Source organism: Pelophylax lessonae (genome assembly GCF_965119305.1).
Source record: "Pelophylax lessonae genome assembly, chromosome: 4".
NCBI classification, from domain to species: Eukaryota; Metazoa; Chordata; class Amphibia; order Anura; family Ranidae; genus Pelophylax; species Pelophylax lessonae.
The window spans coordinates 537,939,377-538,202,205 of record NC_138771.1 but is presented as its reverse complement, the minus strand read 5'-3'; the positions used below and the strand labels follow the sequence as shown (position 1 = coordinate 538,202,205).

At 42.4% G+C, this 262,829-nt stretch overlaps 1 protein-coding gene across 2 annotated transcripts; it reads left to right on the top strand.

Annotated features, from left to right (window-relative positions):
- Positions 1–55,487: 55,487 nt before the first annotated feature.
- On the top strand, positions 55,488–235,663 carry ARHGAP25 (Rho GTPase activating protein 25). Of its 2 annotated transcripts, XM_082252949.1 has the most exons (11): positions 55,488–55,836; positions 161,996–162,195; positions 189,180–189,267; positions 193,756–193,875; positions 212,615–212,822; positions 216,732–216,864; positions 223,496–223,569; positions 225,510–225,631; positions 226,185–226,384; positions 228,637–229,187; positions 234,980–235,663. In XM_082252949.1, the coding sequence occupies exons 1-11, from the start codon at positions 55,776–55,778 to the stop codon at positions 235,185–235,187; spliced, it is 1,965 nt and encodes a 654-aa protein (XP_082109075.1). In that variant the 5' UTR covers positions 55,488–55,775; the 3' UTR covers positions 235,188–235,663. The 2 variants fall into 2 exon arrangements, with proteins under 2 accessions (XP_082109075.1, XP_082109076.1); XM_082252950.1 differs by lacking the exons at positions 55,488–55,836; positions 161,996–162,195; positions 189,180–189,267; positions 193,756–193,875 and adding an exon at positions 208,018–208,217.
- The last annotated feature ends 27,166 nt before the right edge of the window (positions 235,664–262,829 follow it).

Here is a 262,829-nt window from a genome sequence, read left to right as displayed (position 1 = left end):
GCCAGGAGTCTTTTTGGGAAAGATGCAACAAGTCTTTCACACCTGGATTTGGGGATCCTCTGCCATTCCTCCTTGCAGATCCTCTCCAGTTCTGTCAGGTTGGATGGTAAACGTTGGTGGACAGCCATTTTTAGGTCTCTCCAGAGATGCTCAATTGGGTTTAAGTCAGGGCTCTGGCTGGGCCATTCAAGAACAGTCACGGAGTTGTTGTGAAGCCACTCCTTCGTTATTTTAGCTGTGTGCTTAGGGTCATTGTCTTGTTGGAAGGTAAACCTTCGGCCCAGTCTGAGGTCCAGAGCACTCTGGAGAAGGTTTTTGTCCAGGATATCCCTGTACTTGGCCGCATTCATCTTTCCCTCGATTGCAAACAGTCGTCCTGTCCCTGCAGCTGAAAAACACCCCCACAGCATGATGCTGCCACCACCATGCTTCACTGTTGGGACTGTATTGGACAGGTGATGAGCAGTGCCTGGTTTTCTCCACACATACCGCTTAGAATTAAGGCCAAAAAGTTCTATTTTGGTCTCATCAGACCAGAGAATCTTATTTCTCACCATCTTGGAGTCCTTCAGGTGTTTTTTTAGCAAACTCCATGCGGGCTTTCATGTGTCTTACACTGAGGAGAGGCTTCCGTCGGGCCACTCTGCCATAAAGCCCCGACTGGTGGAGGGCTGCAGTGATGGTTGACTTTCTACAACTTTCTCCCATCTCCTGACTGCATCTCTGGAGCTCAGCCACAGTGATCTTTGGGTTCTTCTTTACCTCTCTCACCAAGGCTCTTCTTCTCCCCCGATAGCTCAGTTTGGCCGGACGGCCAGCTCTAGGAAGGGTTCTGGTCATCCCAAACGTCTTCCATTTGAGGATTATGGAGGCCACTGTGCTCTTAGGAACCTTAAGTGCAGCAGAAATCTTTTTGTAACCTTGGCCAGATCTGTGCCTTGCCACAATTCTGTCTCTGAACTCTTCAGGCAGTTCCTTTGACCTCATGATTCTCATTTGCTCTGACATGCATTGTGATCTGGAAGGTCTTATATAGACAGGTGTGTGGCTTTCCTAATCAAGTCCAATCAGTATAATCAAACACAGCTGGACTCAAATGAAGGTGTAGAACCATCTCAAGGATGATCAGAAGAAATGGAAAGCACCTGAGTTAAATATATGAGTGTCACAGCAAAGGGTCTGAATACTTAGGACCATGTGATATTTCAGTTTTTCTTTTTTAATAAATCTGCAACAATGTCAACAATTCTGTGTTTTTCTGTCAGTATGGGGTGCTATGTGTACATTCATGAGGAAGAAGAATGAACTTAAATGATTTTAGCAAATGGCTGCAATATAACAGAGTGAAAAATTGAAGGGGATCTGAATACTTTCCGTACCCACTGTATGAAAAAAATATCAATATCTGGAATCCAGCTTTTACTGAAGAGGTTTCAATAGAATGTGTCACAGCCCTATATTTATCGGCAAGCACATAATATAAAGCAACAAGTACACAGTGTACGGAGTCCTCCTTCATTCACTTGTTTTCACATCCCCACAGTTAGTCATTATGTCCTTTTTATGTGTAAAATAATAAGTTTTATTTATCTTCTCTTTTGTTCCTGAAACTTGTTCCATTCTGTAATTTCTCCTATGAGTTTTCTGTATTTAGCACTTTTTTTTTTTTTTTTTTGAAGAAGTGTAAACCCATTTTGACTAATTTTGCCATTGTTTAGTGAATGTATATGGTGTTGTCTAGCTGTTACTCTTTGCTGGTGTTTTACAGACTGCAGGCCTGCAGATAAATTGTTGGATCCTGTAGTCACCCAACCAGTCATTTCTTCATGATTTAAGTGTAGAAAATGTGAACTTTTGTAGAGCGTTTCATATTAAAAAGTAGTTTTCTTTGAAAAGGACCAGCCAATTCAAACCACACAATAGCTAACACTGGCTGGTCTGTTTTTCTAGAGGTTATGTATTTGAGTTAACAATGGCCTTGTGCAAGTTTATTTTTCTTACACATCACTGCCTTCCTGTTTATCAATGCCATAGAGAAGTTGCAGTCATCACCCTCTTGTATGCCTTTTTTAGCTAGCCTAAAATGGTTATTGCAGTCAGAAGAGGCTGCAGACATTAAATATAACGTAAATATGTACAGGATTGGGTGCTTTTATAGAACTGTTTCTGAATATTGTTTGCTGCTATTTTACCTGTGTGTAGTTTACTGCTCCTTAAATTATATACAGTATTCGCAGCTAAAATATATTTTTAATAATTTACTTTTTATTAAATTTCCCTGACATGCAAAAATGTTGATGACCACAGGCTTAAACTGCGCATGTTTGCTCCAGGCCATAAAGGCAGCCATTTTGTGGACATGGCTTATTTCATTGTAATATATCTGAACTGGTCTCTACCTGGGATGTCTCTGGCCTTCTGAGAGACTTTTTTTTTTTTGTGCACTTAGTCATGTACACAAGATTACCACTGCAGCAGGTGTGTTGTTCACAGGTGCTCTACTAGTGAGCTCTGGAGATATTCAGCAGCATATGTAGTACTGTATAATCATTTACTGCATTCATTGTGTTTATTTGGTGTATTGCGAATTTACTAGCTGACATGCAGTCAGGATTTTATTATTAGACCAAAACAATGCACTTCTTTTAAGCAGAGGATGGCTGCCCATTTTATGTAAGAGTTTTAAAGTGCCTCTTACAAATATGGTTTCTGCCTAAAGCTCAACTCCACGCAGCGCTTACACTGAAAAGGTTAAAAGCTCATTTTGTCCAAGGGAGAGGGAAAAAAAGTTTAATTTATCTGATCAGCTGCTTTCTTGCCAGACGGCGCTCCCCCCACAATCTGGCAGTGGACTTTCCCTTGGCATCCTGTCCAGACTAGGGCCGTGGGCTCTGCTCTGGTCTTGATGGTGTCAGGACCGTAGAGCACAGGGGTGCTAAAGCTGCAGGGACCGGTCTAGCTGTGGTTTGGAACAGAGAATCACATATTTCAGACATCCCAACCTGCAAAAACTCATTTCAGGGAGGTGGCACTCCGCGGTCCTCCCATCAGTTTAACACAAGAGGATGATCAAATGAAATAGAATCCGTGTACAGAGGTTTACTTCTTCTGAGAGATATTATAAAAACACTCTAACCACCATGGCCACTTCAGTGATTTGAGGTGGTCATGGTGGTAGAAGTCAGAAACAACACTGCACATGCTGGGATACTTACAATTATGCTTTACTGCTGGTGGGAAATGCTGGCTCCTCTAAGACCCATGATCAAAGGAGGCCTATACAGCCTTCCCTTTTCCTCTCATTCTGACAGCCGGGATATCGGACGGCACTTGCGGTTGTCAGGGAGCCACAGCTCCAATGCGGGAGACTTGGGATGTCTGATATTTGCTTTCATTATTCCCTTAGACCAAAATAAGTAGTGAACCCTTGCAGTAAGGGAACCCTTGCCCTACTGCAATCGATCATTTTCATTTGCCTATAGTTCGGCTTTAAAGGATGGCTATAAAGAAAAATATTGCATTTTTAAAAATGTATGTTTTTAATACCTGTAATGGTAGTACCGTATTCCATTTATGAATTTATTCCATAATGAATGAATTATGGGCACTGGGTTCTGCAGACTTAACCAATTAGGAGCAAAAGTTTAACTATGATTGATGATGATGAATTCAAGCAACCATCAGAAGCACTTAATATTGCACTAGGAAATGTTTTTGCTTTTTGGAAAGTCTTTGGTTGTAGAAAGTCTCTGGTTGTAGATACCATTATCTCCTCTTCTGTATAAAAATGGTAACACAATAATGCTGCGTTTTTTACCTTTTTGGCTAACCCTTTGTCACAGATTAAAAATGTGGTGGATCACTGTAATACTGTGATGACCAAGTAGATAAACCAAAACTAAAGAGTCCTGTTGTCCTATATATCTGTGTGTGTGTGTGTGTGTGTGTGTGTGTGTGTGTGTGTGTGTGTGTGTGTGTGTGTGTGAAAATTCTGAGATCACAGGAGATGTCGTCTCGTTATAAAAACATCAACGTTCTCAAAGGCCCCCTATGCACAGACTGTTCTTTTACAGGCTTGTTCACACTATGTCTGTGGAGCTATGTCTGTGTGTTTTTCTGCACACCATCATGCATATATATTTTGTTTTCTATGAGCCCTGTTCACACTGTACATGTGTGGTGTGCAGAAAAAAATGAACCCAGTGTGAGAAAGCCCTACAAGCAATATAACAACTTAGACTTTCCATGTTGAGGGGATCACATAGGCAAAAATGCTTTGCTTAGAGACACTAAACAGGAATTTTTCAAAATGTTAAATTTTTTGGAACAGATTTAGGATCACGCGGTTTTCCTGTAGAAAATAGCATTAATACCTTCCTCAGATGTGAAAAGCTAAAAAAAAGGTCTTCTAGCTCCATCCTTGGGTCAACAATGAAAGTTTTCTCATTGTCTGCCATCTTTCCTGAAGTATTTCCCTGTGGGTGGAGCAACATATGTTTGCTACAAGGATCAGCACAATCTGGAGGATGTGAGCTGTAAAATTCACAATTGCCTGTTGTCAGACACAGAATACTCGAAACTTGAATGAATTTATTTGAGTAACAATATGGAAACAATATGGAAATGCCATTGCTCCAGAGCCATAATGCAGATCCTTCTTTCACTGCTTGTAGTGCTACTGGCTCAAAATAAGTAAATGTGCATGAAACGTCTAAAATAATTATTCCGATTCAATGACCCATCAGCTAATGCAGTGGCAGACCTTTTTTTTTTTTTTTTATTTATTATCTGGAATAGGTCAAGTCTAACCTAATGCTTACAATAAAAAATTGTATTGTGTATCTGACATAATCATATTTAATGATTTTTTTTAAATTGTGCTGTTTACTGGAGCTTTGTTACAAGCTATCTGCAGATGTCAGTCCGCACAGTCTTTACAAACAAATAATTTTTGCTGTTACTTCTCATAAGTCATAAACTAAATCTGAAGTTTTGGGGGATATTACAACGCAGTCTTGAAATGAGACTGTAGATTGTCCTGGGTTTTGGGAGTAAATGGCTATGGTCAGGAATTAGACATTACTGTTTTTTTTATTTATTTTCTGTGTCCATGTGAGCCTGAAAGCGGACATAGGCAAAGGTCCCAGGTGACATGCAACAGTAAATAAAATTAGTCATTCATATGTTAGACCCAATTCATAGAAAAAAAATATTTTGGAGTCTTTTATCCAATAGGCATAATTTCCACAGATGATTCATACATTTTTATGTAAATCTTGGGTGAAAGTTGTGTGGATCTTCGGTGAAAGCATTAATAGATCAGTGTCTTCCCAGAATATATTGGAAGGGAGTTTGTTTAAAATGGGAAGTTGGCTACATACATTGTTTTTAATTTTTCTTTACCCCTCTCCTACTGAGGTACAATAAAACTGAGCGTTCTGATGGATAATCTGGTAGCTATAGACTGAATTATCCCTTCAAATGGTTTTACAATTGATCACCACTCTTGTCCTGAATTTGTTTTGTAACTGTATTGTCCTCAACTTTGTAATGCTCTGCACAACTTTTGGCACTATATAACCAGCTTGTGGTCATTATCTTAGAAAAGCCAGTAATCTGTCTAATAATGCTACCACCACTGCAGCAAGCCACAAATCACTGGATGTTGTGTACTCCCATGCATATGGTCAAGTTTGAGTGTTGTACTAATCAGTCATAGACCAGAAACTAGTAACTATATAGGTCACAACACTCAAGAGTATAAATCTATATACAATGAATAGCATAGAGCTGAGCTATATGTAGCATGTATGCTTAAACCGCTAATTCAGGAAAGACCACACCAAGATTGCTTTCCTGGAGAACTGTCCAGGAAGGGAAGAACATCATATTGATGGGATGGCTTAGCCTGAACTTTTCTTGCAACATTCGGATTACTTATACATTGCAAAGTGTGACATTCATGTGTACATGTATTAGCTCAAAGCCCTGACATTGTGCAGTAGATACAGATCGTCCTGGCCTTTTTGTTACAACAATTCTGTTCTTGACCAATTTAAATTTGCAAAGACCCGCTACTGTTGTACTGCCTCTTGCAGCTTATACAGGGTACTAGACATCCATATATTTAGTCTTTATTATTTTTTTTATTTTTATTTTTGCAGCACTCTAATTGTGTTGATCTAACTGGTGGTTAAAATAAAGTTTATATTCTTGAAGAATTAGGACCTAACTTTCCTATTAAGTTGAAGCAAAGGTAGGCCAGCATCATGTTATTTATGTTCTCCATGATTACCTTATCTGTACAGACCTGCTGACTCTTACGAGTCATCTGACATCACCTTTGTGACAGGCCAATCTGTGTTTGTCACTGGTTCATCAGGTGGGCAGGAGGTCTCGTTTAATTTTCCCTTCTGGTCCTGAAATACAGATGGATTTATTTTTTTTTTTTTTTTTAATGTGTTGGTTCTGCAGTATATTAGGTTATAGGTTAAAAAGTGACGGGTTAATGTGAAGCTATGTTAACATTCCATGTGCCCTTAGATATTGCTAGGAGATAAGTCACAGTACGGTGTTAATAGCATATGGGGTCAGTGTAGCTCCTGGCCCCCCTATAAACTTTCCTGGCTCTGTCTATTCATATATTGTATGCATCTTTGTCTTTCACCTCAGTCATTTAAATATCCTCTTCTATCATTCTAATATGTTCATTGTGAAACTGCTATATACCATGGTCTTGTTACTTTTCTTATGTTATTACTGTGAATTTAAATGGTCAGTCCACAAAACCAATTCTGTATTTTCTAGTTTTTGGGAGATGCTTGTTTCAATCGCCCCCCAGCTTGTAATGGTGATTCAAGCTTCACCCACCTGCAATGGCAATAAGGACTGGTCTCCCCATCCTTATTGAATATCCCTCTGTGTTGCATTATGGGGACCTCGCTAGGTGTGGGTGGAGTTGAAATGCCAAGTTTATTAAGCTACAGAAACGGAGTAAAAGATTTAGCTTTAAACAGCATCCAATTAACGCTAAAATGTAAGCTTTGGGTGAACTGACCCTTTAAAATCAGCCTGTAAGTATTTTGAGGAAACCATACTGTGTGGTTCTGCTGCTATGCTGATACTTTTTTAATGGTTGACATGTCAGGGAATTGTACTCACTGAAATGGGCTATTCAATGCCACTCACACTGTAGAAATTGTAGAACTTCCTTGATTGAAAGGGACACCAAATATGGAAAGAAAAAAGAAATATATATTTTAAATATATATTAGGTTGGTATTCTGTAATCAATGTTGCAAAATAAAATGTGACTTTAATGCGTGTGTTTTTTGTGGTGAATTTTGAACCTCTGTGTATGCTTGCTCTTTATATTCGTACTTGTCTGGCCCTAACAGTGTGAGGCGTTCATACATGGGACAGTTATTGAACTGAGAAAAGGCACAGGCTTCCTATAATTTAAAGGGGTTAGTGAGGTAAATGGTGATTTAGTAGGTGATAAGGGGCTCTTATTAGAAGTAAAAGACAGGATATTCAAAGACTGGATATTTCAAAGTCCTTCTCACATCACAATGAATACAAACAATACGTATGAATAAATAAGTATATAAAAAAGTGCAATGAGTGTTGATTTGTGAACAGTAAATTGGTTTGTAGGTATAATGAAATGCCAATAAAAAAAAAAAAAAAAAAAAAAATATATATATATATATATATATATATATATATATATATATATATATATATATATATATATATATATATATATATATATATATATATATATATATATATATGCTGCTCAGTGGGAGGCGACATATATATATATATATATATATGCTGCTCAGTGGGAGGCGACAGATATATATATTATAAATAAATAATATCCCAAATATCTCAGCAAGTGGTCAGTGAATGTACCAGTAGTTTTTTTTAGAAATGATATATGTGAATAAGCACAAAGCTGGTGATATTGAACAGAAAACTGGTGTGGCCAATAAATATTTAGGAAAGTGACGTAGTGATAATTTAATTTCATTTTAAATTATATAAAAGGCAAATATATAAAGAACCACAAGTTTATTAAGTATAAAGTGACTTGGTGCAGCCTCCTCCACTGTATTTGTAGAGACCTGCACTACGGGGTGGCCAATACGGTAAATAAGAGTGACTCAAAAATTAAATTCAACAATATAAGTCCATCAAAGTGATAAATTGGTGAAATAAAATTCCAGAGAAAATTGATGGGTGAATCTCGGGGTGATCCAAATGGAACGTGCCGGGTGCGGAAACTAGTGCTCCCCTCTCAATTCTGCCGGCGCTCAATACCCCTACACGGGTAACCAGCGTGATGTTACAGGGGGGTTCCCTTCTGCCAGACAGGGCCCGGGTACTGGTGGCTTCAGTGGTTCTATTGGATCATCTTTCCCATATGTTTAATGTGCTCAATATGATCGATACACCCTCAGCATCCCATCAAATGTTTGCGGCAATTTCCAGATCATATATAAGAAGAGCCTCATATAGTGAAGTATTGTAAAGATTCTGAGTTTATTAGGTAAAAAAATGGTACTAGCATAAAAAGCAGGTAAGCGTGCATACAATGGTATAGTCTTCCTATAGTTTTCACATGTATGGGCTGTTTGTGACATAGCTGTATGGTTGCTTTTTGCTTGAATAATGCATTGAATGGATTGCATATCTCTTCTCCCAGTGAAGCTATCATTCAAGTTTTCTTTCACCACTGCAGGATTCAGAAGACCAAATGGTGAGAAACTGGTTTGTTCAGATTTGAATTCAATATGTATGTGTTTTGGTAAAATTGAAGAGCACCATTTTTTAAATTAAAAAATATATCTCTTTACAGATTAACTGATCTATTAGACTGTATTTGTGGTCAGTGCCAGAAAAAGCTGCCATGTGGGACTCTTGTATGAGAACAGTTTTTGGTTTTCCACTACACTTATCACCTGCTACCTGAGTTCAAACCCTTAGGCTCCATTCACACCTGGGCGTTTTTGTTTCAGGCGTTTTTCCAGGCGTTTTACAGGCGTTTTTTGTTCAGGCGTTTTTAGATTGACTAGAGACCAATAAAAAACGCCTGTAATCTGCCCAAAAAGAAGCTCATGTACTTTTTTGAGCGTTAGGCGTTTTGCTTCAGGCGTTAAAACGCTCAGATGTGAACAGGGGCCATTTAAATCAATGGGGTTTTACTTGTTGGGCGTTTTGGAAACGTTTCTTTTGAGCGTTTTTGGAGCTGAAAACGCCCAGGTGTGAATGGAGCCTTATTGCTTGGTAAAAATATACTGAAGCAAGTAATGAAAACCTATAAACTTTTTTTTTTTTTTTCCATGGTATGTAGATATTTGAATTGACCTTTCTAATTCTAGATTCCATCAACTAATCCTCCTGTCATTTATTTTCCCACTTGCGATCAATGATTTGCAGACACATGGAGCTACTCCCATATAGAATAAAAGAGCTCTTGGAGTACTGCTGGAAGGAGGTACACTGTATCTCTAAAATGTTTAGCGATTTACACCCTTCCAGACGACCCTGCTCTTTTTCTCCTACAAGTCTCTGATAATTCTGAGGAAAAGGTACAACAAATCAATTCTGGCCATATGTGCATTGCACTGCGGTGGTGAGACAGACGCCTTCCCTCTATCTCGTTCTGGCTTTTGAAATTTGAGGAAGGTAAGATGGAAAACCTGCTACTTTCTGCTCAAAACAGACATGAAGCTTACTCCAAAACCTGGGTTCATTGTACATGTTCACATTCTCGGAAGAGGGGAAGGTCCTCTTTGCATCCTGTGCACACTAAGACATTGTATACTAATGCCCCTCCTTCGGAGTCATTCATCCCTCCACCGGCAACTCCCCCATTCCCCCCCCCCCCGACCCATACCGTTCCCATAGCTTAACTAGATTCTTTCCTACCCGTTCTTTTTTCTGTGTGTTTTCCTTCTACCCTGTCCTTACCTTCCCCTTCCCTTGTTCCCGATTCACAGTGAAAAACTACCACAGCATGTCCTTTGCGTTCATGGTGGCTGCTTGATACAGGAGAGGCGATCCCTTATATCCCATTTTAAGTTATGCTGATTTCGTTATTGCTGGATGTTTTCGGAACAGGTTGCCCCCCTGCACCTTACATTATCTGTAATGATGGTTCAAGGCCTTTTCTGGCGTCACTTTATGTATACTTCTGTGTTTTACTGCTCTGTGGATGCTGGATACTTTAAGTAAAGAATAGGGAAAAAATAAAAGAGCTAACAGTCTTGCAGATTCAAGCACAGAAAAGCAGAACTTGCAAATAAATATATACACCGCTCAAAAAAATTAAAGGAACACTTTAAAAACACATCAGATCTCAATTGTGAAAAATATAATGCTGGATATCTATACTGATATGGCCTGGGTTATGTGTTAGGAACAAAAGGATGCCACATCGTTTGATGGAAATGCAAATTATCAACCTCCAGAGGGCTGAACTCAGACACCCCGAAAATCAAAGTGAAAAAATGTTGCAACAGGCTAGTCCATTTTGCTGAAATTTCATTGCAGCACCTCAAAATGTTACACAGTAGTTTGTATGGCTCCCATGTGCTTGTATGCATGCCTGACAACGCCGGGGCATGCTCCTAATGAGACAATTGATGGTGTCCTGGGGTATTTCCTCCCAGATCTGGACCAGGGCATCACTGAGCTCCTAAAACAGACTGAGGTGCAACCTGTGCGTGCCTCTATAGTGTTAGAACAACTAATCGTGATATATAGTGCAGAGGTAAATACAGTGTATCAAAATTCAAATACCATGTCTCATAATGGAAAATAGTGCAAGAAATAAAAATGAGCAATATTAGAATATTGAAAGTGCTAGTGCCAAGTGAAAGTGCTCAGTGTGAAATATCAAACCTATTACACGTGAAACCTCCATGTATCAATAAAGCAAAAATTTATATAAAAGTGATCAGTGTTCTAAATTGAAAGTCTTTAAACAGTAAGCAATAGACCTTGCATTATTCCAGCATTCCAACAGTCATGTGTCAGCACTGCAAGTCCTTTTAGTAGTGCTGCAAGAAAAAAAAAGATTTTTGTCCTACCGTAAAATCCTTTTCTCTTAAGTTCATTGACAGACGCAGCTCCATATAATTCTTGACCATTGGTTTTTGCTGCCCTCTACAGGAGTAGAACACTAGGCAGATAAAAGTTTTACCACACCTATGGGGCCGTCCCTGCAGGCATACACCCATAAACTCTGCTAAAGCCTTCAGTTTTGTTGCAAGCAGTGTTTAAAGGAAAAACCCCAACCCACTCAAAATATAGGGGTATGGGCCCATTAAGGCCCCGTACACACGATAAGAAAATCTGTAGGGAAAATTCGTCCGACGACCAATCTGTCGATTTCCGGATTGTTAGTATGGTGCTTTCAACAGCCGACTCCGACTTTTCGGTTGACAAAATCCTGATGTGCAGGCTATATAATTTTTGTCGTCCGTCAAAACAACGTCCGATTTTCGTCTCGTTAGTAGAGATTTCGACGGAAAAAAATCTTAAGAGCAAGACTAGGCATGCTCAGAGACGAAAGAACACATACAAAACAATCCAGCACATGACATCACTTCTGAAGTAGAATTCTGTCGTACGGGAAAATTCGTATGAAAATAACCTCTTCACTTTCCACATCAGACTAGCATACCACAAAAAAGGGACGACAGATCGTTCGATAATCTGATTGTGTGTATGGGGCTTAAGTCTCTCTTAAACAGCAGCCTGCAAAACCTTGCGGCCAAAAGAAGCATCCAAGGATGCTAACACATCTACTTTATAAAATTTTGTGAACGTGTGCACAGCCGACCAAGTTGCTGCCTTGCAAACTTGTATCACTGACGCCTGATGGTGAAAAGCCCAAGAAGCACTCGGTGTCCTAGAAGAATTGCGCCTTCCCAGGGAAAGGTGGAACCTGACCCTTCAGTGAAAAAGACTGAACGACCGTCTGCCTGATCCGCCTAGAAATGTTCGCAGTAGACGCAGCCAATCCCTTTCTGGGTCCTTCTGTAAAGATAAATAGAGAATCTGATTTCCTAAAAGATTTAGTAGCCTCCAGGTAAACCCTAATTGCCCGAACCTCATCTAAAGGATGCTTGGGCATAGGACATAAAGAAGGCAGCACAATGTCTTCATTTTGATGGAAAACAGGAAATCAGAAACCACCTTAGGAAGAAACGACTGACTAGGTCGAAGTACCACTTTATCTCTGTGAACCACCAAATAAGGCGAACGGCAGGAAAGCGCTGCCAATTCAGATACTCTGCGAGCAGAAGTAAAAGCCACCAAAAAGGCAACCTCCTGAGACCAAGTGAGCAGAGGAATCTCCCTAATGTTTTCAAAAGGAGGTTTTTGAAGAACAGACAATACCAAATTCAGATCCCACGGAGGTAATGATAATCGCTTCGGGAGGGCCACATGATAGACCCCTTGGATAAAGGTGCGATCAACACATGCGAGGCTAAAGGACATTGAAAAAACAGTCACTGCAGACAGTTGGCTTTTAAGTGGCCAAGGCCAACTTCTGTTCGACATCTCTTTTAAAGGAAAGCCAAAATCCTAGCCACCGAAAAAAAGCGAGGATGCACCTTCGTGGATTTGCACCAAAAAATGTACGATTCCCACGTATGATAGATCTTTCTGGAAGTAGATTTCCTGGCCTTCAACAGTGTAGGAATCACTGAATCAGAAAGACCCCTATCCTTCAACACCTGGTTTTCAACAGCCACGCCTTTAATGCCAGCGACTGTAAAGCAGGATGGAAGATCGGCCCTTGAAACAGCAGATCTCCCCTGAGAGGAAGTCTCCAAGGCGCAACGGCAACCAATCTTACCAGATCTGCATACCAAGATCGGCGAGGCTAGTCTGGAAACCACCAGAATGACTGGAATCCCCATCCACCCCTATTCTGCATAGAAGTCTCGGCAGGAGTTTCAGCGGTGGAAAAGCATAGATCAGCAGATAATGACCCCCAAGGAGCCACCAGTGCATCTACGGCGTCAGCTAGGGGATCCTGTGACCTGGCTACAAACCTTTGAACCTTCTTGTTGCATGGAGAGGCCAACAGGTTCATATCGGGTGTCCCAACCGAGCACACAAGAGATGAAACACCTCTGGGTGTAGAGACCATTCCCCCTGATCCAACACCTGATGGCTCAGGTAGTCCGCCTGCTATTTTTCCACACCTGGAACATGTACCGCAGAGAGAGCTGGAACAAAATTCTCGGATCTTTGTTTTATGTAAGTCACGGCCTTAGCGTTGTCCAATTGAACCCGGACTGGACAACCTTGTAGACAATTTGTCCAGGGAAAAAAACAAAGCTTTATTGCCCTAAGTTACCTAACATTGATCGGTAGTCTGGACTCTTCCACTGTCCAAGACCCCTGGGCACACAGGTTCTCCAGCACTCCTCCCCAGCCGGACAGGCTAGCGTCTGTGGTGACCACGGTCCAATACAAAGGAAGGAAAGACTTGCCCTGACGCAATGCCAATGAGCAAAGCCACCATCGAAGAGCAGTCTTTGTGTTGTGACTCAACCGAACCATAGAGTCCAAGGACTTTGGATCTTTGTTCCATTTGACCAGAATTTCCCTCTGTAAGGGTCTGGTGTGGATCTGAGCAAATGGGACTGCCTTGATGGTCGACACTATCAGGCCTAGGACTCTCATGCAAGTCCGCAGAGAGGACAGATTGTTTGTTTTGTTTATTTGTTTGTTTGACAGCAACAAACAAATCGCCCCCTGCAACTTCTGCAGCTCGTCCAGGGGAAGAAAAAACCTTGCCGACGCGGAGTCCAGAGTCAGCGAAATTGATAGTCCAACCAAACTCTTGCAGAGCCCTTACGGTGATTGCCAAATCCTCCAACAAAGCTGAATGAGAATCTGCTCTTAACAGAAGATAGTCCGGGTACCAGGACCGCAATCCCCCTCTGACGTAGAAGTGTTAATATCGGAGCCAACACTTTGGTCTTGCCTCTGCTCCCAGGGTCTTCACCAAAGAGTAACGCCACAAATTGAAAGTGCTCCTCTCCCACAGTGAAGCGAAGAGAACATTGGTGTCCAGCGTAGATGGGGATGTGTAGATATGCATCCTTGATATTGATAGAGGCCGACAGGTCTTGCTGATGTAGGGACACCACCACCGTGTGAATAGATTCCATTCAAAACTTCTGAACCCGCAGAAAGCGGTTTAGAACTTTTAGATCCAGGATTGGACACACTGGGCACAGTGAATAGATTGAATAAAACCCTTGAAAACATTCCTGAGAGGGAACCGGCACAATCGCTCCCTGCGACAGCAGATCTTGCACTGTCTCTTGTAGGTCCGGTAACCGATCTGGAGATAGGCAGAGGTTGGACGAAAAGAAACCAGCCGATGGACGGGACCTGAATTTGAATGTCCCTTCATGTAGACGAGAATCTGTCTGCAGATCTGGATTGGCCTGTTCCAGCTTTCCCGACCATGTGTTTTTGGAACCCCCAGAAGACCTAAATGGCTTAGCTCCTTTCCACTGCAGCCTGGAGGCACAAAAAGGCTGCCTATGAGCAGTAAATGAAGATCCTCGTCTATTACGCGGTGCCTTGCTCTTGTTGTACTGGGGAAGAGGAATACTCTTCCCACCCATAAGGCCTTTGATCGACTCATCCAAGGAGGACCCAAACAGTTTGTCACCACGTAATGGGAAGGTCAGAAAAAGCGTTTTTGGAAGCCTGGTCCGCAAACCAGCTTTTCAGCCACACCATGCGTCTAATTGCAACCCCCTCCACAGACACTTTGGCCACCAGTGGAGCCGCATCCAGTGACACATCACATATATACAGAAGGGCTTGGATCATTTGATCTGTTAGCTCTGTCAGAAACTGAACAGCTCCTATCAGGACTAAGTCACATTTGACACCTGGTTTTCCAAAACTGCTGTAAATGCAGACAGGGGCTGTGACCCTGAGGGGGTCTGTGGGTGAAATTTGGTCCTGGGACTCCATATTTACTTAACCACTTCTGGACCGGAAGGATTTGCCCCCTTAATGACCAGGCCATTTTTTGCGCTTCGGCACTGCGTTGCTTTAACGGACAATTACGCGGTCGTGCAATGCTGTACACAGATAAAATTGATGTCCTTTTTTTCCCACAAATAGAGCTTTCTTTTAGTTTGTATTTCATCACCTGTGCGATTTCTATTTTTTGTGCTATAAACAATAAAAAGCGACAATTCTGAAAAAAAAAAAAAATAAATAACTTTCACTTTCTGCTATAAAACATTTCCCAAAAAAAAAAATCAAAATTGTTTACCATTTTAGGCCAATTTGTTTTCTGCTACATATTTTTGTTAAAAATGGCAACAAGCGTATTTTGATTGGTTTGCGCAAAAGCTATCGCGTCTGCTAACTACAGGAAAGATATTTGTCATTTTTATATATTTTTTACTAGTAATGGCAGCGATCTGCGATTTTTTTTTTTTTTTTTTTTTTTTTTTGCGGGACCAACTTTCTCAGGGAGGGGCCCATGTCCACCCCGAGAACACCAGAGAAATGGGGGGACACTTACCGTACCAACAGCATCAAGTGGGCACCACTCCGAACAGACTACCTCTCCACCTGGAGTGGGGGTGGCAGACTGCCAAGGGGTATGCTGCGACTTAGGGTGACCCAGGTCGTATGCGTACTGGCGAGGTGTTTTGCTCGCGGGCAGCCCCTGTCCATCGGGGCTCTGTTGTGGCGAGGCCTAGTGCTGGATTATAACCTGCGCACGCTCCCTGGCCAGGCTGGGAGACCTTAGGTTCTAGCATATCCAGTCCGAAACCTAGCGGGCTGTTACTTGTAGTTCTTTTAGGAACAAAACTAACTAAAAAATAATGTCTTACAAAAAGGTTCCCAAAAAAACATCTAAGATTGAAGTCCCAGCAGGGAACTCGGTCCTACTCCTAAACTAGGCAGAAACAAACTAAGGGCTATAGCAGAGTGTGTTGGTGTATGCCTGCGGGGGGCAGCCCCATAGGCGTGGTAAAGCTTTTTCCTGCCTAGTGTTCTACTCCTGTAGGGGGCAGCATAACCCAATGTTCAATAATTATATGGAGCAGCGCCTGCCAATGAACGATAGAGAAATGAGGTTTAATGGTTGTGATGGTTTGTCACACTTTGGTTGGGGGGGGCCCGTGAATCCCAGTTTACCCTAGAGAGGTTGAGAAATTCCTCTCTCAGCTCCCTAGGCCCCTCTTATGTGTAAGTCACCCTGTGTCTATTAGGAGCACAGGGTGACCAAGGAAATGGACATGTACTTAATGGACACTAAGAATATGGTTTGGATTACTTTAAATGGGACAGTAATATTTATCAATCCTATATCGCAATAAATATATGAAGACTATTCCTGGCCTGTTTGATTCTGAACATGTTCATTGAAAGAGCTAATCACATTGGCCTCTGTTCCATGTTCTTCAATGTAAGAGATGGACAGTCTGTTTCTGGTGGGCTCCTGCTATTGTCTGTTTAATAAGGTGTGATGTGTTTATACGTAGGATAATGTCTTTTGTGTAAGCCTTGTTGAAGTGCTGAGTTAATTAACATGTTAATTTATAACATTGTGTAGATGTGGATTCCCATTCACCTATTGTTTCTGGCCAGATGGCTAGGTAATTAGTTCAGGTTAATTATATTTCTGTACACAATTTCGTCTGCATAGCATCAGGCAACTGACCTGGTGGGTTAATTTGATCAGGAGGGGGATGTCCCCCTCCTGTAGAGTATATATTTGGTGTGAGTTTGTTCAATAAAGGTTCCAGAACTTATACAAGCTATTCTCGGCTAGTTTTGTATAAGGGCAGCTAGAATATCTGATATCTATGTTCAGACTGGAGGAAGTGGTATTCTGATGGAAGCCCACAAGCACAGTGTGGGTCATGGTTCGATTACAATGGTGTTGCAGCAAAAGGGAGTTCCACAGTGTCATGCAATGTGCCCCCCTCTTGTTGCCTCACTCACCAGAAATCTTTCCCCTCAAAGGGTTAATTACCATTCACAGCCACCTGGCTGTATTTGTATATCCAGGACCAGCCCTAGGACGTTTCTCTTTAATGTTATGCCCCATACACACGTGCAGATTATCTGCAGACTTTTGTCTGCAGACTTACCAAAACCATATAATATGAGGTCAAACCTAAACACTTTCAATTTGTATGCAATCCGGCAGGCCCTTGCACTACATAGAAAAGGTAAGTCTGCAGATAATCTGCACGTGTGTATGGGGCATTACTTTCAATCAACAGCAATCTCATTCCTTCATATTATGATTTCTGTTTGCTCCTCGTAATCTTTAGGCTCCATTCACACCTGAGCGTATTGCTACAGGCGTTTTGCTTCAGGGGACAAAATGCTCTGATGTGAACAGGGGCTATTGAAATGAATGGGATTTTGATTGTTGGGCGTTTTGGATTTTCACAGATGAGCGTTTTATGAGCTGAAAAACGCTCAGGTGTGAACAGGGCCTTATCTTTACTACAATTCCTCCGGATCTTCATAAACTGTCCAGTGGCTAAAGGGGGAGGACTGGTTATCCTCAGGCAGGCATGTAACGTATTTCAGGCAGTGGGAAGTCAGGAGTCTCAGGACAGGACACCACATATAGAGCGATTGGAAGTAACGTTAAGGAGAAACGTCCTAGGGCAGGTCCTGGATAGGACCCCCTTTGAGGGGAGAGATTTCTGGTGAGTGAAGCAACAAGAGGGGCCACCTGTAAAGACCCCGGGCACATTACATGATACTGTGGAACTCCCTTTTGCTGCCACACCACCAAACATCGTTTTTCTAGCAGCACTAATAAAAGGATTTGCAGTGCTGACACATGAAATGCTGGATTAATGGAAGTACTATTGCTTACTATTTAACAACTTTCCATTTAAAACACTAATCACTTTATATCAGCTTTTGTCACTTAAATACATTTTTGCTGTATTTATTTATTTATTGATGTTTCAAGTGTAATAGGTTTAATATTTCACACTGGGCACTTTCCCTTGGCACTAGCACTTTCAATATTTTAATATTGCTCGTTTTATTTTTTGCACTATTTTCCATTATGAGACATGGTATATACATTTTGATACACTTTTTATTTACCTGCACTATATTTTTTAATATATATATTTTTTATTTTGGTTCCATCATGGTTGCCTCTAACACTATAGAGGCATGCACAGAGCAGCGCCAAACCCATTTCCTGTTTAAAATTCCACACCAGACACTACCTTGGTAGTTAATTAAAGTTGGGGCAGCAGTCATATTTATTTTATTATTTCATCATCCATAGCGTGGACTCACACACAAATTCTCACTGAGGTGCAACCTGGCAGTGTTGGATGGACTGAAACATAATGTCCCAGAGGCGCTCTATTGGATTTAGGTCAGGTGAATGTGGGGGCCATTCAATGGTAATAATTCCTCATTCTCCAGGAACTGGCTGCATTCTCTCGCCACATAAGGTTGGGCATTGTCTTGCACCAGGAGGAACCCAGGACCCACTGAACCAGCGTGGGGTTTGACAATGGGTCCAAGGATTTTATCCCAATTCCTAATGGCAGCCAGGGTGCCATTATGTAGCCTGTAGAGGTCTTTGAGTCCCTCCTTTGATATGCCTCCCCAGGCCATCACTTACCCACCACCAAACTGGTCATGCTGAACGATGTTACAGACAGCATAACCTTCTCCACTGCTTCTCCAGACCCTTTCATGCCTGTCACATGCTCAGGGTGAACCTGCTCTTATCTGTGAAAAACACAGGGCCCCATACCAATTCTGGTGTTCAATGACAAATGCCAATCGAGCTACACAGTGCCGGGCAGTGAGCACAGGACCCACTAGAGGACGTCGAGCCCTCATGAACTCTGTTTCTGATTGTTTGGTCAGAGACCTTCACACCAGTGGCCTGCTGGAGGTAATTTTGTAGGGCTCTGGCAGTGCTCATCCTGTTCCTCCATGCACAAAGGAACAGATACCAGTCCTGCTGATGGGTTAAGGACCTTCTATGGCCCCGTCCAGCTCTCCTAGAGTAACTGCCTGTCTCCTGGACTCTCCTCCATGCTCTTGAGACTGCTGGGAGACACCACACACCTTCTGGTGATGGCACGTATTGATGTGCAATCCTGCTGGAGTTGGACTGCCTGTACAACCTCTATAGGGTCCAGGTATCGCCTCCTGCTACCAGTAGTGACACTGACCCTAGCCAAAGGCAAAACTAGTAAAGAAAACGTCAGGAATAAATGAGTAGGGAAAAAGAAATTCAGTGGCCTCAACCTGGAAATCTATTTCTGTTTTGGGGGTTGTCTCATTGTCATTATCAAAGCATCTGAAACTGATTAACAACCCCCTCTGCTATTTAACTGACCAAATCAATATCCCAGGAGTTTAACTGACTTGATCCTGTACTCTGAATAAAAAGTGTTCCTTTTTTTTTTTTTTAGGTGTGTGTCTGTGTGTTAAATTTGTATAACAGTGTAAATTTGCTGTCCCCCTCAAAATAACTCAACATACCGCCATTAATGTCTAAACTGTTGGTAACAAAAGTGAGTACACCCCTAAGTGAACATGTCCAAATTGGGCCCAATTAACCATTTTCCCTCCCTGATGTCATGTGACTCGCTAGTGTTACAAGGCCTCAGGTGTGAATGGGATGCAGGTGTGATAAATTTGGGGTTATCGCTCTCACTCTCTCATACTGGTCACTGGAAGTTCAACATGGCACCTTATGGCAAAGAACTCTGAGGATCTGAAAAAATAATTGTTGCTCTATATAAAGATGGCCTAGGCTATAAGAGGATTGCCAAGACCCTGAAACTGAGCTGCAGCATTGTGACCAAGACCATACAGCTGTTTAGCAGAACAGGCTCCACTCAGAACAGGCCTCACCATGGTCGACCAAAGGAGTTGAGTGCCCATGCTCAGCGTCATATCCAGAGGTTGTCTTTGAGAAATGGACATCTGAGTGCTGCCAGCATTGCTGCAGAGGTTGAAGGGGTGGGGGGTCAGCCTGTCAGTGCTCAGACCATATGCCGCACACTGCATCAAATTGGTCTGCATGGCTGTCATCCCAGAAGGAAGCCTCTTCTAAAGATAATGCACAAGAAAGCCCGCAAACATTTTGCTGAAGACAAGCAGACTAAGGACATGGATTACTGGAAACATGTCCTGTGGTCTGATAAGACCAAGATAAATGTATTTGGTTCAGATGGTGTCAAGCGTGTGTGGCGGCAACCAGGTGAGGAGTACAAAGACAACCCCTCAGCTTCTTTAGCAAGGTAGTGGTCGTCTTGGAGGTGTGTTTGGGGTCGTTATCATGTTGGAATACTGCCCTGCGGCCCAGTCTCCGAAGGGAGGGGATCATGCTCTGCTTCAGTAAGTCACAGTACATGTTGGCATTCATGGTTCCCTCAATGAACTGTAGCTTCCCAGTGCCGGCAGCACACATTCAGAACCAGACCTTGACACTCCCACCACCATCCTTGACTGTAGGCAAGAAACACTTGTCTTTGTACTCCTCACCTGGTTGCGCTACACAAGCTTGACACCACTTAAAACAAAAAAAGTTTATCCTGGTCTCATCAGACCACAGGACATGGTTCCAGTAATCCATGTCCTTACTCTGCTTGTCTGCAGCAAATTGTTTGCGGGCTTTCTTGTGCGTTATCTTTAGAAGAGGCTTCCTTCTGGGATGACAGACATGCAGACCAATTTGATGCAGTGTGCGGTGTATGGTCTGAGCACTGACAGTCCAACACCCACCCCTTCAACCTCTGCAGCAATGCTGGCAGCATTCATACGTCAATTTCCCAAAGACAACCTCTAGATATGACGCTGAGCATGTGCACTTAACTTCTTAAGCAATGACTGAGACATTGAATTAAGGGGGGGGGGGAGGAGACATGTCTTCCCACAATCCTATTTTAGTGGCTGGTCACTGGGCATACTCTTTCTACACTTCTGCAGACTGCTGTTTACTAGATTCCTCAGTCCATATAATCAGGAATCTACGTCAGCAGAACATGTTACACTCAGAGACAGCCAGGTTGAGAGCATTTACTGGGAGCACTTTCAGAGGAAGTCAGGAATGGCCTCCTCCATGCTGTCACTTTATATTGCTAAAGAGAACCTGTCATGCAATGTATTTTTTTCACACTGATTGCAGCATTCTAAGTATTGTGTCATTGTAACACATCCAGATATTTATTGCCTCTCACAAAGATCCCAGGACCCCCCTGACATTGCATTCATCTGATTTTCTCTCCAGAAAGGACAGAGCCACCTTTGTTCAGGCATCATCCAGGGTCACAATCTATTTCCCGGACAGATATTCCAGCTCCGAGATGACACAATCATGTAATTCCTGGTGCCTGTGCCGTTCTTTGCTGTGTTCACAAATGTATGACATAGATCATCCCCTGCTGCAGCCTCTCACCTTGTGACTTCTAGCTGATGTTACAGTTTTCCATGTCATGTCAGAGCTGTTGACAAAGGGCAAACAATGCATTCATGCCCAACCCTTAGTTCCCTTGATGAAGGAATAGGAGGAGAACCAGCGACCAGCCAAGAGCAGGGTGGGCTTCCAATGGTATATCTAAACATACCCCTTGTCTGCTAGGGGACACTGGGAACTTTTAGATCAGAGGTTGGCAACCCCCAGCATGCGTGCCAGAAATGGCCCCCAGCATATATTTTTGTGGGCACGCAAGGGATTCCTGGGACACACTCCCACGCTACAGCAAAGCTGACCGGCACAAGAGGGAGCACGGCTGGGATCACCTCATTGCCCTCCTGCCTCTGTTCCCACCCACCTCACTTGGCTTGCATAAGCCAAACTTGAAGCAGCAGATAACCAGATCTAGGGGGTGGTGTGCCAGGCCGCAACCCTGCATGAATGCTGGTAAGCTCCTCTCCACATCCTCAGACTACATTCAGGCTTGCCATGGGACATCAAGCTTAGTGGCTCTTCGCCTGCACACAGCCAATCTGTTTCTTTTCTCGCAGGTGCAGGAATTGGGGTGATCTGAGGTGTGAAGGTACAGTAATTGGGGTGATCTGAGGTGTGAAGTTGCAGTAATTGGGGCTGATCTGAGGTGTGAAGGTGCAGGAATTGGGGTGATATGAGGTGTGAAGGTGCAGGAATTGGGGTCATCTGAGGTATGAAGGTGCAGGAATTGGGGCTGATATGAGGTGTGAAGGTGCAGGAATTGGGGTGATCTGAGGTATGAAGGTGCAGGAATTGGGGCATATCTGAGGTGTGAAGGTGCAGGAATAGGGACTGGTGTTAGGTGTGAATGTGTAGGAATTGGGGCTCATCTGAGGTGTGAAGGTGCAGGAATTGGGGCTGATCTGAGGTGTGAAGGTGCAGGAATTGGGGCTGATCTGAGGTGTGGAGGTGCAGGAATTAGAGCTGATATGAGGTTTGAAGTTGCAGGAATTTGGGTGATCTGAGGTATGAAGGTGCAGGGATTGGGGCATATCTTAGGTGTGAAGGTGCAGGAATTGGGGTGATCTGAGGTGTGTAGGTGCAGGAATTGGGGTGATCTGAGGTGTGAAGGTGCAGGAATTGGGGTGATCTGAGGTGTGAAGATGCAGGAATTGGGGCTGATCTGAGGTGTGAAGGTACAAGAATTGGGACTGATCGGAAGTGTAAAGATGCAGGAATCGGGGTGTTCTGAGGTCTGTTGGGCAGGGTTTGGGCTGATTTGAGGAGCAAAGGTGCAGAAGTTAGAGCTGATCTGAAGTCTGATGGTAAAGAGATCTAGATTGAACCAAGGTGGGAAGGTGCAGGATTTGTGGTGATCTGAGATGGGAAGATGCAGGTTTTGGGGTGATGTGTGCAAGGCCCAGGGGACTTCCACTCAGTGTTTCACGTCTCCTGCCACCATCTTCCTGCACCTCCTGGGGGGGGACACCATCCCCCTGGGCTGACAATGTAGGTAGCTACTATGTGCACTGCTCTCCATAAAATAAAATAACAAATGAAAATAGATTTGAGTACACTGGTATTACTTTAATCACATCAGTATTTTCTTCATATACAATACATGTGCTTAGGTAAGGGGTTTAATACTGTTCTAGTGGAAAAGACTCAGGTACTGCTAAAATTCCACGGGTTAGGGGGCGCAAATTACTTGCCTTGCCCCGGGTGCTGACAATCCACGCTACGCCACTGGCCTATGGTGACCACTCAGATCCCTTGTTCAGACATACAGACCACATAAAGCAAAATGGTTTAAACTCAGACACATTACCACTTCTGTTTTACACTTCTAATCTTGGCTGCTTGTCTTATTTTCCACCCGCTTTTTTTTTTTTTTTGCAAGCACTGATGTAATCAGTGGCTTGATTCTGTATTTAAATTGCTGTGAATAGTCTAGAGGGGATTTTAAAACCACTCTGCAGAGGGTGACCATATAGGGTCTGATCATAGCAAAAGATGACACCGACTTGTTACTTTAATCATTTGTAGGTTACTCAAGTTAAAATAAGCACAAATTTCAGATTGATCAAAGGCATGTATTGCCACATACAGATTTTCTAACAGAGCTTTGAAAAAGGAGCCGTGGGTGGCTCTGACACATATTAGCCACGCCAGCCAGGGGCGTAACTACAGGGGTTGCAGGGGTTGCAATCGCTACCGTGCCCCTTGCTCCAGGGGGCCCGGTAGCAAACCAGTGGGTGAACTTCCAGGATCGCAAAGGTCACACTTGCAACCGGACCCTGGCATTGCACCACTGTGGGGAGGCCCCAAGATTGCAGGAAGGGGGCCCACAAGATTGCAGGAAGGGGGCCCACTGCAGAACTTGTGAAAGAATCCTGCTGCGGGACCGTAATAAAAGGCCATGCAACAAGTGTAAAGAGCCCCAGGATTAGTGGGAAGAGCTTTGAAGGTAAGGGCCCCGGCCAGGGGTCTGGGGGGCCCTTCATGGTTTCTTGCATCAGGGCCCTGAAGGTTCTAGTTACGCCTCTGACGCCAGCCTTCCCGCCACTAGCGCCGATGTTACGCCCAACCAGGGACTCGGCGGTCTGTGCTCGTTGCCTCGTGGAGTGCCCGGCTGGAAGCCTCCTGCTTTGCTCACCATCTGCTTAGATAAACCCTGTTTCATAGGTCCTCCGTGTCACAGCCTCACTGACTCCTGGAGGTTCTGACCTGCGCTCCATTATTCATCATCTTGTAAGTTGCCATTTGTCTAATACAGTAAACAAACAGACTTTTTATGCAAACTGCACTTAGAGTGGCGCTCCTCTCTTTGTTTTTCGATTTTCTAACATGCTCGGTAATCTTTATGGAACTGGATGCTAATTGTTTCCTCTGTGGAATTGTTTTCCTCAGTTTCTTCTTTCTCGGCTTTCACACCCTGATGAAGATGGGGAGTAGGGGGGCCCCACTAACACCAGGGAGGAGGGACAGATGTCTCATTGTGCTCTGTTCTTAGACACCTGCCAGTCCACAACCTGCCTGGAGTAGTACTTGCGCTGTAAACAAAAAAACTCACAATTTAAAAATATATATATATTTTTTACTTTCTGCTACAAAACATATTCAATATAAAATGTAAAAAATCAAATTTATCATCAATTTAGGTAAATATATATTTTGCTACATATTTTTGGTCAAAAAAATTCCAATAAGCGTATATTGATTATGTAGCACAATTCCCAGCAGACGTGCTGGATGTGGGTCCCCCTGAGTTACCGCTAGCAACAACAGTACATTTTTGCATGCTTTGAAGTGAATTTACCTCAGACAAGAACCAGTCCAGTTTCGTTGGTTTTTGTGTTTTATTAAGAACTTGGGTCTGAGAAGGGATGAGTGGGATACTCCTTTAACTGAACTCTGCACAATAGGCAGGGACAATGCAAAAAAGTGCTGACTGGTGCTTGTTAACGCTGACTGACGCTGGTTAGCGCTGACTGAGCTGGTCACAGCTAGGCCACTTGCTTTACTTTTCCTTTTGACTGTGAAATAGGATGATAAGCTTCCTGAGGTAATCTGTCTCCTGAGGCAAGCTGTATCCTGACATAAACTGTATTGCTGAACACTTCAGGGTCCTTCCTGGTTCCCCCTTTTACTCCCTATTCTTCAGGGCTTGAAAACTGGCACCCCCTTTACTGTACACTCCTTGTTAGCTGGCTCCTGGATCCCCTCTGACCCCTTTGGGGTGGTCCCCTCTCCTAGGCAGACCCCTGGCCAGATCCTGAGTACTCACAACACTGTTTTTCCTGAAGATCTCTGCCCAGCAGCTCCACTCGGTCAGCACACTCTGGATCCCCTGCAGCCCAGCTCAACCTCTGGTCCCTAGGCCGACTGCGTGGACCACCTTCGCACTCTGACAGTCACAGGAGGTGAGACAGCTGTCCTGGGACTTTGCTCCCGCCAAAAGTCATTCTGCCTCAGATGCTCTCCGCTTTTATTTACAATCCCATGATGCACCTCTCCAAGTTCCAACCCACTGGGACAGTTACAAAAGCCTGTGTATCATTGGTCAGGTTTCCCCACCGTCCAACAGGCTTCCCTATTGGACGCAGTGGGGACATTCCCTCAGACCAGATGAATACACACTAAGCACACTGAGCAGACCTAACTAAAGGTCAAGCTCCTCTGATAAGAAGATGAAGCAATTCTACTTTTCCTGCTGCTTTCCTGTTAAGCAGAAAATGCCAAACTGTATCTTCTATCTAGCACCTGACTAGAAGGATGCTACAATTACTTTGCGCAAAAGTTTGTTTGGCTTCCGCTGTGCCCAATCACAGGGGGAGTGGGTCGCCGGCGCAATGCATGCACGCCCCAGACCCGGAAATAAAGATGAGGTACAGGTACGTGATTTCACGCTGAAGGACCGCCCTGTCACAGAGTCCCTTTTTTACGACCATGTGAATATGGCCTAAAAGTGTATTTTCAATTTGCATTCCAGTTGCAACCCCATTATGTACCCTGTATCAGGTGACCCGGGCACATTTTATTTCATGGACCCTCGGTCATGGAACTTCTTCCTGGAGCTTCTGTTTTCCCCATGAGTAAAACAGACCAATGTGAGTACTCCAGGGGTGAAGGGGTTAATGTGTGCAGTGACCAGGAGGATGTGGCAAAGAGGTCTAGGATTGGCATCTATGCACATGAAAAGTATGTGGATTTGGGCTGAAGACAAGCTTGACACCCTAAAGGGTAAAGACGGAGCCCTGCTGTGTATGACAGCCACGTGGAAATAAGCAGGGCCCTCCTAACAGACTTCCCAAGATTGATTGCTTGTGTTATTGTACATTTCACATTCTCATTGCTCTTTTGGGCCAGATCACAAGCTGCAGAATTGCTGTATCCCTTTTTTTTTTCTTATAAACGCATTACCAGTTCAAGCTATACTCCAGCATAACCCTCAGTCTTACACGATTGTCCATTCTTCCGAACTGACAGCCACCCATCAAGGCATTTTGATACTTCGATAACTTCTGCAAGATCCAGCCCACTGCTTGCATCGGCTCTGGGGAGTCTTGTGAGGAATACTGGTAAAAACAGGTAATTCGTGAAAATGGAAAGATTGTATTGAAAAATTGTATTAGGGGAGGTGGGACCAATAAAGTAAAATATAAGCAGAATCACTTGCTCCAGTAGCTAATCATGTTATCCAATTCAGCAACTAGTGGTCATGGCACACCAGTGCTGAATACAATGATATGGCTGTATAGAGAATTAACGAGTTCAGCTATAGCAACAGCTCTACAGCTTCAACAATTTGCTAAAGAAATTAATTGTGTGCATTTTCAGGTGTTTGGCATTTAGAAGTGTATCCGTGTAAACTAACTCTATTTGACTAGAATATTCTAGCCACTAGAGTGCATCAGGGTTTTGGGGCCTTTTTTTTTTTTTTTGTTAAAATGCTCTAAAATACAAATCGAAATGACGCAATGTGGCTGTAAATGAGCTGTGTCTAGAAGCCTAGAAAAAAAAATTCAAAATGCTTCTAATAGTGGTGTGTTTTTTTTTTTTTTTTCTACCCATTTGCATTAGACCGAACACAATTTTTTTTTTTTTTTTACTTATCTAAATATAGCACTAGTTTAGTTATATTTACAGTTGTGTTCAAAATTATTCAACCCCCCAATGCTGTAAAGGGTTTTAGGGAATATAGTGTACATTTGTAATTGTATTCAGAATGAAATCCTACAAGGACTTCTTAAAGAACCATATGCAACTAAAATGACATCAATTGGTTTTGTAATACAGTAGTAAATGTTTCTTTTGTGAATTCTTCATTGACACAATTATTCAACCCCTTAAAGACTACCACTCTGAAGAACAGAGGTTAATTGAAGTGTTTTCAATCAGGTATTGAAAACACCTGTGGATGTCAGGGAGCAGCAATAAAGCCTAATAAGCACCAATTAGGCAGCTTTAAAATGACTGTGATACTCAGCTCCTTCTAGACATTTACTGGTGTGGTTACAAACATGGTGAAGTCAAGAGAATGGTCCAGGAAGACAAGAGAAGAGGCGATTACTCTTCACAGGAAGGGCAATGGCTATAAGAAGATTGCAAAGATGTTAAACATACCAAGAGACACCATAGGAAGCATCATTCGCAAATTAAAGGCAAAGGGCACTGTTGAAACGCTCCCTGGTCGTGGCAGAAAGAAGATGCTGACTTCAACTGCTGTGCGCTACCTGAAGCGTAGAGTGGAGAAAAGTCCCCGTGTGACTGCTGAGGAACTGAGAAAAGATTTGTCAGATGTGGGTACTGAAGTTTCTGCTCAGACAATACGGCGCACACTGCGTAATGAAGGCCTCCATGCCAGAACTCCCAGGCGCATCCCCTTGCTGTCTCCAAAGAATAGGAAGAGTCGACTGCAGTATGCCAAAAGTCATGTGGACAAACTACAGAAGTTTTGGGATAGTGTTCTGTGGACTGATGAAACAAAATTAGAACTATTTGGGCCCATGGATCAACGCTATGTTTGGAGGAGGAAGAACAAGGCCTATGAAGAAAAGAACACCTTGCCTACTGTGTAGCATGGCGGGGGGTCAATCATGCTTTGGGGCTGTTTTGCTTCTGCAGGTACAGGGAAGCTTCAGCGTGTGCAAGGTACCATGAATTCTCTTCAGTACCAGGAGATATTGGATGACAATGTGATGAAGTCCGTCACAAACCTGAGGCTTGGGAGACGTTGGACCTTTCAACAGGACAATGATCCCAAGCATACCTCAAAGTCCACTAGAGCATGGTTGCAGATTAAAGGCTGGAACATTTTGGAGTGGCTATCACAGTCACCAGACTTAAATCCGATTGAGAACCTCTGGTGGGACTTAAAGAAAGCAGTTGCAGTGCACAAGCCTAAGAATGTGACTGAACTGGAGGCTTTTGCCCATGACGAATGGGCGAAGATACCCGTAGATCGCTGCAAGACACTTGTGTCAAGCTATGCTTCACGTTTAAAAGCTGTTATAACTGTAAAAGGATGTTGTACTAAGTACTAAGATTGAATGTCACTTGGGGGTTGAATAAAACTGATGATGATGTGAGCACAGAAAAGACATTTGTGGTTATTTCATTATAAATGTTATGTTATATTTGTCTGACCTACATGTGCCTCTTTGATTTAATTGTAAGCAGGATGACTGAATGATCAAATTCAATGTCAAACTGGCCAAAACAATCAATTTCAGTGGGGGTTGAATAATTTTGAACACAACTGTACTTGCCTGCGTGGAACATTGAAAGTAATGTGTTGCATTCAGATCAGTAAATTAAAAAAAAAAAAAAAAAAGCACATGAATGCCTAAGAACATGGCATTTTTGGCACCTGTTTGCAACAAGCTGCAATGTCTGTAAGACAAAACTGTATGACTTCTATATGAGTTTGTCAAATCCAATATAGATTTCTATTACCATGGAAACTGTTCATAGGAAGAAGATATTACGGAAAAAAGCAATGTATATGCGTGTTACTGTATTATACACAGGTAGGAAGGAAATCTAAGAATGTCATTGAATGCTTGTGAGAAAATCGCACTCTTCTGTATAGCACAATGATCTTCATAAAAAGCTTACAGCTTAAATTTCATCAACACCCTCCAAGAAATTCAGAAAAATGAAATAAAAAAGGAAATCTTAATCTGAGTTTGCAGTGAAATTTGTAATTTAATAATGGTTATTGGTTACCTATAATAGCCTTTTAGGGCTCATTCAGACTAGTCTGGGTCTGAGGTGGCTACCAGCAAAAATCAGATTGCCTGTCTGAATGAGCCCTTATGGAGTTTTTCCCTATGAGAAGAGGGAAGTGTTACTTTTTCTCTGTCACATTTTTAGCACAGTTATGTTTCACCTTTAATAGTTATTACTATTGTTAGCATATATGTCAGGTGCATGTAGTGCTCCTGATTCTTGATAGCTGCTGGTCTCATTCCATCTTTCTGGTTTGGTTGTGATACATTCTCTCTGGGTGGAGACCAAACCTGATTTAATGGGTGACTCCACTTTAGTGGGACAAAAAAAAAGCATAGCAAAAAATAATACAGCGTATACAATTGCGACACAAGTCATATTGTAATTGAATATTCTTAAAAATGACCTTTCCTTTTCAATCTGCAGCTCTGTAATATGCAATATGGCTACCTGGAGGTATTCTGTACACGGATGTTATACAGAAGGCCCCCTGAAAATGTAGTTCCCTGCTTGTGTGATTGGCTTACTGATTTTCCCAGAATTCTGCATACAAGATACAAGTCAGATTTTTTTTTTTTTTTTTTTTTTTACATCCCCCTGCAACATTTTTTGTGAGATACTACCAAAAGGGAATGGTGTCCAAAGGGAAGCAGTCCCTGCTAATTTCCTCACTAAAGCCCTGCAGGTGCATCAGCTGATTATTAATTAGTAAGCCACTCCCATACAGATTCACTCTGCCCATGAACACAAACAGCCATTCCTTCAGAATAACACAAGGTAGGAATCTGCAACAGAGTTTAAAATCCTTGCAATGTACATAGATCACTCAGAGGAGAATGTTTTTTTTTTTTCTGAACAAAAGTGGAGTTACTCTTTAAGCCAGCCAAGTCTTTAGTCTCATGCTTGTGATTTTGCGTTTATAACACCAAGTTCCAAGTTCCCTATTTGTCTGCTCTGCTGATTGGATTTTCCCATTTATGACCTCGGATCGGATATCGACTGTTCTCTGAACTCTGTCTGCTTTTTGACTATGGATTGGACCCTGACTACTCTGAACCTTGCCTGTCTTGTACCTGGACTGTCATTGAACCACTCTGCCTGTCTGCCATCTGCAAGTACCTTTTTGCTTTGCTCACTTTATACCTGCCCCGGCATGGTAGCCAGGCACTATAGAATTGTGTTCAAGCCCTGGGGGCAACCGAGTACCGGCAGGCCTGCTTCCCTTATGGGAAAGGGGGCTGCTATAGGTGAAGAACACAGACGCTAACTGTAGTGTCTGACCACCTGCATTATGGGTAAGCGTGATAGCATACTACTGCATATTGAGAGTCACTTTTTATCATCATGTATGTGCATACAACAGATGATTGTATAAGTGTTTTGCATATGCATACATTGATTTAAAAGAAGCATACCAGTAGGGTTAGCTCTTTCAGTTTACATTCTGGTCAAGCAAGTTACCTGAGGATGTGATTTCTATAGCCCTTCATACTGCCCTTACTCACCTTGAGGGAAAAAATTGTCAGATTGCTGTTTATAGACTTTAACTCTGCGTTTAATGCCATTTCTCCAATTGAACTTGTTATGAATATTGGTATTGTGGACTTGGGATCCTCAATCTGCAATTTGATTTTTTTAATCAATAGGCCGCAGGTAGTAAAAAGTGATGAGCAGTAGTCTTCCATGTTATTTTTAGGTAAGTATGGGTACTTCACAGGATGTGTGTTACAGTGGAAGCTCAATTAAACACCAACTATGCTTAAACTGGGACCTGATCATGTGAGCAGACCAAAGCACCCTCAGCTTAGGTAAGTATACAGATCTTTCCTTTACAGAGTAGGAAGAATAGGCTTAGAATGGGGATGGGAGAAGAAGTAAGCATAGTTAGAGGGTTTAAAGTGGACATTCAGCCAAAACACTATTATTTACCTTCTGTTAAGGGCCCACTGTCCTCTACTGTGAGCTGCTAGGATCTGTGTAATGTAAAATTATGTATGTCACTTCCTAACTTTGGGGTTGTTCGGAAAAATCCTGGAAGAAGGAAGTGGAGAGAGAAGGTGCCATGCTACCAATACCAGATCAGAAGAGAGTATTTCCTTGTTCTAATAGTTTAACTGGAGCTGCCCATAGCTTTTTGAGGGTATTGCTGAATCCCTGTGACAGAGTATCTCTGTCCTATTACTATTTCACATCCATAGTGCCAAATAACTAAGACTGTATTCCAGACTGGTTGGGTAACGCCTGGAGGGTCTCCTCCTAACGTCTCCAACACAAAGGGGGCTGCCACATTCATCTGGAGATATTTCTTTAAATGACTGTATATACTCAGGTATATGTGCACAATTCCACCAACACTCCTATCAGACCCTTTGCTGATAATATGTGTTTGTACATTGAATGTATGTACTGTTATTAATCTTTTCTTATATAAAGCTTGTATTATATCTAAAAATCCTACCAAAATGTGATGCGCCAGAAATATAATAAAAAAGTGATGACTTTAAATACAATAAATCATATCCAGTTCATAAGGCACATAGCAATGTGTGTGCTTCCAATAAAGTGATATGAAGAGTGTCCCCGTATCCAATTGAAGAAAATCCAGTGATGAAAACAAGTTGTAAACACCAATTAGTGAATCCCTCCACCAGGTGAATTAGCCTCTCACCTTCCTAAAGGACCCAAACGGGCCAGCAATCACATGTATCATGGATCAGACTTCCAGGAAAGAGCCACACTGTATTGCACCTCGAGGGATCCCGGGACATATAAAAAACAGATGAAGAAATCTAGTGCTCTCTGCTTACTAATAAGGGTGTGCTTTATTAGAGAAAGGCAGATCAACTCACATTTGTTGGGCACTCAGCCATGCCTGCTGTATAAGCGATGTCAGCGATCTGTTACCAGAGAGAGACTCTGCGTCGGCCACGCACGCTCCGTCCCCCTATACGCGTTACGTCGAGCGTAATGCTCCTTTGCCTTACGTCCCCTACCAAGGAAGTCAAAGGAGCATTACGCTCGACGTAACGCGTATAGGGGGACGGAGCGTGCGTGGCCTACGCAGAGTCTCTCTCTGGTAACAGATCGCTGACATCGCTTATACAGCAGGCACGGCTGAGTGCCCAACAAATTGGTGTTTACAACTTGTTTTCATCACTGGATTTTCTTCAATTGGATATGGGGACACTCTTCATATCACTTTATTGGAAGCACACACATTGCTATGTGCCTTATGAACTGGATATGATTTATTGTATTTAAAGTCATCACTTTTTTATTATATTTCTGGCGCATCACATTTTGGTAGGATTTATAGTTTATTGTGATTTGTGAAACACGATTGGTGTATGCTGCCGGATACCACTTATATACTTTCACACACCTGATTTATGCACAGTGAATTGAGGTTGAGTTATTTTATCACATATATTGGGTTTGCGCTGATAGTTTTTTTGTATTTCATTGTATTATATCTACACTGGTGTGCATCTATATGCTTATGGTTAATGGTAATGCAAAGCATTGGCCCTGCCTACTAAGCCCCTCTTATTGATTTCTACCAAAGTGACGCAGTAGTTGGGAAAGCATTTCTGCCCTATCATGTCACAAGGGGCAAATGTAGATACTCCTAATAATAGGAATGGAAAGTGGGGGAGCTATTAATTTGCCTCACCCACCTATGGGAGTATGACCCATAGGTGGGTGAGGCAAAAATAGCTAAAGTCCATATCAACAGACAGTTTTAAATATTCTAATGTCATTTGGATTAAGAAAAGGTCACCTGGACATAACTGGCTTGGCACGAGCTACTGACATCTTTTAAAACAAAAAATCTGCGCAATAGCTGCCCGTAGTCGCATAGCAACAGAAAAGGACGTTTCTCGCCATTGTCACGGTCCTTATAGTGTGACATCTGACCCTTTCTGCTGAAAAGGGACAGTTACGTTTTTTGGTTTAATGGTTATAACTCAAGCTTTAATGGCTGAGTTATAGATATAGTTTTCAGATATACATAGGATCTATATTAATATTTTAATTTGGTGTGAAATAGTTGGTCAGATGACAACACTGTTTTATGTGTTATGAAATTGGATTGTAAGACCAAATAAATAATTTTATTGCCAATAACAAAGGGTCATGGTCAATTTGCCCGAACCATTAAAGTATGTGTAGTGTTTTTGTTATCACGAATATGTTATTATTGAAGTGTAATAATATTGATTTGATAAATTGGTACTGTCTACAATTCCATGCATTTTCATACATCTGCTCCTTTGTTTCATGGTGCCCAACTGATGCCTTAGTGATCCCAAAATATCCATTTTGACAAGGATAGCCAAAATGATAAATTGTAGGGATTAGTGTCAGGGGTGCTTCATTGGACACTTCCCGGTGGGAACCATTCTGTACAGGAGCACAGATTCAAGGAGAATAAAATAAAATTAAAGGTAGAAGTCAAAGCAGTCATGGTCAACTATCATATTAAAGCACATCTACAACTATATAAAATAAAACACTGTAACCTTCCAGTAATTTGAGTTCCAAAATAGCCCTTGTGTTATTACTACATTAGCAAGATGTACATGGTTGCTTCACTTCCCCTTATTTTTATGACAATTTCCTTTTATCGCTCCATATACCATATGTTACATTCTTACTATGGAATATCTCATAGCTTTATCTAAATCTTTTCTGTGTTTCTAGAATTATGGATGGGTGCTTCATTCTGTTAATTATGGCTTGTAAAAAAAATCTTTTGGTTGGAAGTGGGAAGCAAAGTATAATCTGACTGGCATACAGTTTCAGTTAATTAGTACATTTCCAGTTTTTTTATAGCACATAATACAACCCACAGCTTTTGGACCTTTTTTAGAGCTTACAAATTCTAAAATGTTCACAGCCAAACTGTAATATTACTATGCATGATTGTTCTTATTATACTGTGTATGAAGGCAAATGATCATGTGTATGTTTTTCACTTTTTTAGTGTTACTTTTACGATAACATTAGTTTAATTTTTCCCTTTTCAGCAAAGAATTACGTCTGGTGATTACATAGAGCTAATGCGATTTTATTTAATAAAATAGTGGCCAGAGCTGTGGTGGTGTACGGACAAATCTAACGGAAGTCTGTGGATGACAAATCTTAAATTGTGACCATTTTTAGGGCTAAAAAGCAAGCTAGTAATAATGACTACACTAATCAATATAACAAATACCACACAGTGCTGAGAGTGTCTTTTCATGCAGCTTCGAGCGCAACATTGAAAATACCCAAATGCCTTAAATAGCAAGAGAATGCAAATGATATAGCAGTGTAAAATTAGTCCGCAACAAAATTAATGTTAATGAGGAAGAATTGGCTGAAATGTACTAGAGAAAAAGAGTATAGGCAGGTGTTTTACTACATGAATTAGGAGACCACAGATGATACAGTAAAATTGGCCAGCGGCAGAGCAATGTAAATTTACAATACTAGACCTATGTTTATTAGAGACCAAGACCAAATTTGAAATATTTATTTACTAAAGTAATGGATATACCATAGAAAATAGAGCAGTGCAATACCATACAGTATAAGGAAAGTTTTAATCATGCATAATAACCTAAAAGGCATCAGAGACCGTGTTCAGACATGTGTTCTACTTAAGGAATTAAGAGGCTGCAGATAATACAGTAGTATAAAATTGCCCAGCAGCAGGACAATTATAATGAGCAAGGCTAGGCACAAATACTATAGACAAAGGGCACCGGTTATGTTTTTGCTACATGAGGATACTGCAGAGAATATAGCAGTATAAAGTTAGCCAGCACCAGGACAGATTTAATTCAGGATAATAGGCCTAACTTTTATTGATGGGGAGGGGGCACAGTTAATGAGTAATGTGAGACGGTTTAGGTGCACACTGTTTTTGCGCTGCAAACAAAAGGCAGCTCAACAGACAGTAACAAGTAAATGTGCCGCTTTAAGCAACCCCCCTCCAAAAAAAAAGGAAACCCTTTCAACATAAAATAAAACACCCCTCAAAGTAAATGAAGCCAACAGCAATAAAAAATAAAAAAAACGCAATGAAGAAAAGAAAAAGCCAGTAAAGAGGTTGATTGCTTAAAAATCTAGCAATACCGTAAAGTTTCCTAACTGACCCTAATCTCTCTCCATGCAGTTTGTCAGCTTTACCTGTGGCAGCTTCCAATTCATTGATACTATGGCTGCTCTGTACTCCGAATTTATAATGAGGGGACTGGCTTAAGCAAAAAACAATTAATAAAAACGTTTTTGGCCCCTCTAAGTCTGCTGGCCATCGTTGAAAGGCAATGTAGTGTATTATGGTTTTAAAATATTAGTTGGCTGCCATCAGCTTGTGAATACAAGTTCACTCTTTGTTCAATCGGTTTTATTTTTAGATTTCCAAACAAAATCATGAACAATACATGGAGAAGAAAAAAAAAAAAGTACATAGATGGTAGATAAACGACTGTCAGCGCAATCTGGACAGCTTAAGGTACATGTCAGACAGTTCTAAGGAATGTACAGTAATATATCCTGTTTGTTTATTAAACAAGTAATAAATGCAAGGTATGGTATCCTCAAACCTCATGTGTGCCGTTCCAACGCCCCAACACCCCTACCGAGTACAAGCTGTGTCGAGGGCAGCACATCGAGCCCCGACCTGCACGAGAGGCCCGATTTTACAAGCCCCGGCTTAAGTTCACTCTTTGGACATATGTAGTGCGTCCACAGAACTGAACTCGTTAAGCAGAATACATTTTGGTTTAAATTTATGAAGGTAAATTATTTGCAACAGAAACTATGGGAGACAGTTTTCTTTCAAAATGGTCAATCTTTTTTTTCTTTTCTTTACACAGTAAAAACCCCCAGCGGTGACTAAATACCACCAAAAGGAAGGGCTATATCTCACAAAATAATACATCATTTATTTAATTACAGTGTTGCATGACTGAGTAACTATAAATCAAAGTATCACAGTGCCATGACCTTGACAGGTTTAACATGCCAGTCTTTAAATGGTCAATTAACACAACTGCAATAACTGGTACATTATTTCCTGATGTCTGCAGTTTAGCTTTAAGTAAACCCATCTGGGTGGGATCTAATGTGTCCTTGGTATAGCTGGAATTTCTCTTGGTGTGGTTTCAACAAGATGGTCAATCTCATGTTTTTGCCTGTAATTTACTCATTCATGCTCATCCCCCAGTCACTCTATTGCCTTGAGTTTTAAAAATTGTGTAGCATGACTTTTTGAATAGTGGTTGCGGTCCAGCAGGGGCTTAAAGGGGCATGATAAAATAAAACTGATGCAAAACAAAACCAAAGAAATTCCAAGCTCAATTTACTGACCAGCCTGCTATCCAACCGAATTGTCCTGTCTATCAGTATCCAATAAAACACAGGGGTTTAATTTGCACACATTTGCAAACACATGCATAAGATACAGAGCTTCATTACCACTTAAGCCCCGGAAGATTTTAACCCCTTCCTGACCAGGCCCTATTTTGCGATTCGGCACTGCGTGACTTTAACGGACAATTGCGCGGTTGTGCAACGCTGTACCCAAGTGAAATTTGACGTCCTTTTTTCCCCACAAACAGAGCTTTCTTTTGGTGGTATTTGATCACCTGTGCGATTTTTACTTTTTGCGCTATAAACAAAAAAAGAGCGTAAATTTTGAAAAAATAATATTTTTCACATTTTTTTATATGAAATTCCCCCCAAAAATGTAAAAACCAAAATTTTTTAACATTTTTGGCCAATTTGTTTTCTTCTACATAGGTTTGGTAAAAAAAAATCGAAATAAGCGTATTTTGATTGGTTAACGCAAAAGTTATTGTGTTTACTAACTAAGGGAAAGATTTCTATCATTTTTGGTGTTTTTTTTTTAACGAGTAATGGCGGCAATCTGCGATTTTTTTTTTTTTTTTTTTTTTGCGGGACTGCGACATTGCGGCGGACAGATCGGACCCTTGACTGACATTTTTGACACTTTTGGGGTTACCAGTGACATTACTACATTAATCAGTGCTATATGTATGCACTGTTACTGTAAAAATTACACTGGCAGGGAAGGGGTTAACTTTATTGGTAATCAAAGGGTTAAGTGTGTCCCTAGGGGCGTGCTTCTAACTGTAAAGGGGTGTGGCTAGTGGTGTAACAACAGAGACATATGATCCTACATAGCAGGACCGTATGATCTCTGTTCTTACACAGGGCAGAATGACAGGCGGCTTTGTTTACATTAGCCGCCTGCCTTTCTCCCTCTCCTTGGGGAGATCGTGAGTCACACGCGCAGACTTCTTAGGGAACGAGCGGGGGCGGGAGTGCGCCTCCGGTGGCGCGAGCTCGCCCCCTAGAGGCTTACAGGCTAGTGACGCAGTCCTACGTCACTTTGCCTGTACGGGGCTGACCGCCGCCGTAAATAGTCGTGCGGCGGTCGGCAAGCGGTTAAGGTAAGTAAGTGTAGTCCTAACTCTAAATTTGAGAGCCTCCACAGTGGAAGCACATGCATTATAAGGTATAGGCAGAGGGGAGGTGAGCCTGCAGGGAGCCCACCCCTCCCTAAAGGCACAGGGGCGTACTGGACACCCAGCACGATGGCAGCAAAGGTGGTCCAGTATGTCCCCTCATCAATATTTCAACAGTACAGGAGGGGTGGGCTCTCCTGCCCTCTGCCTATCCATTATAATGCATGGGCTTTCTTTGGTTTTGTTTTGCATGCGTTGCCCTTCCTTGCTGCAAAGGCCAGTCGCCATTTGTTTGTACTGTTAAAATAAAACTAAGCCTACTCACTGTATACATGGCACACAACACATGTATGCCACAATCCTTTAACTTAAAAAAATATGCTTTAATAACAGAGCCGCAAGTGAGAGCAGCAAAGTTTTATGAAATCAGTGGGCGGATGTGCAAGATTATAAGTTGGGCCCCATTGCTTCATTAAAAAAAAAAAAAAATGCTTTGAGCGCTGTGGAAAAGAGTGGGCATGACTACAAAAAAATGGTGCTTCCCAGCACTGTTGATGTGCACCCCAATCACAAATGGATCAAATGGCTTCAGCCTGGTTAATACCTCTTCCACACATTTTACCATATTAAGGGACTATTAGTAGACGCACACATAGCTGTAGCTATTTGAGTTAAAAGCATTAGCCAAAGAAAAAAGTTTGTGCAGTTCGGTCTTTGGCTGAAAAGGAGCTTTCTATCTTATTATCATTGAACCTCCTATCATTGATCTTCTGGCTGCTCAAGGCACTGAGAAAATAAGGACAAACAGTCACACAACATACATATGGGTGAGATAAAACTAAATGTCACTCTTAGAAACTTTCCAATCACATGTTTGTAGCTGCCAGCAGTACAACCGACAGAGAGCTGTCATAGATATTATAATAAACAGCGCAGAGCTTAAAAGGAAATTGATACAATAAATGCCAATGTATCAAAACATAAGTGAAAATATAGACCATGATAATGAGTCCCAAGTGCTGAAAGGTGAAGCATCTAAAGCTTGTAAAAGTAATCCAACTGCGTGACACGTATAGGTGATCAAACCAAATATAGAATCCAACACCACCACCACAGATGTAGGGATATGCTCACCAGATTGTATGGACCCAGGTACTGTATAGTAAATGGGTCTACAACGCTTAATATTACCCGTGGATCCCACACTCGATGGTAGCCTCAGAAGATGTTACTCATAGGGTGAAACTAAACCCTGAAGGTGGATGACCGGAACTCCCAGGAATGTTATCCATAGATAAAAGCAGATGACACAAACATATGTAATACGGCTTGATACCAATTTATTAAAAAAGGATTAAAAAGACTTACAAGTGTCCAGGTAAAGTCAGGCATAAAATCAACATGAATTTGAATGATAGCGGGCGCCAGATAACGTAGCTCTGACGCATTTCGTCATATATGACCTCCGAAGAAGTAATTTGTTTGTGTCATCTGCTTTTATCTATGGATAACATTCCCCAGTGCAGTACCTGTGAACCAAATAAAGTTCAAGGATCACCAAAATCATGAAGGATGCTAGTGTCTAATGAGTGTCCTGGGACAACCAGGACATTCCTGCAAAGTATAAGGGGGCTTACCTGAGCACCACTCAGTTGTTTAAACCTCTGCCCCTCACAGCTTTGTGCACAGAATGAAAGGTCTGTTGTGACACAGCTATCCACAGCCTTAAATAGGGCGGCGCCGTAATGGCATCCTCCCTAATGCATATGTGGGGAGGGCTCCTTGTCCACCCAGCGTCTCCCATGGTTTCTGGCGCCATATTGGAGTCCCCCGAGTCCTAGAGCATGGCTTAGCCACGCCCCCATCATGAGAATGACACGGCGTGCGGAGTGATGTCACCTATCAAGTGCCTTCCGGAACAGTACAATTTTTATGGACAGTCTTGGCGACAGTAACAGCGTATATTTTGGCTGTGGAATTTTTTTTTCTTTTACAGTAAGCTTGGCTTACATACAGTATCTCACAAAAGTGAGTACACCCCTAACATTTTTGTAAATATTTTATTATATATTTTTATGTAACAATACTGAAGAAATGACACGTTGCTACAATGTAAAGTAGTGAGTGTACAGCTTGTATAACAGTGTAAATTTGCTGTCCCCTCAAAAATAACTCCACCACAGCCATTAATGTCTAAACCGCTGGCAACAAAAGTAAGTACCCCCCCAAGTGAAAATGTCCAAATTGGGCCCAAAGTGTCAATATTTTGTATGGCCACAAGGCTCTGCCTTAACCCTCTTGGGCATGGAGTTCACCAGAGCTTCACAGGTTGCCACTGGAGTCCTTCCACTCCTCCATGATGACATCACAGAGCGGTGGATGTTGGAGACATTGTGCTCCTCCACCTTCGGATTGAGGATGCCCCATAGATGCTGGAAACATGCTTGGCCAGTCCATCACCTTTACCCTCAGCTTTTTTGGCAAGGCAGTGGTCGTCTTAGAGGTGTGTTTGGAGTCGTTATCATGTTGGAATACTGCCGTGCAGCCCAGTCCCTGTAGGGAGGGGATCATGCTCTGCTTCAGTATGTCACAGTAGATGTTGGTATTTATGGTTCCCTCAATGAACTGTAGCTCCCCAGTACCGGCAGCACTTATGCAGCCCCAGACCATGACTCTCCCACCACCATGCCTGACTGTAGGCAAGACACACTTGTCTGTGTACTCCTTACCTGTTTGCCACCACACACGCTTGACACCATCTGAACCAAATAGGTTTATCTTGGTTTCATCAGACCACAGAACATGGTTCCATTATTCCATGTCCTAAGTCTGCTTGTCTTCAGCAAACTGTTTGCAGGCTTTCTTGTGCATCATCTTTAGAAGAGGCTTCCTTCCAGGACTATAGCCATGCAGACCAATTTGATGCAGTGTGCGGAGTATGGTCTGAGCGCTGACAGGCTGACTCCCCACCCCTTCAATCTCTGCAGCAATGCTGGTAGCACTCATACGTCTATTTCCCAAAGACAACCTCTGGATATGATGCTGAGCACGTGCACTGAACAGCTTTGGTCGACCATGACAAGGCCGGTTCTGAGTGGAACCTGCCCTGTTAAACTGCTGTATGGTCTTGACCACCGTGCTGCAGCTCAGTTACAGGGTCATGGCAATCTTCTTATAGCCTTGGCCATCTTTATGTAGAGCAACAATTTCTTTTTTCAGATCCTCAGAGAGTTCTTTGCCATGAGGTGTCATGTTGAACTTCCAGTGACCAGTATGAGAGAGTGAGGGTGATAACACCAAATTTAACACAGCTGTTCCGCATTTACACCTGAGACCTTGTAACACAAGTCACTTGACACTGGGGAGGGAAAACGGCTAATTAGGCCCAATTTTGACATGTTCACTTGTTTTGTTGCCAGCAGTTTACCCATTAAAGGCTGTGTATTGAGTTATTTTGAGGGGACAGCAAATTTACACTGTTATACAAGCTGTACACTCACTACTTTACATTGTAGCAAAGTGTCATTTCTTCAGTGTTGTCACATGAAAAGATACAATAAAATATTTACAAAAATGTGAGGGGTGTACTCACTTTTGTGAGATACTGTATAGCAACATAATTCAAATCTAATTACCTTCAGCTTGGGGAAAAAAGGCTGTTTCCAGGAAGCTTTTAGCAGTGACACATTCTTTTCAGTAGCTCATTGTGTCTACACCTTAGGCCCCTTTCACACAGGTGATCCGATCCGATCCGCCTGTCAGTTTTTCAGGCGGCCCTGATTGGATACTCCATGCATCCCTATGGGGCAGCGGATGTCAGAGGTGAAATGTCCGCTGACACCCACTGCTCTCCGATCTGATCCTGTCCGTGAAATCCAGACGGATGGAAACTCTTTTTTCCATCTGTCTGGAGGATCGGCTAGGATCGGATGAGAACAGACAGGCGGTCCATTCTCATCCGATCTCCCTATAGAGGACAGCGGGGATCTGACCGCTCCATCTCGAAGACGGAGCTGTCATCTGCCTGCTCAGCGGGGATCGGCGGATCGATCCCCCGCTGAGCAGAACTGACTCCGTCGGGCAGTGCACCAATGTGAAAGAGGCCTTAGTTTAACTGATGCAAAACTGTCCTGCAGCTGGCCAATTTCTATCAAGCTCTCATTAAGAATTAATAGAAACAGAAGTGTAAAGTTGGTCAGCAGTGCTATATTGTTAATGGAGGACAATTGGTTGAAATGTACTAGTGAAAAAGAGCACAGACACGTGTTTTTCTACATGAAATAAGAGACTACAGATGACACAGTAGTGTAAAATTGACCTACAGCTGAACAATTTTAAACAAAGCTAGATCTAAATTTACTAGAGATAAAGAGCACAGAATGAGGCTTCACTGCAAGATTTAGGATACTGCAGAGGATACAGCAGTTTAAAGTCTGAAAGTTAAAGTTTGTCCAGTTGCAGGACAGTTTTAATCAGAGACAAAAGCCCAAAGTATGCTAAAGTCAAGTAGTAAGTAGTACAGGCAGGTGTTTAACTATCAGAATTAGGAGATCACAGATATGACAGTAATTTAAAATTATCCAGCAGAAAGGAAAATTTGAATGAGCAAGAGTAAGCTCAAATGTACTAGAGACACTAAACACAGGTTGGGCTTTTTCTATATGAATTAAAATGTTGCAGCTACTACAGTAATGTAAAATTGGCTAGCAGCAGGACAGTTTTAATTAGGGATAGTAGGCCTAATTGGTGTATGTCTAACTATTATTTAAGTTATAGATATAGGAGGCTGAATAATTTAATACAATGTATTCTTGCATTCTGTTTATTTTTATTTTTTTCCCAAAACTATGTGGCGTTCTGTAGGCAAAAGGCAGCTCCAAGGACGGAGGGTCAGTACCACGTGAATCCTCCACTTTGAGCACCCCAAACTTAAATAAAAGGACCTTTCTTATGGGGATTTATTGCTGAGTGGGCTCCTTTCTCTGGAAAGCTATATTAGTCACTGTCTGATGGTGGTTTACAAGATTTAAAGAGAACGTAGCGGTTTGCTTAGAAGATGCTCTATTGGGATCTCTTATGGAATTGGCCAATCTAGTGTATAGGGGTTCCCGGGCTTATTCTTTCCTCCCACTTCCTACTAGAGCTATGCCTCGGGTTTGGAATGTAGCAAGAACAGGTTTTAAACAGCCTAACTGTTGGTCCCCCTATAAACCTCTTTGGGGCAACCCCTCTCTACTGCACTATAGGTTTCTTCCGCACCCACAGGTTTGGGCCCACTATGGTATGTGGACTTTCAGAGTTTCTGTGCCAATGGGTGTGCTTTTGTCCTTTCGAGAACTCTCTAGTAAGTTTGGTCTACCCCGATGGATGTATTTTCGTTATTGTCCATTAAGTCATGCGACTTGGTCCCAGTTTTTCTGATCCCCACCCCCCCCTAGGGACAGACCCATCAAAGACCTGCTCTCACAGAAATCCCTTTCCAAACCACTCTCAGCACTCTATTTGGCATTGCTTAAAGTGGACTCACCCAAGATGGATAGAGTTTGCAAACAGTGGCGGTCGGCTATCCTAATTTTGGATAGGGAAGCCTGGGGGGAGAGTTTTGAGGATAGTTCTAAGTTGGTTATCTCTTCGAGGGACAAGTTAATTCAAACAAAATTCTTACATAGTGTTGTCGGGATTAATGGGGGTAATTAACTAATAGAATAAAAATTATTATAAAAGCCATGTATATTCATATCTTATGATGCTGAACAGTACAGCATGGCTTCCATTTTGTTTTGAAGGTGAAGGAAAGTTAATATGTACTTGTTAAACCAAAATGTCTGTTACAAGAGAGAATAGAGTTTCAACAGAGACCTTTGTATTTCTTTTAAGATCGTAAATAAGATTTACATAGACGTCTCTTCAGATAATGGCTAGTCTGGCCCGTAATCTTATCTGTATATAACAATGGACAATACCCCAGTATACTCTAGCAGACATTTAAAATGAGCTATATATAAGTTTTTAAAGATACATTATTATGTGTGAGAAGATATTAGCCATAATTATGTCATTATATTATGTAAGGCATATACACATATATTTAGGAATATTATATCACATTTTGGGTTTATATTCTTACAGTAGTAATCTTACTTAGAATACATTACTTTTAAGTGTAAGGACATGTGTATCTCGTCACTAATTACCTCATTTCAGAGACGTTTGTGTGTAGGTCTAGTGTAAGTTTTTATGACACTATAGAGCTTCCAAACCTAGACTAAATGTCTGACAGTTATGTCAGAATCCAAATAATGAATGGATCTTCACTAGCCAGAGGTCAAAGAGGTCATCAGATAAGAATAGTGGTAATATGTTTTAATTATTGTTACATACAAAATCTAATGAACGGTACGATACTGCCCACTATAGACAAAATACCAAATGCAATTTTGGGGTATTTTAGATATTTCACATATAGAAATATTATATTGTATTAAAAATATAATTATTGAAATGGCATTACTTGCCAAGGTGAATGATGGAGATACAGATGGACATTTATGTATGTACTGGGAGTATGGACAAAGTTTTATGTTGTGCTTTTATAGTTAATATTGAACATAGAGAAATCATAATTTAATTTTATTATCCAAGGTATAGGGTTAATTTTTTAAAGAGGTGTGTCTATGACCTCACCAGTTAAGGTATGGAATATCCCAACCAATGGGAATAATGTTTCATCCCTCTGGGTTTAACTTATGGTGATTTTCATAGCCCTTTGTTCATACCATATAAAAGAACAACCCAGATATGAGATAGGACACACATTACATTACACTACTGACAACACACCTTACACTTACATCACACACGCTACTACGTCCATCTATAGACTCATCCAGACATACTCCATCTTGGTCCATCATTCATCTGAAACTTTGAGGGACGCCAAACAAAACTCCTCCCTCACTGGCATCCATCTTAACACTCTGGTAACCACCATTTGAAGCTAGCAGCCACCTTAAGTGTGGTAAATATGCCTTGCTGTATTATTTGATTTTATTCAATATTGTTTATTCCTTCCTTATATGTTTTATATTGTATATTTAAGGGTAATAAGATTACAATCCCAGCCGTATAAACCATGGTAGATTTTTCTCTAAATAGCTGATTTTTGTTTTTATACATTTTTATTAATATCAGATTTAGTGCATTATTTGCAATTTTAAGTCTTCCGTTTTGCATGGCTTATTCTCACTCATCTGCAGTGAAGTGACTTTCGGCTATGCATTGCGCAGACAATTGTGGTCTGTTTATATAGAACATTTACCTATGGTTCATGCTATACCTGGAGAAATGGTAATCTTGCTTTCGTTTTACTTTCACTTTGTTTTACTTTCACTTTCATTATTGAGCTAAACATCACATTGCATTGATTGTTTGAAGTTAGTATTTTTGCTGTAGAGTTATCTTTTTGTGTCTTTTTTCTTGTTTGATCATATATTGTGATTACATGTCTTGTGAATAAATATTTTTATATATATTCCATACTGTAGACTGTACTCACTAAGATTGGTATATACTTTTAAAAAGAAATTAATCAATTAAAAAGAATTCACGACATATTGATTTGTGGCAATAGGTGAAGATTCTCCTTTCTCATAGATTTTTGCTTATTAACCATAAATAGACACTGTTATATTCAGAGCAGTATAAATATTTTGACATAATGAAGTACGAGCGCGAGATATTATTAAATATTCTTACAGTGTACTATATGCCTCAGAAGTTGCACAGAATATACCCCCAGAGATCTCTGGATTGCACTTGGTGTCACAGAACTGTTGGCACTTTTTTTTTTCCCCACATGTTTTGGTCCTGTCATATGGTGGCACAGTTCTGGATGAAGGTATTTTATCCTATAAATACTCGTCTACAACTGTCCCTACCATTTCTGCCTGAGTTGGGTCTTTTGGGAATACAGGATGATGAACAGAGACCCAGGTATATAAAGCTGCTGATTTCGTACCTACGGTATTATACTAAGAAGAAAATACTTTGTAAGTGGACCTCCTCCCCTTTCCTCACTGGCATCATGTGAATCTGCAATTAATGTAGTGCTACCTATATATAAACTAACTTATATCAAAAGGAACTGTCCCAAGAAGTATGATAAAATTTGGCAGCCAGGTTCGGAGCTATGAGCACTCTCCTATTCCCTTTATTTAGGTGGAATTCTTGTATTATGATTTTAATGTCTGCCTTCATCCTATTCTTCCTTCCCCACTGGCTCCATTACTGTGTGTATTGAACCACTTTGGAGATATTGCATCATATCTGTATGAGCTTGTTATTTGTAACTTTTGGTTTTATGTACTCTGATATGTTACTGCTATGTTTTAGCTTGACATCTAGTGTTATTGTGCCACTAATATGTTCAATAAAGAGCAATAAATAAAAGGACCTATCGGCATGAAATAATCATACAATAAATTTACAAAAGGAATTCAAATCCTAAAGTACCACCCCTGAAACAAAAGCCAATTTTTTAAAGAAAATCATCGGAGCAAAATAAAAAAAAGAAAAATGCCATGGATGGTACACCAGCTAAAAGTAAACACACAAACCCTAATCTCACTGACCCTAAACAAAACCACACCGGACTCCGGACTGCAAACCACACCCAGACATATATGAACCTAGCCTAATATTACAGTTCTTTACTTCCCATCACAGTTTCCCTTTACAGTAGTGTTCTGAACCTCCCTTCACATCACCCCTCCCTCCATTCATATCCCCCCCACAGCCATGTCCTCTATTCCCCTTCACATCCCCTTCACATCCCCCCCACAACCTTGTCCTCTATCCCCCTTCACACCCTCCACACCCTCCACAGCCATGTGCTTTACCTCCCCTCACGTCCCGCCGCAGCCATGTCCTCTACCCCCTCACAGTCATATTCCTCCCCAGCCATGTCCTGTACCCCCCTTCACACCCCTTTCCCCCCCCCAGCCGTGTCCTCTACCCTCCTCACAGCTCCCCCACAGCCGTGTCCTCTACCCTCCTCACAGCTCCCCCACAGACATGTCCTCTACCCCCCTCCCCCCCACAGCCATCTGCAGCCATGTCCTCTACTCCCTCACAGTCGTGCCCCCCCAGCCATGTCCTCTACCCCCCTTCACCCCCCCCCCCCCCACAGCCATGTCCTCTACCCTCCTCACATGTCCCCACAGCCATGTCCTTTACGTGCCCACAGCCATGTCCTCTAGTCCCTTCACACCCCCCTCTCCCCCACAGCCATATGCACTACTCCCCTTTTACATCTCCCCTCCTCACCCACATCCTTCAGCCCCAGATGGTTTAACACCCTAATGACCAGGCCATTTTTTGCGATACAGTACTGCGGTACTTTAAGTGACAATTGCGCAGTACTTTTTTCCAACAAATAGAGCTTTCTTTTGGAAGTATTTGATCACCTCTTTGGTTTTTATTTTTTTGCAATATGAACACAAAAATATCGACAGTTTGGAAAAAAAAACAATATTTTTTACTTTCTGCTATAAAAACATCCAATAAAAAAAATGTAACAAACCAAATGTATTCATCAATTTAGGCCAATTTGTATTATGCTACATGCTTTTGCTTTTTGTTTTTTTTTTTTTTAGTTTTTTTTTTTACTAGTAATGGTGGTGATCAGCGATTTTTAGCAGAACTGCGACATTGCGGCGGACAAATCTGACACTAAAGCCCCGTACACACGTACTGATCGTCGGCGGAACGATCGGCCGTCTTTTGTCCAGGGCTGTCGTGTCTGTTGAAAACTGCAAAAGACTGCACACGAATTTTGTCGGCCAACAACAGCCGCCTGCAGAAGTGATGTCATGTGATGGTTAACTTTCCGTGTGTTTTTTCTTCTCTGAGCATGCCCAGTCTTGCTAATCTGCTGTCTGTCGGCCGAAATCTGTACTGACTGGCGAACAATCCGCCGTTCTGTTGACGGCCAACAAATATTTTAAAGTCTGCACGACAGATTCTGTTCGGCCGAAAATGCGCTGTCGGCTGTCGGAAGCATCATACTAACAAGCCTACAATCGGCCGATCGGTCGACAATCGGTACGTGTGTACGGGGCTTAAGTGACACTTTTTGGGAACCAGTGACACCAGTTTAGTGATCGGTGTTAAAAAAATGTACTGTCACTGTACTAATGACACTGGCAGGAAATGGTTAACATCAGGGGCTATCAAAGGGTGAAGTGCTTCTAGGGAGTGCTTTCTAACTGTCTGGGGGATGGCCTAACTGCAGGAAGACTGAGATCTGTGTTTCTGATAAGCAGAAACACAAGATCTCCATCTTCCTCCATGACAGAATGCATAGGCAGACCGCCGTTCTGCCTCTCCTGTCAACAATCGGCAGGTCCCCGCAGACGTCGCGTCCGATGGTCTCGCTGATTGTCCCCTGCTGGGTCCAAGCACAGCGGGAGCGGGTCGCCGGCGGCGCGTGTGCCCCAGAGCACGAGTCGACGTACAGGTATGTTGGTTCGCGCAGGAGGGAAGCCCTGTCACAGTATATTTGTGTGGGGCGGTCCTTAAATGGTTAAGGATGCTTGCTTTAGGCCATAGTTTAAAGGCAGTGCACGATCTTGAATCTCAAACCCAGAGGCATAGATTGAAGTTTGTGTGCCCTGATGCAAAATTTGACCTAGGGCCCCCCACTACCACCCACTGGGCGCAAAGATACTCCATGTGGCCAAAGAGTTATTTCAGATCTTTATTTACCTATTTATTTACACTAAAATTATTATTAACAGACACAAACACAACTTATAAAATAACTTATAAAATAAAAAACATGGCTTATTATGCTTCATTTATTAATGGACACAGGAGTGATTGGTACCAGAAGGAAGGGGCCAGTAAATTGTATAGCTGCTGGCTGGAGAGTAGAGGAGGGCATCTGGCAGAGAGGGCACATAGAGGGGGGGGGGCAGCAGGCACAGAAACACAATCCGTGCAGGGAGCACAGAGAGGGTGATTGGTGCAACAGGGGGGCAATTAGAGAAACATATCTCCTGTATGCAGCAGCTGGCTTTCAGCTGCTCCATACAGAGGGACCGGTTCCTCTAATTGCCCCCTGCCACAAAACCTAATGTAACAAGGAGGCTGTATGCCCCATCTGGAGCATGGGCCGGGTCCCAATTGTGACCCCTGTGACCCTTGACATTATGCTAGTGCGTTCTATGGGTGGGAAGTGATTAATCAGCACCAATCCTCTACCCCCCTCCCCCCCACAGCCATCTCAGCAACAAGCTCAGGGCCAGGGTGCAGTGATGTGAAGGTTGCCGGATATTGGGGAGAGGTGGCTTCCCCCCTCACTGTTAGGGACACAGGCTCTCCCGCCTCCTCTTGGTAATGAATTTCGGACATTTCTTGTACTTGGGTCATGTATCCAGCAGGTTTAGAACTTTCACCAATTTTCTATTACAGCAATCTGCCACCCAGAATACTATTCGGTTTACAGTTCCAAGCAACCAAAGAACTGAATCTGCAGTGAAAATCCAGTGAAACATATTCAGTACACCTCTGTTTCTGGTAAACCTCTCAGAATTCCATTAAACTTCTAACTTTCTTTAGTTGTCTCAAAATCTTGCCTCTGCCGCACTAACATCTCTGGCAGAGTTAGCAGCCCTGCCTGAGTGATGAAATGCAGCATCTATTTTCTTCTCTATTTTCATGAATTCTTTCTCAGAAAAACTGCCTTGACTCCAAAGAGCTCGGCCACACACCTATAGGGAAAGGGTTGATGAGTGATGTAGTTCTGGGGGTTTGCCAATATCAATAGAAACTAACTTGGGGCACCCTGTTCTTTGCTAAAGAAGCAAAGAAGAAGAAAAAAAACTGGAAGCATAATTGAAGGCAAAACTTTATAACCTCCCTGGCGGTATGATTCTGTCAGGAATTCTGTACCAAAAGCTGTACAATTCTTTTCATGGAAATTTGGCGTTATGTATTATAGGCCTACAATTCTTAGTAATTACTGACTTAAACCTGACCAAAACAAGAGTCTAGTAGACATCCCAGATGTGATAAATTTGAAACACAAACGCATTAATTATAATCGTATCAATAATATAATTTTATTATAGAATATATATAATATATATAATAAAATTATTATTGATTAGACTATAATTCATGCGTTATATATTATATATATATATATATATATATATATATATATATATATATATATGTGTGTATATATATATATAAAATTATATTATTGATTAGATTATAATTCATGCGTTTATATATATATATAAACGCATGAATTATAATCGAATCAATAATATAATTATTTATATATATATATATATATATATATATATATATATATATATATATATATATATATATATATATATGCATATATATAATATAAAATGTGTTTGTGTTTTGTGCAACGTTTTTTTTTTTTTTTTTAATTTCCCTCCCTAGTTCCGCTCCCATGCAGCATTGCTGCTGCAGGGAACGGAACTAGGAAGTCCTCCTACCGACAGACGAGCGGCGGAGATCTCGGCTGGCGGTCACAGCAATGAGAGCTCATCGCTGGATCGCCAGGATAAGGTAAGACACTCCGCTGCGCTGTCTGCACAGCTCTGCCCATTCACCCCGAGCGTGACTCGGGGATACCGATAATAGCAGGAAATTCCTACCCCGAGTCACGCTCGGGGATACCGCTAGCGTGGTTAAATGTAATTTTATTGCTGATTGTGGGAGATTTACTCTCTCTCTCTATTACTCCAGGTGACCGCTATCACTGAAAGTTAAAGAAGATCCAAAATTGTGAGTGATCACAGGACATGATCTTGAAAGGAAGATGAAGGTCTGGGGGAAAATTCAGTCCATGCGTGTACAAATCATTCAACACATAAATAGTGCATATCTACTGGGAGCAGCCTATTTTGGTGGGAGTTTGTTTTCTGGATCCTATCATAGGTTCAGAACTCTACCACAGCCTTTTTCAACCAGGGTGCCTTCAGGTCTCTTCAGGGGTGCCTTGGCAAAATGCAAAAAAATTACCCAAAAATTGTATAAAAGCCAGTCGGTTGATCAAGGCTGCCTTTTAGTTAGACAAAGCCAATGGTTTTAATTGTGCACCGTTACAATGTTCCAGCTGCCAGCGTCCTAACAACTAATGATATCATCGGTTGACAAGGAGGATGTTGGACCCCTGCACAGCATCCTTGTTTGTCCCTCCCCTGCCCTTCTCTATCAGCACTGGGGTCATATTTGCTGAGCGAGAAAGAGGAACTGAGGGAGAAGAATACTAGTCAGTACCAGCATTCAAAGGTATATTTGCTTTGGAAGAATAAATCACCACTAATGTCAGGATCCTATATGTGTGGATGTTGCTGCAATATGTAAATCTTTTAGAATAGTTTTTTACATTTGAGTATGAGGTGCCTTGAGACTGTGGATATGTTAAAGGTTGCCTTAACTGAAAAAGGGTTGAGAAACACTGCTCTACAACATTATCACTGGAAACATAAGCTCCCCTACATTCTTGGATTAGATCCATTCTTCATTGCTATAGACTTCTCCGAGCTTAAATTTGAAGTTAACACCTATGTAAATCTGGACATCCATAGAATTAGACCAGATCCATGCAAAACGAAAGAACCACACTAGGGCATCTCTATAAGAGAGCAAAATTGTTGAAAACGTTTTTTCCTTTGTTTTGCTTTCATGTTCAAAAATGAAAGCTAGTGTTTGGCTAATGGCAATCCTATTTTAAGACAGACCCACTGGGGGGCATTTACTAAAACTGGTGCACCCAGAATCTGGTGCAGCTGTGCATAGTAACAAGTCAGCTTTTAACCCTCGTTCCCACTTAGGGCAGGTTTGAAATTGTTCGTGTTCAGCTTAAATTGCATGATTTTAAACCTACATTTTAGTGTGAGCTCAGGGGCAATTTGACAGACATCCGTGTGGGTTTATGCACAGATGTCTATTGAAGTTGTCCCCGAAGTGGCCAAAAGCAGCGCAGAGACTACTTTTGGGAATCAGTGCAGTGCCGTAAAGTTGGCGTGGCACCGATTCGCGCGGTGCCGTTACCGTTTGACAAATCGCATGTCAAATTGGCCCGATGTGAACAGAGGCTCAAATTCAGTTTGTTCAATCAAGCCTAGAAGCTGATTGGTTACCATGCACAGCTGCACCAGATTCTGGGTGCACCAGTTTTAGTAAATCGCCCCCACTATGCCCTGAAAGTTTGCCAAGCAAATGTCAGTGAGAATGTCTAATATTTTGCCTTTGAAATTCTTCAGAACTTTAATAGACCAAAGAAGATTTGGCATTTGAAGGATGCAGGGATAGCGTGCGCAAAGCTTAACTTGAATTTGGAAAAAAAATGTAACTTCTGCAAGCAACCTGGGCCTAGGATCTAGGGTCCCCCATATGTGCAACAGATTTATTGGAAAATTTGGATATTTGCAGGCATCATGAGATGTCTGCACTTTATCATTATTACACTTTATCATTATTGTAAATTTGTTCATTCTGGTGGACATAAAATGTTCACTTTATTAATTTTATTAGACAAGTTTGACCCTAATGGCAGCCTTTGGAATGTTTGACAGGAGATTGGGGAGGCTATACAGTGAGGGGAAAAAAGTATTTGATCAATACTGATTTTGTATATTTGCCCACTGACAAAGAAATGATCAGTCTATAATTCATAATTTGTAGGTTTAATTGGTAGGTTTATTTTACCATTGAGAGACAGAATAACAACAAAAATATTCAGAAAAACGCATTTTAAAAAAGTTATACATTTATTTGCATTTCAATGAGTGAAATAAGTATTTGACCCCTTCGCAAAACATGACTTAGTACTTGGTGGCAAAACTCTTGTTGGCAATCACAGAGGTCAGACGTTTCTTGTAGTTGGCCACCTGGTTTGCACACATCTCAGGAGGGATTTTGTCCCACTCCTCTTTGCAGATCCTCTCCAAATCATTGAGGTTTCGAGGCTGACTTTTGGTAACTCAAACCTTCAGCTCCCTCCACATATCTTCTATGGAATTTAGGTGATTGTAAAGGTAATTAAATAACAAACATGTTATACTTACCTGCTCTGTGCAAGGGATGTGCACAGAGCAGCCCCGATGCTCCTCTTCTGGGGTGCCTCGGCGTCGCTTCTGGCTCCTCCTCTTCATAAGGTCCCCCCACGGAGAGCTGCTTTCAATGGGGTCATTCGTGCGGGCGCGCTCCCGAGTCCTGCTGCTGCGTCCATTGACACAGAGAGCAGGACTCAGCCCTGCCCCTGCTCTTGTGTCACCAATGGCTCCTGCTGCTATGAATCTATCCAATGAGGACTCGAGACAGTGGCTGGAGCTGCTGGGCTTGTACTCGTCGCTGGAACGTTCGGGTTCAGGTAAGAAATACAGGGGGGTCTGGGGGGCAGCTGCAAACAAGAAGGTTTTTCACCTTAATGTATAGAATGCATTAAGGTGAAAAGCCTTGAGACGTGGCACATCCCCATTCACTTTAATGATTCTCGTTTGGTGGTTGCAATGCCAGCTAGTCATAACGGGGGCAGAGGCGTAACTAGATTTCACAGGGCCCCGGTGCAAGAAATCATGAAGGGCCCACCCCCCCCCCCCCCCAAAAAGCATGTTTTTGACCTTTTTTTTCTTTTTTTTTTTGCAACAAAGTAAAACATTTCTTTTTCTGGTTTCAGGGCTGGTGAAGAGGGGAATGGGATCAGTAATAGTGCATCAACCATGGCGATGGTGGTGAGGAGGGTGGGAGCAGTGGCAGCGGTGGTGCGGGGTGTGGGATCAGAGGCGGTAATGGTGGGGAGGGGTGTGGGATCAGAGGCGGTAATGGTGGGGAGGGGGGTGGGATCAGTGGCGGTGGTGGGGTGGAATCGGTGGTGGCGGTGGTGGGGAGGGGGGTGTGATCAGAGATGGTGATGGTGGTGAAGGGGGGGTGAGATTAGTGGCGGCGATGGTGAGGGCGGTGGGATCAGTGGCGGTGGTGAGGAGGGGGTGGATGGTGGGGTGGGATCAATGGTGGTAGTGAGGGGGGGTTATGGTTGGGAGGGGGGTGGGATCAATGGCGGTGGTGAAGGGGTGATGGTGGAGAGGGATCAGTGGGGGCGATGGTGGGGGGGGGTGGAGGAGGGGTTTTATGTGGTGTAATCCTCCCCAACCACCACCACCTCTGTCTCACTGATCCCATCCCCCCACCACTGCAGATCTCATCCCTACACCCCCCCAACACCTCTGTTGTAGATAGGGATGAGATCTGTTCTGTGGCAGGCATGGGATCATTAAGGCAGCAAGCCAGCAAGGATGGAGTTTGGGATCAAAATTCAAGGCAAGTTCACTTACAATTAGCAGTCAGACGATTATTATGAATCCCCCTCACTCAGCAACTTCAGGCAGGCAGGCACGCTTCTTCTAGCAGGAACAGGAAGCATTTAGTGTCTCTTCGCACTCGCAGAGAGGAGAACTCCTCCTCCCCCTGCACTCTATTGGTCCTCACTGCATCAGCCTTTTCTGATTGGAGGATCGGCAGGGTTGAGGGCGGGCGGGTGCAGGCAGCAGCAGCAGATTGCTTTAGAAAACTGGCCGCTGTAGACATCTCCCCCCTCCCCCCCCCCGCACAACGATCGGGGAGTGCGGCAGCCGGCATTCAGTTACAGACTCAGCCACTAGCGAACAGTCAGGCGGATGGACGGGCCCCCTCACACCGCGGCCGCAATAAGAGAACGGGGGCTGGCGGGCCCCCCCTCAGGTGGCGGAACTCCAGGGCCCGGTCGCAAGCGCGACCGCTGCGACCCTGATAGTTCCGCTACTGAACGGGGGTATGATTTTTGCTATGGCATGTGTACAAACCTGTCCAGCTACCTTTGTAGTCTAGTCATCTCTTTTTACCCTTATCCCCCTCCCCCGCTCCCTATCCTGGACAGCAATTGCAAATGAGCCCTTAAAGTTTTTTTTAAATCCAATGCAGCCAGATTTAGAATGCATTATATAGGGTTTCAGGATGGGAATACAATTGCTTACAACATGATTCTGTGCTTTGCACACTCCCACTCATGCTCCAATGAGTGTTACTGAGGCTACAGGGGCAAAGAAAGGGTAGTACTGGAAGGGGTGTGCATTTTCACTTTAAAAAAGAGTTTGACGCAGTCTCTAATAGAGTTTTAGCAAGATGGACAATCAGAAGCAGAAGTAGATTTTAAATAAAAAAAATGAAGCCATTCAGAGGCTAGGCACTGTCTTTTGGGTTAATTTTAATGTACTCAGAAACATAAAGGAAAGGATTGTATGATTCTGAATTGATGAATAAGCACCTTTTTTGGGGGGATTTGGGATGATAATGACCTATATAGATACATTGTTATTGTGTTACTGCATCACAGTTGAGTTGAGGGCTTTGTGTTCCTCTTTTTAGGATTTTTTTTTAAATGAACACATCATTGAGTTACTATATATGGGGTATTTTATATTTGCCTACACCTGGCACGTCTGCCTTTAAGTATGATCAATTAGACTTTACTATAAATACACTCAGTTTTATTTTTTATTTTAATGAATGTGCATAGTACATTCTAGATGGTATCTGAATGGGATTTTCATTGCTAGGAGATATTGTGTCCTGTACATTCCTGTACAGCTGTCAGGCAGAAATTACACAGCCTCTGCTCCTCTGAATACATTTTTTTTTTCAAATGTGTTTATGAAATGCCCACAACTTCCTCAAATGCGTACAATGTAGCTGGCTGACTTAAGAGTCAAGTTTTTCTTTTTTTTCTGAGCATTTTCAGATCGACAAGGTCCTGAGCGGGTCTTAGTGTGAGGTTGGATACTTCGGCCTTCTGGAAGGAAGTACCCAAGAACATGAAACCTTTTCAAAGCAATGTGTAAGGTTAGGTAATTGAATTGTTCCGGACTTCACCTGCTGAGCTAAGCAGCGGAAAGAGGAAGACTGCTGGTGAATTAACATGCAGCTGTGATATTAACATGGTGGATTTGCATTGGGCCTGAAAACTGAATTCTCAAACGCCTGGCTTCATCGTCATGTCTCTGAAACTTCCAGGAAAATGGGATTTTTCCTTGAAATCTGACCTTGCCCGTAGAGGTAAAAAAAAAACCTGTTTTATGTTTTTATGTATGATGTGAGTGTGGTATTTTATCCATTCTTGCAAAAAGTAATTTAAGTTTGTAGCTTACTTAATGCATTTGTATATAGTGCAGTAATACAACTGATCAGAATTCCTATATATCAGAATCGGATCTTATAGCAGTAATAAGAAATGTAATTGGTTGCTGCAGACTATTGCACTTTGTGCATAATTGCTCTTAGCATTGCCTGATCCAATAAGCTTTTATTGTGTTTCTATGAAGAACTCACCTGATGAATGGTGGATTGTCTTGTGGTCACTCATCTTTGGTTTGGCCTTCCTCCGCTGTTCAGTGGGCAATTGGGCCTCTGATAGGCAGTTGCTGCTTGTGCATTCCCAGACCTAAGAACACCAAATATAGTTAGCCGTTTCAAGGGTGCCAGACTAAAGAGTCCGTTAGCCCAATGTAAAATACAGTTTAGTTCTAGGGTGTGTTTCTTCTGCTAGCGTGCCCCCTGTATTTCTGTTGCCTGACTGAGGAAACTCTATCTGACTTGGCCTTTGCTACAACTCATATTCTTGCCTTATGGTTAGCATTTATACTTGGGTAAAGTGTAGTTGATCATTTGCCTTTGCTCCATGTTTTGATCCTTCTTATTTGCTTGGTTGTTTGGCTAGACCATCCTTGTCACAGCTTTGTTGGGGAAAGACCACACTGTTCATATTCAGAAAACTGTAGCAGGCATGAAGTCTGAACAAAGACTGATACCCCTCATTTACTTTTCACGAATAAAGGACTGTATATGTGTGTGTGTGTGTGTGTGTGTATATGTGTACGTATATGTATGTGTGCGTGTGTGTATATATGTATATAATCAACTGTAAATATAAATATATATATACAGTATATATACTGTACATAATGTACCAAAATGTAATCTAGATAAAAAAAAATAATAGACATCAATGGTAACAAGTAAAATTCTTATTGTATGTCTTCCTCTTTGGAGCTTACAATTTAATGTCCCTACCACCATCACAAAAAAATCCCTCAGAAAAAAAAAACTACTTCTGATTTAGGCTGAGGTCACTTAGGGCCTGTTTACTTTGCTGTGTTGTGTCAATGCAAGGAAAGTCTTAACTAACTTATACCTGTAAAGAAGGAACAGAATACTTACCTCTCCTGCTACCTGTGTGTAGGCAAGTGCAGTCTACTTTCTGCACGGCAGGTGGCGTTCTCTATAGCAGCACTGCAGAAAGTCAAGAGGAACGTAGTTCCTCTATGGTTCCCTGGGTCACTGGGGAAGCATCCGATTGGATATTGCTGCCCCATGTGACTTTGGCAGCCATCTTGGGTCAGGCAGAGCCTATTGAAGGCTCTGGCTCCCAGGTTTGGTGTGCATTTGTGAGTTGGTATAGTAGGGACAGGTACCCCACCTGTTGGGCACAGTAATAGTGGCGCTGAAAGGTTCCTGATGAGGAGGGAAAGCACAGGCCACACTCTTCCCCTCTGTACAGACTCTGACAACTGCATTTTGCTTTCTACATGCTGTTGAAACCATGAGTGTTCCCAGTTGGGCAGGCTTCCCACTGGGTTATTTGTGAACTGTCTGCATTGTTTCAATACAAGTTCTTTCACTGCACTGGAACTGAGTATGTTATTCAGCTGCATCATGCTGCACCCCAACTACAAGCGCTGCTAAACACTGCTCTGTTGTAGAGGAAACATTTCCTCTAAAAGTTCTGCTGGGAAATTAACACTTTTTGGAGTGTCAGTCAGTTGTTTCTTATTCTGACTTTCATAGCACTAAAATTCCTTGCTATTTTGATTATGGTGGGACAGTCTCATATCTGTGTCCTCAAAGAGTCAAGGCTTAAAGAGAACCTAGAAACATTTCTATTCAAATGTGTAGTAATTTGTGCACACAATGGTTTTGTTCTGACGGATATGGAATGCATTGTTTGATTTTTTTAAATTGCTTTAAGCAGTGTTCATTTATGTTTTACTGATGTGCTTGCTATACATTATGTGGTGTTTTTATAATTGCAGCGTGTCCTGTTCTTTTTTTTTTTTTTTATTGATTTTAATCCTTTATATATAAACCGGTAAAAATGCAACATGAACTCCTTGTATACCTGTGTCAAAAGCTATTTTTTTTCTTGAAAGTGCCTCAGTGCTTGCATGCTTTATTTTGGAAACACTTGCCTGTTTAATGCCCCGTACACAAGTGCAGATTATCTGCAGACTTTTGTCTGCAGACTTACCTTTTCTATGTAGTGCAAGGGCCTGCCGGATTGCATACAAATTGAAAGTGTTTAGGTTTGACCTCATATTATATGGTTTTGGTAAGTCTGCAGACAAAAGTCTGCAGATAATCTGCACGTGTGTATGGGGCATTAGAGTCGGATGCCTGGCCATACTTGCTTTAAAAATTTCCAGTTTTTCAAAAATGGGATTTATACATACTCTGCAGAAAATATTACATAGACAATTGGGAAACATCTCCGGCTCTGGCTTTTTTTAAGTATATCATGTTTGGATTTTTGTAAGGGTTTCCAGCTCAGTAAACTTATCTCTCCCTTGCATCTGCTCATAGTCTCCTATTACAATAAAGACAGTAAGCTCTGTTTTAATCTGTCTTACCCTAAATAATTAGAAGCCTAACAAATGCCCATGTTGATTTCCTTCAGTTGGAGGTTCCTGAATTTAAGTTACAATACTGAAATTGCTTCTGTCTCATCTTGTAATCTTAAGCAGGCTCGGTGATGTTGATATTGGGGCTTTACTATCTTTTCCAGGACTCCTTGTTTGCACTTTCACTGAACATAGTACTTTTATAACTTATGACTCTGTTTTGGGGGTCATGGTCCTGCCACAGAATGAATTTGAGACCTCCCAATTTGTCTCCCTGATACGTCCACAATGGTAAAATATCTGCTTGTGCTTTTCATCATGGAGGAGACCATTAATTCTGACAAACTCCATGTGCAGAAATGCAGTCCCGAACCTGCAAGCAACCTTCACTATGCTTAGTGCTACCTGCAGACACTCGTTCTTGTACCACTCTTTAGGTTTTTGGTGAACAGACTTCTCTCTGCTACAGCCAAATATTTCAGATTTAGAAATATCGGTGCAGAGCATCTGCTGCCCCTTTGCTGCACACCAGGTTTTGTGTTTTCATGCATAGGCTAGTTGCTTGATATTGTTTCCATGTCAGAGGTACAGTATTTTTTTTTTTGCAGAAATACTTCCATGAAGACTGATTCTGACCATATTGTAGACCTAATAAAGCAGAAAAGGAAAACCTAATGAAGCAGAAAAGTGCCATACCTAATAAATATACAAATAGGACAAGCAGCAACTTATCTGTGAGATAATGACACAGTTCAAATACAATATAGCTTATTAGGTTGCGCTAGCTATGTCGTAGACCTGACCAGACTGTAGATGGGTGAACCAGGGTCACACTGGTTTCTGCCAAGATGATGATGCTACTGGACATCTTCAAATTGCAAAGCAAAGTCGGCATGATGTCTTTTTCTCTTCTGAAAATCTTCTTTGCAGACCACTCAGTTCTCAGTGTGAATATTTCTTTGTACTTCTGCAGATGAATGTGAACAGCACATGTGGAAAAACCTGTCTTCCCTTATATTTCTGCTCATAGGAGATCTTCTTGACCAAACTTCGGCTCTGGGAGTGTACACTGATTACAGCCACTTGATGCCCGTCCTCAAGTCTACATGCCTCATAATTCATAGCGGCATTGCACATGCGTGGTGCTTACAAGCTGCAGTCAATCAATAACACTTGGGAGGTGTGTCTTAAGAGTCTAAAGAGCTCAGACTGCCTGTGCCTGTCAGTACAGTGAGTGCCCTGATGTCTATCTGTAGTTTGAAAGGGGCATGCATAAACAGGTGGCTCCATAGGACCTTGCAAGCCAAAGAGCCAGCCTTACACTGGAAAGCAGAACTAGGGGTATCAGTGGCTTCAGGAGGAGGAGAGAACTTTAGCACATTTAGAAGCAGCACATAATATGTGTTCACATCAGCAGCGTAAGTAGCAAAAAGAAAAAAAAAACAAAACAATAGGCTTTATTATTACTTTAACTACTAGGGACACTATTGCTTAAAGTTCGCTTTTAGTGAATGTGTCCTTTAATAAATCGCCCTGAGTGCAGCCTACATTTGGAATGGGGAAAGAAGTTAATATTTTTCAAGCCTAATTCAATTTACCTCTAGTTTAAATAAGCTAAATGAATTCAAGGTGCATCAAAACAATAGGTGTTCAATATATCACAGTTTGTTTTCTTCCTTAAAAAAGCCACAGTGAGTAGAAAAGCCTGTTCCCTGCCAGGGAGTGGTAAGCTAGCGCTCTTTGGTACCCATGGTAGAGTGGGGCACGTGATAGATTCAAGCTGGTTTTTCCAGAAATCTGTTCCTTTTCTCTGCATTCTTTAATCTCAGAAATAACAGGATATGAAATAATTGCATAATGAATTAGATAAAAGAATAAACTTGCCAAGAAATGATTAAGTTTTTTTTTAACAAAAGAGCGCCATACCATATTTCATTATTGGATAGCACAGCTGTACTGCTTTAGAAGAGAATCTACCTGAAACTCTGTGATGAGGTTAATAAGGTCTGCAAAACTGGGGCAAGGAAATGGCGAATCATCAATGAAAGCAACTGAATTTCCTGCCTAAGTGGTGATCTTACTAACAGTGTCACAGGCAGTCTGCAGTCTGATACATGATTAATATGCTTCTTGGGGTTAAAAACTGCAGGCATTATTCATTGTGGCAGTGCAAAGCAATGATCACATGCCAGGTGTATATCTCATCAACCAGATTTTACTTTACTGGAGTCAGAGCTGTTAGGGGATGGTTTCCGACTGACTGCTATAAATTAGTATACTTGTGTCAAGGTCTTACCTTGTCTTCCTGTTGGCAGCCATCTTGGACATGTGCAGACTGCTGTCTCCTATAAACTCTGTTTGCATCATCACTTGTCTGCAGGCAGGGCGTCGCTCAGTGATAATGTTGCACACCTGACTATATCTATCACTTAATGGCTTTCGGACCTTGCCCCTGGGTTTGTGCTCCAAGGTGCATCGCTGCTAGCAGTCCTCTGGTCTCTGTGGTTTCTCCGTGCATGACTTGGCTTGGCTGACGTCCTTCCTGGCTCTGAATTCCGCATCGGCAGACGACCCCGAATCAGATGACGACTGCTTTGGCAGACTACCTGCTTCTGGACTCTATCTCGGCTTGGATGACTACCCGTTTCCGAACTTGACCCCAGCTGTTCTTGATTTTGCTCCTCTCTCTTGCTGTGCAATTATTATTGTTATATAAATAAATCACTTTATTTTACTTGCATCTTCTTCTGTGGTCTATTTTCCTGGCACCCTGACAGTACGTAAGGGCCATGAATCCTGACGATGTGGGGGCTCCTATGCTTCCCATGCTGGTTACCAGGCTCTATCAACAAGATCACCTTTTGGGTCAGTTCGCTCAGGCGTTGCAGACGTTGCTTGCACGCACAGCACACTTTGCTCTTGGTTCTGCTAGGCCGGTGGTTCCTCCTGTTGTTGCACCCACTGCTGCTGCTGTTGCCGCTACTGCTCCTGCAGCTGAAGTCGCTGTTTCAGAGGGATGACTGATTCAGCCCCCTCCCGCAGTGCTATGGGGGTGAACCGAGTCAGTGTTGTGGCTTCCTAAACCAAGGGGGCATTTATATGGAGATGGTTCCTCAGGCATTTCCCTCTGACAGGTCCAAGGTGGGCTTCCTAATCTCGTTGCTCTCGGACAAGGCCTTGGCCTGGGCAAATCCCTTATGGGAGAACTACAATTCCGTGATTCTCGATTACCCGAGTTTTGTTGCCTCCTTTCTTTGGGTATTCAATGTGCCTGCTCACTCTGCTTTTGCTGCTAAGCTGCAAAAGCTGTAAATTACTCCTTGCATTTCCACATTGAATTATTGTTATTTGAGATCAGATTTGGGTCAGTCATTAGATGCAATAGGATCAGACAATATGTTCCTACAGTGGCCAACATTCCAAGAAAAATTCAGATGACTCTTGGAAATAAGTACACATGTGATATTTGTTTTCACGGGATTACTTTATATTATTTTCTTTCATTTTAATGTTTTCTAGACAAGCTAAACATTTAGGCCCCTTTCACACTTCTGTGATTTGTCCTACAACTTGGGACTGATTTCCAATTAGTACCATTCATATCTGTGTGACTTCATGTCGCAGCGGCTTCAAATAGGTCCCTGCACTACTTTGGTCCGACTTGAGGTCCATAGACCTCAGGATTACACGGGTATTGCTTCAATTCGCGGCAAAGTCGCATGACTTTCAGGTCGTATAAGTGTGAAAGGGGCCTTAAAGTCTTTACTACCCAACATGTACTTCTCAGAGATTGCAATGGCCTGGAAATGTTTGAAGCTTCATTATCATGTTAAAGCTTATATAAGATTTTAGTGATTGATTTTACATATACCTTAACAAATATGACAAAAAACTCCTCTGGCACTGGTGCAGTCCATCCATTTATGATAACCCTGATCAAACCCATTTAATAAATTGGTTAAACAGACATTTCTACTTTTTCATAAATACTTTTAACCAGTTTTGGACCGGAAGGATTTGCCCCCTTAATGACCAGGCCCTATTTTGCGATTCGGCACTGCGTTACTTTAACGGACAATTGCGCGGTCCTGCGACTCTGTACCCAAATAAAATTGACGTCCTTTTTTTTCCCACAAATAGAGCTTTCTTTTGGTGGTATTTGATCACCTGTGAGATTTTTATTTTTTGCTCTATAAACAAAAAAAATAAAATTTGTTTTCTGCTACAAATCTTTGGTAAAAAAAATCTCAATAAGCGTATTTTGAGTAATTTGCGCAAAAGTTATTGCGTCTACTAACTACAGGAAAGATGTAATTTTTAATGTTTTTTTTTTTGTTGTTTACTAGTAATGGCGGCGATCTGAGATTTTTTGGGGGACTGCGACATTGCGGCGGACAGATTGGACCCCTAACTGACATTTTTGACACTTTTGGGGGTACCAGTGACATTACTACAGTAATCAGTGCTAAAAATATGCACTGTTACTGTTATAATGACACTGCAGGGAAGGGGTTAACAGTATAGGTGATCAAGGGGTTAAATGTGACCCTAGGGGAGTGATTCTAACTGTATTCGGGTTGGGCTTCTGAGATGACAGAGAAATGTGATCCTATATAACAGGATCACATGAGCTCTGTGATCATCCCAGGGAGAAGGACGGTTGGCTATGTTTACAACAGCCGACCATCCTTCTCTCTCAGCGGGGAACAATCGAGAGTGTCAGGCTGCAATCGCATCAACTTCCCCGCTGACGAGCTGGAGCTCTCCCCCTAGCTCCTCCCAGGCAAATGATGTATGCATACATGGTTTTACCTGGGAGAGCCACTTTGCTGCCATATATATACAGTATGCGTTCGGCAAGTGGTTAAACCTCTTAACAACTAAAATCGAAAAATGCTGATTTCAGCATAATTCAGATTTACCGTTATCACTGGATACTGAGCTTAGAGCTACTGCATCCGGGAAGAAAAAGTGCATGTGAAGGGGGTTTAAATCAGAGAAATAGCTCACTCCTGTGATGGTAAAGGTGAACAGTAACAGCTAGGTGCCAGTCTAAGCAACGTTCTTAGCAACATCCTAGGAGTTTTCCAGTCTGATTTCATGAGGTACGTACGTGGCCTACACCTATAGCAAGCGCAATATTAAACTTTGGTAAAAGCTGTGCAGCTTGTTTTTATCTACAGACATCCTTGTCTGCATAGACAGTTTTTTTTAAAGGTAAATCATGCTTTTAAGGGGAGCTGGCCAATTGGTACTGTCCCAGAGGGACAGAATTAAGATAAGTGAATGAGTTACTGTGGACTTCAGGGGTATCAGGTCTCGACTGTAGGTCAGCAGGTGAGTATCCCATAACAAAGTCTGGTGGTCTGACAGGTGGTGGTCAGAACAGGCAGCTGAAAATAAAAAAAGAGTAATCCAGAGACAGGCCTAGGTCAGGGCAGGTAGTATACCATAAGTATAATTCATTGCCAAGCAGAGGTCTGGGCATGCAGCAGACTAAGCATAATTCAGGATCAAGGCAGGCTGCGGATTGGAAATCCAGGGAAAGTATAGGGTTAAGGCAGGTTAACTATGGTCAGAGTTATGGTTCAGAGTATTCAGTACAAGGCCAGTGTAGACAGGATTATTACAAGCCCAGAGTCTTCTGTAAGGCCCTCTTCTGGACACCCTGTCTGCTCCAATTGGTCGGCGGCAGCTCTCCCCATGCACAATGTTCCTGTTGTTAAGTAGCAGCTCTGCGCTGCCTGTGTTACCACCTTTGACTTGATTGGCTGTGGGCCTCTGGTGCTCTTTTTGAACATCACAAGCCGAGAACCAATTGGAGCAGAGGGGCATTGTCTCCAGAGCAGGGCTTGGCAAAGGAGAGCAGCTAGGTGGTGGGCTGAAAAGTAGGTATATTATACACTGGAATATGAGATTGAAGGCCTGCTTCAAGCAGGAAGTTAATTATCACAAATTGGGGAACAATAGGTTTGGTCTGGATTAAGGTAATTATGTCTTATTTTTTAAAGTCAGACATACAATCCTGGGATGTTTACATTCTGCCATTATTTTGGACAGCCCAGGGTGTTTGAACGTTTGTTCGGCCTGCTGAACGCCCCACAATGCACTGCACCACTGCACAGTGCATTGGAAGCCCTGATTGGCTGAATGAATGAAAGCTTTGCCCAATCAGGACACATAGCACTGTCAGAGCCATGAGTGGACATTGTCATGACTTTCTCCAATCATGGCTCATTGCTCTTAGTCCCACCCCACACTATAAAAATATCCTTCCCATAGCAGCCATATGCAGTGTGATATTGGTGTGGAGAGAGATAGAACAGGGCTCTGTTAATTGCTACTAGCGAGTTAGTGTGCTATAATGTGCTATTTTGATTCTGTTGTGAGTGTAAAGTATCAGTTTTGTGTGTATAGTGATAGTGCAGTGTGAGTGTAGTGCGACCATTCATTTTTACTTTAATGTTAGTTTAGTGTGAATATAGTGTAGTGCGACCGCTCATTTTTACCAGTTTTAGTTACCGTGTCAGATTATTGTGTCAGGGCAGGTTTACTGCAGTATATTGCAGTGCGTCAGTGTAGTTTCAGGGCAGTAATACTGCATTATATTGTAGTGCATCGGGGTACTTTTACTGCAGTGTATTGCAGTTCATTAGTGCACCCGGCCCACTTCCCACTGCTCAGCTGTCTGACGATTTTTAGTACAGGTGCAGCCTATCACACTGTTGCAATTTTTTAACTTTGCCTCAAGCAGATCAAACGCAGCAAAAACACCAGCCATTTGGGTATCATGTGCTTGACAAGGCATTTGAGCTCCCACCCGTCCATTTGCAAGAGCACCTGAAAGCCACACAAATGGGACGCAATTCTACTCCTCCTCACTCCTCACCTTCCCGGTCTACCCCTGCTATATCTCATTACCTCTCAGCAGCCTCCACTGACAGGGATGATGATAAAGAGCGAAGAGTGTCACAGGTCCTTGCTGCACATCTGCCAGTAGCACACCACCAGCTGTTGAATATAGCAGACAGATTTCTCTGCCCCAAATGCTGCAGCGTAAAAAAAAATATACAGTCGCTGCCACCCACTTGCCCAGTATCTAAATCTAAGCTTGTCAGAGCTGCTGGCTATACAACTCCTGCCTTTCTGTCTGGTGGATTCTGCCCCCTTCCGTGAGTTTGCAGAATGTGCTGTACCACAATGGCAGGTTCCCAATCGCTATTTCTTTGCACATGAGGCCATTTTAGCTCTGTGGGACTGTGAACCTCGCGCTTATGGAGTGTGTAAATACCATATGTTGTGTTTGTCTTGAAATTAGCTGCCTGCTGCAGGAAAAAAGTACTAGTGCTTTTTGAGAGTTATGGTCAGTGTTTGCAGCGCTGCTAAAGGTTATCTGAATTCAATGTATCCCTAAAAGCTCATCTGTGCTAGTTAGTTGCTAATAATATAAATAATCAATATAGTGCCAATACTGTGCAATATCTGTGCAAAAAAGCAATAAAAATGTGCAAATAATGCAATGCAAAAATCATATAATAAAGTGCAAAGTGCATGATCAAAAAGTCCATATAACAGTCCTTCAGTGGAAAACAGAAGCTTGGTGCTTGTTCCGTACTGCTTTGGGGTGCCCCCCTTTGGGTATCTACTTACCACAATATGGTTTGATTGAAGCAGAAAGTGCTGACACTGAGTTCCTTTGGCTTCTGTAGGGCTGTTGTTCTGTTGTTGGAAGCGATCCTTTCAAGGTAGAGTAATCCCAGGTATCCTCATAAAGATAAAAGGCTCATCATAGTGAGGACCGTTTTAAAATTCATTTATTGCAGTTAAAAACAAAGGGAATACTCACAAACATAGTATAAATAAAAGCCTGTATCATAAATCCTATACACGGTACGGTGGTAAGCTGCTCCCGCAGCGTGCGCTTCACCGACCGGAAATCACGTGGCTGCCTCTCGGCCAATGGCTAGACGCGTTTCGCTGTGGACACAGTAGATACCCAAAGGGGGGCACCCCAAAGCAGTACGGAACAAGCACCAAGCTTCTGTTTTTCACTGAAGGACTGTTATATGGACTTTTTGATCATGCACTAAGTTTGCACATTATTATATGATTTTTACATTGCAGTATTTGCACATTTTTATTGCTTTTTTGCACAGATATTGCACAGTAGTGGCACTATATTGATTATTTATATTATTAGCAACTAACTAGCACAGATGAGCTTTTAGGGATACATTGAATTCAGTTTACCTTTAGCAGCGCTGCAAACACTGACCATAACATTTTAGCTCTGTACCATCACGTTGAAGGCAATGTTGTGGCATCGTTGGGCAAGGCAGTCACCTGCAAGGTCCAGGTTACTGCTAAAAACATGGTCCAGTAAGCATGGCCAGGGACAATATATTTAGTTCAAAGCACATTGGGTAACTCTGCTTGCCACTCAGAAGGATGCAGGACAGTGCTGCAGATTGTTTTTCCACCACGTCTCCATACAGCTGGTAGTGAAAATGGGAGATTTGTCAGCTCCACCCCTTCCTCCTCCTCCATGCCCTCCTCTGCTGAATTTACCTATGAACCACCGGTACCCCTTCAGCTGGTCTGTCTAGGGCACAGGTGTCAAACTGGTGGCCCTCCAGCTGTTGCGGAACTAGAAGTCCCATGAGGCATTGCAAGCCTGACAGTTACAAGCATTACTCCCACAGGCAGAGGCATGATGAGAATTGTAGTTCTGCATTAGCTGGAGGGCCACTGGTTTGACACCCCTGGGGGATAGGAGCCACACCGATGCAGAGATTCTTGCAGCTCTGCAGGGGTAGGTTCAGAGGTGGTTCAAGCCATGCCAGCTGAAGCCAGGAATGGTGGTGTGCAATAATGGCACTAACCTTCTTTCCGCCCTCAGACAGGGAAAGTTGACACATGTGCCATGCCTGGCACATGTCCTCAATTTGGTAATGCAGCATTTCTTAAATCGCTACCCAGAGTTGCAAGATCTGCTTAAGCAGGCCGGGAGTCTGTAGCAAATTCAGGTGGTCATACACATCCAGTGATTGGTTGGCTGAAATTCAGTGGGAATTCTGCCTGCCCATAAACTACCTGATTTGTGACATGCCCACTAACCAGGTGGAACTCGACTTTGGCAATGCTGCAGTGGCTACACATGCAGCAGAGGCCTGTTAATGAGTATATGTGTCAGTATGGCACAAAGACAGGCTATGGCTGTTTTTTTTCTCCCCATGCCAATGGCTGCTGAAAAAGGATACATGCACTGTACTGTCACTATTTAAGGAGGCAACAAGGATGGTGAGCTGTGACAATGCATGCATCAGTCACACAGTATCGGTTGTGTTGCTTCTGGAGCAGACTCTGTGTGGCATTATGGTAAAGGCACTCAAGGCAAAGCAGTGGGAGGAAGAGGACAACATCCTTTCCTTTGAAGGCCCACTTTATGCAGACACCATTCTTGGGATGCCACAGAATACACAAGAGGAGAGGGAGGAGGAGGATTCTGGCAGTTTTGGAGGCATTGAAGCAGAGGAAGAGATAAGGCAACCCTTAAGGGATGGTTTTCTATCCCTAGAACCCTTGGGAGTAGTACGTGGCTGGGAGGAGGCAATTCCAGATACTGTAATCCTCAGTGACCCAAAGGAGTCTGCTTCTCATGCCTCCGCAAACTTGCGGTGCATGGGCTCCCTCATTCTTCAAAGCCTGCAAAAGGACCCAAAAATATATTTCTGCAGGAGGTTTAGTGACAGATAAAGGAGTGCTTCTGTCCACAGACTCCGTGGACCAGCTGATATTTATCAAAATGAATTAGTCTTGGATTAGCAGCAGCTATCAATGATGCCGATGTTGCAGATTTAAGTGTTTTCTGGATCTGGAATCTCTGAAAGACTGTCTAGGCTGCCTAGCTTTATGGGTGTTAATTTTATGTGGAAGACATTTTTTGGTGTATGTTTCATGGGCACAGTTAACACCCAAGGACCATTTTTTCCCACAACTGTCTGACAGGTGCATATCATTTCAATTTTTGACAGCAAGACCAGTTCTTTGGGTTACGGTGTGAAGGCACCACCACACCCAAAGACCAATTTTTATGCCACTGTGTGGCCGGGGCATATAATTTCCATTTTTGACAGCAAGGCCAATTCTTGCTTTCATCAAGAGTACCTCTAAAGGGTTATGGTGTGAAGCCACCAACAACACTCAAAGCCCAATTTTCAGCACCTGTTACTTCTATACTATGTCACCAGAATTTACCCCAAAAATCTCTAATCTTGTTCCGAGTGCACCAAATTGTGTCCTCATCATACAGACTGGCTCCCCAAGCCGTTGTTCATAAAATAAAAAAAAAGCTTGCGGGGAAAATGTAACTTTTTTCGCCTTTATAAATGTCATATTTGCTGCAGCAGGTTCTATACACAGTACAGATGCGCCACTTTCCAGGCAGACTAAGGGGACCCCCAAGCACTATATTTAAAGGAATTTTTCATTTTTATTGTTTTACTTTACTTTAAGCATCAGTAAATCCATGCTCAATAAAAACATTTTTTTTACAAACTTTTCTTTAGTTTCACCCAGGGCACAACCAGGACCCCCGTAACCATTGTATGCCCAATTACTTGCATATAAGCCTTCAAAATAGGCACTTTTGATTTTTCCAGTTCGGGTCCCATAGACTTAAATCGGGTTTGTTATTTGGTTCCGAATTTTTGCGATGTTTCGAAGGTTCTGTCACAAACCAAATCAGGGAAGTGTTTGGCCCATCTCTAGGTATAACATACCAGTCTCAGTCATGACAGTGTGGCTCCTCCAGGTCTCAGCTAAATGTTGATATGGGTTTCCTATTTGTCTTTTCAGCATTTTATTTCAATGACACAATATTTATTTTTTTTATTTTTTTTTTTTTTCAATGACACAATATTTAAACATATAAAATATTTGAAAATGTAAACAAAAACATGCTTATACTGGATATTAGTTATAACCTAACATGCTTCTTCAATGTTTCTGAAAACATGCAGACAGACTAAAGTGGTAACTGTTCACTCAAATATTCAACATTTTTAAAGTTTGCAAGAGATACTGAAGCACTAATTAGATGAACTACCAGTTATTCCACCTGAGATTAAAAAACACTTGATTTACCACAATTTGTTTTACTTCATCTACCAGACATCCAAGGGAACCAATCATTTTGCTATAATTCTAAGCATGCACAGAAACAAGTTCATTTAAGAAAAGGACAATAATAAAAATCATGGCCATATTTGTTTGAGGTATGAACGTCCTGGAAGAGGAGAGAGTATTATTTAATAGAGAATTTGATTTTAAAAAATTTAGAACCAACACAAGAAATCAAAAATTATTATTGACACAAATTACTCTTACACATATAGAATGACTAATAGTTTTACTGTTTGCATAAAATCTTTAAAACATTTAATATGGGAAGTACCCAGGACATTGGTTCCACAGAGCATTATGGGTTATCTAAAAAGAAACAGCATAAGCTAAAACCTGTTTCACACCCTAAATAGTAGGAAGAGAAGGCTCAGGAAGGGGATTAGTCATTCCTCTAACTTTGTTTAGCTCTCTATGTGTGTCTGCATAGTTTGAGCTTAAGCTATTGAACTTCATAAACAGGCTTTTTCTTCCACAAAGCAGTTTAGAGTAGACTGGTAAAGAGATTTCTATTTTTTTGGTTGAAAATACTTTTATGAAATATAATAAATATACCTTAAGTTTTTCGTTGTATTTTTAGTAATGAACTTAAAGTGATACTAAACAGAGAAGTGTTAATTGCCATAATTCATTCAGATAAAGCATATATATATCATGGCACTGTATTTTGCTTTTTTTCTTTTTCTTTTTAAAGTACCATATTCCTCCAGCTCTGTTGTGTGGTCACAAACTCTTTCCCTGTTTGGAATATGCTGGAAAAGATCCTTGGGAGAGGCTTCTATTACTCTGCTGATGTATGCTCTGTACAGTATGAGTCTGAGTCTGCACAGCCCTGATTGGTGCTGTGCCAGTCACAGGACAAAAAAAAGTTTTAGAAGAGCAATTAAAATTAAACTATAAATATAAAAAACTGTTTTCAGCACCCTATAAATCTCTATTGAACATCAGATGGGTATTGTTTTGTGCATTTATATGGTGTAGGCAGAGTCAAAAATCATTGACACTAGCTTTTATTTTGTTCAGATGGCATCTGCATCAAAGGCTATTTTTTTTTCTTTACAGGTATTAACAATTACATTTGATATATTTAATACTGATTTATATTAAAATCAAGCTATTTTTGTAAGTATCTTAGTAAATGTAATCAAACAGCATACTATGTTCCAACCCCATAGTGTTTGGCCCTAGGAGGACATGGAGGAGGAATAAGGGGAGGGAGTGTCATTTATCACTGTGTATACATGAATATATGTGAATCTATACTCATGTGGGCTGCACAAATAATAAAAAGGGGAAAGTGAAGAGCTTAGAAGGGAATTAAATGTGAATACAGTATGTTCAGTAGAGGACTTCAGCTGGTCTACACAATCTCAGCCTGCAGTGGGGACATAGAGAAGATGGGAGGGACGGCTGCAGGCTGGATCAACCAGGTATATTTCACTCTACACAAAATTAATGCTTTAGTGGCTATGTAATGAGAGTTTTTAATAATATGGGTTTAATGACATTTTATTAAATACAGAAATATATGTAGCACCCTCCTAGTCAGGTGCTAGGTAAGAGAGTGTAGTTTTTGGCTCTCTCTGCTTACCAGAAGAGCAGCAGGTAAAACATATGTGCACTCTGAATTTTGCACTCTGCTTATCAGGGAGCAGGATTGATAGTTAGGTCTACTCAGTGTGCCCAGTGTGATTCATCTGGTCTCAGGGAGTGTCCCTGGCTGATCCAATAGGGAGGCACATTGGAGGCTGGAGGAAACCTGACCAGTGACACAGAGGCTTTTAGTACTGTCCCAGGGGTTGGCAAAAATAGTGGTGCATTATGGGAGAGGGTATAAAAAGCCACATGAGGTAGAGGGCTTTTGGGCGGGAAGCCAGGTCCCAGAAGGAGGGTGGTGGCTGCTGCCTCCTATTCTGCAACAGTTGTTGGTGGTCACAGGCAGTCAGCCTGGTGTACCAGGGGCATGAGACTGAACCCAGAGGTCCAGGAGAAGCTGACTACAGGAGTTGGGGCAAAGAAGAATCTGGAAAAACAGTGTCCGTGAGTACAGAGGAACTTGCCCAGGGGTCTGCACAGGAAGGGGACCACTCTGGAGTGTAGAGTCAGTGGATGTCGTTATGCAGTCCACTCCTGCATAACGACATCATCAGCTGGTGGATGTTAAAGACTTTAAGCTCCTCCACCTTCCATTTGAGGATGCAACACAGATGCTCAATAGAGTTTAGGTCTGGAGACATGCTTGGCCAGTCCATCACCTTTACCCTCAGCTTCTGTAGCAAGGCAGTGGTCGTCTTGGAGGTGTGTTTGGGGTTATCATGTATCTCATCAGACCACGGGACATGGTTCCAGTAATCCATGTCCTTAGTCTGCTTGTCTTCAGCAAACTGTTTGTGGGCTTTCTTGTCTATCATCTTTAGAAGAGGCTTCCTTCTGAGACAACAGCCATGCAGACCAATTTGATGAAGTGTGGGCGTATGGTCTGAGCACTGACAGGCTAACCTCTCACCCCATCAACCTCTGCAGCAATGCTGGCAACACTCATACATCTATTTCCCTAAGACAACCTCTGGATATGACGCTGAGCATGTTCACTCAACTTCTTTGGTTGACAATGACGAGGCCTGTTCTGAGTGGAACCTGTCCTGTTAAACCACTGTATGGTCTTAGGCACCGTGCTGCAGCTCAGTTTCAGGGTCTTGGCATTCTTCTTATAGCCTAGGCCATCTTTAAGTAGAGAGACAATTCTTTTTTTCAGATCCTCAGAGAGGAAGAAATTGTTTATGCTCTCCAGCTGTCTATGGTTGTATCAGGGAATGATTCACATTTTATAAGCCCTCACTGGTACCTTCTGACTGGGCCTGCGCAGGGACCAAGTCAGTCAGCCAGTATGTACTTTTCTTGCCAATCGCTTTTGTTTTTACCAATTAAGCTGGTCATTAAATGTAAATGTGCATGCCTATGCGCCAATCACTTGTGAGAATAATTGTTGATCAGGCTATTAATGCACAAATAGCTATTACCAAGGGGTCTGCTGGAACTTTTTAAAGCGGAGTTCCGGGCACAAAATCGACCTAATCGATTTTGTGCCCATCCGCTGGATCTTCTTCACCTGAAAAGGAATTGGATAGTTAGGTATATATTTATTTTTTTTTTTACCCACCTTGTAATTATAGATAGAAAATACTCACCTCTTCTTCACTTCCTCCCTTTGTGCCGCGGCTCCGCCGTCACTTCCTCCTTTGCGATGATTCCTGGGAGCTGAACGTCATCGCTCCCAGGAATCAATGCGACGGCACAGGCCCCGCTCGTCACTTCTGGGGCGACACCGCATTCCCTGCTAAACAGCTTCTGGGCATGAAGGAATGCGGCGCCGCACCGGAAGTGGGAGAAGAAGACACGGAAGAGGACGCGAAAGAGGATCGCGCCGGCTTCAGCTGCCCACAAGAGAGATGGCAACGCTGGAGAAGAAATTTTATAAGTGAGTATTTCTTCTTGCAGGTAAGTGCGAACCGGGACAGATCAGAGGCTAGCCATTGTGGAATGTACTATCCCTGACTGTCCCGGGGGTATGTCTATTGAAAAAATGTTTTTGTGCCCGGAACTCCGCTTTAATACATGTGCTTGTTCAAAAAAGTTGTTGTGCTTTCCATGTCAACCAAATTCTATTACAAATTATTTATGAAGTTTAACCTCTTAAAGACCAGGGCCTCTTTCACACAGGCAGCTTGGGCACAGTAAAACAGTAAAAGCAGGTTGCTGAGCAACAGTTCTGCCACCCAGTTAAAGGCCAAACAGTAGGAGAAGGCTGTTCAAAATGACATGCTGAGTTGACAGGTGCCACAGTCTGTCAAACTTGGCCATTATAGTCATTGGCTCTGTGTCACATTTGCAAGCCAAACGCAAATGCCTGACAGTGGTTGTTAGGCCGCGCTCTGAAAAGGCGATCCACTGGCATCACTCTTTAGAGCACAGGCTTGTGTGGACCTACCCTAACAGCATGTAACATATGCCCTAAAAAACTTCATTAAAGAACACAGGCCATACAGGATGTTGTATGCCCTGTTCCTCTCCCCTCTAAAAAAAAATAAATAAAAATTCCTTTTTAAAAAGAAAGTAAGGAAAAACATGTGAAAAGGATTCCAGAGGTCCACCTGATGGCTGGATATGAGAAAATACATTATTCATCTTAATATTTCAAATTCCCTTTAAAGCAAACTTTTTATTGGTTATTAGAAACACATTATTGGATTTTATTTAAAATGCTATTTGGCAAAAATTAACATCATAACTCAGCATAGAGTTAGTACTTTTATTAAAAATGATATATGTATTAGGCCTATAAGAGGAACAATTTCAGAGGAATGCTAGACAGGGGATAGGGAATCCAATCAGGCAGTGATTACAAAATAAGCACAGGTACATAGTGTGTTTTTATACTATGTAAGAAATATTAATCTTCACAGTGACAGTTCAGGGGCATGGATGGGGTGACACTGCAATAGAGGATCATTTCATTAAATATGATCTGCCCCAATGAGAGTTTTTGACACTTTTGGCTTACAGTAGGGCCTGTTTAGCTTGCTATGCACACAGTCTGCCTTCAAGCTGAACTTCAGGCAAACCATTGAATGCACAAATGAAATTCATATAAAGGGAGCAGTTCTTACTACAAAATGATTTGTATTTCTGTCCAATCCAGTCCTGAGATTTACACAGCTCTGCAGCAAAGCCCTTCTGGTGGATACCTGATTTTGTTTCTTCTATATTGCACTTTCACAGATTTTATCCGCACCCCCAGCCGGCAGACAGGGACAGTGAAAGGAGAAGCTGCAGACTGATGGGCTCATCTCTATCACTCTGATCTATACTTCTCATGTTTCTTGCACAACTGCATTTTTTAATAAGAACTTTTGATAAAGAATCTAAAGCTAAAAAAGTAAAAAAACAAACAAACTATCCTGTTTCCCTTTTTTCTTGTGCGGTTAGTGTAACATTTGAGCTATTTTCCTTTACTTTATTATTAAAATTAGATAAAAAGGTATGTATGCACTCACTTGTAAAAAAATATAATTGGCTTAACTGTCAGCCTTTAGTCCATCCATTTTCTCCAGCCTGGAGTATTATGAAAACCCTCTCCTCCTGAATGTGGACAGGTTAGAGAAAGGGACATAACTGCCCAGAAACTTGTTGCCAGGCTCCTTCACAGCCCAGCCACAAGTGGCATCATCCCTGAGAGTACTGGCTTAGATGCTGTCCCGCTGTGAGTCTCTGCTATCACATGTAGGCTTGCACTGGCCACAGACCACTCACTGTACACCAGACTGGAAAAAGCTGATGGACTGAAGGCTGACAGTAATGACAATTATATTTTTATACAAGTGAGTGCGTAAATAGCTTTTTATCTAATTTTAATAACAAACTACTACACTGAATCTGTAGCACCCTCTCTCTCTCTTCTGTTTTATATGTTTGTCAGTGGAATTCACCCAAGGTCCCTTCATTGTCAGAGGGGCTGCAGCCGCTGCCAGTGAGAAATCTCTTGGACAGACCCTGTCCATTCCATTTTCATCTAATCTTATGAACTTTTTATTAATCATTGTAAGAACTCTAGCATTAATTGTTGCGCCCTTCACCTTACAAGTTGTCGATAGGAAATCTCTATAGTAAGGAAAACCTTCTAAGTTTTTACCAGAACATTGGAAATCCTCACCTCTGTTCCTGTTCAAGTGATAACTCCAAATTTTAGATTTTTCCCTCACCGTAGGCTTCGGCCACCCTGAAGGCAAATCTCTCCAGCAGGGTTACAGTAAAAAACCTGATAGAGTTTTTAACTGTTCCCTACGCCAGGGTTTCTCAACCAGTGTGCTGCGGCACACTGGTGTGCCGTGAGGGGTCCCCAGGTGTGCCACGGCAAAATGACCCCCACCCTATGCATTAATAAGTTATCTGCTCTTTAATGTTTGCTGGCTGGTCTGCTGGCTGATCAATTGTTACACCGGTGTTGGTCTGGTGCCAGTCCGCTGTTTAATACTCCCTTCCCACTGCCACAGGCACTCGGGAAGCTGTGCGCGCCTCCCAACCCGCGTTCTGCCAACCAATTGCTATGGGCGGATTTGGCACACAAGCAAGGGCTTGCTGGACGTTAGAGCTGGGAGACGCTGGCTGGCGCAAGAGGAAAGAAACCGGGAAGGAGGATCTTCTACATTTTCATGTTCGTTACCTACTTCTTTCTTATAGACTTCTATTATGTCCCTTATTTTTGGCGTGCTTTCAAAAAAATGCACCAAAAATGTAGGTGTGCCTCGAGATTCTGCCAGATTGTAAAGGGTGCCTTGGTTGAAAAAAGGTTGAAAAACACTGTCCTACGCCATCCAAAATTAACAAACATTTGCCTAAGATATACTTACAGATGTGTTTACATTTTATTTATGATGTTCTCATTAGGGAAAGTTTCTCTCATTTTCTGTCCTAGTGGCAATGTTGCTCTTGATAGCTATCAATTGTAACACGTTTTGTACACCTAGCAGTCCTCTTCAGAGAAGGAATCATTCCCTAAACAAATTGGTAGGGTTAGTTCTAGAAGCAGGACTCTTAATTTGTGTCTTAGATCAGTGGTCTCCAAACTGCGGCACTTTGCTTGCCTTTATCCATCCCTTGGGACACAATTCTCGAACTGATATGAGATACTATATTATTTTGCCACCCGACACCAACAATGGGGCACCATATCTCCCATTGACACCAACAGTGGAGCACTATTCCTCCCAATGGTACCAACAATGGGGCACTGTTCCTTCACCTAATTCCAAATGTGATGTTTACTCCCACTAATGCCAGGAAAATTTCCACACAAGCTGGCCACCGTCCCTAAAATCTCAAGGACAATAAACGGCTCTTTGTTTAGAAAGTTTGGAGACCCCTGTCTTGCATGATGCAACTTTTAGATTTACATAAAAAAGTAAAATAATATGGGCTGTATATATATGGACCAAAATTGTGTGAAGATTGTAATCACGTACGTGTAACTTTGATATGAACGTCTAATGATTAACAAACACTGGGGTGTATTCCTCAATTTGGAGAATTAAAAAAAAAAAAAAACTTTGCTCTGCCATGGCCTGATAATTTTACTAGTATATATTGCATTTGTTGCACTACTTCCATGGGAGCTGCTGTGTGTGGGTTCCCCTGGGTTACCATTAGCAACAACAGAACAGTCTGGTATTTTTCCTCAGACCAGAAGCAGTCCAATATCTTTGGTTTTTAGGTTTTATTTGGAACTTGGATAGGAGAAGGGAATGAGTGGGATACTCCAACTTAAAGACGTATGCACAATAGGCTGGGACAACTTGAATAGAGCTGAATAGCGCTGATTAACGCTGTATGATGCTAAATATATAGCTAATCACAGCTAGGCTGCTGTTTCACTTTGCCCTTGGCTGTGAATGAAGTAATAAAGCTTCCTGAGGTAAACTGTATCCTGAGGTAAGCTGTACTCTGAGGTAGACTGCTGAACAACTTTAGGGCCCTTCCTGGCACCCCCTTTGTCCCTATTCTTCAGGGTCAACTACTTGGCATCCACTTTCCTGTAACAATCTGTGTAAGCTGGCTCCTTGATCCCCTGACTTCTCTGGAGTGGTCTCCTCTCCTAGGCAGACCCTTGAGCAGATCCCTCAGTACTCCCGATACTGTTTTTCCCAAAGTCTTCTGCCCAACGGCTCCACTGGTCAGCACACTGGATCCTCTGCAGCCCAGCTCCACTCCTGGTTCAATAGGCCGACTGCCTGAACCACCTTCCTCACATCAGCAGGAGTAGAGACAGCCATCCACCTCCTCCTGGGACTTTGCTCCCGCCAAAAGACACCCTGTCACATGTTCCCTCCAGATTTATAACCAATCCCAGGATGCATTGCAGCAATGCCCACCCACTGGGACAGCCATAAACCCTGGTGCACTATTGGTTAGGTTTCCTCCACTGTCCAACAAACTCCCTTATTGGATACGGTGGGGAGACTCCCTTAGACCCAATAAATCACACCTGGAAACATGGGACAGGCTAAACTGACAGATCTGGCTCTCTTGATAAGCAAAACAGAGCCACCAAATGTGTTTTCCTAGCACCTACCTAGAAGGGGGCTGCACATATGAATATTTACCATTTGTAGGTAGCTGATTCCAAGCAACAGCAACCTATTTCAGACTCATAAACCAGGTGTTGTTCTAAATTTGAGCGGAGAGATCACATTACATACACTACAGAAAGACTCACACAGCAGGAAGACAGTCTCTTTGTAAAGATTTATACTACAAAATTAAAAAATAAAAAAAATATTAAACTTCAGTGTTTAATGTAGAACAAAAGCAAAATCTTTGTTTTTTTTTTTTCATTTTGGATAAAGTTAAGGATTGTACACACTACTAGTTTTTTTTTTTTTTTTTCGTTCAATTCAGCGGGGGCTGAACAAAAAAAAAAGCCGGACAGCTCAGGTCAGAACTGCCGTACTAACTATGCAATTTTAGTATAGAGATCTCCCCTGCTGTTCTATGGCCGGCTTCTGTCGGATCGGCTGAAGTACACACAGGCCGAATGTTCGCTCGACATTTGGCCCGTGTGTAATAGGCCTAATGCCCCGTACACACGTGCAGATTGTCGGCCGAAAAGATTCGGCCGACGACCGATCGGCCGATTTTCGGCTTGTTAGTATGATGCTTCCGACAGCCGACAGCGCACTTTCGGCCGAAAAGAATCTGTCGTGCAAGCATTAAAATTTTTGTATGCCGACACCAGAGCGGCCGACTTTTCAGTACAGAATTCGGCCGACAGACAGCAGATTTGCAAGACTGGGCATGCTCAGAAAAGAAAAAAACACACGGAAAGTTAACCATCACATGACATCACTTCTGCAGTCGGCTGTAGTCGGCGGACAAAATTCTTGTGCAGTCTTTTGCACTTTTCAACAGACACGACAGCCCGGGGACAAAAGACGGCCGATCGTTCGGCCGACGATCTGCACGTGTGTACGAGGCATAAGGGTTTATAACCCATGTCAGTTTTTAAATCTGTGTCCTGTTGGGGAGTCTTCTCTTCACTTCCTGTTCCATAGTCAAAGCAAGGAAATCCCTCCAAAGTAAAGGGATTCTTGGCTGTCACCAAGGTCATCAGAACTTGAACCCCGTTGGAAGATTTTTGCTCTATTACTGTTCTGGGAGAAACCCTATATGTGGTATTTTCTCCTTCCTTTTCTCTTTCCCTGATAACAGTAAACATGACAAATAGGGAGGGTGAATTTCCCTAATAGGGGCCCAGATAGCTATTAAAACCTATCAAAGAGAAATATCCTGCGTTTATCCCACTCTGACAGCCCATTCACACTGATCCGACTTGGACCGCGACTTGGTCAGCCTGACAAGTCACGGTCCGTCGCGCCCCATAGTGTAGTACAGGAACGGTTCTAATAGGAGCGACACAAGTCGCTCCGACTTAGAAAAAGGGTCCTGTACTACTTCTGGGCGACCTGGAGCGACTTGCATAGACATTCATTTTATGAAGTCCGTGCAAGTCGCACCGAAGTCACGCTGCACGCGACTTCACAGGTCGCCCCGAAGTCGGATCCGACATAGTGTGAACGGAGTCTTAGTGCAAATAAATCAATTGTGTGAAAAAACGTGTACAAAGAAAAATAAATGACTAATAAGAGAGCTCCGAACACACGGCTCATAAAAACTAAAACAAAGTGAAACTAGTGCGCTTCTCTCATTATTACCATCATATGTGTAAATAAAAAAATAATATAAACACAATCACAGTGACAATTTACATGATGCTCAAGAATAGATAACTATAAAACATGTCACCAGAAAAATAGTGACCAAAAAGTGACTATAATATAATTATAGTCCTTGGTATCATGGAAAGACAGTTAGTCCTTTGACACTTCCCAGATTGCAAACAAAGTAAAAACACACTAGATCCTAATGGATATCTCCTGTCTATCTGTGTTTGAAGCAAAGACGTGAGTGACAGTGCTCAGATAAAACCTCCACCACATCCAACCAGTGCTGGGACAAGGTCATCCAGCACCCAGGGCAGGGATGTAAAACTGCGCCCCCCTTCCCTTAGGGTTAGGGTCAAGGTGCCCCCCCCATCCCTGCAATAAACCATTGCACCCAGGGCAACCGTCCCTCCTGCCCACCCCTTGTCCCTGTCCTGCATCCAACACACGCCTCTTGCCAAGTTCCAAGATCTCAAGTTGTAGAGATCATACACGCTGAAGTTATAACTTAAAATTGCTGCTGCAATGAGGGAGACCTGTTCCACTGTAAGCAGGGTGTGCATAGTAATCCGAGGATATTAGACCAGCGAGTTAAGCATTTAGCAGATACTCCCCACATATATCCACATATATATAGAGAGAAGAAGACTTCATAGTAGAACTAATTAAAAAGTGAACGTTTATTAAAAACTAAATTGCACTTACACTTATGAAGTTAAAAAACAGTGAAAATGAAACAATAATAAAGCACAGCAGCGGTCAGCTCCAGCCTGCTCGTGCGGGATAACATCTTAGAAATGGCTCCATCTGGCACGTTTCCCCATAATAGGCATTAACTGGAAGAGGAGATTTTTAACTTCATAAGAGTAAGTGCAACTTAGTTTTTAATAAATGTTTGATTTTTAATTGGTTACACCATGAAGTCTTCCTCTCTCTCTCTATTGCATTACAATGCCTCATGGGACTTGTAGTTCCACAACAGCTGGAGGGCCACAGGAAGAGTACCCATGATGAGGGATCACTTGACTACCCAATGGAAAAGTTCAAGAAAAACGGGCTGGCAAGCTTTGGCACAAGCAGGAACTGAAACAGCTTTGCTTGTTGCAGCAGCCTGGTATTTTGGCCACTTCTTTGTCAGGATTTACCTCTTCTCATACAGGATTTGCCTAAGGAGGGTACGGGTCTGGCCTTAAAGTGGTTGTAAACCCATACATATACCCAGTGAAGGGACTATCCTCAGGTGATACCTAGAGATGAAACAAATCCTCCTACATAGATTGTCTAATTGCTGAATGTATAAGCTTGTTTGAGAGTTCAGGAAAAAAAAAAAAAAAGAGGGGGGTAGAGCTGAAGTTACACACTGCAGAGCTCAGTGAGGAGAGCACAGAGATCTGATTGGAGGGTAGAGACTCACCCCCCTTTCACACAGCACACAGGAACAGAGCTGAGTCTTTCAATCCACTGAAGGTCCCTACCCTGTCAGTATTTTTCTATTGGTGTCAGGAAAACTTGTCAGAAGCAATTCATGCTGATTGCAGAGGAACAAAGCAGCAGGCAGAAATTACACTTTTAATTGAGACAAGTACACACTATAGAGGGATATGCTTTGTTTATATATCATGCCTGAGGTTTACAACCACGTTAACTCTCCCCTGTCTTCTTTTTTGGCCAGTCGCTTTGATGGGTTTCTTCACTAACTGATAACGGTACACAGGACTTGGCTAGCTAGAGCTGATGACAACAAAAAGTGGTCACTGTTACCTTATTACATGGGCCCTGTTTCCCCAGGTACTTAGTACACCTTGGTGTGCAAAGTATACTATACATATAGTTAGGCCTCGGGTTAATTTTAAGCCCTTTGCTTGATCTTGTCACTGAAAATCTTTTGTGTAGGCAATAACTGAAGCAAGCAGGATCTTCTCAAAGTTTCCTGATTTCGGCAGCTATATAAAACAGCCTATCTGCTCAGACAGCAAGTTTCACTATAAATACAGGAAATGTTACAATATGAGACTTGGTACATTATAAACACTAGGTTGATGATAAGTACAGCAGATAGGATGTGCCTAAGATGACTTTTATTTTGAGATTCTTCTTTCTTAGAGTACTTGCTGCTTGACTTAGCGAATACACAGAAATAAAATCAACATAAGCAAGATCTGTGTCTATCGGGCAGAGAGCACCTATAACACAAAGTATAGAAATGTTAAGGATAGGTTATGGGGAGGTGCAGCATAGTGTGGTGGCAGTAAACACTCAGATTCCAGTTGCTGAGAATAGGCCTTGTATTAATGTGAACATTTAGCAATTTGCAACAAGCCTGATGGAAAGGTGCCCAACCAGGGACACTCACAGAATACAACGGTGATATGTAGTGGAGCAGGCCTCGGCATGCTGATAGCTTCTGTCTTGAGGGGCGGAATGCGGCCTTGCCAGTCCAGGAAGGATGGCATGTCCCTCCCTATCTCTTTTACCCTAAAGAGTAAAAGTTCTTATCGTCACAGTGAATGTGAAATCAGATTTCTTCAAAATTGTGCTGCAAACGGTGAATGAAGACAAAATTGTTGTGACACAGTCCACTACCAATCGTTTGAGGAGGCTTACCAAAGTGAGTGGACCCAGTTTGGCATACGCCTAGTGGGTCGACTCAAGCGTTGGTGTATGTGCACCTGGTGTATCGAGGAAGATGTTGGATGTCTCCTTCACGATCCCTATATTGATCAAGGCATGAAAAGTAGATGTATACTCTCCCACAATGGATCTTCTCTTGGTCATACATGTTCATGAGGAGCCACGTTTGACTTGTTTTTTAAAACTTCCATCTTCCACCTTCTTAATTTATTCAATAAAAAAGGTGCTTGCAAAGCTTACAGGAGACAAGAATGTATAAATGTCTCCCTCGGGTCAGCGAACGTAATGACGCCACAGCTAAGCTCATCCCAACATGTTTCGTCACATGCGACGTCGCCAGGGGACGGTACTCAGCAAACCGTACAAGAGAAGTGCTACTCTGCAGAGTGCATACAAACAGAATAAGAACAAATACTGGGAATTAAACCCAACATACAGAGCAAGAGAAGTGCTACTGTACATTGTCCATACATAAAGAATAATAACAATACTAAGAATTACACCTAGAATACAGTGCAAGAGAAAAGCTTCTGTCTGTACACACAGAATAAGAACAAATAGTGGGAATTACACCCAACATACAGAACTGGTAGTGCACAGGGTCCATATATGCAGAATAAGAATAAATATTGATAATTACACCTAGAATACAGTTGCAAGAGAAGTGCTACTGCCCATACATAAAGAAAAAATACTAGGACATACATCCAGCATACAGTGCCAAGTGCTATTGTGCAGAGTCCATGCATACAGAATAAGAGCAACTACTGGGAATTACAGCCAGCATACAGGATAAGAGAAGTATTACTGTATGGCAGGGTTTCTCAGGGAACCCCTGAAAAAAAAAAAAACAGGGGTTCTGCTGCAAATTAACATTATAGAGGATGTAAATCCACCCAATGTTGTTTTCAGTGTGCACTGACAGTGAGTACTATCAGAGAGCATTGATACCCGATCCCTCCTCTGTAGTTGCGGCTACTGTGAACTCAGAGGGCAGTGCCGGAGCAGGAGGAGCTGAAAGCAGCAGCATGTGCCTGAAATAGCAGGTGACATCCTGTGTATGGCAATGCAGACTGCGGAGAGGGGGAGCAGAGAGAAGGAGCACATGGCTGTATCAGACTGAATTTAGCAGGAGGAGAGATCATAGCAGTTTTATGTTAGGGCATAACATAAAGCTATAATGAGCTAACTTCCTGCCACATGCTCCCGCTGCATTCAGGTTGCCATATGCACAGGACTGGCTCCAGCATAAGGCAGCCAAGGCGGCCGCCTGAGAGTGCCAGGAGAGAGGGGGCGCCATAGGGGCTTCTCTCAAGAAATGCTAATGCTGGTGCTGCCCTTGCTCGCAATGTTTTCCTTGCTCAGAACAGCAGCGCACAGTGACAGACAGCACAGCCCCGACACTGTGAACTTTAGAGCTGCTTTTCACACTTTTCCATCTCCTCTCCTGGCCCCTCCTCCTCTTGCAATGAGTTGCAGGGTAGACAATGGCTGTTTGTTTCTCCCCCTCCAGCCCTCTCTGTAAACAGTCCCCTGCCATGGAGTTCCACCTCCAGTCCAGCACAGATACAATCGCCGCTTAACTGGAGCTGATTAAGAGGGAGTCCAGGGGGAGGAGCCATGTAAGATCAGGGGACGGTGCCAGCAGGTATGGTACAGATGACGATCCTCTGGGGAAGGTAGGGCATAGATTAAATGCCTGTTAATGCCTGAATGTGTGCATTTTTATTATACAGACCACTGCATGTGCATGTGGACCCTCTCTAGGGTGAACACATGGGGAAAAGAGGACAGATAAGGAGAGAAAAAACAAGGGGTAAAGAGTGATAAGGACATCGGGACAGAGGGGGACAGAAGGGGACATGGGGGCAGACACTGCTTTTCTCAGTGGGGGATCTGTGAGCTGATCCCCGATGAGCAGGGTATGACAGAGCTCACTCTGCTCTATGGGCAGTCAGGTGTAAACAGACTTTGCTCACCGTTTACACCCAACTGCAATCTGATCCAATCCACCCGGATGGAGGGGAACATATCCCCTTCCAGTTGTTTTTAGTTGAGCAGATTGGATTGGAGATTACACCCACTGCTCCAAGAGAATAGAATTGGTGGACCCAATTAGACTGCTCATTTAAAAGTGCAATGTGATCGATATAGAGAATAATTATTATATGTACGTTCCAAAGTGCTAGTGCAGTAAAAACGGTTCATACAAAAATTCCAAAGAAATTGTGTCCAATGCAAGCTTTTTGCATCAAGTTCAGTTTAACACCACCAAGACAAATCACACACCACCTGCTTACCAAAAAATGTGTCCTCTTAAAATTATGATGTCATGTGTGCTTGCCATCTGCTGGATATTTGCAGCCACTTCACTCAAAAAGCAACAATGCAGTTATAATGGCTTTCTCCCAAAAGCGGCCTTTCACCACTATGTCCAGTCCAGTACCAACCAAAGGAAACCCCCGTGTAGCACCCTACAAGGTAGGTGCTAGGTAAAGCATAGTGGGCCTTGGCTGCCTAACAGCAGGGTCATGATTTTCAGCTGGGCTGTCATGCCTCCCAGGTGTGGCTGTTGAGACTGGGGAGTCTCCCTACTGTGCTCCATGAGAGGGTTCTCATTGGGCAGTGGAGGAAACCCAGTCAACACTCAGGCCTGTATCTACCCCAGAAAGGCAGATTCTGCCACACAGCATTCTGGGAGTGGGTATAAGTCAGAGGGGAGCACATGACCCAGCATCTTTGGTGGGAAGCAGAGTCCCAGGAGGAAGAGTACGGCTGTCTCTCCTTCTGTCAGAGGAATCGGGTGTCCCAGGCGGCTTGCCTAGTAAAAGGGGACAGAAGGCTGAGGTACAGAGAGGATCTGGTGCAGAGGACCAGCAGAGAGCGAGGGGTCCAGTTTCAGGAAAGCATTCCCAGTTCGTGAGTACTGCAAACTGCCCCCTAGGGGTCTGCCTAGAGAGAGAGGGGACCACTCTGGTGAAGGTTGTGGAGATCCAGAAGCTAGCTAGCCGGGGCAGGAGCAAGAGTAAAAGAGATGCCAGTGTTAATCCTGAAGAGAAGCAAAGAGGGTGCCAGTGTGTGGACCCTGAAGTGTAGAGGGGGTGCTTATTGAGAGGACCCTGAAATGTAGAGGGGGTGCCTAGTGAGAGGACCCTGAAATACAGAGGGGAAGCCAGCGGTTGGGCCCTGAAGGGTTAAAGTGTACAGCGTGCAGTGTACAGTGTTGAGAGTTGCAGCAGCAGAAGCAGTATACAGAGGCTATCTCGGTCAGCAAGGACTGGAGGGAGCAGTGTTCGGGACTTTTGAGCTAACCAGAGTGTCAGAAGTCAAGTTCAAGTACAGTTCAGCAAGTCAGTGTTTTTCAAGCGCCAGCAGGCATTGGGCGGCATCCAGCCGGTGTCAAGACAGCGCTGGAAGGCATTTCCCACTTATTCCCTTCTCCCATCCCCTATATCAAATAAACAAAACAAACCAAAGATGCCGGACTGGTCTTTGACTCCAATTTCACATTCAGCATAAAAGGGCTGCTGGCGTTTCCGGTAACCATGGCAGACCCACATCAGGCCCAATGCCTGGAAATCCTGCTACGTTTGGGGGCTCGTCCTGGATTTTGCCATTGGTTACTGGGCCGGTTGCCCCTGGCAACGGCAGAAGAAAAAGTTGGAAAAGTCAATTTGTGCCCAGAATTGTTGTTCAAATATCAAGCCAAGTTTGAGGCCGGATCTGCGGGAGGCAGTGAGAGTGGGATGAAGATAGAAGTGCACATGGAAGGTTGCCCATGGCAACGCAAATGTCAAAGTAAAGTCTGCAAAATGATGGGAACCTTCCACATGGACTATGATATGTACCAATCCAATTAAACAATTTGTCTCTTTATTCTAGTAAGCTTTTACTGTAAGTACATTACTTTAATAAAGTAGCACAGTTTGTCCTGCTAATGCACTATAGCGTACATTATTCTTTGCATATAGGGGGTTTCCTGTGGTTGGTACTGGACTGGAAAGAGTGGCGAAAGGCCGCTTTTGGAAGAAAGCCATCATACATGCATTGTTGCTTTTTGAATGAAGTGGCTGGAAATATCCAGCAGGTGACACACACATGACCTCTTAAGTTTATGAAGTACAATTTTTTGGTAAGCAGATGGTGTGTGATTTGCCTCTGTGATGTTACACTGAAGTCGGTGCAATCAGCTTGCAGTGGATCTGCACAAGTTTATCATGGCACAATTTTATTGGACTTTTTAGATGAAATGTATGTTTTATGCATATTATTTATTGCACTAGCACTTTGCACATATAATAGTCTTGTTTTCTGCCACCACTTGGTCCTGTGCTGGCATTACATCATCAAGAGGCCTGCCGGGTCTCTCTCTGGCTTACCGGGTGCACCTTCTAATGATGCGGTGCTGGACCCCCTCCCTCCTCCTTTCTAAATGAGGCGTTTTCCCTCCTGGGATATGTGACATGAATATCCCAGGAGGCAAAGGGAGAACAGTGCATGTCATTCACCTACGCACTTTTTTTAAACCAAAAAGTAAATAAAAAAAACAAAAACTTTATTTTGTCATGGTTTTTGGCTTCCTTGAGTCTACTTTTGGCTGTATTTTCATTGTGTATTCAACATATTACAAAATAATAAAGATGATCATCAGTATACAAAGTTAAAGCCAAACTGCAAGAAATTATACAATTATTCCTTGCAGTGGGGCTGTGCTCACACTGCAAAGAGTTAATTACTTGTTTAGGACTAGGGGACACAGGAAAGCAGATTTACCTACCCAATCATCTGCTCCTCCCTGCTATTTGTCCCTGAAGGGTCTTCTCTCCCTCGCTCCAGCTGTTTAAGGTCCTAACATCATCTATAACAATGCAGGGTCCATAGCCCAATGCCACAAAACAATCCCCCCCCGGAGCATGGGAGGGCACCATTTGCTGGATGAGCATATGATAAGGAAAGTGAAGTCTCTTCTCCTCTCCCCTAAACAAAACAGGCAGGTAACCATTGCAATGCAGTGCAGAGATAATTTAATAGTTTCCCGGAGTTGGGCTTTAAACATATTTAAACCATTTAGACTTGTGCCTTGTTATATTAGAATATTTTGAAAAGAGATTAAAAACTAAAAAATGTGTAAAATTATTTTTAAACTATCATTTGCTTCAACTGTCATCACAAAACAAAATATTTGGCATAGTATTTTAAACTGTTCCTTTAATACCTGGAAAATGTCTCCCTCTAGTGTCTAGAAAAGGAAAAGATTACTTGACATGTCACTGAGAACAGTCAATACTCTGCTCACCTTTACATCTAAAAGTTTTGAAGCTCAAAGCACCAAAACACTCGACATCCATTATCATATTGTGCCACTTAAAGTGTTACTAAACCCAGGACCCTGCATTCACTATATCTGGTCTCCCACAGCACACGAAACATGGAAATGCAATTATTTTGATAAATATAAACTGCTAAATACCTTTTCTCATCAGCAGTATATAGCAGTCTTATGACTTCTATCAATGTCCGGCAGAGCACTGGTTAAAGCTTGTAGGAGGAATTTTTTTTCTCTCCTCTGATTGTACTATGAGGCTGCATGACCCCTGACCCTCCGTCTGGACAGCGTTGATTGGCCCTATGCTGATCACATGCACTCTCCTAAGACAAAACAAAAAAACTCTCTAGCAATACGCACCAAACTGAGCATGTGCAGAGTGCCTCCTAGGGCTCTGTACTATCTGCAGATGGATTGGGGACATTAAAAGAAGGGGAGGGTCAGAGAAGACAGGATCAAACAGCCTTTTTACACAATTCAGGGGATTAGCCCCTTAGTTCCCACAGTGAGGATAACAAGTATGCTTCACTGTATATACAGACTGATTTTACTGTTGTGGGTTTAGAGCATGTACCTTTTAAGTACACAAGCTTCTTTTAAACGACAAACTGACGGACCCCTGCGCTCCTGAGAGTATGTCCGCTATATAAGCTCCCTTGCCCGGTGCCAGGACAATACCCGTTCCTGCAGCCCACCCAGTCACTAGTCAGTATGCAGTGTAGGGTGGATAAAAGCATGATACTTATTGAAGAACAGACACAAGTATATATATATATATATATCCCTGGGGACATTTCCCATAGAGACATGGGGTGGGGTAAACTGTACATCCAATAACATGAGGCACAGGGCTGGGTAAACTGTACATCCAATAACATGAGGCACAGGGCTGGGTAAATTGTACATCCAATAACATGAGGCACAGGGCTGGGTAAACTGTACATCCAATAACATGAGGTACAGGGCTGGGTAAACTGTACATCCAATAACATGAGGCACAGGACTGGGTGAACTCAACATCCAATAACATGAGGCACAGGACTGGGTAAACTCTACATCCAATAACATGAGGCACAGGATTGGGTAAACTCAACATCCAATAACATGAGGCACAGGACTGGGTAAACTCTACATCCAATAACATGAGGCACAGGACTGGGTAAACTGTACATCCAATAACATGAGGCACAGGGCTGGGTAAACTGTACATCCAATAACATGAGGCACAGGACTGGGTAAACTGTACATCCAATAACATGAGGCACAGGGCTGGGTAAACTCTACATCCAATAACATGAGGCACAGGGCTGGGTAAAGTCTACATCCAATAACATGAGGCACAGGGCTGGGTAAACTGTACATCCAATAACATGAGGCACAGGGCTGGGTAAACTCTACATCCAATAACATGAGGCACAGGGCTGGGTAAACTGTACATCCAAAAACATGAGGCACAGGGCTGGGTAAAGTCTACATCCAATAACATGAGGTACAGGGCTGGGTAAACTGTACATCCAATAACATGAGGCACAGGACTGGGTGAACTCAACATCCAATAACATGAGGCACAGGACTGGGTAAACTCTACATCCAATAACATGAGGCACAGGGCTGGGTAAACTGTACATCCAATAACATGAGGCACAGGGCTGGGTAAACTGTACATCCAATAACATGAGGCACAGGACTGGGTAAACTGTACATCCAATAACATGAGGCACAGGGCTGGGTAAACTCTACATCCAATAACATGAGGCACAGGGCTGGGTAAAGTCTACATCCAATAACATGAGGCACAGGGCTGGGTAAACTGTACATCCAATAACATGAGGCACAGGGCTGGGTAAACTCTACATCCAATAACATGAGGCACAGGGCTGGGTAAACTGTACATCCAAAAACATGAGGCACAGGGCTGGGTAAAGTCTACATCCAATAACATGAGGTACAGGGCTGGGTAAACTGTACATCCAATAACATGAGGCACAGGACTGGGTGAACTCAACATCCAATAACATGAGGCACAGGACTGGGTAAACTCTACATCCAATAACATGAGGCACAGGATTGGGTAAACTCAACATCCAATAACATGAGGCACAGGACTGGGTAAACTCTACATCCAATAACATGAGGCACAGGACTGGGTAAACTGTACATCCAATAACATGAGGCACAGGGCTGGGTAAACTGTACATCCAATAACATGAGGCACAGGGCTGGGTAAACTGTACATCCAATAACATGAGGCACAGGGCTGGGTAAACTCTACATCCAATAACATGAGGCACAGGGCTGGGTAAACTGTACATCCAATAACATGAGGCACAGGGCTGGGTAAACTCTACATCCAATAACATGAGGCACAGGGCTGGGTAAACTGTACATGCAATAACATGAGGCACAGGGCTGGGTAAAATGTACATCCAATAACATGAGGCACAGGGCTGGGTAAACTGTACATCCAATAACATGAGGCACAGGGCTGGGTAAACTGTACATCCAATAACATGAGGCACAGGGCTGGGTAAACCCTACATCCAATAACATGAGGCTCAGGGCTGGGTAAACTCTACATCCAATAACATGAGGCACAGGGCTGGGTAAAATGTACATCCAATAACATGAGGCACAGGGCTGGGTAAACTCTACATCCAATAACATGAGGCACAGGGCTGGGTAAACTGTACATCCAATAACATGAGGCACAGGGCTGGGTAAACCCTACATCCAATAACATGAGGCTCAGGGCTGGGTAAACTCTACATCCAATAACATGAGGCACAGGGCTGGGTAAACCGTACATCCAATAACATGAGGCATAGGGCTGGGTAAACTATACATCCAATAACACGAGGCACAGGACTGGGTAAACTGTACATCCAATAACATGAGGCACAGGGCTGGGTAAAATGTACATCCAATAACATGAGGCACAGGGCTGGGTAAACTCTACATCCAATAACATGAGGCACAGGGCTGGGTAAACTGTACATCCAATAACATGAGGCACAGGGCTGGGTAAACTGTACATCCAATAACATGAGGCACAGGGCTGGGTAAACCCTACATCCAATAACATGAGGCTCAGGGCTGGGTAAACTCTACATCCAATAACATGAGGCACAGGGCTGGGTAAACTCTACATCCAATAACATGAGGCCCAGGACTGGGTAAACTCTACATCCAATAACATGAGGCACAGGACTGGGTAAACTCTACATCCAATAACATGAGGCACAGGGCTGGGTAAACTGTACATCCAATAACATGAGGCTCAGGGCTGGGTAAACTGTACATCCAATAACATGAGGTACAGGGCTGGGTAAACTCTACATCCAATAACATGAGGCACAGGGCTGGGTAAACTCTACATCCAATAACATGAGGCACAGGGCTGGGTAAACTGTACATCCAATAACATGAGGCTCAGGGCTGGGTAAACTGTACATCCAATAACATGAGGCACAGGGCTGGGTAAACTCTACATCCAATAACATGAGGCACAGGGCTGGGTAAACTCTACATCCAATAACATGAGCCACAGGACTGGGTAAACTGTACATCCAATAACATGAGGCACAGGGCTGGGTAAACTGTACATCCAATAACATGAGGCACAGGGCTGGGTAAACTGGACATCCAATAACATGAGGCACAGGGCTGGGTAAACTCTACATCCAATAACATGAGGCACAGGGCTGGGTAAACTGTACATCCAATAACATGAGGTACAGGGCTGGGTAAACTGTACATCCAATAACATGAGGCACAGGACTGGGTGAACTCAACATCCAATAACATGAGGCACAGGACTGGGTAAACTCTACATCCAATAACATGAGGCACAGGATTGGGTAAACTCAACATCCAATAACATGAGGCACAGGACTGGGTAAACTCTACATCCAATAACATGAGGCACAGGACTGGGTAAACTGTACATCCAATAACATGAGGCACAGGGCTGGGTAAACTGTACATCCAATAACATGAGGCACAGGGCTGGGTAAACTCTACATCCAATAACATGAGGCACAGGGCTGGGTAAACTCTACATCCAATAACATGAGGCACAGGGCTGGGTAAACTGTACATCCAATAACATGAGGCACAGGGCTGGGTAAACTGTACATCCAATAACATGAGGCACAGGGCTGGGTAAACTCTACATCCAATAACATGAGGCACAGGGCTGGGTAAACTGTACATCCAATAACATGAGGCACAGGGCTGGGTAAAGTCTACATCCAATAACATGAGGTACAGGGCTGGGTAAACTGTACATCCAATAACATGAGGCACAGGACTGGGTGAACTCAACATCCAATAACATGAGGCACAGGACTGGGTAAACTCTACATCCAATAACATGAGGCACAGGATTGGGTAAACTCAACATCCAATAACATGAGGCACAGGACTGGGTAAACTCTACATCCAATAACATGAGGCACAGGGCTGGGTAAACTGTACATCCAATAACATGAGGCACAGGGCTGGGTAAACTGTACATCCAATAACATGAGGCACAGGGCTGGGTAAACTGTACATCCAATAACATGAGGCACAGGGCTGGGTAAACTCTACATCCAATAACATGAGGCACAGGGCTGGGTAAACTGTACATCCAATAACATGAGGCACAGGGCTGGGTAAACTCTACATCCAATAACATGAGGCACAGGGCTGGGTAAACTGTACATGCAATAACATGAGGCACAGGGCTGGGTAAAATGTACATCCAATAACATGAGGCACAGGGCTGGGTAAACTCTACATCCAATAACATGAGGCACAGGGCTGGGTAAACTGTACATCCAATAACATGAGGCACAGGGCTGGGTAAACCCTACATCCAATAACATGAGGCTCAGGGCTGGGTAAACTCTACATCCAATAACATGAGGCACAGGACTGGGTAAACTGTACATCCAATAACATGAGGCACAGGGCTGGGTAAAATGTACATCCAATAACATGAGGCACAGGGCTGGGTAAACTCTACATCCAATAACATGAGGCACAGGGCTGGGTAAACTGTACATCCAATAACATGAGGCACAGGGCTGGGTAAACCCTACATCCAATAACATGAGGCTCAGGGCTGGGTAAACTCTACATCCAATAACATGAGGCACAGGGCTGGGTAAACCGTACATCCAATAACATGAGGCATAGGGCTGGGTAAACTATACATCCAATAACACGAGGCACAGGACTGGGTAAACTGTACATCCAATAACATGAGGCACAGGGCTGGGTAAAATGTACATCCAATAACATGAGGCACAGGGCTGGGTAAACTCTACATCCAATAACATGAGGCACAGGGCTGGGTAAACTGTACATCCAATAACATGAGGCACAGGGCTGGGTAAACTGTACATCCAATAACATGAGGCACAGGGCTGGGTAAACTCTACATCCAATAACATGAGGCACAGGGCTGGGTAAACTCTACATCCAATAACATGAGGCCCAGGACTGGGTAAACTCTACATCCAATAACATGAGGCACAGGACTGGGTAAACTCTACATCCAATAACATGAGGCACAGGGCTGGGTAAACTGTACATCCAATAACATGAGGCTCAGGGCTGGGTAAACTGTACATCCAATAACATGAGGTACAGGGCTGGGTAAACTCTACATCCAATAACATGAGGCACAGGGCTGGGTAAACTCTACATCCAATAACATGAGGCACAGGGCTGGGTAAACTGTACATCCAATAACATGAGGCTCAGGGCTGGGTAAACTGTACATCCAATAACATGAGGCACAGGGCTGGGTAAACTCTACATCCAATAACATGAGGCACAGGGCTGGGTAAACTCTACATCCAATAACATGAGCCACAGGACTGGGTAAACTGTACATCCAATAACATGAGGCACAGGGCTGGGTAAACTCTACATCCAATAACATGAGGCACAGGGCTGGGTAAACTCTACATCCAATAACATGAGGCACAGGGCTGGGTAAACTGTACATCCAATAACATGAGGCACAGGGCTGGGTAAACTGTACATCCAATAACATGAGTCACAGGACTGGGTGAACTCTACATCCAATAACATGAGGCACAGGGCTGGGTAAACTGTACATCCAATAACATGAGGCACAGGGCTGGGTAAACTGTACATCCAATAACATGAGGCACAGGGCTGGGTAAACTGTACATCCAATAACATGAGGCACAGGGCTGGGTAAACTGTACATCCAATAACATGAGGCACAGGACTGGGTAAACTGTACATCCAATAACATGAGGCACAGGACTGGGTAAACTGTACATCCAATAACATGAGGCACAGGGCTGGGTAAACTGTACATTCAATAACATGAGGCACAGGGCTGGGTAAACTGTACATCCAATAACATGAGGCACAGGGCTGGGTAAACTCTACATCCAATAACATGAGGCACAGGGCTGGGTAAACTCTACATCCAATAACATGAGGCACAGGTACATTTAAACATTTCATCAAATCCTATAAACAAAAACTGGGCAGGCAGTCAACTTTGTCAGTGAGAAGGACACTTGAGGAACCCTTTCTTACTCTACCTCTGGTCTTCATGCTTGGTTGGAACATGCATAATACAAACAGTAAAGAGGGTGGGGTAGCGTTAGTGACCAGATTTAACTCCACAGGCCAGTGACAGCAATGTTATGTACAATGTCACTGTTATAAACATAGACAACCTGGCTGGTCCTGGGGCTAGTATCCCAGTGAAGATAAGGGAGTTGGGACAAATTCTAAATGGGACTGGTACTTTCACAGGGAGCGCCTGAAAAACTGTATGAAATTTGTGTATAAAAAAAAAAAAAAACAAGCCTGTAAAGTGACCAAAGATGCCAAGCCCAAGGGTGAATGCAGTCCTAAAGTAAAAAGAGCTAACTGACTCTGAAATAACTGTAGGATCCCATGTCATATGGTTATGTGTAGTGATCAGCCGATATAGGTTTTTTAATGCCGATACCGATATTTTGGTCATCGGATATCGGTATCGTCCGATATTTTCGGACATGTAAAAAATATATATATATATATATTTTTTTTCCAGGTACTCCTTGTGGAGCGATCTGGGGGTCTAAAAGACCCCAAACCCCTCCTCGGCACTGAAAAGCATTCAAAACACCAAGTTTGCCTGTTTTGAATGCTGTCAGTTTTTTGAATGTAGCGCCGAGTTTTTTGCATGGAGACCCGATCAGAGCTGAACGCGGCTTTGATCGGGTCTTCTGTTCGGTGGCCATGCAGGTATGATATATCACATGATATCTGAAGGTAACAAAGTTTAAGGTCTTCTGCACATCTTCTAAACTTTCTAGGTCTCTCCCTCACGGGGCTATGTTGACCTGACACTTAAATTTAAAATGTGGTTCCTTGACAATTGATGTTCTACCGGCATCTTAGTATTGTTGTTCAAGGAAGGACAAAAATGTTCCTGTGCTGACTGTTCACTCAGTCAATTGCTCACCACTTCCATTGTGGGGGACAATTGCAATTTGCTTCTTCTAGGCCCATATAGAATGTCCCTGTCAACCAGCACCTTCAAGGTGTCCTCCGAGAAGAGAAGATCCAGGCTGGTAGCACTACATATTACCAGGCATGAAACCTGGGGTAATAAATAGTTGTTAAAGTTGTATCCGCAGTAGAGAGAAGCCCAGGCGGGAAGACCATGTGCTAGTGTCTTGGATATATAATGAATCTTCCAGCTTGCAGCAGTAGACCCCCCCAAACAAGCGTGCCTGGCTAGTACAATATTTATAACACTGAATGTTACCTCTAGCACAGCCTGCCGGAGATAACTCAAACAGCAGCTGACTAAGACAATACCCTCCATGCTTAGAGAATGCTAACAGACACATACAGACGAGACAGTATGCCAAAAATACAAAAAAGAACATTTGGAAAAATACTACATCCCTACACCTGTATATGCTAATCACTGGGATTTAAGTAGAATATATAAAAAATAAAAGGCAGATTCAGCTACAAATGCAATATATGTTTGCATATTTAAATGTATGCAAAATTTTCTGTAATTCAACATTTTCTTTGCACCTCCTAAGGTCTGCCTAAATGCTCTGTGTGCAAATAAATTCTCCTGACCACTGAAAAAAATCAGTTGACACTATATGAATCAAAGCTGCTGTGTAGGTAGATAAAAATAATGCAATTATCTAAGTTCCAGCTTTCCCGGCATTTCTAATACATGGTATTTATGTTACTGCTGCTGCAGGTCTTTTACCTGCCGAAAACACATGTAAGGAAAAGCAGCTACAACGGTGTGTTTGTTTTCCCAAGTTGAACCGTGAAAAGTAGGGCACTTAAACATGTCTGCCATCCTATCATTATCATACAGTGGGGTGCCTGAGGGTTGAGTAAGTTATTATCAAATTGCTTTAAACATGTACCCTTGAAGCTGCTAAATGTGACCTTCCAGAAAGGGTGCTGTGCTGCTAGACGATGCAAAGAAATGCACAAACTAAATTTTTTTTACACAAAATGACTTTCTCCAAACACTAGGTAGCTCTGGGGGGTAGGCTAAGGTAACTAGATTTTTAAAATTAAATCCAGGGACATTTTTTTTTTTTTTTTTTTTAATTGGCAAATGGCACAGGACTGCATAATACACAGAGTGCTGGGAACAGGACTGCATTATACACAGAGCGCTGGGCACCGGACTGCATTATACACAGAGCGCTGGGCACAGGACTGCATAATACACAGATTGCTGGGCACAGGACTTCATATTGCACAGATTGTTGGGTAAAGGACTGCATAATACACAGAGTGCTGGGCACAGGACAGCATAATACACAGAGCGCTGGGCACAGGACTGCATAATACACAGAGCGCTGGACACAGGATTTCATAATACACAGAGACACAAAATGACTTTCTCCAAACACTAGGTAGCTCTGGGGGGTAGGCTAAGGTAACTAGATTTTTAAAATTAAATCCAGGGACATTTTTTTTTTTTTTTTAATTGGCAAATGGCACAGGACTGCATAATACACAGAGTGCTGGGAACAGGACTTCATTATACACAGAGCGCTGGGCACCGGACTGCATTATACACAGAGCGCTGGGCACAGGACTGCATAATACACAGATTGCTGGGCACAGGACTTCATATTGCACAGATTGTTGGGTAAAGGACTGCATAATACACAGAGTGCTGGGCACAGGACAGCATAATACACAGAGCGCTGGGCACAGGACTGCATAATACACAGAGCGCTGGACACAGGATTTCATAATACACAGAGCACTGGGTTTAGGGCTGCATGATACACAGAGCACTGGGCACAGAACAACAACACATTTCTTTTATTTCTTATGGGATTCATATTCAACTGTAGATGATAACAGAATGGTACAATCATAAAACAAAACATGGCAACAAGTGAACAAATGAAATGATCCCTGTTCAAAATTCTGCAGAGTCTTAGTTCCTAATACTGTATATTGCCCCCTTTAGCAGCAATGACAGCGTGCAGTCAATTGTAATAGTTGTCTATGGGGTCCCGAATTCTTGCAGGTGGTATAGCTGCCCATTTGTCTTGGCAAAACGCCTCCAGGTCATGCAAAGTCTTTGGACGTCTTGCATGAACCACACGTTTGAGATCTCTCCAGAGTGGCTTGATGATATTAAGGTTAGTAGACTGTGATGGCCACCCCAGAACCTTCCCCTTTTTCTGCTTAAACCACTGTCATGCTGGAAAGTACAAGAGTGTCCCATGCACAACTTTCATGCAGAAGAATGCTAATTGTCTACCAGTTCTTTCTGATAACATGCTACATTCATCTTGCTTCAATTTTCAAAAGATTCCCTTTGTCTTTAGAGCTCACCCCTCCAAAAAAAAATAAGTGAGCCATCACCATGCTTCACAGTGCGGATGATTTTCTTTTCGCTGTTCCAGAGCAGCCTCTATTTTTCCTAAAGTTACTCTTGGGTTTTTTGTATTTTATTTGTGTTTCTTTTGTATTTTCTTTGTATTCTTCTGGCAGCTGTGGTTGCCTGACCTTGACTTGGTATCAAGAGATCCCTGAATTTTCCACTTCTTAATAAGTGATTGAACAGTAATGACTGGCATATTCAAGGCTTTGGATATCTTTTTATATCCTTTTCTATCTTTATAAAGTTCCATTACTTTGTTGCGCAGGTCTTTTAACAGTTCTTTTCTGCTCCCCATAGCTCAGTATCTAGCCTGCTTTGTGCATCCAGAGCTAACAAACGTATTCACTATTTATACACAGCCACTAATTTCAATCAAAATAGCCACAGATGTGGGTAATTAACCTTAAATTGCCATTTTAACCTGTGCATGTCACCTTGTGTGTCTGTACCGAGCCCAAACATTCCAGGGTATGTAAACTTTTGATCTGGGCCATTTGGGTGATTTCTGTTTTCATTGTGATTTAAAAAGAAGCCAAACAACTATGGTATAATAAATGGTTTAATATAATCACTATCCTTAAATAAAAGATTTCATTTTATTTTTTTGGTATTTTTAGTCACATTTCCAAAATGAATGCCAAAATTCACGATTTCTGCCAGGGTATGCAAAATTTTGAGCAATATTTATTTAGATATTTACAGATAATGTTTTTTTCCAGATATTTATTAATAAAACATTTACGTTTTTGGTTGTAACATGACAAATGTGGAAAATTTCAAGGGGTGTGAATACTTTTTCAAGGCACTGTATAACCAGCTAGTGAGTGAGCAATCTGCAGATTGGTACCTCATTACCCAGACTTCAGGCTGACAGGGCAAATTTACTGGTTTTTCTGCATTTTTATATGACTCAGACGTGTCTGCAATTCAGTGCTAAGGATATTACGGCACACAGAAAAACTATTAATATTTCATTTCTTCTCTTTCGCAGGAACACGTACACCCAAAAATTATACGTCTTCACATGGAGGAAAGTTTTTTGTTTTGGGGAGCAAGTTGATAAAAAAATTAGCTATTTTTTCTTTAATCATGCTTTAGTTTAGCCAAAAATAGGGAAAGTTTTGGGGGTAGAGTTTAGCTTTTACATCTACAAATGAAGTCCACATTACATAGCTCATTGGCTACACGTGTTTATACAGTATATCCGTTATAACTACAGTTTATGCTTACATTTTAAATATTTCATAATCCTAGGTGAGACTTGGGTTTCATATAATTTACTTCTAGCTTAAATTGTTATAAGAACAGTCAGAAGAATCCAAAGTTGTGTGTCATATGTCTCTGTTGAATGTTCACATAGTGTTGAAACTTAATGGGTAAAACCATTTCCTGTCACTTTGGTTGATAAAGGGGTAGAGTTTTTAAGCAGAATATAACCACAACTACACTGTTCACGTAAAAGAAAACTGTTATATACAGCAATGTCTCTACAACAGGAAAATAGCAGATGTAATTACATTTTGAAGAGATTCCAGGTCTTATATTGAATCATGTCACTTATTCCTGATATTTAACTAATCATGTTGAGCCTACGGGTTTGTCTAAAGGAGCTTTTTTTTTTTTTTTTTACAACCACTTCAGCTCTGGAAGGTTTACCCCCCCCCCCCTTCATGACTTTAACTGACAATTGCATGGTCATGCAACACTGTACCCAAATACAATTGATGTCCTTTTTTTTTTTTTTTACCATAAATAGAGCTTTCTTTTGGTGGTATTTGATCAGCTCTGTGGTTTTTATAACAAATAAAAGACAGACAATTAAAAAAACAAAAAAACAAAACAATATTTTTTACTTTCCGCTATAAAACACACCCAATAAAAAAAATGTCAAAAATCAAATTTCTTCATCAATGTAGGCCAATATGTGTTCTGTTACATGTTATTGGTAAAAAAAAAAATCCCAATAAGCGTATTAATTGATAAAGATATATACTCCAATTGGTGTATATCCTTCGCGCCTATGGATGGCCTAGTGGGGGGGGGGGGGGGTGTGTAAATAAATGTGGGAATGCTGATGTAGCAGCTGCTATAGAATAGGTATAGAATGAGAAAGAAAATCCCAAAGTAGTTAATATAGCCCTTGCTATTGCTAGCCAGGGATGGACAATTGCTTGTCAATAGCCTGGGTAGAAATGTTAGGCAAATATTAAGTGGTAAAGTTATGTTTAAATAAATAAATTAGATAAAGAGTATTCAATAAATGTGTATAGCATGTGGCTGAATAATAATTAATTGCAATAAAAATAATAATAAATGGTCACAATAAATAAGATCATAATAATATCACATATGTGCCATAAAGTGCATATAAGTGCCAAGTAAGTCCAAATAAAAGTTCATAAGTGACTTTGGTGCATGAGAAAAAAACTTTGGTGCCAAATAGGGAAAGTGCAAGTGCTTGTGCTGAGTCCTCCAGTAGTCCAACTGCTGGTACTTGTGGTATTGGCCTTGTGGAATAAAGGGGGTAAGCACTCACCAGAAGTTGCGGGTCTTAATTACCATACGGTAGAAAGACCTATAGTGCCTTGTGGCCTCTTGGATTTTCTTTCTCAAGCGCATTAATTGGTTGGCGTAAAAGTTTTAGTGTCTACAAACTATAAGATATTTTTATGGATTTTTTTTTTTTACTAGTAATGGTGCCGATCAGTGACCTATAGCAGGAATGCGACATTGCGGCGGACAAATTGGACACTAAGTGACACTTTTTGGGGACCAGTGACACCAATACAGTGATTAGTGCTAAAAAATATGCACTGTCACTGTGCTAATGACACTGGCAGGGGAGGGGTTAACTTCAGGGGCGATTAAAGGGTTAACGGTGTTCCCTGGGAGTGCTTTCTAACTGTGTGGGAATGTAATGTGGGATGACCGAGATCCGTGTTCCTGCTTAGCAGCAACATAGGATCACAGGCTTCCCTTGTCACAGAACGGCATTCTGCCTTGTCGTAAACGATCGGTGGGTACTGGCGGACCCGCTGATTAGCAGTCCCAATGGGAGCTGGACGCTGGCAGAGTGCATACGTGCCGCAAACATGGATGTAACAGGCGACGTACAGGTTTGACGTACAGAGCCACAGCCTTGCAGTATATGTACATGGGGCAGTCAGCAACTAGTTAAAGTATAACTAAAGGCAAAAGTTTTTTTTTTTTAGTCTTGGCTAGAGTGGAAAGGGATTAGAACGCTTGTCAGGTCTTTATTGCAGTCTGTGCCCCCATTAGGGAGATTCACCCTCTTTATTTGTCCTGTTTACCATTATCATTGGAAGTCAAAGTAAAAGAAAATCCCAAATTTTGGGTTGTCCCCAAAAAAGTAATAAAAGGGACATCTTCCAATGGGGACAGTTCTGGTGACCTGGGGGTCCCCAAGAAATTCCATTAAATTAATTGAAAGGAGTTCCTCTCACTTCCTGTTTGTCTATGGGACAGGAAGTGAAGGTAAATCTCCGCATTGAAACGCATATGGCGAAAAATAAATCTGACAGAGGTTATAATGAAGCTAGATAGGGTTAGATGAAGAAGAGGAGGAGTCCTCGGAACGTGTCCTGTGACTCCACTTTTACAGGAGACCACCGTCCACTGAGTGCTGTCCTTGGGATTGAGCAAGTCGAGCGGGAGCAGCAGAGACTGCTGGTATCCAGCCTAGCTCTTCACCTGTCAGCTGGCCACACAGTGATCCGGACACTGTGGCTGCTCATCCATTCTTTCCTTGTGACTGTGTTGTGTGTTGAGTGGGCTCTTTCTTGTGGACTATATGCGCTCTCTGACATTTTATTTTGTGAGTATATACCAAGCTGTTTTTTGATGTTAGTTACCTTGTAACTAAGCTCCCTATTCTTTTAACCTCATTACAGATATTTGCCATGCATTCGTGCATTCCTATTCAGGGTTCCTCCAGAGGTTGCTTAGGTTTCCTTAAACGTTGACCGATTGAATTCTCATTTAATAGTGTCTGCATAGTTCCAGGGCCAATTCCACTTGGAAGAGTCAGCAGCACTACACCAATTATTTTTTTTAACTATATATGAAGGAGAAATTCCTCTACTGGCCACCAATGTAAGGGACATATTTCCAGATGACCCCTGATAAATTGCTTTTAGCAGGGGTTCCTCAAGACCTGAAATGTATTTTTAGGGTTCTTTTTGAGTAAAAAGTTGGAGAAAGATTGTACTAAGACATTCCGCATGCTACTAATATTGCATCTAGGTGTTTCCTTCTTGGTGCAGTATACCATGGGAAAAAGGTAGGCACGGCCAATTATTAAGTACCGATATGTAATTTTGCAGGTGATCCGACAAATTCTGGGCTTCCGATGCTCTTCTTTCATTGGTTGCATGGGAATAATGGTTAAATTGACATCTTTTCTGGAAAACAATTAGCAGGCATGTGGTATATTTCCTAATAATGACAACAAATCCAATTTTAGTGGCCAGGCCAGTGAAATATAAGACCGGTACCAAAACAAATACAGGCAATGTCACTGAGATAGAAGCAACTGGTAACTAGAAAGTCTACAGTACTTTCTGTGAAGCTTTTCTTTTCAGATATTTAAGTTTTCTTAGGGTGATTCTAAAGGAAGGATTTTAAAAAAAACAAACAAACATGCAATAGGTGCCTGATCTGTGAAACGGTTTTACACAGAGCAGCTCTGATCCTCTTCTTTTTGGGTCCCCCATTGGTGGTCCTGGCTCCTCTCCCCTGTTGAATGCCCCCAACAGCAAGCCTCTTACTATGGGGGCACTCGAGCAGGCTCACTTCCAAGCCACATTCTGTGTGTCCATTCACACTCAGAGCATGGCTTAGCCCTCCCCCCTCTTCTCATTGGCTCACTGGCTGTGATTAACAGAAGCAGGAGCCAATGGCTCACACTGCTGTGTGAGCCAATGAGGAGAGAGAGACCTGGGAGTGAAGCTGCTCTCGTGCACATAGCTGAATTGAATTGAGATGGTTCTCAGGTAAGTATAAGGGGGAGGGGAGATTGCACACAAGGTTTTTTAACCTAATAAATAGAATGCAATAAGGTAAAAACCCTTGAACTTTTAGAATCACTTTAAGTGCCGAGGCAAAGGCTTTTACTGGCAAGTAATTACTTTTTAGGAACATCATGTACAATAATTTACATTTGATGACAGGAGTATTATAAAAGCAGTACAGGGCAGTACGAAAACTCATAGCTAACATACACACAAAATAGTAGAAAAGGGTTCACAGGCACAGTGCATAAACCACAAGTGTTTATCTAAAAAAAACTGTCACACAGAATAGATTAATCTTGCAAAAGCAATTCAGTCATCATGTGAACCTCTGCAAGTGGTCTGCTATCTCTGTAACAAACTCAATCTAATGATCAGTAAAGGAAAAATGCCGATGCTGTCAGTGCATTGCCTTTGTGGGTCCTTCCCTTTCTCAGTGTTGGTCTGTAACATTGTATTGCCCACCATTGAAAATAGGAAGCAATTCTTAGATTCTTTCTCCTGTTAACAGCTTTTGTTTTGAGCATTGTCTGCAACTTTGAACTCCTTAGCACTGCCTCCCAGTGGCCATTTATGTGGGCTTTAAAAAAGAAGTTGAGTTTTTTTTAATTTTTTTTGAGAAATAATACTTCCAATGCTACATCTGTCCAATGCTACATCTGTCCCCTGCCGGCTCTAAAGCTGAGAATCGAGCGATCAAACACTGTTTGCTTGGTTCTCAGTGAGCAGAGAGCTAGTGACTGTCAGCTTCAGGTTCTCTGCTCTGCACCCCCCCATACTTACTGGAGTTCTGGGCTGTGGAGGGGGCAGGAGCAGCTGGCTCAGACTCTCAGTGGCTTAGTGAGAGCCTGAGCTGGGTGCCGATCTAGGCATCTGGGTGGATCTCGACCATATGGTTGCCTGGACTGGCTCTGTGACGTCAGCCGACAGCGGGCTTCAGCCCCCTGTCTGCTGAAAAGGGATCACAGGAGTGCAGAACAAACTGCACTGCTGTGATCCATGCAAGCTTTGGCTATACTTCTCCTTTAATGCCTGGGTAACAGTATGACTTTTGTATCATATGACTGCTATGACTGAGTGCCACAGCGATTGCATGATAGGGAGCCCACCCTGCTGACTCCCAATCAAATGCCTTGACAGAGAATTATTAGTAACAGCTCAGTCAGGGTGCTGTGAGTGCAGTCCTAGCTCACAAACCTCATGTCTCTGGGGGCGCATATATGTGGCAGCTACCGTATGACGTCTTCACACCCACCTCTGAAGACGTCATACGCTCTGAGGAAGCGCGCGTCAGGTGGAACGCACGCTGCATGCTCTGGGAGCCTGGTGGAACGCAAGCCGGTAGTTACCGCTCTCCACTCACAGGCACCATCTGTAGCAGGCGCAATCTTGAATTTTAAACTTTTATGTACTGTGCAATAGCATTACCTAATAAAGGTTACTTTTTAACGGTACTGCACTATCTGGAGCACTTTATTTTTTCCCTAAACCGGACCCTGAGGATCGAGACTATTCAGGAGAGGGATCCCAGACCGCAGGGGACTACAAGGCCCAGCAGTTACCTTCCAGGATCAGGAGGCCATAAAGCCCTAAAGGTCTTTTTACCATACGGTATTTAAGACCCACTACATCTGGTGAGTGCATACCCCCCATTATTCCATAAAGTCACGCCCAAGTATCAGCAGTTGGACTACTGGAGGACTCAGCACAAAGCACCTGCACTTTACCTAACCTGGCACTGAAGTTTTCCATTCATGCACCAAAGTCACCTATGAACTGTTTATTTGGACATTCCTTGGCACAATTTTTGGCACTAATTTGCACTTTATGACACACTAGGTTTTTATTGTGAACCCTTTACTGTGAATAATTTTTACTGTGAATCATCCTTTATTGTGACCTATTTATAAAATATCAATTGTGATTAATACTGTGACACAGTCACGTGCTACACATAATTTTATTAATTTATATATATATATATATTTATACCACTCTGATTGCCTAAATTCCACTATCCGGGGTATGGACAAGCAATTGCCCATCCCTGAGTGGTACCAGCAAGCGCTATAATAAATCCCAGTATTTTGGGGTTTTCCCTCTTTCATAATAAAAACATATTTACATATATACAAAATAAATAAGTATATAAACAAAAATAGCTTACATCAGCATAGAAACAGAAAATTTTACTATCATGACTAAACTCAAGAAAGCCCTAACCTCCACCTAAACACCTCCTCAGGCTGCATGCAGCCTTTTTTTCAAAAATCCAATCTTACAAAAATCTAGGGGATGTGAAAGGACAGAAAGAAAAGCCGCACACCCAGAGACTGACAGACAGCAGCTACGGGGACCTGACATTCTTCCACACATTTTTCCAGGCTCCCGGCCGCTACCTGTCCTTCTCCAGACCCCAAATCTTCCCAACCTCACCCAGAATGTTGTGCACCACCACCTCGACAGAAGGACTTTTTTCTGAGTGGAAACCTGACACCGTGCATTCCACGTAAAGTAACGGACTACTAAGCTAACTAGAAAAAGTGTCTCGAAATCGAAATCCTGATGTTTCTCCAAACACCCATACGACCACTCCGCATAACTTAAGCGGGAAAGGAAAGGGATACCCAGAGCCCCACCCACCTGCTTGTAGACTTCTACATTGAAAGGGCACTGAAGTAAGAAATGGTCCATCGTCTCCTCCACACCGCCACACTCCACTCTTGGATAACCACAGTTCTCCGCAGAGCGATGCTTCAAGTTGCCCTTCTCATAGAGTCTGCCATGGAATGAGAGCCAGGCCAAATCCTGAAACTTCAAAGGGATTCTCTCCAGATTAATCAAACGCAGACCCTCCCTCATAACAGGGCCTGGGCAATCCCTCAAGGCCAGTGGCTTGTTAAAAGCAGATTCAACAACCCTCTTCTCCAGGGCCTTCCTAGGAAGAGACTTAATTTCCTCCGCCGTCACTTGCCACTGCCGAAGCATTTCAGGCACGGGGCAACGTAAGCCGGGAGCTCACCATGTTGGACCCTCAGGCTTTTCACTGGCCCACCATTCTCCCAAATTCGCAGAAAAGACCTAAACCAGGACTGAAAAATACCAACTCACCCAGGCGGTTCCTCTGCCAACATGTTACCAAAATTATGTTTCAAAACACCAGAGAAAAAAATGCCACCGGGTTGACCATACCTAAGCCACCTATCCACCTGGGAAGGTAGGTTACAGACCTCTTAATGAGATTCAGTTTGTTCCCCCATAACATCTTGAAAAAACAACTGTAGATCCTTGCATAGAGAGACACTGGCAAAACACAGACAAAGCTGACATACAGAAATACTGGGATCAGGTAAGTTTTAATCAGGTCAATCCTTTCCCTGTAAGAGAGTTTCCATTCCTTCCAGCTGGCAACCTTGGCATTGGCATCTTGTAGCCTGCTTTCCCAATTTGCAAGGCCGTAATCGCCGGGACCAAATTTGATGCCTAAAACTTTAATTTCCTGCCGGGGCTCTGGGACGGTGTCCGGAAGCTCAAAGCTATCGCCTTCCTCTCCCATCCAAAAACCTTCACTCTTATCCTGATTGATCTTTGAGCCAGATGCCTCAGCATACTGCTCCATCACCGAGACCACCTCCTTCGCCTCCTCTGTCCCAGAGATGAAAACAGACACGTCATCGGTATAGGCCACAACCCTCAAAGGGGGCTCACCAGGAATGCCCAAAGGCACCCCCCACAATGATCCACACTCTAATCTCCTGATGAAGAAATCGATTGCGAACGTCTATATCAGAGGATTCATATGAGGAACCTTAGAGGCAGGGTGGGCTAACATTTCACCCCAGGATCTGATCATTGTCAGTAGTGGAGTAATGTGTACAGAAGGGCATTAGCAGTTTTTAATAGCAAGGTGTTTATTAGCTTTTTAAAAACTTCTGGGAGAGAGAGAGTTAGGGCACAGTACACCCATTGACATGGCAGACTCCTGAAGAGGAACAAAAAGTATGTATGGCTTTCACAGAGGACCTTTAAGTCAAGACAGTTTTCTGTTAAATCAGCTCCTGGTTGCAAGATACTGGATGGTTCAGCTACCAATTCCTGTGGAACAGATTACTACAATTCAGCTATGAACCAAGTTTCTACTCAACTTCTCTGGTACCCTAAGACCCTTCGTGCTGCTACAATCCCCATATTCAGCATTCTAGGCCTGGAACCTAGGCCTCAGTTTAAACATAAGATTCTCCTCTTCGCGGGCCTAAGAGGATCAGACATAAAGTGCATCCCTCCACCAGGCAGGAGGCCCAGGGAGAAACTGATTTCCACAGGTCACTCCTGATCATCTATACCAGGGGTGGGGAACCTTTTTTCTGCCAAGGGCCATTTGGGTATTTATAAAACCATTTGGGGGCCGTACAAAATTATCACCTTAAAAATTAGCCTGTTATATTTGGTCAAACATTTAATTAACTCACCCCTAATGTGATGGCTGCAACTGCTTCTCTTTGGTGAGGTGTGTGATGTTAGCTGGTATTGATGATGTTGCTACTCGCAACAGGATTTCCAGGTTTGTGTCAGTCAGTCTGAAGCACAGTCGACTTTTTTGTGGTGGTAAGTTTTGAAAAGAACTGCTGGCAGGTACTGCTGGTGGGTATAGCTGGCTGGTACTGCTGTGGGTACTGCTGGCTCAGGCTGGTACTGCTGGCTTGTACTGTGCTGTGAGTACTGCTGGATGGTACTGCTGGCTCAGGCTGATACTGCTGTGGGTACTGCTGGCTGGTACTGCTGTGGGTACTGCTGGCTCAGGCTGGTACTGTGCTGTAGGTACTGCTGGCTAGTACTGCTGTGGATACTGCTGGCTCAGGCTGGTACTGCTGGCTTGTACTGTGCTGTGAGTACTGCTGGATGGTACTGCTGGCTCAGGCTGATACTGCTGTGGGTACTGCTGGCTGGTACTGCTGTGGGTACTGCTTGCTCAGGCTGGTACTGTGTTGTAGGTATTGCTGGCTAGTACTGCTGTGGGTACTGCTGCCTCAGGCTGATACTGATGGCTGTTACTGTGCTGTGGGTACTGCTGGCTGGTACTGCTGGCTCAGGCGGGTACTGCTGTGGGTACTGCTGGCTCAGGCTGGTACTGCTGGCATGTACTGCTGGCTGGTATTGCTGTGGGTACTGCTGGCTGGTACTGTGCTGTAGGTACTGCTGGCTGGTACTGTTGTAGGTACTGCTGACTCTGGCTGGTACTGCTTGCTCTGGTTAGTACTGCTGGTTCTGCTTTGGGTACTGCTGGTTCTGGCTGGTACTGCTGTGTTTACTGCTGGTACTGCTGTGAGTACTGCTGGCTCTGGCTGGTACTGCTGATTCTGGCTGGTACTACTGGCTCTGGCTGGTACTGCTGGCTCTGGCTGGTACTGCTGTGTGTGCTGCTGGCGGGAAATGCTGGCTAGGAGAAATGTAGCAGCGCCACGCTGGAGGAAGAGGTGATGTTTCCTGTATTGGTCACAGGCGGAGTGTATTTGATATCATAACAGAGCAGGAACTATACAGGAAGCATCGGCTCCATTCTGACAGATCAGCTGAGAGACACAGACTCAGCTGCATGGGGGGCCTGACCAGATGACTTCGGGGGCCGCATACGGCCCCCGTACCGTAGGTTCCCCACCCCTGATCTATACCCTCTTTCAGGCTGCACCACTGGCAATAAACCTCCCAGTGGTTGGCTGTGAAATATAAATATTCATAATGCTGAATATTGTAGCTTTCCACACTTGCTTGCTTAGGGAAGGGTGGCTACATATACAGTACTATGCAAAAGTTTTTTGGCAAGTGTGAAGAAATGCTGGAATGTTGGAATGCTTTCACATATAAAACATATACAGTATTTTGTCATATACAGTAAATGTCCTCCAAATGTCCCATATACTGAGACCAAATCTTTGAGAGCAGTAGCTAAATCTTATTTCACGCCAAAGAACATAAACAGAAAACATGTACCACACATCCAACCCTCTAAAGGCTTTTAACAAAAGAGTGGTTTACACCAGCCTGGTATCTATGTGTAAAGGAAAGCCACCTCCATTTTCAGCTCTTTCAATTGCTCCATAAACCGATGTATTTTTTGCTTTAGCTGACCATTCTCAGATTGTAACCTCATTATTTGGGTTTTAAAAGAAACTTGGCTTTGGCCTACATGTCCCCACCTTGCAGAATATACTTTGTTGCGTCTCTGTGTAGTTTTGGAGTATCGAGAGTTCTTTTGCTCACTATTATTATCAGCAAAACTATATTGTGCAATGTCCCCCAATCTTCTGCAAGCAAAACATCTTAGAGCTTGCTTCCCAATATAAGCCCTTATCTGAGCAGATGACAACTGAGACACATTACAATGACCAGAATCTCAAGACCTCACACTCTCACTGTCTGAGGAACACTCACCACCAACATGCTCATCCAACGTGCCCAAGGCCACAGTATCACCATTTTACACTAAATGGTGAGAAACATTCTCTGTTTCCAGACCAGAGTCAGTCTCAACATCTGCTACAAATCCTTTGTCTATATAGTCATCATAGACTTTACATGCAGCCACCACAGCACTATGCATTGTTTTAAAGATGCTATCTCTGCTAAGTAAGTCTCAGCAACAGGACAGAAGGTAGTTAGAGAAAGAAGAAAGTGGGCAAGAAGTGGGCAACGTTGAAGACTGTAGACACAAGCGTCAGCCAAGGAAACTTAATGCATCAAATGAAAAATACATCTTGCTTACCTCACGTTGACACCAGGATATGTCCTGGAGTGCCATCAGTACAGAAATGGAGGAAACCAGTGAGATTCAGGTACACCCATCTGCTGTCCTAAAAAGTCTGGCCAGAAGTGGTCTTCATTTAAGAATTGTGGCCAAAAAGCCATACCTCTGACGTGGAAAGGCCAAGCGACTCAACTATGCACAAAAACATACAAATTGGGGTGCAGAATAATAATAGCAGTTGCTCTAGGCTGATTGAAGACAAAGGGTGGCCACACCAAGTACACCAGGTGTACTTTGGTGATAAAGCTTCAGTGGAGACACCTTAGCAGTTGCTCTAGACTGATTGAAGACAAAGGGTGGCCACACCAAGTACTGTATTGATTTGATTTGGATTTCTCTGCTAATAGTTTACTTTCCAATTTGTCAATTTATAAAAATAAACTATTAACACTCCCACACATTGAGTCAAGTGAGTAGGGAGAGAGAGAGCAGCACCGCTGGACCCAGATTGGCCAGAGGTAGGTTTTTTTTTGGGGGGGGGGGGGTAAGCTGCACCCAAAAGGTTTTTTACCTTAATGCAGAGAATGCTTTAGAAACCTTTAGCCTTTACAACCACTTTAAGCTGTAATCCCATACTATTTTATCAGATATGGGCTGATAGGGGAGTTGTTGTGGCACCATATACAGTGAGGGAAAATAGTACTTGATCCCCTAATGATTTTGTATGTTTGCCCACTGACAAAGAAATGATCAGTCTATCATTTTAATGATAGGTTTATTTCAACAGTGAGAGACAGAATAACGACAGAAAATCCCAGAAAAACACATTTCAAAAAAGTTATGAATTGATTTGCATTTTAATGTGTGAAATAAGTATTTGACCTCTTTCCAAAACATGACTTAGTACAGGTGGCCCCCAGGTTACAAACAAGACAGGGTCTGTAGGTTTTTTCTTAAGTTGAATTTGTATGTAAGCCGAAATAGGTACATTTTTTAAGTGTAAATCCAGACAAAAAAAATTATTTTTAAGTTTTTTGAGTAGCATAGAAATAGGTTAACACCCCATGCAACATTTGTTTTGCTGTCTGTGCCCCTAGTCAGAAGATTTTACCTTTCTTTCTGTCCCCGTGACAATTGGATTTGGAAAATTTTGGGTTGTTGTGGAAACAAGAATTGGTGATAAAGCTTCAGTGGAGACACCTTTTTCCCATGATAACTCTTACAGGAGTGAATTTTCCTTCCTAGGGGTAGATTTCCTCTCACTTCCTGTTGTCTCCCTCTGTTTGTAAGTAGGAGTCATTTGTAAGTCGGATGTTTGTAACCCAGGGACTGCCTGTACTTGGTGGCAAAACCTTTGATGGCAATCACAGAGGTAAAATGTTTCTTGTAGTTGGCCACCAGGTTTGCACAGATCTCAGGAGGGATTTTGTCCCACTCATGTTTGCAGATCCTCTCTAAGTCATTAAGGTTTTCGAGGCTGACGTATGGTAACTTGAACCTTTAGCTCCCTCCACATAATTTCAATGACGTTAAGGTCTGATGACTGGTTAGGCCACCTCAGGACCCTAATTTGTTTCTCCTTGAGCCACTCCTTTGTTGCCTTGGCCGTGTGTTTTGGGTCATTGTCATGCTGGAATACCCATCCATGACCCAGTTTTAATGCCCTGGCTGAGGAAAGGAAGTTCTCATCCAAGATTTGACCATACATGGCCTCATCCATTGTCCCTTTGATGTGGGGAAGTTGTCCGGTCCTCTTAGCAGAAAAACACCCCCAAAACATAATGTTTCCACCTCCATGTTTGACGGTGGGGATGGTGTTCTTGGGGTCATAGGCAGCATTCCTCTTCCTTCAAACAGGGCGAGTTAAGTTGATGCCAAAGAGCTCGATTTTGGTCTCATCTGACAAACAACACTTTCACCCAGTTCTCCTCTGAATCATTCAAGTATTAATTATCAAATGTCAGATGGGCCTGTACATGTGCTTTCTCGAGCAGGGGGACCTTGCGGGCACTGAAGGATTTCAGTCCTTCATGGCGTAGTGTGCTATCAATTGTTTTCTTGGTGACTGTGGTCCCAGCTGCCTTGAGATCATTGACGTAATTCTCCCGTGTATTTCTGGGCTGATTCCTCACCATTCTCATGATCATTGGAACTCCCCGAAATGAGATCTTGCATGGAGCTCCAGACTGAGGGAGTTTGACAGTTATTTGTGTTTCTTCCATTTGTGAAAAATTGTATCAACTGTTGTCTCCCTCTCACCAAGCTGCTTGGTGTAGGTCTACAACAGTGGTAATGAATTAAAATTCATGAGGGTCCAGTAGGTAAAATTTTCTTCCAACCGAGGTCCGAATCATATGTTTGGCTCTCAATGGCACCTCTGCACAATGCGCAAACGTGTCGCGTCTTTACGAGTGCCACATCACATGGTGCCACAGTACCATGCAGCTTGGTACGGCGCAATTAAAAAGAAAAAAAAAAAAAGGTCAGGGACTTATTTTTCTGCGTTTCTGCTTACAAGGCAGCCCACTGAAAAAAATGGGCCGCCTACACGCGTTACGCAATAATGTGAACCTAGTCTACAATCCTTCACATCACAATCCTTTTTATTACATCAGTGTTCTAAGTCCCCCTGTACATCATCCCCCCTTCACATTACAGTCCTCAGCCCTTCACATTTTTGTCAGCGGCCCCCCTTTATATCACCCCTACTTTAAATTGCAATTCCAAGCCCCTTTCATATCACCCACCCTTCACATTCCTTTTCTCGCCCCCTTTATAGTACCCCTCCTTCACATTGCAGTCCCCAGCCCCCCTTCACATTCCTGTCCTCATCCTATTTATAGCACCCCCCCTTCACATAACTGTCCCCCCCTTCATAGCACCCCTTCACATAACTGTCCTCCCCCCTTTATAGCATCCCCCTTCACATAACTGTCCTCCCCCCCCTTTATAACACCCCTTCACATAACTGTCCTCCCCCCTTTATAGCACCCCGCTTCACATAACTGTCCTTACCCCCTTTATAGCACCCCCTTCACATAACTGTCCTTACCCCCTTTATAGCACCCCCCTTCACATAACTGTCCTTACCCCCTTCATAGCACCCCCCTTCACATAACTGTCCTCCCCCCTTTATAGCACCCCCCTTCATATAACTGTCCTCCCCCATTTTATCGCACCCCCTTCACATAACTGTCCTCCCCCATTTTATCGCACCCCCTTCACATAACTGTCCTCCCCCATTTTATTGTGCCCCTCCTTCACACTGCAGTCCCCAGCCCCCCATTAACATTCCTGTCCTCACCCCCTTTATAGCACCCTCAGACACTCCTGTGCTCATCTCCTTTTTTTTTAAACCCACCTTCACACTGCAGTCTCCAGCCCCCCTTCACATTCCAATCCTCACCCCCTTTGTAGAACCCCATCCCCCTTCATACCGTATCACTCCTTTACTTTTCTGCCTCTTTGATATGACCCCTCTTTCCCCCTTTACATTAGCAGTGCCTCTTCCCTGTCCTACCTTAATCAGGGCAGCATGGCTGACATCGGAGGCACAGCAGCTGACCTCGAAAGTGCAGCAAAGGGATGCACAGAGGGCGGGACCTGCCCCAGGTAACTGATTGGTTGCTAGAATACAGGGCAGTTCTAGCAACCAATCAGTTAACTGTACCAGCCCCCGTCCTCCGTGAATCACTGCGCTGCTCCTCCGATGTCAGCTCTGTAAAGACAGAGCTGCAGCTGCAGCGGCGGCGGCAGAGGGAAAAAACAGATCCTAAATTGCGCGACCGCTGCGGGGCCGGAATGAACATTAAATGGGTCCGGACTTGTCCCACGGGCCGCCATTTAGTGATGCCTGGAGTATAGCATCAAGTCAAATAAACTCCTGGGATATTTATCTGGTCAGTTAAGTAGCAGAGGGGGCTGTTAATCAGTTTCAGCTGCATTGGTGTTAATGAAATCCAATCAAAAACAGCAATGGTTTTGCAGGTGGAGGCCACTGACATTATTTTTTCCTACTCATCTTTTCTGACTGTTTTTCACTAGTTTTGCATTTGGCTAGGGACAGTATAGAGGTTGCACAGGCAGTCCAACTCCCTCAGGATGGCACATCAATACGTACTATTGCCAGAAGGTTTTCTGTGTCTCCCAGCACAGTCTCAAGAGTGTGGAGGAGATTTCAGGAGACAGGCAGTTACTCTAGGAGAGCTGGACAGAGCTGTAGAAGGTCCTTAACCCATCAGCAGGATCAGTATCTTCTCCTTGGTGCAAGGAGGAACAGGATGAGCCCTACAAAATTACCTCCAGCAGGCCACTGATGTGAATGTCTCTGACCAAACAATTAGAAACAGACTTCATGAGGGTGGCCTGATGGCCCAATGTCCTCTAAGGGGCCCTGTGCTCACTGCCCGGCATCTTGGAGCTTTATGGGCATTTGCTATTGAACACCAGAATTGTCAGGTCTGCCACTGGCACCCTGTGCTTTTCACAGATGAGAGCAGGTTCACCCTGAGCACATGTGACAGGCAAGAAAGGGTCTGAAGAAGCTGTGTAGAATGTTATGCTGCCTGTAACATCGTTCAGCATAACCAGACTGGTTGTGGGTCAGTGATGGTCTGGGGAGGCATATCCATGGAGGGACACACAGACCTCTACAGGCTAGACAATGGCACCCTGACTGCCATTGGGTATTGGGATGAAATCCTTGAACCCATTGTCAGACGCTACACTGGTGCAGTGGGTCTTGGGTTTCTTCTGGTGCATGACAGTGCCCAGCCTCATGTGGCAAAAGTATGCAGCCAGTTCCTGGAGGATGAAGGAATTGATGATACTATTGAATAGCCCCCATGCTCGCCTGACCTAAATCCAATATAATACCTCTGGGACATTATGTGTCTGTCTCTCCGACACCGCCAGGTTGCACCTCAATCTGTTCAGGAGCTCAGTGATGCCCTGGTCGAGATCTGGGAGGAAATACCCCAGGACACCATCTGTCATCTCATTAGGAGCATGCCCCGACATTTTCAGGCACAAATAGAAACACGTGGGGGGCCATACAAACTACTGAGTGCCATTTTGAGTTGCTGCAATGAAATTTCAGCAAAATGGACTAGCCTGCTGAATAATATTTTCACTTTGATTTTGGGGGTGTCTTTGAATTCAGCCCTCTGTAGGTTGATAATTTTAATTTTCATCAAACGATGTGGCATCTTTTAGTTCCTAACACATTACCCAGTCCATATCAGTATAGATATCCAGCATGATATTTTTCCCCATTGAGATCTGATGTGTTTTCAAAGTGTTCCTTTAATTTTTTTTAGCAATGTATAGAAGTAGAACTCCACTTTGTGTGCACCAAAAGCCTTTGCAAACTGAAATATTACCTTGTAAAAGGGGGTATAGACAAGACCATTCATCCTGCACAGGGAGAGGGAGCAGCAGTGACTGGTCTTTATTACAGGAAGCTCCTGTAGAAAAGCACAAATGTCACACTGTATTACTACACAGATCTGGAAGAAAAACACAAGATCAAACCAAGATACAAGGTAGAATACACAGACTATACACATATAAAGTTTTATTACCTATATCGGCTAAGAATTCATCTTTTACTCATATTGCTTCACTTTGCACATCATCATAGCTCTTATCTTTGTTTAATATTAGTGCTAAAAGTATAAATCTGAATATTTTAATGGAACAGTTTATCAGGTTTTTTAAAATTAAAACCAAAAACATCACAATGCCTGATAGCTGAGTTACTTTCAAGGTAGTCAGAAAGGGGTAGAAAATGATATTAGCTGGTTGGTTGTCATGCGTTACTGCACTTTCCATGAGCCTGTAATTTAAGTATGAGATTTATCCAGCATGTAAAGATGTTATCTAACATCTACAAGCTTGCTATTACTAAGTCCTCAAACTAATGCCAAAGAACATGCTGGAAAATAGTTACTAGTCTGAATATAGAGCACTAAATGGACAGGAGGATATCAGAAGCAATTGAACAGTTTGTATGTTGTTCTGTTTCCCAGGGTACCAGTTCTCTGGCTTCAGCTCAACAATCTGCTCTTCATGTTTCTGGAACCTGAACTATTATAGTTACCAATTCCAACACCATGGTTTTCATTGAATGTGGCATTAAGCAAAGTATTTTCCTTTCCTATCATGGTAATATACAGCAGTTAAAAGGGGGCTCTGATTAAAAGTCATGTATCAGCAATGGATAAATGCTGATAGATGTAATACACAGCTGGCTTCTGATATCTGAAACCCTCTCACCACCATGGTTTCGAAGTGCTCATGCTGCAGAGGGAAGAAACCTTTGACCTCCCAATTAGTTGCTGACAGCTTCTGCAGCCAGAAGTGGGAATGCGCCTTGGCCGGTTAAAAAAAAAAAATGGAGGCTTCCTATGAGGAGATAGAGTAGTCCCTGCACTTCCCCTACTCCTCAGGAAACTCTCCCTGCTGCTATGCACTGTCCCTGTCAGATGGGGATCCTGTTTCTACATCAGCTATTTGTATGAAGCACACCAAACCCGGAAGCCAGAGTCTTAAATAGACTCTACCCTGACCCAAGATGGCCACTGAAGTCATGTGGGGCACCAGCATGTGGGTGGGGGCCTATTCCCCTTGCATGTGGGGATACCTTCATCGTGTACGCTGCTATCAATGTCCTGGAGCAGGTGGGGCTGCGTTCATGTGAAAGTCAAACATTATGGTGGTAACCCCGGCTTAGAGATGAGCGGTACACTGTGCAGTAGTTGAATGTACAGGGTCCCTCTATAAAACATGTTGTCCGGTGGTAGTACACACCTTCCTTGATGTATGAAGTGCATTTAAGAGGGACCCTGCTGAGCCTGTGCCCGCTTCACAAGTCCACCTCACTCCGTGACAGAATGGGGTACCCCCAAGCACCTAGCGCAGACCTCATGCAATCACTTATCTCTTTCTCTATCCTGTACTGGCTAGGTAGGTAGATAGGGTCTTGGGCCCTGTAACTTTTTGGGAAAATTGACTGCTAGGGAGGGAGTCAGAACACCGACCCCCTTACTACCTGAAAACTTGTCACCTTCGCCAGGTACCACACTTTCTGCCTGGCTGCTATACCTTCCCACCAGTTCATGGTTACCTATAGCAACTGTTCTTTGACTCCAATTTTCCTGCTGTGCTAAACTTTCATAGTGGCCTTACTTCGTACCCCATATGTACTTTACAGGCCCTATTCTTTTTATATGCCCTATGTTACCATGCACCCCTTGAATAACTTCAGACCAGGCTTACAGTATTTTAAAAGCTTTTACTGAAACTCTTCTTTTGGTCATGATTCCAAACAACTGAAATGCCATTCCATCGCTAACTAACTGGCTGAGACTACCCAGGGATACCTTAAAAAGGTATACGTTTATGATTGGTGTCCTTCAACAACTTGGCAGATGCGCCGATGTTGCCGTCTCCATGGGACTACATGGCGCAGCAGCCCCTTCTCAGTATCCCACGAGTGGAGACGGCTCTCTCTGGAGATTACATCCTTAGGCTTGGACAACTCTTCTTCCCATGCAGGCAGCTCTCTCTAGGACTCAGCCTTCCCCTCTTAATGTATGCACAAGGAAAAAAGGCAGGGCCCAAAAAGCCCGGGAAAGGAGCGCAAACCCATTCCCAGCCGAGCAAGCTAATTATCTTGATAAAATAAAAACCTTAATTGTAGGGCAACCTACCTAAAAGTGTCTAGACAGCAGTTTCCTTAGTGACCACAGGAAGTCATAGAGGAACCAAGTTCCTTTACAACTTCCTCCCCCTTCTGCATTGCTGCTCGGTCAAGTGCCACCGATAGTGGGAAATACAGACTGCACCTGCCTGCACTCCCCCCGTTTGATAGATGCTGCCCTCTGCATCAAAACACAGTAAAGAACAACACATAACTGCATAAAACATAATTAGGGCAATACAGTCAGCATTTGTCATTGGGGGGGGGGGGAGGGAGGGGGTTGTGTATGGTGCAAGCTGCACACTCCCTACAAGCTTGTTGCACCCATTCCATCAGTCATGGACAAAAGAAACATCTCCTGACCTGCGACTGATGGAGCACAATTTGTATAATGTCCTGCTATTCGATGGGGATGCAGGCCTGCCAGTATAGGACGTTGCCCCGTCACACTGCCTCATGTATGCACTAACTGCGTCTGGTGACTTCTGACACTCCTGAGATGGTCTTACGCACCTAGAAGCACTGTACTTGCACGAGACCAGGATCCTTCTGATCGATCCTCGAGTGTGTGGATCTCAGCAGTCCCTGCCTGGGAGTCCAGCTGCTGCTCCTGGAGAGTGTGGGAAGAGGCCACTGCAGGCAATACTTGTGCCACCTCCAGATCCTTTAGACTCTGGTGCTATCTCCTGAGTAGCAGAAGAGGGCATCCACGTGCCTGTTGAACTTCCAATGTTTGTAGTGTACTTTATAGTTGAAGCTGGCCAGGGCAGCCGAACCACCTCTGTTCCAGCGCCCCCAACTTGCCCATTTATAGGTAGGTAACAGGGTTGCTATCTGTGTACCCTTTGACCTCTGCCCCCCATAAGGTATTCCACAAAAATTTCGGTGATGGCTCATCACCATACAACTGATGCCAATCTCCAGAGGCTCTTGAGCATCTGCAAGGAAACACATACAGAGAGAAATGTTATAAACGCTAACATTTTTTCTAAATTGTTTCTGAAATGGTAGTTGCCTGGCTGTATATAGCTTTAATACTTTAAACCACAGAGGCTAAATAAAGTATTCAGCTGAAGTCAATACAGAACCCTTGGTCTACTTTCTCTTAAAAGAGATCTATAGTCACAGTATATACTTTTAATTAATAACATTCCTATTGTAATAGCAATACAAACAATAGTTATTTTTGACAGTCTAATAAGAGCTTGCCTTTCATGTTGTGAGTGCGGTCTGTCTGCAGGCCATCTTTTTCCACAACTTCCTGGATTCCCTGCATGCTTTGCAGCTTTTCCTCTGCCATTTACTTACAATTTCTAAGGACTACATACTGCATGGTACATTGCTGATTGCAAGCAGTGATTCCAGGACTGACTCCGCTTCCTGAACTCTCTCCTCTCAGCACCTCTGTAGTTCAGAAGGCAGGTTCTGTGAAATGTGGGACACGGCAGTGCTTTCTCATGGGACATAGTAAATATGTGTCACAGAATTCATGGATGTAAATGTTTGGGGATATTCACAAAGTGAGTTTACAAACTTCAAGTTTGTTCAGATTAACAGGAGTAGGCTACAAATAATTGAATCACAAATGCTGGTTGGGTTTGGGAACGTTGGTTGTTTTTAGAACAGATATGCAAGTTTTACACTACTATTAAGTGAGTGTTATTTTTATTATTTAGTAAACCCGGTTGAGATCTCTACACTATGAGAAGTGTCTCTTTTGTCCCTTTATGAGATTCATTAAGTCCTGGTGGAGACGTTCGAGTCAGTTGCGGAGGAAAAATCTGATAATGGATATTCCACTGGTTGCTGCACACTGCGTATTTGACCTTGAGGGTCTGGAGTAGAGGGTAAGAGGCAGTGTGATCGGTGGTGGTTTCTTCACGCATATGCTATTTAGCTGCACTCCAATATGTTATTTCCTCTGGACATCTCCTATGGATTTCTGATGATATGGACTTTTATGTTTTTTAGTTTTGATTGTATAGCGCTGCACCATTACTCCCCTTTATTTACTCACAGTGTTGTCCAACAATATTATGCCAGCAGCTTAATTAGGGATTGTGTATAGGTTGTATATACTTTTTACCAAGTGCAGCAGATACATAATTGTTTTACTATTTGAAATACAAAGTGGAAATTAATATATGATTTTACATTTTACCAATAAAGACTGTTTTATTCTTCTAAGCGCTGGGCGGGTGGTTGGGGTTTTAAAGCATCAGACACCTTTCTCTTTTCTATTACCAATAAAGATGCTTTAAATCTTAGACTAAAATCTATTCAGTCCACATTCCATGTGCAATGAAATGAATACTCCTTTTTCATTGGTGGAAAAAGGAAAGGATCAAAATCTGTTCTCTGCAGAGGTTTTTTAACAAACACCACTATTACTTGTAAATGCTCACTGGTTACCTGTTGACTCTTTGTCTACTGAATATGTCTAATTTGTGTTGGTGGATTGACCAGCTACTGTATACATACCCTGCAGACATGTAAACATTTTGGTGTAGCATTTGTATAAAAAAAAAATTATGTAGATAAACTAAAGTGTATCTGTGTAAAGTATCTAGACAGCTATTCCAACAACTGTCCCCCCTCTTTGAGGGCACATTCTTGGTGGGCGGGGACTCTAATATCACCCTAGACTCATCTCCAGATAAGATTCGTCCCCCGGATCTCAAAATTTGAAGCCCACAAAATTGGAAAATAGTCTACACAACGTGACTATACTCATTGCTCCCATGTCCAATTGGCATATTCGCGGATAGACCATGTCTTTACAACTGCAAAGTCCTTACCCCTCTGCATGTCCTCCAAGATCTTAGAGACCCTCTGGTCTGATCATTACCCGGTATTGGTCCTCCTCTCTTCTTTGCGATGCTCCATGGCCTCCTATACCTGGTGTCTGAATGAATCACACCTTAGCAATCCAGCCAATGGCCTTGATATCGAAATTGCTATGAAGGAGTACTTCTCCCTGAATAACCCAGCACATACCTCCCCACTGTGCACCTGGGCCGCTCACAAGACCACGGTCAGGGGTATGTTGATTTAGGTGGCTGCTAGGTATAAGAGACACTATAATCCTTTGCTGAAACAAAAAGAAGAGGACCTAGCTGCCCTACTCAAAGAACATAAACATAACCCCCAGTTGGATTTACGTAGTGGAATTGAGGCCGCTCGTTCGGAATTAAATGTTTGTCTTACTACAAAGGCAGAAAAACAATTGCGCTGGACACGGGCCAGGTTCTACTCCCAAGTGGACAAAACGTGTACATTTTTGGTGACAAGGCTAGCCCCTAGACATGGGCCAGGTTCTACTCCCAAGTGGACAAAACGTGTACATTTTTGGTGACAAGGCTAGCCCCTAGACACCCCCCTCCTCAGGTTCCCAAGCTTAGGAAACTGGATGGCACCTTTACCCAAAATCCTAACTCAAAATCCTATATATTTCAAGCCTACTGTACAAATATATATAACGACAAGAATTTTACTGGTCAGCAAGAGTGAGATGACTTTGTCGACCAGCTCCTCATTCCAACCCTAACAGACAAACATAGAGACCTTTTAGATAAGGAAATTACAGTAGAGGAGGTATTGGCGGCCATTATCAGGCCCCACTGGGCAAAAACGCCGGGCGGGGATGGGTTTATAATCCTATACTTTAAAAAAATGTGCTCCATTATTGGCCCCCTTTACAGCCATCAAAAAGGGTGGTCCAATAGAGGTAGACTCTAATAGAGCATTTATTACTCTCATCCCTAAACACCACAAAGACCACAGCGATGTAGGTAACTACCCCCTATATTCCTAATTAATACTGATCTGAAATGATTTACCAAAATTCTGGCAAATAGGCTGTTGTCGTTTTTAGCTAGCTACATACATTATGACCAGTGTGATGGGAGTCACTTTGGTTGGGGGGCCTTAGGAACCCAACTTACCTTCGAGAGGTTGGCAAATCCCTGGTTTAGCTCCCCAGGCCCCTCTCATGTGTATATCACCCTGTGTCTATTAGGGACACAGGGTGATCAAGGAAATGATAGACAGCTATTAAGAGACAATGGTGTGTATAAATTGTGTTCAATAAAGTAGTTGATGTTTTCAGACACATACAAACTATGTTATCGGCTAGTTTTGTATGTAGGGTGGCTGGAGAATCTGATATCTATGTTCAAGACTGGAGGAAGCCGTATACTGGCGGAAGCCCACAAACACAGTGTGGGTTGCGGTTCATTACAACCAGATGGGATTTTTGCCGCATGGATAGGCTGCTGACCAGTTCCATAGAGCAATTGATCTCATATCTGTACTACACTCCTCCCTGGGGCGGCGGAGCAAATAGGACTGGGATGCTACAGTCACTAGACATTGCTAAGGCTTTTGATTCATTCTCATGGCTCTTTTTTTTCCGGGTGCTGTCAAGATGGAACTTCAGTCCCAAGTTCTTGGCCTCGCTTCATTCATTACATAGCTCACCGGGTCTGATACCCATCTCGTTGGACACTCGGCAGGGATGTCTGTTATCTCCCATACTGTTTGTTACGTCAAAACCCAGACATTTTGGGGATAGAGAGTGGGGGGGGGGGGTGGGGGGTGGGGGAGGAGCAATAAGTGTGCTTCTCTTCTGAACCGTTTTGGGAAAATTTCAGGGCTTATAGTCATTTACGATAAATCAGAGGTGCTGAATATTAGTTTGCCAACCTTGATTTTACAGAGTATCCAGACCCAATACTCTTTAACAGGCAGAAGACATCCCTTTCCTATTTAGGAATCCGGCTGACCTCTAACCTTTCCTCTCTTTACAAGGCCAATTATCTCCCTTTGTTTACTAAGCTATTAGAAGATGTGCAGGCATGGTCTGACGTGTGTTTGTCATGGATGGGTAGAATTGCCTCTGTGAAAATGACAGTCCTGTCCAGGCTACTATATTTTTTTTGCACTTTGCCTATCCAGGTCCCTGTTAATGCCACACGACAGTTTCAATAAAAAATTCTCCAATTTATCTGGGGAACCAAAGGCCCCAGAATAGCACGGGCCACGATGTAGGCTCCTAAGGAAATGGGTAGACTAGGTGTGCCTGACTTTAGAAAACACTACGTAGCTGCACAGCTTACCCAATTATGCCAACTTCATAGCCGACACTATCGGCCAAGATTGGGTTTTCATAGAGGCCAAGGTGAGTTTCCTACTCACAATGGATCTTATCCTCTGAATTCCCCGGAAACAACGCAAGGCCATATTGAGCCCTACGCTGTCCCACTCACTACATGTGTGGGACTCAAGCTGCAGGAGATGGCCTCTGCATTCGGTACATATCCCTGTAGCCCCTCTTTTTGGCAACCCCCTGTTTCCACCATGGGTGCAATCTTATAGGTATGACTTGTTGCTGAAAAAGGGTTTGTACCATATAGGGGACTATTTTGACCACAGAGGCGTACACCCCTCTTCATATTTCACTGGAAATTTGAACAGGCCACCTACTGAGAGCCTCCACTTACAGTAAATTCACCACTTTCTGATAGACTATCCTTCCAGGTGGCATGGGAAAGGGACCGGTCCATAGCCCCTGAGGTGGAGGATTGGCATAAATGGAACATGCAGATTAATTTGGGTATTCTCAATTTTGCTCTGATTGAAGCAGGCTATAAAGTCTATGCCAGATGGTACTTGGTGCCAAAGCGACTGTCAAAAATGTATCCAGGCACCTCAGCCATATGCTTTAGGGGTTGTGGTCAGATAGGCATACCATTGTATGTATGGTGGACATGCCCTAAGGTTCGACGCATTTGGATGAGGGTTCACTCATTTATTTTTTCAGTCACGATGGTTAACATCACTAAAGAAGCAAGTTTAGCCCTACAAAATAAAGCTGTTGAAAATATTCCACGATTTACCCAGAACCTAATCTACTTTATGTTTTTAGCGGCTAAAATCGCTATAGCAACAGCGTGGAAAAGTCCTGTTATAGATATTGCATTAGTGAAACGGAAAATCGGGTGGATCATGTTCAATTAGAAAATCGTGAGTGTCCTATGAGATAGACAGTCCACTTTTGACAAAATATGGTCCCCTTGGCTTGCCTATTTACAGGTCCCAAATGAACGAAGCTGACTGTACGGATAATTATTAGAGGATCTCCGGACAGATTCACTTCCTTTTTCCTTCCCCTCTTCTTACCTCTTCTACTGTTCCCCTGATTCTAGCCAGCCTTGGCATCATGCTCTAACAGCTCTCTTTCTCTTTTCTTAGTTAAGCAACTCATTTATACAGTTGGGGAACTGGAGCCCCCTATGGGACCGTTTTATTGCTTGGTAATGGGAAATACTTAAGAAGTATAATCACTGGATTAAGGCCTTTCCGTTTTGTAGGCTTGTTTACAGTGATTACACTCTAGTGAGGTCTCAACCTCAAGATCCTTATGACTTTTTGTTCCATACTCCCATTTAAAGTGCAGTCGTCTGGACGGCTACCTAGACCTTGTTGTTCTATCTATCTTGTTGTTATATTCTATCTATAGCTCAATGCTTGTTTACTTTGTTTACTTATGTTGGTGACCATGTGTTTACCCGTGGCCTTATGGAAGACTTCGCCCTTCTATCCATCTACCAAACCTCCCTTTTTCTGTTTTGGTCGATTTTTCCCTCCCCCTCACTTATTTACCATTTCTTGTTGAATGTACAGAGCATGTGAGGATTGTTTGCTGTTCTGTGAAACACTCACTTACATCTTGCTCTTTTCAAAATGCTAATAATAGATATTGCATTTGTGAAACGGAAACTCACATGGATCATGTTGAATGAGAAAATCGTGAGTGTCCTACGAGATAAACAGTGCACTTTTGACTGTAGCTCAATGCTTGTTTACTTTGTTTACTTATGTTGGTGACCATGTGTTAACCCGTGGCCTTATGGAAGACCTAGCCCCTCTATCCATCTACCAAGCCTCCCTGTTTTTGATTTGGTCGATTTTTCCCTCTCCCGCACTTATTTACCATTTCTTATTGAATGTACAGAGCATGCGAGGATTGTTTGCTGTTCTGTGAAACACTCACTTACATCTTGCTCTTTTCAAAATACTAATAAAAAACGATTGAAACAGAAAGTATCTAGACAGGTTATACAGAATAAGAATAGTAACCAATAAAATGATAAACTGTTTTAAATGATGATTCGTCTAAGACCTAGCAAGTCCCGCATGTTTTAGCCAAATTTTCTTTGGATCCACATTCACTAGGCAAAATATATAAAGAGGCTTTCTGCAGGACAAATTCTGCAGAATTCTGATGAGCTTCCTGGTAATCATTGTGAAGCTCATAAACTTTATTTGTGCTGAATTCTAGTGTCTTAACATTTACACTAGGGGGCACACTATCTCATGTATTCATAAACAGGGGTTTTATTTTGTTCATCAGACTTTTTTGGAACGTACAATACTGTGCAAGGGTTTTAGGCAGGTGTAAAAAAAAATGCTGTAAATTAAGAATGCTTCAGAAATAGAGTTGATAGTAGTTTATTTTTTATCAGTTACCAATAAGGAAAGTAAATGAACAGAAGAGAGATCCAAATCATATGAATATTTGGTGTGAGTGCCCTTCAAACAGCATCAGTTCTTCAATTCTAGGTACTGTACAATTGCATACAGTTTTGTAGGAAACTCGGCAGGTAGGTTGTTCCAAACATCTTAGGGAACTAACCACAATTCTTCTGCCAATGTAGGCTGCCTTAAATGCTTCTGTCTCTGCATGTAATCACAAACAGACTCAATGATGTTGAGATGTTGAGATCAGGGCTCTATGAGGGGCCAAACCATCACTTCCCATGGCTCCTTGTTCCCCTTTACACTGAAGATAGTTCCTATATACATTAGCTATATGTTTGGGGTCATTATCCTGCTGCAGAGTTCTGGAAGTAATGGTTTGGCCCCCACATAGCCCTGATCTCAACATAATCAAGTCTGTCTGGCATTACGTGAAGAGACAGAAGAATTTTTAGCAGCCTACATCCACAGAAGATCTGTAGTTAGTTCTCCAAGATGTTTGGAAAACCTACCTGCCCAATTCCTTAAAAAACTTTATGCAATTATACAGTACCTTGAAAGATTGAACGGAAACTGATGCTGTTTTGAAGGCAAAGGGTGGTCACACCAAATATTGATTGGATTTGGATGGATGAATAGATTACTTTCCATTTTCTTAATTGATAAAATTAACTATTAACACTTTTATTTCTGAAAGCATTTCTAATATACAGCAGTTTCTCACACCTGCCTAAAACATTTGCACAGCACTGTATATCATGTGGCATATTTAAAGTAGAAAGAGGTGCGCGGGAGGCGTGTTCTAGGTGGACATCCATGGACGCTATCCCAGAACAACAGAGCCGCGCTGTAGCCATCTTTCGGCTATGGCGCAGTATTGAAGTCGTTAAAACAGGAGTGTTAGTTCACCTTTACAGAAAACAATCTAACACTTTACACACTCCACACCTATACCCTCCAGGTTCTGGCCTGGGTGGCCCCATAGTAACATATTCTTTGACTCATTTCAGTCTCCTCCCAATCAGAGGAAGCTTTGTATTCAGTGAAAAAATACAAGGCTTCTGCTAAATGGTGAAGATGCGGCAAAACTGATTCTATATCTGGCAGAAAAAGTAAAGTCTCTGGCACTGCTCCTGGAATACAGCACTGGTTGTACAGGGTTAGTTGATCTTTACACTTTTTCTGTAAATGTGAACTAACCCTTAAATAATTTGTTTGGGCAAGCTTGGACCAAACAAATTATCTGCATGCCAGAACGTGGACTGGCTGCTACTAAGGTTGTAATATAATCGGCGCTGTGTTCCAGCAGCAGTACCAGAGACTCATAGGTGTGCGCAGCCTATTGCATTAGGGTGTGCACCCCAAAGTTAAAATACACATGCATGTGTTTGCCTACATGTACATGGCCCCGATACATTACTCTCCCTGCTGGCAAAGTGAAATAGAAGTGTGTGGCACTTCTCTTATGGCAGAGCAGGTCCGAGGGAGATCTTTCCCATCTCCTCACTGGCAAACAGAGCGATAATGCTAATGTGCCCTAGGTGATTAGGGTGTGCCCAGGCACACCCGGCACACCCTGTGCGCACGCCTATGCAAAGACTTCCCCGTTACTGCCAGATATAGCCAGTTGGTTGTACCACATCTCCACCATTTAGGAGAAGCCTTGTATTTGTTTCAGTAAATACAAGGCCTCCTCTAAATGGGATAAGATTAAAATTAGTCAATGAATATGTTACTGTGGTGCCAACCAGGCCAGGAACTGGAGGAAAAGGACCAGTTCCTCACCAAGTACGATACAGACGCACTATTCTCTCTATAGCCACATAGAAGATGGTAGAGATGAAGGAGGAGGAAGAGGACACAATATCAATGCTCCACTCGGCACTTATACAGTACCTGCATGTGACAAGAGGTGGCAAAAGTTGGTTAATGAGGGTCGATATTATTTTTTTGGGAAGGGGGAATGGCATACAGTATCTCTTTATGTGACAACACTGAATAAATGACACTTTGCTACAATGTAAAGTAGTCAGTGTACAGCTTGTATAGCGATGTGAATTTTCCCCTCAAAATAACTCAACACACAGCCATTAATGTCTAAACCCCTGAAAACAAAAGTGAGTACACAACTAAGTGAAAATGTCCACATTCAATCCAATCAACTATTTTCCCTCCCCAGTGTCATGGGACTTGTTAGTGTTACAAGGTCTCAGGTGTGAATGTGGAGCAGGTGTGTTAAATTTGGTGTTATTGCTCTCACTCTCTCATACTGGTCACTGCAAGTTCAACATGGCACCTCATGGCAATGAACTCTCTGAAGATCTGAAAAAAAGAATTGTTGCTCTACATAAAGATGGCCTAGACCCTGAAACTGAGCTCCAGCATGGTGGCCAAGACCATACAGTGGTTTAATAGCACAGCTTCCACTCAGAACAGGCCTCGTCATGGCCGACCAAAAAAGTTGAGTGCACGTGCTCAGCATCATATTCAGAGGTTGTCTTTGGGAAATAGATCTATGAGTGCTGCCAGCATTGCTGCAGAGGTTGAAGGGGAGGGGAGGTCAGCCTGTCATTGTTTAGACTATAGGCCGCACATTGCATCAAATTGGTCTACATGGCTGTCGCTCCAGAAGGAAGCCCTTTTCTAAAGTTGATGCACAAGAAAGCCCGCAAACAGTTTGCTGAAGACAAACAGACTAAGGATATGGATTATTGGAACCATGTTCTGTGGTCTGATGAGACCAAGATAAACATATTTGGTTTAGATAGTGTCAAGCGTGTGTGGCGGAAACCAGGTGAGGAGCACAAAAGTGTGTCTTGCCTACAGTCAAGCATGGTGGTGGGAGTGTCATGGTCTGGGGCTGCATGAGTGCTGCCAGCACTGGGGAGCTACAGTTCATTGAGGGAACCATGAATGCCAACATGTACTGTGACATACTGAAGCAGAGCATGATCCCCTACCTTTGGAGACTGGGCCGCAGGGCAGTATTACAACATTTAAAATTGTCCCCAAACACACCACCGAGATGACTACTTTGCTAAAGAAGCTGAGGGTAAAGGTGATGGTCTCCAGACCTAAAACCTACTGAGAATCTGTGGGGCATCCTCAAACGGAAGGTGGAGGAGTGCAAGGTCTCTAACATCCACCATGATGTCATCATGGAGGAGTGGAAGAGGACTCCAGTGGCAACCTGTGAAGCTCCATGCCCAAGCGGTGAACTCCATGGCCAAGGGGGTTAAGGCAGTGCTGTAAAATAACGGTGGCCACACAAAATATTGACATTTTGGGCCAAATTTGGACTTGTTCATTTAGGGGTGTACTCACTTTTGTTGCCAGTGGTTTAGACAATAATGGCTGTGTGTTGAGTTTTTGGAGGAGACAGCAAATTTACTCTGTTATACAAGCTGTACACTCACTACTTTACATTGTAGCAGTTTAAAGTGTAATTTCTTCAGTGTTGTCACATGAAAAGATATAATAACATATTTACAAAAATGTGAGGGGTGTACTCACTTTTGTGAAATACTGTAAGTCACATAGGGCATAATTAGTCTGTAACATCAGCAGCCAGTTTTTTGTAGTCATTAGTATTCCAAGACTGGTTCATTTTATTAAAAGTGTGTTGCTATTAGGGTTTGACAATCCCCCCCCCCCTATTTTTTTAGGTATTTGTTTTATTAGTTTAGGCCAGACATACACTTTTTGGTTCCTTTTGGCCTGTAAATATACAATTGAAAGTATTTTTTTTTTTATAGCTTTTTAAAAAGTTCAAAATATACCTGTTGATTCTCCCAGACACTTCACAGCTGATAACTTCCTGTGCTCTGCCTGTGCTGACTGTTATCCATTATAGTATATTGTTCTCAGTTACTTCTGAGGAATACAGAACCACACTCCTCTATATTGTGGAGAATAGTAGAGGGGCAGGGTTCCATAGCACTTGTTTCTCTTGCCCCGATACAGCAGGGTGGGTGATCATTGTTATCCTAGTAAAGTAAGGTAATAAAAAAAAGTTAACGCAGCCATAACATCCTATTGCACAGACACAGTAGCTCATTCATTGCGGTTCTAGAGCCTATGGAGAGTTAGGCAGTCAGTCCTTTTCTGCCAAAAACATCTCTGAATCAGCATAGATTGGAGCGAGAGTAAGATTGACTTCGATAAGGAAAGGAAAGGACTTCAGAATATGACCATAGGTACACAGCCAGAGAAACAAGAAGCACCCCCAATAAATCCACTGTCCTTCTATCCAGTTGATAAAAGGAGAATGAGCCCACTGCCATGGGACTCCCGCAACTATGTACATGGAAAACTTAGGAAGAATCAGGAGAAAAGTGTACTCATGATAAAGTAAGCTGGAGTAAAGCAATCTTCGAGATTATAGAGCACAAACAGAATGTGCACGTTCCTGCAGTTATCAATGCATCCCTTAATTGTCCAGCTTGTTATCCTTTTCTGTGGAAACCAAAAGAACAGAGGGTAATGGTGGTGGTCAATTTTACCAGTAAATGTGGTAGTTCCTTATTTTTAATCCATACTAAAGAGTCCTTAGTGGCTGGGTCACACCTGAGGCTGTGCCACTGCTCTGGACCAAGAGAGTGCTCTGTGGCTAACTAACACGGTACACAATGCTCTGGGAACCTTCACAATCAGGTCCCCATGCCCGAAGGTCACATTCCAGGCAACAATTGCCCTATCTATAGGATGCTCTCAAATGGAGGCTTCAGAAACTGGGTCACACTAGAGGTTGTGTCACAACTCTGGACTTGGGGAGTAAACTGTGGTTAAGTAAACTAGTACTCAAAGAGTCTGAAAAGAGCCACTAGCAGAGCCCAGGGTCCAAAGGTCTCATTCAAGTATAACCCCACGATCTTCCAGCATGTCTTAGATAGCTGCCTAAAGAGCCCCACTCAGTAGCATGCCTAAATATTGATTTAATCTTGATTTAAGCCAAAAATTAAATAGAGAAAAAATGACTATTAAAAGAACTAGCAGAAAACTGAAGCCTGATGGGATCGAGAGGTGTTATACCTGGTTGGTCAAAGGCTTTTCATTGGCTAGTGTCCAATTCCTCCTTTAGGAAGCAGTAAAATTCAATTGTTTCTGAATAACGTAAGTCCCTTAATGAATGAGAAGGAAAAATACTTATTTTAAAGATATTGCTATTGAGAGAAATTAAGCAGTCATGTTACTATTTTGCAAAGGGGGTGCAAGTTTTAGCAGTACAAGCCCAGTACCCTTTAAAGCAAGGGAATTAAAAAGGGGCAAGCTGGGGGGATCTATGCTACTGGATCTGCTCATACTTTTGTGTATTGGGATGTTGGAAGAAAGGACGCACCGTTCCCAGTAAAGAAGACTGATGACTCCAAACTGGTCATTTTGTCTGACATATTTAACCACTTGCCGACTGCCTAACGCCGATCTACGTCGGCAGTCAGCCCCTCACAGGCAAAGTGACGTAGGGCTACGTCACTAGCTTGTGAGGGTCTAGGGAGCGAGCGCGCGCCCCCGGAGGCGCGCTCCCGCTCCCGCGTGGTCACGGACCCCCCCGCGCGTGTGACCGGCGGACCCGATGTCCGCCGGTCACTCGGCGATCGGCGGGGGAGAGGGAGAATGTCAGGCAGCTTGTGTAAACAAGCCACCTGTCATTCTCCTTGCTGTTAGGATACTGATCACTCGGATCTAGTATGTAGATCCGTTGATCAGTGTCCATACAGCTCAAGCCCCAGCCAATCACAGTAGAAAGCACGCCCCTAGGGATACACACAGCCCCTCCCTCCCAAATAAAGTTAACCCCTTCACTACCAGTGTATTTTTACAGTAACAGTGCATATATATAGCACTGATTACTGTAGAAATGTCACTGGTAACCCCAAAAGTGTCAAAAATGTCAGTCAAGGGTCCGATCTGTCCGCCCCAATGTCGCAGTACCGCAAAAAAAATCGCAGATCGCCGCCATTACACGTTAAAAAAAAAAACAACAAAAATGACAGAAATCTTTCCCTTTGTTAGTAAACGCGATAACTTTTGCGCAAACCAATCAAAATACGCTTTTTGCGTTTTTTTTTACCAAACATAGGTAGCATAAAACAAATTGGCCGAAAAAGTAAAAAAATTTTGATTTTTAAATTTTTTTTTGGGGAATTTCATATAAAAAAATGTGAAAAATATTGCTATTTTTGCAAAATTGACGCTCTTTTTTTGTTTATAGCGCGTGATCAAAAAATCGCACAGGTGATCAAATACCACCAAAAGAAAGCTCTGTTTGTGGGAAAAGAAGGACGCCAAATTCGTTTAGGTACAGCGTCGCACGACCGCGCAATTGTCCGTTAAAGTCACGCAGTGCCGAATCGCAAAATACCCCCTGGTCGGAATGGGGGTAAAATCTTCCGGGGCTTAAGTGGTTAAGTCATATTACTAATGGCAGGGCTGATTCTAAATATCATGTATTTTGGATTTGTTTGTGATATATTTTCAGATTATTTTGGATAATATTACATTCCTTTTTTTGAGATAAAAAGCAACAACAAATTAACCCACAAACCAATAGTGCATTGAGAATCTCATGTCATAGATTAAATGCTTATACTGCAACTTGCAGTTTTGAATGGGGAGTTAAAGTAATGCTAAAGTCATAAGGTCTTTTATCCTAATGCATTCTGTGCATTAAAGCGGCGCTCCACCCAAAACGGGAAGTTCTGCTTTAAGCCCCCCCCCCTCTCCGCCACATTTGGCATGTCAATTTTTTGGGGGGGAGCGGGAACCTAGTTTTGACAGGTAGCTGCTACCACTTCAGCTCGGACAGTCTATGTGACCGGAGCGGAAGTTCTCCTCTCCCTCTCCCTTCTGCAATCTTCTGAGAAACATCCCAGGTCCCACAAGATTGCCTGATCATTTAGGGGGTGTAGCGCGACCCGTGCATGTGCTGTGTGCACCCGGCTATAAAGGTCAAGCTGTCACAGCCAGGTGCCCACACTTGTAATGCTGGCAAGAGGAGAGGGAGAGAACCGGGGGTTCAGGCGGCCACATCGCTGGATCCTGGGACAGGTGAGTGTGTGTTTATTAAAAGTCAGCAGCTACACTTTTTTAATAAACACAAAAATTCCTGGAATTCCGCTTTCCAGCCCCCCAACAGCCCTCTAATTCTTACCTGAGCCCAATCTCGATCCAGCAATGTTCCACGAGAGACTCGGTTGGCCGGGACTCTCTCTCCTCATTGGCTGAGACAGCAGCGGGGCGCCATTGGCTTTGATTGCTGTCAATCAAAGTCAGTGAGACAGAGAGGGGGCTGATCAGAACCATGGCTCCGTGTCTGAATGGACACACAGAGCAGTGGCTCGGCTCGGGTACCCCCAAAGCAAGCTGCTTGGTTGCACTCGGCAAGAGGCAGGGGCCAGGAGCACCACCGAGGAACCTGAGAAGAGGATGATCTGAGCTGCTCTGTGCAGATCCACTGCACAAAGCAGGTAAGTATAACATGTTTGTTATTTTTAACAAAAAAAAAAACCAAGACTTTACAATCACTTGCTTGTTGGCAACGTGTAAAATGCAGGTCTTGTAAACAAGCTTTTAAGGATTAAAATATTGTACTTTCCGCATACTAGCTTGCATTTTGAGAACATTAGATTTTTTTCATTTCATGGTAATTTTTACTTTACCCATGAAGAATAGGGTTGAGCGAACACCTAGATGTCCGTGTTCGACGGGTTCGGCCGAACTTTAAAAAAAAGTCCGGGTCCGTGTCCCGGACTTTTACCGAACTTTTCCCGGACACCGAACCCCATTGAAGTCAATGGGGACCCGAACTTTAAGGCACTAAAATGGCTCTAAAACACCAAAGGAAAGGGCTAGAGTGCTGCAAATGGCAGCAAAACGTAATTAAGAGCATGGCAAGTGCTCTGCAAACAAATATGGATAGGGAAATAACTTAAAACAACAAAAAAAAAACAGAAAAATAAAACAATGTTCTTCTTCATCTCTGAAGGACGAGGCCCATATGGAGTAGGAGGGAGGTTGAGGTGGTGGTGGATGTGGCGGTGACATAGGCGTGCGCACAGGGTGTGCTGGGTGTGCCTGGGCACACCCTAATCACCTAGGGCACATAGCATTGCCAGTGAGGAGATGGGAAAGATCTCCCTGGGACCTGCTCTGCTCTATTTCTCCTTGCCTACAGGTACATGGCCCCGATACATTACTCTCCCTGCTGGCAAACACATGCATGTGTATTTCAACTTTGGGGTGCACACCTTAATGCAATAGGCTGCGCACACCTATGGGCGGTGTAGGTGGAAGCGGCGGTGGAGGAGGACCAGGGCCGGATTAACAGCATCATGGGCTTGGTGCTGAGGATTTTGAAGGGCCTTAAGGGCCGTGCCTTGCCATGCACCCAGAGGAGGAAGGGTGCAGCCATGCATGCCTAATTCAACATGGGATGCTGTCTCTGAAGCCCATAAACACATCCATGCATCGCCAACTGTCCCTCCTTGTCCGGCCTTCACGCTGTGTGGGGAGGTTCTGAGGGTGCTGCCTGGGGAAGCGAGCATAGAAGCCAGACTTCTGTGTTTACAAGTGACAGAAGAGCGGTAACAGTGAATATGGCCAACCCGGGGCCTATATAAAAGGTAGGGGCCTGGAGCTGCAGCTCCAATAGCCCCTACATTAATCTGGCCCTGAGGAGGAGGACGAGGTAGCCAACACTGCTTCTTTTCAAAAATTTTAAATGAGGGTACACCCCAAAAGAGTGAGAAAGAGCAAAAATGGAACAATGGGTGGGTAAGGTCGGTATCCATTGCTATTCTGCATAAGGTACGGAAAAGTCCCGTGGGATCCATGCCTGGTTCATTTTAATGAACGTGAGCTTGTCCACATTGTCTCTGGACAGGCGGCTGCGCTTGTCTGTTATAACGCCCCCAGCCGTGCTAAATACCCGTTCAGATAATACACTGGCTGCAGGGCACGCCAGCACCTCCAAGGCGTAAAGGGCAAGCTCAGGCCATGTGCCCAATTTGGAGACCCAGAAGTTGAAGGGGGCAGACCCGTCATTCACTACATGTAGGCGTGTGCACACATACTGCTCCACCATGTTGGTAAAATGCTGCCTCCTGCTAAGACGTTCCATCTGAGCTGCTGGTGCTGCTGTTTGTTGTGGCGTGCTGACAAAGCTTTTCCACATTTCGGCCATGCTAACCCTGCCTTCTGAGGTGCTGGCGGTGCCCTGGTTGCGTTGGCGACCTCCTCCTCCTCCTCCTCTGCCTTGTGCTTCCACTGTGGCCCCGCTGTCAGATGGGAATGCCAGCAGCATGGCGTCTACCAGCGTGCGCTTGTACTCGCGCATCTTGCGATCGCGCTCCAGTGAGTGAATTAAGGACGGTACGTTGTCCTTGTAACGGGGATCCAGCAGCGTGGCCACCCAGTAATCAGCACAAGTTAGAATGTGGGCAACTCGGCGGTCGTTGTGGAGACACTGCAGCATGTAATCGCTCATGTGTGCCAGGCTGCCCAGAGGCGACGAAAGGCTGTCCTCTGTGGGAGGTGTATCGTCCGTGTCCTCTGTATCCCCCCAGCCACGCACCAGTGATGGCCATGAGCTGGCCTGGGTGCCACCCTGCTGTGAACATGGTTCCATCTCCTCCTCCAGCTCCTCCTCCTCCTCATCCTCCTCATCCTCCAGAACTGTGCCCCTGCTGGACAATTGCGTCCCTGGCGTTTGCGTGTGCAGGAACCCACCCTCGGAGCCCCTTGCGAATGACTGCCCTGAAAGCCTTGGAAATGTTACCTCTTCATCCTCCTCCTCCTCCTCATCCTGTGCCACATCCTCTTCCATCATCGCCCGAATTGTTTTTTCAAGGAGGCATAGAAGTGGGATAGTTAAGCTGAGAACGGCGTCATTGCCACTGGCCATGTTGGTGGAGTACTCAAAACAGCGCAACAAGGCACACAGGTCTCGCATGGAGGCCCAGTTATTGGTGGTGAAGTGGTGCTGTTCCGCAGAGCGACTCACGCGTGCGTGCTGCAGCTGAAACTCCACTATGGCCTGCTGCTGCTCGCACAGTCTTTCCAGCATGTGCAAGGTGGAGTTCCACCTTGTGGGCACGTCACATATGAGGCGGTGAGCGGGAAGGCCGAAGTTACGCTGCAGCGCTGCCAGGCGAGCAGCAGCAGGGTGAGAACGCCGAAAGTGCGCACAAACGGCCCGCACTTTCTGCAGCAGCTCTGACATATCGGGGTAGTTTTTAAGGAACCTCTGCACCACCAAATTCAGCACATGCGCCAGGCAAGGGATGTGCGTCAAACCGGCTAGGCCCAGAGCTGCTATGAGATTTCGCCCGTTATCACACACCACCAGGCCGGGCTTGAGGCTCGCTGGCAGCAACCACTCATTTGTCTGCTGTTCCATGCTCCTCCACAACTCCTGCGCGGTGTGTGGTTTGTCCCCCAAACAGGCAAGTTGTAAAACTGCCTGCTGTCGTTTACCCCTGGCCGTGCTGAAGTTGGTGGTGAAGGTGTTACGCTGTCCGGATGAGGAGGCGGTAGAGGATGAGGAAGCGGAGTAGGAGGAGTTACGAACAGGAGGCAAACTGAAGCGCCCTGCAATCCTCGGTGGTGGAAGGACATGCGCCAAATTGCTATCCGCCTCAGGCCCATCCGCCACTGCATTTACCCAGTGTGCCGTTAGGGAGATATAACGCCCCTGACCGTGCTTACTGGTCCACGTATCCGTAGTTAGGTGGACCTTGGCACAGATGGCGTTGCGCAGTGCACACCTGATATTTTCCCCCACTTGGTTGTGCAGGGAAGGGATGGCTTGCCTGGAAAAGTAGTGGCGGCTGGGCACGACGTACTGTGGGACAGCCACCGACATAAGGTTTTTAAAACTGTGCGTCTCCACCAGACGGAATGACAGCATTTCAAAGGCCAATAATTTTGAAATGCTGGCATTCAGGGCCAGGGATCGCGGGTGGGTAGGGGGGTACTTCCTCTTCCTCTCAAGTGTTTGGGAGATGGAAAGCTGAACGCTTCCACGGGACATTGTGGAGATGGTTGTTGGTGACCCAGGTGGTGGTGTTGCTGACAGATCGTCTGTTTGCGGGGTGGCAGGTGCCGGTATCACTACAGATGTGGCTGGAGCGGCCGAGACTGCAGCAGAAGAGGAAGCAGGATGAGCCAGAGACGTTTCTTGGTTTTGAAGGTGTGTACTCCACTGCAGCTCGTGCTTTGCACTTAGATGCCTGATCATGCAGGTTGTGCTCAGGTTGAGAAGGTTCATGCCTCGCTTCAAGCTCTGATTGCACAGGGTGCAAACCACTCGTGTCCTGTCATCAGCACATTTTCTAAAGAACTTCCACGCTAGAGAACTCCTTTGAGCTGACTTTGGTGCGCTCGTTCCCTTGCTGCGTTGGGCAGTAGCGGGCGTAGTGTCTAGGGCACGGCCGCTCCGCTTCTGCACCCTGCTCCCTCTTCTGCTGTGCTGGTGGCTCTGTGCGACCACCGCCTCTTCCTCCAAACTACTCAGGTCACCTGCATGACGTTCATTCCATGTGGGGTCGAGGACCTCATCGTCCTCCACATCATCTTCCACCCAGTCTTCACCCCTGCCCTCCTTGTCGGTCTCCACAATGCTGAACGCCGCAGCAGTTGGCACCTGCGTTTCGTCATCATCGGAGACGTGCTGCGATGATCCTTGCATGTACTCATCTTGAGAAATAAGTGGTTGGGCATCGCTGCACTCAATCTCTTCCACTTCTGGGGCAGGGCTAGGTGGATGGCCCTGGGAAACCCTGCTGACAGAGTCCTCAAAAAGAATAAGAGACTGCTGTATGGCTTGGGGCTCAGACTGCTGGCCTGATTTGCAAGGGGGTGAGGTGAAAGACGGTTGGACATTGGCTGCAGGTGCCAACTCTGACCTTTCTGCAGTAGACTGGGTGGGAGACAATGTGAAGGAACTGGAGGCACTGTCAGCAGCAAACCAATCTACTATCGCCTCAACTTGTTCTGGCCTCATCACTTCTAGGGGCGTTTGATGCCCTACCAAATACTGATGCAGGTTCTGTCGCCTACTCACACTTGAGGAAGGTGTTTCACTTGTGCGTGTAGCTGGCACAGATCGACCATGTCCTCTCCTTGCAACAGGAGCTCTACCAGCAGCACCACGACCCAGGCCACGGCCCTTATTTGACGGTCTCCTCATATTTCTGTAATTTAAGATCTTGCCCTAGAAAGGTTTTTATTGAATAGCGGAATAGAAAATATGATCCAAAAAAAGTGTATGTATATCACACGTACACAACCACACTAGGCCCCAATTACTATTGTTTGTACCCCTAAAAGGCTAGATGAGGAGTAGGGGGAGTATGGAACAGGCAGCACCCTCAAACCTTCAGAAGTATGAGATGAACCCCAACAACTTGGAAAGGTGGATCTCTCTCACACGTACCGACACAGACTATCCCGCAATTCAATTGATCCTCAAAGGTTTTTATTGAATAGCGGAATAGAAAATATGATCCAAAAAAAGTGTATGTATATCACACGTACACAACCACACTAGGCCCCAATTACTATTGTTTGTACCCCTAAAAGGCTAGATGAGGAGTAGGGGGAGTATGGAACAGGCAGCACCCTCAAACCTTCAGAAGTATGAGATGAACCCCAACAACTTGGAAAGGTGGATCTCTCTCACACGTACCGACACAGACTATCCCGCAATTCAATTGATCCTCAAAGGTTTTTATTGAATAGCGGAATAGGAAATATGATCAAAAAAAGTGTATGTATCTCGCACGTACACAACCACACTAGGCCCCAATTACTATTGTTTGTACCCCTAAAAGGCTAGATGAGGAGTAGGGGGAGTATGGAACAGGCAGCACCCTCAAACCTTCAGAAGTATGAGATGAACCCCAACAACTTGGAAAGGTGGATCTCTCTCACACGTACCAACACAGACTATCCCCCAATTTAACTGATCCCCAAAGGTTTTTGATTAAATAGCGGAATAGAAAATATGATCCCAAAAAAGTGTATGTATATCACACGTACACAACCACACTAGGCCCCAATTACTATTGTTTGTACCCCTAAAAGGCTAGGAGTAGGGGGAGTATGGAACAGGCAGCACCCTCAAACCTTCAGAAGTATGAGATGAACCCCAACAACTTGGAAAGGTGGATCTCTCTCACACGTACCAACACAGACTATCCCCCAATTTAACTGATCCCCAAAGGTTTTTGATTAAATAGCGGAATAGAAAATATGATCCCAAAAAAGTGTATGTATATCACACGTACACAACCACACTAGGCCCCAATTACTATTGTTTGTACCCCTAAAAGGCTAGGAGTAGGGGGAGTATGGAACAGGCAGCACCCTCAAACCTTCAGAAGTATGAGATGAACCCCAACAACTTGGAAAGGTGGATCTCTCTCACACGTACCAACACAGACTATCCCCCAATTTAACTGATCCCCAAAGGTTTTTGATTAAATAGCGGAATAGAAAATATGATCCCAAAAAAGTGTATGTATATCACACGTACACAACCACACTAGGCCCCAATTACTATTGTTTGTACCCCTAAAAGGCTAAGAGTAGGGGGAGTATGGAACAGGCAGCACCCTCAAACCTTCAGAAGTATGAGATGAACCCCAACAACTTGGAAAGGTGGATCTCTCTCACACGTACCAACACAGACTATCCCCCAATTTAACTGATCCCCAAAGGTTTTTGATTAAATAGCGGAATAGAAAATATGATCCCAAAAAAGTGTATGTATATCACACGTACACAACCACACTAGGCCCCAATTACTATTGTTTGTACCCCTAAAAGGCTAGGAGTAGGGGGAGTATGGAACAGGCAGCACCCTCAAACCTTCAGAAGTATGAGATGAACCCCAACAACTTGGAAAGGTGGATCTCTCTCACACGTACCAACACAGACTATCCCCCAATTTAACTGATCCCCAAAGGTTTTTGATTAAATAGCGGAATAGAAAATATGATCCCAAAAAAGTGTATGTATATCACACGTACACAACCACACTAGGCCCCAATTACTATTGTTTGTACCCCTAAAAGGCTAGGAGTAGGGGGAGTATGGAACAGGCAGCACCCTCAAACCTTCAGAAGTATGAGATGAACCCCAACAACTTGGAAAGGTGGATCTCTCTCACACGTACCAACACAGACTATCCCCCAATTTAACTGATCCCCAAAGGTTTTTGATTAAATAGCGGAATAGAAAATATGATCCCAAAAAAGTGTATGTATATCACACGTACACAACCACACTAGGCCCCAATTACTATTGTTTGTACCCCTAAAAGGCTAGGAGTAGGGGGAGTATGGAACAGGCAGCACCCTCAAACCTTCAGAAGTATGAGATGAACCCCAACAACTTGGAAAGGTGGATCTCTCTCACACGTACCAACACAGACTATCCCCCAATTTAACTGATCCCCAAAGGTTTTTGATTAAATAGCGGAATAGAAAATATGATCCCAAAAAAGTGTATGTATATCACACGTACACAACCACACTAGGCCCCAATTACTATTGTTTGTACCCCTAAAAGGCTAGGAGTAGGGGGAGTATGGAACAGGCAGCACCCTCAAACCTTCAGAAGTATGAGATGAACCCCAACAACTTGGAAAGGTGGATCTCTCTCACACGTACCAACACAGACTATCCCCCAATTTAACTGATCCCCAAAGGTTTTTGATTAAATAGCGGAATAGAAAATATGATCCCAAAAAAGTGTATGTATATCACACGTACACAACCACACTAGGCCCCAATTACTATTGTTTGTACCCCTAAAAGGCTAGGAGTAGGGGGAGTATGGAACAGGCAGCACCCTCAAACCTTCAGAAGTATGAGATGAACCCCAACAACTTGGAAAGGTGGATCTCTCTCACACGTACCAACACAGACTATCCCCCAATTTAACTGATCCCCAAAGGTTTTTGATTAAATAGCGGAATAGAAAATATGATCCCAAAAAAGTGTATGTATATCACACGTACACAACCACACTAGGCCCCAATTACTATTGTTTGTACCCCTAAAAGGCTAGGAGTAGGGGGAGTATGGAACAGGCAGCACCCTCAAACCTTCAGAAGTATGAGATGAACCCCAACAACTTGGAAAGGTGGATCTCTCTCACACGTACCAACACAGACTATCCCCCAATTTAACTGATCCCCAAAGGTTTTTGATTAAATAGCGGAATAGAAAATATGATCCCAAAAAAGTGTATGTATATCACACGTACACAACCACACTAGGCCCCAATTACTATTGTTTGTACCCCTAAAAGGCTAGGAGTAGGGGGAGTATGGAACAGGCAGCACCCTCAAACCTTCAGAAGTATGAGATGAACCCCAACAACTTGGAAAGGTGGATCTCTCTCACACGTACCAACACAGACTATCCCCCAATTTAACTGATCCCCAAAGGTTTTTGATTAAATAGCGGAATAGAAAATATGATCCCAAAAAAGTGTATGTATATCACACGTACACAACCACACTAGGCCCCAATTACTATTGTTTGTACCCCTAAAAGGCTAGGAGTAGGGGGAGTATGGAACAGGCAGCACCCTCAAACCTTCAGAAGTATGAGATGAACCCCAACAACTTGGAAAGGTGGATCTCTCTCACACGTACCAACACAGACTATCCCCCAATTTAACTGATCCCCAAAGGTTTTTGATTAAATAGCGGAATAGAAAATATGATCCCAAAAAAGTGTATGTATATCACACGTACACAACCACACTAGGCCCCAATTACTATTGTTTGTACCCCTAAAAGGCTAGGAGTAGGGGGAGTATGGAACAGGCAGCACCCTCAAACCTTCAGAAGTATGAGATGAACCCCAACAACTTGGAAAGGTGGATCTCTCTCACACGTACCAACACAGACTATCCCCCAATTTAACTGATCCCCAAAGGTTTTTGATTAAATAGCGGAATAGAAAATATGATCCCAAAAAAGTGTATGTATATCACACGTACACAACCACACTAGGCCCCAATTACTATTGTTTGTACCCCTAAAAGGCTAGGAGTAGGGGGAGTATGGAACAGGCAGCACCCTCAAACCTTCAGAAGTATGAGATGAACCCCAACAACTTGGAAAGGTGGATCTCTCTCACACGTACCAACACAGACTATCCCCCAATTTAACTGATCCCCAAAGGTTTTTGATTAAATAGCGGAATAGAAAATATGATCCCAAAAAAGTGTATGTATATCACACGTACACAACCACACTAGGCCCCAATTACTATTGTTTGTACCCCTAAAAGGCTAGGAGTAGGGGGAGTATGGAACAGGCAGCACCCTCAAACCTTCAGAAGTATGAGATGAACCCCAACAACTTGGAAAGGTGGATCTCTCTCACACGTACCAACACAGACTATCCCCCAATTTAACTGATCCCCAAAGGTTTTTGATTAAATAGCGGAATAGAAAATATGATCCCAAAAAAGTGTATGTATATCACACGTACACAACCACACTAGGCCCCAATTACTATTGTTTGTACCCCTAAAAGGCTAGATGAGGAGTAGGGGGAGTATGGAACAGGCAGCACCCTCAAACCTTCAGAAGTATGAGATTGTGTTCACTGTACCCCACAAAGATTGAGTTCACTGCACCCCACAATGATTGTGTTCACTGCACCCCACAAAGATTGTGTTCACTGCACCTCACAAAGATTGTGTTCACTGTACCCCCCAAAGATTGTGTTCACTGCACCCCACAAAGATTCTGTTCACTGTACCCCACAAAGATTGTGTTCACTGCACCCCAAAAAGATTGTGTTCACTGCACCCCAAAAAGGATGTTGTTCACTGCACCCCAAAAAGGATGTTGTTCACTCCACCCCAAAAAGATTGTGTTCACTGCACCCCACAAAGATTGTGTTCACTGCACCCCAAAAAGATTGTGTTCACTGCACCCCAAAATGATTTTGTTCACTGCACCCCAAAAAGGATTTTGTTCACTGCACCCCAAAAAGGATGTTGTTCACTCCACCCCAAAAAGATTGTGTTCACTGCACCCCACAAAGGATTTTGTTCACTGCACCCCAAAAAGATTGTGTTCACTGCACCCCAAAAAGGATGTTGTTCACTGCACCCCAAAAAGGATTTTGTTCACTGCACCCCAAAAAGATTGTGTTCACTGCACCCCACAAAGGATTTTGTTCACTGCACCCCACAAAGATTGTGTTCACTGCACACCAAAAAGGATTGTGTTCACTGCACCCCAAAAAGATTTTGTTCACTGCACCCCAAAAAGATTGTGTTCACTGCAGCCCAAAAAGATTGTGTTCACTGCAGCCCAAAAAGATTGTGTTCACTGCAGCCCAAAAAGATTGTGTTCACTGCAGCCCAAAAAGATTGTGTTCACTGCAGCCCAAAAAGATTGTGTTCACTGCAGCTCACACACAGAAAAATGGATGTGGATCACTGACACCTGCCTATCTCCAATCCCACACCACACAGCAATATCGATTGTAGTTTGTAGAACACAGTTTCCCTAAAATTCAGCAGACTCTGTCCCTAACAGGATTGAGAAGAGATCGTAGATCAGGATTGAGTGCAGACCCCACCCCCCACACAGCAATATCGATTGTAGTTTGTAGAAGACACTGACCCTATAATTCAGCAGACTCTATCCCTAAAATGCCTACAACTCGCCCTGCCTAAACACTCCGACCTGTCCCTCAATTCTATCCGGACACAAATGGTTTTTTCCTGCCTATCTTTCCCTAATCAGCAGCCAGCACGTTGATGTGTGCTCTGTCCCTGAATCTAAGCAGCATAATGACGCCGCTGCGGCTGCCTCGAACTTATAAAGACTTGGTCACATGCTTCAGACGGCCAATCACAGCTACTGAGACATTTGCAGGCATGGCTGGGATGGCTTAAGGCACACCAGTTAAACGATTGTTGATTGGCTGTTGAAAGCCCGCCATGAAAAGAGCGCCAAAGCATGCAAAACCCGGAAATAAAACGACCGAACACGGATTTTTACCCGAACATACAGTAAAGTGTCCGTGTCCGTGTTCGGGTACAAAAAATCCAATTATTCGGTACGAACACGAATAATACAGTCCGTGTTCGCTCAACACTAATGAAGAATAACCACATCTGATGTCAGCAACGGAACTGATGATAGAAAAACGGCAAAGATGGCACAGATTACATGAGTAGCACAATTTCTTAAATGGAAAAAAGAGTGTATTTTCAGTAAGCACATATAGTATTCTAAATTCCAATTCCATTTCTTATTATTGAATAAAAGGATAAATTCAACTTTAGTAACATTTTACATGATTCTGCAAAATACCTTATTTTACAGCGCTCCTGGGTGCTCACGTGACTTGCCGGTGCGCTCTCTCCTTGTTCTGAGCACTACAGTGGGAGGGGGTATGTTTCCCTGCTGATGACAGCCGGGAGGAGAGGTGGAGGGTGGCGGGAGGTCACATGAGCGTCCTGAGGCACTGTAAAGAGGACATTTTGCGGAATCATTTTTAAAAACTACAGATGCTTCATATTGAATCTTCATGTAAGAGAGGGGATTACATGTTTTCTCATTAGTAATAATACAGCTATGATGGCGAGAGAGGAGGGGCGAGAGGGGAGTGGCTGACACACAGACTGAGCTGACAGGCAGGGAGAGAGGGGTAGAGAGGAGATCAGCAGGATGACAGAAGCACGTATCCTGACCACGATGTCATGGCTCAGCAGCTATGATAAAACTGGCCAGGACCAGGCAGTATCAGCAGGTACTGTAGAAAATAAAAAGGGGCAATTGAAAAAGCAAAAGCACTATGCTATAGCTTGTACCCTAAAGGGGCAGAAGCATCATTTTTTCTGGGGGGTAACAATCACTTTAATCAGTAGCCTCCACAATCCCCCCAATCCCCCATTGTGACAGCGTGCAGGGATCCTCTCCCCACACCTGCTGTCACAATATAAAAAACAGCACGGCTGTGTCATTCAATCACAGAATTCTGTGAATGCACAAACCACAAGTACCATCCGCTATTGCGGCAGAAGGCTTGTAGTTTGAATTGAACTGTGTGGAAGCTGGTGAGTGCTCTTGTAGTTCATTGACTCTTCCTCTTCTTCAGTAACTGCCCACATAGGAGGTATGGGTAGACAGCTGTACTGAGTGTCTGCAGGAGCCTGACATTGCAACCTTGATCTGCTGATCGTTGGTGCAATGCTTTACAGGCTCAAACAAAATTTTTTTTCAAAAATTGCACATTTTTTTTTTACCTGCAATGTGCATTTATTATTATTAATATTATTATTATTATTATTTACATAGTTACATAGTTACATAGTTAGTGAGGCTGAAAAAAGACACAAGTCCATCCAGTTCAACCTATGTGTGTGTGTTTGCTTTTAACCGTACATTGTATACCCCTGTATGTTGTGGTCTTTAAGGTGTCCATCCAATAGTTTTTTGAAACTATCAATGCTCCCCGCTGATACGACTGCTTGCGGAAGAGAATTCCACATCCTTACCGCTCTTACAGTGAAGAACCCCTTACGCACTTTAAGGTTAAACCGCCTTTCCTCTAGTTTTAGTGAGTGGCCACGTGTCTTATTGTATTCCCTTACTCTAAATAGTTTGTTCCTTATGCTCGGGTCGCCAGTACAGTATTTGTACATTGATATCATATCCCCCCTCAAGCGTCTCTTCTCCAGAGAGAATAGGTTCAGTGCTTGTAGTCTTTCCTCATAGCCGATGTCCTCCATTCCCCTAATTATTTTTGTTGCCCTTCTCTGGACTTTCTCCAGTTCCAGCACATCCTTCCTGAGGACCGGTGCCCAGAACTGGACAGCATACTCCAGATGTGGCCGGACCAGAGTCTTGTAGAGTGGAAGAATAATCTCTTTATTTCTGGAGTGAATCCCCTTTTTTATACAACCCAGTATTCTGTTGGCTTTGCTTGCAGCGGCTTGGCATTGCATGCCACTTCCAAGCCTGTTGTCTACCAGTACCCCCAGGTCCCTTTCCATCCTAGACTCACCCAGAGGTTCCCCCCCTAGTGAGTAGCTTGCTTTCTGGTTTCTGGCCCCCAAGTGCATTACTTTACATTTTTCTACATTAAATCTCATCTGCCATGTAGTTGCCCACCCCGTTATTTTGTTCAGGTCTGCTTGCAAGATTTCCACATCCTGCATAGAAGATATTGGCATGCCTAATTTAGTATCATCTGCAAATACTGAGATTGTACTAGATATCCCCTCCTCTAGATCATTTATGAATAAATTAAACAGGATTGGTCCCAGGACAGAACCCTGGGGGACCCCACTTTCCACACCCGCCCAATCCGAGTACTCCCCATTAATCACCACCCTCTGTACTCTCCCCTGGAGCCAGTTCTCTATCCAGGTACTCACCTTATGGTCCATACCTACCTTCCTTAGTTTGTACAGTAAGCGTTTGTGGGGAACGGTGTCAAAGGCCTTTGCAAAGTCCAGATACACCACATCCACAGGCTTACCTTTATCTATTATTCATCTATTATTTTTTTTTTTTTAAGTGAACTTATCAATTATATAAAAAAAGAGTGGAGAAATCAACGAGGTGTGGGACTTTAACGGCACCTTATAAATGAAAAGTAATAAATTGTTTAAAAAGATAATTTAATTAAATATTTGCATATAAATTGTTGATACGTGGCAAAAGTAGCAGCATAAATAGCAGATAGCAGCAAAGGACATGAAAGTGACAAAAAAGAAGAGACACCATACAGTATAGGAAATGTTGTCAGTGACCCAACGCGTTTCAGTGCTGAAAAAGCTCCTTCATCAGGGGTGTAACTGAGGTTGGATAACCTACTGAAAAATGTAAGTAGAGGTAGTAAATATATTGAAACACAACAATATAGCGATTTCTTTAGTATATAGTCAACTTGTACAGATATACAACTTACTAGCGATATTGGTGTATGAGTAAATTCCATGTCATGGTTAAAAACAAATGCAAAGACAACAGCCATAGTCCCAGAGGGGTAGATCAACGCCTTCTGCCCATCAACAATTCATGATATTGTATTAATCGCTAGGAAAAGCGGTTGAGTGGCAAAAGCTGCCAGATACAAGTCCTGGATGCTGGGGTCAGATATGAGTGTGTAGCACCCTCCTAGATAGGTGCAATAGAGTGAGTATAGTTTTTTGGCTCTGTCTGCCTATCAGAGGAGCAGCAGGTAAATTCTATGTTCTCTCTGCTTAACAGGGAACAGGATCTGTGAGTTAGGTCTGCTCACTGTGCTCAGTGTGTGATTCATGTGGTCATAGGGAGTGTCCCCACTGGTCCAATGGGGAGGCACATTGCACAGTGGAGGAAACCTGACCAATGGGCACACATGCTTTCATACAGCCCCAGGGATTGGCACAGACTGCTGTCTCGGTGCATTGTGGGGTGTCTTATAAAAGCCAGGAGCACATGTGCACGGGGTCTTTGGCTGCTGAACAGAGTCCAGGAAGGAGGGTGGCGGCTGCCTCCTCTCTGTATGGGCACAGGCAGTCCGCCTTGTGAGCCAGAAGTGTGGAGCTGAACCCAGAAGTCCAGGAGAGCTGACAGAAGGAGTTGAGGCACTGGAGAACCTGGAAAGCAGTATCGTGAGTGCAAGGGAACGTGTCTAAGGGCCTGACCAGTAGAGTAGTCAGAGGACGGGTGTCAGCTGGTGGATAGCAAGGGGGTACCAGGTGTGTGCCCTGAAGATGAGTGCTGAATAACATTACTTCAGATTCATCTAGTGGCAGGATGAAGCTGCGGCCTTGCGGCATTCTCAGGTAGAAGTCCTCAGCATTGTGAATAGTTCAAGTGTTGGAGTATCCCACTTTTCCCTTATCCCATCCCCATATCAAATAAAACAACAAAGAAAAAACAATCCCTAGACTGTTCATTGACTAAGCCAAGAAAGTAAAATGTTAAGATTCTGCTTGCAGCTGCTACGGGTAACCCAAGGGAACCTTCACATGTAAAAATCCAGCAGCCCTCAAGGGGGCAGCGCTACATTTGCAAGCCCTGAAGAGGCAGATAGATTATAGATCATCATTTTCAATTATACATACCTATTTGTAGATTTGCCATTGAGTTCTTGGTGGCTCCGTGTAATCACTCAGTCATTCTTAGCCAGCTCACAGGTTTAATACCCAATTGAAAGAGAGGCAGAGCATGCAAAGTATCCAGAGTATGCAAATATCCATCCTCCCCTCTCCCTGGATATATAAAATTACAAATAAGCAAAGAAACACATTTCTTAAAACATTAACGCTCACTGGTAAGATTGTTTTTAAATTATAATTACATGTTACGATTATTTAAATCAAGCCAGTCTTTTTCTTGTTTTTCGGAAAAACAACTACAAATGTCCTTGGTTGTACCACAGTAAAGTGGAGATGATGTAAATTGTAAACTTCAGAAGAATTTTTTTATGTGGTAAGGCAAGAAATAGATGTTGAAATGTGTTTTAATTATCTATTTCTGCTATCTGACTTATTACTCAGCTAACAGTGTTGTCTCTGCCATTAGCCAATTTTTGTTGCACGCATAAACCTCTACTTGTCCTTTCTGGCAAATTCCAGAGCTGCCAGACCGACAGTCCATGCTCTGCTCCTTAGTCCACAGATACTCAATATCCCCTCGCTCCCTTACTCGCACTGACACCCTCTCCCCAGTATTTTCTGGGTGTCAGATTTTCAACTGTTTTTATTGGGCAGTGGGGAATGATGTAAAAGCTGTGCATGCACATGGGAGTTCATTCATTCCGGCGCGGCCAAGAATAAACAAACTGAGTTGTGTACATTCTAAAGCAGATTGCGAGCATACTGGTAAGTTTTTTGTATTCTGGAAGAGACATAGAATGTCTCCTCTCCAGTAAAGAGCCTGCCTGTTTGCAAATTTTTATTTTTACACTCTCACATCACTTCCCCAACTGTAATTTCCTCTGCCCCCCCCCCCCCCCACAGCAGTGTCCTCTGTCCCCTTCACATCACCCCCCCCCCCACACACACACACACACACAGTGTCCTGTGCCCCTTCAAAGCACTGTCTTCTGTCCCCTTCACACACACCCACTGCAGTTTCCTCTGCCCCCCTCAAAGCAATGTCATTTGTCCGCTACACACCCTCCCCCCACAGTAGTGTCCTCTGTCCCCCCCAAAGCAATGTCCTTTGTTCCCTTCACATCCTGCCCCCCAATATAGTTTCCGCTGCGACCCCAATGTCTTTTGTTCCCTTCACATCCTCCCCCCACTGTAGTGTCTGCTGCGCCCCCCTCTAGTGCAGTGTCCCCTGTCCCCTTCAGCCCCCCAATATAGTGTCCTGTGCCCCCCATGCAATGTCCTCTGTCCCCTACACACACCTCTCCCCCCCACTGTAGTGTTCCCCCCCCCAATGCGATGTCCTCTGTCCACTTTACCCCCCCCATGCAGTGTCCTCTGTCCCCTCCCCCCCTTCCCCCCCTTCCCCCCCAAATGATGTGGTGTCCTCTGTTTCCTTTACATCTCCCCCCCACCCCCAACTTTACTGTCCTCTGAACCCCCCAATGCAATGCCCTCTGTCCCTTAAAAACACCCCTCCCCCTCTTTGTAGTGTCCTGTGTCCCCTTAACACCAGTGTGTAGGAGGCACTCTCCTACCTTACACTGGTGTATAGTAGAGCAGGGAGCAGGAAGTATGACAGTACTGGATAGAGGGTGGGAGCTGCCGGAGTTAACTTTTTACATTAACAAGCTGGTGATTGATTTCTAGGACCGCCTGGCAACCAACCACCTGCTGGTTACTGTGAAAAGTTAATCCCAGCAGCTCCTGCCCCGCCCTCTATCTAAACTAAAAAGAAAGCTTTCTCTAGAGATCCACTGTAAAATCTTTGCTGTCAGTTCTTTATTTCATATTTGTAAGTTCAAAATTAAATCCAATGTTGATATTTAAAGCCTATCTGAAGGTAAAAGTTAGCCCTCCTTGCAACTGCTCCTTCCCACCCCCTGTCAGGCATTCAGCTGTGGCTTATTCTTACCTGTGGCAAAGTAAGTTTTACTTCTCTAAGTCCTCCATCTAGGATCCTCGCCAGTTTCTGGGTGCGAGAGCTGGGGGCAATAATCCAGGGCTGCAAATGTGCCAGTCCCAGATGGTCACCTCATGCTGACATTACTGCTGAGAGTTCTCTTCTGCATCCTGAGTGGAGCCCACCATTGGACTGCCAATAGAAAGTGACATGGACACCAGAAGAAGGACCCCCCTCCACCCTCCAAATGTGCACATTAGAGGAGTCGGATCTGAATTTCACTTGACTATGGATTTAGGTAAGTACATGAGGCATTTAGGTTGTTTTTTTCAATGCCAGTTAGAGGGGGTAGGGGGGAGCCTGGAGATTAGCTTTCAAGATAAATTCCACGCAGACATAAAAAATGCAAAAAATGTAGCTCTGTTAATAATACTAAAGTATTTTCTTAAAAACCGTGTAGTTACCTGATTTTGACTTGGTATGAGCCTTTTGTAATTCACTGTACAGAAGAACTCGGAATGGAGGAGGAACAAGCAACAAAGGGAATCAGTTAGAATGAGCATGCTGGTAAGTCACACCAGCCTCCTACTTCTCCTTTCACTGTCCATTCACTGGGTTGGGAGGAAACTTGTCAATGTCACTGAACTGAAGCAGATAAAAATTAGGTCTCAGAGCTGTGCTCTGTGGCAGAAATGTGTAAATCTCAAAACTGAATGTAGAGAAATGCAAATCGGCAGGTAAAACAACATTCTTATATGTTTTGATTTGTGTGTTTAGCTGTCTGCTTACAGTTCAGCTTTAAAGTGAAGTAGACATTATCAAATCAATTTGCCCAGTTTAAGAATCATGATGTGGTGTCTATACCTTTGATCGGTAGATAATTCCTGTTATGATACACTCAGAAGACCTGAACTTGTTAATAAAACACTCCATAACTACTCTGCCTCCCAGACCACAGGATACAACAAGGTTGGTGACCAGGATGGGATCTCTATTGCAGCCTGCCTCTTTTCTTCTACACCTTGGTGAGCATGCAATGCCTTTTGCTGCTTGGATTAGTTTGTTTAAGAATTACACACTTGCTGCTAATCAGGAGGGCTTAGCATTCTTTACATTCACCTCCTGGGAATATAATGACAGCAAATTTTCTGAACTCTGCCAGCAGCAGGATGCACTTGGTTTACAGGTCCCAGTGCATTAAAGAACTCCTTTGTTCCCAAAGCCTAAAGTTCTGCAACGTGATTGCAGTACAATATCAATTCCGGGAACGTGGACACAATGGTGAATACAAAGTATAATTTATAGCAGCTTTGAGAGATTTGGTTGTTATCTCTGAGTTTTTTGCTCTAATGGATGAAATAATAAGATGGCAACTAAATAACAAAAAACAAACTGAGCCCACATTGGATGAAGATTGCTCTAGGAACATGATTTTAAGTGGTAATAAACCCAAAAACCTAAAATTTAATATATTTCAGCTTGCCAGTCATTAGATGTAGTGGCTGCATTCGTTTTTTTTTTTTAGGCTTTTTAATCCTGGTTTCCACCTCGTGATCTGGCCAGTAACACACCTCCAGTATAAGAGTGGCCAGACTCTGGATGAAGGAGCACAGGGGCATCTCTGGACAGCAGCATTATTAGTCTGGGGGGAGAGGAGTGTTCGATGGACTAGCAGATACCAAAATGAAGCCAAACTTCAGCTCACACTTTATATGCAGTTACAAATTTTTTTCCCTTTTGGGACAAAGGTTTTACATAAATAAATAAAAGCTGGCCATTGTCACCACACCTGTCAGTGGTAAATGGTTTGTTTCAACCCTGTCACTGCTACATCTGCAAGAGAACTTGTTCTGTTGAAAAACAACAGACTTACTGGCAGGGTCACTAGGTGAAATAAAGGGAAAGAAAAGCTAAAATGAAAGCTAATGCAGCCATCAAATCTAAGAATTGGTAAGCTGCAATATAAGAATCGTTAACAGGCAGGCTAAATGTACCAAGTTGATCGATCGATCAGCTTAGGTACAACCAGCCTGCCGGATACTCTTACAATTATCACCAGCGGCTGCTATAGCCACTAGCATTAATCACTGTCTTCTCCCGGCGGGGACGGCCAGAAACCAGGAAGCAACTGGAAACCAGGAAGCAACTGAGGAAATATAAAAAAAAAGTAAACATACAGTACCCTTCTATCTATTTACTAGTGCTAGCAGCATAAGGATTAAAAATAGCCAATGTTGATTAAGAGAGTAAAGTTCTGCTTTAAAGCTGAACTCCAGAAATTATTGTTTTTATATTTACCATTTGTCTAGCTTAATAACCTATAATTCTTCATATCTCATACCCGGAGGGCCCCTGAGGATGCAGAAAATCATTGTTTTAGCCGGTGCTATATTCAGTCAGCACTGGTCTCTTCTGGTGATGCTTGAGCAACTTGCCAACTGTATACTGAACACAGGGGGTTGCCCACTCAGCATATCTTGTATTTTTTCCAATGATTACAAGGCTATCTCTGATTGGATGACGTGGAGATCATGACGCCATATGCACTTCCTCTCTGCAGCATTCAATCAGAGAACAAACACAATGAATGTGAGATATAAAGAATTAGATGTAACCAAACTGGACCACTATAAGTTTTAAAAAAAAAATCATGGAGTTAAGCTTTAAGAAATTACTAGAACAAGCTTGTTTTTTCTGAATGTAGGATTTGTCAAACATTTGGGTGTTTTAAGCTATTAGGCAAAAAGGAGGAGAGAAAGGGGGCAGGGAGGATTCTCCTGGTACCATCAAAAGCATTTACAGTCATATAAGATCAAAAAAAGTCTTTATTACATTCATGAAAAAGATACAAATACTCCACAATACAATTTAGAATTAAAATTGACCCATTACAATGGCTACACTGTGACTATAATATCTGAGCACAACAGAGTTTAGATGATGTGTACAGTTAGCCAATACTCGACAAGTAATCTGCATATTTATGAGACTTTTTTGATCTTATGTGATTGTAAATGCTTTTGACGGTACCAGGAAAATCCTCCCTGCCCCCTTTCTCTCCTCCTTTTTCCCTAATGACTTATAACTTACTATTTCAGGATGGAGGTACCTTGATTATAACCACCTATTGGTGAGAGCACTTATATATTTTGTAAACATTTGGGTGTGTTTATTTCCACGGTACTTGCTTTTTTGGGAACGATTAGGGGTACTATGTAGCTCTTAATCATTCTCATGGAGGATGGTATCTGAGGGCCCCCTTCCAGATTCCAATGAGCCCCCCCCCATCCTCAGACCCCCAAAGCCCCCAGGCCAGGGTTGTGAGGAAGAAGCCCTTGTCCTTTTGAACATTGGGAAAGGTGCTTTTCCAGGGGTGGGGGGTTTGTATTTGCAAAGTACCCCCCCAAGTTGAGGGCATGTGGCCTGGCATAGTTTGGCGGGGCATACTCTTGTCCCCTCCCCTTTACTGGCCTGCCAGAATGCAAGCTCAGATAAGGGTCTGGTATGGATTTTTGGGGGCCTCACATATTATTTTTTGCGTTGGGTCCCCTTTAAATTCATACCTAGTATAAAAAAACAGAAAAAACAGTCTGGTACAGTCTAATATCGGGCTGGGAACCAAGGATCGCTGTGGGGACTGTGTATGGACTCTCCAGGAGATTTAATGTGTGTGTTAGACTGACCTTTGTAATGGGGTCGGTCAGTTCCGGTAAGAGGCTTTGATACCTGGGTGAATGGTGGTGGTGGCCCCTGGATTGACATCTCTGTTGGGATTGGCTGATTACTGATCTCCCATCTCACCCCTGCTTGTGGACTTTATATGAACTGATATTTGAGCGCTGCACCTATTGTTTTTTCTATTTTTATCTGCTATTTAGGATTTGTGCCAGCCGCTATTACTATGTTGTGAATATATAGTATATAACAATCATTATACCTAGTATAGATTTTGGGGGAACCCGCCCACAATTTTTAAACTTCCCTTCTCCTTTATTTACATTCACCTGTCAGCAGGGCATCCCTGGCTGATGGCTGAATGATCAGGGCAGGGATGAGTCCCTTTAGGATGTTGGCAGGTGCTCACTCCTTAAAGCGGAATTCCGGTCTCAAATACCACTTTGGGCCATCCGCTTGCTGAAAATCACCTAAAAAAGAAATGGATTTTTTTTTTCAATTACTTACCTTGTTCATGAAGAAAATATACTTACCCTTCTTCCACTTCCTCCCTCCGCGGCCGCGGCCCGCGCCGTCTCTTCCTGCTTGCGATGACTCCTGGGAGCTGAACATCATTGCTCCCAGGAATCAATGCCCTGCACCGGCCCCACTCGTCAGTTCCAGTTCAGGCGCGTCATTCTCTGCTAAACAGCTTCTGGGCATGCCCAGAAGATATGCAGTGATGGCGTGCCTGCACCGGAAGTGACGAGCGGGGCCGGTGCAGGGCATTCTGGGACCAAAGAGGACACCGAAGAGGATGCCCTGGCTTCAGCTGCCCACACCTGAGATGGCAGCCCTGGACATGACATTTTTAAGGTAAGTATTTCTTCTAAAAGGTAAGTGCAACCTGGGACAGTTCAGAGGCTGTCATTGCTGAAATGCACTAGCCCTGACTGTCCTGGGGGTATTTTTATCTCAAAAACAGTTAATAGAGGGGGGGGGGGAGGTATCGCGCTTTTGATAGATTGTCAGCTTAATATATAGTTCATATATAATTTTGATGTTATTAGCACGAGAGCACTTTATGTATATTGTATGAAGACTAGAATTATATACACCTTGATTGTTTGTGTATTGATTATAGGTCACCATCTTATATTCACCATTTTAGCACATTTTATTGTCATTTTGTATTGATTTTTTACACATTATAGGATATTTTTAGTTTTAACACTATTACCATACTCTTTTACTATTTATTCCCCCTGAAGCGCGATACCTCCCCCCCCTCTATTAACTGTTTACATACTGTCTGGTCTACAGAACGGGTATACGCAGCTTTAAGGAGTGTGTCATTTACATTTAATAATCCTCTGGATACCGCGAGACTCACTAATTTATTTCCATGACTACCAAAATAGAGGGGTTAACACTTTTACTGCCATGATCACCAATATAGGGGGTTAAAGTGTATGTTACCAAAACATTTCATATTCTTGATAAGTGTCTGTTGTACCATGTGCTTGTGTTAAAAGTATCCTGTTTTCTGTATTTCTTCCTTTTTGTAAAATCCATGGTGACCCTGCCAGTCCCCCTTATTTCCTATTTCAAACTGACCACACCAGACATAAGAGCACAGACATCCCAGCAAGGTCAGTTTTCTAGCTGTGCTGGGAGAACAGCCTGCCTGTCCTCCAATGGTCAGACTTATGCTGATATACCCCCCCTTACACAGCCATTCACTGAGAAGATCAGTTTAATGCTATTTCTTCACCCCACACTCCCCAAGTTTGATATGCTGCATAAAACAGAGATTATGTGATCACTTATAAAAGTATTTGTAAATGGGGGTTAACTTTCACTGCCACTGACCATCAATGCAGGGAGGGTGGAGTGAATTTCACTGCTGCTGACCAACCACTAGTGTAGGGTGGGTGGGGTTTCATTTTACTGCTACTGACCACCAATGCAGGGGACAAATGTGGGTTAACTTTCAATGCCACTGATCTATGTGGTAATGATGATAGCACTGACGCCAATATTGGGGGTTATTATTGCAGCCACTGACACCAGTGCTGGGGGTTATTATTGCAGCCACTGACATCAGTGCTGGGGGTTATTATTGCAGCCACTGACACTAGTGCTGGGGGTTATTATTGCAGCCACTGACATCAGTGCTGGGGGTTATTATTGCAGCCACTGACAATAGTGCTGGGGGTTATTATTGCAGCCACTGACACCAGTGCTGGGGGTTATTATTGCAGCCACTGACATCAGTGCTGGGGGTTATTATTGCAGCCACTAACACTAGTGCTGGGGGTTATTATTGCAGCCACTGACACACAATGCTGGGGGTTATTATTGCAGCCACTGACACACAATGCTGGGGGTTATTGTACTCCAATGCTTTCAGTGCACATTATGATACACTGCAAAAAATGCAGCAGAAATATATTTTTTGAGTTGAGGTGTGAAAAAGCACAGCTATTGTGGGGCTCTATGGGAGTGTTGGGGGCCTCACTCACTATAATTTTCCAGTTGACTACCACTGGCCTAGATGTATACAAAGAAGCAGAGGGCCTCGTGTGTGGATCAAGAAAGATATGATTTAATTAAAACGCATAGCACTCTTTTGTGATATAATTCTGCACATTGTTGGCTGTATGTTTCAATAGTGATAATAACACCTCCATTTTTCTATGGGAAGAATATGTGTTATTCATACCTTTATACCCAACTGATGGATGTCACTATTTTCATAGCTAGAGTTGATTTTCATAGCTAGAGTTGTTACATGTATGCTGTATAATACTTTATATACTCTGACAAGTTACTTTAATTTCCTGTTCCTGTTGTGATATGCTCAGAAGGACTGAACTAGGTAATAAAGCGCTCTGTAAATGCTCTGCCTCCCAGACTACAAATCAGTTTTTCTGGTGCCTATTAACCGCTCGCCAACTGCCGCACGACTATTTACGTCGGCAGTCAGCCCCTCACAGGCAAAGCGACGTAGGGCTACGTCGCTAGCCTGTGAGGGTCTAGGGAGCGAGCGCACACCGCCGGATGAGCACTCCAGCGCGTGTGCCCGGCGGACCCGATGTCTGTCGGTCACTTGCGATCGTCCGTTAGAGCAGGAGAAGGGCAGGCGGCTAATATAAACAAGCCGCCTGTCATTCTCCCCTGTGTATGAATAGTGATCATACGGTTCTACTATGTAGGACCGTTGATCACTGTTCCTACTCCTCAAGCCACAGCCAATCACAGTTAGAATCACGCCCCTAGGGACACACATAACCCCTCCCTCTCAAAAAAAGTTAACCCCTTCACTGCCAGTGTCATTTTACAGTAACAGTGCATATGTATAGCACTGATTACTGTAGTAATGTCACTGGTAACCCCAAAAGTGTCAAAAATGTCAGTCAAGGGTCCGATCTGTCCGCGGCAATGTCGCAGTACCGCAAAAAAAAAAAATTATTTTTACATTTTTTTTGGGGAATTTCATTTAAAAAATGTGAAAAATATTGTTATTTTTGCAAAATTTATGCTCTTTTTTTGTTTATAGCGCAAAAAGTAAAAATCGCACAGGTGATCAAATACCACCAAAAGAAAGCTCTGTTTGTGGGAAAAAAAGGACGTCAAATTCGTTTAGGTACAGCATCGCACGACAGCGCAATTGTCCGTTAAATTCATGCAGTGCCGAATCGCAAAATAGGCCCTGGTCAGGAAGAGGGTAAAATCTTCCGGGGCTTAAGTGGTTAATTACTGAAGGTTAGAATTGAAATTGCAATTATTAGGTGATACAGGCCCCAGGCACGCTGGACGGCGAGCACAGGTGTATTGTCCAGCATCTCTGCCAGCAGGCTTTAACCACTTTTGGACCGGAAGGTTTTCCCCCTTAACCACTTAAGCCCCGGAAGATTTTACCCCCTTCCTGACCAGGGGGTATTTTGCGATTCGGCACTGCGTGACTTTAACGGACAATTGCGCGGTCGTGCGACGCTGTACCTAAACGAATTTGACGTCCTTTTTTTCCCACAAACAGAGCTTTCTTTTGGTGGTATTTGATCACCTGTGCGATTTTTTGATCACGCGCTATAAACAAAAAAAGAGCGTCAATTTTGCAAAAATAACAATATTTTTCACATTTTTTTATATGAAATTCCCCCCAAAAAAAAAGTAAAAATCAAAATTTTTTAAAATTTTCGGCCAATTTGTTTTATGCTACATATGTTTGGTAAAAAAAATCGCAAAAAGCGTATTTTGATTGGTTTGCGCAAAAGTTATCGCGTTTACTAACAAAGGGAAAGATTTTTGTCATTTTTGTTGTTTTTTTTTTAACGCGTAATGGCGGCGATCTGCGATTTTTTTGCGGTACTGCGACATTGGGGCGGACAGATCGGACCCTTGACTGACATTTGTGACACTTTTGGGGTTACCAGTGACATTTCTACAGTAATCAGTGCTATACATATGCACTGTTACTGTAAAAATACACTGGTTGTGAAGGGGTTAACTTTATTTGGAAGGGAGGGGCTGTGTGTATCCCTAGGGGCGTGCTTTCTACTGTGATTGGCTGTGGCTTGAGCTGTAAGGACACTGATCAACGGATCTACATACTAGATCCGTTTTATCAGTGTCTTTACAGCGAGGAGAATGACAGGCAGCTTGTTTACACAAGCTGCCTGACATTCTCCCTCTCCCCCGCCGATCGCCGAGTGACCGGCGGACATCGGGTCCGCTGGTCACACGCGCGGGGGGGTCCGTGACCACGCGGGAGCGGGAGCGCGCCTCCGGGGGCGCGCGGGAGCTCCCTAGACCCTCACAAGCTAGTGACGTAGCCCTACGTCACTTTGCCTGTGAGGGGCTGACTGCCGACGTAGATCGGCGTTAGGCAGTCGGCAAGTGGTTAATGACCAGTCCATTGTTTTAAATTCGGCACTGTGTTACTTTAACTGACAATTGCACGGTTGTGCTATGCTGTACCCAAATAAAATTGATGTCCTTTTTTTTTACCCACAAATAGAGCTTTCTTTTGATGGTATTTGATCACTTTTATTTTTTGCACTATAAACAAAAAAAAGAGGGACAATTCTGAAAAAAAAAAAGAAGAAACAATATTTTTATTTACACGACATTTTATAACATCCCCAATAAAAAAAATTAAAACTCAAAATTTTTCATCATTTTAGGCCAATTTGTATTCTGCTACATATTTTTGGTAAAAAAAATCCCAATGAGCGTATTTTGATTGGTTTGCGCAAAAGTTATCGTGTCTACAAACTAGGGGAAAGATTTATGTCATTTTTATTTATTTATTTATTTTTTACTAGGATCAGCAATTTTTAGTGGGACTGCGACATTGCGGCGGACAGATCGGACACCTAACTGACACTTTTGGGGGGACCAGTGACATTACTACAGTAATCAGTGCTAAAAATATGCACTGTTACAGTAATAATGACACTGGCAGGGAAAGGGTTGAGGTGATAAAAGGGAAACACAAGGGGTGATCAAAGGGTTAAATGTATGCCTAGGGGGTGCTTTATAACTGTGAGGAGGATGGGCTTATGGAATCAACACAGAGACCTGTGTTCCTAAATAGGAGGAACACAGGAGCCCTGTGTTGATTGCTGACAGAACAACCGAACGCCATTCTGTTACCACGGGGAGCGATTGAGGGTGCCCAGCGGCAATTGTGGCCGCTGACTCCGCAGATCAGCTTCCCCATTGAGGGGTATGTCATTTCTATATCTGTGGCAGCTGGTCGGCAAGTGGTTAAACTCTGGGAGAGGCTGACAGATGCTATGGCTGGATGGGGCATCTAGTGGTATGAACATTTAGGGCAGTATGTACCTAGGGACAAATGCAACACAGGCTTCTTGTGATTTAAACATTTCCTGGGGTGCATAGTGCCCTAAATGATCCTTACGTTTGGTGCCTGATCAGCTACAGCAGCTGTTAGCCTTTGATGTACCTTGAGAAAATCTATTCCACACGCATTTAGGGCGGATGTCAACAGCCTTTGCTTGAAAGGGGCGTTTGACCTTAAGTTGACCTCCTGCAGACATCCACTTGACCTGCTGTACCTTTTACACCAAATTGCAAAAAAAAAAAAAAAAATGCAGGTGCAGTAATGCGCATTTGCTTGTATGTTTATGCATGCTGTCTTTGTATTTTTTTTAAACTTATGTATCTTAACCACTTACCTCTTAAGGACATCGTATGATGTCCTGGACTTTGAGTGGAGATATTTGAATGATGCTTGCAGCTACAGGCATTATTCAGATATCTTTTTTTTTTCAGCCGGCGATTCCCTCACATGAAAAAGCCATCATAGTGGTAATTCCCTGGGCTCGCCTTTGCAATGGGGGAGCCGGAGAAGGAATGCACCAGCAGCGACAGTTTAACATAGAGCTGGCCGTGAACCAGATAGTCCCCGACCATCTCTATGACTTCAGAGGCTGGAAGCAAAGTTATGACCTCCAGCAGCGACAGATGTAAACGCTGCTGTTTTTTTAGCTGGAAAGCCTGAGATTGATTTTTTTTTATCTCAGACTTTCCAGCATAGAGGAGAGATGTGGGGACTTACAGACCCCAGATTTCTCTGTAAAGAGGACCTGTCATGTCCTATTCCTATTACAAGGGATGTTTGCATTCCTTGTAATAGGAATAAAAGTGATCAAAAAATAAAAAATTAAAGAGAACGTGTAAAAATAAAAAAATAAAAATTAACAAAAAAAAATAATTAAGGGCCCCCATCCCCTCGTGCTTGCATGCAGAAGCAAACGTACAGGTCGCGCCCGCATATATATACATATATATACAGCATTCAAGACACACACATGAGGTATTGCCGTGAACGTTAGAGGAAGAACAATAATTCTAGCACAAGACCTACTCTGTAACTCCAAACTGGTAACCTGTAAACATTTGTACAGCATAGCCTATGGAGATTTTTAAGTACTGAAGTTTGGCGCCATTACACGAGTGTGTGCAATTTTAAAGCGTGACATGTTAGGTATCTATTTACTCAGCGTAACAACATCTTTCACATTATACAAAAACATTAGGGTAAATAGTGTGTTTGTTTTTTTTCGAATTCATGAAAAAAACTGGATTTTTGTCTTACCGTAAAATCTTTTTCTCTGAGGTTCACTGACAGACACAGCTTCAATTCTTCAGACCAGTGTGCTTTATGCTGTCTCTCTTCAGAGTAGGACTAGGCTGAAACCTTTTTGGTTACACCCCTGTGGCAGTCCCAGAGGGTATACCATCACTTCCTGCTGTGGGACTCTAGTTTGTAACAAGCAGTCTCAGAAGAACAAATAACTCAACCCCAACCCCAACGCTTACCTGACACTAGAGGCCCCCACAGCCTCAGCACTGCATCAGACTACAGGAAATGGCCGCCATTGGGGAAACCAAAAACATGGTCACTGGTCTACACCAACATGGCCTCCCAAGCTGGGAATACGGAGTTCATGACAAAATGGTGGCACCATGTGGTGCTGCACGGGACCCTGGACCCCACTGGACCAGAGGGAAAATTTCACAGACCCCAGGAGAGGACCCCCCTGCAGCACCCAGGTACGTACACCACCTTCAGGGGGCTGACAGTGGCATCACCAATGCTCCTCCAGCCCAGCACCATGCAGCCCCCCTACCCAAATTCACCCATGCCCCCAAAAGGGGCCAGGGGAACAGGAGACAGATGAGGGCACCTACTCAGGGGGGAACCCCGAAAAGCAGAAGGGAGAAAACACAAGGGGGAGGAAGGACACAGAAGGGGCTTACCATCCCCAGGGGGGGGGGCCCCGTGACCACCCCAGCAATGCTGCAGGAAAGGAGGGGGGACACTACTCACCATACCACAGTCAAAAAGGTTTCTGCTTTGTCCTACTTCTGAAGTGAGACAGCATAAAGCCCACTGGTCTGAAGAATTGAAGCTGTGTCTGTCAGTGAACGAAAGAGAAATGTTTTTTTTTTTTAAATCACGTTGGAAAAATTGCTGCTCAAATACTGTGGGACATAAAAATTGCAATCGCTGCCATTTTATTCCCTAGGGTCTCTGCTAAAAAAAATACATGTAATATTTGGGGGTTCTGAGTAATTTTTTAGCAAAAGAATTATGATTTTTACATGTAGGAGAGGAATGCCAAAGTGGGCCTGGTATGGTAGTAGTTAATGTGTGTTGTGGTGTGAACGAGGCAGATAGAAAAATATTATTTTCTACATGCCATTGCAGTGACCTGCATTTATTCAGTACAGAAAAATTCAGGTCTCTGAACGTAGTGTGCACAAGCCCTTAAGCTTCTTTTGCATTACTAGACTGGTTTGCATACACTGTGAGCATATTTTATAAGTGATTCATCCAGCAAATCATATACACGATTTTTGAGACACTACATGAACATTTTTCGATCCAGACATTTGAAAAATAAAATGAAGTTGTATTCCAGATCTACGCCATTGTTTAATTAACTGGCCAATACAATTTTGGAGTAAGAGATTTACCACTCTGTCTTTCAATTATATATTTGATTATTTTGTCCTATTTATGTTGTTTTTCCCCAACAGATATGTGTGATAAATCGTATTCTCCTAATGCTTGCTGCAGCAGTAAATTGGGATAGTTTTGTTTTTAGGGGTTAAGCAAATAGCTAATATGGATTTATTGATGTTTTTATACAAGTACAGCTTGGTCTCCTATTGTTATGTATATAGATGTTTAGAAATGTAGAAAGCACTAAAAGAGGTCTAATGGGAGGAATGGTGGTAGTGTGTTTTTACCAGTGATGTAATAATAAATGCACTACAGGGATGTCAAATCCATTATATTTTGGGTTTAATATAAATTATAGTTTGCACATTAATTTTTTTGTACTCTCAATGACATTTACATTATCTTTCCCATGATGTAATGTGTTTTAAATGAGCTTATTAACCCAAGTGACATCATTCATTACTTTCTGTATGTTTTATTATGAACAATTCTAAATATATAAATTGTATATATTTATTTGAAAACTTTTCCAAATACTCATGTCCAGGGCTTTTTTTCCTCAGAGAAAAGGTGCAGGTACTCCCCCCCCTTTTGAGTCTCTTTGTCTCTACCCCCTACCCACCTCTGAGCACTGTCCCTTGATTCCACCCCCTACCTACTGGCCTTTACTACTACTTTTAGAGAATAAAGAACCAAGCATCAGTTTGTGATGTTAAAGTATTTGTATGGAATTTGTTAATGATAACAAAAAAAAAAGGCAGTAAAATGGATCCCCTGCAGCCAGCAACAATAGATGCCCCAGCAACAACAGGACCCCCAAACAACAGTAGATCCACCCCAGCAATAATAGATCTCCCGACACACCCTAGTACCCCTTGCCATTACATGCATTCAGTGCTGAAGGTGCTGGAACCTGGAGTTCCCCTGCATTCCCGATGAAAAAAAGCCCTGCTCATGTCATTTTTTTTCATAATTATAGCCATGAAACCCGTCTTAGTTATCTTAAATTAGCTAAATAGGTTTCAGACACATGGTTTTATTTTGAAATGCCCATAATGTTGTTCTTTTGGATGAAAGTGTATGTTTCTCACATACTGTATAGTTGTTATCTGTGGCAAGAGTTCACAGAGAAGTGTGTGCACGGTTACCTGCACTTAGTAGGAAAAAAACTTGCTTTTGCAAATTTAGTTAAAAGGCCATTTAAAATGTGTTAAAATGTAGTTGAAAACAGGACTTATTTATATCTGCCCTTCTGCTCTCTATAAACACTCCTACGCTCTAGAGGAAGTATATTTTGAAACCTGTTGTTTGGCCACTTCCTTAAAAGATTCTACAGCCAAAAGTCAGATGTTATTTCAGCCTCTGTCTGTGCAATGAGGCATAGACTGGCAGGGTGTTAACTATGAGGACAGGGGATTGATATTCACACTTATTTAATGACAGTTAAGTCATTATAGAGTCATATTTAATTTCTTTGGATCAACCACACTTTTGCTTTCCTTGTGCAGCAGTCCGAACGGTCAGCATGATGACCGGTGACCAATCCTTGTCAGCTGGGCGCCTTCACAATTCCATGGAGAAGCCGATCAAGAGTGGTTGGCTGAGGAAGCAGCAGAAGAGCATAGTTAAGAACTGGTATCAGAAATATTTTGTCCTAAGAGGGCAACATCTGTGGTACTACAAAGATGAAGACGACAGCAAACCACAGGTAAGACCAATATCCAGAGTATTCCTAAATACCTCTTTCGCTTCTTACCTGCATGCTTCAGGGTTATGATTTTATGTATTTGTAAAGTTCAAACTTTTTTTTTGTTTTGGACAGAATAGGAAATGATTAAAACCCCTGACAAGTTTTCTGCTGTCTGTGTCCTATTGGTGAGATTTTCCATGACTTCCTGTATCCAGACACAACAGGATCTGCAACAAGATATCTCCAAATTAGGAGAAATCATTTTTAAGACAGTTGTCACCTGTACAAGTGTCCCAGTCAGATTTTCCCTCTATTTCTGACCCAGAGACAACCCAAAATTTTTGATTTTCCTTCACTTTTAGTCCTGGTTATAATGGTCACCAATGTCAAATATAGAGAATAAATTTCCCCACTTTGGACACAGACAGAAAGTATTTTGGTGACTCTTCCCCTCTGTATACAAATTAAAAAAAAAATGGTTTTAGATGCATCTTAATGTTTGCATAGCCAATACGTGTCTATATTTTTCTTGCTGTTTTATCTGATGCCTTAGTAATTTCATTATGTATGACTGCTCTATAGTGCTGCCTTATCTGTGATAGCTACTATTGCTCTGTAAAAAAGAATTGTATTGCACCTATTATGAAGAGGTGCTTGTTATCATCAAAGCTCTTTTAAAACACTACCATGTATTCACAAGTATAGAAGATTTTCCTGGCAATTTTTTTAAAGAAGTATAGCCAAAGCTGTTTCATATATACCTCTCCTTTAGGTCACACAGGTGTGCACTTAGTTCTGCACTCCTGTGACTTGTTTTCAGCCAACAGCCTGCTAAAGCCCGCTGTCAGCTGATATCACTTAGCCGGTCCAGGCTCTGAAAATATTTTAACCATATGGTTAGGATCCACTGAGAGCCTGAGCCAACACCTCCTGCTCCCTCCACAACCCCCCCTCCAGTGAGCCCTGGAGGGGAGAGCAGAGAGCCGGTGACCAACAGTCATGGCTCTCTGCTCAGAGCAGCGGGGGACAACTGAGCGATCAGCTCAGTTTGATCACTCAGTTCTCACTGTAGAGGCAGCGGAGGACAGATGCAGCATCGAATCCATGCTGCATCCACCTAAATGAGTATTTTCTTTAAATCTTAATTATTTGTGAAAATACTGGATTTCACCACTTCTGATCCTGGGCTTTGCAACAAATAAAAGCCAACATGATCCACAATATGCAACAGATTGGCAAGCAATCAGTTCCACTAGGTATTGATCCATGAAAAATTTTATATGTATTTCATTTTGTAGGAAAGTCCATAAATAGATGGAGTAGAAAAGAACATTTTTCATTCGCAGAGAAGCACGCTTTAAACCCTAAAGCCAGTTGTTTTACCTGTTTGGAAATAAAAACTTGTATATCTGATGGGTTCCCAATCTCTTTTTTTTTTTTTTTTTACAGTAAAAATGTAGTGGTTAAATAAACATATGACTAGATATTTCCATCATTTTTCTTTTTCTTAAAATTCATATGAACAGAAAAAGCATTACACAAGCGATCATCAAAGTTTTTAACAGTCATTAAAACAGTTTTATAGTGGGCAGGAGAATACGCTTTCGTCTTCACTCACTACAATGGTCACAATAACAAGAGGATACAGTTTGTATATGGTAGCTGAAGACCATCTTTACACACCCTAATTTTACAATCTTTCCCAGCCACAACTTTCAGAAAATACATATAAAATATTATCTTTAATGTCTCTGTGAAGGGGAGTTTGGCTGCAGTTCTTCTATGTAAATAAATAAAGTCTACATCAAAGTCTCAATATGTTGAAGACAAATCCATAGTAAATCGCAGAGAACATAACACCACATATGTAGAAATGTCCATGCTCTGTATGTGAGCCAATCTTTGTGATTTGTTATTTTGGGAATATATGTTGTATGAGTACATAAATTAAGAATGCTCTTTTCTTGTATTGCAACTACTGTTCATTTTTATTATTATAAAGTTGATATTTCTAACACACACAAAAATATATATATATATATATATATATATATATATATATATATATATATATATATATATATATATATATACTTCTAAAGTACTTACACAGTTCATGAGGTCCAGACTTGCTTGCAGGAGCAAAGATGTATTTATATCTTCATAACTAGGCAGTATTTTGTGTTTTTGTGACTACAACATTGCTGTTCAGAAATGTACATATTCTATTTTTTTTTTTAAATGTAACTGTGCCATAGGTGCAGTTACTCTTATTTTGTAGTCGCCACAACTCCATTTAAAACTGGCCATATACAGATTAAATTTCAGACAATTCCTGCTGCATGTCAACACTACCTGGCTCGACAAAGAAGGATTTTTGACTTATCTGTAAAATCTTTTTCTTGGAGTACAGTTCAGGACACAGGCTCCTTTAATCAAAGACCCTAGGTTACATGCTGCCCCCTTCAGGTGATTGGACACTGGCAAATAGATTTGTGGGACAGCCCAGAAATCTTCAGTTTTGTAGCAAGCCGTAAGAGGGACCACCATGACAGAGGGGAGGGTGTCCTATGTCCTGTGCCATACTAAAAGAAAAATTATTTTACAGGTAAGTAAAAAAAAAAGAAAAAGGGTTTCTTAAATGTACAGTACATGACACAGGCTCCCTAAGTCATAGACAGAAGATTGGGCAACACAGCAACAATGCCAACAGACCCAAAAACAAAGGGAATCAGGTCATGAACTCAAAGAGTGCCTTGAAGCACCTTGGGGCCAAAGCTGGTGTTGGCAAAGGCCTGATTATCCTCAAGGTAGAAATTCCCAAATGTCTGAACCAAGGACCAGGTGGCAGCTTTGCAAATCTGAGATATACTGTAGCTGTCGGGTGCAGAAAAGCCCAAGAAGTAAAGACCAAATAAATCAAGTGAGGAACCTACTGCCAGTATAGAGAGCTCATCCACCACCTAAGGACACTAGCAAATAACAGAGGGTTGGTAGGGGTAGTAGAAGGTATTTAGACTGTTAAACAAATATGTTTCCCAGTGTCCAATTACCTAAAAGTGGCTCATATAACCCAGAATCTATGATTATAGTAGCCTGTGTCCTGCACTGTATGATTAAGGACTTTTGACGAAGATTCTTTACTGAACAGCACCTGCACCCATCAGACACGGGCACTGTTGAGGTATCTTTACTGTTCTTGGGCCTGGCTTTAAAATACAATACCTGGCACTGCAGATACAGGGTATGTCCATCCAGGCTGATAACAAATTCCTCATTCAGCCTGAGGGTTTGACTACCATATAAGTGTTACTCCAGCAAAGGTGCAATTACACATATTTTAACTTTTTGTATGGAAAAAAGTGCTTTTTCACAGTGCAGCCATTGGTCTCTCTGCTAGTTGATAGTAAATTTCAGATGGAGTCAGACCTTATGATAAACCCTTTTGTAGAACTACTATGTCAACTATCATAGTCCCATGACAGCAAGGAGTAGCTGCAAGTCATGTAAGCTGGTTAACTAAAGGAATTAAGAGCCTTTATCCAAAATATTGTGTGAATTTTTATTTCCGCTATCCAATTATGTGAAATCTGTGAATGATTGGGTATTCAAAAGGAACAGGAATTTGTTTTTTTACATAACTGGATAATTAATGTAAACATTTACACCTTTTGAGTGAAGATTCTTAAATCCTTGGTAAATCCTCCCACTTGTGTTTGTCTTCCTGCACCTTTGATGGTATTGATGGTACCATGGCTGTATGGCCTCTAACACAGAATTGATCTTATCACTGGAGGCATCTTGCAGTGACAGGATGGCTAGAGAAGGCAAAGAAACAGCTTGCCTTTTTTTGATGCGCCTTCCCTACTAGGACCAACATAGTGTGTGAGGGAGTTTCTGCCAGTAAGGGAGCAATGCAAAAGAACTTAGGGAGCCTGTTGCTTGATTTATAGAGGCACAAACATGGCAACTGATTCGCCACAGCACTGCTGAGAGGTTCAGATAAAACCTTATTCCAATAAAAGTCAGGAAGGGGGGGGGGGCAATCCAAAGAATATCCAACGTATCTGTGGGTCCAAAAACCCCCCTTCACCAGGACAGGAAAAATATATTGTTATCTCCATAGCAATACAATATCAATACAGCAGTCTGTATTGTGTTCATTTGCAAATGCTTTATGTTTTTTCTAGCCCTCATGAAGGGGTTTTTTTGATCCCCGAAATGTGTTGGAAACTCTTTGGACTGTCCCTCTGACGTCTATTGTATAAAAGTTGCATCTGGACCTTTTAGCAGTGGTGTGGTGCTTCAGTTTCCATTTTTGTTACATTACACTACAAGCCAAGGAGATGGTGGAAATCCCATGAGGTGTAGAAGCCACCTTCCCGGTGACCAGATCATTTAGATCAGCATCAATCCTTTAAAATAGCAATATCAATAATAAAACTTTATAGGTCCAACAAAATTTTTCCAATTTTTTTAGTGATTCATAATGCATTATAGACATTAGTAATAGCCAGGTCATAGCAAGTGTACAGATATACAACAAATATCTATGCAAACTCCTGGATATGCACAATTGCGAGCAGGTACACATACATGTCCAAAGTCGTGTGCAATTTAAACTACTACAGATTAGAGATCGACCGATTATCGGCAAAGCCGATATATCGAGGGCCGATCTACACTTTCCCCAATATATCGGAATCGGCCACCAAGGTGACCAATATTGCTGATATGTCAGGAAAGTGATTTTACCGGAGTGATGCCTGAAGCTAGAGGCATCACCCCGTACCGGCTTCCATAGCCAATGGTCGGCTGTCTTGTAATGACAACCAATGCGGCTGAGAAGCCGCTCGGCTGTCATTACAAGGAGCGGGAGGGGACGCCCCCCTCCCATCGCCTTCCACGGCTCGCCCGGGTCTCCCGTCCCACCGGGAGCCCCTTGGCAACCATCCTGTACGGCCGCCAAAGAGAAGACCCGATCAAAGCCGCATTCGGCTCTGATCGGATCTCCATGTAAAAACCCGGAAGTGATGTCATACTCTGCGCCAAATTAAAAAAAATGACAGCATTCAAAACAGCCAAACTTGGCATTTTGAATGCTTTTAAGTGCAGAGGAGGGGTTTGGGGTCTTTTAGACCCCCAGATCCCTCCACAATAGTACCTGTTTAAAAAAAATATATATATTTTATTTTTTTAATGTACGAAAATATCGGCCAATATCAGCCGATATGGATATGTGATTAACAAAATATCAGTATCAGTATCGGCAATAAAAAAACGATATTGGTCGATCACCACTACAGATATGGAGAGCAGAGATGCACCCCTGGGAGGAACGGATCTACCAATGAGCCCGTAGATCCATGCCCCTTAGTCATCACAGGGTTTATTAGTAACTTGTCAAAAGAAGTATGTTAATTTCTTTACCAATGTTTCCAAAAACAGACCTAGAAAACGTATACAGGAATAGGCAATGAGTTCAATAACTCATAATAATAAGATTTCAGTTAACTAACATCAGATCCCTTAAAAATGATTCTGGTTGTAATTGATTTGCACATTGATCTTTCTCTAAATTTGTTTGATATTGTCACTGGTACTGGGCTCAGGGAACGCTAAAATAATATAAATGAAAGAAATTTGAGCTCACTGTATACTTATTCTGTGGTAGCATGTCATTTTGATTTCATATTTGTCATAGTAGGAGTGAACATGGATTATAACAATGTACTTATTTACTTTCTTTAGGAGTTTACAAAAAATGAGATATTACAAATTACAGTAATGCTTAGGTATCAAGTTTCACTTTACTGTAGACAAATGAGGAAAAAGGAAAAACCCGTTTGGTTGCTTTAGATTCCTGCAGTTCTGCACATAGTTGTTGCACATTCCACTGCTGACTGCTGGTAGTGCTGGTTCAGAACATGTGTTTATCTGAACTGTTCTCTTACAGTAGAGTATTATATCGTGTTACCAACGGACGTAGTAGGGAAGTAACAATGTAGTCAATATCTTTCATGTGGATAACAAAATGATTTGGGGTGCAAACTTTTGAAAACATTCAGGGGTCTATTTATAAAAAAAACATTTGCATAGCTATTCATCTGGTGAAACTTGCATGTACAGTACATTCATTTGGCGCAAATGGGGCAAAATTTAATGTTCTCAAGATATTACCTTGCAAGGTTAAATGTTTTTCATTAAAAAAAAGAGTGGTTCACTTAAATATCACATTTTGGCCACAAGCTGGTGCTGAAGTTCATAGGAAATCGTTATCACAGTTTAAGGGCTCATGCACACAGACAAATAATACTGTGTACAGTTTATAGTTTATAAGGATCTGAATGCATCAGTATTGTATGCAATGGGCTCATTCACACAGCTGCAGTTTGGTCAATAGCATTTAGTTGAGCAAACCAAAACAAGAAAAATCTGCATCTAGGGTTCAATTTTAATGTCCTTGTTCCCTCGTGCCTGCCTTAAAATCTGCTCTATGATTAACTCAACCCACAATCTATCTTGTCTTGTCTGTCTTGTAAATATCCGATGTGCAGATACAGTATATGGGCTTTTTGAATATTGGAGATGTTTGTTCTCTTAGATAAGTAGATACAACTAATTCTCTATAAATGTGTCCAGTTTTTTTGCTAAGGTCATTAGGCACTATGGGCACTATCAGCAGATACAGGATCAAAAGAAGACCTTTAATAGTTTTTTGGATGCGTGGGGTTGGTAGGGGGTGCTGCACTATTACTTGTGTTACTGTGGCCATTAGCATCAAATTGGTGTTTTAAGAGGTATGGGGCTAAGTGCCAGCACAATGGATTTAGATGCACCATTGACACCTATGCATGTTTGGCAGTTCACACACAAAGGTGCGAATGGCTCCTTATATTTTCCTTTTAAAAACATGCTAACTTTTAGAGCATTTACATGAACAGGCATCTAGGGAAAATAATTGAATTTCTACTTGAAATGCATTTTAGTACAGTAAAATGCTAATCAGCTAATAATAAATAAACAAATATTTTAGTCAATGACAATAGAGCAGTGTAAATGGGCTTTTTAACATTCACTTGTCTCTGCTAGCTGGCTATAAATAACAATTAGCTGATGACCTTTACTTACTTATATGGAATATTTTGCAATGAGCAATGTTTAATTATATTACCAAAAAATACATGTCATGTAGTTCTTATTAAGCGATATGGAGAATCATATTACTCATATAGAAAGTAACGACCATGAGGGGTTTACCATCTACAGACATCTCATGGGTATAGAAGACAAAAAAACATTGCCAAAGTGATACATTGAAATTATCACTTTAACACATTGTTTTAGACATAAAACAAACAAACAAAAAAACATAAATTTCTTGTGTTGAAGTATTAGGCAATCATGATATATTTATTATGTTAAAATAGAACTATAGGCAATTTTATTTTTTCTATTTTGGGTAGAATAAGGGAAGGTTGTAACGACTGTAAGATTTATTTTTGCCATCTTTGTCCCATTGGGGAGATTTACTTTCACTTTCTGTCTCATAGCCAAACAGGAAGTAAGAGGAAATCCTTGAAAATTAAGGCAATCTCTTGGGGAATTTTTCCCCTCTATTGGGGACAACCCAGAATTTGGGATTTTCTTTTACTTTCACTTTCAATGATAATGGTAAACAGGACAAATAGGGAGGGTGAATCTCCCTAACAGGGACACCAAAAAAAAAAAAAACCTGGCAAGTGTTCCCTTTCCACTCTATCCAAAACCAAAAAAAAAAAGTTCTACATTTAGTTATACTTTAATTGCTATTTAGTAGTAACCTCACAAATAATGTGGTTGGGCTATACAGTATATCACACACAGAAATCTACTATGGGCTTTAGTTTTTTGACACTGTAAAGTTAAGCCTATATGCTATGCCTATACTGTATGCCTATATTTTAAATGCGTTATCATCAATCTTCCCACGTGCATCTTGTGTTTTTCACCTGCAAAAAATGTACATGATCATGTAGTTTCATTGTGTCATTTTCACATTCCAGTGACAGAAGTTTCTGTTTGTGTTTAAACATAAGGAATGTGGCATGGCACTGCATAGACCTCTGTCTGTAGTCTGAGCACTGATGCTGGTACAGGTGAGAGATTCACAGTAACTAGATCCAACTGACCATTCTCAGACACACAGAGAGCTCATTTGTGTAGCTCAGGGGTGTCAAACTTTATCATAGGCCGCATCAGCATTATGGTTGCCCTCAAAGGGCCAGTTGTAACTGTAAGACCATATAAATGTATCTACTCTATTATATTAAATAATTGCCTCTGCATTTGATTATTACTGGTTTGAGTAATAACTTTGGACTCAAGCTGTGAAGGGCAGGTGCAGACCGGCACTGAGCCCACTAACACTCCAGTAGCAGGTGATGCAAGTCTGTAAAAAAGGGTCGCACAATTCTGGTATCATCCACAAGAAACTTTATTCGAGACTGCTCAAACACAACATGGTTCTGCCATGGTGTTCTGTCAGAGCAGTCTCCAATAAAGTTTCTTGTGGATGATACCAGTGGTGTGCAATCTTCTTTTTTCAACTGGCATACAATTGTATTATTCCTATAATCATTTTAAGCAGATGTCTAGAGAACCTCACCCCCCTTACAAGAGTCTCCCACCCTCCCTTACATGACAATGCAACCCCCTTACCTTGTGCTGCTGCTGGGAAGAAGCTGAGGGCGGAGATGCATGAGAGGTGCAAAGGCCACATGAAATGGCCTGGAGGGCTGGATTTGGCCCACAGGCCTTGTGTTAGACACGTAGTGTAGCTGGAAGATTTTTTTATTTTACCCATAGTTGTATGAAACTATGGAGTTCCTCCACAGATCCAGTCCAAATGTCATCTATGTATCTGTGCCATGCTAATATGTGGCTCAGGTACATAGACAAGTCCTCCCTGCTGAAAAAGTCACACTCCCACTCCCCCCGGTACAGATTAGCATTCAATGGGGCACAACACATCCCCAACGCAATGCCCTTCAATTGCATCTGGAATATTGGGCACTGTGATATAGAAACAAGCTAATTGTGCATATTCCTGTTTAGTTTCAGCTTGTTCAGTTGGCTCTTATGTCACCGTTTTCTTTGTATGTAAGGATTGATCCTTTTCTTTTTAGAGCTGACAATTAGTCTCAGTAAATTTAACAAGGTTCATCCATTTTAGAAATATTATATGAAGTTATAAAAAAATGTACCGTATTTTGTAACTCTAATGGAAGTCATAAATTACAAACACAATTGTTTATTATAAAGATTTTATATAGATGGATGTAAGTGCCTTGTGATGGAAAGCAGCGGCAAAGTTCAGTCTGGACTGTCCAATATGATGTGCATATAAATTGGGGTGATGGATGGACCCTCACTTTCTGTATTGGTTCATTCTCTTTGTACCTCTGGGGCATTGATATTATATATGGTTTCCATCTCTTATTAAGGTAAGGGATGAGTTTAGGTGGTATGCAGCAAATGTGTGCTACAAATTGTGTAAAAATGGATTTTAATAGATTATTTGACCATTTAGCTCCTGAAGAAGCAGAATTCCCTGAATCTGAGAAATGCAATGAGCTGTATGATCTATGGCAACCACCACATAAATACATTATTATTATATGGGTATCTCCCATGACTTGTTAATATGTTTCAGTAAAGTGGGTGATAGAGCCAGGTCAGATTTTGAGTTCCTTTCTGTAACATTGCTCTTTTTGTTTTCATGTTATTGGATGTCCTTTTATAGAATTTTTACTAATAAAGTTACATTGTTTTATGAAAAATTTAGTATTATTATGTACAGCACAGGAAATATAACTACACTAATACCTATGTAGCACTAACTCCCGCAGGAGCCGCATAGTAGATTGGGTTCTCTGTTCTTCTGCTTGACTCCAAAAACACCCTTAGCCCCACTGACATACTGGGTTAATGTCTTACTGCTGGCTGTACGCATATATGCAGCCTTTGGCAAGTGGGCTTTAATGGCAAGAGGTCGCATATATGCTTTGCAAATGTAAACATTGCTGTGCTAAGAGCGCGCGCCCTGCACGCTCACTGCACAGTAGCCAACAGGGAACAGAAAGCTTACGATGCATACTTGCGATCGGGAGCTTTACAATCATGTGACCGCTGTGACAGCCAATCACACCTGTCACATTACCCGAATTCCCGCCTCTATCTCCTGGCATTTAGAAACTCTTAAAGGGTCGGGCGGCGGGTTGGGATTAAGCAAATGAATACTGTATTGCTACTGGGAGCATAAATCTAGGTACCCTGTACACAACTAAGGTTCAAAATCAAGCAAACATCAGACGTGTCAGTGGTTAATTTACCCAATATATTGTCAACAGTTTCAATAAATAGCATTATGCACATAAATGAATAAGTACAAGATTAGGTCAATCTCAGTTCACTAGACAATATGCTCACCAGGCTGTAGCAGAATAGATTGGTGTTCTATGAAGCTTAATTAGAGTAGACCTGGTAATCCACAAAATCAGCAATAAGTGATGGCATTAGAAAACAGTAACAGCAATGATACTCAATACTTCGGTAACTCTGTAAACAGTATATGGGCAGGATCACCTGCGCCCTTGCACACGGGGGTACCTTTTGAAGAAAGCATGCTCATCAAAGCCCATGACCAGGCAGAAAAACCAAGCATTAAGGCAGTTCCCTGACTTAGAGATGAGCCTTCACTGTGTGCAGTATTAAAGAGTTCTCTGAAAAGCGACTTGTCCCATGTCACTACACACTGTAACTTGTACAGTATCTCACAAAAGTGAGTACACCCCTCACATTTTTGTAAATATTTTATTATATTTTTTCATGTGACAACACTGAAGAAATTACACTTTGCTACAATGTAAAGTAGTGAGTGTACAGCTCGTATAACAGTGTAAATTTGCTGTCCCCTCAAAATAACTCAACACACAGCCAATAATGTCTAAACCGCTGGCAACAAAAGTGAGTACACCCCTAAGTGAAAATGTTCACATTGGCCCCAATTAGCCATTTTCCCTCCTGGGTTTTATGTGACTCATTAGTGTTACAAGGTCTCAGGTGTGAATGGGGGGCAGGTGTGTTAAACTTGGTGTTATCACTCTCACTCTCTCATACTGGTCACTGGAAGTTCAACATGGCCCCTCATGGCAAAGAACTCTCTGAGGATCTGAAAAAAAGAATTGTTGCTCTACATAAAGATGACCTAGGCTATAAGAACATTGCCAAGACCCTGAAACTGAGCTGCAGCATGGTGACCAAGACCATACAGCAATATAACAGGACAGGTTCCACTCAGAACTGGCCTCTCCATGGTCAAGCAAAGAAGTTGATTGCACGTGTTTAGCATCATATCCAGGGGTTGTCTTTGGGACATAGAAGTATAAGTGCTGCCAGCATTGCTGCAGAGGTTGAAGGGGTGGGGGGTCAGCCTGTCAGTGCTCAGACCATATGCCGCACACTGCATCAAATTGGTCTACATGGCTGTCATCCCAGAAGGAAGCTACTTCTAAAGGTAATGCACAAGAAAGTCCACAAATAGTTTTCTAAAGACAAGCAGACTAAGCAGATCGATTACTGAAACCATGTCCCGTGGTCTGATCAGACCAAGATAAACTTGTTTTGTTCAGATGGTGTCAAGCGTGTGTGGCGGCAACCAGGTGAGGAGTACAAAGAAAAGTGTGTCTTGCCTACAGTCAAGTATGGTGGTGGGAGTGCCATGGTCTGGGGCTGCATGAGTGCTGCCGGCACAAGGGAGCTACAGTTCATTAGGGGAACTATGAATGCCAACACATATTGTGACATACTGAAGCAGACCATGATCCCCTCCCTTCAGAGACTGGGCCGCAGGGCAGTATTCCAACATGATAACGACCCCATACACACCTCCAAGACGACCACTGCCTTGCTAAAGAAGCTGAGGGTAAAGGTGATGGACTGGCCAAGCATGTCTCCAGACCTACCTAATCCCTATTGAACATCTGTGGGGCATTCCTAAAATGGAAGGTGGAGGAACGCAAGGTCTCTAACCACCACCAGATCCGTGATGTCATCATGGAAAAGAGGAAGAGGACTCCAGTGGCAACCTGTGAAGCTCTGGTGAACTCTATGCCCAAGAGGGTTAAGGCAGTGCTGGAAAATAATTGTGGCCGCACAAAATATTGACACTTTGTGCCCAATTTGCAGTATTTTAACTTAGGGGTGAACTCACTTTTGTTGCCAGCGGTATAGACATTAATGGCTGTGTGTTGAGTTTTTTTGGATGGGACAGAAAATTTACACTGTTCTACAAGCTGTACACCCACTACTTTACGTTGTAGCAAAGTGTCATTTCTTCAGTGTTGTCACATGAAAAGATATAATAAAATATTTACAAAAAAGTGAGGAGTGTACTCACTTTTGTGAGATACTGTATGTTTGCATTAGGAAGGACGTGCAAAGCCTTTGCTCTCACTCACTCAACTCTTTCCTTTGCTACCTTGTGACCAGGCCATAGATCTCCATAACAATAGTCTGCTCCAGTTGCTTGCCATGGGGGACAGAACACTAGAGAGGGAGCCAGAACTTTGACCCCTTTACTCCAGAGGTCACCTTACCAGTTAGCATGCCTAACGACTGATTGTGGGTGGCCTGTTCCTCATAACCCAAAGTGCATTACAGGCCTAGGTTCTTTGGAATGCGCCAATACCAGGATATCTAGTACAATCTCAGCATTTGCAGATGATACTAAATTAGGCTTGCCAATATCTTCTATGCAGGATGTGGAAACCTTGCAAGCGGACCTGAACAAAATAACGGGGTGGGCAACTACATGGCAGATGAGATTTAATGTTGAAAAATGTAAAGTAATACACTTGGGGGCCAGAAACCAGAAAGCAAGCTACTCACTAGGGGGGGAACCTCTGGGTGAGTCTAGGATGGAAAAGGACTTGGGGGTACTGGTAGACAAGAGGCTTGGCAGTGGCATGCAATGCCAAGCCGCCGCAAGCAAAGCCAACAGAATACTGGGATGTATAAAAAAGGGGATTCACTCCAGAAATAAAGAGATTATTCTTCCACTCTACAAGACTCTGGTCCGGCCACATCTGGAGTATGCTGTCCAGTTCTGGGCACCGGTCCTCAGGAAGGATGTGCTGGAACTGGAGAAAGTCCAGAGAAGGGCAACAAAAATAATTAGAGGAATGGAGGACATCAGCTATGAGGAAAGACTACAAGCACTGAACCTATTCTCTCTGGAGAAGAGACGATTGAGGGGGGATATGATATCAGTGTACAAATACTGTACTGGAACAAACTATTCAGAGAGAGGAGATACAATAAGACACGTGGCCACTCACTAAAACTTGAGGAAAGGCGGTTTAACCTTAAAGTGCGTAAGGGGTTCTTCACTGTAAGAGCGGTAAGGATGTGGAATTCTCTTCCACAAGCAGTCGTATCAGCAGGGAGCATTGATAGTTTCAAAAAGCTATTAGATGGACACCTTAAAGACCACAACATACAGGGGTATACAATGTATGGTTAAAAGCAAACACACACACACACATCATAGGTTGAACTGGATGGACTGATGTCTTTTTTCAACCTCACTAACTATGTAACTATGTAACCAACATTTCCCCCCCGTTGAGTATTTTCAGACAAGTCTTAGAACGGTTAACATAACTTTTACTGTTAAAATGTAACATAACAATACAAAACGAATACTGTCCTGTCCCTGGTCCTAACAAACCGTAGTGGCCCATGCATACCTCTGTGGGGTGGGAGTCCATATAGACAAGGTTGATGACATGGACGCTGTCCATGACTCTCTGTTACTTCAACGCCGCTCATGTCTTCATACTCCCTACCACATTTAGTTTTCCAGCCTCCAGCCACCAGTCAACCCTTGTTCCTTGCAGTCCCCTTTTTATATAACAGGTGGGCCCACTAAAAGCCTGGGAAATGAGCCAAAAATATTTAACTCTTTCCCCAGGCTGAGCGCTAAATAACTAACTACACATACATTTAAACCTGTATACAAGTAGGCAACAACCACTTTAGGGTGCACTCTATGTGGATGGCTATGATGAACTGTAAGGCTCCTTAAAGAGCCTAATATAAATAATTGGCAAAGTTCTTGTGAAGCAACTATCTGAGTGAGAAGTTTTTAAATCTTAGTTCTTCAGCCGGCTAGTGTTGGGGTCCAGTCTTTATGGTAGAGCACATGATGCTGCTCGTTAGATGACCAGTCCCTATGTGCTCAGTGTCTGCAACAGCAACAGTTTAATGGCAGCAGTGTCCTATCACCAGCCTCAACCATACAGCAACAGGGGTCTCACTGTTTAGATGTCAGCTCACTTCTAGATCTGCCTGGAGCAACTCTGATCCTCAGAGTTCAGGCTTGTAAGCGGTTGATGTGCACACTGGAGCAGCGATGTGCACACCTTGGTCTCCTCTAGCAAAGAGGAAATCCCTCAGTATTCAGCCTGTGAAAATACAGCTCTCTCTCTCTGTATATTCAGCTTGCATTGGGATATGTACAACCCCAATCCCAAAAAGGTTGGGACGCTGTGTAAAATCTCCATAAACACAGAATGCAATGATTTGCACATATCATAAACCCATATTTTATTTACAATAGAAAATAGAAAACATATCAAATGTTTAAAATGAGAAAATTCACAATTTTAAGAAAACATTAGGTAATTTTGAAATTGATGGTAGAAACACATCTCAAAAAAGTTGGAACATGGCAACAGAAAGCTGACAAAGTAAGTGGCACCAACAAGAAAGAGCTGGAAGAAATTTTTTTTTAATTGGAAACAGGTCGGTAACATATTTGGATATAAAAAGAGCATCTTAGAGAGTCATAGTGTCTCAGAAGTAAAGATGGACAGAGGTTCACCAATCTGTGAAGAGGTGCAATTTCCAAAAAAAATCAGAATTATGTTCCTCAACCTAAAGTTGCACAGACTTTAAATACACTATCTACAGTAAATAATATCATCAAAGATTCAGAGAATCTGGAGAAATCTCTTTGTGCAAGAGACAAGGCCGAATATTGGATGCCCATGATCTTTGGTCCCTCAGACAGCACTGCATTAAAAACAGGCATGATTTTGTAAAGGACATCACTGCATGGGCTTTGGGAATACTTCCGAAAATCACTGCCTGTGAACACAGTTGTGCCATGCAAAAATGCAATGCAAGCTTGCTATCATCAAAAGAAGAAGCAATATCTGAAAATGATCCAGAAACCGCAACGTCTTTTCTGGGCCAAAGCTCATGTAAATGGTCTGTTGCAAAGTGGAAAACTGTACAATGGTCAGATGAATTGAAATTTGACATTATTTTTGGCAACCATAGGTGCTGTGTCCCCTTGACTAAGGCCTTGTTCATACCTGAGCATTTTTCTCTGAAGTCTCAAAATGCCTAACAATAAAAATCCCATTCATTTCAATGGCCCCTGTTCACATATGAGCGTTTGTCACCTGAAGCAAAACGCCTGAAGCTCAAAAAAGTACATGAGCTTTTTTTTTTTGGCAGATTACAAGTGCTTTTGTTAGATGTCAATGCCTGCCTACAAACACCTGCAAAAAACACATGAAAAAAACGCCTGAAATACGCCCAAAAAAATGCCTGAAAACGATACGCTCAGGTGTAAATGGAGCCTAAAGAGGAAAGGGACCTTCTGGCTTGTTATCAGCACACAGAATAAAAGCCTGCATCTCTGATGATATGGAGGTGAATTAGTACATATATACGCAGGTTTTAGAGCAGTAAAATACCACTCAGTGTCTTAAAAAAGTTTTTTGACATTCACAAAAAAACGCTACCAAAATTGACAATCACACAATTTGCTGTTGAAGAGTGGGGTGTCATTGTAAATTTGGATCACTATGGTGTTGCGTAGTGATGGGTAAATCCACTCTTTGTTGTTAATAAAATTAATCTGAGCCTGTGATGCTGCAAATTTTGGTATCTGGGAGCCCCTAGTGCTGCTTACAGGGGGTTATAGACATAAATGGGTGTAGCTGACTGTACACAGGTATGTGCCGCACCTTGAGTAAAGTGGCTCATGCATACAGATGTAAATATTTGAACACAGTCAGTATGCACTTGGGACTACTGCACGTTACATATGGATGCATGCTCCACTTCATGTTGCAATTTATAAAAATTTTTGGATACTTTTTAATATTTGTTCATCAAAGGCTTGCCTGGTAGGCATAGAAACAACCTCTCTGTGTGGGGAGCTCCAAAGTAGATCACCATCATCAACAGGGATGGGCCGAACATCCCCCTGTTCAGTTTGCACCAGAACATCTCGAACAGGGAAAAAGTTCCAGTGAACATGCGAACTCTATTAAAGTTTATAGGACACGAACGTGAAAAAATCAAAAGTCCCCATTTTAAAGGATAGTTTTTACAGGAGCAGTGATTTTAATGATGCTTAAAGTGAAACAATAAAAATCAAAAATTCCCTTAAATATCGTGCCTGGGGGGCTCCCTTAATATGCCTGTAAAGTGGCGCATCTGTATGAGGTATGGAACCTGCTGCAGCAATACTGACATTTCTAAAGGAAAAAAATGTCATTTAAAAGGGCCTGGTATAGATTTTGGGGGACCCCATGCCGTTTTTATTTTAAATTCTTTCTTAGAGTTCCCTTTAACCACTTAAATACAGGGCACTTTCAACCCCTTCCTGCCTAGACCAATTTTCAGCTTTCAGTGTTCATTGGCTTATATGTAGAGTTGAGCGAACACCTGGATGTCCGGGTTCGGCGGGTCCGGCCGAACTTGAAAAAAAAGTCCGGGTTCGTGACCCGTACTTAACCCAAACTTGACCCCGATCCTGAACCCCATTGAAGTCAATGGTGACCCGAACTTTTGAGCAATAAAATGGCTCTAAAAAAAAAATGGAAAGGGCTAAAGGGGTTCAAATGGCAGCAAAAGCTTGTTAAGAGCATGGCAAGTGCTCTGCAAACAAATGTGGATAGGGAAATAACTTAAAATAACATAAAAAACATAAAAATTAAAAAGAATCATCTTGATCTAGGAGGACGAGGCCCATATAGAGTAGGAGGTTGAGGTGGCGGTGGATGTGGCGGTGTAGGTGGAAGCGACAGTGGAGGAGGATGAGGTAGCCAACACTAGTTTTTGTTTTTAATTTTATTTCTTTTTAAATTAGAGTACACCCCAAAAGAATGAGAAAGATCAAAAATACAACAATGGCTGGGTAAGGCCGGTATACATGTCTATTCTGCACAAGGTACGGACAAGTCCTGTGGGATCCATGCCTGGTTCCTTTTAATGAACGTGAGCTTGTCCACATTGGCTCTGGACAGGCGGCTGGGCTTGTCTGTGATAACGCCCCCAGCCGTGCTAAATACACATTCAGGTAATACACTGGCTGCAGGGCAGGCCAGCACCTCCAAGGCATAAAGGGCAAGCTCAGGCCATGTGCCCAATTTGGAGACCCAAAAGTTGAAGGGGGCAGACCCGTCATTCAGTACGTGTATAGTACAGTAAGGAACTGCATATGGTATATGGTAAGGAATGGTGATAGCGGCGGGGGGGCTTTTTTCCCCCTTCTGGGTTGAGTCTGGCCTTGGAAAAGGTATGTGTCCCTGGTTGTGCCCAGGCTCTCCCAAAGCTGTCTAAGTTCTGAGGCCTTCTGGTAGGGACGGGGCTGCACTGGTCTTGCCAGGGACCGGGATTCTGAAAAGCCTGTGGTGTATGTGCCCATTGGAGTGGCAGTCCAGGGGTGCCATAATTCACGGTGGATGGCAACACTATGAGTATGGCACCAAGGACACTGCACTTCCTACACACGTTTTTCACACCTGCCTCTAGGGCTGGGCCTTTTGGTCAGGAGTCAGGACCAGAGGAATTTTTTATTCCTGGCCGAAGGGCCTGCCATAGTATTGCAACGTGGCACTAACCTTGCACTTCTCCACTATCCCTTTCCCCACTTGTATGTGTTGTGTGTCCCACGTTTTGTGTTTTTTATTGTGGCGGTACACTTTATTCTGCACAGCGTGATTAGTAGGGTGTAGGTACTTGGGCCTGTCCCTGAAAGTCTTGGGAGTAGGTGGATATGGCCTTTTGACTTGGTTTGCCCTCTCTCATGGGGTCTCTCTTTGGGAGAGCCCCACCTAGTACTTGGGGTGGTCTGTTTCAGCAGACCTCCTAAAGAACGGGGCTGCCTGGTTTTGGCCAGGTTAGCCAGTGTAAGTACCCCAGTCCTTGTCAGGAGCCTTGCGCCCTGGGGGATCAGGGTCAGGGACCAAGTGTACACCCTGTGCACTTTTTGTGTTTCACTTTTTTGGTGTGCACTTTTTTATGCACCCACCGGTTGATAGTCTGAATGTGTTCACACACCACGGGCTTAAAAAAAAAAAACAAAAAACAGCTGGTGGTCCTGGTTGTTGTGGCGTGCCGACAAAGCTTTTCCACATTTCATACATGCTAACCCTGCCTTCTGAGGTGCTGGCGGTGCCCTGGCTGCGTTGGCGACCTCCTCCTCCTCTGCCTTCGCCTTGTGCTTCCACTGTGCCCCCGCTGTCAGGTGGGAATACCACCAGCATCGCTTCTCGACTTTTTGGCTAAGATCAAGTGTAGTATCTGTTGTTATCAGTTAAATCAGTAATCAGTAAAACTGCCTGCTGTCGTTTACCCCTGGCTGTGCTGAAGTTGGTGGTGAAGGTGTTACGCTGACCGGATGGTAGAGGATGAGGATGAGGATGAGGAAGCGGCGTAGGTGGAGTTAGCAACAGGAGGCAAACTGAATCGCCCTGCACTCCTCGGTGGTGGAAGGAGATGCGCTAAACAAATTTAAAGGGTGTATCTCACAGTAACATAATCAGCAAATGCTGCAAAATTATTAATTTTCCCCTATATGGGTGTTTATTGAATAGCAGAATAGAACAACAGTATCCAAAGGGTGTATCTCACACGTACAGATAAAGACTAGGCCGCAATTGAATATCTTTCTTTCCCCTAAATGGGTGTTTATTCAATAGCAGAATAGAACAACAGGAGCCAAAGGGTGTATCTCACACGTACAGATATTGACTAAGCCACAATTTAATATCTTTCTTTCCTCTAAATGGGTGTTTATTGAATAGCAGAATAGAACAACAGGAGCCAAAGGGTGTATCTCACAGTAACATATGCAGACTAGACTGCAATTTAATTTTTTTCCCTAAATGGGTGTTTATTGAAAAGCGGAATAGAACAACAGTATCCAAAGGGTGTATCTCACAGTAACATATGCAGACTAGGCCGCAATTTAATTTTTTTTCCCTAAATGGGTGTTTATTGAATAGGAGAATAGAACAACAGTATCCAAAGGTTATATCTCACACGTACAGCTACAGACTAGGCCGCAATTTAATTTTTTTCCCTAAATGGGTGTTTATTGAATAGCGGAATAGAACAACAGTATCCAAAGGGTGTATCTCACAGTAACGTATGAATGAAAATTTTTTATTTTTCCCTTTGATTTTTGAAGAGCAGATTAGAACACAGCAGTGTCTAAAGGCTTTTTCTCACAGTAACATATAAAGGAAAAAATGAAAAAAAAAATGTTTCCCTTTAAATTGGTGATTTTTAAATAGCAGATTAGAACAGCACTGTGTGTAAAGGCTATATGTCACAGTAACGTATGAATGAAAAACTGAAAAATAATTATTTTTCCCTTAAATTGGTGATTTTTGAATAGCAGATTAGAACACAGCAGTGTCTAAACGCTGTATGTCACAGTAAAGTATGAATAAAAAACTGAAAAATTATTATTTTTCCCTTAAATTGGTGATTTTTGAATAGCAGATAAGAACACAGCAGTGTCTAAACTCTGTATGTCACAGTAAAGTATGAATAAAAAACTGAAAAATAATTATTTTCTCCCTTAAATGGGTGATTTTTGAATAGCAGATTAGAACACAGCAGTGTCTAAACGCTGTATGTCACAGTAAAATATGAAGGAAAAAACGTTTTGTTTTTTTTTAAATCCAGATTAAGCAGACACATATGCACTGAGCTTGCATTAAATGTCCGCTGCATGCCGCACCTCGCCCATCTAACAGACTGATAAAAGTTTTTTTTTTTTTTGCTCCCTTCTCACTGGGCCCAGGTCAGGGCAAAAAGATCGTGCACTGCACCCCCCACACAATAAAAGCGATGTAGATCGCTGTCTGATTAAAGAACATTCTTCTGTCCTGTGTCCTATTCTTTCCCTGAAAGCAATCTCCAGCCTGCCCCTACAATAATCTCCTATCTCTCCCTCAAATAAGCAGCAGCAGGAACCTGTCCCTACAATAGTTAGAGCAGAGTGACGTGCGGCGCTACGGGACTCCAGCTTATATAGAGGCTGGGTCACATGCTGCACTGGCCAATCACAGCCATGCCATGGCTTCTAAGGACACACTAGTTAAACGCTTGTTGATTGGCTGCCCTGCAGCTGTTGAAACCGTGCCATTAACCACTTTACCACCGGAGGATTTTCCTGCTGTACGTCCAGGCCACTTTTTTCGATTCGGCACTGTGCGACTTTAACTGACAATTGCGCGGTCATGCAACGCCGTACCCAAACAAAATTTAAGTTCTTTTTTTTCCCACAAACAGAGCTTTCTTTTGGTGGTATTTGATCACCTCTGCGCTTTTTATTTTTTGCAATATTAATAAAAAAATTTGAAAATTTCGAAAAAATAACAATATTTTTCTACTTTGACAGTTAAAAAATATCCAATATATTCAATTTTTGTCATATATTTAGGCTAAAATGTATTTAGCTACATGTCTTTGACAAAAAAATTCTCAATGAGTGTATTTTTAACCACTTTAAGACTGGAAGATTTTACCCCATTCCTGACCAGGCCATATTTTGCGATTCGGCACTGCGTTATTTTAACGGACGATTGCGCGGTCGCGCGACACTGTACCCAAATTAAATTTATGTCCTTTTTTTCCCCACAAATAGAGCTTTCTTTTGGTGGTATTTGATCACCTGTGCGATTTTTACTTTGTGCGCTATATACAAAAAAAGAGTGACAATATTGAAAAAATAACAATATTTTTCACATTTTTTATATGAAATTCCCCCCCCCCAAAAAATGTAAAAATCTAAATTTTTTAATATTTTAGGCCAATTTGTTTTCTGCTACATATTTTTGGTAAAAAAAAATCGCAATAAGCGTATTTTGATTGGTTTGCACAAAAGTTATCGTAGCTACTAACTACGGTAAATTTATGTCATTTTAATTTTTTTTTTAACTAGTAATGGCGGCGATCTTTTTTTTTTTTGCGGGACTGCGACATTGCGGCTGACAGATCGGACCCTTGACTGACATTTTTGACACTTTTGGGGGTAACAGTGACATTACTACAGTAATCAGTGCTATAAATATGCACTGTTACTGTAAAAATGACACTGGCAGGGAAGGGGTTAAGCTATGCTGAATCTTGCAATCTGTCACTGTTTGTCACAAATCTGTCACTGTTTACACAAGTGGGCGGATCTCCACACTTGATCCCCGACGATCGGGGAAGATCGTCAGGGATTGAGTGTGGAGATCCGCAGTGTGGAGATCACCGTGTGGAGATCATCGAGTGTGGAGATCATCGAGTGTGGAGATCACCGCCGCTCCTCCCCTGGCCCGATTCCCGCTGTGACTGAATACAGCGGGAGTGAGCCTCCGGCACGGTGCGCGTGCCGCCCACAGGGGGAGGAGTCCAGCGACGTAGGTCTACGTCGCTGGACGATATCGAGCCACTTTGCCGCAGTAGGGTCAACGTGACCGGTCGGCAAGTGGTTAAAACCGCGCCAAACAAACAAACAATGGACTGTATCCCGAATATACAGTAAAATGTTCGGGTCCGTGTCCGGGTACCGAAAACCCAAAAGTCCGGTACGATCCCGAACAATACAGTCCGTGTTCGCTCAACCCTACTTATATGGGAAATCTTGGTCAGCTTGACATGGTACAGCTTCTGGTCTTTAACATTGGTGTCTATGGGAAATATTGGTCTGCTTGACATGGCACAGCTTCCGGTCTTTAACATTAGCGTGCATGGGAAATATTGATCAGCTTGGCATGGCACTGCTCCCGAACTTTAAGGGACAGGGACAAAAAACTTGGGGAGCACTTAAGAGGGGACCCAGGACTACAACATATCCATACATTTTAAAAGTGGAGTATGCCTGTACACTACACTGACTACATGAAACTAACTCAACACACTATCTACTAACTACCTACCTAATCTTTATTGTCACACACTATACACGGCCAGATAAGCGGCAGCCTTATATAGTGTGGGGCGTGGACTTGAGCAATGATTGGCTAAAAGCACCCTGCCTTGCTCTGAAAGGACATTGTGCTGTGATTGGCCAAAGCATACAGGTCAGGTGCATGCTTTGGCCAATCATCAGCAATCAATGCACTGCAATATAGGGAGCTCATCGGCCTGCGAGCTTCCCGCCGAGCGCCCCATTTGTTTGTGTGTCCTGCGAATACACGAACAGCTGATGTTCGACTCGGACACAGAGCCCATCCCTAATCACCAATCAATAAAGAGGTTGACTCAGCAGTACCTGCAAAACCTTTGAGGACCTTCACTCAACCATTGTATCTGACAGTAGTGGAATCTATGAAGAAATTACTAAAATAATGCAGGGGTAGGCTTGTTCTTCTGATTTTTTCATGTGAAAAGTCTCTCCCTAATCCCCTATAAATTCCCTAAAAGTTAACTATACCTAACAATTAGCTTTAAACTGCAAATCGCAGTGAGAATATCTCACAGTAGTATTTTCCATGAGGGATCTCATAAAAGATCTCGGTCCTGCGTGTAAAAGTGCGTAATAAGAAGCGTTTTGGACAATTATTAATATGTATGTGTGTAGGAAGAAGATAAAATCTCAACCCAAAGTTAAATTTGTTTGCTGATGTTTCTCTACTGATCAATAGTAAACCGTTTTTTTTTTTTACTCTAACATTTAATACACAGAGTAAAATATTATTTTCAAGAGGGCCCCTGTATAGTAGCTGTACACCCATTCCGTAAAATTTTATTTAAGGATGAAAATAAGGAAAATGAGTATTCTATAGTTCAAAGGCAATCCTTTATGATATGCAGTGCTTTGGCAAACTCAATGGAGTTGACAGTTCACTTTGCAAGGGAATTTTCCCCAGAGATTAGTGAATGACACCTAATTGTCCATCATCCAATCATGGACAAGCAAAAATGTAGTGAAAGTGATTGGGTATTCTTTGCAAAGTGAAATTTCTTCACATTCACTAAGCTCTAAGGAAACTTCTCTTCTCGCAAATTGAACATCTTATTTACCTTTAATAAATCAACTCCAATGCCTTTAAATTACAGTAAAACCTTGGATTGAGAGTAACTTGGTTTGGGAGTGTTTTGCAAGACAAGCAAAATTTTTTTATAAATTTTGACTTGATAAACAAGCGATGTCTTGATATATAAGTAGCGTCATGTCACAACTGAGTATAAAAGAGAAGAGAGGCACCTCTAGGTGTAGCAATATGGTTACATTTAATGAAGGTACAACATTTAGCAACTCACATGGTTGATGATTAAAACATCTAAGTATGCAGTCATCCAGGGTAAAGCTGTCCACATAGACCATCCTCCTCACCGCCATCTGCTTCATACCTTCCAAACTGCACTCCACGAGCGCTTTAAGCCTCACTTTCAGATCGCTCTACTACAAGGTAGTCTTCCCGGTCACGACTGCAGACTGACAGCGCCGAGAGCCGGCTGAGCGGAGGATGGTCTATGTGGACAGCTTTACCTCGGATGCCTGCATACTTAGATGTGCCTGTTTTAATCATCAACCACCTGAGTTGCTAAATGTTGTACCTCCAATAAATGTAATCATATTGCTACACTTAGAGGCGCCCTCTTCTCTTTATACTCTGTAGCTCTTGCTGGATTTTGCTTCTAATCCCCTTGTGAAGGTGCCATTTGTGGATGGACATTTTATGGTTACACGACCTATCACATTGCTATAATCTTTTTATATGGACTATAAACTGAAGGATTTATGAATAAATGGTTGTGGAATGAATCATCTGAATTTCCATTATTTCTTATGGGGAAATTTGCTTTGATATAAGAGTGCTTTGGATTAAAAGTATGTTTCCGGAAGGAATTATGCTCGCAATCCAAGGTTTTACTGTACTTTTTAAAGTTTAATCTCCCAATAGTATTCTACGCTGGTAAAAGGTACATGCCTTGTGTTATCTTTGTTGCATAGTGTTAAAGAAAATAAATATTTTTATCCATACAAATTGGTGGCGTTTTGTACCATGCTAGTGATTGATTATTGCAGAAAATTTGGAGTTTAAGTGATCCTCCTTATTGGCTAACTTGAGTTATTAAAGATGCAAGCTTTAAAAATACCTTGGATCCTTTCTGCACGCCTTATGCAAATGCATAATGCCTGATGAATGAGATGTGAGTTGTCCCAAAAACTTGTATCTTTAACCACTTTACCACTAGAGGATTTTGCTGTCTTACGTCTGGGCCACTTTTTGCGATTCGGCGCTGTGCAACTTTAACGGACAATTGCGCGGTCGTGCGACTCTGTACCCAAATTAAATTTACGTCCTTTTTTTCCCATAAACAGAGCTTTCTTTTGGTGGTATTTGATCACCTGTGCGATTTTTACTTTTTGCGCTATAAACAAAAATAGCATTTATTTTGAAAAAATAACAATATTTTTCACATTTTTTTATATGAAATTCCCCCCCAAAAAAATGTAAAAATCTAATTTTTGGCCAATTTGTTTTATGCTACCTATGTTTGGTAAAAAAAATCACAATAAGTGTATTTTGATTGGTTTGAGCAAAAGTTATTGTGTTTACTAACAAAGGGAAAGATTTCTGTCATTTTTGGTGTTTTTTTTTTAACGCGTAATGGCGGCGATCTGCGATTTTTTTTGCGGATTGCGACATTGCGGCGGACAGATCGGACCCTTGACTGACATTTTTGACACTTTTGGGGGTACCAGTGACATTACTGCAGTAATCAGTGCTATATATATGCACTGTTACTGTAAAAATGACACTGGCAGGGAAGGGGTTAATTTTATTGGAGAGGGAGGGGTTAATGTATGCCTGGTGCTTACTAACGTGTGTGGGGGGAGGTGAGTGTGTGACACAAGGACAGATCGAGGGTTCAACTTTGCTGAGCCCTGCAATCTGACCCTGCCTGTCACTTAGGATATCCGCCCGCTTGTGTTTACACAAGCAGGCGGATCTCCACACTCGGTTCCCCGACGATCGGGGAAGAGCAGCGGCGATCGCCGCTGCTCCTCCCCTGGCCCGACTCCCGCTGAGAAAGGGGAGAGTCTGACGACGTAGGTCTACGTCGTCAGACGATAACGAACCACTTTGCCGCAGTAGGCTCAACGTTATCAGACGGCAAGTGGTTAATAACTTAGGTTATCCAATAAAGACTATCACGTACAGTCCAAAATATCCATAGAATGCTTATACTATCCACTTGAAGACCAGGCCTTTTTCGGACACTTTGTTTACAAGTAAAAAAAAAGAATATATATATATATATATATATATATATATCTACACTGCTCAAAAAAATTAAAGGAACACTTTGAAAACACGTCAGATCTCAATGGGGAAAAATATCATGCTGGATATCTATACTGATATGATCTGGATAATGTGTTAGGAACAAAAGGATGCCACATGGTTTGATGGAAATTAAAATGATCAACCTACAGAGGGCTGAATTCAAAGACACCCCGAAAATCAAAGGGAAAAAATGATGCAGGAGGCTAATCCATTTTGCTGAAATTTCAATGCAGCAACTCAAAATGGTAGTCAGTAGTTTGTGGCCCCAACATGCTTGTATGCATGCCTGACAATGTCAAGGCATGCTCCTAATGAGATGACGGATGGTGTCCTGGGGTATTTCCTGACTATCAGTGTAAATAATGTACTGACAGTCTTGCTGGTTAATGGCTCTTTTCCTCACACAGACACAGCGAGGGAGGAAAGGTATTTAGCATTATAATTTTAAAGGGGTTGTAAAGTCAGAAGTTTTTTTTTTTTATCTTAATGGATTCTATGCATTAAGATAAAAAAACCTTCTGTGTGCAGCAGCCCCCCTCAGCCCCCCCTAATACTTAACTGAGCTCATCTCTATCTAGCGATGTTGCAGGAAAGACTTGGCCATCCAGGACTCTCTCTCCTGATTGGCTGAGACACAGCAGCGGCGCCAATGGCTCCCGCTGCTGTCAATCAAATTCAGTTAGCCAATAAGAAGAGAGAGGGGGCAGAGCCGAAACACGGCACTGTGTCTGAATGGACACACGGAGCTACGGCTCAGCTCGGGTGCCCCAATAGCAAGCTCCCTGGCGTTGGGGCAATTAACAGGAGGGAGGGGCCAGGAACACCGAAGAGGGACCTGAGAAGAGGAGGATCGGGGCTGCTCTGTGCAAAACCAACTGCACAGAGCAAGTAAGTGTAACATGTTTGTTATTTAAAAAAAAAAAAAAACGACACTTTACAATCACTTTAACATGTTCCAAAAACAGAGAGGATAAAATAATTGAATAGATGTGACTACAAACACTCAACTTACAATAACTCAAAATAATGAGTTTACCAAGGGTGCATTTTTTGGCATGAGAAGGGGTCCAAAAATTTTTAAAAAGCTTCTCTAAAAGCTAGTCACAGGAGACTTTTGAAGCACACTGCACCCTTAAAAAACACCAAAAACATTTTACCTTTGCCATCGATTTCAATGCATTTTGTCAAATTAGAAACATTTTGCCTAAGTCTCTTGATTTTCAGTGAAAATTTGAGGAAATTACAACTCTTAAATTTTAATAGTGACTTTTTATATCCTTTTTTCTATTACAGTAAACTATAAGGAACAATACGTAATATGAAAATATCGTAATCTGTTGTTTTTTTTTCTCCAAGGGCTTCTTGTTTTTACCCAGAAGCTCCGTTAGTGAGGTCTCCTGTAACCCTGATGATGTGGGGAAGTTCATCTTTGAAGTGATACCAGGTAAGTTATGATAAAGTGCTTGATTAACTTAATGCAGTATTAACAACCCCCCCCCCCCCCCAAATAAAAAAGAAAAAGAAATGATGTCATTAGATGCGGTGGCTGCTTCACATTTTTTTTTTTTTTTTAGGCTTTTTCCCTCTGTTTTTACCTGGAGATCTGGCCAGTAACACACCTCGGGAAAGATTTACTAAAACTGGTGCACACAGAATCTGGTGCAGCTGTGCATAGTAACCAATCAGCTTCCAGGTTTTAGCCCATGTTTACATTGGGACAATTTGACATGTCAAATCACATATCAAATTGGAGCCCATACCTGGCAATGGCACCATCTGAATCGGTGCGACGCCGACTTTGGAGCACCGCACTGATTCCCAAAAATTGTTTCTGCACTACCTTTGGCGATTTTGGGGGGCGATTTCAATAGACATCTGTGCAGGAACCAACACACATGTCTGTCAAATCACCCCCGAATTTAGACTGAAAAATGCCACTTTGAAATTGTTCAGCTGAACTCGCACGATTTCAAAACCTCCCTCAGTGTGAACCTTCACTTATTGTCAAAACTTAATTGAACAAGCTGAAGTTAGAAGCTGATTGGTTATTGTGCACAGCTGCACCAGATTTTGTGTGCTCCGGTTTTTGTAAATCTCCCACCTCCTGTGTTAGAGCCAGGGCTGCTGATAGGGGGGTACCAATGGACAACCTGTAGGGGGCCCAAGCACACAGGGGGGCCTGGACAGCAGGGAGCTAAGTGCGGCGGGAAGGGCAGACAATTACAGAGTGATGCACTGTGTCTGTGTATCTCCCTCCAGCAGCTGAAAGCCAGTTTCTCTCCCTCTCCCTAATTCTGGCTTTCAGCTGCTAGAGGGAGCGAAACAAACACAGTGCATCGTTCGGTAATTGTCCTCCCATCCCGCTGCTCCAATCCCCCTCCCTAAGCTGCCCACATCTGATTCCCCCCTGTGTGTCTGGGCTTCACCTCACCCCCCCCCGCAGCACTGCTGGCTTTCCTCCCCCACTGCTGCAGGCACAGGGGTGAATGGAGGGTCGGGGTAGGGGCCAGTAAATACAGTATGTAATTTACCAACCTTTTTCTTTTCTGAGTTGGACACAGTAAGAAGTCAGTACCGATTGCTCCTGTGTCCATTGATAACTGAGCATAGAAAACTGTATTTACTATGCTTCAGTTTATGAATGAATAGGAGCTTCTGTCTCCTGTTCATTCATCTTCAGTGCAGCTGAGGCTAAAGAGAATGGAACTGACGTATCTGTGTCCTCAATTCCTTCTCTGTCTTAAAGATGAGATGTCAGGGGTCTGTAGAAATAAAGGTCTGACGGTGCCTCTTTAATTAAATACAATTACATTACAGATGATTTCTGATTGATTACAGCACTTTATACATCATTATTGTACTTTGTTTTGTTTTGAGGAATACGCTTATTGGTGATAGCACAATGCTGAATAAATGCCATGAGAAATTACTATCAATTGAAATATTTGAGCCAAAACACAACCTTTCCCGCTTTGCATTAGTGACGACAATTGTCTCAAGTTAAAAAAAAAATAGGAGTAATAAAAGGGCACATTTTTGGCAAAGCTGCCAAGTAAAATGTGCTTTGTCCAGACAAGCTGCCTATTGGGCAATACATTTTTTGTTTTTATTCTCTACCAAGTAATTATAGATTTCAAAAGTTCAGTGAAGGTCAAACCCTGCACTTTAATCATACACAGTAATATTCCTGTGGTTGCCTGTACGTGTGTAAAGAAAAATCCATCCTTTCAAAAGGAGGGAAGAGAAGAGTAGGGATGATGAATGGAAATATTTGAATAAAATATGATTGTCTGAATACATTATGAATACTTCAATGATTTAGCTCCCATTTGTAGTGGGCTTAAGTCCAGGTTCACACTTCAGCGATATCAGACATCGCATGTGATTCGGAGTGCACTGCTCTGCAGATCACATGCCATGTCTGACCTGAGAGATTGTATGGCTGAATTTGCATCGCATTTGGACCAAAGTCGCACAGGACCCTTTGTTTGGTCTGCACCAGAATTGGATCGCATGGGTGTTCACACCTATGCGATCCGATTCCTGTCCGAACTGACAGTTTGCACTGCGATATGCGAACTGATCTGGGGGTGTCGTAAACTCTGTATTGACACCCCCAGCGATTCGCATATGGCATTGTGAACTGCCTACGAGTCGAGTCTAGTGTGGGGAATCTGCAGTGGATTCACAGGATTCCCGCATCACATATGTGTGAACCGGCACTAGGGATCTAAAAAGTGAAGCCATCCAATACTGATATTCAGTAATTGCTGTGTACAGGTGAACCGAATCACCCACTGGCTTTGCTCTGTATATCCCATGGGACTGCAGAGGTTTGCCCTTGTGTTGTGGTACCTGGTCCTGTTCTCTGAAACTGTAAGCCTCACTTCCTCTTCTGCAGCAAGAAGTCTTATTTATCTTGAAGCATGCTCCATAATATAGCATTAATCAAAAATATTTAAGTAAACTTGAGGCTTCTGCATAATGCTTATGGCAGGTAGTTAAATCAGGGTGCTAGGGTCCAGAGATTATACCACCAGACCCCTTGGGAGCTGTAAAAAAACAGTGCAGGCTTCATTCTGCCAGCACCCTGTCATCTGTGTGCTAATGCTGCTTGACTTGTTTAAAGCTGAGTTCCAGCCTGAACTTCAGTGTTGCTCAGCTGTACAGGCTTCTGCTTTTTACAGAATTTTTTTACTCCAATTTCACTGCACACTGTTAGCTTCTTACATTTTTCATAAGAAGTTACGACAAGTTAGATGAAGTCTGCCCATAGTTGTGCACAGGGGGTGTGCCAGGTGTGCCTGGGCACACCCCAATCACTCTGTGCAGTGCTGATTTCCCTTCTTTACCTGGGCTTACCCCTGTGTTGCTCCTCCCGCAGTGCTGCTGGCTTCCCTCCTCTCCTCCCCCCCTGGCTGCTGCGAGGATGTTTAAGAATGGAGAGCAGAGGAAGGGGCTAGTCGATATGTCATTTACCGGCCCCTTCCTTTTCAAAATGAACATAGTGAACACACTCACTTACTTTGTTCATTCATAGCTGAAGCATAGTAACGTGTTTTACTAACTGTTTACTATGCTTCAGTTTGTGAATGAACAGGATGCCACTCAGCACAGAGCACTTCCCATTCATTCACTGTCCAGTGCAGCTGAGGCTGCAGAGAAAGCCCTGTGTGGTTGAGCTTTGGGGTGCACACCCTAACACAATGGGCTGCACACACCTATGAGCCTTCCTCATTTCTTGGCTGGAGGACATCAGCTTCATCTAGTCCTTTCCTTCAAAGCCTGTCTGTCCTTTACCTGCCCTTCTATTTATTGGGTTTCAGTTAAACAAACTGTAAGACTTTGCATACTTTTTGTTTTAGCTGATTAAGCTTTTACTTGGGCTTTACATAATATTTAAATATTTTGCTTTTTAAATATGGAGTATGTAGATATAACTCATATGAGCATATGAAATACACTATATTACCAAAAATATTGGGACACCTGCCTTTACACACACATGAACTATAAAGGCATCCCAGTCTTAGTCTGTAGGGTTCAATATTGAGTAGGCCCACCCTTTGCAGCTATAACAGCTTCAACTCTTCTGGGAAGGCTGTACACAAGGTTTAGGAGTGTGTCTATGGGAATGTTTGACCATTCTTCCAGAAGCGCATTAGTGAGATCAGGCTCTGATGTGGACGAGAAAGCCTGGCTCTAATTCCTTCCAAAGGTGTTCTATCGGGTTGAGGTCAGGACTGTGCAGGTCAGTCAAGTTTCTCCAACCCCAATCTCACTCATCCTTGCTTTGTGCACTGGTCCAAATCATTTGGTGGAGGGGAGATTATGATGTGGGGTTGTTTTTCAGGTGTTGGGCTTGGCCCCTTAGTTCCAGTGAAGGGAACTCTTAGGGTGTCAGCATTTTAAGACATTTTGGACACTTTCATGCTCCCAACTTTGTGGGAACAGTTTGGGGATGGCCCCTTTCTGTTCCAGCATGACTGCGCACTAGGTCCAAAAAGACATAGTTGAGCGAGTTTGGGGTGGAGAAACTTGACTGGCCTGCACAGAGTCCTGACCTCAACCCTATAGAACACCTATAGAATTAGAACAGAGACTGCAAGCCAGGCCTATTGTCTACATCAGTGCCTGACCTCACAAATGCATCTCTGGAAGAATGGTCAAACATTCCCATAGACACACTCCTAAACTTTGTGGACAGCCTTCCCAGAAGAGTTGAAGCTGTTATAACTGCAAAGGGTGGGCCTTCTCAATATTGAACCCTATGGACTAAGATGGCATCAAAGTTCACGCGCGTGTAAAGGCAGGTGTCCCAATACTTTTGGTAATATTGTGTATCTTCTTCCTATGTCAAATATTCGAATTTCAAGTCATTGGTCCTGAGCCTTTATTTGACTTTTAATTCTTCACTCTCTCACATTCGCAGGGGTATCTTTTGATCCCAACAAGCCAGTATCAGATGGCTATACCCTTATGGCTAATTCACAGACTGAGATGGAGGAATGGGTGAAGGCTCTCAAAAAAGCAGCTGGATTCCCATCAGGAGGTAATTATACTATGAATACAATAATATATTTGGTAATGATATGGTTTCCTATTTATTCCTAGTTGATTGCAGCTACTGTGGCACATTATACCTTTATCAGCAATGTTTCAGGGAAGATTTTGTGTGGTCAGTATACTCCGGTCCAATTAAGTTCTGAATTACTAAAATTTGGACGGGCTGGCAACTCCCAGAGGCTAGGCAGGGCCTGCTCACACAATGCTGTCTGACAGAGGGACAAAGTCAGATGAGGTGACCAGTAACTGAGTGTGATGACGTGCAGATCCCGACAATGTGCTTGAAGACATAAGTGAAAATGATGTAGGCTATCTAGAGTACATGACAAAAAAAAGACCAGACAGAAAATTCAGAAGAAGCAACAGAAATTGACCAAAGGTGCAAGATGAGCAGCCAGCTTGTACATTGCAAGATGTGCATGTTTGTCCCAGTGGAGGGAGAAGTTGGAGTGTTAATAGATACTTGGGTTACAGATTGTCAATTATCACAGTAGATGGCAATAAAAGAACTTTGCACTCCCTAAATCCCTCAAGTTTTCCCTGTACAAGTATCTCGTAAAAGATGAAACTTTGATTGAAAAAAATGTAAAGACTTTGGCATGAAAGATTGAAAGGAATGAAAGGATTCAATGTAATCTGTTGCCTTGGTTGAGTATTAGGAAACTCTGGAAACTTTTTGGGCATTTTAGAAAACAGGGCTGGCTTAGAAATGATGATGGAAATGTCATATTAATTCAAGTTCAACTTAAAAACCCTTTTGTGGAAATTTTATAACTTATATCAAGATTTAACTTTAGTGTGTTTAATAGGCTGAATAGTATGATTATTGCTGTAACATCATCTGGGAATACTGGAGCACTGTATATTTGAAAGCTCAGAACTCTATGGGGTCTGTGCAGTCTGATTAATGAAACCACCTGAATAAACTTTTTTTCTTTGCAGTGTATCTGTAATATAGCTATCTGCAAAACACAGAAGTAGGAAATAGCAATTGTACTGACGTGTTAGTCATGATTAGGGATCAAATTTTAATTTGTGGCTATGTAGATTTTGATGCAAAATTTACGTTGTCAAAAATTTTCGAACAGGTGAACTAGATGTGCAGGTTAAAACTGCAAAAATTCTTGCGCTAAAGATGTATACACACCCTTTTGAAAAATCATTTTGAAAGAGCCTTTTTGGGCATTCCAGATACACCCCTACCCCAGGACCCCTGGAGAGGAACAGGATTCAATTGAGGGATAACCTGCCTATCTATATACCCGCTCTATACCCCTGTGTGGGGTGGGTATTTCTGGTGAGTGAGCTACCTTCCATAGGGGTCACTGATCACCTCCCCCACCACTCACCATGGGGTTGTATCCAATATATTTTTTTTTATATGAAGATTTTTGATGTCACGTATATGGACTAAATACGTCACCTTATCTCCACCTATTGTTGGACCACCTATTATCTGTCACCTTATTTGATGAACCTGTTACATACAGCACTTTATATATGCTGTCACTGAGTCACCTTTTTAGCATATATCAATTATTTGCACTGTTCACTTTAGTTATTTATTCAATCATTGCCATTTAATTTATGTTTTGCACTTATGTGATCCATTATTTACATTTATATATTTGTATGCACAAAGTCACTTTATATACACTTTATTCTGTTATACAGTTAGGTTGGCACTTCTCACTGATTGTTACTCTATATTTATTTGAGATTATTATTCACTGCATTTTATGCTCATTTATTTATTTATTCATACACTTTTGTGCCTACCTGCTTATTTATCTAATTATTTACCCACTATTGTGCATATATTTACACATTTTCCTGTCTAACTTCTACATACCATATAGTGGGCAGCGCCATTCCCTTACTTTGATCCCTATTTTTCATATACTCATCGACTATATATTTTTGGGAGGCTGCAGCCCACTAATTTATCCCTTACATATCCTTGAGTGTGGAGTTTCTTCATTTTCAACCCCTAAAATAGATTTTGAGGGCCCACCCCATTTTTTCCCTGCAGGATAAGGGTCTGGTATAGATTTTTAGAGGAAACCCCACAATGTTGTTCCTTATTTGTTTATAGAGTCTTTATTTTTTTTTTATTTTTTATATTTCATAGAGTCCTCCTTGCAATCCATACCAGACCCTCGTCTAGGATTAGGGTCTGACATAAATGTTGAGGGGAATCCTAGATCGCTTTGTTTATAAACAGAATGAAGCATCTGGGAAATTTCTTTCAGTAGTAATTTCAATGTTTTTTTTTTTGTAAATATCACTTTTGCTTTACTCCATCATACAGGTACACCACCTCAAAGCTTGTTATTTAAAATAAATTCAGTGTTTATTTTTATAAGTGCCTTTTAAGCCTTTTTAAAAGAACTGCTTTCTGCTAAAGGCATTTTAATTGTTTTTTTTTTTTCATTTGGTACATGTCCCCATGGCAGTGTCCACCTGCCCATGCCATTTTTTCCAAAACGTTTACAAACTGGCCTTTAAAAAGACCAGAAAAACACAGGATTTAACCCCAATGAAGTTTGGGCCGTCAAGAATTTGTTTTTCAGTGAACGTCCAGCGAACTGAACTTTGCTTGGTTTTCTCATCACTAGTCTTAATATTATAGTCACTAATAACTATGAATTAGTGATCGACCAATATCGTTTTTTTATTGCCGATACCGATATTTTGGTCATTGCATATTGGGTCTTCTCATCGGCGGCCGTGCAGGATGGTTGCCCGGGTCTCCCTGTGGAAGGCAACAGGAGGGGGGACCTCTACCTGCAGGCATCACTCCGGTACAAGCACTGTCCCGAAAATATCGGCAATATCGGTCACCTTGGTGGCCAATTCCGATATATCGGGGAAAGTGCATATCGGCCCCCGATATATCGGCTTTGCCCGATAATCGATCAATCCCTACTATGAATGGCCTCAGTTTTCTTTTCTGTGCATATTCTTTTGTTCTGCTTTATTTCGTAAACCACATTAAAAAAAAAGCCATTTATGGAAAAATATCACTCAAAGCTTTATTAAATAATAACACTTATTGTCCAAGAGAATGCAAATTCTATAGATTGTGGGAAGTACATATTGCAGCATCTATGCAAAACAAAGGCAGAAGTCAGGCTCTGAGAAGCACCAAAGAGGCGCATGTGGAATATAAGCTGATGGTTGGGATCAGTGTACTTCCTCTTCCTGAAACATTGCTTCTACATCTATAACAGCTGTGTGCACTTTCCCACGTGCAAATTCCTTTTCACTTTTCTCCTATTTCTTTAAAGATTTAGTTGCTTGAACAGCAAATTTTCTAGTGTGCTTATTATGTTTTGTGATAACAGAATTATTAACATGCTTGCTATAATGATGCTGAAAGAGCCTTGATTATAACAGGGCTTATGTTTGAATATTTAGTACATGTGCTGGCTTACTTATGAAAGATTTACATTTACCAAGGACTCAATGCCCCAGGCATCACAGGTAAGAGGTCACAGTCTAGTAGCCTCTGCTTTTTCAACTGCCTGACCTCATGCTGATAACAAAAGCTGTCTCTTAAAAGTGCAAAACAGAACAGATCCTTGTAGATTAACGGGTTGATTTACTGAAAGTGTGTAGGCTGTTCACTTTGCATGTGAAATATTTGAACTCAGCTTCACTTAATTTACTTAGCTAAGTTGAAATTTACTTTGCAAAGTGAACGGGTTCTATCCCTTAGGGTCCTTTCACGCGGGCTTTCCGCCCAACGGACGTTATGCTCAGAGGTGATCGATCCGCCGATCCCCGCTGAGCAGGCGGATGACAGTTCTGTCCCCGCTTATTTTGCAGAGACAGACCTGTCAGATCCCCACTCTCCTATTTGAGATCGGATGAAAACAGACCGCCTGTCTGTTTTCATCTGATCCTATCCAATCCTTTAGACCAGGGGTCTTCAACTTTTCAAACAAAGGGCCAGTTTATCGTCCTTCACACATTAGGATTGTGGCCAGCGGGGCAGAAAATATTCTGGGCCCAGTGTCAGTGAGAATAAATATGGCCTCAGGGTTGGTGGTCAATAGGAGGAGGAGTAGTAGCCCCTATTAGTAGGAGGAATAGTATCCCATTATTGGTACCAGTGGAAGAAATAGTGCCCCATTGTTGGTGTCAATGGGAGGAATAGTGCCCCAAGGGCCGGATAAAGGCTAACAAAGGGCCACATCTGGCCCTTGGGCTGCAGTTTGGAGACCCTTGCTTTAGACGGATGGAAAATAGGGTTTCCATCCATCTGAATTTCACAGACAGGATCAGATCGGATAGCAGCGGGTGTCAGTGTAGATGTCACCGCTGGCGCATGGAGCATCCGATCAGGTCCGCATGAAAAAACTGACAGGTGGAGTCTGCTGTAAAGTGTATCAAAAGTCATAATTGGGGGGCTGAACTGTCAAAAAAGCATAATACTTTTTTTTATTGTGTCCTGCTTTCAATGAAATCACCATTGAACCAGCAAGGTGTATCTACAAACATTTCCTGTCCTAGAGTGACAACGCTTATATGGTAATGTTAAAGTGTCACTAAACCCAGCAGCTGAAGACGTCTAGCCAATGACGAAACACGTTAGTTGGAACGCACGTCATGACGTCACATGAGCTGGGTGGAACGCAAGCCGGAAGTACCGATCTCTACACCGTAGCTCATATATGTGACAGCATTTTATCCTTTTTTACTTGCATTTGGACCCTGTAAACGGCCTGTTTGGATATTGTGCAATAAAATTTCCTTTTTGAAAAACGTTACTGCACTATCTGGACCTTCCCCTTCTTTTATATACATCCTTGGCCGGAGGAGGATAGCAGGAGGAGCATTGCTATAGGAGAAGTTATCCATCTGGAGGGAACGTATCCCGGCCCTGGGGGTCACCAAAGCTCTTATGGTCTTAGTGCCGTAAGGCACATAGGACCCAATTGATCTGGTGAGTGAGAAATTCTTCTATTTGTCACGGTGAAGTATAAGGAATGACACCAGGGATTGATTGCAAACCAATCAACCTCAGAATCACCAAGCACTATTCACTGTGCACTGTATTCATTTAACTGAACTTTCATCACAAGAAGTCACCTTTTTTTGCACATGAACTGTATGGAAAATTTGTGAGAGTATCCATATACCTCATACACCGTTTATGAACTTGTGTTTTTCCCGTTATTATTCTCCGAATTTATATATAATTCTAAAAGTGTATTATTTGAATATTTTCTTCATATATCACTTATAATTGATCACAGGGTTTTTTTCCACCTTATATGCACTTTAACAACTTTTGAATAATTTTTAAACAGCATAGGACTGGTTTTTATTATTATTTAACCTTTAAGGTTTTTTTTAGCAAGCGCTATAGGTAATCCTATATAAATAGATTACTTCACACTTGAGCACTCGCACTTTACTATAGCAGCTGCAATTCACTATTTATTTATTCGCACACTCAATATTTATTTTATTTATTTATTTGATTAACTTGTAACTAGGTTTTTCCATTGGCGCGGGAGATATACATAGTATATTGCACCTTTTATAACCAAAGGAAACAGGTCTTGAATCAATGCGATCATAATATGGTTCTGTGTGTGGGTACCTGCTTGTGGCAATGTGGCTGCCTGGGACCCCAGGGCAGGTGGAAATGGGCGAGACGCTCAGGACTGAAAGGATGGGAGCCACTACCGTCGCCCAAAGATGACGTCACAAGGCTGGCATAAGTAGATGCTCGAGGCCGCAGATGGAAGGCAGTGCTGGGATGGAGCGCTGAGCCAAGCCTGACTAGAGCCTGTGGGATGGGGACCAAACGTGAGAATAAAGCCAGCTGCACAAATGACCACATGTTTTGGGGCATCGGCCCTTCTTCAGGTCAAACAGTGCTAACTGGCAAAACGAAGGCAGTGATTTAAATAGGGAAAAGAAAGGAGAGGGTCAATGGGAGGGGAGGGAAGGAGGGACCAGAGGACCATGTCACTCATGCTGGACCATCCGTTAAAGGATAAAATTAAATTTAAAAAGTATACAGACTCTCGTAATTAAATAAATTAAACCTGTATACTGTGTCTACTGTCTAAAGATTAAATCTTTACCATTGATATTTAACAATGATTTTACTGGTTGAATAAGTCCCCTTTCACAAATACGAACCATTCATCCATTTTTCATCCATCCATTGATGGATGAAAAACAGACATCAATACATTCCTTTGGAAAAACGGATGACAACGAATGATCTATCATTTACATCCATTTTCATCCGCTTCTGTAAACATCCGTTTTTTAAACAGAAGAAAGTCCTAGTTTTCATCCATTAAAAAAACAAATCGGACGAAAAACTGATGACAACGGATGAAAAACTGATAACAAAGGATGAAAAACTGATGAAAAAGGGATGACAATGGATGAAAACGGATGACAACGGATGAAAAACGGATGACAATGGATGAAAAAGGGATGACAATGGATGAAAAACGGATGACAATGGAGGAAAAACTGATGATAAAGGATGAAAAACTGATGTGAAACTGATGCTGACTGAAAAAAACTGATGACAAAAACATTTTACCGAACTGATGAAATGAATGCTCCGTATGTATGAAAGGTGCTCGTGTACAGATGCGAACTCATACGTGAGTCACGCCTGCAAGTGTAAACAGTGTTCAAACCACACATGTGAGGTATTGCCATGATCGTTAGAGTGAGAGCAATAATTTTAGCACAAAACCTCCTCAGTAACTCTAAACAGGTAACTGTGAAAAATTGTCGCCTATGGAGATTTTTGAGTACCGTAGTTTGTCTCCATTCCACGACTGTGCACAATTTTTAAGCATGACATGTTAGGTATTTATTTACTCAGGGTAACATAATCTTTCACATTATACAAAAAAATGGGCTAACTTTACTGTTTTTTTTTTCATTTTTTAATTCATTAATGTGTATTTTTTTCCCCAAAAAATTGCGTTTGAATGACCGCTGCACAAATACAGAGTGACAGAAAATATTGCAACAAAAGCGCAATTTTATTCTCTAGGGTCTCTAGAAAAAAAAAAAAAATGTATGTATATATATATATACAGGTCCCTCTCAAAAAATTAGCATATTGTGATAAAGTTCATTATTTTCTGTAATTTACTGATAAACATTAGACTTTCATATATTTTAGATTCATTACACACAACTGAAGTAGTGCAAGCCTTTTATTGTTTTAATATTGATAATTTTGGCATACAGCTCATGAAAACCCAAAATTCCTATCTCAAAAAATTAGCATATTTCATCCGACCAATAAAAGAAAAGTGTTTTTAATACAAAAAAAGTCAACCTTCAAATAATTATGTTCAGTTATCCACTCAATACTTGGTTGGGAATCCTTTTGCAGAAATGACTGCTTCAATGCGGCGTGGCATGGAGGCAATCAGCCTGTGGCACTGCTGAGGTGTTATGGAGGCCCAGGATGCTTCGATAGCGGCCTTGAGCTCATCCAGAGTGTTGGGTCTTGCGTCTATCAACTTTCTCTTCACAACATCCCACAGATTCTCTATGGGGTTCAGGTCAGGAGAGTTGGCAGGCCAATTGAGCACAGTAATACCATGGTCAGTAAACCATTTACCAGTGGTTTTGGCACTGTGAGCAGGTGCCAGGTCGTGCTGAAAAATGAAATCTTCATCTCCATAAAGCCTTTCAGCAGATGGAAGCATGAAGTGCTCCAAAATCTCCTGATAGCTAGCTGCATTGACCCTGCCCTTGATAAAACACAGTGGACCAACACCAGCAGCTGACATGGCACCCCAGACCATCACTGACTGTGGGTACTTGACACTGGACTTCAGGCATTTTGGCATTTCCCTCTCCCCAGTCTTCCTCCAGACTCAGTCCACTGCTTCCGCAGGTCCCCCAAGGTCTGGAATCGGTCCTTCTCCACAATCTTCCTCAGGGTCCGGGTCACCTCTTCTCGTTGTGCAGCGTTTTCTGCCACACTTTTTCCTTCCCACAGACTTCCCACTGAGGTGCCTTGATACAGCACTCTAGGAACAGCCTATTCGTTCAGAAATTTCTTTCTGTGTCTTACCCTCTTGCTTGAGGGTGTCAATGATGGCCTTCTGGACAGCAGTCAGGTCGGCAGTCTTACCCATGATTGCGGTTTTGAGTAATGAACCAGGCTGTGAGTTTTTAAAAGCCTCAGGTGTTTAGAGTTAATTAGTTGATTCAGATGATTAGGTTAATAGCTCGTTTAGAGAACCTTTTCATGATATGCTAATTTTTGAGATAGGAATTTTGGGTTTTCTTGAGCTGTATGCCAAAATCATCAATATTAAAACAATAAAAGGCTTGCACTACTTCAGTTGTGTGTAATGAATCTAAAATATATTAAAGTCTAATGTTTATCAGTACATTACAGAAAATAATGAACTTTATCACAATATGCAAATTTTTTGAGAGGGACCTGTATATGGTATTTAGAAGTTTATATTTACTAGAACTATTGCATTTCCATGTTCTGTCTGCAGTGGGAGACCAGATATAGTGAATGCAGAGTCCTGGGTTTAGTAACACTTTAACATTACCATATAAGCATTGTCACTCTAGAACAGGAAATGTTTGTAGATACACCTTTCTGGTTCAATGGTGATTTCATTGAAAGCAGGACACAATACAAAAAAGTATTATGCTTTTTTGACAGATCAAAAACATGCACAGCTCTGCCTTTTTGCCTTTTGATACAATTTACAGCAGACCTTAAGTGACTGTAAAGTCTCTTTTTTTGGGTTAAAAATAACAAACATATTATAATTATCTACTCAGTGCAGTGGTTTTGCACAGAGCAGCCCCGATCCTCCTCCCCTCGGGACCCTCTTAGGCGCTCCTGGCCCCTTCTGACTTTCCCCGTACTTGGGAGCCACTATTGCCCGCTCAACAGGCTATCCGAACTTAATATTAATGCCCAAGCAAAGAAAATTGGTCTCAGACCTTCCTTACATGTAACCACACGTTATTACACCGAAACACGGACAAACACACACTATTTGGATCTTTGCATTTATCTATCACATTTGCACTGTTACAAACATGTTAAACTTTTATAAGCGATACTAATGGATCAAGTTTGTATACTATTGTGTTATTCTTTCTCAATATGCTCCCTCTTTGTAATTTTAATTTATTTAATTTATCATTTGTCCATTTATATGCCAGTTAGGTACAATTTTTACCTTTTTAAATAAAGCTCTTTTGTGGAAAAAAATAAAAAATAAATTAGGAACAAAGTAAGGATTGTACGTGTGGCCTCCCACTCCAAGACAACACCCTTACTGTAAAATTTGCTCTAATACTATATTTTGTATTAAAGTTTAAGGCCCCTTTCACACTTATGCGACCTAAAGGTCGGGCGATTTTACCACTATTTTTTTTGCCGTGATTTTACCGTGATTTTGAGGTGTTTTTGACTGGACTTGAACCAATGCCTATGTCTGTGGACCTCAAAACGCATTAAAATCTGCCCAAAGTAGTGCAAAGACTACTTTGAAGTCATTGCAACTTGAAGTCGTACAGATAAGAACAGTACTCATTGGAAATCATAGAGTTTGACTTGTCATGTGACTTTGCAGTCCCAAGTCGCAGGACAAGTCACACAAGTGTGATAGGGGCCTAAATGTGACTTATGTTGTGTTAATATAACCACTCAAGTTAACTTCCGCTGTATGTTCTAATGCATATCAGGAAATGTCCTATTTCTCTTATCATCTTGTACTTATATTTTGTGAAAAACCTTAATAAAAATATTTGAACCTTCTGACTTTGAAACAACTTTAAGCTCTACTAACCAATCTTTTTTAGACCACTGCCTTCTCTCTTTACACTGAAAACCTGAAAAAGGGTCTTATGCTCACCTAACACCCACTCCATCCTTTGTCCTCTAAAGCTGCGGGGGAAGTGGGAGTTACGTGAGATTGGTTACCATCCAGGAAGCGTCTTCAGGCAGACCAATAAGTTGTGGCCATGTTCAAAGGGAATGTGGTCAGCTAAGTAAAAATAATCTCTTTGAAATGTGACATTGTTTTTATATTGTGTATAGTTTGTAACTACACTTTGTATGTCTGTGGGGCAGCTATATTACATATGAAATATCACTATGACTATATAGAAGAGTGAGGAAAAAAATATATTAAAGCCACCAAAGAACTTTCAGATACATTTTAAAGAAAATACACAATAGTTTCTATATAGAAACAGGACATTATTGTTTAGAGTCAAAATTCTTTAGTGGCCACGATTCCCAATAAAAATCTGTAGTAAAATATAATAATACTGTCTACGACCTAAAAACTGTTTTGGAATTTCCATGGTCTATGTATGAATAGCAGCTTGAGATGACTGCAAATTAAGTAAAACAACAAGGTACTGTGTACAACATTTAACTATTTAAAGGCTAACTCACACCAGCCATTGCCTTCCAAAGCAGTGGCTGATGTGTGGTGTGGTGGGATCGCCGCAGTGCCAATACGCCGATCTTGGTGCATTGCACAGTTTATTTTTTTTTGACCAACTTTATTGAAATGTTACAGGGACACTTCATTAAGTTTGATTGTTGGCCACGTGGAGCAAGGTAGTGGATTGCCTCGCAATGCGCTTCGCTGGAACAAAAGGACTGCGCGCAGTCCTTTTTTCAGCACACTGCCCGCACACCATTGCAACACAGTGGTTTGAATCAGGCATACCAGAGACAAGGCGTTTTGCCTTGTCATGCGGTGGGACTGCACTGTAATAGCTGGCTAATGCAGTCCTAACGCATCTACTGAACCAACTGGTTTAAGATGACTTTTTGCCTGTGTGTACCCAGTTTTATTGACTGTCTGCTGAGAATAATTTTATGTCATAATGGAAAAACACTGAACAAAATTATAAATGCAGCACTTTTGTTTTTGCCCCCATTTTTCATGAGCTGAACTCAAAGATCTATGACTTTTTCAATGTACACAAAAGGCCTATTTCTCTCAAATATTGTTCACAAATCTGTCTAAATCTGTGTTAGTGAGCATTTCTCCTTTGCCGAGATAATCCATCCACATCACAGGTGTGGCATATCAAGATGCTGATTAGACAGCATGATTATTGCACAGGTGTGCCTTAGGCTGGCCACAATAAAAGGCCACTCTAAAATGTGCAGTTTTATCACATAGCACAATGACACAGATGTCGCAAGTTTTGAGGGAATGTGCAATTGGCATGCTGACTGCAGGAACGTCCACCAGAACTGTTGCCCCTGAATTGAATGTTCATTTCTCTACCATAAGCTGTTGCCAAAGGCATTTCACAGAATTTGGCAGTACATCCAACCAGCCTCACAACCACAGACCACGTGTAACCACACCAGCCCAGGACCTCCACATCCAGCATCTTCACCTCCAAGATCGTCTGAGATCAGCCACCCGGACAGCTGCTGTAACAATCGGTTTGCATAACCAAAGAATTTCTGCACAAAGAAACCGTCAGAAACCCTCTCAGGGAAGCTCATCTGCATGCTCGTCCTCCTCATTGGGGTCTCGACCTGACTGCAGTTCGTCATTGTAACTGACTTGAGTGGGCAAATGGTCGCATTCAATAGCGTCTGGCACATTGGATAGGTGTTCTCTTCATGAATGAATCCCCGTTTTCTTAGATCTTTGCGTTAATGAAATTAGTGATTAGTAAGAAGTTAATGAAAAATGGGGGCAAAAACAAGTGTTGCGTTTATAATTTTGTTCAGTGTATATATATATATATATATATATATATATATATATATATATATGTGCCAGTTTATCAGTCATTTACAATGGGGCACCAAAAGTGATTACCAAAGAAATGTCTCCTATTGTTCTTGAATTATGCTAAAATTGTGTGATATACAGTATAGCAGCCTAAGCGTACAGTATATTAGCAGAATACTGTACATGAGGCATGAGAGATGGAAAATCCAGTAAAAAACATTATTTGGAGAACATAAGAATGCTGATATGTGAATTTTTTATATTTACATATTTATAGTAATATCTGTTAAAAGTCTGGCCACCCATGGACATATTTGGAACTTTGCATTTTTCTTGTACAAGTGAATAGAAGTAGCGTTCATGGTTTTTCCTTTCTATGATCTTTTTCTGCAGCTTATCGCATTACCTTTTTTTTTCATTCTCACTTTCTTTCTTCCACTCCTCTCTCCCATTAGGAGATGATACCACATATATGAAAATGATACATCTATGTACCACCTGTGGGGAAGGGATACTTTATCTCTCCATCTGATGACTTTGTTGTATGTAGGAACATGGAATCTTAAATATATATACAAAATTGCTACATTTGCCCTGTGGACTTTAATTGAGGCACATCACTCATAAAGCTACATAATACTGTCCGACTATCTCCAACTTTGACTACTTTATTCAGATGATCCCTGAAAACACATCTCTTCAGAGAAACCTATCTGGCAACCACCTAACAACTGTGCTCTTATTTTCTCCATCAGCCCATCCCCCACAGTTATTACCTCTTGTATCTCTTGACTGTCCCTCTTAGATTGTAAGCTCTAACGAGCAGGGTCCTCTGATTCCTTCTGTATTGAAGTGTATTGTATTTGTACTGTCTACCCTCAAGTTGTAAAGCGCTGCGTAAACTGTCGGCGCTATATAAATACTATATAATAATAATAATAATACATATATTTCACGGGATTAGAAGTTTATTGACCCAATTAAAGGGTAACTTCCCTTTAGTGGGGGGAAAAAATAACAAATAAAGAAAAAAATAATATAGTGTATATAATTGAGACACAAATCATATTGTAATTGAATGTTGTTAAAAATTACCTTTCCTTTTCAATCTACAGCTGTTGGAATTTTATGAAAATGCAATGCAATATGGCTACCTGGAGCTATTTTGTACACAGAATGTGTACTGACCACACCCCAGAAACATCATTTCCTGCTTGTGTGATTGGCTCCTCAATTTTCCCAGAAGTCTGCACTAATATACATGTCAGATTTCATCCCCTGCAACAAAAATGTAATTTTTACTGAGATATTTCCAATGGAAACACATCTGAAGGGATGCAGGCCCAGCAGATTTCCTCATTAGTGCTTTGCAGCGGCACAGCTGATTGATAATTATGAAACCACTCCTATTTGACACACTCAGCACAGAGAATCGAAAAGTGATTTCTTCAGAATAACAAAAGATCAAAATCTGGTTGTTATAATCCTTGCACTGTACATAGATCACCCAGAGGGGAATGCTTTTTTTTTTTTTTTTTTTTTTTTTTTTACCAAAAGTGGAGTTACGCTTTAATTTACATTGTGGTAAAATCTGGGTAAAATCATATTAGGCTGATTTGTGACATTTAATTCATACACAGTTCTGATGTTAGCATACATATATTATTTGTAAACATATATAACAACCTGCATCTGATAAACTCGATGCGCTATATGTATGCTAACATTGGAACTGTGTATGAATTAAATGTTACAAATCAGCATAATCTGATTTTAACCAGGTTTTACCACGATTTAATTGAATTGTGTCAATAAACTTCTAATCATGTAAAATATGTATTATGCGGCTTTATGAGTGATGTGCATCAAATAAATCCCCAGGGTACATGTAGCAATATTGTGTGTGTATATATATATATATATATATGTATATATATATATATGAAATTGGGTTGGAGGCACTTTACCATTATGGGGGTTTCAGATCACAATCTCAACAATATCTGCTTTGTTTTAAGCAAAAGTAGAGATTGAAAAAAAAAAAATTGTGTGGTCACCCAGTGTTGGTTAGAGGGATTGGATTCTGGATTAATATATAAATGGGCACACAATGGTACGCACAATGGTTTGTGATTTTGATTGCTGCTGTTGCCCGCATTATATGTTAATGACAATCATACATAAGTTTAATAGTAATGTTGTAAATTTAAAATGGTCTTGCTTGGTATTAAGGAGTTAACAATTAGCAGGCAACTGTGAAATTTCATAGGGAGGGGGGAGAAATACTGGTTTTTATCCATCCCTTTAAAACAAAGGGAACCTTTTGTGTAATCGGCAGGTATGGGCAGGCCCCAGCCCAACATCCAGAACAAGCTGGAGACCAGCAGCCTCTCACTGACAGCTGGAGGCACCTGGGAACTGGCAGGAGCTGTGAGTGGTCTCCCTACTGCTAATAATATGCCTCAGTGTTATGGAAAGATAGGATGGGATTTCAGCTGTATCTCAGCTCTGAAGACGAGACTGATGTGCCTTAAAATCAGGAGGAATGTCAAACTGCAGCATAGAGGTAGGGATAACCTGCATAAACATGGCATTTGTTAGCTAAGTTTAATGTGTTGCAATTAGGTAAGGTTTGTAATGCAGTTAGGTATATTTAGCAAATATATTTTACTAATATGTAAAGTTCAGAGGATTTGTCTACCAGGAGATTGGGTTCCAATGGGGTCTTTTTTGTCGAAGAGTATACGGAAGTAACTGTTGAGCTATCGCTGGCCCTAATGGGGTCTTACCTGCTTATAGGAAACTAGGGGAGAAGGAGAGGGCAAAAGTAGAACTAGTACTACCATGTTTATCACCCCAGCTGTCCGTTATCAGGCATTGCTGTTTGGAGGCATTGAATACATGGAGTTCTCCAATAATTTAGCTAATGTAGACTGGAAGAAAATCAGGATGTATTCAGATGTTTAATTATGTATAACAAAACTAAAGTATAACTTGCCCAGGGTTTAATAATTGCCAAAGAGTAACCTGCGTGATTTTTGACATCACTTTTTATACTTAAAAGTCAGAATTTGCTGTGTTTTGGACAAAGAAGGAGCGGGTTTGAAACAGCTATTGGAGCAGGTTATAGGGTACTACTATTTTATATTCTTTAGGGAACAGAAAAGTTCTCTTTAACAAATATAGCCTGCTCGAAAATTGCCTAGAGACTAGATAATTTAGGAGCAAGAAGACATAGATAATATCATCCCTTTCTCTCCATATCTCATGTTAGTATATTCAATATGCTAAATCTTAAATCCCTGTTAACTTACATTGGTGTCTTTCTCTCTCCCAGAGTGCCTCTGTGTGAGTGGGTACATTCTGAGTTCATAACTAATTTCATTGCTCTATGTATACTTGCCTGGCATTTACCTTTATTCCTAAGTTTAAATATGCTTGCAAAAGCAAAGTTCTCATGAAATGAATCATAATATAGTATTGGCCAGTAAAGAAACACAGACAGTGAATATTGTAGTGTTTCTTTGCATTGGTAGTCATTGGAAACGACCCTCTTTTCATTGTTGATAAGTGAGAGAAGAACTCCTTTCACTGTTCAGTAGAAAGAATCCTCCTTAATTTGGTGGTCTGCTTTGTGCTCCTTCATATTGGTGGTGAGTGGCAGAAGTAAACCTAAAAATTGGTGTTCAGAGAGAAGAATGACTCTTCTATTGGTTTTCAGCATAGTGCTCCCTACATTGGTGGTGAGTGAAAGCAGTGACCCATAAATTGGTGTTTAGAGGGAAGAATGCATCTTATATTGATGGTCAGCATAGTGCCCCCCTACATTGGTGGTGAGCGGGAGTGGTCACCTATAAATTGTTGTTTAGAGGGAAGAATACATCTTATATTGATGGTCTGCATAGTGCCCCCCTACATTGATTCAGTGTACACTATCAGGCAGGAGATCAATCCATCAATAATCACTCTTCAAGAAACCCCTAGCAACCCCTGGAATTTTGCTAGGATTCCACAGTACCATGGTTGAGAATAGCTAAAATAGGTGAAAAAGGGGTCGATGTTTTTTTACATTATGTAATTTAAAACAATGTTAGGATGTTAGCTACTTAGGGCCAAGCTGTTACATTAAAATTACTTTCGTTAGATCCTTCCTCCCCCTTGCCTTATTAAATTAGGCATAATATGCTTTACTGACACGTTGTTGCACTGTGCCAAATCTGTCTGCAAATAGAAAAGTAGCTACAAACAGAAAGAGCACACTTCCGCTATTATGTTTTGAACAGTAACTGCTTTGTGAGATAAGCTTATGGCACATTGTCTAGCACAGTGTTTCAATCAGTGGAGCATGTATCCCTAAGGGTACTTCTGCTTTATAAATTTAACTCAGAATAACATTTCAAAGTTTTTGCAAATAAGTAGGGTCAACGGGTTTTTAATTTTTGGTACACAAATCAGAATAAGTAAATCGCACATTATTCTGTGTCCATGCAGCCACCATGTCCCAGTTGACATGAATGGGGCTGCCTGTACGAAGAAGCATGGAACATCTGTGCATCCTTGTGCAGGCAATAAAGGCCCTCGCAAATGCTGCAGTATGTCGGTGTGAGTGATACCTATGTGAAATAAAATTACTTTTCATTTGGTACTATGATAAACTGGAGAAACATCATGGTTGAAGTACTAAAGGCTGTAAAGCTGTTAAAGCAACTAATGCCTTGTTTCCACTGAGCAGTACAGTTCGGTACGGTATGCAATTTTTGCCGTTTCCATTGTCAAAAGTTGTGAATGGTACCCTAATTCTGAACCGTATCGTACCACTTTTTTGGTACCCTTTCGTTGGGGTACAAATCACATAAGTACCATACCCACAGGGTGGAGCTACACTGTTGAGGTACTGTTAAGCTGAGGTAATGTTGGCGGTGGAAACACAAGCCTGATCAAGGTGTACCGTTCCCAACCGTACTGAACTGTACCGAACCGAACCGTACCGATCAGTGGAAATGAGGCATAAAGGACTATAATCCATTCATTTCTATTTTTCAAGGGTATTTTCTCTTAGCCTAGTAAATGAGGTGAGACCCAACATCACTCATCCAATCATTTTCAAACATAAAAAAGAAAGGTTTTTAAGCAGTTTGCAACAAATGTAATTGCCTAATTTGTAGCATTTTCTGACATCAGAATGTGATAAACGTATACTCCAAGGAGATATAATTATTACTCTAAATGAATACAGACCAGGGCTCTGATTTTTCCTCCCAGCATAGCTGTAGTGTGGTAGCGCACCCCACTGTTGTAAGATCTGAGAACTAATTTTGCTGACCCATTTCTAATGCAGAAGAGGTTTTGCCAGGCTACATGCTGCTTCCCTCATTACAGCCACTGGTCAAATTCAAACCGGGTCTTAAAATATAAATATGACTGGTGGCACATCATTAGTAAAGCAGAAATGAATGTGATACCTTTCATGTTGCTTAATGAATATATTTTGAGCTGCAAGCTTTCAGAAACATTAGGGAGTTATAAAAAAATATAACTGCATGAATGTCTTAAGCACTTGCACAGCCTTCATAAATAATCCCTGTAATTTGTGAAATATGTTTATTTCTTATGATTGTTAGCTCCATCTAGCGGCCATATTGCGGTATTTTCATGGAATACCCCAATTGGGTAAATACTGCATGAAGGCTACTAGATGGAACTGATGATCATAGGAAGTAAATATATTCCACAAATTTCAGGGATTATGCTGTGCAAATGCATGAGACATTGGCATAGTGGACATTTTATAAAATAAAAGTCTTTGTATTCCTTTCTTATTAATGGTTTCATATAAAAACGAAAAAATCATACTTTTATGTACAAAAGTACAGTGCACATCAAAGAACACACGTTTATGTATATTCTGTCTAGGGGTCAAACTGTGAGTTACACAGAGGTAGCAGCCTAGTTATAGTGGCACATAAAGCTTTTGCCCCCACGAGAGTCTTAGTTTAGAGTTGTGAACCTGTGCATTATTTTATATTCCCATTCTTTCCTCTCCTTCAACTTTGTAAGGTTCCCCATCATGACAATGATCCTCAGGTCCTCAGTACTGTGGTCATCTACTGTTGTATATTGTTTTTAACACTTCTGCATGCAATAAAGGTATTCGTGGATACAGAGTATTTGGTGAGCTCAGCTATCTGATGAAGATTGTCTTCAGTGATTGTCAGAATCAGAGTCATGGAGTCAGAATAATCAGCAATGGGGAAACCAACAACAATAGAAAACAAACAAGGGTTCTAGCAATTCTCTAAAGTAGTTTTAATCCCCTGAAATAAAAAATGAACAAAGCATATTCTTCTATAGTTGTATACTTGCCTCTACCTATAGCGCTTAGTGTGATTCCTGTCTGATCTCCCCTTCCTCTGCTATCTGCATGAGTCACTTCCAGCAGTTTTTCTGAACACCCAACAATTCATGGAGAGAGCACAACCCTTCCACCAGCGCACAGAAGGGAGGGAGGGAGGGGGCGTGGCTTGCTAATACTTTTTGTGTTAGTGGACACACACAGCCCGACTCGTGGGTGCCCCCATAGCTATCCAACTCGAAGTGGATAGCACCAGTGGGTGATTGCCAAAGATGAGGTAAGGGACTGCTTTGTGCAATATCATTGCACAGAGCAGGTAAATATATCCTCTTTTTTTTTAATTCATGAAAAAAAATTGCCTTTAATATCACTTTTATGTTAAAAAATTACTTCTGACCGACACTATTGGAGAGTTTTCTTCACTTCTAGTCTGGGGGGAACAGGTTATCCCTGGAACAGTGAGTAAGAGCAAATTTCCCGGGGTCCTGGACAGTAGTAAAACCTGATGGGGGCTCTTATCCTTCCCCACACTATCAAAAACGATAAAAAATTAATTATGGGTATAGATACACCTGAATTCATGATTTTCCTTCCTTTGCTTTATATTACAGCTGTGTTTGGCCAGCGTCTTGCAGACACCATATTATATGAGAAGAAGTATGGAAGGCACTTGGTCCCAATATTAATGGAAAAGTGTGCAGACTTTATCCTGGAGAAGGGCCTGAATGAAGAGGGGATATTCCGTCTCCCTGGACAGGATACCATAGTCAAACAGCTGAAAGAAGCTTTTGATGCTGGAGAGCGACCATCATTTAGCAGGTATTCAACAATGACCTTCACCAAGTACTTTCTTTATTTTAAAGAAGTGGATACAAACTAGCTGAACACTCATCCCTGTTTGTTTAATGGTAGTGATTAGGCTTATTTAAAAAGGCACTGAAGCAGTGATGCCACTGCATCAGTGTTTCTTTCTCACAGCAAGTATGGAGGCCAGTAATAAAATAATGGCAATGATACAGAAGGCCTGGTATACTGGTATCTTGCTTTGTCTTGATTACATTGGAAGATCTTAGACAGCTGGAATACAGGGGGTGGAGAGGCTACAGGGACCAGACCAGCAGCACGGAGGAGCCTGCAGGAGCGAAGGATCAGGTAAGAAAAACTGCTTATAACGGTCACCTAGGCATAAACAAGCAGTTAACCCTTACAGTGTAGGCACAACCCCACTGCAAGGGAGGATTACTTAGTTATTAGGCATTCAGCTTTAAATGTGATAGAGTCTTTAGATTTACTTTTATAGGCTATGTGCACAGGGTGTGTCGAGTGTGCCTAGGCACACCCCAATCTGGGGGATCGATCTCTATTTTCCTCCTGCAACAGCTGAAAGTAGGCTTCTGCGCCTCCTTCTCCTGCCGGCATTCAGTGGCCACAGGAGAAAAATATAGGGGATTGGTACCAGTAAATGTTTCCCCCTCCACCCCTCCTGTCCCTGTTCCTCTTGTTTCTGCTGCCGGGCCCCATGTGTGCTCCTCTGGTCCCCCCTTCCGCCACAGCTCTGTTGGCTTCCCCTCCTCTCCCGACAAGCTGCTGCGAGGGATCGTTTCAGGGTGGAGAGCGGGGAAGGGGCCGATAAATATGTAATTTTCTGGCCCCTTCCTTTTCTGAAGGAATACAGTGAGTGATCGGTACCAACCATTCACTGTGTTCATTCATACCTAAAGCATAGTAAACTGTGTTGTTGTTGTGTGAATGAACAGAAAGCTGCTCAGCACAGAGTTCTTCCTATTCATTCATTGTGCAGTCAGCATGTGTGTTTGAGCTTTGGGGTGCACACCCTAATGCACTAGGCTGTGCACACCTATGGACTATACTTAGGCCTTATGGACTTTATTTTCACCGAGTGATTGGTGATTCAGTCTGTAACACACTGCCTGCTTTATTGTGTCTCCACTCTATGGAAGCACAATGGAGACACCTTTGTACAGCAGCATTTTCAGGTTGGGGAGTGGGTAGATGCACAACACATTTTTAAAAATGTGTGTTTTAAAATTAACTTGAATACCAAATTAAAGCCAAACCCTATTCCAACATTTTTTTTAGGAACTTGCAGCAGTGGTTTCGCTGGACAGCTTTGTCTGGTAACGGAATTTGAAAAACAAAAGACTTAGGGCTTGTTCACACTAGGGGACTGGGGGCCATGAGTAGTTGAGCCATGCTTTTACTACTCCCCAACCGCTACCATTTTTAGCTGCAGAGACAGTGGCTGGAGGTGTACACATGCTTTGCTTTGTGGCCACGATAGTAATTATACCACTTCTCACTTGAATGGGTCTGCTCTGCAACTGCCTGGCAACTGTGTGCAATGTGCTAGAGCAGGGTAATTGGGTTAAAGCAGGTGGTGAGGAGGCAATACAACAACCCCTTACCATCCATCAAAAGAGTTCAGATCGTTCTTCGGAGACCAAACCTAGTGTAAACGAGCCCTTACTGGGCAGATTATCAATTGAAAAGGAAAAAGCCTAAAAAAAAAAATAATTGGTAAGCTGCAATAAAGTATAACTTTATTTTTGGGTTTTATACCGCTATCAGAATGCACAGTGTATCTGGGCACAATAAAATTAAATTTTAGCTAGTAAAGATTGGGTGTTTTGTCATTGTTGTTAAGCCTAATTTACTATGAGCTTGTGGCTTTTTTTTTTATATCCCTGTCTGCATGTCATAAATAGTGCTCTGCCTGTAAAGGAACCTGTATTGAAAGAACTATGTAGGCTTCTATTGCTGGAGCCCAGTGAAAAATGCTAGTTTCTGCCTTTAGCTTCAATATTTTCTGAATCAGCAAGCTGATTTCATTACATTCACAAAATGTGATGAAGAAGTGGATCACAAATGAATGCTAAATGTTACAAATCAACAGGTAAATATACTGAAAAGCCACCTAACTTTCATTATAACTTTTTGATACTTGCTCTCTCCATTAAAGCCGATTGCCAAGCACTGTTAAAATACATATTGTATGTGCACAATTTTGTCTGTAGAATCTGTAAATCAGTTTGGCTACTTGTGATTCACACATCCTGCTTTACTTCTTAGCATAGAAAGGTGACTTTACTATTTCCTGGTTTACCTTCACAGCTTCATGTGTCACCTATAATACAAAAATTGGTCACCTCCCCCACCTATAACTGGTCTTGATGGTAAGGAGCACTGGAAGGGCAAACGCAGATCAAAAAAGCAAGGAGATTTCCAGACACTCCTTACCAACCAACCAGCGACCAACCAAATTAACCTGTCCAATAGTATGCGTTAAAAACAGGGGTTTAGTTGCACACTTTTGCAAATACATGCGTAAGCTGCAGGCCACGGCAAAGCACCCTGATATCTGCAGACCCTAACTCTACCATTTAAAGAGTCTCTACAATGAGAGCACATGTATTCTAATGGATAGATGGAGAACAGGTGACTGGAGGGAGCCCATCCCTCCTTAAAGACGCAGGGTCACACTGAACACCCAGCACATTGCACAATGGCAGCAAAGGTGTCAGTGCTTTGCCTGACCAATATAAACGATAATACAAAAAGGGGTCACCTCCCCCACCATATCTGGTCTTGATTGTTCGGAGCACTGGAAGGGCAAACGCAGATCAAAAAAGCAAGGGGATTTCCAGTCACTACTTACCAACCAGCCAGCGACCAACCAAATTAACTTGTCCAACAGTATGCGTTAAAAACAGGGGTTTAGTTGCACACATTTGCAAATACATGCGTAAGCTGAGGGCCACGGCAAGGCACCCTGATATCTGCAGACCCTAACTCTACCATTTAAAGAGTTTCCTGCAGGCCTGCAGCTTACGCATGTATTTGCAAATGTGTACAACTAATCCCCTGTTTTTAATGCATACTGTTGCACAGGTTAATCTGGTTGGTCGCTAGCTGGTTGGTAAGTAGTGACTGGAAATCCCCTTGCTTTTTTGATCTGCATTTTCCCTTCTAGTGCTCCCTACTATCAAGACCAGTTATATGTGGGGGAGTTGACCCCTTTTTGTACTATTGTTTATATTGGTCAGACAACGCACTGACACCTTTGCTGCCATTGTGCAATGTGCTGGGTGTTCAGTGACCCTGCGCCTTTAAGGAGGGATGGGCTCCCTCCAGCCACCTGTTCTCCATCTATCCATTACAATACATGTGCTCTCACTGTGGAGACTCTTTAAAGGTAGAGTTAGGGTCTGCAGATATCGGGGTGCCTTGCCGTGGCCTGCAGCTTACGCATGTATTTGCAAATGTGTGCAACTAAACCCCCGCATACTGTTGGACAGGTTAATTCGGTTGGTCGCTGGCTGGTTGGTAAGTAGTGACTGGAAATCCCCTTGCTTTTTTGATTCATGTATCACCTACCTGCTCAATGGGCAATAAATTAAGAATGAAATGATGCTGAATGGTCGCCCAAGAAGTAGGCTTGAGATGTATAAGTGACACAAGAATCTGCAAAGCTGAACCAGCAAATAGGTGTCACCTGGCTAGCTGTGCAGAGTGGAAATGTTATATGAATCGCAGGTCTGGATGACTAGAATTGCAAATCTTTTGGCATGTAAATGTATTTTTATTTATAATTAGCCAGAAAACATATTTTTTGTTGTTGTAACTTCATGTTATTGAAAAAACCCATAGAAGAGCACCTTTTTTTAATAATGTGTTGGTCACTTAAACCTTTTTATCCCCCAATTGCAGTGATACAGATGTGCACACAGTGGCGTCTTTGTTTAAACTCTACCTGAGAGAATTGCCAGAGCCAGTTTTCCCTTGGTCACAGTATGAGGACTGTCTTGCTTGTGAAAGTACTATGGTCCTTGATGAGGAAAAGGTACGTTACACTACTATAATAATATTGGACATATGGCTGAGGAGGGAGGAGAGGGCTTACCAACCATCAGGCAAGATTTGAATCTTTTATATGGCATCTTTCCCTGGCTGGAAACTCCATGATCCTGTGCAGGAGAAGAATTTAATGCATTGGTATGGTGCATAACCACAGGGCTAAGAGGTAGCATGAAGAAGAGGAATGATCCTTAGGATAAAGAAGTTGTGGAAATAAACTGACAAGTCCTGAGAATCCCATATCCTGTAATTAGACATAATAGACCCTGAAACACTCAAATCTAATTAGAATTACAAATAAAACATTTCAGAAGATTCAGACACAGCCCATTCGAGTAGGGGTGGTATCATCATGCCACGCAAGCCAATATGACAAAATTGCAAAGATACACACAACTTTTATTGCCATCAAAAATTGCACATATAAAAAAAATTCAGCAAAATTTCAACATTTTAACAGTAAATAAATGTTTTTTACTAAAAAAAAAAAAAATCAATGTGATGCATTGTGTGCTGGTTTCTGAGTGAAGGATATCTCCAAAACATGGCCTGCATGATCTATTAAATGACCGGGTTTACGAAATTGTATAGTCCATTCATAATGGTGAAGGTTTTTTGTAAAATGCAATTCTAAGATAAACTCTGCTTCATCGGGAGATGAAGATGAGAGTATTGTTAATGCAAACAAAAGCACACACCCATACAGCGCCCTCAGATGGCCCTAAACACCTTCACATGATATAAAAACCCACAAGAGATGGAGGATCATTGTAAAATAAAAAAAACATTAATATAGAATGATTGCAACAAACCAAGGCACGTAACAGGCATGCAATCCATCACATAGATTATTTTTGTAAGAATATTATTTATTGACTTCTAAATAAAATATTGCATTGTTATTGATTATTTGTGTTATATATTGATGCTATTAAAAGTCCTGTATATCTTTACAATTTGATCATATTACTAATAAATAAAACAAAGACAACACTGGTATAAAACTGAAACTCACTGAAATCAAAGCTATTTTTCTCCCAGAGGATTCAAAATAATACCTTATATTGCAAATTTACTGGTGCAAAAATACTGAGAATGCAAAAAAGTGTCTGTGGCTGTTATCATCCAAAATATGTTTTAAATAACGTTGTACCTCTATACAAGGACATCTATTTAAGGAATCACAGCCCTTTAATAATATTCATATTCCATAATTTAGATGAAAACTGGAAAAAAATACGCATTTACTACTAACCTCTGGCTAGACTAAAGGAATATAATTTTCTCAAGGGTAAGGAAAGTGGTTTGTAAGGGAGGCCGGACTTGGAAATTTTCTGCCAAATGAAGTGACGGATATCATTAAAAGGGAAAATGTGGATTGGGTGACTTTCTTACTATTAACAATGTACCATCCATTCCATATAGCTTTTTATTGCGGGGCAAAGCAAACACTAACAAGGTAAAATATAAAATTCTCCAAAGCATGTGGTATAAGCATCACAATTTCCAAACAATCTTAAATAGTCACAGAAATCAGTAAATGACCAGACTCTGTGTAAAGTATAATGCAGCATCCAATTGTGAAGCACACCATGGGAGTTAACAATGTTGAGGTGCTGGACTGAAAAGGAAATTGTGGATCATTCCACTCATCAAAAGAATAATTATTCAGAAACCCTACCCTACCAAATCTATGTGTCCATGTAGCTCATCACAATTGGATGTTGTTCACATGAATGACGTCAATCTAATATATATACACATCGCATGAAACACATTATTTCTAAAACAATACATTAAAAAAGGGAAAAAACAAAAGGAAAAAAAGAAAAAAATTATGTACCATTAAACTGCTTAAATTAAACAATATTAATGAGACAAATCAAAATAATGGTGGCTTCCTCCTATGCAAATTTATTTATGGAAATATATAAATGTTTTATAAACTTGCTAAATTTTGGAGTAAGATACATTGATGATCATTTTTTGCTGTGGGTGGTGCGAAATTCAACCCTATTGTCATTTAAACAAGGATTGCATGAAAAATATCAAATTATCAAACTCTGAGCATTGTAGTATAAATAAGGCTGCTTTTTTTGACAGACTAGTATATAGCCTTGGTAATACTTTGAAGAGTGATTTTATTGTTAAATCATTTGACAGGAATTAATTAAAAGGTTTTAATTAATTACCCTCCGAAGTCATTGAAGCATGTTATCCCTAAGTCTCAGATGATGAGAGTAGATAAAACAGTGATGGATCCCGATGAGATGATGGAAAAGGCCTCATTCAGTTGTGGCATATAAATCTGTGCCCCGCATGACAGCTGTGTTTATTTGTATGGGAATGCAAAGGCGTTCTGCACATACTGTGCGGTCAGTCCAATTGCTGTCAATTGTAATGCAGTGGCTGCATGTAACATCTGTGTGGGTGCTGGTGCATGGCCCCAAATGCACCCACATATTTACCATGCCTTGTGATTAGGCAATGCTGTGTCACACGAGTCACAGAGTCTGCCTTCTGAACTACAGAGGTGCTGAGAGGAGAAGTTTCAGGAAGGGGAGTCAGTAAAGGAATCACTGCTTGCAGGCAGCCCCATGTACCATGGGATATGTAGTCCTCAGAAATACTAAACAGCACAGGAGAAGCTGCAAACCAGCAGGGAATCCAGGTATTTGTTGAAAGAGATTGCCAGCTGACAAGCCAAGCTAACAACACGAAAGGAGATTTTTTAAAGTAAAAATATTGGATTGTCAAAATAAACGATTGTTTGCATTGTCATTTACAATGCTAATATTATAAAATAAAAGTGTATTTGTCACCATAGGTTTCCTTTAACACCATTAATATTAGTGGCTTTCTTACTTTAGTTTAATTTATGCTCCCAGCACAAACACAGTAGAACATTTATGCAGCTCCATGGAAGAAGACCCACTTCTGTGAGGCTGCATATATGCAAACAGGTGGAAGGAAGGGGTTAAAGGCCTTGCATATACAGAAAAATACCTGTTCATTTGCCAGAAATTCACTCAACTCCTAAATCCTGGAGTAGGCTGACAAAACACATCATTCTTGTGGACTGAATAGTGTCAACCCTGCCCATTTTTGTTCTGCTAAACTACTCAAACCCTCCTTCTTTGGGATCTCTGCAGCATAGACACAAATCATTCTGTAGTTCAAGACTAGAAGGGCTAAATAGACTGTTTGAGATAACACAGAATGTGTGCACAGAGAGTTTTAAGTTGCTCATATAATCAACAGGTATTTTCTTTTTTTGCATTCATTAGACAAATATAACAATTCTTTCAAAGGTGCAAACAGACTGAAGAGGCGCAAATAGGAGAAGTCCATTATTAGGATTACATACACATTTAGGCAGAGATGAAAGATGTTCTGACACAAACAAATACCAGTGTATTGCTGCCAAATGATTTATAATTCACATACCGTATTTCCAAAGATGTGGGCATTCTATTTCCTAGTTCAGTTGTAAAGCTTCTTGTGTCAACTCTCCATTTTCAGCGTGCAAATTGGGTAATAAATCAGAATAAAAACACAGCGAATTCAATGTTTTATGAGCAGGCAGGGGACACAGGAAGCTGTAAAACTGAACTAGGAATAAGTCTGTCGAGTTCTGCCACAGCTTTCAAGTGGGTTAAACATGATGACTATTCACTATTTCTAATAATTATATATCCTTTTACTAATAAACAATGGTCTGAATGACCTAAAATATCCCCCCTTTCCATGATTCCTAATTCTGTCAGAAAAATTTAAAATAATCTGTTTTTTTTTTTTTTCATTTTGGCTGGGAGAACACAGATTCCTAGACATTAGAAATCTCCTGTAGCTCCTTCAATAAAATAATGAGTTGCAGAAGTGAATCATCTCATGAGAATGCAAGAGTTAATTGCTGTGGCTAATGATACCTAGCCTTCATTTTACAAATTGTGGTATATATGGATGGAATTTTCAACATCTTATAAATAATTATCTTTCCAATTTCTCCTTCCCTACCATACGCCCTTTCCAAAAAAATATGTGTATATACTGTATGTGAACAAGACCTTAGGCACCAACTGAAATCCAATTTGAGAGATTCTGCTGTGATCTTTGAAGATCTTTGAGAATAAATTACTTCAAGCAGCTAGAGAGTTAGGAAGTGACTTGAAACTTGTTTACTGCTTGTTAAAGTGTTAGTTAACCTTTTCAGAATGAAAATATGAATCAGTGAATTAACACTCTACACCCTCCCAGACCCCGTTGTAGTTACCTCCCACGGGTGATGCGTTGTCAGTGCGCTCTGATCTGTACCGCAAGCCCTAAAAAATCAAAAGGGAGAAATGTGGAGATTTTAATAGCTGTGTGTTGAGTTATTTTGGAGGGGACAGCAAATTTACACTGTTATACAAGCTGTACACTCACTACTTTACATTGTAGCAAAGTGTAATTTCTTCACTGTTGTCACATGAAAAGATATAATAAAAATATTTACAAAAATGTGAGGGGTGCAATCCCTTTTGTGAAATACTGTAATAAATAAATATATATATATATATATATATACAGTATCTCACAAAAGTGAGTACACCCCTCACATTTTTGAAAATATTTTCTTACAGCTTTTCATGTGACAACACTGAATAAATGACACTTTGCTACAATGTAAAGTAGTGATTGATAACAGTGTAAATTTGCTGTCCCCTCAAAATAACTCAACACACAGCCATTAATGTCTAAACCGCTGGCAACAAAAGTGAGTATACATGTCCAAATTGGACCCAAAGTGTCAATATTTTGTGTGGCCACCATTATTTTCCAGCACTGCCTTAACCCTCTTGGGCATGAAATTCACCAGAGCTTCACAGGTTGCCACTGGAATCCTCTTCCACTCCTCCATGATGACATCATGGAGCTGGTGGATGTTAGAGACCTTGCATTCCTCCACCTTCTGTTTAAGGATGCCCCACAGATGCTCAATAGGGTTTAGGTCTGGAGACATGCTTGGCCAGTCCATCACCTTTACCCTCAGCTTCTTTAGCAAGGCAGTTGTCATCTTAGAGGTGTGTTTGGGGTCGTTATCATGTTGGAATACTGCCCTGCGGCCCAGTCTCCGAAGGGAGGGGATCATGCTCTGCTTCAGTATGTCACAGTGCATGTTGGCATTCATGGTTTCCTCAATGAACTTTAGCTCCTAGTGTCGGCAGCACTCATGCAGCCCCAGACCATGACACTCCCACAACCATGCTTGACTGTAGGCAAGACACTCTTGTCTTTGTACTCCTCACCTGGTTGCCATCACACACGCTTGACACCATCTGAACCAAATAAGTTTATCTTGCATCAGACCACAGGACATGGTTCCAGTAATCCATGTCCTTAGTTTTCTTGTCTTTAGCAAGCTGTTTGTGGGCTTTCTTGTGCATCATCTTTAGAAGAGGCTTCCTTCTGGGACGACAGCCATGCAGACCAATTTGATGTAGTGTGTGGTTTATGGTCTGAGCATGGACAGACAGACCCCCCACCCCTTCAACCTCTGCAGCAATGCTTGCAGAACTCATATGTCTATTTCCCAAAGACAAACTCTGGATATGAGGCTTCGAACGTGCACTCAACTTCTTTGGTCGACCATGGCAAGGCCTGTTCTGAGTGGATCCTGTCCTGTTAAACCACTGTATGGTCTTGGTGACCGTGCTGAAGCTCAGTTTGAGGGTCTTGGCAATCTTCTTATAGCCTAGGCCATCTTTATGTAGAGCAACAATTCTTTTTTTTCAGATCATCAGAGAGTTCTTTGCCATGAGGTGCCATGTTGAACTTCCAGTGACCAGTATTAGAGAGTTAGAGCGATAACACCAAATTTAACACACCTCCTCCCCATTCACACCTGAGACATTGTAATAATAACAAGTCACATGACACCAGAGAGGGAAAATAGCTAATTGGGCCCAATTTTGGCATTTTTACTTATGGGTGTACTCACTTTTGTTGCCAGTGGTTTAGCCATTAATGGCTGTGTGTTGAGTTATTTTGAGGGGACAGCAAATTACCACTGTTATACAAGCTGTACACTCACTACTTTACATCGTAGCAAAGTGTAATTTCTTCAGTGTTGTCACATGAAAAGATATCCTAAAATATTTACAAAAATGTTGGGGGTGTACTCACTTTTGTGAGATGCTGTGTGTGTGTGTATATATATATATATATATATACTTTTTTTTTCTTTTTTTGTTGCCTCTTTCTATTTCACCTTTGTTCTTACTTTTTTATATTATGCGTATATACTTAAAAATAGGTTGACTTGTCGCTATTCTCATTATATTCCTCCCTAAACATCATATTTTAATTTATTCTGAAACGCACACTATATGGATATAACCCTATTGATTAATACTGATTTAAATGTTTTCATGAATCCTTCTTTAAAAAAAAAAAAATGATATGGTTTCACTTCCCTACTTTCATATGAAATGTGATTATATTATTATATTGCTTGTCTTTTTCTAAAATGTATTTCTTTACTGCTGAATTTATTGCTCTGTGAACCATTTGCTTACAACCTAATAAAAACGTTTTATTTGGTAATTCTATATTCTTTTTATAATTACTGCTTACAGGGTCATGAAGAACTTAGGAAACAAATAATGCTTCTTCCCAAAGATAATTACAACCTTCTTTGCTTTATTTGCAGGTAATGTCTTAACAACACTTCATATCATTATTTTTTTAACTAAAACTATTAACCTCATTAATGGGGACTGACAACAATTGACAACAGAGTTCAGCAATGTAAAATATGCACATCTTTCCATGTTTCATCTTTTTAAACACACTGCAAGCACAGAAAAATAACTTTAGACTGTCAATGACAGTCTTTAGAATGCTGTTGGGTCTCTACACCACAACTGTTGGTGCTTGCGAGAGATTTATGTACCTTTCAGGAACAGGTTCAAACCGTGTCAGATGCCTTTGTGCTACTGTATAAACCAATCATGACTGTGCTGTATTTAGAGTCAACCTTATGTCCAAATTTTATTACCTCAGCCATGCTTGTTTTGACTTGTTTTGTACAACAAAGTAATTCATTTTGTTTGAATTGGTATCATTTACTATTTAATAGCCCATAAAGTCCCCTTATGACCATTAGAGGGTATTCATAGTATTACATTATGGGATGATGGCTACATCTTGACACCAGACCTTATCAGTTATACTGTAATAATTGAATCAATCCCCCTGTCCCTCCTACCTACTTTTCTCTTTGATGTGACAACATAGCTCTGAATTGCTAGGCACATGTTCTCAGCCCTGCCTACTTCATCATTTCTGATACATACAGAAAACACAGACCTCTCTTTATTTCTTCCTTCCTCCTGATTTCCATAAATCCTTCTTGTACACAAACAGACAGCATGGGAAGTTATCAGCTCACAAGAGTTTTGGCAAAGCTAACAGGTATTTTGTTGCATTTATCAAACAGATAAGCCAAAGCACTTTTAATGGGGACCAGAGCAAAGGGGAGCAGAAAAAAGAAATTCTTTCTTAGGGTTTACATACACTTTAGGGACTGGGGATGGCTCTAGGTTTATTGATGCTGGTTTCAGGTAAAGTAGTTCTAAAGGCTAAATTTGTTTTTACCTTAATCCCCCTAGCCCCCTCTTATACACATCTGATTCTAATCTGTAACCTGTTCTGTGCCTGAGAGCAGGGGCTCTCTCCAATCTCTATCTCTTCGCAGGGTAGATTTATAGCAGTGGGATTCATGGGCTGCTGCCGCCAATCAAATCCTGTGACGAGGGAGCAGGGGGCAGGAGGGAGTTACACTGTCTGTGTCAATAGACATAGGCAGCTTGGCTCGGGATTAGGCCAGCATGAGGAAGTGGCTTCTTATGGGGGATCCACACTGAGGAGACATGATCTCCGATGGGGGACCCCTGAAGTGGAGGATCAGGTTGCTCTGTGCAAAGATAAGACAAGAATAACAAGTTTATTTTTAAAAATTAGAAAAGTTTACAAAAACATGATATCTTAGGCCCTTTTCACGTGGGGCGGATCCGTTTGGACAAACTCTTCCTTCTCAGCAGGGATCGCTCCGTTGATCCTGACTGAGCAGGCAGGTGACAGGTCTGTCTCCCCTCACTGAGCAGAGATGGACCTGTTAGAGACCCACTCTCCTCTATGGGGAGATCGGATGAAAATGGACAGCCTGTCCATTTTCCTCTGATCAGACACGCTGGACGGATTGCGAACGTATCGCCATCCCTCTCTTTTCAGCGGATCTTGTCAGATCAGATGCCAGGTGGGTGTCCACTGACATCCGCCTCCCCGTAGAGGTCAATGGGTGGCGGACCAGGTGGACCCGATCAGTCAGATTGTGTGAAGGGGGCCTTACAGCAGTGAGGGTACAATTGTTTTTATTTATCTTCAGCTTGTCCCTGTTACTACCTTGAATCATAAAAAAATAGATGGATAGGCTTGGGATATGATAATCTGTACTTTTTTCTCTTCATTACGTATACATATATATTACATTCTTTCATAACCTAAAAACAATTCCACTTTCCATAAAGCTTTAAATAATGCCACGTGTTTGTATTTATATTTCTGCATTCATTCATTTTTCTATTGCAGATTTCTTTATGAAGTACAAAAAAATTCTAGTGTAAACAAAATGAGTGTAGAGAATTTAGCTATGGTGATTGGCGTAAACCTTCTGAAACCAAAGACAGAGGAGCCGGTAGCCCTAATGAGAGGTAATCTTCCCTAATTTCTCAATATTGTTTTTTGAAGTCTTTTCCAAACTGCCAAACTGTATACTGCAGAATAGACCTTTGTGTAGTACTTTAGTGCATTATGGCACAGACACACAGGACTTTATTGATTGAATTTGGCTACAATGAGCAGCAAAGGTACATCACTCAATTAAACCTACTGCTATCAACAACATCATTGAGTCTACCTTGTTGTAATCTGAACTTGTAGCAAAGCACATTGGTATAAAGAGTCCATTACTTTTTACTTGACTTTTAAAAATGTAACTTCATCTTTAAATTTATTTTCCAAAATAAATATAGTATAAATATTGTAACATCTTTTTCCTCTTTTTAGTTAGGACTCTATCACGTTTTTGTCTAATTAACCAGATACTGTATGTTTTCTATCAATAGCTTTCTTTTGTGTTGTGTAGTACATACTTGGCTGACCTCCACCTAGTGACAGTCAAGCAATGCACTGTGCTTATTATTTAAACCTTCCTTTTCATGATGTCCTGTAAGTTTCCCAGTGATGTGTTTTTCATCCCTTCAGGGGCACCTCAGATCCAGAAGCTGATGACAGTCATTATCAGCCTCCATGAAAAGTTCTTTCCTAAAACCAATGATCAACCTCAGGAACCTGCATCACAGAGTAAAGATTTCAAAATGGGACAGCTGCCACGCAGTTCAGTAGGCTGGGATGCAGCAGAAGAAAGTTTTTCACCTTCAGGAGATCCTCCTAAATCTCATGGGGTAAAAAGTGTTTGGTGCAATAAAGTCCAGAATTTTTAAAATAAATCTTACCCACTCAAAAAAATAGAGGTGACTATGCAAAGCTTTTTATAACTTTCAGAGTGCCTCATGAACCTTGAAACCCCGTGCACTCAAATAGGAAAGTCAAATCCAGAGGCCACTCCCCTTCTTGCCTTCTGGACAATACAAGTAACCCATCTTTGTAATGTGTGTATTCACTGGAGCTTATTTACTAAATCTGGAGCATGTAAAATCTGGTGCATCCCTGAATAGAAACCAATCGGCTTCCAGGTTTAAATGTCAAAGCTTGATTGAACACGCTGGAATTAGAAGCTGATTGGCTACCATGCACAGCTGCACCAGATTATAAGTGCTCCAGTTTTAGGAAATCTGCCTCACTATCTAATAGTTAGATTCAAAAGTCAAGAGGGAGCACAACAAGAGTTCCCAAAGTCAGTATTTATATACCTATTTGCATGCAGATTTAGGACTCTGGGGGTATTCGGGAAAACAACAAAAGGTATGCAGACAGTTATAGGTGCCTGCATTTAATTCCTGCTGGCAATTTACTTAATGCCATTTGAGTACAGGTACATTTTATGTAAGGCAGTGCAACGTTTATTTGCAATTTGCAAAGTGCAGTAACCCAAAACATTACTGAAATGTAAATTAGACATGTGCAGAACAGAAAGATTTGTTTCATTTAGTTTTGGATAGATTCTTTATGTTACTAATTTAATTTTGTTGATTCGTTTCAGAATTCAGTTTGTTTCATTAAATTAAATTTAATTTATTATTTTCTAACAAGTTCCACATTTTTTAGGAACGATTAGAGTTTGATAAAGGAATTGTCAAAAATATGTGTTGTGTCTTTACTCACTTTTTTGGTGAATGGGTAGGTGTACTATGTACCCCATTCTCACTTGTATGGGGGGGGGGGCAGAATCTGTTGGTCTCCTTTTAAAAGGGGGCTTCCAGATTCCAATAGGCCCCTGCCCGCAGACCCCCACAACCACTGACCAGGGTTGTGGGGAAGAGGCCCCTGTCTCCCTCAATATGGGGACAGGATGCTTTCCACTTCCTAGTTTAGTGAGGCACTGATGATGTAACCAGGACCTCATAGGTGCATCCTGGGAAAGCTGCATCCCCCCTCAGATGATGTGCACTGTCACATGTTCCAGGAGACAGACTCAGAGTTTAAGGAAGTAAAGGCAGTTGGTACTTGGAATGGGGAGGAAAAGAAAAATATATAAAAATAATTAAAAACCTTGCAATTATCTATAAGTAGATCTTTGTAGACTGCCATTATTACACATTTCTAAGTTCCTCTTTAAGAGTGGTCAAATTTATTATAAACTATAAAGAAAAGACATATGCAACATGTCTAATCCAATCCAATGCAATACAATATTGGATGAGACAAGTTGTATGTTTTTTAATTTTTTATTTATAATAAAAAGACTGGAGGAGCATTTTAAGAAATATGTCCAAATTATGATATCTCTACATCCTGCAAAGCATTACTAAAGTCAGATCGGTGAAAGAGTAAGTCTTTAGGGGCTATAGATTACTGCCAGGGTTGCCACCGGCTAATATTTTACCAACCTGGCTGCTAAGTATGGGTCTTGTTAATTAGTATTATTATTAGAAAATGAGTGCGGTATATAAAGTTAAAGGGTTAAATCCCCTTTACTTACTTTTCTTCCCAAAAACGTCTCTATGCATTACAGTGTCCTTAATGCATGAAATTCTATGTTTCATTTTGCAAACAAATGCCTACTTTTTCAGATGGTCATAGTATTGTTGTCCCATATCCCTCCTGCAGATGACATGATGTACCCAGCTTCAGATGTGCAGGGCTGGAAACTCCCGAATTAGCAAATTTGGCATCATTTCCTACCTGTGCACAAGCATAGTCTGCTCCATATTACTCTCGTAGAATGTTAAGTTACAAGAGAGAGGGGACCACAAATGGTGAACTTATCCATTAAGCTGTAGCTAATATGCAAACTAATATTGTAAATAGAGGACTGGACTTTACAAACCGTACTCTGAATTAATAACTATTAGAAAGGTTATATTTAGGAGAACAGCAAAAAGCTCTACAGTCAGAAGACATTATTCAATAACACTTGACCTTCAACCCAACCATGAATGTTTGGTCTCAGTGGAGCTATCCTGTAATTTTTACAAGATTATTTGGAAATATAGACTACATTTTTAATGCTTACACTTTTTTTTTTTTTTTTTAGAAATACCCAAGTGATTCCCGTGGCTCCTCCACATCTGAAGAAAGTATGTCACTTAATGAAGACTCTTACGCCTTACTAACAGACAGCTCAGAATCATGGATTGCCGCTCCTAGAAAACGAACCCAAACTCTCCCTTTTGCAAACTTTAATATGCCCAAAAAACAAGATGACAGCAGTACCAGCACTTTTAACAAAACAGACATATTCAGCAGTGATTTTTGGTCATCTCCAAATGGAAAGTCATCTTTAATGTCATATTCTGGTCACAAGAGGACCCTTTCAGAGGAAATTTCCCAACAACGTACATCAACCTATGATAATGTCCCTATACCTCAAAGTGGCAGTGGAAGCAGCCAACCATATTGTCCCACTACTGAAAGTCCTGTAAGCAAGGAATGTAAAGAAAGTAATAAACTTGGTCCTGGTCTCCTTAGAAATGGTGTAGATTGCCTTGTTACAGAGAATACAGAAGGCAACACTTGTAGCTTGTTGGCCAGTGAACTAGAAGAATTGAAAATTCACAACAAACAACTTGAGGAAAGGGTGAAAAGGTAATGATGGTGGTTTTCATTTATTAGTCGAGTAAATAAGTAAATAGGTTTCTCTTTGTGAATGCAAATTGCAAAGTTTACATTTTAACTATTTACATATTGGATTGTTTTTCAAGCTCTTGGTGGAGATTCATCACGATTATTAACACTTGTTTTACAGAAAATTTAGTGTATCTCATTTTCACAAAATTTTTGGATATTGTCACTATTAGCTGTACACGTTTGCATATTGTCAATTTAAGTTGTATACGTCCACATTTGTAGCGCACCAGACTTTTTAATTCAACATTATTACATCTATAGTTACGTGTGACTCAATTACTTTGTACTCAAAGGTAGAGGGTTTCATCACAATGCATGGATGTGACTGTATTTTAAAAAATAAGAGGAATTCAATGTCATAATATGACAATATATGAACCTAAACTATATTGTCAAAAGTATTGGGACTGCCTTTACACACACACATGAACTTTAATGGCATCCCAGTCTTAGTCCGTAGGGTTCAATATTGAGTTGGCCCACCCTTTGCAGGTATAACAGCTTCAACTCTTCTGGGAAGGCTGTCAACAAGGAATAGGAGTGTGTCTATGGGAATGTATGACCATTCTTCCAGAAGCGTATTTGTGAGTTCAGGCACTGATTTTGAATGAGAAGGCCTGGCTTGCAGTCCCCGCTCTAATTCATGTCAAAGGTGTTCTGTCAGGTTGGTGTGGTCAGGAGTCTGTGCAGGCCAGTCAAGTTCCTTCAACCCAGACTCGCTCATCCATATCTTTATGGACCTTGCTTTGTGCACTGGTGTGCAGTCGCGTTGGAACAGGAAGGGGCCATCCCCAAACTGTTCCCAAAAAGTTGGGAGAATGAAGTTGGCCAAAATGTCTTGGTATACTGATGCCTTAAGAGTTCCCTTCACTGGAACTAATGGGCCAAGCTCAACCCATGAAAAACAACCCCACACCATAATCCCCCCTCCACCAAATGATTTGGACCAGTGCACAAAGCAAGGTCCATAAAGACATGAATAATTTTGGGGTGGAGGAACTTAACTGGCCTGCACAGTTGAGTCCTGACCTCAACCCCATAGAACACCTTTGGGATGAATTAGAGCAGAGACTGCGAGCCAGGCCTTCTCGTCCAACATCAGTGCCTGACCTCTCAATACTTTTGACAATATAGTGTATATGCCTGCAAAAGTGGTTTAAATCATGTACTTTTGTTCATGTAATCAAAACAAGAATGCCAATAAGGATGTTTGAATGTTCTCTGACTTTCCTAATCTACACACCTGGGAGTGCAAGAGGGTCTATTGCTGCGGGGGGGGTATATTTTTAAAGGTCTATTGTAGCTGGTGAGGTATTCTTTGTTGCTGAGGGGGTCTTATGTAAGTTGCTGGGGGTCAGTTGTTGCTGGGGGGATCTAATGTTGAGGGAAGTGTCTGTTGTTGCTAGGGTGGGATCCATTGTTGCTGGCTGCAGGAGATTCTCTTTACTGCTTTTCTTGTATCATTCACAAATTCCATACAAATTACACAAAATGATATTTGGTTCTGTATTCTCTAAAACGAGCGGTACTTGGAGGTGGGGGGGGGGGGATGGTGACCAAGAGACGGTGCTCGGAGGTGAGTAGGGGTGGAACCAAGAGACGGTTCTTGGAGGTGGGTAGGGGTGGAACCAAGAGACGGTACTCAAAGGTGGGTAGGAGTGGAACCAAGAGACGGTGCTCGGAGGTGGGTAGGGGTGGAACCAAGAGACGGTTCTTGGAGGTGGGCAGGGGTGGAACCAAGAGACGGTACTCAAAGGTGGTTAGGGGTGGAACCAAGAGATGGTGCTCGGAGGTGGGTAGGGGGCGGGGACAAGGGATGACTCAGAAGGGAAAATCTGCACCTATTTTCTGAGAGAAAAAAACCCTGAGTACTCATGATTGTAAGTAGCAGTTTGTGTATTTTTCTGCTGGTTTATGAGAGCCCTGCAGTACAATAGGCTGATTTGAGCTTTAATGAAAATCTTACAGTGCACTGGAAACTATTCCTTCTTTTGTTGGTAACAATCTACTGTGCTAGAGGCAGAAATACTTTTTTTGCCTCGTTTAGGTCTTTAAAAACCGTTTAATTTTACCAGCACTCTGAAAACAGTACATTTTGGAACTGTTTACTGCCCTTCCCACAGTTTACAAGTTACTCCCGTCCAGGGGAAGATGGTAGTAATCATTGAAGTGTTCTCCATTGTGGTCAAACTCCGGTTCTTGAATCTCAGCAAATCAGGGTGACCATAGACTGCGTGATGTCTTACTGAGACTATCATCACTAGCTGTCATATTCTTCTAACTTAGCCATGTGCACACGACAAGTTCATTTTATTTACTTCATAGAAAGGATAACAGTGCAAATCCAATGGAGGGTTTTGGGATGTGTTGGAAATTTTCTGTGTGCAACAACAATTGCATCTGACACTAATGGTGGCCAGACACACTTTGATCAATTTTTTTTTTTTGACCGTTGTCTTCTGAAGAATCAATCTAGAGTTAACAACTAATCTTGACAATAATTCCACACACAGAGAAGTGCATTTAGTTAACAGTTAATATATGATTGCAATTTACAATCGTAAATTATCAATTGCTTCTGTGTTTCCACGTGTAATCACATAATCTGATCGACTGAAATACAATCGCATTTATGAACAAAGTATCTCAGTGCTGCCAATGCTAAACGATTGATAATATTTTGCCCTGGTCAATTGACTTTGTTTAAGTGAATCTGATCTAATCTGAGCCTAAAGCAATCGAAAGGAATCTTATGGCTATTTAATTTGTGGATTCAATCATTTGATTGAATGGCGCATTGTTTGAATTAAAAAATTTGTGTGCATGGCCACCATAAGTATTGCTCCTTAATTACCCTTTATGCATTGTCATTTGAAAAATGGAACGAGTGTCACCACTGTTTAATTCCTTTTTGTTGTTGGAGTACATTGCACTCTCCTATAAAGTGTTGCCTTCAAAAATGTTTATTCATATTCAAGAGGTATACTGTGGAGCAAATATCAATATGATTATGCCAACTCATTTAAGCACATGGCAGATAGTGGTGGCATGGGTTTTCAATTTATTTCTGATTGTCTGATCCTGGTGGATTATTCATAAGCTTTAGCAGTGTTCTTTTTTGGTGGATTATTTATGACAATTAATATTGATATTGAAAATTGTATTGATACACAATAAAAGCTTATGTGTTTTTTTTACATTATACATGTATAAGAGATCTAATTCTTGTTGATAAGACCTTGGAGAATCTCTTATTTAGCCTAGTATGTACTAGACCTTGTCTTGAACACCAGCTTTTCCAACACCCATTATATTTTTAGCATCACCATGATATTTGGTTTTAAATATTGTCAATAGGCAAACCATTTATGGGAGTATAGTTCCAGTTATTTTTTTTTTGTCTTTTTTTAATTATAGAATAGTTAGAAATATGCTTTTGTCATATAGAGATTGGTCTCTAGTAGTCTAAAAGACATGGTGGTTTTCAAACTTTTGATAGTGTCCTAGTAGGACACATGTCTTTTGTTTTGCTCTGCTGACCTTTTTTTTTGCTAGCTTTTTCCTTTGATTTTTTTCTTGATTTTTTTCTTCAATCTAGATTCCTGCTACATCACTGGTTGACACTTGCACTTCATTGCAACTATTTGGACTAGACTTTCCTCAGCTTAGCTTTGAAATGTGTACCCAGACCCTGCTGGACTGGATACATGGAAGGTACTAGGGTACTAGGTTTTTTTAAGGAGCTTTCCAGACTCACTGTTCTGGTAACAGTTTAACTGCAGACAACTTTCCAGGTCCAGAGTTGGCATTGCTCTGTCTCTGAAGATGCTGTGAATATACTGATCAGGCTGGACACCAGGTTTCTGAATACCTGAGGCTTTGCCTGGTACCCTGAACTATGTTGCCTTACCACCACATGTTTGATTCTAGACATAGAATCCTTTTACTAGGACTCTGGTGCTGCTTGAAACAATGTCAATGTCTCTTCAGATCTGCTCTAGATGTCATCATCAAGGGTGCCACAGGGGTAACAGCCTTTATCTTCCTTACCCAAAGAAGCCTATGGTTCATTTTGGGAAGGCTAACCCCTTGCTGGATGTAATGGAAAGTCCTTCACTAATCCACAACGTCAAACTCCATGCCCAGACTAAGTCTGTCTCCTCTGTCTAACTGCAAGCTTTAGAACATCAAGTCTTCCCAACTCTCAGGCAAGTCCATATAAGGGTGCGCCCCAATTTTCCAAAGTGGAAAGATGTCTCTTAGTCTTTTTGGATACTTGGAAAGCTTTCATCTTAGATGCTTAGGTGTGGGAGGTGTTCAAGGGCTATACCAGCTCCCTTCCCAGTTTTTAATTTCCAACCTGTCTGTGTCAGTGCACAGATTAGCAGATTTGCATACATTCCTAGAATATGGTGTCATTTCCCCAGTCCCTGTGGCAGACTGGTTGCAGGGGTTCTACGCCAACCTATTAAAAGTTCCTAAGCCAAAAGTTGGAATTCACTTCATTTTGGATCTCAAGGACCTAAATATTCAGGCCTGGAAATTCTGCATGGAATCCACCAGGTATATTACAGCCTTTCTCCTTTAGAGAGACATTCTGGCCTCTCTGGAAATTAAGAACTCTTACCTGTGTGTTCCCCCCTTTAAAGCGCACCAGTTATTTCTATGATGTGCTGTGGGTCCTCTACACTTTCAGTTTGTGGACCTTCAATTCTGCCTATTTTCTGCACTTTGAATGTTCACAAAAGTGCTGGCCCCAGTATGAGCCTTTTTTTTTGCTCTTAGGATAATTCCATTGTGGGATATATGGTTGGCATCTAATGAGGAAATAGTAAGCATAGGTTTTGAAGAACACATTTTCCTGTGTGTCTGGACTTTGTACAGGTTTGGATAGTTCCTGAACCTTGAGAAATCAGCACTAGAATCAGTTCATTGCTGGGTCAAGTCTTAGACATAGCTCAAGAATGAATTTCTCTTTCCCAGGAGAAACTTCACACTCCCCTGACAGAGTTGTACTCTTCAGTCCATGAGTTGCAAAACTCTTTGCTTCACCATGAAAGCATCAGGGTGAGGCGATCTAATTTGCCCTGTTCCACTCCAGACCCCTACAACACATTCTGTCACTGTCAGGACTCCAGATTTAATTGGTTTGTCACCAGGTACAGGAATCCTCTAGCATAAGCAGTGGATACTGTGGTCACTCCTTCCTCATCTGCCCTTATAGCTCTGGATTGGCTCCTCTCTAATGTTTCACACAATAGGGGTTCAGTCACAGTAAACATTTGATTCGAAAAAGGTATAGATAACCAGATGCCAACCTTGGGTGCACAGGATAAGCCTAAAAATACCTCATCTAAGTACCTTGTGGGTACCTTGTAAACCAACAGCTCCCTCCTGCACCGCAGCAGCTATAATTGTCAAAATCGCTAGGACTAGCTTTCATATTGTGATTGCAGACTTTGATATAATATTTATGTTCCAATGTATTTAAACTAGTTCTTTAGAAGTGGTCATTTATATGAACATAATGTCCAGCATCCTCACAGGTAAAAAATGTTTTTAAATGCAATGTTTACCTGCTTATTAACACTTATTTAACCCAAATCACCATTTAGTCTTGCACAAATGTTACCAAGTGAATGTCTTAGTGAAACCTAGTAAATATAAAAAATGTCTTGGGTAAACAGGTGTGTATATAAAAAAATAAATAAATAAATAATTTTCTTTTATTTTCGTATATATCTTTATAGCATAGAGAAAGAAAACTTTGAAGTGTGGAAAAAAGTAGTGAAATTGAATGAAGATCTAGAAAAAGAACAAAATCAACGGAAGGCTCTAGAAATTACCTTGCAAAACATGGAACGATCACGAGATGACGCAGAGAAGAGGAACAAGCTTTTGGAACAGGAGATCCAAGGCTTTGTGAGAGCAATGAGCCAAGCTGGAAACAAACCATAATAGATGTATAGTTACTATAAGAGAAAGGATGATAGAGCAATCTGTACCCTGTAAGAGATTGTGACTGAAGAAGCAGCGTTTGTTGGAGAATTGTGGATGAACACACCTGGATGACTGCCAAGAGCTGCTGTACTTCTAAGCCCAGTGACATTGCACGAATCCAAATTATCAACTGCCTCAAATGCCTTTTTTATTTTTAGTACAAAAATATATTTTTTAAAAGACTGAGAACTTTTTTTTTTTTTTGCACCTTAGCACAATGCTGCCCTTTGCACTTACCTAGTTTGCCAATAAATAACATCCAAAGTGCTGGACTTGCAGTAAAAAGGGGACAATGCCTTTAATATACACAATTCTGCATGTGTACACAAAGCTAAACTTTCCTGATTTCTATTTACCAGTGATGTTTATACTGGGTCATCAGGGAGCCAACTACAAACTCTGTAGTGGCTGGAATAATGTTTGATATTTTATAAAAATAAATTAAGGAACTAAAGCCGAGCATCGCAGATGAACTTGCGTTAGCCCACATGTGCAGTCCAATATAGCAGGTCTTCTGGTTTTATCCCCAGCTTCCAGATTATGGGTGATTGGTGTTTTGGCATTGCCTTATATTTATTTCTGCAAAGGATGAGAGTCTACTATCAAATGTTAAGCAAATATCATTTGACTGATTGAGAACCTACTGAAAGCAATGCAGATGTGAATTATCACAGCTCATTTAGGTATGAACTTTATTAGGTCCTGATTTTAATAAAATGGGGTTCCTGATCTACAATCACTGAAATTCTGTACAAGGTGGAAGGTGTTTCTCTACAGAACGAGGGCCTAAAGCCAAGGTAAAAAGTGAGGTCAATAACCAATACATTCACAAACAGCAAACTGCAACATGCACCCCAATGCGGTCAGAAAACTAGCATACATTACAAATATGTACACCACATCATGTACCCCAGTACACTTGTGAAATCCCCACTATGACACATTTCACGCACTGCACCATGCTTTCTGTTACACTCTGCACACTGACACATTCAGTACTCTGCAACATGCTCCCAATATACTCAACATAATATATAATGGACCCAACTTTAGTCCACAGTATGCACCCCAGTAAACTCAGCACACTGTACCATGCACCCCAATATATTAGGCATACACATCCATCAAATATCATACTTTCCTCAAAGTTCCCAGTAGTGGATCTATAGGCGGTAGACTGTTGGTAGATAATCTGCTCCCAGCCAGTAGTGACCATTATCTTGGCCTGTTCCATTTTCTATATCACATTATCATGCCTTCCCTCTGACCTGCTGTCCTATGCTTGGTGCTAGAACATAGAGGGGTTGATTTACTAAAACTGGAGAGTGCAAAATCTGGTGCAGCTCTGCATGGAAACCAATCAGTTTCCAGGATTTTTTGTCAAAGCTTAATTGAACAAGTTGAAGTTAGAAGCTGCTTGGCTGCCATGCACAGCTGCACCAGATTTTGCACTCTCCAGTTTTAGTAAATCAACCCCGGAGTGTTTAAAGGCTGACAACTGCTGCTGTTTCTCTGAAGGAGGCTGAACAGCTGGGATCCTAGTTATTAAGGTAAGTGGGCCCTAGACAACAGCTCAGTGAACATAGCAGTATGTCATGGCAAGTCTGTACTTAAAGCGGAGTTCCGGCCTCATTTTCTTCTTTTCTGATTCCTGTAGGGAAAAGCATGTTAAAAAACAATTGGACATTAATTTTTTTTTTGGAGTCACTTACCTTATTTTAGGGGCATCTCTGTCCGACTTCCTCCTTCTGCGGCCGTGGCCCCGGGCGTCACTTCCGGTTTCGCATTGCGTCCTGGGAGATGTGAGTCATCCATCCCAGGATGCAATGGGAATGGCCAGCTGCTACTCTGATTGCCGATCGCAATCTACAGCGCATGCGCAAGATTGCGATCGGCATTCTGGGTAGCCAGAAACCAGGAAGAAGGACACAGCGGCTTCAGACGCCCACACCGGAGATGGCCACGCTCTTCAATCAATTTTAAAGGTAAGATTTTATCTATATTCATTTACTGTACTCTTCTGTAATGTGCGAATAGTATTAGTGTAATTGGCGATATCTTAGAATTAGGGGGGTATTTTTATCTCAAAAAATGTTTTTGTGGACGGGAATCCGCTTTAACGTAATAAAACTGCCATCTATTAAAATGTCCTAAAAGAACATTTTACCTTCACACCTTCACTGAGCTAATGACTTATTAAATACATTTATGTTCATATAGATTGAAAATAAGTTACACTGTTGCTGGTCACTGGGCTAGATAAATAATGTTGACTAAGAGCCGGTTCACATTGCAGCGACCCGACTTGCCGGGGCGACCTGCGAGGTCGCGGTGCACAGCGCGCACCGCGACCTCGGAGAGACCTGCATGGACTTCATATCATTGAAGTCAATGCAGGTCACTCCAGGTCGCCCCAAAGAAGCTCAGGAGCCTTTTTCTAAGTCGGAGCGACTTGTGTCGCTCCTATTAGAAGGGGTCCTGTGCTACTCTATGGCAGGCGACCCACGGCGACTTGTCAGGCGACCAGGTCGCCTGACAAGTCTCCCCAGTGTGAACGGGGTCTTACCAGTCTCTGCTTTTTTAAAGATTTCTTCCATAGGACCCTGCAATGCAACTGATGCAGGTAGCGTGGCCTGCTGCTCTTACAGAATTAACTGCTTTTTGTTTACCTAGAATTTCTGAGCAAGCACTAGAGGGTACGCTGATAGATGGTGATCTGTATCAGCCACAGTACTCTCTTGGGAGGCTGGAATGACTCACATTGCAAACCATATGATAAATGTGGGGCCCAACTGCACATGGGTTGCAGTACTTTCTTGATGCCCAACAGTTTTTCTGTTTGCAATAGATTTTGTATACAGTAAAGGCAACACACATTCAGACTCCACTACTATGTAGGCAGAGTGCTCAGTATTTATTGTTGGCTGTTTTAGAATCATATAAGTCAAGCAGTGGGAATGGCGTTCAAAGAATGAGTCCACAAAAAAAAATGCTATTTATGTTTTTGGTAGATGCTGGTGAGTTATACCACCTGAAAATGTCTTATCTTTTTGGACGTAAGTGAGATAACTGTGCTAGAGTTCCATGTACTGCACACCTTTCATAGCCATTATAAGGTGGCCCTACTCTCTCTGACTTTTATATTTTTTTATAATAATGCAAAAGGAGGTGGTAGGATATGCAAGAATGGGTGGAAACAACAAAAATTGAGAATTATTATAGGGAAAGTTTGCTGTTTGAGAACATTTTGGGTGGACTGATGTTGGATGGGCAGAGGGTCCAATAATAATTTGTTATGGGGCCCTTCATTTATAGTTTTTGCCATATTGACTTCTTCCAATATTTTTGCCATTGTGTGGTTAGTATAGTTTATGCTGGTAGGCTAAATATAGTAGATCAGCAGTGACAGCAGGGTCTTAATTATTCTTTTACCACTCTGTAAAGCTGATCTCCAAGCAAATATGAATTACATGAAATTCATACAGTGGCAAGAAAAAGCATGTGAATCCCTTTTTTTTATGGCAGAAATTTGCCATAAAATGTGATCTGATCCTCATGAAATACATACTGTATATGGGAACTGTTTTACTTGCTAAAGGATTTACAATTGTATTCTTTCAGTCATTAGATTACACACAATATATTACAAAAAGTATTGGAATGCCTACCTTTACATCCACATGACCTTTAATGGCATGCCAGTCTTAGTCCGTAGGGCTCAATATTGAGTTGGCCCACCCTTTGCAGCTATAACAGCTTCAACTTTTCTGGGAAGGCTGTCCACAAGATTTAAGAGTGTGTCTATGGGAATGTTTGACCATTTTTCCAAAAGCGCAATTGTGAGGTCAGATTCTGATGTTGAAGAGAAGGCCTGGCTCGCAGTTTCTGCTCTAATTCATCCCAAAGGTGTTCTATGAGGTTGAGGTCAGGACTATCTGAAAGTTCCTCCACCCCATACTTGCTCATCCTTATCTGTATGGACCTTGTTTGTGCACTGGTGCGCAGTCATGTTGTAACAGGAAGGGGCCATCCCCAAACTGTTCTCACAAAATTGGGAGCATGAAATTGTCCAAAATCTCTTGGTATGCTGACGCCTTAAGAGTTCCCTTCACTGGAACTAAGAGGCCAAGCCCAACCTCTGAAAAAAAACCCAACTCCATAATCCCTTCTCCACCATGTGATTTGGACCAGTGCACAAAGCAAGGTCTATAAAGACATGGATCAGCGAGTTTGGGGTGCAAAGCAAGGTTCATAAAGACATGGATCAGCGAGTTTGGGGTGCAAAGCAAGGTCCATAAAGACATGGATCAGTGAGTTTGGGGTGCAAAGCAAGGTCCATAAAGACATGGATCAGACAGTTTGGGGTGGAGGAACTTGACTGGCCTACACAGAGTAATACCTCAACCTGAACACCTTTGGGATGATTTAGAGTGCTGTCTGGGAGCCAGGCCTTCTCGTACATCAGTGCCAACCTCACAAATGTGCTTCTGGAAGAATTGTCAAACACTCTCATAGACACATCCTTAACCTTGTGGACAGCCTTCCCAGAGGAGTTGAAGTTGTTATAGCTGCAAAGGGTGGGCCAACTCAATATTGAACTCTACGGACTAAGACCGGGATGCAATTAAATTTCATATGCGTGTACCAATACTTTTGGTAATATAGTGTAGCCCTGCCACTCAGCACAAGCAGCTGGATGACATCACGGTTACTGTTACAACAAAGCAGTACTGTGTCATCATCTCCCTGCTCAAGCTTATTGGACAGTAAAGGTTTGCAGCACGGTGACAAATTCAACTTGGCTCATTCTGTACTCTCCTCCTATCACAGTGTCACTTATCACAATATTTTCATGGAGCCTACCTGATTCCCAGTAGTGCCCCTTCTGCTACCAGTCTGTTAAGTGCTGTACATGGGATTACAATAGGTGGATGCCAAATCAAATTCAGGTACTTGTATTAAAAAAATACATTTATTTATTCATGGAATTTACAACATGTATAAAAAGCAGCAATATTGTCTTTTCTATCTGCCTAAAGTTCAGCTTTAATCCTTACTTCAAAGAAAAGGTGTTCATAAAAAAGGATTTGAAGGCTTTACTGCTTGAGCTAAATTATAAATGGGTACATGTACATGGTCATAGGTTCGCCCATAGGACCTACTTCAGCTTTAAGGCCTTGCCGTGAACTACAGTGGCCCTATACTTTCTGTAATAGTATGCCAAATATGTTCTAAAGCAAAGCATGATAAAGGGCTCATGGATGTTAAAGAAAACTGAATGTAAGATATTAGAAATATGTACCATGACGTTTTTAAAAGATGTACAGGTAATAAATAATGGTACACAAATGCTGAGTGTGTCCAGTCTTTCCTGACAGTTATCACTGACTTGATACTTTAATATTCAAACGCACAAACCTCCATAGTAACATGACATAGTATCAGTCATCCACATCAAAAATAATTTCTTTGTAATTAGACCACACTGAGCTGAAATCGGATTGGTTGCTATTAGGTACAGCATTTTGTACTCGATGCTTTCTCATTTGACGGCCCTTTTTAATAAACTCATATACATATGCATAATTACAGTACTTACAGCGGATCTTTACAGCATCTGAGCACCTCAAACCAAAAACATGATTTATTTATTTTTTATATTTAAAGCAAGCTCCCCCATCCATCCATGTCTCCATGCTTAATTTTGTTGAGAAATCACTTTAAACCCCCCCCCCCCCCTAGCATTTCTGACTGTGGCCATCTTGAGTAAGGGCATATGATTCAGTTAGCATTTACTTCCTGGAATCCATCTCTCCTTAGCTCGAACATGCATGCAAAAGAGTGTGCTTAGCTGAGAAGACTCCTTAATGACATAATTTGCCTAGGCAAGAAACCAGGAAGTAACTGAAAAAATGTAAAAAAAATAGTTTAAAACAAGTAAAAGTAATATACTTTCTTATCTGTTTACTAATGCTAGCAGCATGAGGATTAAAAATAATCAATATTGATTGGAAGAGTGAAGTCTCACATTCAAGTGGTTCTAAAGCCTAAACGTTTTTTTGATCTTAATGCATTCCTTGCAATAAGGTAAAAATGTTTAGGCCTCAGTATCCCCCCTCATTCCTCCCCTCCTTTTACTTACCTGAGCCCTCATTCAATCTAGTGCTGTGCATGTCCGCAACTCTTCTCTTTCCTCACTTCCGCGTCTCGCTGGCTTTACTGGAGCATTGGGAGCCATTGGTCCCGCTGTCTGTGTCAATGGGCACAGCAGTGGGGCTTGGGAGCAAGCAAGCACAAGTAGTCCCGTGGGAAGCGGCTTCCCATGGGGGCACTGGACACAGGGACCCAAGAACAAGGGGTTAGTGGCCACACTGTGCAATTGTATTGCACACAGCAGGTAGGTATAGACATGCCTTTTTTATCATTTTTTTTTATTTTACCTTTATAATCACTTTAAAAACACCATATCAGGTCTCCAAATAAAATACTGTAAACCATCAGGTCTGTAGGTTCTAGAAGATCTATTATACTAATTTCTCTTGCATCGTGTGCGTCCTTCCTTCCCTCTGCTTTAGTGCTGCAGTCTTCATCAGTGTCTTCAGCATCCAACACTTCCAGGAGTGTTGGATGATTTCTTGCTGTGTGCCATGGCACCTTTCTCTGACCTCCACATTACTGATGAAGATTATAGTAATGTAGGGTTCGAAGGACTGAACGGGGCCTGTGGGTGGGAGACACAGGCATTCAACGTGCCCCACATGCTCTTCTTTTCCAGTGCAGTAAAGGTGAGAACATCATAATACTTGTGAAACAGAGTTACACATTTTGGCAGGTAAAACATTTCACATACTGATTTGGATTTCAACTGTATATTTCACTGTTAATCTAAGCATTATGAAACTGTATTATATGTAAAAGTCACTTCTGCAGAATGTACATCAATAGTTATGTTTTGTAACATCCTGCAAATTTCAAGTTACAGATGGCAAGGAGCGCCCCCCTTCCTGAACCATACCAGGCCACATTCCCTCAACATGGGGGGGTGCTTTGGGGGGGGGGGGGGCTACCTGATGGGGACAAAGGCCTCCTTCCCACAACCCTGGTCAGGGTTATAACAAGGGGGCCCCCATATCTTGGCCCCCCTATGTGAATGAATATGAGGTATATTCATTGCACCCCTACTCATTCCACAAAAAAAGGGTCAAAGGGAAATAAAAACACAGACACAGTTTTCGAAAATTCCTTTATTAAAAATGAAAAAACAATGTCCCCCAGAGACAGAAAGAGATTAGGCACCTGCTGCAGTTTGCAAAGGCAGTGCATTTTAACCTCCCTGGCGGTATGATTATGTCAGGAATTATGTACCAAAAGAGGTACAATTTTTTGCATGGAAATTTGGCGTTATGTATTATAGGCCTACAATTGTTAGTAATTACTGACTTAAACCTGACCAAAACAAGACTGTAGTAGACATCCCAGATGTGATAAATTTGAAACACAAACGCATGAATTATAATCTAATCAATAATATAATTTTATTATATAATATATATAAAAAAAAAAAAAAAAAATATATATATATATATATATATATATAATATTATATAATAAAATTATATTATTGATTAGATTATAATTCATGCGTTATATATTATATATATATATATATATATTATATATATATATATATATATATATATATATATATATATATATACATGTGTGTGTGTATATATATATATGTTTAAATATATATATATATATATAAATATATATATGTGTGTGTATATATATATATATATATATATATATATATATATGTATATATGTGTGTGTGTGTATATATACATACATATATATATATATATATATATATATATATATATATATATATATATATATATATATAATATAAATGTTATGTGTTTGTGTTTTGTGCAACGTTTGAATTTCCCTCCCAGTTCCGCTTCCATGCAGCATTGCTGCTGCAGGGAACGGAACCAGGAAGTCATCAGACCGACGGACGAGCGGCGGGGATCTTGGCTGGCAATCACAGCAATGGGAGATCATCGCTGGATCGGTAAGGGACAGCGCTGCACGTTCTGCACATCTACCCTGAGCGTGACTCGGGGATACCGATAGTAGCATGAAAAATCCACCCTCGGGGATACCGCTAAGGGGGTTAAACAAGGTGCAGGAAAAGTGAACGGACCACCCCTTTTCCTGCAGTGCATTCTGCTGTGAACTGGCCCTGAGCAACAGTTTTGTGTAAGCTCCCCTCTCTAGTCAGAGCTTATACAGGGCCGAGAACCATCTGACCACCCTGATATCACAGTGTTTGGCCAATCACCAAGTAGCAATGCTGAAAGGGGGATTATTCTCATGCTTCCCATACCCCAGTGTATTTGGTATTTTCTTTGCTCCTGGTAGTTGAGTAGCTGAACAAAGAAAGTTTAGTATGTATGCAGGGGGAATGAAAGTGTACATGTTGCTTTGCATTACTATGGAAAATATGGGTTGCATTAATCTGCAAGCCGAATCTTTGTTTCTTTATCACTATCTACGTTGGTTAGCTAAAGTGCCTTGAAAAAGTATTCATACCTCTTGAAATTTTCCAGATTGTGTCATGTTACAACCAAAAATGTAAATGTATTTTATTGGGATTTTATGTAATAGACCAACACAAAGTGGCACATAATTGTGAAGTGGAAGGAAAACTATAAATGGTTTTTACATTTTTTTTCAAATAAATATCTGAAAAGTGCGGCATGCATTAATATTCAGCCCCCCAAGTCAATACTTTGTAGAACCACCTTTCACTTCAATTAAAGCTTTTTGGGTATGTCTCTACCAGCTTTGCACATCTAGAAAGTAAAAGTTTTGTCCATTTTTCTTTGCAAAATAGCTCAAGCTCTGTCAGATTGTATGGAGAGCGTCCGTGAGCAGCAATTTTCAAATCTTGCCACAGATTCTTAATTGAATTTAGGTCTGGACTTTGACTGGGCCATTCTAACACATGAATATGCTTTGATCAAAACCATTCCATTGTAGCTCTGGCTGTATGTTTAGGGTTGTTGTCCTGCTGGAAGGTGAACCTCCCCGCCAGTCTCAAGTCTTTGCAGACTCTAACAGGTTTTCTACTAAAAATGCCCATCCGTCTTCCAATCAACTCTGACCAGCTTCCCTGTCCCTGCTGAAGAAAGCCATCCCCACAACATGATGTTGCCACCACTAGGTTTCACGGTGGGTATGGTGTGTTCAGGATAATGTGCAGTGTTAGTTTTTTACCACACATAGCGTTTTGCTTTTTGGCCAAAAAGTTAAATTTTGGTCTTATCTGACCTGAACACCTTCTTCCACATGTTTGCAAACAGGACTTTTTATTGCTTTCTTTCAACACTGGCTTTCTTCTTGCCACGCTTCCATAAAGGCCAGATTTGTGGAGTGTACGACTAATAGTTGTCCTGTGGACAGATTCTCCCACCTTAGCTGTGGATCTCTGCAGCTCCTCCAGAGTTACCAAGGGTCTTTTGGCTGCTTCTCTGATTAATGCTCTCCTTGTCTGGCCTGTCAGTTTAGGTGGATGGCCATGTCTTGGTAGGTTTACAGTTGTGCCATGCTCTTTCCATTTTCAGATGATGAATTGAACAGTGCTCTGTGAGATGTTTAAAGCTTGCAATATTTTTTTATAACCTAACCCTGCTTTATACTTCTCCACAACTTTATCCCTGACCCGTCTGGTGTGTTCCTTGGCCTTCATGATGCTGTTTGTTCACTAAGGTTCTCTAAAAAACCTCTGAGGGCTTCACAGAACAGCTGTATTCATACTGAGATTAAATAACACACAGGTGGACTCTATTTTCTAACTAGGTGACTTCTGAAGACAATTGGTTCCACAAGATTTTAGTTAGGGGTAGAAGAGGAAAGAAGGCTGAATACAAATGCACGCCACACTTTTCAGATATTTATTTGTAAAACATTTTGGAAACCATTTATCATTTTCCTTCCACTTCACAGTTATGTGCCACTTTGTGTTGGTCTAATATATAAAATCCCAATAAAATACATTTACGTTTTTGGTTGTAACATGACAAAATGTGGCAAATTTCAAGGGGTATGAATACTATTTCAAGGCATTGTAAGTGGAAAATCCATCTTCAAATAATAGAACCTTTCCACATCAATTCCTCTGTCAAAATCTTTCTTTTGAATTTTGCAGGAAGTTATGAAGCACAACTGTTGGTACACATTCTGAAGAAAATAATCTTTCCACATAAGCCACTTTTTAAAGTCTACAGAATGCATATAGTCACAGCATACACTTTAATTTCATAACATCAGCATTGTAATAACAGTACATTCAATAGTTAGTATTGACAATCCAATATAGACTTACTTAAAAAAAAATCCTTTTATGTTATAAGTGTTGCCTGTTGGTCATCTCTTTCTACAACTTACTGTAGTCCCTGCATGCTTTGCAGCTTCTCCTCTGCTGTTTACTTTCACATTATAAGGACTATATATCCCATGGTACCTTGCTGCCTGCAAGCTGTGATTCCTGTACTAACTCCGCCTCCTAAAACTCCTTCTCTGAGCACTTCTGTACTAGTTCAGAAGGCAGTTTAACACATCAGTGCCTACTCCAAAGAATACGTGTTACAGAATTCAAGAAAAGTAAATGTGTGGGATCTTCATAAAGTAAGTTTACAAACTTCAAGATCATTCAGAACTAGGCTAGAAATAAATTAAATACAATCTAGAAATTAATATATGATTTTACATTTTCATGAAAGGCATGCTTTGAATGAATGTGCCAGTGAATCTTTGTGAATAAATGACAACCAGTGATACCAAATCAACACATATTTTCTACACTGGTGGCAGCCACATTGCAGGCTGCTACACATTTTGTGGACACATCCTGCAACATTAAAGTGGAGTTCCACCTAAAAGTGGAACCTCCGCTTATCTGATTCCTCCCCCCTCTGGTGCCACCCTCCTCCTTCCCCTGCTGCTGGGCCAGTAAGAGAGCACAGCACGCTTTTCGCATGCGCAGTAGGGAATTGGCTGTGAAGTTGCAAGGCTTCTCTGCAGGGTTCCCTTACCAGCAATGGCAGGGGCAGCACCTGACATCCGATGGAAACTTCGGCTTGGGTGCCGACATCTCTGTATTCCAGGACAGGTAAGTGTCCTAATATTAAATTAATATTAAAAGTCAGCAGCTATAGTAAGTGTAGCTGCTGACTTTAAATTTTTCGAAGGGGGGGTGGGTAGCAGAACTCCGCTTTAAACTGAATGGGGGTATTGTCTAATTTGCCAGATTATTAAAGTATTAGTAACATTTGATGAATGATATTAAAGTATAACAAAATGTAGCACTACCCCCTTGAGGGTTGCTGGTAAGTGTTCTTCTCTGCTGCTTTGACCCTGTGAGCCATCCAGCCCTCCTGACACTCTAGGTTCAGACATGTTGCATATACCTTTAGGTAGCACACTGATGCAATATGAATGAGTTTTAACTTTACTCAACAGAAGAACTTACAAAGATGTATTAGTCAACTAGACTCTGGATAAACAGCCAAGGTTCAGTTGAGCCAACACCAAAAAGGCAGTGAGAAACAGGTTTTAATAACACAAAATGACACAAATAAACACAGTCTCTTGAAATATGTATATATGGATTTCTCAGAACACTATATATTATTACTGTAAAGCACTTTGGCTAAAGGGGAACCTTGGGCCGGCCTATACCACCTGTATTCTGATGAGCGATGAGATAATCTAGATACGGGTAACGTGTCTCCTTTATAGCAATAATATGACAGTGTTTTACTTGCAAGGCCTTGCGAAAATCTTCACCGGCAGTTGGAGCTCATGAAATGAATGGTTCCTAATGTGACACAGTGTATAGCAAGCAATACAGAATAGTTGATTATGAGCCTAAAATATCCTGTAACTGATTCAACTGTAAAGTGTCTGTGTTCAGTGTAACAAGAACTGTAATAAATCCAGTCTGAACTCTGAGCAGGTGCCCTCTCACCAAATCCTGATGTCCATCAATGAGGGTCCTGGAAGAACAGGCAAAGGCAATCTTCCATGCTATGTGGCCTCGAGATGGCTGCACTCTGCTGTCTCAGTGTCAGTGAGTCCCGCCGACTACACCCGATCAGCGATGTCAGGGATGTCGCGATGAACATCCGTCCTGCCAGGGCTGAGGCTGTATGCAGGTGGGTGGTGTGCAGTAGAAGCAGTCTGCTACCTCTCTCGCTGTACAGCAGACTGATGTGCACACAATGGGTCCCGGGAAGCAAGAGGGTGCGGGCCTGTTCAGCAGATCCCTTTATAGTCTCTCCCCAGATGCTCTCCTGTGATCCAAAGCTTGCTGGGAAATGCAGTTCCTAAACAATCCAGCCACATAGTCATAGCCTTACAGAGGACTACAATTCCCACAATGCCGTTCACCCAGTCTCAGCAATATGATGTATGAACCCTGAGGCCAACACTAGAGGGATACAGAGACATTCTGAAGAAGAAGAAAGTGAGTCAGCATTATAAGATAATGGTAGCCTGCTCCCGGCTACATCAAGGCAAAGCCTTTTTGTAGTTTTGAATAGAGTGCAGAGGGATTTGAACACCTGTCAGTTTTTATTGGTGTCTGTGCCCCCATTAAGGAGATTCACTCTCTCTATTTGTTCTTTTTTACCACTATCACAAAGAGTAAATGTGAAAAAATCCCCAAATTGTGGCTGTCATCTGAACAGAAAAGAAGAGTATATCTTCCTAAGAGACCCCAGTTCCAGTAAAAAGCAGGAATTCTACCCAATGAAGAAGACTGCCCAACATGTTCAGGACTATACATTGGCTGCCATCTAAATTATACAATTTCAAGTGACAGGGTAACTTGTTTACAGTGTATGAGTGACAGTGCCAGGATTACAATGTATCAATCATTTAAAATAAAAATATCAGACCTGAACAACTAAAAAAAAAAAAAAAAAAAACTGGGATGTTTCTGTAATGTCTACCAATGTCCAGTGTGTTTCTATAATAGAATAGTGTGAAAAACCTTTGGTACAGCGCCGCTCAGCGCTCAGCTAATCTCTCGCTCTGCTCTCCTTCTCTTCTCCCCCGCTGACAGCTGAGGGTCACGGAAGTGTCAGCAGAGGGAGGAGAGAGCCAAGATACAGGAATGTGCGCAATACCGACAGCAGCCAGCAGAGGGAGGAGGGAGCAGAGATACAGGAATGTGTGCTTCCGTGACCCACTCTGAACACTGCAGAGGGGAGGGGCTGAGATCCCCCACTGACAGCTATGAGAAGAGAAGGAGTGCAGAGTGGGAGATCAGCTGAGCAGTGCTGTATCGAAGGTATTTCACACTATTAGATTACAGAAACACACTGGACATTATGTAAAACAGTAATAGAGTGAATGCCATGATTTTACAAACACTAAACTAGGGCTTATTTTCGGGGTAGGTCTTATATTGCAGCACTCCCCACTTACAAAATAATAGTAGGTCTTATTTTCAGGGTAGGTCTTATTTTTGGGGAAACACGGTACCAACTGGAATTCCAGTGTCTCTCGTCTCCTTCACTCAGCTAACTTGACCCCAGTACTGATGAAAGGAATAGGGAAGGGGCAAACAAGTATGTAGAATGAGAATGCAAAAGAAGGAGCTAGAACATGCAAAGGTGGTTAAAGTCAGCCAAAACTTCTAGGTGGACAAGAACAGAGTCAAGAATTATAGCAAGAAGATCTAGCTGTTGGAGTATACAAGCCATATAAGCAACCAGGGGCTAACTCATTGTGGCTTGGTGGAAATGCCCGGAAATATTCACATTATGTTGGTTTTCAGTCCAGAAATGTATATATCTGTGCATTAGAAACCCAAAAGGGCTATAAAAATGGTTTTGAGCAATTTTGTAAATATTGTAAAATAACTTATTTCAGCCTCCTGAATAACTGTTGTACTGTAGCTGCACCTGCTGTAGGTTAAAGAAACACTATCATTAGGTATGATATTTCAGGCTGATCACATATTTGAAATGTTTGCAATTAGCCATAGGCGTGCGCACAGGGTGTGCCAGGTGTGCCGTGTGGCTCATATTGCCCCTGGTTAGACCACTGATATTTCACCTAATAAAAAAAAAATTCTAATTTTTTCCTTTTTCTGCTAAACATTTTTGTAAATAAATAATAAAATTGTAGCTACTGACACTGTCCACTGCCCTACTGATACCAATATCTGCCTTTATGACACCATCCACTGCTCTTTTGACACCATCACTATATATATAAACACATGCACACACATACAGTATGTTATTGAGCTTTGGGGTGCACAATCTAATGCAATAGGCTCTGCACACCTATGCAATTAGCACTTTCCGTTGATGCCCTTTGTTCAGCAATTCATCATGCTTTTTGTTGTATTGTCTGGAAGCTTTCTTGCCATAGGCTTTCTAGTAGGCCCTGATGATTAGTTGTTGTCTGTGAAGCTTCCACAACCGGAAGCACTGCATGAGAGAGTGCCTGCATTAGTGACAGCATTGAGATCAGTGAAAACATTGCTCTCAGCAGTGACAGCATGGAGATCAGTGAAAACATTGATCTCAGCAGTGACAGCATTGAGATCAGTGAAAACATTGCTCTCAGCAGTGACAGCATGGAGATCAGTGAAAACATTGTTCTCAGCAGTGACAGCATTGACATCAGTGAAACATTGCTCTCAGCAGTGACAGCATTGACATCAGTGAAAACATTGCTCTTAGCAGTGACAGCATTGAGATCAGTGAAAACATTGATCTCAGCAGTGACAGCATTGAGATCAGTGAAAACATTGCTCTCAGCAGTGACAGCATTAAGATCAGCGAAAACATTGCTCTCAGCAGTGACAGCATGGAGATCAGTGAAAACATTGTTCTCAGCAGTGACAGCATTGACATCAGTGAAACATTGCTCTCAGCAGCAGTGGCGGAGCTAGACTTTTAAAACAGGGGTGGCAAAGGGGGGGCAAGGTATTATTTTGGGGGGTCAATATATAAAGTGTCATTTAGTGTCAGATTTGTCCACCGCAATGTCGCAGTCCCTCTAATAATCGCTGATCGCTGCCATTACTAGTAAAAACAATTAAAAAATAAAAAGTTCCAGTTTGTAGATGTAATAACTTTTTTGCAAACCAATCAAAATACACTTTTACAAAAAATACTGTATGTGGCAGAATACATATTAGCCTAAATCTATGAAAATAGGGGGGAGCTGTAAAGCACTGTGGGGAGCTGAAGAGTCCTGGGGGAGGGGGGGACTAAAGAGTACTGGTGGGGGGGGGGGGGCTGAAGAGCTCTGGGGGGTACTGGAAAGGGGGGGGGTGTAAAGTATGCATTTATTAGATACAGAGCAGAAAAATACATCCACATCAGCAGTTCTATGGCACATCATTCTTTGTCAGTTAAACACTCTGACCTATACATATCTGTGAACACTTGCAGATTAATATGTGCACAATGTTCTAGGTATATTGGGGACAGTGGCGGCTGGTGCTCAAAAATGTTAGGGGGGCGCAAACAGAAAAATGTAATAGGCATTGCTTTGCGGCAAAAAAAAAGTTGTAAAAAATTGCGTGACTTTGAGGTCGCAAAAGTGAGAAACGGGCCTTCAGTAATTAAGGTATAGTGTGCCCCCTTTCAATGCAGTGACCAGCGTACATGCCCCCTTCAATGCAGTGACCAGCGTACATGCCCCCTTCAATGCAGTGACCAGCGTACATGCCCCCTTCAATGCAGTGACCAGCGTACATGCCCCCTTCAATGCAGTGACCAGCGTACATGCCCCCTTCAATGCAGAGACCAGCGTACATGCCCCCTTCAATGCAGAGATCAGCGTATATGCCCCCTTCAATGCAGAGATCAGTGTATATGCCCCCTTCAATGCAGAGATCAGCATACATGCCCTGAATGCAGTGACCAGCATACATGCCCCCAATGCAGAGACCAGCATACATGCCCCCAATGCAGTGACCAGCGTACATGCCCCCTTCAATGCAGTGACCAGCGTACATTCCCCCTTCAATGCAGAGATCAGCGTACATGCCCCCTTCAATGCAGAGATCAGCGTACATGCCCCTTTCAATGCAGAGATCAGCGTACATGCCCCCTTCAATGCAGAGGTCAGCGTACATGCCCCCTTCAATGCAGTGACCAGCGTACATTCCCCCTTCAATGCAGTTACCAGCGTACATTCCCCCTTCAATGCAGTGACCAGCGTACATTCCCCCTTCAATGCAGTGACCAGCGTACATGCCCCCTTCAATGCAGAGATCAGCGTACATGCCCCCTTCAATGCAGAGATCAGCATACATGCCCCCAATGCAGAGACCAGCATACATGCCCCCAATGCAGTGACCAGCATACATGCCCGCAATGCAGTGACCAGCGTACATGCCCCCAATGCAGTGACCAGCGTACATGCCCCCAATGCAGAGATCAGCGTGCGTGCCCCCTTACCTACCTGGAGCGGCAGCGGGCGGCTTCTTCTCAGTCCCGGTGACCGGCGGCGCGTCTCCACGAGTCCTTCCAGCAGCAGCGGCTTCTTCTGAGTACCGGTGACCGGCGGCGCGTCTCCATGAGTCCTTCCGCCTCCTCCTCGGCTAATGGCAAGGGGTTTGTCTTGTGGCCAATCAAGAAGCGCGTATCGGAAGCGCTTCCTGATTGGCCAGGAGTTGGATCGGTGTGACAATAGCGAATATTCATTCGCTATTGTCACGCAATGGGTGGGCTCGGGATGCACTGCTCTGCGCCCCGGGTCCACCCTTTGCATCGCCCTATTAGAGCCTCTGGCTCTAATCAGGTGATGCAAAAAAAAAAAAATCCCATTGAACGCCCCTGCATGCAGATTAGGGGGCTGGACGCATGGATGGGGGGGGCGGCGCCCCTGCGCCCCCTCAGGCACTAACCTTCTTCCTCCTCCCCCCTCAGGCACTAACCTTCTTCCACCCCCCCCCCTCAGGCACTAACCTTCTTCCTCCTCCTTCCCCCCCCTCGGGCACTCACCTTCTTCTTCCCCCCCCCTCTCAGGCACTCACCTTCTTCCTCCTCCCCCCCCTCAGGCACTCACCTTCTTACTCCTCCCCCCCCCCTCAGGCACTCACCTTCTTCTCCCCCCCCCTCAGGCACTCACCTTCTTCTCCCCCCCCCATCAGGCACTCACCTTCTTCTTCCTCCCCCCCATCAGGCACTCACCTTCTTCTTCCTCCCCCCCATCAGGCACTCACCTTCTTCTTCCTCCCCCCCATCAGGCACTCACTTTCTTCTTCCTCCCCCCCATCAGGCACTCACCTTCTTCTTCTTCCTCCCCCCCCCATCAGGCACTCACCTTCTTCCTCCCCCCCCTCGGGCACTCACCTTCTTCCTCCTCCCTCCCCCTCAGGCACTCACATCCCCCCCCCCTCGGGCACTCACATTCTTCCTCCTCCCTCCCCCTCAGGCACTCACATTCCCCCCCCCCCCCTCGGGCACTCACATTCTTCCTTCTTTCCCCCCTCCCCCCTCGGGCACTCACATTCTTCTTCCTTCGGCTCTCAGCTGAGCTGAGCAGCGCTGCGGCCAGAAGAAGACGGAGGGGGGTGGAGGCGGAGCCAATGCTAGGCGGCAAGGGGAGGAATTTGAAATCCTCCTCCGCTCGTCATGTGACAGCAGCCTCTCCTTGCCGCCTAGCATTGGCTCCGCCTCCACCCCCCTCCGTCTTCTTCTGGCTGCAGCGCTGCTCAGCTCAGCTGAGAGCCGAAGGAAGTAGGAGCAATGCAATGACATATTTGACACTCGGGGCGGGGGCAGGCAAATAACTTAAAACGATGATGATCCACACACGAGACCCGGGACTTTTTGGTTGGCACACTCGGGGCTGAAGCTCCGTTCAGCCCCCCCTGCCGACACCACTGGCTGTGTAAGTAGCAGGAGTCCGGTCTTCCCTGCTCTCCATCCGCCTCCCTCCGCAGCTCCCGGCCGTACGGCGATCCCCTGCCCTGTGATTCCTCCGCTGCCATGCACCCGGCCACCCGCCCAGGATTGGGGTGGCAAAAGGGGTGGCAAGGACTTCTTCTGGGGTGACAATTGCCACCCCAGCTAACCCTCTGGCTCCGCCACTGCTCAGCAGTGACAGCATTGACATCAGTGAAAACATTGCTCTCAGCAGTGACAGCATTGAGATCAGTGAAAACATTGATCTCAGCAGTGACAGCATTGACATCAGTGAAAACATTGCTCTTAGCAGTGACAGCATTGAGATCAGTGAAACCATTGCTTTCAGAAGTGACAGCATTGACATCAGTGAAAACATTGATCTCAGCAGTGACAGCATTGAGATCAGTGAAAACATTGTTCTCAGTATTGACAGCATTGAGATCAGTGAAAACATTGCTCTCAGCATTGACAGCAATGAGATCAGTGAAAACATTGCGCTCAGCAGTGACAGCAATGAGATCAGTGAAAACATTGATCTCAGCAGTGACAGCATTGAGATCAGTGAAAACATTGTTCTCAGTATTGACAGCATTGAGATCAGTGAAAACATTGATCTCAGCAGTGACAGTATTGAGATCAGTGAAAACATTGCTTTCAGAAGTGACAGCATTGACATCAGTGAAAACATTGCTCTTAGCAGTGACAGCATTGACATCAGTGAAAACATTGCTCTTAGCAGTGACAGCATTGAGATCAGTGAAACCATTGCTTTCAGAAGTGACAGCATTGAAATCATTGAAAACATTGCTCTCAGCAGTGACAGCATTGAGATCAGTGAAAACATTGATCTCAGCAGTGACAGCAGTGACAGCATTGAGATCAGTGAAAACATTGCTCTCAGCATTGACAGCACTGAGATCAGTGAAAACATTGCTCTCAGCAGTGACAGCATTGAGATCAGTGAAAACATTGCTCTCAGCATTGACAGCACTGAGATCAGTGAAAACATTGCGCTCAGCAGTGACAGCATTGAGATCAGTGAAAACATCGATTGCAGCGGTGACAGCATTGAGATCAGTGAAAACATTGATCTCAGCAGTGACAGCATTGACATCAGTGAAAACATTGCTCTTAGCAGTGACAGCATTAAGATCAGTGAAACCATTGCTTTCAGAAGTGACAGCATTGACATCATTGAAAACATTGCTCTCAGCAGTGACAGCATTGAGATCAGTGAAAACATTGATCTCAGCAGTGACAGCACTGAGATCAGTGAAAACATTGATCTCAGCAGTGACAGCATTGAGATCAGTGAAAACATTGCGCTCAGCAGTGACAGCATTGAGATCAGTGAAAACATTGCTCTCAGCATTGACAGCACTGAGATCAGTGAAAACATTGATCTCAGCAGTGACAGCATTGAGATCAGTGAAAACATTGCTCTCAGCAGTGACAGCATTGAGATCAGTGAAAACATTGCTCTCAGCAGTGACAGCATTGAGATCAGTGAAAACATTGCTCTCAGCAGTGACAGCATTGGGATCAGTGAAAACATTGTTCTCAGCAGTGACAGCATTGAGATCAGTGAAAACATTGCTCTCAGCATTGACAGCACTGAGATCAGTGAAAACATTGATCTCAGCAGTGACAGCATTGAGATCAGTGAAAACATTGCTCTCAGCAGTGACAGCATTGAGATCAGTGAAAACATTGCTCTCAGCAGTGACAGCACTGAGATCAGTGAAAACATTGCTCTCAGCAGTTACAGCATTGAGATCAATGCTGGACACCCTGGTGGCCCAAAGTTGGGAAGAAGAAATGCAGTTTTTTTTTTTTTTTAACACTAATACATTACACTAAAAAATACACACTCTTTGTCAGGTATGCGTGAAGCATAATTAACACTTTGGCTCTCATATGACATGTCATGCCTGCTCTAAAGACACCCACCATTACATGCAAATGACAATATGGGCCAGGGATATATTGCAATGTTACATTGCCTATGCAGAAGCTTTTAGGATGGATCCTAGCAATGGGTAAGGTATGGGCTATACCTATGGGCTCAGCGAAATGCGAAATGCATTGAGGTTGGTCACAATGGCACTACTTCTGGTTACGTCACATTCGCCCCCGGTGGAATGCAGTTGGAATGCACGCCGGAACTGAGCGGCGTTCCAGACACTACATGCTGAATCGGAGGGTGCCGCTCTTAGGCACATGAATATGTAAGTGCAACATACATGTATTTTATATTTTTTAACCACATGCTACCCACCCACCGTGAAATGACGGCGGAGCGGCGCATCTATTGTTCTGGGGTGCCGTCATATGACAGCACACCAGAACTGCCTCTCTCACGCACACCCAGGGGCGCGCAGAGCGGCGATCGTGGCCACGCCGTGTTGCTAGGACACGGCGCAACCCCGATCCAGTACAGCAGTAAAGGGTCACTGACATGACTCTTTACCCATGTGATTGGACACAGCCGGTCACATGTAAACGAGGAAGTGCCGTTATTCGGCTCTCCTCGCCTCACACTGTCAGAGTGTGAGGCGAGGAGAGCTGATCAGCGGCTCCTCCTCATAGGGGAGACAAACACATGTAATCAGGGCACTGATTATCAGTGCCCTGATTACACAAATGTGAAATCAAGTGCCAATCAGTGCCCACAGTGCCCACCATCAGTGCCCATAGTGCTTCCAGTCAGTGCCCATCAGTGCCTGCTCATCTAGGCACTGACTGGCAGCGCTATGGGCACTGATTGTGGGCACTGATGGTGCTGCCCAGCAGTGTCCATCAGTGCCGCCTGTCAGTGCTCCTCAGTGCCACCCGTCAGTGCCCATCAGTGCCGACCATCAGTCCCGCCTCTCAGCGCCCATCAGTGCCACCTTTCAGTGCCCATCAGTGCCACCTGTCGGTGCTTATCAGTGCTGCCTGTCAGTGCTGATGAGTGCTGCCTGTCAGTGCCACCTATCAGTGCCCATCAGTGCGGCATATTAGTACCTTCTAATCAGTGCCACCTCATCAGTGCCCATAAGTGCCACCTCATCAGTGCCCATCAGTGCCGCCTCATCAGTGCACATCAGTGAAGGAGAAAAATTATTTATTTTCAAAATGTACTCACAGAAAATAAGAAAAACTTTTTGTTCCAAAATTTTCTTTTTTTTTTTTTCTTTTTTTTGTAAGAAATAAAAAACCCAGAGGTGATTAAATACCACCAAAAGAAAGTTCTATTTGTGTGAAAAAAATGATAAAAAATTCATATGGGTACACTGTAGCATGACCGCGCAATTGTCATTCAGGATGTGAGAGCGCTGAAAGCTGAAAATTGGCCTGGGCAGGAAGGGGGAGAAAGTGCACTATAGGCAAGTGGTTAAGTAATAAAAACGGTATTGCGCGATTATCCATTTTTTTTCTATTTTGGGGAACGACCCATCATCTTTCACCTTTGACTGTGAAACAAGTATTCCACCCTTTTTATATTAGCCCAGGGGGGCATTCTAATGGTTTTGGCTTATCTGGATTGGAGGCATCTAAGTTGATCTTCCTAAAGAGAAATGAATACATGCAAGCTGGGTCCCGGAGGCCCTTGGTTATCTGGTGAGTGGCCTTTTTATACACGGGTGGAGGAACACCATTTGCAAACACTTTATTTAAGGAGAAAACAGAGCACTTATCACCATTGGTGGTTTAAAGATTTGAACATTTCAATTACTGCATAATTTGTATTAATTTGTAAAGGTTTGCATTTGTATTGTGAATTTTTATTATCACGTTTTTAATTCTCATGTGATTGGTACAGCGCCTTAAAAATGAACACGTTCTTAGTTTGGGATTCACCAAAATTGATGGCTGCTCTCATTTTGGTTAATACCTAAATCATCACTAGATGGCGCCAATATATATATTTCTTTGTATGGAAAAAGCCAATATAATGTAATAGTAGTGGTAAAAAAAGCATTTGTAAGTTTACCTAATCTTTTGTTGTATATTCCTCCTTTATGGGGGTTTGGCAGGGGGGTGTTTCCTATGCTTACTTTCTTACCTAATAGGTGTCCCTCATTCTCATCTCAAAAATTTGGGAGGTGTGCACTAGCTACTCAATGAACGCTCAGATTGACTTGTAGAGGTCTGTACCTCAGGACTAAAAAAAAATAAGGCAATTTGCTATATGTCTGTCTAAATTGGGGCCGGGACAAGGGGTGGGCAGGAGGGAGGCGGCTGCCCTGGGCACTGTGGTTTCATGTGAGTTTAGGGGGCACCTCGAGGAGATTGGGGGGGGGGGATTTGTGTTGGGAGGGGGGATTTGAGAGGTTTGTGCTAGAAAAGGTAGGGGAAGGGGTTTGTGCTAGGATGGGATTTTTTTTGGGGGGGGGGGGTTTGGGGGAGAGAGATTTATGCTTTATGGGATGATTGTGGTGTATTTGTGCTAGGAGGGGAATTTTTTTTTGGGGGGGGGGGGGGGTAGGGATTTGTGCTATGATGGGAAAGTTTGGGGGAAGGGGAATTTGTGTTAGGGAGGATTTGGAGTGGGAGGGGAGAGGAACTGTGCTCGGAGAGGACATTTGAGGGGTAGAAGATTTTTGCTTGGAGGGGGGCATTTTTGGGGGGGATTTGTGTTGGGTGCATATGGGGAGAGAGGATTTCAGCTGGGTGGCAAAGATGTGTGCATGCAGATTAGTGCTCGATTTTTATGGGGGGGGGGGGGATTTGGACACATAATGCTCATACATTTTGGAGGGGGGGCACAATTCGGCATGCTCGCCGTGGGCTCTAGATGACCTTGTCCTGGCACTGGCCTAAATTACAGGGAAGGCCTCCATCACTCCCCACTCCCTGGTAGACATGAACATATTCTCATTTTTTAAACCTGTTATTGCACTACACACACTGCATTTCCATTACGTTTTTTATAGGAAGTGCCTCTGATCCCGCTCCTCAACCCTTGACAATTCCCAAAGATAAACATTACCAACCTCAACCTCAACAGTGTAAGTAAGGCAAAATTTTGATAATTTCACAGATGTTCTGGAGCAGAGCAGGGGGGGGCACATTGTATATTTTACAAATATTTGGGGCTGAAAAAGCACAGTTGAAAAGTGAACATAATAATGCATAAGTTTTACAAAAGATTAAAACTTTGGTAAAACAAGATAAAGAAATCCCATATAAACCATATGTTTATGTTTATATAGAGTCTATCAGAGCCCCCTTACATCATAATCCCTATAAAAATCCCCCTTACATCGGAGTCCACCTTACATCAGAGTCCTCCTTTACATGACAGTTCCCATCAGAGTCTCCCTTTACACAAATCCAGCAGGCCGGATTTAGCCCATGGGCTGTAGATTGGAGACCCCTACTCTGGAAAATTTGCATGTTTAACACTTTCATTTATTGACTCCTACAAAATAAGTCCATTCATGTACATTTAATAAAAAAAAATGTGAAAATTAGGTACAGCACATTGAGAAAATAGTTCTTGGTTGGCCAGGAGGTGGTGCTGCAGGCTTAGAGGCAGAGATGGATGGCATTTGTGTCAGCTGTATACATACTGTAATAGTGTACTATCCCTTATACCCTTCATTCTAAAAAAAAAAAAAAAAAATATAGCAGACAATACTTCTACAAAAGGCAGCATGGTGCTATATTAGAAGATAGGTACTGTATTTGGAATGCTTACTGCAGTAAAGTGAAGTGTCAACACAAACTGATTGTCAGTCTCCATGGAACAGAGGCAAGATCTTAGCTCAGTGCAGGCACTTGCTCCAGATGCTAATTCATCTGTCTAACAGAATATCCTACAACCGATGGAAATTTTCACCAGGGGAACTTGCATGTTTGAGCTTTGGAGGATGGATGAGTCATGATTGTCAATGGAAGTCCATTAATTTTCCTCCAGCCCCCAGTTGGAAGTATCATGGTGATGTCTACAAATACAAACATTCCCCCATCTGGACAATATGACAGGATAAGGCAAACGTTTTCCGATCTCTGCCGGTAGAGTGGCAGAATACACTGGGTGTTTTGCCTTTTGTTCTTTAAATTCAAAATATAAGATGTTTGTTAATACAGTGTTTGGATATTACCCAGTTTACCATACAGCCAATATTATCTTGGTAGCCAGATTTATTTTATTTGATTGATTATACAGTATGTACAAAGCAAAGGTACAATGTTTATTGGTTTTATGTTGCTGTTCCCTATTGCTCATTTAGCTGTGCTTGTATTTATCATTTCCATTTCAGGTTTTTGATTTAATTATACCTAAAGTTCATGGGATATTAATGCATATAAGTATTTTTATAGTGCGGTTTTATCTTTTTTGTAAAACACTTTTTGCATCCAAACTGACCAAATCGCATTATCTCACCTATAATCTGTTATTTTAATAAAAACAGGCCACTGCCCCTCTCCAAAATCCATTGATAACATGGAGTTACTGATTCCTTTTTTCTTAACCCCCTTCATGACCAGGGTCAAAACAAACATTAATGCCCATGCTCAATTTTGCAATTTGAAATTTATTTTTGTTACTAAAACTACAAATCATCGCAACTACTTAATGTATTCAGGTGAATTAGATCTTGTTTTTTTTCAGCACAGATTGGGCTTTTGTTTTTTTTTTTGTTTTTGTTTGGTGGAAAATATAACTGAACATCTTCTGATTTTTTCCTTTTTTATTATTGATTTAAAACTAGCCTAATATAGTAAAATAAATATATTTTTTAATTTGGTTGTATATGCCATTACCATGTACCACCACCAATAAAACTTGCGGAATACATTCTCCTACTCCTGACGATCACGGATATACCACATACTGTATGTGTGTTTGATTTGTTCTTTGTACCTGCATTAGGGCCAAGAAACAATAGTATGTCTTTTTTTTTGTCCTACATGAACACACTGACTGACACTTACACTTGCACTGACACTAGGGAGGAGAAGAGGAGGGGGGGGGGAGAGGAGGGAGGGGGGGAGAGGAAGGAGAGGAGGAGGGGGAGGAGAGAAGGAGTAGAGGAGAAAGGAGAGGAGGAGAGGGGGAGAAGAGGAGGGAGGGAAGAGGGGGGAGAAGAGGAGGGAGAAAAGAGGGGGGGAGGAGGGAGAAGAGGAGGAATGGGGAAGAAAAGGGGGATGGAGAGGAGAGGGGGGAGAGGAGGAGGGAGAAGAGGAGGGGGGAGGGGGGAGAAGAGGGGGGAATAAGAGGAGGAGGGGAGAGAAGAGGAGGAGGGCGAGAGAGGGGGAGAGGAGGAGAGGGGGAAGATGAGGGGGAGAAGAGGAGGGAGAGAAGAGGAGAGGGAGGCGGGGGGGAGAAGATGGGGGGGAGGGGGTGGAGGGGGAGGATGGGATGACATCACACATTTGAGGAGTGTGAGGACAGATAAGTCTTATATACACACTATACAGTCAGTTATATAATCTCACTGTGTTCTTCACTCACTACCACCAGGGCTCTGCTGCTTCTGCATAAAACAGGTCCATCTCTCTCAGTCTCCAGGCACAAACCCTGCCTCGGCGGTGTCTCCAGTCCAGGCTCCTCCAGCTGTGTCACACTCATACACCACACCACCAGGTACCGACCCTGGAGCGCCACTGATCGGATTGTCACATGACTCTGGATGCTCTGCTCTGCCGCTGGATGAAGGGGAGGGTAGAAACGCAGAGCAGAGCTGGCTGGCTGTACTGGTAACTGGTCTCAGTGGGATCGGCATGGATCATGGGAGGGACCAGGGATGATAACCACTTCTGGAGCTCTGGACTTTCACCGGGGGGGTATCTGAGAGAAACAGACAGACCACAGACTGATCATAGAGGTGCGCCTATACACTCAGTGACAGTGATCGGCCTGGAGCGGCTGCTGAGGCGGTGGCGGGAGAGTAGTGAAACCAGCGGACAAGCGCCCTAGGCGGCAGTGTGCCCTAGGCAGCTGCCTTATTTGCCTAGTGGTAGCGCCGGCCCTGAATGCTTTCCTATGTCTCCATGCACATTAGAACAATCATAGGCATATTTTAAGCTTAAAGTGACTGTAAAGTCTCGCTATTTCTTTTTTTTTTTAAATAACAAACATGTTATACTTACCTTCTATGTGCAGTTCATTTTACACAGGGCAGCCCGGATCCTCCTGTTTTAGGGTCCCTCATTCCTGCTCTTGGCCCCTCCCTCCTATCGAGTGCCTCCACAGCAAGCAGCTTGCTATAGGGCATCTGAGCTGAGCTGCAGCTCCGTGTGTCAATTCAGACACAGAGCTGCCATTCGGCCCTGGCCCCTCTCTCTCCTTAATGGCCCCCTGCTTTGATTGACAGCCACTGGAGCCAATGGTGTCTCAGCCAATCAGGAGGGAGAGTCCCAGGATGGCCGAGGGTCTCTTGGACATCACTGGACAGAGAGGGGGCACAGGTAAGTATTAGGAATGCTGGGGGGGGGACTGCTACACACAGAAGGCTTTTTATCCTAATGCATAGAATGCCAGTGGGGATACTTCTCCCCTCAGCAGGCACATCTGGAAGCCCTGATGCCCTGACTAGATAAATCACAGCCCTGCTGTTAGGCAGGCAAGGCCCACTATAGTTTTACCTAGCACCTATTTGTAAGGTGCTACACCCACCCCACACCAAAATAAGTCAGGTCCCTCTGACTCTGAGGCAGCCGCCTCCTATCAAAAACTCTGCCAAAAATCAGGAGTATCCCACAAACCTGGAAAGGGAAAAAACGAATTTACAGAATAAATTAGCGTGAAAAAATATATCTTTACAATCTGCTGTACATGTATATACACATTTTAAGGTGCATGAAGACTGATGCACCCCCCACCAAATAAACTCACCTGGTGGAGAACAACAAGGAAAAATACAATGCAAACATCCTGACTGCCTAACTCTAAGGTGGTCCCAACTGTACGAAGACAGGAAGCAAAAGTTAGTCAACCTCATACATCACATGGAAATCACATCACATTTCTATATAACTAAACAGTTGAATGGAAAGACCATCCTTCAAAATTGCAAGGGCGACCTTTCAATTCCCTCCCTGACTGCCTCTGCCAACCAGTGTGTTGAAGCGCCGAGGTCCTCCTTTAGCTTGGAAGAGCTGATCCCCCTCACACTAGCTGTCTAAACAGAGTCTTCTTTATTGAAGTGAAACACAGTGCCTTCTGCTGTCTCTTTGAGCACTTCAGTGAGAAAACAGGGCAGGTCACAGTCTCTCATGACCCACAGTCCTGCTGAGTCAGGAAAACATACAAGCAAATGTACTGTTGATGCAGCACCTATTCCCTGCGCTTTGAGTGGTGCAATCCTCTTATCCAACCTGACTGTAGGCTTGTAGATGAGAACAGATGACAGGGCAACTTGATAATACTTCAGCCTTGCAGCCCCTCGCTGGACCAGGGTGGTCCGGAAAACACTGTAAACGACAACAAACACAAGGGCGCACCGGCCTAGTGCATTATCTCTTAGACAGGTTTATTAAAATGATAGATTAATAATACTCACAAACGAGTTTCTTTATAAAAAGCACATCAAATAGATATAAAATCCTCAGCAACAAGATCGGGATTAGATCGTCCCCTGAAGCTGTACAGGCTTACGCGTTTCGAGGCAGCGCCTCTTCTTCAGAGCCAGGAAAACATCACAGGGTT

Bases quoted from the DNA above. Each gene is read 5' to 3' on its own strand.
- ARHGAP25 (XM_082252949.1), top strand. From the start codon at position 55,776: ATGTCTCTGAAACTTCCAGGAAAATGGGATTTTTCCTTGAAATCTGAC. The intron at 193,876-212,614 runs GTAATTATACTA...TTTATATTACAG, and splicing joins AGCTGGATTCCCATCAGGAG to CTGTGTTTGGCCAGCGTCTT. The intron at 225,632-226,184 runs GTAATCTTCCCT...TCATCCCTTCAG, and splicing joins GCCGGTAGCCCTAATGAGAG to GGGCACCTCAGATCCAGAAG.